The sequence below is a fragment of the Panthera leo genome, chromosome A1 (genome assembly GCF_018350215.1).
Source record: "Panthera leo isolate Ple1 chromosome A1, P.leo_Ple1_pat1.1, whole genome shotgun sequence".
Lineage (NCBI taxonomy): Eukaryota > Metazoa > Chordata > Mammalia > Carnivora > Felidae > Panthera > Panthera leo.
This window is the reverse complement of record NC_056679.1, coordinates 49726119-49950125: the sequence shown is the minus strand read 5'-3', so window position 1 is coordinate 49950125 and position 224007 is coordinate 49726119. Positions and strand designations below refer to the sequence as shown.

Genomic DNA, 224007 nt, shown 5'->3' with positions numbered 1-224007 from the left:
ATTGAGTTGAAAACCACTGCCCTGCAATAGAAAGCCTGAGAAAAGGGAAGTTGTCATTAAGGGCATTGTACTGATCTTGTTCTATTGTTGGGAAGTCTATGAGAGACTAAAAGTTCAGAAGAGAATAAATCTTAACTCTCTTGTGGGAGTAGGCCAAAGTCTACCTACAACAGCCATGGACAGGGCAGTGATTCACAGTTGACGCTGTTGAGATGGTTTAAATGTATCATCACTTTTATTATAACCATTATCATATTGCACATAATGAAACCAAGATTTAAAATAGCACATTTTTGTTAGGTTTAATTATGAGGTCATTTCAAATGCATATATGCACGCGTGCGCGCGCACACACACACACACACACACACACAAAGGATGGCATAAATCCTTCTGAATGTTCTATCCACGTATCCCTTTGCTCAGATAATTGATGTTTGTAATCAGAGAAACAATCCTGGATCTCAACCAGGAAATGAGGAAGAAGTGTCAAGAAAAAGTAAAGAACAATAGTGGAATACTTCCTCAAATATGTTATTTCTCAAACTGATGATCAAAATCTCCTGGGGCATTTTTATTTTTTGAATGCAGCTGTTCATCCCTCATGGTTAAAAAGTTTCAACAGGCCAGTGCAGCATCTAGCATTTGTATTTTTAACAACTTTTTAAGTGTTTATTTTTGAGAGAGAGACAGACAGACAGAGCGAGTGGGGGAGGGGCAGAGAGAGAGAGGGAGACACAGAATTCGAAGCAGGCTCCAGGCCCTGAACTGTCAACACAGAGCCCAACGTGGGGCTGGAACTCACAAACTGTAAGATTATGACCTGAGCCGAAGTCAGATGCTTAACTGCCTGAGCCACCCAGGCGCTCCTAGTGTCTGCATTTTTTTAACCCACAGGATAGCTTCAATAATTAGCCAGATTTGGGTACCACTTACCTGATGTTCTGTTCTTGGATACCACATCCAATTTCATCACCCCCTAGTATGTTCCTGAGCACCCACCAGAATTGCCAATGCAGCACTCAATCCCAGTCTTCCCTACTACCTGAAGCCCAGCTAAAAGCTAATTTCACCACCTCCTCCTTGTTCGCTAGCAGAGAAACAGTAAAGCACAAGCTTGGACTAACCATATCCAATATTTAGTTGATACTCTCTAGCCAAGTTGTTTATAATCTTCATCTGATGACCATTATCTGGACCAGTCCAGTGGTTCAAAGTTTTCAATGTTAACACCAGTACTAACCAATGAGTAAGAGACTTATGGCCATTTTGAGTGTTAGGCCTCTATTCTGCAGCAGCTACAACAGATTCAAAGAAGCAGACGGAAGGGTAAGGGGGAGCTCCAGCCTTTGCTTTTGCCCTCTTGACTGCACTCCCAATGCTAAGAGCTATCCCCACGGTGACCACACAGCAGTGACAGTATCAAGAGAAGGCTTGGGAGGATCACAAAAGCCTAGTGAATCTCAACTGGGGACTGACGTTTACTTGGCATTGAGTTGAATCATTTTAGTTCAAAGTGATATATGTTTTTTTGTTGTTGGTTTGGGTTTCGTTTTAGAGATTAGTGGCCAAAATAGTAACTTTTGTTCCGAATTAGCTGAGGTACCTATTTCTTTTAGAGATACGTATTCTACCAAGATTTCTGCATCTTCTGGAGCTACTTACCCGCTTCAGAGTTTCTGTGAGAACTCTGGTCTCAAACATTTCATGACTTTGGGTAGAACTTATTCAAAGTGTTCAGGGTTATAGGAAGACTGGAGAATAAGAAGACTTCCACCAGCTACCCCACTCCACTTTTCTCGTTCTTGCCATCGTTACTCTTGTCCTCTCTCCCACATTCCCAGCTCTGAAACCTCAAGACCAAGCAGTACCAAAGTCTGGACATAAGGTACACAGAGCTCTGGAGTCAGACTCCCCCAATTCAAATCCCACCCTAGTCAGCACTGTACCTCTGGACAAGACTGCTTACCATTACGTATGTCATTTGCTCACTGGAAATTGTAATGGTATCTACGTCACTGGGTTACTGAGAAGATGATACCAGACTATGCATTAGAATACAAAACACAGAATGGGGAACATCATAGGTGCTTATGAATGCCACCCAGGGGGCATTCTGATGATCCACTGAGCTAGTGAAATCATGCTCTGGATCTGATCCCTGCTTCATAAATAAGGATCAGTTCAGTGAGTATATATTATTATTAATACTCAATTAAATACTTGGAAAAATCAAATGCCAGTGATTTTAAGAAACTTGCAGTCCAGACAGAACCAATACACAAAGTGACAGAATTAATAAAATAGAAAATAAAAATTAAGCAGGCACATTCCAAGTTGAGTAGTGATATCTCAGGAAAGCATTGTAGAGGAGACATTTTGAACTTGACGTGAAAAATGAGAAGTAACAGATAAGTAAGGGGTTAAGAGAGAAGGATGTTTCAAATGCTAGATGTTGTTAGGAAACAAACATTGATTTACATTGGATGGAAATCATGCAAATTAGCAGGTCCATGCAAAACCCTAGCTAAGGTGAGATGGGGTGGGTGGGGAGGATGAAGACCAGTGAGGGCCAGAAGGAAGAATTTGTGATGAATCTTACGGGGCACTTGCAGCTTACAATGGACTCTCCTTTGTGTGCCATGAGGACATACAATAGCAGAGGATCTGGAGAAGGCGGAGGGCCTCTGAGAAGCAGCAGCCTGTATGGGAAAGTGCAGTGTGGACTTTAGACCTGTGTGGGATGAATGGAGACAGAACAGGTGAATCCAATAATGTTCCAGAAATACTGTCATGACTTAATCTTTTACATACTAGAAATGTCTATGGCTTTATGAAATTAGAATCACTCATACAAAGGGAATAGTGTTTCTGTGACATCATTGTGCCCTTGGGTGACTGCAGTGGTGCAGCGGGCCACGCACACATATACAGGAGCCTTTGAGAGGGGGGCACTAGGGGAATAAAAGCAGGGTCGGCCTGGGAGCAACTGGAAAAACATGGGATCCTAGCTTTGCCAGCTGCCAGCTGAGTGACATTGGGCAAGTCACCTAACCTCGCTGAGCTTCAGGGTCCTTCTAGGAAAAGCGTGGACGTTGCCCACGTTAAACAGTTTGTTGTTCAGATTAAAGGGAACATGTACATCACATACAGTAAGCACTCAGTAAATGCTAGACAGTATTGTAACCTACAGTGCAGGGATCTGAACCCGAACAACATTAAGGGTGCAACCCAGAATCGGGAGTCCTCAAAGACCCAACCAGAAAGTCTACATTTTATCTCATTAAAAAATGTTCTTTGAATTTATTTATATTTGCATTATTCGTATTAAAACTTTTCATCCTTTGCTCTTGTGTGGCAGCTACGAAGCCCCTCAGGGGTTGTGTTTGTCTGCCCCCTAGTGGTAACACAAGCCCATTTCAGACAGGTGAACTATCCTTTCGTGGATCAGAAACCAGAGGCCTGGAGAGGTAAAATGACTTCCCCAAGGTCATAGTGTTTTAAGAGGCAGAATTGGAATGCAAACCGCATCACTCCTCTTTATGATTTGTTCTACCAACTGTAGAGAGCAGAGGGAAGTTTAAGCAGGACGTTTAATGGATATCAAGTACAGATATCCCTTTATTTCACCTCTCTTAAGCAACAAGGCCATTTTCCTTGAATAATGAAGGGGATTACGTTGCAAGGCTCTCCACCACCCGGCTAACCTCCCATGGTGCCAGGTACAAATGGTTGTGGGAAAACAAAAGGAAGGCTCTAGATGCTTGTGATCAGGGCTAGGCTCCCATGGGCAGAAAGAGCTAAGTTGAACCATATTAAGAAAATCCTGGGGCCCCTGGGTGGCTCAGTCGGTTAGGCGTCCGACTTCGGCTCAGGTCATGATCTCACAGCTTGTGAGTTCGAGCCCCGCGTCGGGCTCTGTGCTGACAGCTCAGAGCCTGGAGCCTGCTTTTCATTCTGTGTCTCCCTCTCTCTCTGCCCCTCCCCTGCTTCTGCTCTGTCTCTGTCTCTCAAAAATGAATAAATGTAAAAGACAAATTAAAAAAAAAAAAAAAGAAAAAGAAAATCCTGATGTGGGGGTCACCAAGAATGTTTTCTACCAGGAAACTGGCCACAGTGGGACAGAAGGAATAAAAGTCCTCTCACCTTCACCTGAGTCATGGTGGGCTGGGTACCCTGGGCTTGAGGCCAGATGAATCCCAGTTATGTCTATCACTTGTTCCGTGGTCTTCAACTAATCTTCAGAGACTCAATTTTGTCATCTGGAAAAGCCTAGTTTGAGAACAAATACTTGAGGAGAAAAAAATGATATTTGAGTACCAAATGCCAACATTTCAAAAGTAAAAGAATTTTTTACATAACAGAGTTTTATATAAATGCAAGTTGAGACCGATTTCAGTTGCACTAAAAGGTGGGCATAAAGTCTAGAGCATTTTAAGAAGTGTTTCGAAGTCATGATGGTTCTGTTGTGAGCAAGGATCTTAACTCTCTGAGGCTTACTAGAATGCATCTGAAAATACAATGCACACTTTTCAGGTTAATAATGAGAGTTTGTGGCATGATGTTTAGATGTTCAATAAGTGGTAGTTGAATCTAAAATGAGGACAGCCAGCCCTCAATTTTCTTCCACCTAAAACTATAAAATACACAGGGCAGGACCCAGAGAAGAAACTCAAATCATTCCAACTGAAAATTTGGCTAGAAGTTCAGTTGACACACAGGATTATGACTCTGTGGATTTGTAGAAGGATAAATTGGGGACAGTACTACAGACGGGGCACAAATAGGTGGGCTTCTGGACGTCCCATCTCTGATTTAAACTAAGCAGCCACATTTTACATGATTTTATTCGGAGTGAAAAGTTTCTGCCATAAGACACCTGCTCAAAATATGATGGGAGTGGATCATGGCCCTCATGAGGCCTGGTGGCGAGCCTCATCCTGATTAGCTGGGCCTTCCAACACGTTTCAGAAGTGGCACCATGAACGCCAACAACTTGTCTCTCAGCGAGGATGGATAATAAGTAAAGGGAAGAGGCTGCGTAGGAGTCACACACGGAGACATCATTCAAGTAGCTGACATGACAAAGAGCATACGTACTTTGTGCCAGGCACTGACTCATGCCGAAGATTAATTCAGTTAATGCTCATAATAACTGCATGATTCATGATCCCCATTTTACAGAGAGGAAACAGAATGGTGAGGCATCTAGAAAGTGAGTAGTGGAGCCCAAGGAAAAGCCACATTTTGGCACCAAAATCTGCACTTGTGGGGCATCTGGGGGACTCAGTCGGTTAAGCATCTGACTTTGGCTCAGGTCATGATCTCACGGTTCAAGCCCTATATCAGGCTCTGTGCTGACAGCAGGGCCTGCTTCAAATCTCTTTAGATCCTCTGTCTCCCTCTCCCTCTGCCCTTCCCCCTTTCACACACTCTCTCTCAGAATAAATAAATAAGCATTAAAAAAAAAAAGACCTGCACTCTTAACCTCTATGCCATATTCCTTATCCATACAAAAAGGTTGTGTGAAGAACCATGACTATGAAAAAAAAAACAAATAAAAACCTGTCAGTTCCAGTGACATCAGCAGTGTCACACTGGTGGACAAGAGACCATAGACCATTATAAGATGGAACTTTTAGTCAAAATCCACTTCTCTGAATTTCCTACCAAGAAAGCCCTAACTGTGGAAAGGTCATGGCCATGTCCCTAACACAGGCCACTTAGAGGGAAAAATTCTTCTGGAAGATTATTTCGACCTAAAAATTCACATGTGATCAATATACTTTATAAGTGGGATTGACATTTTTTAAATATTTCAATATGAAAATGGTAACTAACAGTGAAATGGCCTAACCCCACCTCCCCTTCACCCACCACCATCACCACCCATCCAGTAAAATGACCCTCCCATGTTTATCCCACAGTCTCATGTCCTCTGGGGAGAAGCACAACTGTACAAGATGGGAAATCTGTCTGCCATGGCCTGTTGGGTATGTTCTGGAACTTTGCCATATCACTCTCCTCGACAAATCCCACGCTTTTGGACCTACTCTCCCATTAATGACCTAACAGTGGGGCAGGGGTATCTTCCTACCCTGGAAGAGACAGTTTTACCATGAAATTAATAAAGCATAAGATTCAGGCCCCTTACTGGTATAGTGATGTGTTGACATAGTCCTAAGATTTGGTAAAGTTTAAAAAAGAGAAATATGTTAACCACAATCAGTTAAGACCTCTGTCTCTTTCCAGTCCTATTTTCCCTCCATTAGTGTCCCTCCTCTTATCAGACGGCTGTGGAATGGCCCTGGGCATTTTGAGGATCTAGCTAAAAAGAAGTTGATTCCAGGATTTTATTTGTGTGACATGTCCCCGTGCCTTGTTACTTCTGCATGTTGTTAGCTATCTTGGCATAGGAAGGACTTCCAGGAAATGGCTGTCCTCCTCCATGCTGACCCATTCTACAATGTCATGATGTGACAGTGAAGACAAAAGTCAAATGAGATGTGAATGTGGTCCCACAACATCCAGCTTTAGAAATATTTGGTCAGAGGTTAAAAAAACAAGGATAGAAATGAATAAAACTGAAAGCCACTTTGCGGAAAAATCTTTCAAATCTTACAGTTCATATTTGAAAGAAATTTGTGAGATTTTCCAATTTTGAGAACTTTGGAAATTCACATGGCAGAAACAAAAAAAGGTGTGAAGCAGAAAGAAATGTATAAACCATCAGTAATATTTTGCTCAATGATGCTAAAGGAAAGACTAAATTATCTATTGTCTCCATAAACATGTATTACACCATCAAAGTTGAATGAAGAAGTAATCAAAGAGTGCACAGCCAAAACTGTAAGGGAAAATCATTCTACAGGGTGTCGGGCAGTTAATGGGTAAAATGCCCTAACTAGACTCTGATGCTTGAAAAAACTTGTCAGCTTTTTCAATTTTGTAATTTCTTGGGATTTTCTTTTGTAAATATTTACTCTTGTATTTATTTTTGCATTCCCTCTTAAAGAGGGTGACTAATTTTCACAAGCTTGAGGCCCCATCAGTTTGTATCTGCCCCTCCTGCCTCAGTGCCTCACCCCCCAATTTCCTCAGACCATTTGTATGCACCTCCCTCTGAAATGTTCTTACCCTAATAAACTACACATTCACTACCTCATTTCATTCATGTCTTAGTCCCCTCAGGCTGTTGTTGTAAGAGAATACCATGTGTTGGTAGCGTATATACAGAAATTTATTACTCATAGTTTTGGAGGCTGGGAAGTCCTAGATCAGGGCACTGCTTCAGTGTCTGGTGAAATACCCCTTCCTAGTTATTAGATGGCTGTCATTTCCCTATGCCCTCACATGGTGGAAAAGACAACTAAGACCTCAATTATAAGAACACTAATCTCATTCTTGAGGGCTCCACTCCCATGACCTAATCACCTCCCCAAAACCCCACCTCCAAATACCACCACAATGAGCATTAGGATTTAACATATGAATGGGGGGTCGTGGATCATTCAGTCTTTAGCAATTCAGGTGTCTGCTTAGATTTCACCATAGCCAAGAATCCTTCCTTGGTCACTCTGTCTAAAATGGAATCCCCTTTATTTCCCATTACTACCCATTTATACCACTTTACTTCACAACACTTACCACCTGCCATATTTGTGTGTCTCATACCGTGATATAAACTCTGTAAGAGAGGTGTCATCATTTGTTTCGTTCACTGCTTTATCTGCATTTTTGAGATCAGTGCCTGGCTCATAGTGGGCACTCAATATTTGTGGTTTGAATGAACAAAAATATGTGTGTGTGCATGGAGAGAGAGAAAGAGATGCTGAAATCCAATGAAGGGTTGATCTGCCTAATGAGAACTCTTTGGGCTCAATTAACACTGTGAACATGCAGTTCAAAGAAGGAGCAAGAGCAGCCCTCACGTCCCTGTGGTCCTCATGCCTTTGCCCACTTGGGCCAGCTGCATATTTCATTTTAACAGGTGATAATTCCAGCAGTCTGCTTACTGTTTTCTTGAAGGAGCCCCGGGTAAACAATCTAAAACGAATAAAAATTTTATTTAAAACACTGGCAGTTTTAAAATCAAGACCCAAGTGTTCTAGCAAATAAAGACTTGCCTCCCCCACAGAGAGAGTCAGCAAGAAATGGCTGCAGCAGAATCCTCACTGCTAAGTGTACGTGGCTCATTAGCAGAAGAAGCATGGAGATTCCTGAAACATGACAGCCTCTCAAAGCTGGCGTACTGGGGGAGAGGCACGGTCTCTCCAGGCCACTGCTTACTGCACTAAAGCCTTCCCTAATCCATTCCTGCACAGTAGAAAAGCCACCTTAACTTTTCCACAATGCTACAAGCCCATAGGAGACAATGATCATTTAAATTTCCTGTTAATCCTTTAGCCGTTCTCTGGTAGGAATCAGCTCTGGGATGTGCTAAGACTACTAATATTGGACTGATCAGAGATTCAAAAGCTGACTAGAAAGTTATAAATCTGGGAGAGGCAAGAGAAGAAAAAAGAAAAAACAAACAAAAACTACTCCGGATTTCCCATCTTGTGCTAACACTGCCACCTAGTGTTATAAATACATAAAAGACATTCTTTTTATAATTGTATGTATTTATAAATACATAAAAGTCAAAATCCTCATCAAGACCAGAATTAGGAACACAGTTGCACTGTATGCTGTCAGTCTGCTAAGATTATTCCAATCCTCTTTCATCTCAAAAGCTGAAATAAAGGTTCTTGAAGATAGTTTCTTTATCCTTTCTTCCAAAACTGAGCTATCACCATTCTGCCAGCCACTTTTCTAAAAGCTTTACATGAATTAACTCAGTTCTTGGTCACAAGAAGCTCATGAGATGTAGTCTATTAGTAACCCACTTATTACTTCTGTTTTACGCATGAGAAAAGCAAGGCATGGAAAGGCCATCAGTCAAGTTTATACCTCTAGTAGACAGCCATACCACAGACCCTGTGACTCTGAACAGTCACTATTTTCTTAACCATTAGACCATCCTGCCCTCATACCCAGTGCTAATCACCATGAAGGCGACACAAAATAATTAGAAAACTTGGATCCAACCATCAAGGAGTTAAGGGACAAAAAAATACAATTCTTTATGGAAAAAGTGAAGCTCAGGTTTGAGACCTAGTGTTTTATCCCATCACCCACTGCTTTTCCTATGGAGATTTGTATCTCTGAGAGTTCAGGTTTCTACCACCAGCTGTATCATAACCAAACAAAAGAGTGAGTCCCACTGCTCATGCTCCAATTCTCCAGCAGATGTAAATGTGTTTCAACACAATCCTCTTCAACTAGGGCAATAAAAATACATTAAAAGGGTGTAAGATGGAAAAAAAAACCCACATAGGAAAAGACAGACCTAAGTTCCAGTTCTGGTCTGAGACCCCTGAATCAATTCAATTTTTGCTTCTTTGGGCTTCAGTTGCCAGGACTGTAAACATTTTTAATCCCACCTCTGAAAATCATGTACCACTTCGGTTTAGAAAAAACATCACCCCTTTTATTAATATTTATGTATAATCACACACAAGCACTATAGTAAGTTGTATACAATCAAAAATGCTAAAAATACAAGGTAAAAAAAGATCAACATAAAAAGGAGAATTTTAAACTATTTATTTATTGGTATAAAACTTTCCTCCTCAAAATTGTTATTTTTCTAGATGTTTTTATAAACACAATTATGAATGAAAATTCCCTAATTTTATAAAATATCTTGGTTGTTGATAAAAAATATATATATTGGAAGAAAACAAAGGATTAGAAGATTTGGGTGTGGGCTTATGTACAGACATCCTTGGTCTGCATGCTGTCACACAGAGGCAGGTGGAAAGTTTGTCCTTGGCTGGTCCTAAGTCCTGACACTCATTGCTCAACGCTACCTACCGTTTAGGCAGAAGTTTTGTTAAAAATGAGCTGGTAAACTGGAATTAAAATAAAAACTTAAAAAAATGAGTTGGTAAATTTTCATCCTGCTATATTTACTCACTGAATGTTCCGTTGGTGTAAACTTAAACATATTGCTTCAAACTCTAAAATATATCATTTGAAAATATTTTTAAACACACTAGTTTCCAATGAAAATTGTTATGCATGAAATATTTACTTTTTTTTTGCAACAAAACCATATTAACAATGGGAATTTTTCAAACATTAATCTTCAAAATACTCTATGGCCTATGCTTTTTTCAAAAGGAGTTATTTCTTATTCATTTTTTAATTTATCACCTTTATTGTATAAGAAGATTATGGAGTTTGTTTTTGTACTTTAAATATCTACTAGAAAAACTACGGACAGCCAAGGAAAAGGAAAAGGTCAACAAATTTGGGACGCTATTTTGCAAAGGAAAAAAATGCATAACATCTTCAAGTTCAACAACTGCCAAAGCAATGAAAACAAAGCCATCGAACATTGTTGCCATCAAGTACAGCAAAGAAAACAACACATGATTTTCATAGTCATTCTCTATTTCATTACAAAGTGGTATTCTAGTCTGGTAAATATCTTGTTTATAAAGAGTAGAAAAGTGGTTCCCAGGGGCTGGGGGGAAATAGGGACACTTGATAAAAAGGTATAAACTCTGCTACAAGATGAATAAGGTGTGAGGATCTGATGTATATCATGGTGACTTTAGTTGATAACAATGTATTGTATACTTGAAATTTGCTGAAAGTAGAATTTAAATGTTCTCACCCAAAAAAGGGAAGAAATACAGCAGTCTCCCCCTTATCCTCAGGAAATATGTTCTAAGCCCCCTAAGTGGATGCCTGAAACCATGGATAGTATGGAACCCTACATATACTATGTTTTTTCCTATGCACACATACGTAAGATAATGCTTAATTTATAAATTAGGCACAGTAAGAGATTAGCAGTGATTAATAATAAAATAATTATAATAATATACAGTCATAAAAATTATTTGAATGTGGTCCCTCAAAATACCTTACTGTACTCACCCTTTTACTTGTATTGATGTGAGATGACCAAATGCCTACGTAATGAGAAGAAGAGGTGAATGACATAAACATTGTGAGGTAGTTAGGCTACTATTGATTTCCTATTGATTTCTTAACCATATATCAGAAGGAGGATCACCTGCTTCTGGATCTTGGTTGAGTGATAGTTGGGTGGGGGTTGGTTGCAGGGGAATGTTAACTGAAACCACAGAAAGCAAAAGCCAGGGTAAGGGGGCACCGCTGTATGTGGGGTGATAGATAGGTTACTCGACTCGATCGCAGGACTCCTTTCACAATGTATATGTGTATCAAATAGCTGAGAAAAGATTTTTATAAACTTGACATTTGTGAATTTCTGGCTACAATTTAAAGCTAAAACTTGCAATAAATGAGGCAAAATTGCATAATAATAATGATAATATGTGAGACGCTCTGTAACTATGTCCTGGAATCTCCTTTTTATTCCAAAATACTGTTTCATCAAGGTGTACACATGCAGTTTTACCATAAATAACTTCTTAAATGTTTGAGAAGTAGAGTGCATGTGAGCAGGTGAGGGGGGAAGGGCAGAGAGAGAGGAGGACAGAAGATCTAAAGGGGGCTCTGTGCTGACAGCAGAAAGCCCAACGCAGGGCTCAAACTCCTGAGCACTGAGATCAGGTCCTGATCCAGTACCCCCACCATAAATAATTTTTAATACAGAAATCATTTACAGGACTTCTGGGTGGCTCAGTTGGTTAAGTGTCTGACTCTCGGTTTCAGCTCAGGTCATGATCTCACGGCTTCAGGGGCTCGAGCTCCACATCGGGTGTCGGGCTCTGCACGGGCAGCGCAGAGCCTGCTTGGGATTCTCTCTCTCTCCCTCTCTGTCCCTCCCCCACTTGCACTGTGTCTGCCTCTCTCAAAATAAATAAATAAATAAACTGGCTGGCACAGTCGTAGAAAGCCTAACTCTTTAAAAAAGAAAAAATAGTAATTTATGTTGATTTTGTCTTCCAGAATGTTTTCCCGCTGACGGCTCGTAAAGAAATAGTTCTTCTTGTATTTCATCACTGAAACAGAATTTAGCAAATACCACACACTAAGATATGATGGAAATACCTGTACTAGTAGCAAACCTTGTCCAAGGAATTGTTTTCATACTTGTTTCTTCTGGACTTCAGCAATATTTTCTGTGCCTCTCCCTATAATACCAGTTGCCAAAGGAATACATGCGTGTCAGGTTCCATCCTTTGGCATTATTTCAGCTTTTTTAACCTCAGCAGGAAGAACAAGACTATTTGTCTTTCTACTATCTGCAAGAGACACTTGTAAACATTTATCGTGATATGTGGTATGTAAAGGACAGATTAAATCTTGACTTTAAACAGCACTGAAAAATTTGTAGAGGTTCTGCTTTTTTTTTTTTTAATGTGTATTTATTTTTGAGAGAGACAGAGAGTGCGAGCAGGGGAGGGGCAGAAAGAGAGGGAGACACAGAACTCAGAGCAGGCTCCAGGCAATGAGCACAGAGTCCCGTGCGGGGCTCAAACTCATGAACCAGGAGGTCATGACCTGAGCCCAAGTAGGAAGCTTAACCCACTGAGCCACCCAGGCGCCCCTAGAGGTTCTTCTTCACGCTCTTCACGCTTAGTCTTTTTTTAACCTTGCAAGGTGATGTCACAAGTAAATTGTAATACGTCACAACGTGCCAAATGAGGGCACCGTTGTCAACCCCTCCACGGTATGGAATTCCCATTTAGCCTTCAGGGTACCTTGTGTCGTCTGTGCCACAAGTGACTAACAGACATAAAGACAGGCATATGTGTGTCAACCTTTGTATGAAATATGAGAAAAGCTTAATTTTTTTTGAAACATATGTGCTCTCTCAAAAATAAATACACATTAAAAAAAATTTTTTAAATGGGGGCACCTGGGTGGTTCAGTTGGTTAAGTGTCTGACTTTGGCTCAGGTCATGATCTCGAGGTTTGTAGGTTCAAGTTCCATGTTGGGCTCTGTGCTGACAGCTCGGAGCCTGGAACCTGCTTCAGATTCTGTGTCTCCCTCTCTCTCTGCCCCTCTCCCACTCGTGCTCTGCCTTTCTCTCTCTCCCCCTCTCTCAAAAATAAACATTAAATTTTTTTTAATTTTAACATAAAACATAAATTAATGTAATATATTCTTCCTACAACACAATGGATCATCTTGCTTGCACCTCATTTTGGAGAGCACTCCCACAAGAAATGTGTTGTGAACTGGAAAAGCAGGCAATGTCCAGGTCATTGGAACCACCACAATCCCAGTGAAAATTAAGTCTCCTGGAATTATAAATGCCATTTTACTGCATCTCTTAGCGATGAGCACATATTTATAAATACAATTTGAGAAACATATTTTTAGTCAGAATCATCCTAATTTACTCCTTTTAAAGAGGCATGAGGGGAGGGTATGAATTCCTGTGCGTGGTTGGTAAATACCAAGGTGACTGTGGAATGCTAACTAAGGGCCCATCCTAATCTCTGGAACCTGTGAAATGTTACGTTCTATGAAAAAGGGGCTTTGCAGATGTGATTAAGGATCGAGGGGTGGATCCCCCTTTCCACAAGAAAGAAAGAATTCAAACTACCAGCAGGCTCTATGGTCTTGCTTCATATCCTAAGCTTTGAGGCCAGCTGGCTCTAGGTGGAGAGGCAGAGCCCTGAACAGAGGACACCCCCAGTCCTGTCTGGCTCCCCACTGCTCCTGACTGCCGTCTTTTCAACCACAACATGGCTCTGGAAACTTCCTTCCCACCCAAGGTTCTTCCCATGAAGTTAGTTTCCGGCCTGTGTTCCCATTATCCCAGCCTCCTGCCCATCCTTCCCTCCATCTGGCTGGACTGATCCTGACCTCCAGGGCTAACAACACCCTTCCAGTCTGCTTGGGTTTCTCACACACACACACACACACACACACACACACACACACACACAGAGCAGACCTCTTGATCCAGGGAGCGGCATATTTGAAGTGAAGGGATGGATGCTGGAGAGGCATCCTGGATAAGTTGTACTGCACAGACCTCCAAGCCATTGATCAGATGGGAAAGGGGACACCCCAGTGGATGCTATCATGTAGGGCTGACCAAGTCGAAAGATCAGAGAGGACAACAGGACTGCAGTGAACATCGGCACAGAAACCGGGGAGAACAAAGTGCTTCCACAGACCCTCCACAGGGCCACGACTCTGCCCCGAGGTGACCAAGGCCAAAGGCCAGGTGCCACCCAAGGGAAAATCCTGATTTGACGGGATCTAAATCTGAAAAAGTTGGAGAGAACAAATAGACTAGATTTGAGTTTTCTGCCTTCAGATGGACCGGGGCTGTAAGTAGATATTAATTTCAATGACAAAAGTCATTTTCATAGCTGAACTTCATAGTATGAAAATACCACACGTGCTATTATGTCCCTAATTAACCTGGCACATGGCAAACAATCAATAAACGTTTGTGAAGGTGAACCAGGGAGAGGCTCTTTCCTCTCTCTCTCTCTCCTACCCACTTCACCTGGCCTCCTCTTCGGCTTGGGGCTATACTCCCCAGACTACAATTTACACATATTCAGAATGAAGGCATTGAGGACGTCTGAAACCTCACTATACCTCTGAACTTAAAACTGCCACAAACTGAGCATTTTATGACTTGTGATCAGAGGGAGCTGGTTTGATCTGGAAGAAGAAATGGATTTGAGAGCACCCACAGACGTCCTCTGGCCATCTTTGAGGGCTGTTTTCCTGACACCATAGAACAGGTTGAAAAGGTGAATGAGCCTCTGACAAATGTAAGAGGAACTCTCTATTTAGCCTGAAGTGGCAACTGGCAGATCAATGCCTCACATGCAGGTCTGTGACACCGAATTCATTATGGATCTAATAAGGCATTTTAGCTTAAAAAAAAAAAAAGTAGCAGCAATTGGCACACAAAAATATGCAAGCTAAAAGTCTGAATGTAACCTAGAAAACACTGCTACATTAAATCATTTTCCTGATTTCTGCCAGGCCTCTCCTATGCTCCTATGGAATGCTAAATAAATCCTATTTTTTCTTTAATTTTAATACCAAGAAGTTTTAATAACCTTCCAAAGATTGTATTCTAAAATTGGTGTTGAAAATACTATTGAAGAAGAGCTTTGAGGATCTTGATAGCGTAAGCACTAAAGATTTTCACACAGGGGTGCCTGGGTGGCTTAGTCAGTTAAGCGTCTGACTTTGGCTCAGGTTACAATTTCATGGTTCATGACTTTGAGCCCCACATCAGGCTCTGTGCTGACAATGCAGAGCCTGCTTAGGATTCTCTCTCCCCCTCTGTCTCTGCTCTTCCCCCAGGCTCTCTCTCTCAAAACTAAATAAACATTTTTTAAAAAGCTTCACAGAGAGTTGTCAAACAGATCTTTGAGAGTTATGGGGTCAACTGAATGTGTTAAACAATATCATGGGATTATAACATATAAAATCCAAAATCTTAAGAAGTTTAAAATTTAGTCATAAAGAGATGAGTATTTAACCCTTGATATCCTTTTATGAATTTTTATATAAGAAACCTGAAAAAGCATGACTGTTTTGTACATTCATATTCACAAAGTATTCATAAACTATCATTTCCCAATTTTTCCCCTCATCACCACCATGAGTTGATCTTTATTTGCTTGAACATATTAACTGTTCTAGCAACTACTCCCTCATATGGTCCTTTCCTTGTTGGATATGATAAAATATTCTCATTCCTTCTCCTGTTCTGTGTTGTTCTTTAAGAAACTCACTGGCAAAGGGGCACCTGGGTGGCTCAGTCGGTTGAGCGTCCGACTTTGGTTCAGATCATGATCTCAATGTTCATGAGTTCGAGCCCTGCGTTAGGCTCTGTGCTGACAGCTCAGAGCCTGGAGCCTGCTTCACATTGTGTGTCCGCCCCCCTCTCTTTGCCCCTCCCCCACTTGCACTGTCTCTCTCAAAAACAAACATTAAAAAAAAAAACCTCACTGACAAGGTGTTGATTATGAAAGCAAGACAGAGTCTTGCACAATGCAAATACTCAATTTTCCAGAGCATTCATAAAGGCTAACAACTGTGGTACACGTTGTGGTTGACTCTGCAACATTTACTCTATGATACTCTAATTAGCAATAGCATGATTTGGAAGTTGGACTCCACTTAACGGGGTCCTGATTACCAAAATATGGGATTACTCTTGGTTCAAATATAGGCAAATAAGTGCAGAGCTCAACACAGGCCTCAAACTCATGAACCGTGAGATCATGTCCTGAGCCGAAATCAAGAGTTGGACACTTAACCAACTGAGTCACCCAGATGCCCCACCATTTTTTTCTATTTAAACCCAGCTACCTTCAGACCCTTCTCATATGTCAAGTTTACAGTTAAGTCTAAAACAGAACTCTCTCACAACAGTATCAGTCTCTACACTCTCCAAGCTTGAGGTCCCAGAGCTATTTTTTCACTTCAGGTTTTGGAGTCATGATCTCTCACCTTATTCCTTTTTGTAGTCTCCCTACCTGGGAAGATCCACATGGCTTCATGGATACACTACCACAAACAGACTACCGAGGAATATTCCCATTCCTCTGCAAAACATACCAAACGGCGTATGGTTTTGTTGGGAAAACAAAGTAAGGGAACAAATTCTGGGAGTTTGATCTCAACTCAAGGGGTATTTTGTCCCATCTACAAGATCTGCCAAGGTTGTATCTGCTCTTAAAGATGCTGTTCAAATAGCAACTCTGCAGTGAAGTCACTTCTACTCCCTTAGTGTAAAGGACACACGGATTCTCACACACTCTATTTCCCTGGCCTCTTATACCATGTACTAGAATCTTGTGGAGGTGTGCCTGTCTCCTCCATACGAGAATAAGGATTGCTTTGTCTTCATCAAATATACTCCCAGCACCTATGTGTTTTATGACAAGAATCTGGAAGTTGGTTTTTCCTGTCCCATACACATGAATTTTAAACACAAATTAGGGTTTTTTTAATGCCATTTTTACTGGTATGAACTGGGACTTGCGTTAGCATGCCTTTAATCCCTCTTTCAGATTGCAGGGATGGATGTTCAAGTGCTAAATAAAACAAGTTGAATCCCAACCCTGACATACCCTTTTAGACACATCCCTCAATTCTAACTGGCAGTGCTTATTATTCTGTTTCTCTTCATTGGAATCCAGATAGTTTCTAATTTGTTTGGCTAGTTCTCACCCTGTGATATAAATGAAAATTAGGTAAAATGCCAAGTTTACATTCTTGAATACAACAAACTTTCATCCTACTTTCCTTTCTGAAGTTAGTGCTGTCCTTGGACACCTTCTCTATTTACTCAGAATCCAGATGAGTCTTCCTGGTTCTTGGCGTTAGTTTTACCTATATACTGATGGGCTCTACATTCATCTCTGAACCCTTGAACTCCAGACATGCCTAGCCAGCTGCTTACTCGACACTGTCATTTCATGATCTATAGACTGTTCAACCTTTACCCTGTTTAAAAACCAAACCTCTGATCTCCCTGCCCCACTACCACAAATGTGCTTTACCCACAACCTGACCCCTTCCAAGAAATGAAGATTCCATTTTTCAGTTCCTCAAGACAATACTATAGACTTTGACTCTTCCCTTTCTCTCCTGTTCCATCCAGTCCATCATTGAATTGTCAGCTTCACCTGCAAGACCCATGCACACGCCATATAATCTGCCTACTCCTCCTTCCCTCCCCTGCCCCTACCCTGTTGAAGAAAACATCATCTGCTTGGACCATTTCAATAGAATCCAAACTCATCTCCCTGCTTTTACCTTTGCCCTTCTCCAATCTCTAGTTCACACAGTGGTCTGTAGTCCTTATAAAACGTAATTCATTTCACTCCTCTGCTCAACCCTCCGACATCTCTTTGTCTCATTCAAAGTAAGGTCCAAAGTCCTATAACAGCCCGCTGACCTGTGCCTTCCCTCTCCACATCTCCTACCACCCTTTTATTCTGTTCGAACCCCATGGTTGCTTCGTGAACACAGCATGTATTCTCCTACCTCAAGACTTTTGCACTTGCTCTCCTCTATGTCTGGAATGCTTTCCTCTCAAGTACCTGTAAGGTTTGCTCCCTCATTCCTTCAGGGCTTGGCTCAAAGGTCAAAGAGGCAGCCTCTGACAACCCTTACAAAACAAAACAAAACAAAACAAAACAAAACAAAACAAAACAAAAAAACAAAAAACAAGCAAACAAACAAAATGCATGGCCAAACTCTCATTTTCACACTTGTCGATCCTCCTTATACCTTGGGTCATTTGTTTTTCGATGCCCTTATTATAAATTACATTTTCCTGCACTTATCCTTTCTCTCCCCCCACTTGAAATCTAAGCCCAATCAGAAGCAAGACTTTGTATTGATTTGTTGCTCTATCTACAGTGCCCAAAACTACCTGGGACATAAAGTACAATTAAAAAATACTGAATGACTGAATCTTTCCTGTTCCTAGATGAAGTAACACATACTCATGTGCTTCTACAAAGGTATCTAGAACCAGTGTCTTAGAAGAAAACCTCTGAAAACTGTCTTAACAATTTATACTAACAAAATTGATATCACTAAGCAAGATAATGTGAGAAACATGAGAAAAAAGTCGTGAGAACATAATGAGATGAAAAGTGAACAGATAAGGTGAAAACACAAGACTGGGGCACCTGGGTGGCTCAGTCAGTTAAGCGTCCAACTTCGGCTCAGGTCATGATCTCACGGTCCATGAGTTCGAGCCCCGCGTTGGGCTCTGTGCTGACAGCTCAAAGCCTGGAGCCTGTTTCAGATTCTGTGTTTCCCTCTCTCTCTCACCCTCCCTTGCTCATGCTCTGTCTCTCTCTGTCTCAAAAATAAATAAATGTTAAAAAAAAAAAAGATGAAAACACAAGAGACTTAGATGAAAAGGAGTAACAGAAAAAATGTCAGATCAGAAAACTAAAATCATGATGTAAGAACTAAAGCTTGTGCTACAGGCAAGAAGCAGCACAATTAACATGACAAATTGAAGCAGTTTATTAATTTCTGCAGCTACTACATATTGAGGGCTACTGCGTGTCAGGCAGACAACAAGGCAATAGAAACTCATTTTGGCAAGCATGCAGTGAAATGGACAAGCCCATGTGCTGCTCATGGGATCTAAGCTGGTAGCATCTTTCCAGAAAACACTTTGGCAATATATATTGTGACAGTCTTAAAATGCATATTTTAAGCATGCGCTTATATCCTGGGTCAGTAAATTCATATCTATGACAACATAAAGAGATAAAATGGGGGCACTGGGATGGCTAAATCAGTTAAGTGTCCAACTCTTGATCTTGGCTTAGGCCATGATCTCACAGTTGGTAAGATAGAGCCCCATGCTGGACTCTGCACTGGCAACACAGAACCTGCTTGGGATTCTCTCTCTCCCTCTCTCTGCTCCTCCCTCCCTGTGCTCTTTCTCTCAAAATAAACTTTAAAAAAAGAAAAAAGAAAATGATCAAAGAGTCCATTACAGGATTTAAGCAAGAAATACATTTATATGTAAATATGTAATCATTACATATATTAAAATGCTTACTAGAAACAACTGAAATATGCCCATTAGAATCATCAACTAAATATTAACCATTAATAAAGATAAATAGAAACGATTTTAAGAACACAGAAAAATTCACAATCCAGTGTTAACCAAGAATGTAGGGTAAATGTATACAGAATGAATCCAAACAGAGCTCTTGTCATTGGAGTTTGGGAATTGAGAAACTTATGCTTTGAGGCATTTGATAAATTTTCATCAATAAGCACATTTTTTTTAAGATTTTATTTTTAAGTAATCTCTACACCCAACGTGGGGCTTAAACTTACAACTCTGAGATCAAGAATCATGCTCTACCAACTGAGCCAATCAGGCGCCCCAGGAAGCACATTCTTTATTTTAGATTAAATAAAATAAGTACTAAAAAATAAGAGCAAACTAAATTTTAAATTTTCTCCCATATTAGAGCTTATTTCTAACCTATTCCGAATACAGTTCTCATACCCTAGAATTATCTACTCTACTTTGTTACAAAAGACTCATGCAAGTTGATATTTTTGCTCAAAACATGCTAGTTTTCTATTCTTACATTGCCATTCCAGATTTCTAAAACAAAGTACATGTGTTTTTTTCTACATAGATTTTTTTTAATATATAAAATTTATTGTCAAGTTAGGTAACATACTATACAGTGTGCTCTTGGCTTCAGGAGTAGATTCCCGTGATACATCACTTACATACAATACCCGGTGCTCATTCCAACAAGTGCCCTCCTCAATGCCCATCACCCATTGCCTCCCCCTCCCACCCCTGGCTTCTCCACCCTGATCAACCCTCAGTTTGTTCTCTGTATTTAGGAGTTTCTAATGGTTTGCTTCCCTCTCTGTAACTATCTTTTTTCCTTCTCTTCTCCCATGGTCTTCTGTTAAGTTTCTCAAAATCCACATATGACTGAAAACATATGAAGGTTTTTCTAAACCACTATTTTCTTTTATCATCGGGGAAGCAGAAGAATGAAGATTTTAACCAAATGATTCAACAATGTACTATCCATTTCACCTCTTACTATGGAAGTGTACTGTATTCAGAAATAACCTTCCCTCTAAAATAAAGTTCCTAGTGAAAGTTTTCCACATAAAACAACATCAAGAGTATGGTGATAATTTCATAGGTATTCACACATATTTAACTTGTCATATCGTACAGTTTAAATATATGAAATTGATTATATGTTAGTTTATATCTCAGTAAAGACGCTAAATAAAAAAATATCAAGAAAAGCCACATACTGAAATAGGATTAAAAGGTTTGGGAGGTAGACAAACACACACACAGAGAAGAAAAAGGAGAACCATTCCTTAATGCAACAGCAAGTTTATTTACAAATGCAATGAACAGAAAGGCTTGTTAGTTCCTGGAGAGAACTTTTGGTATACAAACCCTGATGATTTTGTATTAATGAAAAACAGCAGCTTTCTATTGAGAACTGCTTAGCGACAATTCTGAAGAAAATAGAGATCTCTTCATCAAGCAAATAAAATGTCATGTATGCTAAAAGTTTTTCTTAAAAAAAAAAAAAAGCACAATATTACATAGATGAAAAGAAGGATACAGAAGGCAAATTTGTGGGTAGATTTTAGTGACATTTTCTATACGGTTCTGTATTAATTTAGTATACATTACAATAAACAGCAAATGCAATCATATATTTATATTAACTATTTCAAATAATGTTTCAGAACCTTTTTAAAAAAGAAACAATAAAATAACCCTCTTCAAAACACCACTAGAAAGTCAAACTAGATCATTATCAGCGCCAAAAATATTTTGAAGTTCTTATTTTTCCCTTGTGCTTTTTAAGATGCTGACTTCAAAAAGTAAATACTGCACTTTTCCCCCCATACAGAATTACCTTCTTATAAATAAACAACAACAACAAAATACACGTTCTACCAAGACTATAATGCTCTGATGTAATCTAGAGAGGCAAAAAAAAAAAAAAAAAGTGTTATCCTTTTTAAAAAAGAGCACAAAAGAAATCCAACATGTATTTATAGATCTACATCAGCAGCAACCACCTCTTCTTCTATCTGCAACAGTGCTTTCGCAGGGAGGCTTACATCACATGGCGGTTGGCCGTCCAGCTGATCGGGCAAGGAGAAAAAAAGAAAAGTACTTAGGCCTGAGAAATACTTGAGTATCGCTGCCTGGGATACATAGTGGTAATCACTCAGAGAATGGCCCCGTGAGGTAGAAAGCGTGACCTTGTCACTCACTTAGGGTAAAGCTAGGCAAATCACAGCCTCGTTTCTAAAATTCTTTATTTATAAAAATAAACTGCTAATATAGAAATTACACTCAACTCTCTATTATTTGTACTGGAGGAGAGAAAAGGCATGGGCAATTTTCCCCTGAAGATTCCAAAGATCAAATATATTTGGCTTGGGAATTTGATTAAAGAGAGAAAAGCGCACACACATACACACACTCCCGCCATTACATGCCCAGCCTTGCCACTCTCCAACCTCAGTGGTCGCATCCAAAGGATGGGATGCTGGGGAGAGAAGGTTCACAACCCGCTGACAGATAAGAGAGAGTTGACTGAGCTGAAACCATTTTCAAAGCACTCTTCACATAAAGGGCCATATAAATACCTCAGAGTTCAAAAGCAAATGGTTTTGCTGATACCACTTGTAACACCCTTTCACAATAAGGAAGAAACACATGTTACCAGCATCAAGGTTCAAAATATAAACAGCAGTAATAGTTGTCTTTATGTGGCTATAAACAATATGCAATCTATTTGTGCTATCTTATGTTTTATTAACACACAAACAAAAACGTGCTTAGACACAAACCAGCATGTGAAGTTTTTAAAAAACTCAATTTTTCCAAAAATGACACTGAAACACCATATAATCAGAATAAACGTTCTCCTTTTTAAAATATTGTATATATGGATATATGATTGTATAGCAACAAAGCATAAACTGACTATTCTTTATTACCTTTTTTAAACCATAAGTTTTAAAGTTGGTCATGTTCTGAATCACATAATCAAAGCCCACTGTTAGCTAATAGGAATCAGCTAATGATGAGGGACCAACTCTTTGCCAAAAAACAGCTTACAGTCTACCCAGAAGGATCATTTTAGCTGTCTGTTTTGGTTTGTTGATATCTTCGAGTCATTAGAAGTTTCTCCAAACACTGAGCAGACAGCACAGAATGCTGTCCTGCTTCAGCCATACATCCCTTTCCAATTCCTCACTCTCCACCCCTGACCCACCAGTGTGTGGCTGGCATTGGAGCACTGACCCACTCACCGCAGCCTCTTTGAGGGGGACACACTAAGATTCCTAAAGCCTGGCATCTAAGGCAGGGAGGTTGAGGGGAATGTGGATGCAGGTTCAGGGAAATGCACGGGAACCCGTGGTCTCCTTAGAAGACAAGAAATTTTCTCCCTGATTTGCTCTCTTACATTTGTATCTGAGATAGCAGTCATTGCAGTACAGTTGGTGGTTTCTGATTCTGACTTCAGCTCCTGAGGAGGAGCCTCCGAGGTCACACTCACAGGCAATGCACTGAGGAACGAGAAAGAACCACCACAGTCAGTCAGCTCAGGAAGTCTTGGGGCACTCTTAGGTAAAAACAAGAAAAGATTGAGCAGAATGCAGCTTCTAAGCTCTTAAATACATTTCAGCAAAGGGGGGGGGGGGAAAGCCCAAAAGATAATTAGTAGATGAAAATCAAGCCTGCCAGATGAGACATTAAAGAATTCTTAAGTCCAATTTTAAGAGTCAAAATTATCATTCTAAGTATACCAAAAGAGTAAAAATGATTTGCTGATTAGCTTGAAAGAATTCAGTCTTCGTTTCTTGTAGGGGAATGTGAGAGGATAAGGCATTGCATGAACTAGTGAGGTAAATGAGGAGTGGGTTTCTGGCACTTTCCTCTGGGGTGGGCAACACCTAGTGTCCCCACCGCACCAGCCTGGCAAGCGTTTGGACACGGCACTTTCACTTCAAGGCAACATATATCGGTTCCACATGTTCAAACACTAATTACTTTGACTCGTTCTGTTCTGCCCAGGAACCACTCAAGCCAGCAATACACAGGCTTACACAAGCTGTGGTCTGCGAGACTCCAGGAATAAGAACCAAAGTCTCTTTCTGGCCCAATGCAAATTCTAGAATCACATAGATGTGCCCCTAAAGATAGATATTGAAGAAAAAAAAAAGTAATTACAGGCTTCGTTCCTATGGGCAGAAACCCACCAGGTGTAAGCAGGCTTTGCAGCTATAAAAATATTTACAATGTTCTTCTTCACATACTCTCCCTAGTAAAGCTAAGCTTTCAGACACTTGGAATTGCATGTCCCCATGCTCTTAATAACACTGGTAAATTTTATTTCAGGTATGCCTATGACAGCATGTTAGATGAAGCATTTATAAGCTGTAAATTTGACTTCTAGAATCTTACCAAATTGGAGGCTGGTAGTACATAGTGTTTCTGGACTTAATTTTTGAAACTAGTTTAAGATTTGAGAACAGGCAATTTGTGATTCAAAGTGCAGCACAGACTGACGCATGTAGCACGGAGTTTTGTTAGTGACACATCCACACCCAGCGCGCAAAGAAGCCATGCGCTCTCCAAGCAAAGCTTTGCGGGCCTACAGGCTGTCTGTCTCCGTCTCACCTTAAAACAATGCAAATGATAACAAAGACCCAGGGACTCGATGATCATGGCAGCTCCTTTGCCCAGAATGTTATTACAGTAGGAGCACATGCGCTTCCCACTGACTGACCTAGACGCGGAACAAGAATGGAAGGGAGGCTTTCATCTGCTCAAATCAAGGTTACTTAAAATCACACTCTGGCATTAACATTAATAACTACTTAAGAAAGTATGTATCTGTGGGAGGAGAGTGGTCACCAGACAATCAAAGTATGCTATGTTGTACCCTGAAGGATCTCCATGGTGGTTCCGAAACCCTTGACACCTATTTGTACAAATGAACAATTTCAGTGTAATTTGTCCATTCTGTACCTCCTGACATTACTGTCCTTAGATCACATCTCCTCTACCATCTCAACCTTGTTTTCCCAGCCTCTTTCTCACTCACTTGCTATTCTAGTTAACACAAAAGTCCCAGTGTTCCGGACGGTGCCTCTGGCTTCCAGGATGCCTCTGGGTGACAGTTGGCTGACAGCTACCATTTACATAGGTAAGGAGGGGTTCTACTCTCCCCTGGATGTATGTCTCTCCTGTCCCAGGTGGGAAGGTAAAGGTCACTTCTTACCATTGCCTCCCATCGTACCAGCACAGTAGTGACACTGACAGTGTATCACTGCCCATGCTGCCTCCTTGAGAGAGACATTTCCAGGGCAAAAAAGTCAACAGCCCGTCTCCTATCTGCTCTTGTAGGGCAGAGCTCTCAGATAAGTAAGTGCACATTCTGTCCTCTGCCTTCCTCCAACTCCATAGCCTTCATCTCTCCCCACATTTACCACAAATTCGTACCCCTTCTTAATTCAAAACTCCATGATACACACTTTAGAGATCCTGGAACAAGTAACATTATTTTAGATGGCTATGTCTTCTTAACAAATCCCTCATTTGATAGCTAAAAAAAATTCCAATATTAATCACCGTGTTTTTACTTTTCAGTATTTCATTGCAATGGAAAGTACTATATGCCTAGAGCTCCCTTCGGAGTATACACACGGTTTCTTGAAGCACTGGGTCTGTGCAGAGGCTAACAAACCTCAAAACCCAACACAGGCTGATGTCTGAGTTTTACTCCACATCAGAAGACAAGCTGAGTCTAGGTCTATGGTTACGACTCGAACCAGTTCCTGCATCATATAACCTACAGAACTGGGTTCTGTAGTCTGAACAAAATATTGGCAAACTACGTAAGTAGCCAGCAATGGTTTGAAAGTCAAAAACAAAAAAAGCAGTATCTAACTACTTAACATTTTTTCTCCAGCTTGTTAAAAGTTGCACAGACAATGGAGCTGGGTTATAATGCTTTCCTTTTACACTCAGTTCCTATTAAAAAAAGAGTTTGCATATAGTCTCAATAAAAGTCAAACATTTACAATACTGCTCTTACTCATAAATTTCAAATGCATTTACAAATTACTGTATATTTTTATGCTTCCACATTGAGAACTACACAAGTACGTGTGCACAGACCACAAGCAAACGGGACAGTGGCAATGAAGCACATGTTTCAAAGGTCTCCAATGGCTTCACAAGACATCTGTAAATGCTCTTAGGGCAGCATGGAAAGCTATTAAGAAAACCTTAATTAATTTTGGTAAAGGAACGCTGAATTTGACAGATTCCAAAAGGCTTGGTTTTGGTTTTCACCAGAAAACTTGGACAAGACTCTGGGGAAATTTTAATGAAAAAATACCCCAAGACTAGGGTTCTCACCTGTTGCGTAGCTGGGAGCCCAGCTGTGATGCTGAAGGAGAATGGCTGCGTGGTGTGGGAGAAGGCGTGGTGGTGGTCTTCACAGAACCAGTGGAAGGAGGGGGAACGCTGGAGGATGGATTCCGCATGTAGGCACGGTTTGACGTGGACACCAGCTGAGGTGGTGGGCGACTGAAGTCTTGAACGGAGGAGGAAGCATGGACTCCTGAAGACTGATTGAGCCAAGGGGATGGTTTCCAGGAATTGGATCTTGGGGAATCCAGGTTATCTAGAGATTCACCTCTGAACACAGAAAGGGTTAATTAAGCTTATATAATACATTCAACTAGAATCTATCATTACAGTCACTAAAATATCTACCTTCTGTATTTTATAAGTAGGTATTAATCTAGCGAGTCCCGTTACATATAAAGTTGCCACTAATAACCAAAGTTTCTTTTCATCAGAATCATGATGTTTTATATTCAATTAATCTTCATTTATTTGTATTTACTTGGTGCTTAGATAAAATAAAAAACACCAAAGTGGAAAATATTAATTTTTTAAAAATAAACTACTACATTCTTCCTTTAAATATTCAGCTGAATAGACATATCTTAATTTTTAAAATTGAACCAAAAAATACCATTTTAGGCACTTATATATATCAGGTGTTAGACTAAACATAGTCAAAATTTTTATTTTTCACACACTATATACAATTTTTTTATATCCAGATGAGCTCTCAGTGCAGCAACTACATCAGAGGTCAGCAAATTACAGCCCACCATCAGGATACGCACAAATCATGAGCTAAGGATATTTTTTATTTTCAAACAGTCATAAAAAAAACAACAAAGAATATGTGACAGACACTGATGTGGCCTACAAAGTCAAAATGATGTACTATCTCATCCTTTATCAAAAGAGAAAGTAACTTTTTTTTTTGCCAACACCAGCTCAAAAAGGGCTGTCCGAGTGCCCCCAACCAACATCATCCAAAGTGCTGCCCAGTCAGTTGTGATAAGAATTGTGATAAGGTAGAATATTACACAACTCTGAAAGAATGAAAGAGACATTGCTGTATCATATACCATCTCAAAACTGGGGTTCATCAATGTGCCATTAGTTGTTTAGCAAGAACTAAGTACACTCCTATTCACAGATATTCTGATTCTTTTCTTTTTACCTATTGCCAATAATACTTAAGTATATATCCTTTGGTCTCTCTTTTGCATATTTATCCAAATACATTCAGAAGATAAAGTGCCAGAAACTAGGTGGCTCACATGGGTACAGACATAAAAGCTTCTGCTGAATAAATACTGAAAAACTTTCCACTCAACTGGGAGAAATAATTCCTGTTTCCTTATACCACTGCTAAGACTAGATTGAATTAGTCAATATTTAAGCCTCTACAAATCTTATAAGGAGATACATCATTGTTGTCTTAGGAGTAGCGTTAACCTTTTATATGTTTACTTTCTTTTTCTGTGAACTATCTGTTCATACCACCTGTCTATGCTCCTATAAAGTTGTCACGGTTTATTTATTGATTTATGAAAGTTCCTTGTATAGTGAGATAATTAGCCCTTGTAACGTGTTCCAAATTTTCCTCAGTTTGTCACCTGGCAAAATACTTAATAAAAGTAGCTTCAGTATTCATTTATCAACATCTTTCAAAATGTTCATCTTTCTCATTTTCAATTAATTTATATCTATATGTTTTCCTTAAAGTTATAAAAATTAGGTTTCACACTGTGTAAACACTATTATGATTCCAAATGAACCATTAGCTCATTATAAACAAACAGGCTTAATTTTCTCAGTTAAGCAGCCAAGGAAGGACAAAGAGCAGCATAAATTTTTTAAGCGACTGAATCATTACTTCAGAATTTCACATCCACCTTTGCAACCTGTTAGCCACGTGTTTTTGTCCAAGTGTACTCCCGGCTTGAGCCACAGTTTCTTTATATGGAAGAACAGAATCACCATCCTTGCCTCAAAACATTTTCACTAGAGGAAGTCAGATGAGGTAGACAAAGTAACTGGCATGTGTCTGGCCCTCAAATAAGTGCTCGAACATGTGCCCAGTCACATTCACTGTGCTGCCCTTTCTCCACTGAATTTTAAATTTTTTTTTCAACGTTTTTTATTTATTTTTGGGACAGAGAGAGACAGAGCATGAAGAGGGGAGGGGCAGAGAGAGAGGGAGACACAGAATCGGAAACAGGCTCCAGGCTCCGAGCCATCAGCCCAGAGCCTGACGCGGGGCTCGAACTCACGGACCGCGAGATCGTGACCTGGCTGAAGTCGGACGCTTAACCGACTGCGCCACCCAGGCGCCCCTCTCCACTGAATTTTAGATAAGAAAAAATATTACGACAACTCTCCTGTACAAAGTCACCCACCTGTCCAGAAATTAAATATCTGCCTCACAGTACAAAAGAGGAATTAACTCCTAAAAACTCTCGCACCTTCTCATAATCCCAGGCAGACAAATGGGCTCCTTGTTGACACTGGAACTGCGCTGTCGGATCCAGCTGTTGTCATTGTGAAGAGATGTTCTCTTCCTCATTTCTTGAAGGATTTGCTGTCTCTCTAACTCTGCTTCTGACGGCACCTGTTCCTTCTTGGAGCTCCTCTGTGATGAGCTAGTGCTCCCAATTCGGTCTAAATATTTACTGCTTCCTAAATTAAAAACATATCAAAAACTGCAGGATTAGCTATTATTTAAAAAAAAAAAAAAAAGGAGGTTGGATAGTGGATAAATTTCCAAATACAATGTAGCAAAAAATATGACATTGTGCACATATGCTAACATCAATTCTCAATAAGACTGCTGCATGGGAACACAGAAGTTAAGTCCGCTATTCCTGCGAATTCCAGTTCCACACCCAGAGGCACGTCATAGGTGCACCCAGAAAGACTTAAGCAGGCTTCCCAAAAAGGAAACAACCAACATTCATTTCAGTGCTAGTAAGCTTCAAAATGATCATCTAGAAATACTTTCTCTTCCGCTTCTCTTTCCTCATGAAATTAAATCAATCAAACACATGCTCGTCGAAAGCTTGCTGTGACACGGTTTCAAAAAACATACACTCTCTCTGGGGGGAGGAAGATATATATGCCTGCATCTCCAGCTGACATGACTCAAGTCTTCCTGAGTGTAAGTTCTAGAATAAGTCATGACCAAATTGTAGGAATAAGAGCACATTCTATCACTGAAATAGCTTTTGTGAAATTGAAAAATAGTCAAGTAACCCAAATGCTAACCGAGGAATGTTATCAGATTTGTTTGTCCTCTAAGAAACTGACAAAGCCAGAATTTGGATGCTGAATATATGAATGACAATTAAGTGAAGTTTTATCCTGAAGGCTTTGTCTCATTGGATAAGCTGATTAATTTCTGATTTGGGTAAAACATCCATAACTTTGAAGTATTTTCCCCCTTTCAACTTGGGATTAGGAAATTTCATCTCAGGATTTGTTTCCTTTCACTCTCCACATTTACTGCTGTTGTCATTTTTTTTCAAAATTCATGGCGCCTCTCTGCATTAGTGAGCAGTGAAAAAGGCCAAAGTTTTCTCATACATACCTACATTTACATTTGTGTATGCATACAGCTTATCAATTTGGTCAGGTTTTTTATTTTTTATTTTTTATTTTTGAAAGAGAGAGAGAGAGAGAGAAACGGAGGGGCAGAAATAGGAGGCACAGATCCGAAGCAGGCTCCAGGCTCTGAGTTGTTAGCACAGAGCCTGATGTGGGGCTCGAACCCACAAACCCGTGAGACCATGACCTGAGCCAAAGTCAGACTCTTAACTGACTGAGCCACCCAGGCACCCCTGGTCAGATTTTAAATTAAACATTTTCTATTTTAGAAGTGCCTTATTGGCATAACTGAGTCTTTCAACAAAATACTTCATTTCGTTAGTTCCACTGCCTGCTACTCAGGAGCTTTACAGTTAGTAAAGGGAAGAAAGCAAACATTGAAGATTGAAGTACTTAAAGCTGGATTTTAATTGTGGCTAGGGCTAATTCAGGGGGGAAAGAAACTCAGAGATCCAAACAAGTAAGACCAGAGGAACAAGATCAGAAAGCATGTGATAAACTGGGAACTGGGAAAGAAAAAATTTTGGTTTAAGATAAGGGTTCCTGCCAGGAAAGACAGCATAACAGCTGGAAATTTACACTAGGACCAGATAATGGAAGGTCCTATGTGTTAAGGAGAAGGAGGTGATCATAGAACCTAACAAACTAAATTCTATGAGCTTTAACCAGAGGTTACAAACTAGACCAATTAGGGCTATAGATGTGTTGTTTGGCTCACAGAGGGTTTTAAATTTTGTTTATCCTTGTCAGCACTTAAAAGATTTTTTAAAAATGTGGATTTTCATTAACTTCTCTTTTACAACAGAAACAGTTGGCCCTCACAGGCTTGCATTCTCCCACAATGCCGCAGCAGGCTGGAGCTGGAAGCAGCTATCCATCAGTGGGCATGTCCACCAAATTCATCTCAATCCTCACCTGGACCTTCGATTCATTCATATAACCGGCCAACACCCTGCTTACCCAAAGACTGATATACAAACACTGTTCTAAAATGATGCTTTATGCTTGGGGTTCCCCCCACCCCCGCTTAGTTATATAATTTCAGTCACATGCATTCCTTTTATTAATTTTTTAGTTAATTTTTTAATGTTTATTTCTTTTTGAGAGAGAGAGAGAGAGAGAGCAAGAGCATGAAAGGGGGAGGGGCAGAGAGAGAAGGAGACAGAATCTGAAGCAAACTCTGAGCTGTCAGCACAGAGCCTGACACAGGGCTCAAACCCACAAACCATGAGATCATGACCTGAGCCGAAGTCAGATGCTCAACTGACTGAGCCACCCAGGCGCCCCACATGCATTTCTAAAAGCACACTTTATACTAATAATATCAGGTTCCAGCTCATTTTTGCCAAGTTAGTGAAATGATTATCATTTCGGACTTTGGGACACTTGGCACTTAAATGTACAATTTCAAGTTTATAAACAATTTTTAAGTCCCCTGGTATTCTGCAGAAAACTTTTCTGTCCCATTTCCTTGGCTGCAAGATGAAATCTATACAAAACCATCAGCAGCACTGAAAAATGCTCATATTTCATTAGCTATTTAAAACCATTTTAATCTCCCAGTACCCCCTCCATTATAAAGTAAAGCCAAAATAACCACAAGATAGTTTTGTTTTTATACACAAATGCTAAAAATACTTGGTATTTTAATTATGTAATCTTAATGAATCTGAAATATATTGACTTTAAAAATACCGATCATAGCGTGTGATAGCATAAACAAGCAACTGTGCTGAGGAATTTGGGGGGAAAATTCACATTTACCATTTTTATTTGTAGGGTAATCATCCAGTTCAGTAGTGGATCTGGATTTATTCCTACAAAACAAAACACAACATGTTACAGACGTCTCATTAGGAACATCTTTTTTACATTTGTGATGTAAGAACACCAAAAAGATTGCTTTTTAAAGCAGTTGATTTATTTCCTATGTCTGTTGAGAGCAACATTTATTTTCATACTAAGGAATTTTTCATGTTGTACAAGGTAGCAGAAAACAGGGATGTCTCTAAATGAGAAAACAGCTTAATGCTTGAAGCAGATATAAATGTGAAGATCCTCTCCAGTTTGTAGGATGATTAAGCCTATGATTTTTGACCAATCTGTGTACTTTGATTCTCTTCCAGATCTCGATCTCACAGGCTATACCAGACATCTGTCATCAGATTACCTAACATCATACTGTCCCCCACTTCCTTCATGCTGCCCAAGGGTCAAGAAGTTGACTTTTTGGGCACTATGGTACTTACTCCGAAACAGCCACTGACCAATGCTATCTTGGCAGTGCAAAGAGGTACTCACCCGTGCTGGCATAGGGAACCTATGAAGTTACCTGACTTTGTAATGGCAACATTTAGGTTTCTGTATCAACCCATGCTGTTCTCATTCTCACTCTTTAAGCACGAGAACTCCAAATGATAGTGGTGGTAACGAATAATATATGTTATCATACATACACATAACGTATGCATAGAGAGAGCATACATGTGCATATATACAACATATAATAATGTGTAGGACATAATAATGTATCACAACTGTTAGCAACTTTCATGATGGTTTCATTTGTATTAACACAGAAAATACTTTTATTACAAGGTGTCCAGCCACACCTCTTAATGCCTCTCAGCCCATGCTGCATCACAAATGCCTAGCAGTGTTTTATATTTCCAGGAGTTACTGATTTTGCCTCTGCCATCTATTTTCTCAAGGTAATAAGCCACATAAATAAAGATTATTTAAATATATAAGTAAATGCATATCTTTAAGAAAGAGAGATACACATTTTAATGATCCACAATTACCCAGAAACCTTCACTATAAATAAGGCCATCCATCGCTAAAACATTTTCTAGCTTCATGTCAGCCCATTACTACCCTATATATTAATGTTCCCTATCGACTTGAAGTCCTACTCAGTCATCCTCATTGCCCATAGAGATGACTCTTTCCATATATCTAAGGCAAACTTCCTAAAGAAGAAATGTCAGCTCTGAAAACACAAATTTATGGTCATACACTGGGTATGTATAGACAGAGTTCTATCCAGAAGTCCTTAATGGTTTCAGAACTGCAAAGCATTTTAAAGTTACTTTCAAACATTAAATTTAACACTTCAGGGAATTTTAAGACATATATAACATTTACTGGAATTGACCGGTAGTTCTAATCAGCCTAAGAGAAGGCCGCAATTCTCATTTCAGATGTCCACACATGACTTCGAGTAAGCTTAGGCCATTGCTTGTAACCTCTTTAAAACAAAAATTAAGATAGATTGCCGAAGATGAACACACTTCTACCCAGCGTCCATTCCCCTCGCATTGTGGCTCCTCCTACGCGGAAAGAGGTAGAGTTTTTCTCTCTTCTGTGAACTCGGGCTGGCCTGTGACTTTAGGTAATGGAATGTGGCAGAAGTGTTGGCGGGCTCGTTCAGAACCTAGACTGCAAGGAGCCTTGCATGCTTCTTCGCTTTCCCTCTCTCTGCTCAGCCACCACGTACGTAAGACTGCACTGGCTTGCTGGGTCTTGAAAGACACATGGCCTAGTTGTCCTCACCATCCCAGCTGACAGTCAGCCAACTCCCCAAAGCAGAGCTGCCTAGTAAACCAGTAGCAGATGTATGAGGAGCCCAATCAATTAGAAGAACTGCCAGTTAGAATCAGCCCCAAAATACCCACAAAACCATGTTAAATCACTAAGTTTAGGGGTAGCTGGTTACACAGCAAAAGCTAGTCCGTACAAAGATCAACCAGCAAGATCTTTGTATCCCACCCCCTCCCCACACACAGAAAAAGTTAAAGTAGTCCTACAAAACATCTAGGCAAGCCCTCAAATATTCATTTAAACCAATTATTCCAACCATATTACAATGAGATGTCCTACATACCTGTCACTAGGAAGCAACCCTGGGGATTTTTCCTCTCTCTTTGGTAGATCATAGGAATCAATTGGCCTAAAAAAGATAGAGGAGTTTATGGTAAAACTTTCAGACTTCAATGCCTTTCCTGAGCTTGAGGAATTGATACCAAAACAATGTTATTCTAGCCTCTTTATGAGACGGCCTCTGGATTAAAAACTCAACACAAGTATTTCAATCAAGCACTGCAGAAAGCAGAACTACTAATAGCATATTTTGCAATTTATTCATCCCACAGATGTATACCTGCTACTGTTCTAGGGCTGGGCTAGAGAAGCAAACAAAACAAAGAAGTATTAAATGTAATTCTTATGTTTCAGTGGGCAGGAAGGCCACAAACACATAACATAAAGCATGGTATGTCGGGAGAAGGGGTGGGGAAAAGACACATATTTTAGATGAGGTATTCCGGAAAGTCTGAGAAGGTGACATTTGAGCAGAGACTTAAAGAAAATGAGTAAGACAAACAAATGCGTGAGGGAAGATGTCTCCAAGCACAGGGACTGAGAAATGCAGAAGTCCTGGGGCAGGATGCATCGGAGAGTTTCAAGGAAGGAAAAGGAAGCCAGTGTGTCTGGAACAGACAGAGTGAGGGGAAGAGTAGTAGGAAGCTACATAGACCACAGGGCCAAGACCCAGCTCGTGCAAGCCTTCTAGGTTACTACGAGGACTTGGGTGGTGTTCTAACACAACAGAGAGCCATCTGAATAGATGTAAGCAGGGAAGTAAGGTGACAGGATCAGGTGTACAATGTAAAGGGTTTCCACTGGGCTGCCTGTGTAGAGAATGGATGGTAGGGGTCAACATAGTGCCTCTGGAGTGGGGAACAGATACAACTAAGCCAAGCCAATTTAAAATACGACAGTGCCCTTCGGCTGTGGGACAAACCTTCTATACTGGTATATTCTGACTGAAGTTTCCCTCTCTCTCTCTGCCTGGTGCTTGCGCTCCTCGGCCTCCGCCGGATGCCTCTTCTGCTCCTGCCCTTCCTGATACTGTGGCTCCTCCGGTGTCCTCTCTTTCTCAAGAGTTAGTTGCTCCTGCAGCTTCTTTCTCTGGTCCTCGTCCGCACCCTCCTTTTGCTGCTGGCTCCTCTCCTCTTCTCCTGCTCGGGTTCCTTCCCGGTCGGAGGACTTGGACCCCTCACCCCAGGTGGCTTCCCAGCTGGCAACGGCAGGCTCCCGTGCAGTCAGAGAAATGCTGTTTGAGTTCAGGACCATCAGCTCCTAGGTGACCAGGGAGAACAAGAAACCCGTCCAAATCCGTGTCTTTCTATGATGTCATAAAGACAGATCTATAGTCAGTTTTAGAGACTTTATTGCAGTTGGCCTGGAATTCCACTTGGAATGATGGTAAAAGTTTCACTGCCAACAAAGCCACACATGGGTGACAGAGACAGAAGAAGACAAAGGTGCAGTTAGAGTTGATTAACACAATTATTTAATGATACTCTACAGAAACTAAGAGAAAGGTTGAAACATCAAAGCAAAATTCTGACAAATCAAAGCTCACTGTATTTTCCAAAGAGCTTGTGTTAAGTGAATATGTGGCCAAAGCCAGGTGAAATATAGTATCTTCCGTTTTTCAGCTAATTTCACCAAGACAGAGAACACAGCATACTCCAACACTACCTCATTCAGGTACTTGTAATTCTCTCTCTCAGCTTCCTGCTTAGCCCTTTGCCACTCTTCCCTGAGTTTCTCCTGCTCACGTTGATATTTTTCCTATAAGAAGAGACAGCATGTTAGTTAATTAGTTAATTAACAGGTTAATGATGTTAAACAGAATCTGTTTTACTAGCATTTTTTTCTAGCTCTACCATTCATCTCAATCTTTAAAGGCAGTGATATTATTTTAACCAATAGGACTTCCATCCCTAAAGGACAAAATAGCTTATTACATTGGGGTGTCTGGATGGCTCAGTTGGGTAAGTGCCTGTCTCTAGATTTTGGCTCAGCTCATGATCTCATGGTTTGTGGGATCGAGCCCCACGTCGGGCTCTGCGCTGACAGCATGGATTCTACTCGGGATTCTCCCTCTGTCTCTCTCTCTCCCCTCGAGATAAATAAACTTAAACAAATAGCTTATATCAAATTAAAACACAGTATGAGGGACGGGTAGATACTCAGAATTGAATCTATAGCCACCCTCTACCACAGCTGTAATTGATTAGAGCCCCTTGCTAGCAAGGGGGCTGGATTTCTCTGCAACAGAATAAGCACACAGCGTAAAGGGTGTTAAGTCCTTACAACCCATACACTTCCCACATGTAAGAATTCCACAAAACTGTAGTGCCTCATTCTAAAACATACACGGGGTAAATAATTATTTAAAAAGAGGGCTGGGAAAGTTTCAAAATAGAAATGTAATTAACACAAGATGGGCTACCTATCAAAAGATTTGTTAATTATGAGGTTATTAGCTTTTAACTTTTTTTTTTTTTTTTTTAATTTGCTTCACGATGCTGGTTGACAGGGACCAGTTCCTGGGAGCCCATATATTTCTGCTCTACCTGCAGAAGGCGGTCCTGCTCCTTCTGCCACCGCTCCTGCCGCTTCCGCTCCTCCTCTTGATCCCATGCCCAGCGACTCGGGGCACTGAGGGTTGGAACTGGAAGCTAACCAGTCAGAAGAGAAGATGTGCAAACAAGGAAGAACATGTGACATCATTGAGTCGTCTACTGAAGCACTCTCGCTAACATGAATTATTCATACCACCCTTTGCCTAAGCAGTACCAGAGGAGGCTTGGCTTTTCATCTCAAAATAGGTCTTTCCAACTTGGAAAGACTGCTCCTTGATAAATTCTTATGCAACTGAAAATAAGCAATGCTACTCGGTGCTAATTCGGTCCCACCAAGGTCACCTTATTTATTCCAAAAACAAATGAACACTACTTACATCAGGAACCACAGAATCGGAGCTTCCTGTATTGCAGCATGTGGGAAAGGAAAAAGACAATAAGTTTTTTCATTTCTGTGAAATAATTCTTTTCAGAAAGTCTTACCAGCTGTTTGTATGCCAGTATACTAAGGGACGTCAACGATTTGTTTTAAACCACAGCAGTATCTTAGTTTTTCTCTTTAATTTCATCTGCTTGTTTTTTACCTCCCAAAGTCAAAGTCATTTAAAGAGAGAGAGAGAGAGAGAGAGAGAGAGAGAGAGAAACTGTGGATGCCAAAGGTGAACCCTAGCTCCTGTTTCTAGAGCTGGACTGATGGTGTGTTCTAAAGAGGTTTCGGGGTTCTTTTATGAATAGACTTGGTAGTATCTCATAGCTCAGCCTAATAGGGGGAAAAAAAAGAATTTCAAGTGTTACAACATCTACAAATCAAAAATTTTACTTGCCACTGTTCAATTACGATGTGACAGCTCCCAATCACATTTTCCAGGTCTCCTTGCTAATAAGCAACTTTCCTTAAATAAGACCCCACAAAAACATGTTCAAGAAATCTTTCCCTTCCCTCTCCTATTATTTGAAGCACAGATATTCAACTTCATGTGTAAGGCTATGGGCCTAGTATCACTCTTTTTATTCGTAGGAGGACTACATAAATGTGGGTCTGTATGTAGGACAAGGATTATAAACAAGTAAGCAAATTTCATGAAATGCATTATCATACAGTATTTATTTAATTTTCCTGAAACCTCAGCTGTCTGGTAAATTTATTCACTCGCACATTTTTTTTTTTTTAAGAAATCTGCTTTGAGACTTAGCAAAAAGTTCTTCCCTAAAATAGCCTGTTGAAGAAAAGTAAGTGAACATTAGAACAGAGCAAGAAAAGGAATTGTTTCAGTTCAGCCAGTTTGGGCTAGGAGTATCACAATGTTTCAATTAAATTACCACAGAAACACAGGAATTTAACAAAAATGTCAAAAACACGAAGGATACTGACACAAATAGACCCTGCACATGCATGGCTGATAAGCTATTCTTATTATGATAAAAGAAACCTTAATTTGCCAAAGGAAGGCTAGCAGATCTAAAAAAAAAAAAAAAAAAAAAAAATCCATGAGTCCAGGAAGTATACTGTAAGACAAGTGTGTAAAGGATTTTTGATTATCTTAAAAGTAAGAAACAACAACATTTAGACACCAACAGCACACTACTCTCTGTGCCATTGCATCTCAAATGTTGGCTATTACTTTTAAGTTCTTGATAGCACAGCACAGCTGGAAATGCATTCGTGAGACACGGCGTTAGACAGACGTGACAGGGGTAAGAAATGCCACACGCATTAGCACATAAGGCAGAGCTGCTCAACTACACCAACACAGTGATTCTCAAGATGCACGTTGTTGGAAGTATAACCAAAATTTACATTTGATTTGCTTTAGAATCCACAGAGCACTCCTAGTAACACTCCAGAGCCATCACCCCAATACCAATAAACAACTCTGCTCTTTATTAAGAGCATGGTCCATAATCAAAAATTAGAGTTTTTATAAATGTTCAACAATTGTATGTTGGTGTAATCTAATAGTATGCAATTCGTAGGAAGCAGTAAGGCGTAAGTGAAGTTCCTCGTTTCTTACTGTCACCCAGTGGAAAGAAATAAGTGTGTGTTTAACAGCATCTCAATCTTTTAATTAGAAAACCAAAAAAAATTCACAGGTATACAAAGACACGCAAAGACCCATTACCACAGAGGTAGACCCATGAACTGTAAGAAAAGCCTGACGACCCTAGGAAAAGAATGGAAATGGGTTATGTTGCTTGGTCATGACAGCCAATTGAAAGGCTCAGTGCCCAGCACCACAGACAACTAGGAAAGAGTGGAGAATGGGAACAAGTCCATGAAAGTGCATGAATTGTTAGTTTGGTAGTTTACCTTGTTCAAAAAATTGTGATCGCCTTTTTAAGTTTTTCAAAGAAATAGGTTCAGATGCTAGTTGAAAAATACAAAAAAAAAAAAAAAATCAATACCATGTCATTCATTTTAATCTCTCACCACTGGAAAACATTTGACTAATGTCTGCAGCTCTAGTTTTAAAATGACAAAACTGATGGCCATAGAAGATATGGATTATTTCAATGTACAGAGACACATACTTTTAGAAGTCTATACTACATTCGGATTAGTAGAGGAACTAATTATTTCATTAATAAATTCTAGCAGATAGCATCATAGTTTCACAGAAGCCCCATGCTAGATCACACAGCTTTAGAGAAATGAACATTAATATGTTTTGCTAGGTTAATCAATCCAAAGTCTAGAAGTCCAAGGAGAATTGTTTGCAACTAAGAGTTTTCACAGTATTAAGTAAAAAATGAACTGAAAAATAGTGGGGAGGAAGAGAAGAAAATAAATTAATACCCAGAGAAAGACGAAATAAAAACAAATGCCCAAATTAAAATATTCTTCTATTTTGCCCTAGTAACATCCACTAACTTCAAGTAAGTGGAGTTCAGTCCAGTAACAAAAAAAAAGAGAGAGAGAGAGAGAGAGAGAGAGAGAGGAAAAAAAGAAACATTCTGACTTCTACAGATCTGTTGCAAGGTTATGGCAAATGATTATTACACTTCTGTTTATTCATAAAATGTAAATGAAATTATTACTTGACACTAGTTGGTGCTTACTTCTCTTAACAAACCCCTCAAATGACAGGCCAGCATACAGTGCCAGTCACTAATGACAAGTTCAGTGTCTTATTATCTGATTGCTCTGCCTGAATAACTGGTAGAATAGGACCTGGGGATCTTGGATTTAACATCATAAATCAAAAATAAGTCAGGTTAGGGGCACCTGGGTGGTTCTGTTGGTTAAGCATCCGATTCCCGATTTCAGCTGAAATCATGATCTCACGGTTCGTGGCATGGAGCCCCGTGTCCACGCAGCGCAGAGCCTACTTGGGATTCTCTCTCCCTCTCTGCCCCTCCCACACTCGTGCTGGCTTGCACGTGTGTGCACGCACCCTCTCTATGTCTCTCAAAATAAATAAACTTAAAAAAAATGTTAGGTTTGTTTACAAAACTTCTTTGATTAAGAATGCAGTATCAGACAATTAAAACACAGTCACTTGTAACCATCAGAAATTTAACACCAAAATAAGTCATCAATAAAGGGAAATTTACAAACTCGGTTTGGCTTTGACCATTATGAACTGGCAAATGCAGGTAAAAAGCCATCAAACTGCTATGAAGACCCAGACCGACCAGAGCTTAGCTTCATGGTAAAAGGAGTTTTATCTCCTTTGGGTCTCTCTCTCTCCCTGCCTATGTGAACCAGATCTTTCTTACTTATTTTGTATGCTTAAGGAATAGCACATAGTATGTGGTGACAATTACTTATGAACAGACAGAAGGAGGAAGAGAGCAGTAACTAACTCCCTAAAACAAGATCTCCCTAGATACTACGCCTGCCTTGTCATTACAAATGGGTACTTTTCGCTAATAACTGTTATTGCCATTGCTCTACTAAGACTAGCTGCCTATGAACTTGTCCTTTTCACCACAATAAAGGGGAGCAGGAAACTTCATTCATCGTTTCAGATTTAACGAAGATTCCCTCTGCCAACATACCACTGCAAGAAGGCTAATGGCCTCGGGAAACCAGTCTTTCTTATTTGGCTTAGACACACAGGCACTCAAAGCTCCTGGGCATGCTGCCAAAGCGTTGTTTGCAGTTCCTGAACTATTCAAACCCTGGAACTGAATGCCTTTCCACCTGGCTGCAACTGGATCTGCGTGCTAACCTTTTAGTTTCAACTTGCATTGGGATCAGTTTTTCTTTGCCTCTATTCTGACATTAATTTTTATAATAGCAAAACTTGAATGCTAGCACTTCTATATTATAAATATAGTTACAATGGTGATGTTTACCTTTTGATTCAAAAGTATTACTTTCATCACGAATTCCATTTATTTCCTTGGATTCAGTATTCTGGAAAGGATAAAATGCCAGTTAGCATCTATTTCCTCAACTGGACTTTGCGTTTAAATGATGCATATCCCACTGGTGAAAATATCTTAATAAGGTGAGTTTTTCAGGATATTAATGTATTTCTTACAGCCTTTTACATAAATAGAAAAAAATTTTCATTATTCTTTAATATTTGTGGAAGGATTAATGACCATCTATCGATAAGCATGGATGACTTTAAATTCAGTCATTCCTTTTCCAAGAAACATGATATGCCAAATAATTAGTTCACTTAGCTTGTATTTATGACTAAGCAACATAAGCACATTAAGATTCTTCAGCATTTAAGCATTTCTTACACAATGTAGCAGGAACTCCTTACTGGCTAAAAGAGTATCTTAGATAACAACAACTATATCTAGGGAGTCGATATAAGCATTTATTTGAAATTTAAAATTTAACTGATACTTAGGAAAATGCCTAGAGTGTAATTATTTTTCATCAATTAATGTCACTGAATATCTTTTAACCACACATCTAAGTCTAACCATCAAATTCACCTACATAAGAAACTAAACATGCCTCCTATAGTAATTGTGTACAATTTACCTGTAAAGACTAAAGAAAGCAGAAACAAATTCCAGTGTATAATTTTACATTATTACTACTTCATATCCACAAAGATCTGAGGAATGGGCATAATGATGAAGATTGGTAAGAAATACCCGTAAAACAACAGTACAGGATCTTTTGATTTTACCATTATGTAACTATTATTCTATTAATAGTAATGCCATAGGATTGTCAAAAATACATTTTTACTCTCATTCCTATAAATTATGTTATTCAACTAATGGTTTTTAAAGTAGCATCAAAATTGTTCAAATAAATCCTTTCCCCCACCCACACAGACTTCCTACAGATACTTTGCTCTACACAAATACTCCCACTTCTCAAAATACTTACAGAATGCTGGAGGCTTTCTGAGAAATCAGTCGTTACTGACAGATTTGAAGATTTGTCTGAGTTGTAAATTCCAGAAGTTGTATCAATCCACTTTGTTTCAGGTGAACCTATAATTTTGGTAGCCATACTGGTGAGATTGAGGGTTTTATGCCGTGTAAATGGCAGGGAAGGTTGGTCTCTGCCCCAGTCTGATTGGCACATGATGATCAAGAAATGAGTACACATAAATGTTGGAGTGGAAAGAACAAAGTTACTGAATGTACATATACAAAATGAACATGTAGAAGACATACAAACAAATCAGGTAGCGTGTGAAAGAAGTCAAGAGTTCCGTGTTTTGACCAACAGATCACCTTCCAAAAACACAAGGGTTAGATGATGTTAATAATGTAAAGACTAGCAAATTTGCTGAATCTTTCTGTAAGCCAGGATAGAGTATCATATTTTGATATCATACCTTAACAGGTAGGGGGAGGCTTAATGCCCTTCTCCATCTACCCTCAACAGCTAAGAAACACAATAATAGAATATATACTGAAAGTTCCTTGAGCATGAACAGCAACAAGACCAATTACCTACCATGTTCTCTCTCATACCAGTTAGTTACGGTGCTGTAGAGAAAGTAAAATCATAGCGTAATTCTTAATGCTCAGCATTATTATATGACTCCCAAATGCAGATGCAATTACAATAGCTTCCAGTTAATATTTGCATTCAAAGTCAGTCTAGCATGTAAATCAGCCGATAAATAATGTAAATTCAGTAAATTTGCTAGTGAAAAGTCTTCAGACAGAATAGTCAAGGAAGTATCATTCAAGACTTGTGACAGCATAACCGCAAAACATCTTGAAGCCAAAAAATTTTTAAAAACTGAGGAAGACGTTATTGAAGCAAGCTGTTAGAACCGCTTGCCAAAGACCAGTTCCCGATTTAGAAAGCCAGACGGTGGTAAAACCAACTTACCAGACTTTCCATAGCGCCTGATATCCATTACTAGGTTTCCAGTTTCTTGAGCATTAGCCATGGTCGCCTCCCACTCTTTTGTGTCCTTATATGAAAACTTGGTGTTGTTAACAGCAATAATTTCATCATCTACCTGCAGCTGAGAAAATTCTGCTGGGCTACCTAAATAAAGCAAAATCAATTAAGGAACCAATAATAAAAAATTCTAAGCAAACAAACAACAAAAACAACAAAATCCATGTTCTACCAATTGCTTACTTAAAGAAAAAAAATGCCTTCTTAATGTCAACTAACCATCTCTTATATTTTTCAGTTAGGGTAGATCCATGAGGTTTTTTTTACATTATCAAATATTTGGGTATCCACAATATACAAAGCAGCAAAGGCATTTTTCACTCCACAGTAAGCATCATCATTAACATGCAAAGGAGAAATAAGCTCATCTATTCAATAAAATTTATTACCTTCTTAGGAACAAAGAAAAATTTTTAATTATTTTTAAATTAAAAAGTGAAATATATTGTACTTGAATTGAGCTTCCAAAACCAAATGTACCCTGGAATGGATTTTTTTTTAAAAAAAGAAAAAGGAAAAGGAAAAAAGCAAGGTCACTTAAAACTGCTTACAATTGCCACTTACCATTATTTAATTAAAGTCTTTTTTAAGAACTTTCTTAAATTAAAAAAAACAAAACAAAACCAGTGTTAGCAGGCACTTTTATATAGCTAAAACATGTAAGTGAGGAACTCCTCTTAACAACAGTAGCTTTCATTTGAATTTTAGGCCTTGTGGTGATATTTTGCTGAAGACTGCCTGGGACTGACTTGATATAACCCCAGATGGGGAAGGACTTTTGTAAAAGTCCTGAAGCATCCTGAGGACACTCCACGGACAACAGATATATTAGGATGCTCAGAAAACATCAATTTATTATACAGCACTTAAATATCCACCACAGACACAGCCAATCATGGAAGGTTCTTTTTGAATTTCCAGTGAGGTGTTGTTTGGTAGCATTTCCAAATATCAAACCTAAAATTCTGACAAACGAATTCTGTAAAGGTCACAAAACTAAGACCCCACAAAACTCAAATTAATTAGGCAAAGAGAAAAAAACACTATCAGTCTCAGGGAAGTCTCGGGGAAGAGGATGCACCTCCTGGCTTTCCTGCTGCACTTTTCACATGTATTTTCTCCTCCTACAGTAAACACACTAATTTCTGGAGGGGGTTGTGAACAGCATAGGATAACAAGGGGAAGAAAGTTCAGTAGAGCTAAATCAATGATTTACCTGCTTCAATTGACGCAACGAAGATCCCAGAAAACACCCATTTTACTGTAAACCCAAAGTCAAGACCGCTCCCAGGCGTCTGGTGTATGCTGATTCTCATATCACTGAACTGATCCTGAAAACAAATATGAACCAGTGGGATCAGGTGTTGCTGGCACCCACAAGGAGGAAAGTCTATCCATGAAAGGAGGGAGGCTATATTCAAGGTACACTTGAATTATTTCATGATAGACCAGGAGCATCCATCTTTTTAACTTGGGTTTAGTAAAACCCTCATTTATATAAATATCAGTGAGTTAGCTTTTCTGATAAAATAAGGGAAAACTTCACATTAATAGATATTTTTCTTCACACCAATACTTTAAATCAGTTGGACATTAATAAATCTTGGGCATATGCTCACCATACAACTGGGTTTACTTTATAGACCATTTGTTATTACCCAAATAGGAAAAGAGTAAGAAGATAGACTGTGTGCTGTTTAAGGGTACAAACTGGCAATCAGTAAATGAGCCCTTGAGACGTAATGCACAGAACAGTGAATACAGACAACACTGTATTATGATCAAACTCGCTAAGAGACTATAACTTAATTATTCCAACCACTAAAAAGAAAATTATGTAAGGTGATCGAGGTGCTAATTATCACTACAATGGCAATCATATTACAATATATAAATGTGTCAAATTAATATACTAACTATATACCTTAAATGTATACAATGTTACAGATCATACATTTTAATACAATGGCATTTTTGAAAATAGCAAAAAAAATTGTTAACCATTTTAAACATGCCACCGTAATTCTAGAAAAAGTATCTCTGACATTTAACATAGCTGCATAATTTCAAGGGGTTCATTGACACACAATTAGCTAGCTGTGGGGCGCCTGTGGGACTGACACCACCCCCTAAAGAGCGCCTGAAGCTTTGGCAAGGTGTTGTTTGCCCCACAGCCATGCGAAGATCCAGTGATGAGGGCAGAGCCTCCGCACAGCTATGGGACATGGAGCGATGGCACCTCAGAGGAACCACAGGTCAGATGCCAAGAGGGCCCCTGCTGAGACACGCTGAGCAACAAGTCACAACCTCCTTGGAAGTAACAACAGCCAGTGAGACCAAGAACAATGGCGTCCCGGAAAACAGCCAGCCTCCACCACCATACCCCACGGCAGCAAATTCTCGGGGCCACAGACTCACAGCCATTTCCAAAACAAATGTTTTAAGTATTAAACTATACAATGTCTGTGAACATTTGAGTTATCTTTCATAATTTATGTGTTTCGTTTTGGGTCAACAGCAGATATGAATTTTAACTTGCCATTCCCAGACTAGTTTCAGTCTTTGATTCCAAATAATTAAGAACTTAGACTAAAAGAAAAAGTTATTCCTAAAGCCACTTAATTTTCCAGAAAAAAAAAAAAAACCTACACATTCTCCAGTACAACGTGGCCGTGAAAACCGAACCTAGGGCCAATTGGGCAATTCATAAAGCTTTATGCCAAAGTTTTTCCATCTCTAAAACAAGTTTAAAATCCATGTGAGTATATTCTGAGAAAAACTGATATTATATAAGAATTGAAATAGAAGGCAAGGAAGACACTGAACCAGGAGCTTACTACATTCTATGGACACAGAAGTGCTTTAACATTTACTTATCGTTTGTTCAACATACACTTATTGTACATCTATTCTGTATAAAACACAGTGCCTAGTTCTTGGGAAATAAAGATGGATGAGGCATGGTCCTGGCTCTTGAAAAATAATTATTGACTCTTCAAGAGTTGGGTATGGAATTATTTTTTAAAAATCTGTAGCTAATGATATAGAAAAGTCTTCATCAGAAAGCTTGTAAAGCAGTTTAAATACAGGAACCCAGATGCAGGTAGTGAGAACACATTAATAATCAGCCTGATGAACACCAATCTCCAGAATAAAGCTCTGCTATGAATAGAAAAAATTACTGGTTAGTTCCACTCCTTAACCGAAACTACCATACACTTACATTAGAGATGACTCAGTGAAAACAAGCGGTCATCACCACACTTAACCATCCAAAAAAAAAAAAAAAATTCAACTTACAGCCATCTACAGAATCTATTGCTATAAAAGGGCACAGAGACAAATGATACATTAGATATTCAAGATACTAACTGATGTTTTTTATCTTGAAAAATAAAAGATATGATGGAGTTCAAATAAATAGTCTCAAACTACATAAAAAGAATACTTTGTGGGAGACAGCAAGTGAACATTATCCTTTTCTACCAAAAATAGGATAAAAGAGAATGAGCTGTAGCTAAAGATGAAAGAGCCTCACAATTTTATTAGACAAGAAGAACTGTCTCACAAAAGGATATTCTTACCTTGGAAAGAAGCCTCTACCTGAACATATTAAATAAAAGGGCAGATAACCACCTCTCAGAAACAGTTAACAGGCAACAGCCTCACTGCGGCTGCCAGCAGCCTGACACACTGTAAGTGTGTGGGTCCTTAGGACTATATACAGGCAAAGGAGGAAAGAACCCCAGGAACAATTACAGGTGTTTTTCTATCAATAACCAGGTGACCTCTGGCCTGTCCTTGACTCTAGCAGGAACTTCTCTCTCATAATGATGTTAATTTGCAAGCTTTTTGTTTTGCAAAACCCTATTTTCAAATGAAAATCTTATGTAGACCACTTCCCTCCCAAACCAATCCATAAAAGTAGCTATAATTTCAGTTTCAAGCTGTAATTTCAGTGGCATGGCCTGCCCATTATGGCAGTGCTGTGGAATCCTCCGTCCTTGAATTAGATTAGCAGGGGAACATATCTATAATTATAGTTTAGCATAAACTATTCAGCAGTGATTTCAGTTAGGATTTCTACTTCCCTATTTATCTCTGCAAGACACATGCCATGTGAATATTCCACAAACAGTCCATGCTTTTCATGCTTCAGAAGATGATGATAAGGGAATTAGTACTGCTTGAACTAGATAGAACCAGAAATATAAATTCTTGGGGGAAATCTAGATTCTTGATGACTGATAAAGAACCACGTCAAGTGGTTCAAGTTGTCTATGCAGGAAAAGATATGAGTATGGTTATGAACATATCACCATTTAAAAATAATTTCCCTCAAATTAGATACAATTTAAACAGAAGTATACACTGAAAGCTGAGCTTTTTAGACAACAATATGATGATCTATCTAGAGTAGCAATGACCACATTTAATTTTAGGATATCTGATTAATTAAGAGTTTCCTCTCACCAAAGATGAGAAGTGGTGGAAAATAGGGTCAGTCTTACGTACTAACAGGTCAGAAAGCTATTCTCCCCAATTTTTCTTTTTATTTTTTTTATTATTTATTTTAATTTTTTTAACATTTATTTATTTTTGAGACAGAAAGAGACAGAGCATGAACGGGGGAGGGTCAGAGAGAGGGAGACACAGAATCTGAAGCAGGCTCCAGGCTCTGAGCTGTCAGCACAGAGCCCAACGCGGGGCTCGAACTCACGGACCGCGAGACCATGACCTGAGCCGAAGTCGCCCACTCATCCCACTGAGCCACCCAGGCGCCCCTCTCCCCAATTTTTCAATTAGATAAATGTGTTGACTTAAGGGAAGCCTTACTGAAACTGACAAAATTAAAGCACTCTATAGTCATAAGTAACAGAGGAAATGTATCAACTTTGATTTTTGTACACATGATTCTTTTGCATCATGTTTTCAGGGTCTGAGTAGGGTGAGAACGTAGGTGGGTGGCCCCAACTTGTGGCACCAGAGCCACTCTCCTTTGCCACAGGCACATCTATACCTACTGGCTCCACTTCTCCATTCCAAGAGGCAGGTGGTGTTTCCAGCTCTACAGCTTTAACTCAACTCATTTCAAGTTTATCTCTTTCCTACCAAATCTGTTTCCGATCCTCCTTCCACCAGGCACTACCACCGATTCCTGCTTTCAGAAACGGTCTTCTCTGTCATCCACTATCCCATTTCCCCCGTCTTGTCCTCCATCTGTCTGGCCGCCTCTCACTTTCACTAGTGTGCTCTTCTGTCTGCTCTCCTACGTTCACTTCTTGTTCTTCCCTAGCCAGCCTCCCATCTTTCTGACTACAAGCTTTCCTGAGTTAACCTCTTCCCCTGCTGTGTCTTCAGCTACTGTCTCAGCCCATGATATCCAAAATTAAATCCATGACCTCTTCCCAAACCTACTCTTTTCCACCTCTTGTTTCTCGACTTTGGTCAGTTACATCACGACCTGACCAGATGCCCAAGTTAGCAACACCAGGGGCTCCTCCTCCTTCCCTTCCCACCCCAGTTGCACACAACAGCCCCCACTCTCCACCACACACACATGCCTTCATAAAAAGTGCTCCCAAGTCCTCAGTCCATAAATCTATCCTGAATCATCCCATTCTTTCATTGCTCTTCAGGTTACCATCTTAATTTAGAGGGGAGACCACAGCCCAAACTAATGCAGCCAGCTTATCATTGGCCATCCTGCCCCTGCCGTTCTTTCCCTCCATCTTCTACACAGCTACTGGAATTTCAGTCACAGAATATGCCAATTATTATTACTGTATGCCATTTAAAATTGTTGGTAGCTACTTACTACCTATTGGGGAGATTTCAAACTCTACCTTTCAGGAATTCTACATTTCAGATAACCATACAGCTTCCCTCAAAAGCAATTTGAAGAATGACTTTATCTTTATGAAACAGAAGATATTTCAGTCCCTGTTGGCTCTAAAATTCTAGAGATACAACAAAGTTAACATGAGTTAACATTTGGAGACTTAACTTCACATAAGGCAGTTCTCAAATTGGAGCTTCTCATATTTCAAAAAAAATTAGGGTCAGAGAAATTACATTTGTGGCCTAAGCACTTAACCAACCCAAAGCAAGTTATGTAACTTTCAGATCTCAAGTATTTCATCAGTAAAAGTGGGGATAATATCGCCTAATTTGCAGTCATTGGGAGGATTAAGTGAAACATTTAAGAGGTACCAAGGTGCATGGCTGCTGTGCCATAATTATTTTCTGTTCCCCATGGAAACAACGTTATATATGTGTATAAATGCTGGTTAAGCAGTTTCCAGATCAACTAAAGAGAATCCTATTTAATGCTCACGTACTTAGCTCTGAAGCCAATAGAACTCAGTCAGCCTTCAACTAATATAGATCCAGGCACTGTGCTAACAGTGATCAGGACAGGCTTCTTCCTGCCCTCCCAGAGAGAAGAGTCTAGCAAAGGTGACAAGTAAGCACAGTGCATGGGAGGCAGCTATGACACGGTCAGCCCTGGATACTATTCTAAAGGGACACTATCACAGGCTTGCTGATTAAGAAGCAAACATGAAAAAAGCATCCTTCCTTCCAGGTGCATCATCTGGCTTCTGGGTACAACTTTAAAAAATCTGGGGCAGTGGTTCTGAAATGTGGATCTGGGTGGAGTTTAGGAGAAGAGGTCTCTGACAAGAAAGAGCCGGAAACAAAACCCTATAGATGACCAATCAAGGGGAAAGTTGTCAAAGTGAATCTGGGAGTCACACTCTCTCCCCTTGCCTCAGGGTCACCCTCAGGATTGCCCTGGAAGCCTGGATCAGAAAAAGAGGCAGGAAAAGAAACAATACCATAAGAGAAGTACAGGAGAAAAGGCAGTGGAAAGGAATGAAATCCCTGCTTGGCAGTGGAGATGGGAAAGAACCTATAAGGACCTAAATTACCTGCTGGACCAAGTTCATACTTCAGTTTGGTGATCAAGGCCTTGACTGCAATTCGAGTCAGTAAATACAAAAATGCCAACTATGTGTAAAGGCTGTGTAGGGTACAAAGAATACCAGTGAAGGAGAAACGGTGAACACTTAGAACAAGGACGAATTCAGCAAATGACACTTTCAAAGGTGAAAAGTTCAATTCCAACTAGGGGAAGGAGAGGTCCTGATTTACAAAGGAAGTGACCCTCCTGGGCTTTGAAAGAACAGGAGGACTTCACAAGACAAACATGGGTAAAATGAGCATTTTAGAATGTGTGAACAATAAGAACGAATATCTGTGATGTGTTTAAGAAAGCATACTAGGTATTCAAGAAAAAGCAAGCAGTGTTGTATGACCAGGTCACCTATTTCCAATTCTTTTTTCCCCAACATAGTGTGGTGCGGGCGACCTTGAGTCAGATTGCCTGGTTTCAAATCCTGACTCCACCGCTCACTACCCTGTATGGCTTTGGACAAGGAACATGACCACTCCACGCCTCAAATTCCACAACAGCATAACAGGGATACAAGGATCACTGAGGACTAAGAAATAGCTTGAGAAGCCTGTCTGGCACATGGTAAGCACTCAATAAACAGCTGTTACAGCACTATAAAGGGAGTTGGGGACCAGTGTTGAGGGACCACAGCGCTCTCCTGAGTGCTTTGAACTTCACCGAACAGACCACAGAGTGCCACTGGAGGCTTTGCAGCAGAGAAATTACCAAGGGCAGCCTGGCCTCCTGCAAGTCAACCTAACATCAGGCTTGCATAGAATGTACAAATACATGTGACTATTTACAAAATATTTGCACTGATGGGGAAAGGGCCTGAGAATCAGGGTAGTGGAAACAAAGATAGAAAAGAACATCATGGGAGATGCTGGAACAAAGAAATGAAAGGACATTACTAGTGAAAGCATGAGTAAGAAGGAGAAAGGAGACCTGAAGAACACTTACAAAGCTACCAAAATATCTAGATGTTCACCCACATATTACCTGTGATTTTTCTATTCTCTGAACACCTAGAATTACAGAGTGTGGACAAACATTTGGAAGGGTGTTGCAAACACCTCTGACTTATTAGTCATTGGCTGTCCTATTCCCAAGGCAAGCAAGCTCCTTCTCAGTGACAAGAGCAGGTGACGGTACCCGAGATGCTTTCTTCATAGTGCAAGCAACTCAGAGACAGGTAAGTCACCGTATGACATATACATGTGTTCAAGCATTCCAACTGCTTTATTTGGGAAAGCCTAATTTTGCTTGGTAGGATACCATTTCAAGCTTGGAGACAAAGGAGCATAAATCCATTAATGATGAAACCTGGATCCATGCCATGTTAATTCAGGTCCTCTGAACTGCAATAACCTGGAACACACCCCCACACCACACTTAGCCTCTTGTTCTTAATCCCTGGATGTAGCTAGGCAGCTGCCACCCCGAGGGAGTGACTACCCCCTCATGCACAATACATTAATGAGGCTGTTCTGTTGAGTTTGCTATTTGAAAAGGTGAAGGCAAACACACAAGTCCCAAGTCCGTAAAATAAAAGACACCTTGTTTCTGTTTTTATTATTCACCCACCGGTACCTTATGTTCTCCAAGTATATACCACAGGCGCTTGTTCTGATCCACTCAAACTTATGATGCTAATGATATCTTTCCCATTCTTTACAAATGAAGCAAAAAATTTACAACTCATGATTTTAGTAAGCTGAAGAAATATTTTTAGATCTATGTTTGTAAACATGCATGGGAACAACAAAGACATATGCCTAAATGTTAACAACTACCACCTCTAAATGATGGGACAACCAGTGGCTTTCATCATGTATACTTTCCTGCATTCCCAAATTTTCTCAAGAACAAAGGACTCCAAAATCAAAAGAAGACATAAATTTGTAAAGCTTTTCTGTAGTAAATATACCAGACCCAATTATTGCACATAGTTATTTCGTTACTATAACTTAAGTCAAGTTATATACTTGATGCTGTGCCTTGGAAAACACATCTATTCCGGTAAAGCACCAGAGAATGTCTGACAAGTCAAAGAATCACACTAGCTCCTCCATGATGAGGGGTTCATACAGCTATCAAACTGTTTAACAAAGGCGTTGTTTTGTTTTGTTTTTTTAAAGAAAAGCTTTCTGTTCTCTGGACAACCAACAACTTTTAACTTACGTGTAAAACATACTGCATTCATTACCTAGTAATTCTCTTGGTGATTTTAATTAGGAAAAACTATAAATGGCCTCCAGTCATTCTTCATCTGATGGTATATCTTGTTTGGACTCCAAATGTTACAGAACACAACTGTCCTACTGTAACTAAGCCTCAATATTCCCTTTAAGATACAAGAAATGGGACAAAATTGTAGACTTTCTAAATCAGTATTAAGTACTAGATGGTTTACACAAGGAAAGAAATGCCGAGCCCCTAGAGACCAGCATGTAGCATGTGTACCAATTTCCCCTTGTGGTCAGTTAATTTCCCTGAGAAAGGGCTTTTATTACTCACTTACCTGTTAGGCCTGAATCTATAACCTTCCAAGTGACCCCCACAGCTGAACCAGGGACTGCTGAGTACTAGAAGTATAAGGCAGCAGTTGCTGAAATGAGGAGTAGAGAGAAAAACCAGCCAAACCCTAAAGAGACTCGTCCAGCAAGCCTCGATTCACACACATCATAAGGGTAATCTGCATCCATAAACTCAAAGGTGGAAGAGGCCTCCTTCTTCCCAAGATGTGCTAAAAATAAAATGCAATATTGTTTTCCACATTATCAGCCCAGATAATAATGCCTAGAGGTCAGAAACATGGTTTGCAGATTGAAATACTTATGTTTCAGAGCAGTGGGTGACGAGGAACCTCCCCAAATTCACCTGTGAGGATCTGGAGACCTCTGTCTGTGGTGAGCTTCCCCCTTCTCCAAGCTCGGACATTAAGTCAGGGCCAGATGGTGAAGACAGTGTGGCTTTAGAAGTGGCAGCCTCTTCCTGGGAAAGCGATGAGAAGGAGGGGGTAGGGGAGGGCAGCTGCATCACACCTTCTCCCACCGCTACTCCCTCTCTCTCACTGGACTTGCTGGTAGCAAGCTGGCTCGTGTCAGGTTTGTGCACAGAGGTGCTGACCAAACTGCTCTGAGTTCTCTTCACATATTCGACATCTCCGTTATACTTCCAGCCATCATCCATCTAAAAATAAAACATCATATTAAGCTTGGCCTTGTTAGATTTCTGCTTTAAAAATACATAAACTAAATACTTTAAAACTATAAAAGTAACGTACCTCCCACAGCAACCAATGCTAAAAGCTTGGAGCACGTTCTTTCATGCTAACGGACAGACACGTGATGTTTTGGGAGGAGGACTTGTTTTTACAAAAGTGTTGATATTAAAACGGACTTCTGAAACTTTCTTTGCTCATTTACATCATTCTGATGGGTTTAATAGATCTCTAGACTAGACTTTTTAATTATTGAATGCTGTATAGTAGGGATATCTACAAATTAGTCACTTGATATGTATTCAATGTCGTTTCAAGTTTTCTGTAACCTCCAAAATTATTGCAACAAGAACCTACATATTATTACAATTGAAATATTTATTTTCATAGGTTTCCAAAAGTATACTTGTTGCCCAAAAGATATTTTATGTATAATGAATGTTATATTAAAAAATCTAATGTAATATATAAATTATATGTATATGTATGTGTGTGTGTGTGTGTATATATATCTTCTCAAAAAATTATAGCAGTGCACTCCTAATGTAATGTACAAGAATGGCTGTGTCTCTACACCCTTGCCAACACCAGACGTTTTCAATGTTTTAAATCTTTGTCGGTCTGATGACTGAAAGCTGTACATTTCATTCTTGCTCTAATGAAGTTGAACATGCTTCAATGTGTTTTATGTCATCAGCCATCTGAATTCCTTCTTCCTTAAACTGGCTACTCATTTCCACATGAGTGCTTATCTTTTTTGTGCTTTTCTAGTGCTTATCTTTTCTTACCCATTTGTAGGAGCATGTTAAATCTTACTGATGTTAACCCTACATCTAGAATTCATCTAACATTTTTCTGACTCTATAAATTGTCTTTTGATATGTTAGTAATGAGTCATATATGTTTGATTTTTATGCTACCAAATATATCTCTATTTTACCTAATATAATGATTAGGAGTTCCCTGGCTAGTTCATGCAGGTTTTCCTTACCTTAAATATTTCTTTCAAGCTTTTCCTTAGCTTTTAGGATACAATATTGGCAGAAGTAGAAAGAATTTGAACACTGATCTTAAGACACAGAGTTAAAATTAATACATCCACTTTCAGGTATGCATTACTGCTTCATTCTCAGGGCAAACAACTGCATTTTCTATATTCTTAAAAATCCCAATATAAATAGAACCATGAAATACATTTTAATAACCACTTTCAAGCATAGTAAATTCTAAAAAAGTGGGGGTACTCAGAGGAAACTAGAAAGCTGTTCATAAGGCACCTGAAAATATTCAGGTTAAACCATATGAAATTGCTGTTTTGTAGGTCAAAAAGAACTATTAGCATCCTTCACATAGTTCAACCTAATACTTTACAAAAGCTGTATTTGAGAAAATGTAACACTAAAAAAATGCTCTGCCTTAGAAAGAGCTTATTCATTCTTTAAAATGTTACCAGCCTTACTTTCATTGACTTTAAAGTTTAAAATAGTTCCACAGAGTTGTTATATTTTAAGCATTGAATGTCTTTTGAATCTAAACTGGCTGGAATTGCTTTATACATAAGTTATGTACATTTTATACATCAAGTAAATGGAGCTCAAACTTCTGCATAAGTTTACCAGCACTGTGCTCCTGAGAACAGACTAAATGAACTAGGAACACATATTTTTTTTTTTTTTTTTTTTTTTTTTTTATTACCGTGTAGGATCTTGGGAGTGATGAGATTCCCCTTGCCTGAGAGCCAAAAGGTCTAGGCATGACCACAGATGTTAACCTGGCTGTATCAGTTTTCTGGTAACTTCTGGGGAGAGAGGCTGAAATTCGAGTCGACTCGGTTTGTGTACTCGGTGAATGCTGAGAAGACAAAGGGTCTGGGTGTTGTTCTTCCATGGGGCTCTGAGAAGAAAGCTGAATTTCAGCTGCTGCAGCGTCCTCTCTTTTTGCAAAAGTTGTAGAATCTTGCTTAGGAACTTCTGCAGAATACGTTGTTTCCTTCTCTTCTACTCTTTCACTCTGGTAACTTGCTTCTGACGTGGTCAGTCTAGGGGAAAGCTTTTCTTCGTGCAAGATATCATCAGAAGAATGCAACCTCCTTCTTGATACAACTGCAGATGTTTGATTTCGGGATTCCCTTAGCAGAAAGAAGCACACCGTAACCATGAAGTTATGCATTTAGCACAAGGAGGTAGAGACACATGGGTTACTTTGGCAAGAACATAAGACAAAGAATAAAAAGGCTGCCGACTTCACACAATAACCAATACAATGGTAATAGAATAAATACACGTGATTTTTTTAGTGCCACACTTAAAAATTGTAAGAACTGCACTTTTTTTTTTAAGCAGGCTCTCAAATACTTCCAAATACTGGAGAGGGATTTTTTTTTAATTGTAAAGAGTTGTTAATAAGAAAATTAAGATATTTAATAAGGGATTTTTCATAAAGCTTTACCCACAAGTTCATAAATCTTCCCAAATTAGCACACTGTAGACATAACTAACTTACAACCAATCTGAACCTTCCAAAAATGTGGCTTCCTTTACAAGATTATGAGCTTTTTTTTCCCCCTGTACACAATTTTAAACAATTTAGTGAAAATAAAAGATTTCCACAAAGGACTCAGACTTCAGGAAGATCAAGTTAGGATATGATTTCACACAGCTTGAGAGAACTCACACGGACAATTGTTACAGACTAAAGACACCATTCATATTTATAGAGAACTTCATGAAACATCCTCGTCACTCCTGTTTAGTAGGGAATACCTTTCAAACTGCATTGCCTTTAAGTGAAAGAAACGGTGTTTACCATTTGCTTCTAGGGCACAAAGGAGTTTTGTTTAATTTCACCTGACAGCACATTTCCTTTTTGACATTATCCATAAAGCATATTTGCCTTCCCCATGACCTAGAAATATTCCAAGGTTTCTCACAGCAACTGCTCTACAGGAAAGTTTAAATTGGACCTCTATCCTGTCACGTTGCAATGCCAAAAATACACCCCCTCCCATTTACGTTTATATTGTCTTCTTTTAAAATATAATTTTAATCGCACCACTAAAACGTGAAAAGGAACTTTATATTTTACACAATTTGGAAGAGTGGGACCTGGTTTTATTTGGCCACTCCATTCCTAAATTCACTTTAAAAGGAGAAAAAGTAGTTTATTTTCGGCACCAATTATAGCCAACACCATCCAATATCACATGTGAATATACAATGTAAAAATCAGGAAGTAAAGCACACTATATTAAGCGCCCATTTCTTTTGTTAATCCAAGTCACCATTTATTACAGCAATACTTTGCTTTTTCTTTACAGAGCAACATACTGAGACTTGAATGTCTATCTGTTTATGGTTTAATATTGGCATACACCTTCCATTACACTACACTTACATAAAATATGGATTTCTAACACTGGTATCTGCAACCATGAGATGCACTCAGCTTTCTTACCTGTCCTGCAGCATTTCCTTAAATGTCTTAGAGCTTCTCTCAGACTTCTCAAGTGCCTGCTTTTCAATTTCTTCCCTCTCTTCTTTTTTCTTCTGCAGATCTGAAGTGTAGCTTTTTCGACGATCTTTCCATTTTGCAAGGTCCTAACAGAAGAAAATCACATCAGCACAGGCATACCTGAATTCATACACACCCTTTCTAGCAGTGGGAGACTGCCAGAGTATCCCATTACATCGCTGAAACTATTCACTCCAACTTGATGCCAAGGTGCCCTAATTTTGCTTTTTATAGCTGGCGTTTCTGTACCAACCTTTATCTCATGTGTCTGTCTAAAAAACCTGACCTAGTAAGATAGACCCCATTACTGTTTCTCCTGCCTCCCTGACCATTTCACAAAGAACGCTAAGTGCTTGTAATTGGATGCCAGGTCAGAAAGATCAGGAACTGTTTCAAATTTATTCTCACGTCACTCCAATAATCTGTCTGTCATGTGAAATGGCAGATTTCACGAGTACAACTGGGACAGAGCTAGGATTGCAATGGTTAAGCATGACTGCACGCTCTTTCATCTAACGTACACCCAGCTCAATCCAGAAGACCACAAACATGCAGACGCAGAAGATGTGGGTCCCCTCAAGGAACTCTTGGTCTTGAAGGGAAAGAGACTTGTCAATAAAAGTTCAACAGTGAATGTGATGATTGGATTGCACAGGATGGTGGGGGTTTGAAGGAGAGGGAGTGGTCAATTGTACCTGAGGCAGGGGAGGGCAGAGTTTGGAAAGGCTTTCCTGGGGAGGCAAGGCTTGAGTACATGATTTCAAAGCCAGTAAACTCCCCCTACTGACAGGGCAATAAGGAAGACCACACAGGAACAAGTGTATCTGTTTCCCATATTCCCAGGAATAGAAGTCTAACCTAGCTGGCTGACCCCAGGACAATCAACTTAATTTTCCTTTTAAATTAGCCCTAGCAGCCTAAGCTGGTTGTCACACTCAGGAGTTTAAGACATTTTTCTATGTCTCCAAAATAGAGAAATGCCATGTTAAGAATTACTGGTGGCATTTCAGTCCAAACAGAAGCACAGGTCTCAGACTAAACTAAGTTTGCTTTATACCTTTAAGAGTAGACAGGGCCACTCCTGTTTAAAAACAGCCTGAAGCCAATACAAACTACTTCCAAAAAGAACAAAAGCAGTGTATATTTAGTCCTACAAGATAATCAGCATGAATTTTCATCTGACTTGACTTAATGGATAACCCCTCAATAGTTATTTTCATACCCAAACCACCACAATGTATTTTGGCAAAGTGACATTGAATTACTGTTTCTTGATAATTAAATCGAGTTCCCAACTAAAAGAGACACTGGAATTTAGTGTCAGCCAAGGCAGAGGGTTCTTCATTTCATAGACTCTAATCTCTCTGAAAATGAAGATTTACTATCTCTGCCCTCTTGTTCATTTTAACACTCTGCCCTTCCCATAAAGTTGCCCTCAAACTCTTTTGAGTTTGCTCTGTTTAAATTATCTATTGTGTATTTCTAGACACTCCTTTGGTTTGTAACAATTACCTCTTTCAAAAAAAAGGTCAAGCTTTTTTCCTGCAGGAACAAAGCTAAATATTACATCTATATCCATATAAACATCTGGATATAGGTCAGCTCTGTGAAAACGTCTGATTTTGATTCATATCAGCTACTTTTCCAACCCAAATAGTACTCCTAGTTACATTTCTTATTTCTCCCCAAATCTCTATTAACTCTCAGAGCCCCCTTCATCTCTCCCTGCTAATGCCAAGACTGTTCTGGACCCCCTACTCTTCTGCTACCCCTAAACTTTGAGCTAAGTCTCTTCTCTTCACAAGCTTCAATAACAGTCATACTCCAAATTCAACCAACCAAAGCAAGTTAACAAGTTAACCATGCTGTAAGGAAGCAGGTTCACATTTTTTAGAACTCATAGCGAATATGAGAAAATAAACCTCCTATTGTATTTTTCACAGTGACCTTTAAAATAGGCGACAGTAATAGGTCAAAAAGGTAAAATCTTTTTAAAGGAAGTCGATCACATTTTCTATAGAACCGAATTCTGTATCAAGGAAAATCATTTCAAGTATACTGATTTTCATTTAAGAGAAGCAAGGAAGAGTCAAATAAATACATTCTCCCAGTCTTCCCATCTCCCAGTATAAAACGTACTCACATCTTGCCATTTCTGATCTTGTTCTTTTAATTGTGATTTTATTTTCTGCATCTCCTCATAACGCAGCTGACGCAAGTTCTGAACATCGTCTGCGCTGACATCACTCATGGACTTGCTCCTACGACAAAAATACCCATGGTAACCAAGGTTCACATGACCGGATTAGGGTTAAAACTGGAAGGTTGGGCTTTTATTTGGAAATTCCATCTAAATTTCTGCTGTACGACCTAGACGTTTTACTGATAATATCACAGAAATAGCACTACAGAGATAAATGGGTGTTTTTCCAAAACGAGAAACAAGAGCCTAACACTCAACTCAAGTGTGAATTCTTTTACAAAATGGCTAAATGAGCCCTGCATGAGTCTAAAAAATAATCCAATGTTCATATTTGGAGTTGCCCGTGCATAAAGGGATTACTTTAGAAAGAAATATTTACTACACTCATCTGTAATTTTCTATCTTCCCCAAAGATAATCTTTTAAGGTTTGGCTGCCTTTCCTGGGCACTTATTAAATAATTTAATGATTACCTGATATTTTCTCCTCAAGTTCAATACCTTGAATAAATGTGTTGCTTCTTCTCAAGGATTCTCTAAGATCCACCCTACCACTGCCCTGGACTTGTTCTCAAAGCACCACAGGTAGTTTCTAACAGCCAATTATAATAGAATGACTTCTATAGCCCTGTGTTTTATTTTGGCAGATTTCAGGTCTCCCAATATGGATTCCTGCCATGGGTATGTACTGTGGATTAGCTCTCAGTTCACTCTAGATTTGAAACAATGAACAGACTGGGGTGTTACACACAGGCATATATGTGTGCTGTCTACATGCACACAGAATGGATGGTAAATTACACTGGAAAGTGGGGTAGTGAGAGGAGTCCAGTATGAATATTGGAGGAATCAAAGACAGAAGACAGAGCTTTTGAAGGTGGGGTATTCAAAATGTGCTTTCCCACAGATCTTTCATAATGCACTTTGGATTTTATTTCATTAAAACAGACTCTACTTTTAGTTATTTAAGTAACTCCACATCCTCTTGGGCCTTTAAACTTTGTCTTCTCCAAGATTTTGTTATCACCACATTTCTTTTATAACATACTTGCCCTTAGTTAGCTCAGGAATTCAACTAGTTTCTATGCAAATGACTCCCAATCCACAGCCCAGGGCCAGATCCTCCCTTTACTCAATTCCAATTACTTGTTGAATAAATTACCTACATGGATATCCCCTAGGCACCTCAATTGTAAAAGGACCAATTGAAATAATATCCAGGAAGGATTTTGTAAACTATAACTCACTAAACACATGGTTATTGTTGGTGTAGCCAAACTGAATCTTGTCCCCAAACCTGCTTTTCTGCTTGTGGCTGTTAATGGTGTAACCTGCTTCCAATCATTCACATTTGAAACCTAAGAACTATTTTTCACCTTTGCCTCTCCCTTCTCCCTACTTTCAATTAGTTATCAAGTCCTCTTATTCAGTGTCTTTTTCTTTCCACTTCTATTGCCAACACCCTAGATCAGAACACAGCCAGCTCTTAGCTAGACTTTTAAAGTAGCTTAAATTATCACCCAGCCTCCAGATCCAGTGAGTCTTTCTTTAACTGTTCCAACATGAAAGCCCTTCACCAGTATATATGCCTTTTTTAAATGCCACTCATTCAAGATCCCTGATAACACTCCATTTTGGATGGGTGTAAGCAACTTCCTATTCATTCTCCACTTGAAAGTCTAACAGACAACTCAAACTTGACTTGTAACAGACCAAAACCATGATTATTCACCCCACAATCTACTCATCGGTAAAATTCAATTCCATCCTCCAGATTTTAGGCCAAAATTCTTTGAGTCATCCCAGATTCCTCTCTTTCTCTAATACATCATAACTGATTCCATCATTAAATCCTGTCTACTTTCTAAATATAATGAGGATACAACCACTTCTCACCACCTCAGCCATTACCACCCTGATCCAAGCCATTATATCTCCCACCTGGATTATTACAATAATCAATCTTCCTGTTTCTACACCTTCCTGCCCAAATAGCACATGCTCAATACCACAGCCAGAGGGATGTTCTCAAAATTACACTCAGATCACGACATCCATGTACACTGCACCCATCTGTTTCTTTCCACCTCACACGAGTTAAAAGCAGATTGCTCTAAGATCTAGGACATTGCCTGGATTTTGCCCACCTCTCTGTGCTCATCTCCCACCGTGTTCCCCTTCATTCACCTTGCTCCAGCCAACTGGTTTCCTTGCTCAACCTCTTGCTTTTCTACTTGCTCTTCAACCCACCCAGAAAGCTCTTCAACCAACCATATGGCTTACCTCTCACTTCCAGTCATGTTTGAATGTTACCTCAGCATTTCCCTCCCTAACCACCCTATAAAAAAGAGCAAATGCCCCTCTCTCTTGGTCACCTTATCCCTCACCATTTCTCCTCATAGTATTTCTCTGCATAGCATTTACTGCCATTTGAAAAGTTTATTTACAAATCACCTGCTTCATCCTGTAAGATTATAAAGCAGGGATTTAGTCTGTCAGCTTCTATATCACCTATACCTAGCAGAGTGCCCAGCCCATGGTAGGTGCTCATATATGTGTTATTCTACAGAATATTCTACCACTTTGGTAATGATTCCTACCTCTTCCATGCTAAAAGTGGCCTGTCCCTTCTCTCTACTCCTCTAGTGCTTTAGCTATACCTTCCTCCTGGCATTAACACTCAGCATTATAGTGCGTATGGTGTGTGTGTGTGTGTGTGTGTGTGTGTGTGTGTGTGTGTGTGCGCTTAGCTTATCTCCCTCATGAGTCCACATGTTATTTGGAGAAAAACACATTGATGTATAAGAAGGCACACAGGATACACACATTTAACATCGATGGCAAGAATGAGGAAAGTTTTATCATATTTAATCAAGCAAAAAAAAACCTCGAAATGTTTCTTATGTGTATAACAAATTAAGATCCCTCCCCAAAGTTTTATAAAGAAAACATTGTAGGATCTACTAAAGAGTATTAAGGAATTACATATAGAATACATATATAATTATATATATTGCATCTTTAAAAATATATACTTAACTAGGTATGACTAAATATAAACCAGATTTATGTGAATTTGAAAGTATGAATTAAGTTATAACTGCAAAGAATAAGACTTTTTGTGCTAATACTTTAAAAGACTCACTAAAAAGAGGCAAGAAAAAAATTTTCAGGACCAAGGCATGAGAGGAATCTGGATACCCAACACATAAGGTTATATATGTTCCAGAAGAAACATGGATATGCTAATACTTTAATAATCTTCCAGTGGGAGGGAAGGCTGGATGGTCTCAGCTGGCCCAGAAATGGCCATGTACGTTCTTTGAGCTTTCATCCTCCTGCACTATAAAACCTTAACAGGTGTCTTTTCAGAAAACACATTCACCATGAGCAGATGCTACATGGTCCTCCTGGGAGCTAAGAGCACAGAGCCTAGCACCCAGGAGGCCCCCAGTATGAACCAAGTGAGCCAAACAGAGTAGAGGAGACTAATCCCTCCGTAATGCAGAAATGGGAGTTCCCTTTGTTCCCTAGGATGTCAAGTTACCTAAATAAAGCCTGAGCACATTCCATGCAGGCTGAACCAAGCACTGGAGACTGCGGTGAGGGTTCCAGGCCTGAAAGTGGCACCAATTTTCACTGTAACCTAACATCACTTAGTTTCTCTGAGCCTCAGGTCCTCATCACTTAAGCCAGAATGGGATTATTATGAGAAAAGGGGAAGGTTATACTGATCGTATTTTAAAAACCATCAGGTGCTACACACCAATGATCCTTATTAAGGCAAACATGGCTGCATGGGATCTCTTGAAAACTAACTCCCCAAACAGCTTCAGACTAGAGAGGTCACCCCAGGCCACACTGATAAAATCTAGAACTTTTTGAGTACAGAAGTCTTTCAGCCAGATCATGAAGAATTCTTTCCTTCCTTATCAGAGTTAACAGCATAACATTAAACTTCAGAGGGCTTACTATGTGCCAGCAACACTGGCAAGTGGTCTGCATGGATTATCTTATTAAATGATGTCCTAGTCTGGTTCTACCACTCACTAGCTGTATGTATGTCCTCAGGAAAGCTACAATAGCTGTGTCTCTTCATGTCTCTACAATGCATCTAATATCAACCTCTTTACCTCATAGAATTGAGATTAAGGACCAGAGATAGTCTAAGAAGTAATATCTAAGAAGCAAGGGATCAGAAAGGACTAACATGTAGCAAAATTTCCTAAATATAAAATCACTGATTGCCTTAAACAGCAAGTAGAAATTCCATGATACTAAGTTTGGGGTCCCCGGAGTCCTGAACTTTCAAGGAAAGAGAGGAATACACTTACTTATGCACTTTTAAATATATTCCCATTAGGTGCTGTAGGAATTCTCTGAAGCATAATCAGTACTAAAACCTGGATAATAGTCTTTAGAACAGCCGCAAACTAGAATGATAACATAAGAAACTTTTCATTTTTAGGTTGATAGTCTAAATCAGGGTTTCCCTATAGCAGCACTATTGATATTTTGGGCTAGAAAATTATTTACTGTAAGAGGCTGTCCTACATCTGGCAGGACAATTTAGCAGGATCCCAGGATATAAAAGCACTAGGTGCTGGTGGCAAACCTCCATCCCCAACCCATCCGATGTAACTAATCAGAAATGTCTGCAGACACTGCTGAACGTCCCCTAGGGACAAAATCCCCAGAAACTTGCATCAACTTTATTGTCCTTTCCTTTTTGTTGTCTTAGGTGTCCTTACAGTTCTATAGAATCTTTTGGCCAAAACCCATAGGTGAAATATGTATCTCTTAGTTGCCTTTGATTACAACTTCACCTTGAATCAGTTTTCATTTCCTGTTGATCCTGGCAGAAGATTTAATGGCTCAGTCATATCACAAATTATAGCTATATACCCTTACAATAACTTTGTCATTAACAGCTTTGACCAAGAGGCATCATAACCATGTTTTCAAATGTCATGGAACCATACAGACAAATCCATGCGACACAAAAGCACACGTGAGGAAATGACCGCCACATATAAAGCATCAGAGTAAAAATAAAGTGACAGATGTTAAGCGCCAAATAAAAGCAAGCCAAAAGTGAACGCTCTAAGACTTCAAAAGGGAATGTACATTTCTCTTTCACCTGGTCCTTACCAAAAGGAAAGCATTCATGCTACAGGCAGGCATTTTTCAATCACAGGATGGTGAGCAATAATGATTTTCCAGGTAAGTATTCTAAGTTCAACCACATACATGTCGTCCAAGAAATATCATGAAGAAATATCCCTAGTTTCCTGTGGATAAACATTTACAAACATGTTTATCCACAGGAAACAAGTTCTAGATTAAATGCCTATACTCAATCCAATTTTTTCTTTTCATCGCAGCAAATCAGTTTAAGGAAATTATTGGTAACCGATAGAACATGGGGGAAAAATCCCATGTAAAAGATTTTGATTACAAGTGGTATAAAGCACACTCTAGTTTTCTGAAGACACATTCACATTACTTTCATCGATCTCAATTTACAGACAATCTTGCTTTATTTGTGTTAACCTTGGCGCTAAACTGTAAGAAGAACAGGCTCTTAAAACAAATACTGTACCACACAAGCAACAATCTTGAAATAGTCTACAGAAGGTATTTGCTGCTGCTAGCTAGCTCTAGACCAGAAAAATCCTTAGCTTTCTAAACTTGGTATTTGGGTTTCATTTCTCTTTTCTTAACCCAGTCATACAGGGTATCCCTAAGGAGGGACATGTACAGTCATTGAAATGGCTGCACATGTTTATATTCGTATCAAGTTCTTATACTCAGAAAAACAAACTGTTAAGATTATAAAGCCTTGTTAGCAATGAAAATTCTGAAAGTTTTCATTCAAAATGCTTGAAGCTGCAGAGATTTTTTATCGGTTAAAACAGATTTCCCATGGTGAATTGAGATTAGCAGATGCTTAAGCTTCATGCTGACAATTGCCTTGTTCACCCTCACCAGTGAGAAATCTTTAAGCACTTGAGGAGCTGGATAGGGAATAATGTGCCTTTGCATGGCCCATTGAAAGCATGCTGGGAGCCTGATTTTTAAAATCAGTGGCTGAGAAGTACTTGCAATTAGTTGCCCGGGGCTCAATTACACTTTTGACACCTAGAATGGTTATATTGCTTTAAATAGTAATTTTAGTAAGTTCCAAAATTCCTACACTCTAAAAATTATCCAATGCTATCAAAACTGGAGATTTTTAGAGATGACATAAATCCCAGTAGGGGAATATACTTAAGTTACTAAGACTTAGGCAGATTAAAATATTTGACATACTTAAATTTTCTTCTTGTTGGAAAAAACTATTAGCAGTTAGATTCACAAAATTACTGAAAGTCTGATGGAAAATACTGAGATGCAGCCACCTGGTTATCCTGCCCTGAGCACGAATGATTCTCAAGTGTGCAGTAAAAGTATGGCAGCATTTGCTCTTAACTCTCCCTTACTCTAGAAAAGGAAAACATTTCCAGAAGAGTTTAAAAGATTTTAATTTTTGCAGATTTGGAAAGCTGATTTGGCTTTGTAACATAGCCATATTATAACTTTTTACCCTAATCAGGAATCATGAAAATACTTCCAAATTCTACTAAGGGAATATTAATGTCATTCACCACCCTAACTAATGAACCTCTCCATAAGCTAGGAGTCTATAGATAATACCACCTGTATGAATTCCAACTTCAAGGTAAATGCTAATATTCCTTTCCATCATAGATTTTTCTAAAATACCTTTATTAGGGCTTCAACATCCAGCAGTGAGAATTTTGGTCTATATAGCAATCAAATACCAAACCAAATATATCTAATCTTAGGCAAGTAATTGTGTTACCTTTAATCGACTCCTTAAATTTAAAAAAAAAAAAAAAAACTTGGATTTTAAACTTCTAATAAACACAAAACCTACTGCAGTCATATAGCACTTCATGCACTGCACACTTGGATACAGAATTATCATCATTAAGCTGTAAAATTAAGGAAAAAATTCCCCATTTTAAAAAGTTACATGCACAGCACACAGCATCCCCATTTAGTGACATGCCAGGACAGAAGTGCGACGACATGTTATACAAAGGACAAACAATATGCAAAGATTTTGTCTTTTACGGTAAACTAAAAAACTTACCCATTCTCACCATAAATCTTTTGAAAGAGTCTAAGAAATCAGAAAACCAAAAATTAAAAGTCATTTTTCGGTTATATTAGTTTCTAAATGTTCAATAACTTTAAGATTCTAACCTGAGATGGACAAAACTCAAAAGTTTTTATCACATTTTAATGTCTCAAATTCTAATTGATCTCATATCTCAAGGAATCAAAGTAAGCAAGATAAACAGTCTCCTAATTTACCTTGAACCAAAAAATCCATAACAGAAAACTTCCTGTTGCCAAGAATAAAATGTTACATTTGGATCTCCTGATTTTAATCAGCCTTACATTTGTCCATCCCAAAGTTGAACAAGTTGAACATCAAAATGGCAAGTTGCATAACACATAAATGCAGACACATTATGGCCATAATTACATACATGTAAAATTTAGCAGACAGCAAATAACATTCATGCATTTAATAAAGTCTGCACTGAATTTTAAACTATAAATTTAAAAAGTCACATATTGACAATCCAAGGAACCTAGGTCAAAAACAAAAATTATAATCAAGTTAAATGAAATTTGCAATGCCATATTTCAAGGGACATGGTTACACAGAAATCATACATTCCAAATTATGAGAAACACAGAAAACTAAACTACAACCAGACTGTTTCAGAAATGCCTGGACATGAGACTATAAAGTCTGTAAATGTAACATTTTCATGAAACATCATGTTGCAAATAGTACCATAGTCTTCCTTAAGGCCAAAGGCAAGGCTTATTATGTACACACCTTTTTAAACAGGCCTCAGCTAGCTGATTTAGAGATGTGCAAATATGGAATTGCACTTTTTCCATGAAATCACTACAGGTTCCTCAAAACAACACAACTTTTTGCAGGATGCTTCAAAATGGCTCGTGACATGCAGAGTTGGGCAACACAATGCCACTTTCTCACACAGAGAAGTTATACAAGACCATCCATTACAAGCCACATCCTTGCAGAAACACACTCTGACCTCTCGACCATGAGCCGTTTCTTGTGCCTAAGTCTGCTGGCCTCCCGGATGGCTTCCCACCTCTGCAGGTCTGCCTCGCTGCAGGGGCCAGGGATGAAGCTGACGGGAGGCACGGTCGTCCCCAGCTGCCAGGACTGGATCTTGCGAGTCAACAGGTCATCTTTCTTCTGCCGGTAGGAAGGCACTAACACTCTACAGCTCTTTCTTTTTTCTTTGGATGGGCGTGTTCTTTCAAGTACACACAGAAACTTGGCTTGAATTTCTGGAGGAAGAGTCCAGGGTTCAGGGAAAGGAACTGGCTGGTATCTGTCTGGGGCCCCTGACAGAGGCACCTCTTTTTTCTGTGCTGGAAGTCGGCGAACAACCATATCATCTTTTTCTAGATCCGGAAGTACAAGTTCACCTTCTCTACACTGCAGAATTATATCTCGCTCGACAGGATCATCTTGCTCAGAAAACCTTCTAAGATCTTCGAAAGCCCGGAGAACATACGGATTTGCATGGAAAGCGCCAGTCTTTCTGACAAAGAAATCATCATTCTCTAAATCAGGGTCTAGGGTTGACATCTCGAGGTCATCTCTTTTATACCCTGGTGCAGAAAAGAGATTCTTTCTGCGTGTTATGAGCCTGGGGCCGGCAGTGGGATCAATTTTGGTATTTGTTTCAGAAGACAAGATGTCATCAGAATATGTTTGGAGGGCCTGAAGTAATAAAAACTGACTGAAGCACAGAAAAGAAAAAGGAAGGGAGAATCTTATTAAGCTCAGGTAGAACAGGTAATTAGGCAGCAGACCAACTAGTCAGTTACCATGGGTGAATTATGTCATGGAGTCACAGGAGGGATTCTTGCTTGGGAGAAAGACTAGCCTTTAATGCCATCACCTGTGACTTTCTCGGATACCACTTAAATAAGCAAATGCAGCGTGTGCTTCTCAAGAAAGGTGGGTGCTGTCCAGGCCAACTGATGGGGCTAAAACGTAGACAGCACACACCTCCCTGATGAATACGTACTTGCTTTTACCCTGCCCGTATTCTGTCACCCACAGTGATGTAGCCCCCATCCCAGCGAAGCAGCAATCTTGCAGATTTTGAAGAGTTGGTCATTAAGCACTTTATGCAATAGGCACAGGTAGTCAGCAGAATTAAAAAAATAAAATGCTGTGAAGCATTCAAAAAGACCCCAATGGGGGCACCTCGGTGGCTCAGTCGGTTAGGTGTCCGACTATAGATTTTGGCTCAGGTCATGGTCTCATGGTTCGGGCGGTCGAGCCCAGAGTCGGGCTGCACACTGACAGCGTGGACCCTGATTGGGATTCTCTCTCTCTTTCCCTCTCTTTCTGACTCTCCCCTGCTCGTGCATGCACAGCTCCCTCTCTTTCTCAAAATAAATAAATAAACTTAAAAAAAAATCTTTTCTCTGCATTTTCCCACTAGACTTGTGTGCCCTGGTGTCTATCTAAAAGTTATTTTCTGGAGCGCCTGGGTGGCTCAGTCGGTTAAGCGTCTGACTTTGGCTCAGGTCATGATCTCACGGTCTGAGTTTGAGCCCCGCGTCAGGCTCTGTGCTGACAGCTCAGAGCCTGGAGCCTGTTTCAGATTCTGTTTCTCCCTCTCTCTTTCTGCCCCTCCCCTGTTTGTGCTCTGTCTCTGTCTCTCAAAAATAAACATTCAAAGAAAATTTTTAAATAAAAACTTTTTTAAAAAAAGTTATTTCCTTTCTCCACATCTCCGTACATAACAAAACCACAGAATTAGGTCAACTTTCACAAAAGCTTTTTAGAAATAATTCTCCAAAAGAACAGACTATGCCACATGTACTATCTTGTACATTACTGTGAAGAATATTTAATTCCATAGACTTCCAAGCTCATATGTTCCCACAGAAAGCAATATGTTATACATTATGCTTTGATGCTAAATGTTATAAGGTTTCATGACCCAGCGCATCACGGTCAGAGATTAAAGTAGCAGCAGAAACTGGCACAGATGTCCCAGGCCAGACTCAAAGCAGGCAGGCTCATGCACACAGGTACACCTGGGCTCGTCCGAGGCACCACTGGCTCTCCTGGCTGCTTGGGTGTCCCAGGAGTTCTTGGCCCCTCTGGTAGCCAGTTCCAGCAAGAGTGAACGTCTTTGGCAGTTGCTGTCTAGCCTACGCTTTGCGTTTTGGATTCTACTAAAAATGGAGGAGCTTCTGTGAGAGCCTGAATCCTCATCCTCAGAATCTGAATTCCTCTTACTGTAGAGAGTGATACAGAGAAAGGAGGGAGGAAAGGAAAAAGAGTTGGAGAAAACTAGAACTACTGAAAATACTGCCATGCAGAAGGCTTTTTAAGATCCAGATCCTACGGTTTAAACTTAAACAGCATTTTTTTTTCAGTGATAGAGGTTCTATGGGTATTAAAGGGAAAAGGAACCTTTCTCTTTCCCTCTCGTAAAAAGCACACACGGAACACACCCAGCCAGGGTGCCGAATGAACATCAGAACAACAGAAACATGCACAGAGACAAACCTGAATCCCTGAAATTCTTTATACCATGGTTTGTAAGTTTCTCTTTTTATTCTTTTCCAGTTCACATCTTCTGGGATCCAACATTTGGGAAGAAACTGATCAAAAGCATGCCCTGGGTTTGGCATGATTGGACTTAGCTTTCGCACATAAAGATCATCCTTTACGGTGTTGGGTGTACTTGTCTTTGCTTCTTTCTCTTCCAAGTAACAAGAGGAGTTTGAAGTTTCTTGTACTGTTGGCCAATTCTCCACATTGGTACCCCAAGTTCTCCTCTCATTACTGTTCAAAACATCCAACCAGTTAAGATACTGAATGAGCAGTTTGTGACACAGAACACAAAAGGCATGCTTTCTGGCTCACAAAGTTTATATCACTGAATGAGACAAATTAGTTGCCACTCTATCATGACAGCTCCTAGAACAAAGTTAAGGCATGATAACAGCATCTCATTTTAATCAGAGGATAGCATGATATGCAAGGGCCAAAGATAATTATAAGATGTGTTAAAAAGAGATAAAATTGCAAACAATCTGGGGTGTTATATATTAAAATCAACATAACAGACATTCTGATCTAGGAGAATTTTTCTGACCTCGTCAACTCGTACAGCCCAGTGGCTAATGGGTCAGCAGGAGAAAACCTTTGCGAATAAGAGCTAGGAGAGGTGGTTTTCGAGGTGAAACACTCAGGCCTCTTTTTCACTTGGAATCTACGGTTGGCTAAGTCATCCAAAACTACATCAGGCAACCTTCGTTCATCCTCGGAGTCCGAACCACTTTCAGAACCGTATACCTCCTTCTGACAGGAAGCTGCATTGGAAAAATCCCACTCTGCTTTGCTAATTTGATGGGAAATTAAAGGATTCTCTGTGTGTCCACTGAGATCAATCAAACAGGGAAAAAATGGAAGAAAACAACAGCTCACAGTGAAAAGCAGAAGTCATTCAATATGCTGAAAGATGTCAATAAGCTAAAGGCATGTATCTAAAAAAAGAACCAACACACCATAGGCTGACATCCTAAAAGGGAAGAAACACCTTCAGGATATGCATGACTAAAGATAATAGTAAGAAAAAAAATGCATTTTCATTAGTGAAATTTTTGGGCTATGAAATACATTTTAAGAACTATTCCTTTTTCCCACATTTAAATATCCCTGCAAATTCACAAAGTGCACTGAATTTTAAAACTCCATCATCAGCTCGCATCCCAGTACCTTGGAAATGTTCCATCCGCTTCTGTATAGACCGGGCTTGCCCAACTTCTTCTGTTATCCTCGTATTTGTCCGGCTTTTTCTTCCTCAACGGCGCTGGCACATAGGATGGCTGTCTACTTTTGTTGGGTAAAAAACGATTGAATGGTAAAGCAGATTTTGGTTCAATAGCTGAAATCCTTCGATAGGACATATCGTCTTTATTATAATCCTGCATCTTGGATGGAAATTCAGAATCTGTGTCGCTTTCGCAACCTATAAAAAAAGCATGAGAATTTGCTTTACTCTCCAGATCATTTGTCTAACTGAACCCACACAGCATGCCTGCTTTGTCTCTCCCTTGGAAACCCAGGGCTCTTCTGCTAACTCTGGGGAATATTTTTAGAAATTTGTCATGAAGTTGTGATAAGATCCATTAGGAGGAACTTGCTTTGCATACTGGAGGCACATGCGCTACATTCTTTTACTGTTGAACATTCTAAACAGAAAATGTCCCCATTAACCACTGAACTTCTTTTCTTCCCAATCCTCCTTGACCCTGTGACTGTACATAAAATTTATTGATGGAATACATATGAGTAAAATATAGCAATTGAGTCAAAGACACCGAAAACTAGATCAAAGAGTCATTCAAGGAAAAGTCTGTAATTTAAAATAAAGCACACCATTGTCTCAAATTTCTGTGAGGGCAAGAGAGGTAAGGGAGGACATGGAAAAAGCAGTAGAAAGCATAGTATCAGGAAGGGGTTGGCTACATCGTTGTGAGATCCCTATAGGCAAGGGTCACACATTAAACAGGAGGTTGGAACTTCAGTAATCATTTGGTCCAAAGGAATATCAAGCCTCATGTCTAAATGAACACACACAACTCAAGGATTTTTCTCAGGGTGGCCACGAAAATACTGGGAACCTTGTATTTTGATTCCAAAATCAAATCAAATCGTTTAAATACAAATTCAAAAGAATACACTGTGATACACCTCAAGGTCAGATAGACACAAATGCTGATCTGTTCTCTTAAATAAATAAGTCTACTCTTGTAAAGACACAGGAAGAAAAGAGACTACAAAATACTACTACAGATCCACGCTGAGTTGTCTCCCTTTTCTACCCTTTTGTTCTTTCTGCCTCCATGTATTTGCAAAGATAGTTTGTAGAGGTTGCCCCCTTCCCGCCAGGGTTCCTTCAGAGGATCCCTGTGCACAGTACCTGACAGCTGCAGCCTCTGGGCACAGCGAACTCAGGGCAGGTCAACCTGTGCTCAAGGCCATCTGGTCTCCTCCCTCCTGCCTGGCAGAAATCTACAGTAAATACAATGAGAATGGCTGGCAGGAAGTGGTTTCACACACCCTGGGAGACCGTGAGGCTGGAATAGGGTAAAGGAGAAAAGGCAAAAAGGGAGGAAGAATGAGCAGCTAGGACTGGGAGGGTTAATGGTCAATCATCAGGTGCTTCCATTTTTACCACTTCCTGAATATCCCATTTTGTTGCAAATAAGAAAGGTCTTAGAGGTTCTTGCCCAAATGTGTACATGTGGAATTTTAAACACACAGGGAGATTTTCTACTTTGGAAGTTTTTTTTTTTTTTTTTTTTTAATTTTTTTTTTTTTTCAACGTTTTTTATTTATTTTTGGGACAGAGAGAGACAGAGCATGAACGGGGGAGGGGCAGAGAGAGCGAGGGAGACACAGAATCGGAAACAGGCTCCAGGCTCCGAGCCATCAGCCCAGAGCCCGACGCGGGGCTCGAACTCACGGACCGCGAGATCGTGACCTGGCTGAAGTCGGACGCTTAACCGACTGCGCCACCCAGGCGCCCCAGCTACTTTGGAAGTTTTAAAGCTAAAATCTTTTTATTTTTGAGTGCAGTGAAGTTCCCGCAGAGTAAGCAAATATTCTTGATATGGAAAGGGAGTTCGTATAAAACTAAGGAATTTGACTTTTCAGTTTGTTAACTTAAAAATATTATCCTAAGGGGCGGGAGGGTGGGGATCAGTTTGGGACCTCAACCAGGCAGGCAGCAGAATTTCAACATGCTGACTGCAAAAAAGTTTGATCATCCGGGTGGCCCTCAGGCTTTTCTCTTCTTCCTCAGTTGTAAGTACCACATCTTCCCTTCCGCACTCTTCACACAAGCTCTGCAACCCCTTTCCCAAGCAGTGTGACAGTGGCCATCTGCTTTCTGTCACACATACCAGGCATCCAGTCCACCAACTATCTGAGGAGAGGACTTTATTTTTATTTTTATTTTTTTTAATATATGAAATTTATTGTCAAATTGGTTTCCATACAACACCCAGTGCTCATCCCAAAAGGTGCCCTCCTCAATACCCATCACCCACCCTCCCCTCCCTCCCACCCCCCATCAACCCTCAGTTTGTTCTCAGTTTTTAACAGTCTGAGGAGAGGACTTTAATTCCACACTCGGGACGACTATACCGAACCGACGTAAGTCTGTATATTCCCACATGCCTTCAGTTTTTGCCCCTGTTATTCTTTGTTGGCCAGATATAAATTTAAACACTGAATGTTTTAGGTTATCCAGTCAGGACAAAGGAATATAGCTCATTAAGAACGCCAGCCTCTGCTTTTACAGTTTTAATCACTCAGATGAACTATAAACTCAGATTCATTTCCTTAACCCTGTACTAGTCATCTGGGCCATGAAAATGTCACACCTGGATAGCAGCCACCAACACATGCAACAATAATCATAAAGGGTAACTCTTTGATAGCTACTCACTTTTTTTTAATTTCAAATGCCACTACTACTCTAAAACCTAAAGAGATGGGGTTGTGTTACACTTAATTTGTTGATTGTTTTTCAAAACCAAATCCATTGTACATCCATTGCTTTTTTGTAAATTTACATCAGAACAACAACAACAAAGATTGAATTGTAGTTGAGCACTGTGTGCTAAAGTATTTAGGCAAAGTCTAATGTACTCTGAAGTGCCTCAAACACCAAGATGGATAATTAATGTATATAGAGGGAGGGGAAGATATGTGGTAAAGCAAGCCCAGTAAAATGTTATGGTAAGAACTAGGGCTTGGAACATGAGTATTCACTGTAAAATTCTTTCAACTTTGTTGAGGTTTTAAATGCTTTTTGATAAGAACATTAGGAAAAACAAGTAAAAATATAAAATAATTATCAAAATAACCAGCAAAGTAAAATCCCTAACAATTTAGCACCAACTCACAACCAGAACTCTCCATTTTTTCATGTCAATGCTAGAAGCACAGAAACTTTACTTGTGGTTTTGATGCATCCGAATTTGAATTGTTAAAGGTACACAGTCGGGAATTTCTGATCCCATCCAATAGCCATTGTTAGAAGACATGCATTTAAGTAACTGATGTGGCCATAATATTAGGATTTTGAAACTCGTAACAAAGTAACTTTCATTTTATGTTCTTTTCTCACTCTGTCCTGGATTCGCTCTGACCCCAATAAAAACAAAAGAGGTTTCCTAACACCATGCTAGTATGGCTACTTAATTTATCAAAGTTTAGGGGCGCCTGGGTGGCTCAGTCGGTTAAGCGTCCGCCTTCAGCTCAGGTCACGATCTCGTGGTCCGTGAGTTCGAGCCCCGCGTCGGGCTCTGGGCTGATGGCTCAGAGCTCAGAGCCTGGAGCCTGCTTCCGATTCCGTCTCCCTCTCTCTGTGCCCCTCCCCCGTTCATGCTCTGTCTCTCTCTGTCTCAATAATAAATAAATAAACATTAAAAAAAATTAAAAAAAAAAAAGTTTAGCATAATAATCTATCCTGGTAGATATCAATCATTTTTTTTGGACAGAATTACAGGGATATGTTTCCTCCTTTTCCTTAAGAGAAATTTTTTTATCTTTTGGAGAGAAAAGTATTCAGAAACTAAAGCAGAATTTTATAGAAGCTTTCTTTTTTATGTTTAGGTACATTGGTAAATAGGCCTCATAGCACAGATTATCAAACCTGCATCTGGACAGAAGAGAATCAGGATAGATCATCATTGATAGAACAGGTCACAGTTAATGGTCTCCTCCCCACTCTCTTCTAACCATGGAATGAAAAGCATGAAACAATGATCACTCTAGTGGTAATACAGTGACGAAGCAATGAGAAAGGAAAAGAAAGAAAGAAAGAAAAAAAAAGAAATGGAAAACGAGAAAGAAACCCCCAATATTTTAGTCTCTATGGAAATCCACATCTTTGTAAAATTTTTGCCCCAATTGTTTTTGCTTCATTTTCCTACTCTCTCCTATTTCCAATTTTCTCTTAATAATGCAAACAAGCACAAAATACACTGACAGTCAAAGATGCAACTCACCCTCACGTCCCCCTCTCAGCGTGATATCAGAGGAGCAGCTTGTGAATGACCTAGACCCCAAAGAGTCCAAGCTTTCAAACGAGTCTTCTCTCTTATGGTTGCCTGGAGGAGTAGGAAATTCTCCACGTTCAGCACACCAGATATCACCGTAACCACTGTCCCTGCCACTCCTTTTCAGGCACCTGGAGTCTTCAAGAGCCTAAAGGAAAAGTTTTTAAAGAAGAGTGAGTCAGCATAAACTTCCAAAAATGTAATCAGTCATTACTTGTTTGTATAGCTCGAGTTGTGCTATATTTGATAGGTGTGGCAATGAGATTTCTCTGTTAAACATTAAAAAAAAAAAATCTGACAAAAATCAGAGTATAAATCTGTAAATGTTTTCCCACAATATTTGGCACTTAGGTAACAATGAGGAGGTATTCAATAGTATTTAATAAAAGACTACAGTTTATCTAAAAATAAGTGTGGGGGGGCATTTTAATAAAAGAGAAGCTAATAATAGATTCAAATGCTAAAAATCAGTGACTACAGGTAGCTGGCAATAAACATGAAAGGAATCAAAGCAACAAGTCAACCTTAATTTCCATGTTCCAAAGGAGGTAAGTTAACAAGATTCTAGTCAGCCTACCCTCCAGGAAATATTTGCAGTGTTTAGAATAAAGTAACTTTAACTCATAGTTTCTTAAGAAAAAACTTTAAAAACAGATAAAAGGGCAAGGACAGCAGGCATACACCACAGAGTTCATTCATTTCCACTGATCACAACACCTAGATCTGAGCCAAGGAAAGTAGACTTGTCTGCAGACATTCAAAATTTACTTTCCCTCAATCTTAGTAAGTATTTATTTGTTTGGCTCACATGAGAGATAAATAGACAGATAACAAATGTGATTAGCCATAGGTTTGTAAATTATATAGAACTTATTACAAGTATCCTTTTGAGGGTACCTGGCTGGCTTAGTCGGTAGAGCATGCGACTTTTTATCTCAGGGTTATGAGTTCAAGTCCCATGTTGGGTGTAGAGATTACTTAAAGGTAAAATCTTTTAAAATTTATATACATTATACAAATATATATAATACGTATATAAGCATTATTTTGAATAACATTCCTTTATGAAAAAGTTAATAGCAAAATAAAACTAGACTTTTTTTCTTTTTTTTTGAGAGACAGCGAGAGAGCACGAGCTGGGGTGAAGGGCAGAGGGACAGAAAGAGAAAAATCAAAATCTTAAGCAGTCTCACGTGGGGCTCGACCTCACGATCCTGGCATCGGGACCTGGGCCAAAATCAAGAGTCAGACGTTCAACTGACTGAGCTGCCCAGGTGCCCCAAAACTCGACTTTTTAAAATTAGGATTTAAGTAAAATTATAAAGCCCTTAGCCTTGTCCTGATACATAGTAATCAAAGAACATCTAATGACTAATTTTTTCATACAATGTCATTAGTATATAAATCAGAAATGCTAGTCTCAGATGAACAAACTACAGAGACAGTTTAAAGAACGTAGGAATTCCTAACACCCAGATGTAATATGTGAATCTTGATTACTCAGAATTCAGATAAAATGAGCTATGAAAGAAAGCTGGGAGACAATTGGGAAATTCTGAATACAGACTACGTAATAGATAGTAGGGAACATTTATTAATTTCCTTCAACATAATAGACATTGTAGCTATATGGAAGAATATGCTTAGTCTTAAGAGATGCATGCTGAGTTTTTAGACATAAGAAATCTACAATTTACCTTGAAATGGTTAAGTAAAAACAGATGAATGGATAGACACATGGGTAAAGCCAGTATGGGAAGTTTTTAACAATTGAACCAGACAGTACATATTTGGGTATTTGTTGTAGTATTCTTTCAACTTTTATAATTATGAACATTTTCAACATATGGATAAAGTTGAAAAAAGAATGTTTACAATGCATCATTAGCAGCTGTCCTGGGCACACTTTTGGCTGAGACTCTGTCAACTCATGGTTCAACTGTTGGACAAATGTATGAAGCACCAATAAGATCCAGTGGATTTACGTGAGCTTTCATATACTTTCGATGCCAGACACCCTGGCATTAGCATTGATATCCTATCATAAAAATGTCAGCACCTACCTTGTACCTTATTTTCAAGGAGATGGGGAAGCTGGGCCTAGTGCTGGTACCACCAAACTAATTCTCAAAATATAAAAAGATTACAATTTTTTTAAATATATCTTTAGCTCTTTCAGGTTTCTTAGACATGTACTTGTGGAAGTATCAGAGTCCTCAACACACAGTGACATGATTTTTGACCTCATAAAAAGTTATCTTAAAGTTATTGATGATGGGCCACCTCAGTTATAAAATAACCTGAGTCTGGCCTTGGTGCCTGGTTTTTACGAGGACTTCCCTCTGACAAGTCATCTAAAATGAGTCATCTCCGATTATATGATGACTCAGGTGCAACAGCTCATGAATTTTTTTTTGTTTTTTAATTGACATTCTGGATTGGCCATTAAGCATTATATACTTCAGTGGGAAACATCTGAACATAATGACTTCGAGTGGAACAGAACAGATGCAAAACAGAGATCATATGTATTTACACACTTCTTACTGCTATCCCCACTCCATAATAATGGAATGGCAAAACTGAGGTTTGATCAATTTTTTTTTTTTTTTACCTATTCTGGTTGTGACACTGGTGACAGGGAACAGCTTTTAATAAAGCATTCCCAGCACAAATGCTGTACTAGGGTTATTCAACCTGAGTCAGACTGCCATAAAAAGAACCAAAGGCTGTGAAGAGAGCACTGATGCAGGAGCCAAAGCCCCACATTATTTTTAACTGGATGTTTTCTTAGCTGACATAACTGTAAGGCAAGGCTCTGCTCATGCCCCAGGCCACCTGCACATTCATCCGTCACAGCCTTATCTTCTTCAGCTTCTGTGACCTGTTCATCTGTCTCCATCAGACACTGGTGCTCTAGGATGATGGGCCTTTCGTGACTGTTTTTCCAACATCTAGAACAATGCTCTATAACCTGAATTAACTGTTTCAAAGAATTTGGGTGAAGTACCATCCGCTCCCTACAATTCAAAAATAAAAATCAAGAAGGAATACTTTAATCTTCTTTGCTCTATAATCTCATATTTCTACAGTATATGTGGCCAGACTCAAGCAAAAGGATTTCAAGATCAAAGTAGATGTTAGGCAAGATGCTCATTTTCATCCTGGCCTAAATTTCTATCTTCCAATCATGGTAACTAACATTTATTACATCCTTACAATGTGCCAGAGACTAATGTTAAATGCCTTATTGGTACAGTACCATTGGTGCAGTACCATAAAAACCCATGGAGCAACTACTATGAATCAGATGATGGTATATTATTTTAACTACCTATTTTCTTCTGAGCACTGTAAATTCCCCTGGATAAATATCCCTCTAGAGAACTTCATTTCCCCATTTGGAGCCTATAAATGAAAATTTGACAGAACTATGGTCAGCCCTGGCACTTGACCCTCCTCAAGGAATCCTTGAGCATTCAAAAGCTACAACTCTGACTTCAGGACATAAAGGACTAGAAATGTGTTTAAAACAAAAGATTCTAATTTAAGCCCCATATCATGTTTCATGTAACAGCATTTACTGCTGTCTAGGAAACACAAGCAATATGACAGAATTATGGGGAGGATGGAGTATGGGTATAGAGATCTAATGAAACATGACAAGATATTAAGATAGAGAAACTGAGTAACTTCAACACACAGTAGCTATCCTGCAGCACCTCTCTAGTACAGGTTGAATTTCCTAATATAGAAAGAGTTAACTTATATCCAGTGCCTTAGAAAGGAAGCAGATATGTCGGTCATTGAATTACCTAACATTAAGAAATAAATACCTAGACTCCCTCACTGCTTTGCGGTGGTATACAAAGCCAGCAAATAAATAACAATGCTTTCTACCCAGCACAATCCAGAGTGGAGTAAAGATAATAGGAGCTGCCATATTTGTTAGAAGAGGGGAAGAACGAAAAAGGGAAGTGGAAGGAAAGGAATACAGGGAGTGGGGAGGAGGACAAAGCAGTAGTATAAGGAACAGTATTCATTGCATCCAGATGTAGTTTCCTTACCTTAGTCAGAGCTTGTCCTAAAAGATTCTCAAATGCTTTCAAATTAAGATAGGGTCCATTATAGTAGGGGTTACTTTGTGCTTTTCTTCCCAACCAGTACAATGTTATCAAAACCTTGAAAAATGCCATGAAAACAACATCAGTCTAGTTAGTAACTAGTTGCAAGTTCAAATGCAGCTAAGCACTCCAGACAGAAGATAGCGTATTTATCTATGGTTGAAAAGTAGGTTTTCTTTTAAATTATGTGAAGGAGAAGGGCCATTAAAAATGTTAATTATTCTTAGATTTCTGTCTCCGAGCACATTCTCAGACCAAAAGCTCAGATGTCAATAGGCATTTGTATAATCTATTAGTTCATCTGAAGGAAAACATTTATGAAGAAAGCAAATTAAACTTCCAAAGCAATAAATTTTTCCAACAAATTTACAGCTTAAACTCTTAAAATCAGGAATTCTCAGCTTCCTTAATAAGGATCTTGAGCTCTTGTATTTTTTTTAACTAAAGCTGTCACAGTTTTAGAAACTCTTCTAATATGCAGAATGTTAGAGATAGAAGTGTGCACTGAGCAATTACCCGGAGTTCTTACACATTCAGTGTTTTTCCTTAAAGTCTGATCTTGTGGTTTGACTTACACCTCTAAAGATCCTGAAGTGTGTTTTTTGCCTTTCCCACCCTTACTCACATATAAGATGCCACTTCCCAGGTTTCACCTACCCTCCTACACTCTGATGTCAGAGAACATATGGTTTAACCTTATTTAAACATATTTAGAGTTCCTGACTTGTTGGCTACTGTCAGAAATTCCATTAGAAAAAGGATTCAGAGTGTATCAGATATTTTTAGATACCACTGCCTTATTACAGAACATGTAAGTAAAAAACCATTAATAATGTTCCTTTAAATATAGCTTACATTTTTCACTCTCCTATCAGTCTCTTCTTGCCTGTAAAGAAAAGAGAAAATGCCTATTAAGTAACATCTATGAGCCTTCAATTATTAAGTAGAAAAAACTCTTTTATTCTAAAAATTCTCTTATTCTAAATGAATATTAATGCCACCTGGACATTCAAAAACCTTAAACTGCATATTATCCATCAGAATTTTTCAACATTCGTTGATTTCATGAAATAGAATGGTCCATTATCTATAAGCAAGTTTGTCTTTTTCTCATTTTTTTCATTATAGATTTTTTAAGCACACTACTGGCATTTTTTGTATTTTCATTTTAAACAATGTTTAAAACCATTCGAAAAGTGGGGAGAGCAGGAAGCAGGAATCAGTATGCTCATGCAACAAAAATTGAGAAAAAAAAAGAGGGGGAGAAAAAGCATTTTTGCAGAGTTTTCTTTTCTATCGTCCATGGGTTTTTCATCCAAGTTACTCAGAGCAAAATGCTCAGAGATCAAGGTACTGCAGATGTTGAGAAGTACAATTTAAAAAATGGCCATGAATCTCTGCTTGAAGCGATTTTACTTTGTCACGAGAATCATGAGTTTTCTCCCTCACCTGTAAAAGGGCATGATATTTATGGGAGAAGTTAAAAGGAGGCAGATGTCAGCACAATGTTGAAGAAGCAACATAAATTCATTAACAAAGGGTTACCCTAAACTAATGCACTTGCTGTCATTAGACACACTTATAAGCAGGCTTGTTGCTAATTCAGACTGGAGAAGCCAGAATTAGGTGACCTCTAAGGTGGCTTTCTAGCCTAAAGTCTGTAAGTGATGTATATTTGCCAAATAAAATGTATATACATATATGTCCTGTGTACATAGGAGATATATAAAACACATATCTAACATAGAAGACATGTATACAGAAAGGAAAAAGAGGAGAGAATGAGCACACAAATATTTAACTTAGCTTTCAAAGAATCAATGAGACAGCTATGGCCATTCCTTTCCGTAAAACAAACATGAAGTGAAATGGACCCTAGAATAACATGCACCTCCCACCCATCCCAGCACAGGACAAAAATAGAATCCACAAGTTCCCACACTATTGCAGAAATATAAACTGATCAACTACTTTTTAATTTTTAATCCATTTGGTAGTAACTATTCAAGCCAAGTCTATGCATATTCTATGGCCCAGCGATTCCACCCCTAGGTGTCTACTGAACAGAAACGCCTACATATATTCACCAAAAGTCATTTATGAGGTTTACGGAAGCATCTTTCGTGACAGAATAAACTGGAAGCTGCACATATGTCTTTAACAATAGGATGGATAAATTACAGGATACCCACAATGAAATATTATATGACCACAAGAGCAGGCAATCTGGAACTGCATGCAACCACATGATTCAGTCTAGCAATGAGAAGCAAAAGCAGCCAAACACAAACAGTACAGACTATTCATAGCAAGTACAAAAACACAGATATAATGGGAGAAGTCAAGAGACTGGTTACCCTGTGGGGAAGGATGGTGGAATGATTAGAAACAGAAGGGGGACACTGGTATTTCCCTTTATTTTGATCTAGAAGCTGGCTACCTAAGGGTTCTCTTTCTCTGAGGTCTTTGAATTGTACACTTATAATACATATCCTTTTATATATTTATATTATACTTCAAAGAGGTAAATGAAAAGAATAAATTGTACAGCCTAGGTGCTCAAATCATAGCTTATCTCCTAAGTAAAAGAAAATCATCTTGTAAAAATCAAAAACATTCAGTTTTAGAAGCAGTTAATGGAGGGGGATCACTAAAAGTTGATCATTAAAAAAATAGCACATTGAGTTGTAAAATATAGAGCTTCTTTTTACAATGATCAACATATACACCCCAGAAATTAAGCACAAAAGAACTATTAATATTCAACACAAAGCATAGGCTACACTGAAAACTCCCATCCAATTAAAATGGGATGCTTTGAGTGGAATATTCTCTTAAGCACACTGAGGGCAGACGGAAGAAAGCTCTCTTGAACCCCTGACCTCCTTTCCACTTCCCCTCATGGAGGCTTCTATTCCAACACACTCCTTTGCCATTTACTTTTTATTACAATAAAGCAAACGCTATGAATGCGAGGTATGGGTCTATTCTGTAACAAACATAATAAGCAGTAACCTTGGCACCATAACCTTCCACGCACTTTACATTCTCTTCTATGTATGGGCATTTATAATGCATTCTTGGACACAATGATATGTAGTCCAGTCAAATTAGTATCCTATCACTGAAATGTAATGCCAGGAATTCAAGTAGTCAATGATTTACTGGAGTCAATTGAGGCCACTCTCTGACACATAGCAAACACAATCTACCGCATGGAAGTCAGTAACTAGGTGGCTTCCTTGCCTTCTGTGGCCACCGGGCACAATCCCAAAGCCTTTTAAATAGAACAGGCTCAAAGGGAAGATCATGGTAACACAGACTTTCCATGAGCCAGCCAAGTTACTGCCCAACACAACAGAACCAAAAATAAGGCAGCCCTATCTACAAAGTTAGCTAATTCCTCCACAAATACTTCAAGAGTTGACATGGTGTAATACCATGTGTAAGAGGATGGGCTTTGGGTCAGATCTGGATTCCACTATGTCCATCTGAGCAATTTGACTCTCAAAGCTTCAGTTTCCTTCTTATGAAACTGGGGATAATGGTCCCCAGTTCAGTAGATGAGGAGGAAATGTACGCAGGTACTTAGCAGAATCCCTACTGTCATGGTAAGTGTTCATCAAGGAACATTATCATTAGACTATAAGCTAGAGAGAGCAGAGCCCATTTATTCACCAAGCTCCGTACAAATGCTTCCTATTGAAGCCATGCTGGACCCAGATATTTAAAATTGCAACTAGCCTGTCTGATACTCCCCACCACTCATCCCTGCTTTATTTCTGTACTTCTAACCATCTACTGCATGCATGCATTCATTACGGCTCTCCTGCACCAGATTCCAAAAGGATTTTTGTGGTTTTGTTTATTGTCATATCTCAGGTGTCTTAAGACAGGTTTACCACTTGGCAACCACATAATATTTTATTAACAATGCCTAGCACACTGCATGGTACACAGATGCTCTCAAATATTGACTGAATACATTTATTTAGCTTACAAAAATGTAACTTAGCAAGAGAAAGCCTAAAATGATAATAGCTCAGGAGAGTCCTAATAAATATTCATGATGTCAAAGAACAGTTAAATTGCATTACCTTGCTTAAAACATATCTAATTGATTCAAATTGTATTGATACCCATAATTGGGTTTCTTTTTTAAAATACTATTTCTAAAATTGCAATAAAAGGGAATTCTTTACAACTGCACATCAGTGAGTCCAAAAAGGTAGAGCTTCAAAAACAAAGACCAACTTTAGAGTGCTAAGTACAAAGATAAGGTTTTAGACCCTGCAATGAAGAGCTTCCCATCAGAGCTCTGAAAGACAAAAGCCAAAAGAATCCAAACTTTCCTTGAAACCCAAATTCACCATCAAAGGGGGTAGAGGTGAAACATTAATAATGTCAATAAATGACTATATTGAATATGTTGCCAGTCTTCTCTGTGTGTCATACACTAATTTTTGAATATTGTGTTTAATATCTAAAAAATCACAAGTAAAACACAGATATAATCCTCCACTGTTATATGAAATAGCTCTGGTAATTTCTTTGCTACCTGACAAAGGGCCAGAAAACATGCCCATCACAGACCTCTGAACCTTCTACTAGAGGTCAGGGAGAAAAGAGGCATAAACTCTCAAGCGAGCCCATCAGTGAACACATCCTTCTGTAACTACCTTATCCTAATAGCTTTTAGGTATCCTTTGAACCAGGAAGTCCTAGGTCTGATTCCTCCTTTATGAGAAATACCATCTTTAAACAAAGGGAAATAAATTCCATGCAGATGTTCTAGCTCTCTTCCAGAGATACCCATGCCAGGTTCTTCCATGAAGAGCCAGCATGGCTAAGAGGGTAGGATCTGAGGTCACACCTCTGGGTGTGAATTCTGGCTCCACTTTTACTAGTCGTGATAACTTGGTCATATTACTGAACTCTCATAGTCTTACCTAGGAAAAACACACCAGGTCTTGCTGGGCTTAAATAAGAAATTTAAGAAGTGCTTAATGGAAGCAGACCAAGTAAAGGAGACATTTCAAAACTATCCTCTAATTATCCATCTCAACCAAATAGTGTGAGGAAGAGAAGTGGCCAGAGGTCAGTCAAGTTTCCCTACACACAAAGTCCTTCCTCAGAAAAGACATTTCTGTGAAGCATAATTCAAGACACTCTCACGTTATGGAAAGTTTTGAACAGTTAATGATCTCTAGAATACAGTCAAACAAAGGGCAAAGCAAACTGGTGGGGTATTACCATCACTGGCCAAACATCCATATTTGCATCAAACCCTCATCATCCATCCTTTTTCTACTGTAAACTGCCTTGGCCAACCCTGTAAATTCTCCAAAAGTTCAAAACTGGAGGAAAAAAAACCTGCTTACATGGCCAAAAATCTGTCTCCCTAATATCTGATAGCACAGCTTGGACACAAAGGATGACATTATAGTTTTATTATAGTTTGGTGTAGCCAGTTGTGTTCTAGGGCTTCATCAAAAGCACAGTAAAACCTTGGTTTGTGAGCATAATTTGTTCCAGAAACATGCTTGTAATCCAAAGCACTTGTATATCAAAGCAAATTTCAAGAACCATTGGCTTAGTTGTAATCATGTGACATTCGGTGTCATGTACTACTCGTGCAAGACATCCCTCGTTTATCAAGTTAAAATTTATTAGAAATGTTTGCTCATCTTGTGGAATACTCTCAGAACAAGTTATTCACAATCCAATTTACTATATTTCTAAATACCTTCTATTAATCTGAAGACCTCACCTCAGGTCCACACGCATGCACCCACTACAGCCTATAGTCTCTTCTGGTAGAGTGCAGAGAGCTGGGGCCACACCTGACTCATGGATGTATGTCTGGAATCAGCCACAGGCCTGCACTCAATATGTTCATGTAGAAGTCATAGAGCCAGTCCAGAAAATGAAGGACGAAGAGATGGAGGGAATTTTCCCCCAAATTAGGTAAAACTTCATAGTTTTAAGCATAAACCCACTTCTCTTTTTCTATTCCTCTCCTATATCTTGATACCCCTTTTCCTCAAGGAACCAACTTCCTCATTTGCAACAGTGAAAGGTTCAATCTTCTCATGCTCTGCCACAATATCATAACCCCCTAAGAAACGAATTCTCCATGCTTCAAAATCATCTTTCCTCCATAAATCTCAGCTCCCATCCTGTCAAACCTTTACCAATCGGTAAAGATCAAATACAGTTGTCTTACTCTACCATCAAGGAAACATGATTAAAAACTCAAGCTGGAACGTCTTCTAGAGTGGCATTATTTTTGCTCCAGTTACCATGGTGGAAGACTTCCCTACATCGTACTAGGAAAGATGAGAAGTGTGGTCCCACCTGCCACTCCCCAAAGCTTCTCTGGCTAACAAGGAATCTGAAATTCTATATGGGGCTCAACTATAGCTTCCTACCCACCCATGTCTGCCCTGCCACATGCACTCATTCTTCTCTTGGCCCCTAATCCTACAGCCCTAAGGTCCCCCTTTCTTGACCCTGAATAAGCTTCCACTTTTGTTCCTCAGAACAACTGCAACTCACAGGGTGATTCTGTCCCCTGGCATTCACTTCCTGAGGCAACTTCCCAGAATGAGTAAGGCGGGGATTCCTCCTAGGGGCTCAACCCTTCTAGAGTTAGTCTGCCCTGCCCTGCATGGCACCAGCTGACCTGGATATTGCCTCTTCAGAAACCAGGCTGATGTTAGAGAAACTGGGCTCACAAGATACTTGGTCCCTCTCCAAGCCACTAAGTAATCTCGGCCCTCCAGTTGTTGCTTATGAAGTCTAGCCACCTGTTCACAACTTTAAAAATATTTCAAGAAATGAGGTCCTGAGTCATGATTTCATAAGCAGTCACAAGTAGAAGTGTGTGGACAGCATCTGCTTTAAATCTGTCAGACCTGTATGGGGTAAGCGGGGAGGCACATTTGTGGTAGTAGGAGACAGTGGAGATAGTTCTGAGCAGATGTCCTTCTCATGACAAGAGTACTATCATTTTTACATGTGAAACAAGACCGTCACCTCCAAATGCGAAGAAAAAAAGGAATTACGAGCAACACTAAAGATACCAAGTGAAATTTTCAGAAACATAGCAAGAAAATAATTTCTACCGCTACTTTCTGAGGAAATGGCTTGCTTTTTTTCCAAGTGCAGGAATCAAAGAAGCAACTTAGGAATAGATCAAATAATGACTCCTTTTTTCTATAAATAGAAACTCTATTTTTCTATTAATGGAAGCTCATCCCATTGCATTATTTAATATAGAGCAAATATCACCACCTGTCTCTAATGACTGTTAGATAGGAGGAAGAGATATGTGAATAACAATTTCAAGGTGAATTCTTAGAATACTGCACTTATTCTTTCTCTCAAAAGCAAGCTGCATTTAAAAAAATGAAATTCTTCCTTTCCTCCCACCTTCATCCCTAAAAATGAAACTGTATTCCATTGGACAATCTTTCAGTAATGTCAGAAACCCATGACTCATAGATTGTAATCTGCCACTGCTGCAAAATTCAGCTCTACCTGAGTGTGGAAGCTGTAAAAATGACACTTGAGAAAATAACATTAAACCTGGAGGTAATTAGTGAGCACAAATAGATAAACTTGATGATTTCTGAATTTACCTATGTGAGAAAAAACTCTTGGAAATTCAACAGTTTTTGCCCTAGCAACATAAAATGCTTCTTCAATCAAATAAGTACCTCTTGTTAAAAATAATTTATTAAATTTCACACCCTCCCACATACTACTAAGAATAGCCAAGTTTTACTTAAAGAGAAAGGAAGAAAACAACATGCATCCAAAGACGCTGACTGGCACACAGTTCCACTTAAAAACTGAAACAGAAGCTAAAAGATGGGTTTTTGCTCTCTCTCAACCACAGATTCTCTGTAGTTCTCTTTTACTTCATGGAGCAAGTGCTTGCTATTACATGAAACCGATTACGCACTGAAGACTCACACATATATATTCCCTATTACATTGCAACCCCAAACCCCAAAACAGGCAACAGGCAATTCTCAACACAAGATTTAGTACCCGTTATGTCTGCTGTGTACTAAATGGAATTATATACTCAACTGTATCAAATGTACTGGGGAGAAGCTAGAGAGGATGTCAATGACAGGCTGAGCCGTAGTTTTACTTCCACAGGTAACAATGCTAGGTAGCAGCAGCAATGGAAATAGCGGGTTTTGGTTTCAGACATGTTAAGGTTGAGACAATTAACAGGCACAATAGAAATGTGAATTGGTAATTAGACACACAAGTGAGATGGTCAAGCTAGGAATCTAGGTTGGAGATATAATTTGGGGAACTGTCATCATAGAGACGAAATGTAAGGTCCCAATGCTAAAATAGTATCACCTAGAAAATAAGGCTAAATAGAGAAGAGATGTAGGGACTGAGCTCTGGAAAACCCAACACGTAAGGTTTAAGAAATAGAGAAGAGGGGCGCCTGGGTGGCTCAGTCGGTTGGGCAGCTGACTTCGGCTCAGGTCATGATCTCGCGATCCGTGAGTTCGAGCCCCACGTCGGGCTCTGTGCTGACAGCTCAGAGCCTGGAGACTGTTTCAGATTCTGTGTCTCCCTCTCTCTGACCCTCCCCTGTTCATGCTCTGTCTCTCTCTGTCTCAAAAATAAACGTTAAAAAAAATTTAAAAAAAAAAAAAAAAAAAAAGAGAGAGAAGAAACCAGCAAAGCAGACAGAGGACCACCCAGTGTGATGGGAAGAGTGGCACACCAGATGGAAGGGAAGAAGATGGAGGGGCCAAAGGGTCAAAACATGCTGTTAAGAAAAGAGCTGAAGAGTTATTATTGGATTGTTTTTTAAACCCTTATAATATCTTACACATGTACACATAATTATTAAGTTACTGGCTGCTTCTCCTCCTCAAAGGAGGAAAAAGAATGAATTATCAACAAAAATCTTGTCAAAACCACTGGTGTCCTAAAGACACAATTTATGAGAATACTGAACTACATAGCTCAGGTGTCCTTCGAGATGCTGTAGCCCATTTTCCAAGTCAGTATGAAATTCAACTATTAGCCTAAGTCTTCTAGCGTCATGATATTGGAACGTGCTAAGTGAGGTACTTTCAAAGTCAGTGTTTCTCAAACTATGTGCCACAGAACACGAGAGGTTAGCAAAAATTTTAATAGGATTTAAGGTAGAAAATTTTTGTGAAGTGGTGTGTATTTTCTTCTTAAATATACACAATAGCAAATTAAAGTTCTGAGAAGTCCTACAATAAGAAATCCATTTTACTTAGAGTTTGAATTTTTTTTTCATATTTTTGGCACAACTGTTACTAAAATCTTTTTTTTGTATTTTTTAAAATGTTTTATTTATTATTGAGAGACAGAGCGAGACACAGCATGAGCATGGGAGGGGCAGACAGAGGAGGAGACACAGAATTTGAAGCAGCCTCCACACTCTGAACTGCCAGCACAGAGCCCGACGCGGGGCTCGAACCCACCAACTGCGAGATCATGACCTGAGCTGAAGTCGGACGCCCAACCGACTGAGCCATCCAAGCACCCCTACTAAACTCTTAAAAGACACTGATAGTATTGAAGTATTTTGCAATTGTGTTCGTTTTAAGCTCACTTTATGCTTAATTATACAATGCATATTAAAATAATTGCCTTTATAAAGCACTTACTATTAACCATTATATTGACTACTGTGTATTATCTCCTTTAATCCCCACAGTCATCTAATGATTACCAATTAGGTAACTCAGACTCCAAAAGCTTAAAACTTTCCCAGAGTCATAAAACTATTAAGACTTGATGTGACCCATACTTTCCATAGACTAAAATCCATACTAAGACTGTGTTTTAGCATTAGTGCAGTCGCACTTTTCACCATCATATCTATTGTTAAATAACTTACTTCTTTTTTGATTCTGAAAAGAACCATTAACTCTCTACATTATCCTGAAATAGGTCACTCAATATTCTCTCAAAGTGTTGGCTCAAAAAACCTACCTATGGCAGTAGCCATGTCTTGCATAAACCTGTCTCCTAGAGACAATGTCAGAAGCTCCCCATAACCATCTTTTCTGGAAAAGTTTAGACATATATTCTACTATCTTGAACATACAACCCATTTTGGTATTCCACAGATGGAAAATTGCCAAAACGCGTTTTAGGAGACTTCTACGTAAATGAAATACATCACAATAACTCTCAGAGTGAGAGAACAACTACAAAGTGTAGATTCCCCACTTCACCACTGCTAAGCCTTTATGAGTATGGTTTCTGTAAGACAAGTACCCATCAACTATAAATTAATAAGATTACAAATTAATCACAAGATGAAATGGGAAAATTTTTTAGTTAGTTTCATAAAAGGACATTTTCTTATATATAAAAAAAGCTATTATCTACATTTAGGTTTGTGAAAATTAAGATATATTTCAGGTGCCTAGCACGTAAAAACTTACCTACTTCCTGATACACATGAAAATTCTTTGCAGCAAAGCATAAGAGGATATAAATTGTTATCAGTAAGTTATCACTCTGCTAATTCCTCAGCTATAATTAATATTAAATGTACCGTGTGTGTGTAGAATATAAATCCCGTATTGTCAAAGTGTTATATACTAAACTGTTTGTTCATGTTACACATTCAAAAGTCCCCATATTGCTCAGAAGTAAATTATTCTCTCTTGCCTCTAATACTTGTTTCAAAGTTCTAATTTCCACTATGGGAAAAATTAGTACCCCTTTCCCCCTCAAAAAAATCCCCACCCCAATTTTATCATTTCAGTCCTAAATTTTACCATTCTAGATAAGCCTCACTTTAATATTTACCAGAGCAATTCCAAGGTAGAAAAAAAACCCCTAAAGTTTTCACAATTTTATTTAATCCAAAGGTTCACAGAGGCAATATAAATTTAGCCCAGGAAGGGTTTCTCAACCTTGGCAGCATTAATATTTTGTTAGGTTTTTAAAATTTGTTTATTCATTTATTTTTGAAGGAGGGAGGGAGGGAGGAAGGGGTAGAGAGAGAAAGAGAGAGGGAGAGAGAAACGCATGAGCAGGGGAAGGGCAGAGAGAGGAGGAGATAGAGAATCCCAAGCAGCCTCCGAACCACCAGCGTAGAGCCCAATGCAGGGCTCAAACTCACGAACCATGAGATCATGATCTGAAATGAAATCAAGAGTCAGACACTCAACTGACGGAGCCACCCAGGCACCCCAGCATTGAAATTTTTGAACTGTACAGTTCCTCACAGTGGGGGAGTTATACTGTGCATCGCAGGGGGTTAACAGCATTCCTGGCCTTATCCACTGGCTACCAGAAGCACTCTGTTCACACTTGCTATGACAATCAGAAATGTCTCCAGACATTGCCAAATGCCCCGTGGAGGGCAAAATTGCCCATAGTTGAGAACCACAGTTGTAGAGGATCTAAGAATTTAACTAGCTCTTCTTAACCAAATAAAGCACGCCCATCGGCTGAAAATTAGTGGAAAGGGTCATTTAATGATGGCAATCTAGAAAAAGAGATCAAATCTGTGAACAAAACAAATAGCCAAGCAGTGACTACACACCTGAAGAGTTCATAGAAAACATACTATTAGATGAAAGGGCAAGACTTAACTCAGTGCCTGCATCGTCACTTGACACTCAGCAAATATATACTAAATGCTTGAAGAATTACAACAACCTAGTGTAAGCCAGGAGTTGTGTTCTCATTACTCTGGAAAAATGCATTCTAGCTTGCTTATCCTTCATATTTAAAGTAGTAAGAAATAATGCATCAGATCTTCATTTTTTTCTATCACAGTCCTATTAAATTATATCTTATAAAGTCTGATCAACTTAGATGGTCCTCCAATTAAACTCTATTTAAGCCATTATCTAATAATTTTATGTATATGTGTGTATATACATCTGTATACAAAATATATCGTATATTGTTATTTCATAGTGTATTATCATGGATTTTCCTAGTTCAAACACAAATATTCCATGTCTAATTCTTTTTGTTCACAATATTGATAATTTGAGTACTATCGTAGGCTGAATAACAAACATTCCCTTCCCCCAAAATATTCACATCCCAGTCCCTGGAATCTGCAAATGTTATCTTGCATGGCAAAAGGGATTTTGCAGGTGTTGTCGCAATTTGTATAAAGCTACCTGCCTTTTATTAGAAAACCAACATCATGCATTATTTAAAACTTTTCCATTTACATATACCACCTGTGACAGATTTTCCATTTCCTATTTAGCCTTCTATATAACACTTGAAATTTCAGAATATCACCAAAGTATCACCAATAATCCTATATAAACCACTGAGAAAGAATGGACACGCTTCAAAGGAATAACATAATTGGCTTTCAAATGCATATTAACATAACCCTGCCTTTCAATTAACTTTCAAGGTCAATATACATTCAATCTGGATATCCTTCAGACTAGCTGGCATTTATTGCAATCAACTGCAATTTTCCCATTTCATTTCTGAATACTTTTTTGAAACTTCTGAGACTAACGAAATTAATGAGCTCTTTCTTCTTCCCCCTCCTTCACCATATTTAGTCCAAACCAAATTCAACTAATATTTCCCGGACAACTTTTCTTAGACATGCCCTTTACATTCCCACTAGCATTATCCCAGCTTAGAATGCACAATTTAAGAAGTTCTTGTCCAGTGCAGGTATCATCTAATCCCCAATCCTGTTCATCCTTCCATGTGTTCTGTCCTGATGAAGGGCTAAGTTTCAGAGCCTGAAAGCTAAAGCCTAATTAACCCAAACAACTTCCTCTCATTCAAACTCACCTCCCTACCAACCAAGTCCTATCAATTCTAGCTCCTAAATATCTCTTATGTTCACCTCTTCCTTCTCAGACCGATTTCTTGTCTTCAGTCTTTCCCCATACCTCAACCTCGTCCTCCTTCACAGAGGTGACTCAAGAACCTTCCTAAACTGGAGTGCTATGTCTTCTCCCTTAAAATCCTTATATTTTATGGCTTATTTCCCTTGAGTAAAATACAAACGTGGCATTTGCATTCATGCTGTGGTCACTTTTAGTCACCTCATTTCTTGTCCTGCCCCAGCACAAACCCAACATTCTTTCCATAAAGCATCCTTAGATTACTCTCAATAGTCCTACGTGGGACTCCCATCTCTACATGGGAAACAACAGGAGGTTTTCTCTTTCTAGAAGTCTCCTGACTGTTCTCCCTTTCCTTTGAGCTACTCATTCTTTCAGATTAAGCTCAGATTTCACCTGCCTCTGAAGCCTTCCTATATTCTCCTAGAGGCCTCTCCCATGTAAGCCCACGTATAACCAATGTAGACTGCTTTTAGAGCATTCCATTATACTGTGATGTAGCATGGATGTCTCCCGAGTCTCTTCCACTAGACTGTGAATGCCATGAATTCAGAGACAGAATGCTGTTCACCTCTGGCTCAGTATTCAAAAAAGACAAAAAAATATTAGTGGGCAGAACAGATTAGTCTTCAGCTTCTTCACTCTAAAAATCTATCCAAGTACCCAGAACTATTTTTGAGGGGACATTTTAACTAAATCATTTACTCCCTCTCATCTCCATTAAAATTTATGGTTCCCTAGGCCTTACTATTGAAGTTATTTTTAGTTACATGCTCCATTTCCATCTTTCAGCCATTTCCTGTTGTATCCCATACTATACTCCAATTTCAGTCAAGAAAGTCCAACACAAGAGGAGCTGTTAATTCTCACTGCAGAGCCAAATATGCCATTCCTTCAGCCTAAAATGCCAGAATCTGTCACATATTTAATTCTTAAATGTCAATTTCCAGTAAAGTCCCACAAGAAAATGTCATACAACTGAAAATACCATCACTCTAGAGAGCTATTGGGTATATATGGATAGTAGTTACAGGAATATGAAGCCATACCATTATTCTTCCACATGTATATATTACTAATGTTAATACTTGTGTTCTTGTACCACCACCACCAAAGGAACTCTGAGGACTAATCTTTTTCTTGTTATAGACATTATTCATATAACAGGGGTTTTGTTAAGTCTATAAACTTAAGTAGAAAATATGCTTAGGATAAAAATTTCACATACCGTCTCTTTAGAGTATTTCCCATTGGTTTATTCCCTATAATTGAAGTTCTCAAGGCATGGTCTCCAGACCAGCAGCATCCATAGTACCTCAGAAATTGTTGGAAATAAAAAATCTCAGGCCTTACTTCATACCTCTGGAATCAGCAACTGTGGAGTTAGGGGTCTAGTAATGTGGCTTACTGAACCCTCCAAGTGATCCCAATGTGTGCTAATGATGGAGAGCCAGTGCCCTAAAAATATACAAAAGTTAAAACTACATCTTAACTGAAACTACAGCTTCAACTAGTTTAGCTACTTCTCTTGAAAAAGGAAGTTAAAATGAAACCTAATTCCTCTAGACTTACCCAACTAGAATTTAAAACAAAAAACACAGAGAAACTCAAAATTAAGTGAAAAGCCAGAAACTCCTGCCAACAATTTTCAAGTGTGGGCAGAAAAAAAAACCTCACATGCTTCACTGTGCTTAGGCATGCTGAAGAGGGCACCATAAAAATGCACTTGATTTGCTGCTGTCACTGCACACTAAGCTGGCTCTCAGGGGGTCTTGGTCCAGGAATCTAAAGGACGGGGAAAGTCATTGAGTTTATTACTTAACACTCCATAAGCACCAACACTCCAAGGGATCCAGAAGAGAACATCTAAGCATAAAAATCATGCATCGAGTCCACAGAACAGAATGTTTCAAGAAGCAAGAACCACAGAAGTGATTTGCTGAAAAGTCAACCACTTCTGGCTTTAAGGGAATACTATTCAGGAGGTTCTAGTTAGTTCCTTTTTGTTGCATTCATCTTATAATTTCCTCATATCATGCCTTCCTATTTTAAGTCTGCAAAGAAGAGTAAGTGGTAAGAAACCAGCCTAGTCATGTTTTCCTATTGCCTAATCTCTAATTTGTTTGCCCCAGTAAGGAAGTCTGAATTAAATAATGCTGGAATAATTCATCTGACTGTGATAAAAGATTAAATGAGCATTAGAAAATCCTACACAGAAAGTTACAATACCAAAGTAGTTTACTTCTTACAAAGGAATATTCATCAAAAGTACAGTTTCTGAAATTAACAATTCCCACTGCAAATTTAAAATTGACATGAAAGGCAATATAAAGACTTACTGGTCTGGCGAGAGGGCCTTTCTGGTAAGTTCAAATCAGACAAAGAACACTTGTCAACTGCATGACATGACTAAGCATTCCAAACTAATATAAATAGATGTCTTCATATACTACTTTGATGGTAATTGTGGGATAATGTGCTCCAGATTTGAAGGCTTAGAACTCTGAATATTTACCTCCTTGAAAATCTACAATTTTTAAGTCTTATGAAACTAAAAATGCTTTTAAAATCATAATCGAGGTAACTGATAATTAGTAGGTTATCAAAGTCATTCCAAAAAAGCATTCTTCAGACATAAAAAAATAAGCTTTCAAATGATGTAACCCCAAGTTTCTTCCTTTTTTTTTAGAAAGTTTATTTATGAGAGAGAGAGAGAAAGAACGTACATGTGAGCAGCGGAGGGGCAGAGAGAGAGGAGAGAGGGAATCCCAAGCAGGCTCAGGCTCAGTGTGTAGCTGGACTTGGAACTCAATCTCACCAATGGAGAGATCATGACCTGAGCCGAAATCAAGAGTTGGACGCTTAACCCACTGAGCCACCCAGGCATCCCAAATTTCTTCTTGAAGTTTCAACAGACCATAATAGAAACATCAAACATCAAACTGTCAAATTATTTACTTAGGAGTGGGGAAGGAGGAAGAGAATCATGACCAATATATTGGGGAGTGGAGGCTGAATATTTAAAAGTCCAAAGTGTACCTAAGATAGGTCCTTCCTGATTCTATAATTCCCATTATTTTATTAATGAATTGATTTTCAAACAAGACTTTAGACACTTAGCCAAGATGATTTGCTACTGACATCTTGGGAAAATAATGCTCTTCCTACTTCTATACTTTAATACCACCGTCACTAAAATTAGGAGGACAAAAGAATCTATTTAAAAGTAAGTAATTAAGGAAATAGTAAAAATAATCATTCCTAATAATATTCTAGATTAAAACAAAAATAAATTGTTAGTGGGCTATCCAATACTTTTAGGCATTTTACATTTAGGATGCAGATACAAACGTTTTCACTTTCATCTTTTTCTTTCGAAGAACACTGTTGAATATTATCAGTTATAATGAAGCCAGACGTTTACAACTATTGTCATGACAATCCAAATATCCAAAGAATATACAGTGATCATCAGATAGTCCTAAATCTTTCCATTCCTTAAGATTTAGATTTAGTTGGCTTACAGTTCTTAGTCTACTCTAAATATCAAATAAAAAAATGTTTTTATATATAAGGTCAAGAGTATTTAGAGTCCCTTCCTCTCCTATTCTAGTGTGTTGCATAGATGGAGACTGTGGGAACGTTCCCCTGGGTCATACCATCTTCTCCAAGCAAAGGAAACTGCTCTAGTCCCTCTACCAGACCTCTCCTTCCTCCACACCTGCCGATGTCTCTCTCCTGGAAAGGTTTTTTTCCTCTTCTTTCTCTTCCTATGGATAAATGCCTTACTTTCCTTTCTTATTCTTCCAAGGATGAAATCAAATTGCTTAGTTCATTTAAAATGCACCCTTTCGGGGCGCCTGGGTGGCTCAGTCGGTTAAGCCTCCGACTTCGGCTCAGGTCATGATCTCGCGGTCCGTGGGTTCGAGCCCTGCATCGGGCTCTGTGCTGACAGCTCAGAGCCTGGAGCTTGTTTCAGATTCTGTGTCTCCCTCTTTCTCTGCCCCTCCCCTGTTCATGCTCTCTCTCTGTCTCAAAACTAAATAAACGTTAAAAAAAATTTTTAAAAATAAATAAATAAATAAAATGCACCCTTTCAATCCTTTCTTAAGACTCAGTCAAGCTATTAACCACAAAGTTTTTTTTTTTTTTTACCTGCATCTTTATTAAGAAACTCTAGGGAATCAGAGACTAAGGATTTAAACTGAGGCGGACATACAAAATTAAGAATACTATGAGGCTGAAAAATATTCCATCGTAGGTATACACCACATTCTCTTTATCCACTCATCCATCAGTGGTCATTTAGGTTTGCATATTTTGACTCCTGTGAATAATGCTGCAATGAACATGGGGGTAGAGTTAGCTCTTTGAGATTCTGATTTCAGTTCTTTTGGATATATACCCAGAAGTGGAAATCAGTAGACTAAGTGAAATAAACCAGCCACAAAAGCGTTTACAAACACTGCATGATTCCATTTACATGAGGTATCTACCATGTAGATACTGCTCATCACAGAAACAGTATCATGGTAGTTGCCATGGACTGGGGGAAGGGGAAAATGGCCTACTGCCGCTCAGGTATGTAGTTTCAGTTGTGCAAGTTAAATAAGTTCTGGGAAATCTGGTGTACAACATTGTGCCTAAAGTTAACACTGTATTGTGTGTGCAATTAAAAATTAGTTAAGAGGGTAGTTCTCATGCTAAGTATTCAGACCACAATAAAGAATACTACCGTGAGAAAATCCATAAATTAATTAACAAATTAATCTAAGAGTCAAAACAGAGCAGCAACTGGGTCCATCCCTCCTCTCACATTTCATGCAAATGGTTAAGATCCATCCCTAAGAATTCTTTGTGCCTGCCAGTGTTCACACTCTTACCTACCCTATCATCATTCATCAAGTATTTTTTAATTCCACCAAGCTCTAGATATACCAGTTTAGTATTTACCATACAGGTAAAAAAACAAGAGAAAGATAAAAGTTGTCATGTAGGGAGCACCTACATGGCTCGGTCAGTTAAGTGACTGACTCTTGATTTCGGCTCAGGTCATGATCTCATGGTTCAGGAGTTCGAGCCCTATGTCAAGATTCATATGGACAGTGCAGAGCCTGCTTGGAATCCTCTCTCTCTCCATCTCGCTCTCTCTCTCTGCCCCTCTTCCACTCACTGGCACGTGCACTCTCTTTCTCTCTAAAAATAAATAAATAAATTTTTAAAAAATGTTAAAAAAAAAAAAGTCATCATGTAGATTGTACAAACCGCAGGAGTCCAGAGATCAAAGAGCAGTATAAAATTTTGCCATAAAAAAGTATCAATAGTAATAATTAGATAGCTAACATATTTATTAAACGTCAGGCATCTAAATTCTTTACCTCTAATAACAAATTTAATCCTCACAATGGTCCCTATGCAGCAAGTATTTTTTTTTCCCCATTTTACAGGTAAAGAATTCGAAGGACAAAGAGACACAGGAACTGGCCAAAGCCCACACAGGCAGTATTGGCTGAACTGAGACTAGTCACCATCTGGCTTCTTCTCCTAGTGAGGGTGGGCTTCATGGATGAGGCCAGATGGAGCCTGGCCTCCAAGAATGGCTGTCTACAGGAGGCAAAAGAGAGAAAGCTGGCTTAATTGACAAAGCTTGTATGGAAGGGGAATAAATGCAGGTATACAAGAAAAAAGTAATCAGAAGGCAAAACACCTTGAAAGTCTGTGGGGTGTGCTTGGAATTGTCATGTTAGACAAGTAGCCATGGTGGGTTCATAGTGAATGTGCAGTTCAAGTTTACACACAAGATGTGAGGAAAGCAATGGACAATACCAAATCTCTTTATGAGAATCCATAAGCATGATGCATATCATGAGCATCTAATCATCTGATCAAGGGCCAGCAGCAGCTCACCAGGTTGGGAGTACAGGAACAGAGGAGAAAAGGACTCCTGTACACACACAAATGGGCCCCAACCTTCAGAAGTTAGTGTGCCTTTCTGGTGTAAAAAAAAAAAAATGTATCTGAGTATAGTTGAAACATGATATTAGTTTTAGGTGTACTCCTTTCTGGTTCTTAAAGCACACTAAACCATCAATTCCATGAACTTTTCTTAAGAGATAATTTGACAAAAGCTATTTACGATACTGTTAAAAATAAAACATTAGTTCCAGTGCTTTTATTGTATTAGTGCTTTCAAATCTAGTGCATGTAAAATTTTATTTCAGCATATACTAAAAACATTCTATCCAAAAGAACCTTCCAGACATGCCCTCTCCTGTTTTTTCATAGCCCTATCACCATCTCACATTATCTTGTTTATTCATTATCTGCCCTCTCTATTAGAATATATGCCTAGGAATGATAGGACCTTGTCCTTTTCACCATGAAACGGAATCCCTAATACCTGGAATAGTGCTGGGCACATGGCAGGAGCTCAATAAATGTTTGTTGAACTCATCCATCCATCCATTTATACAGTGATAGAATCAAATACCCTGGTATCACCCATGCCTTAAAATATTTTTGTATTTTTTGTTCTTCAACCTCGATAGAAACAGAAGTAGTTTTTTGGTTATAAAAAATTGTGCCAGGCTGAATCAGATATCATTTTGTCAACTTCGTGGGTTTGTTTTCAGTGCTGTTGTTTGGGAGTCGGGTTTCCAAGGAGGGGGAACAGGAAGATAAGTACGTTTTGTTGCATGAATTTAAGTGCAATGTGCCTGAAAATATTCTGTCAGGAGTTGTATATATTCTTTTTTGAATAGTTGTATATGAGAAACATGGAGTTTGGGTTTTAAAAAAGAGGACAGAAAATAAAAGCAAGCAAGCAACAACGTTTGCTCATTCTATAGCAGAATCCACAGAGTAAATGAGTGGGGTTAGGTACAGCTGACACTGGCCCATGCTGTGAATACCACACAAACAGTGAGAGTCACAATTTAAGGACACCAAAGCCAGGGCATACAGGGATATTGGATTCTGTACTGATTTGAACATCCCACTGGGTCAAAAGGACAGGCCCATGGTCCTTCTCTTGAAGGCACCCAGTGCCAGTTTTTCCAAAGCAAAGTAATTCCTAGGACAAGAACTCAGGCCTCACGTTTCCAGAAGCTCTACAGAAAACAATGTTGAACTTTAACAAAAAGAGAAATTTTTATTTGTGTTTAAAAGAAGGAAAGACAATGGTTAAAGCTATAGTTATCAAGACCACAGGCAGTAGAGGCAGGAAGTTAGGTCAGTGGCACAGGGGACTCCGAAATAGATGCACACTTACGCAGATAATGGAGGGCGCAGAGAAGAACACGAAGAGGAGTGCTTAGCCACTACACTTCCTCTCTACCCTCACTTCCTCAAAGTGTGGCTTTTCTTCTCTACAAATGCCTGTTAGCTCTTCACTGAGGACTCTCAAATCGACACATCCAGCCAGAATTTCTGAACAAATACCGTGACGACTCCATTTCCGTGTGGATGCTCTTCTGCCATGTCCAATGCGGTGTGCTGAGGCCTGACTTGCATCTTGCTGCAGAGTCGGCTGCCTTTCCTGTTTCTGCTAATGGTTGCATAGCTCAAAAGCAGATTCTTCTAGCTCCGTCATACTAATCAACCCCCATCCTGCCTTACTTGAAACATCTTTGGCATTTCTCCTCATTTACACTTTCACGGCTTTGAGCACTTGTCATCCTTATCAAAACAGCCACAAACGGCGACAATCTCCAAACACCTCTCCAAACCTCCAGCCTCGTCGTGCTCAGTTCGTTCCGTGTCACATACGACTTCAGGAGCCCACTGATCTCCATATCTGCTTTGAACATCAGAACCTTCCGCTCAAAAGCTTTTGGAGATGATCTCACCACCTAGGAGGTAACACTTAAACTCCCCAGCCAGGATACTCACTGTACCACTCAAGCTGGGCCCAACCTTTCATTCATCCTGCCTCCAATCTGCCAGCCTAGAGATGCATTCATTCCATGTGCTTCCCATTCTCCACCTCCCCAAAAATAAGGGCCTCAAAAGAAGAGATCTTGTTTTTCTTCACTCATTACTTTAAACCCCAAAGGCTCTGGAAAATGTTTGATTAGAACTTTATACCAATGTGCTAGTCTTCTTGCAGTTCCCTCCTACCTCTCACTCAAATCCCACTCACCTTTTAGATCCACGCTCAAGCCTTACATCTCCCCCAGGACCTCTGTTAAACCCTCACTCCGGTGCGTGACCACCAGCATCTGATGCCAAAATCCTTGTTACTCAAAGTGTGGTCCTCGCTGTCATGACCTGAGAGCTTGGTAGAGATACAAAATCTCGGCCCTGCCTGGACCTCATGAATCAGAATCTGCATTTGAGCCAGTTCCTAAGGTGTTTTACAAGCACATTGAAATTTGAGAAGCACTTGTGTAAAGCACTGTACCTCTAATAAAGTCTAGGTAATTTCTTACCCATAGCTTCTAAAAATTACAAATTCCTCCATAGCTCCAAAACTTCCTTCCTACCCAACCAACTTCACGGAGGTCATGTCTGACAGATATATATCAACACATTTAAAGAAGTCCTTCATTCAATCTTTATATCTTTCATTAAGGCATACTTGAGAGGCAGAATTTTATAGTGGAAAGAACACTGGGTCAGGAGTTGTAATGAGGGTTCCCATTTGAACTAAGCATGTGACCTTGAGCCAGCCACTGAACTTCTCGGTTTCCATATCTGTAAAATCAGGCAACCACCCTATCTTACAAAGCAGTTATAAGATTACACAAGGCATTAACTAAAACATTCAAATGTTATTTTCTTTCTACTCTACTCCACCTCCTCTCACACAAGCAGTACTTTTCCTCTTTACATATTTAATAGCCTTAAAAATCAAGTGTTTTCTATTATTGCATCCAACCCATCCTATCATTTATTTAAAAGGAAAATTTTTGGGACACCTGGGGGGCTCAGTCAGTTAAGCATCCGACTTGGGCTCAGGTCATGATCTCACGGTTCATGGGTTCGAGCTGCACGTCGGCTCTGTGGACAGCTCAGAGCCTGGAGCCTGCTTCAGATTCTGTGTCTCCCTCTCTCTCTGCCCCTCCCCTGCCCATGCTCGCTTGCTTACTCTCTCTCTCAAAAAAAATACGCATTTAAAAAAATAAAAGGAAAAATTTCCTTGTATTCTTCTGTATTTATCATTAGCTACTAATAGTTTCATCTGTTTCTGGTAATCTAAAACATTACATTCACAAAATAGGAGTTTAATAAATATTTCTTCCTACTAATGAAAGGCAATTATGCCTGATGCTTTATGTTTAACAACCAGCAAGAAGCAATTTTTAATAACTTGGTAGGAAAAGAAGTGATTACTCCATTTGTCGTAAGTCTTGGTAAAGGAATTTTAAAAGTGCTTCTGTCCTTGAGTCATTTCTTGGCCTTTGCTTTTCTGAGTCACTATCTGATCCCATACTCTTCTCTGCAATGAGAAAGGAGTTTCATCTTACGGGAATTAGACTGTGCTATTTATTGTTACACTTGATGCTCTGTGCTCACCACCTGTTTCTAACCCCCCAATGGCTACACTGGTAGCAGGACTTCGGGCAGTGCTCTGACGTAATCTTCCTTTAATCCATTATACTAGGTAACATGACTGTAATTCATCTTTTTGCTTATAGATGGGGCTTTCAAACAAGACTTCAAATTATTTATCATTAGGGCTTTTTATGAGATTTAATATACAATGACCTAAACTATAATAAAAATATTTCATCATATATATATTTTTTTTCCATCTTACATATTTTTAATAAGCACTTATTCCCAACTAAGAATGTTTGGAGGAGGGACTCATAATTTAGCTTGGTTTTAACAAGTAAAATACAGCATCAAATATTGGTAAGAAATTATCATAAATAAATTATTTACCAGTTCTATTTTAAAAGATATTTTCCATGCCAGTGTTATAAAGGTCAAAGTGTGGTAGCATGATCTTGAGCAATTTAGATTAGTAAGGTTTTACAATCCACAGCCTTTAACAGGAATGTTGCATTATCATGGCAAATACAACTGAACTTTCATACGTATCTGTGGGTCAGTCATAAAGCTTATAAAAGCATTTATGTGCACATATCAGTAAAATCCAAAGACCCCACCGTTTTCCAACCAGCCAGTGGTAAGACCACACATGTAGCATATTTCTTCTATTCCAAGGCACACATGGGTTCACTCAACACTCCTAAGATTAGGAGGTCTTATGGATGATCTTAAATTTGATGGCATATTGTATAGCACTATATCCACTTGATGTTACATAGCTCACAAAGAAGGAAAAACAATTTAAATCATAATGGAAGGATATTTGCCATGTATCAAATGTGGCAATACCAATCATATACACAAATCTACTTTGGGCATAGCTGGCCTAGTTAAAAAAACAACTCAAAAGACAATTTCAGTTATATAGCACTAGAAATAGTAGGGTTTTTTTTTTAATTGTTTTGACAATATAGTGGAAGCTGTCCAAGCTATGTAGGCAAAGACAGCCCCTGAATTTAACTTCTAGCTCTGTTAATTTGCCCAATGTCATACAGCTAAACAAGTTACTCTTTGGACTCATTTTACTTCACCCATCGGAAGCAAAACAGAAGCAAAATGGTAACACCTAGCTGGGCTGTTACTAGGTTAGGGATAATTAATGTGCCTGAGAGCTCTGATTGGGGTTGTCTAAATCTGATTGAGTATTTGAAATACTCTAGACGCTCTAGCACAGTGATTTCCTTACCTAGTTGCTATTCATCCCTCCAAACCCAGTGTTTTCCCTTATATCATGCCAATGCTCCCTGAGACACAAAAGCAAACATTAAGACTTTAGAATGCACTTCATCTTCTCCACTATCGGTCTTAAGATTGAGGTAGAAAAGGAGTAGGACTTGCTTTTCTTCTACCACCCAGGGTCCAGGATCTGTACACAATGAATATGAAACACCTAATGGATGTGGCTGACAAGCCACAAGATAGAAGGTCTGCAGGTGAGAGGACCCAATACCCACCCACCCTCATCAGCCCATCAGGACTATGCAGCTTCTAGCTTCCCTAGAGCAGCCTTCGCTGGCTCCAGCAGCCCAAGGCTTATATCCATGGATGTCACAGTCTTTAATAAAGAGATTTGTTTTCACAGTCGTTAATAAAAAGATTTGTTTTCCTGCCTCTTTCTTGCAAGATGAATTCAATGGAGAATGGAAAACATGAGAAAAGATATCAGCTCTATTTCTTTTTTAAATATACTTTATTGTCAAATTGGCTTCCATACAATACCCAGTGCTCATTCCAACAAGTGTCCTCCTCAATGCCCATCACCCACTTTCCCCTCTCCCCCACCCCCCAATCAACCCTCAGTTTGTTCTCTGTATTTAAGAGTCTTATGGTTTGCCTCCCTCCCTCCATGTTTATAACTTCCCCCCCCTTCCCTCCCCCATGGTCTTCTGTTAAGTTTCTCAAGATCCATATATGAGTGAAAACATATGGTATGTCTTTCTCTGACTGACTGACTTCACTTAGCATAATACCCTCCAGTTCCACCCACGTTGCTGCAAATGGCCAGATTTCATTCTTTCTCATTGCCAAGTAGTATTCCATTGTATATCAATGGAATTGATATTTCTTAATCATCTTGCTCCAGATACCCATAAATCATTGTCGTACTACTGCTGTTTCTCCTCCAAGACAGAGATCAAGCCCCTTTGTAAAATGAATTCATCACCAAAATAAACAAAGACCTGGAGACACTGGGGATCTGGTGTCTCAGTCTTTGAAGCCTCACACAAATTTTCATATATATTCTTATTGTGAGTGTGTGTGTATGTTCTATTGCACATTTTATAGGTGAATACACACTAGTATACACAAAACAGAGCATGAAATAACTACCCAGTACACATTTTTCCTTCTTGGTATTAAGCCAAAAGTACTCTAGTAACATGTTAGCCAAACTGTTTACCCAGATACAGTGATTCTTTTGAAGATTATTTCCATACCTCAGTCAACTAAAAAGAAAAGACACAGAACAAAAGCATTTCAAAAAATCTACCAGCAATGTTACTGTAATGTAATGAAATAGCAAAATGTAATGACAGTGATACCTGATATTTATTTAGAGATTTCTCCCCCAACCTGCACAAAGCACACAGAGAAAATCCTGGTTAAATTGATAGTGGTTAATGCAGTTAATTCACAGCAGCTGCTTCTCCCAGGCCAGCAAGAACCCCTACTTTCCCCCCTTTTTAGCTTAAGAAAAGCTGGTTGAAGGGTGTCCAGGTGGTCTAGCCAGTTAAGCATCTGACTTCAGCATAGGTAATGATCTCACAGCTCGTAGGTTTGAGCCCCAAATCACAGACCTCCCACTGACAGGATAGAGCCTGCTTGGGATTCTCTCTCTCCCACTCTCTCTGCCTCTCCCCTACTCATGCTTTTTAAGAAGTAAGTAAATAATAAAAACTTAAAATAATAATAATAATAACTGGTTTACATGAAGTGTGTTCCAAGCATGTTTTTAATCTTTTTTTTAATGGAGTTTTTTTACACTGTCACTTACCCTTAATGTGGGTTACTTACATTTAGATGGCAAGTATACTTTGTTTCCTTAAAATTCAAGACTTGTCAGTAATCCTTTAGAAACATGCTTTCTTAGGTTTACTGGGCTCATTGGTCAGTGGTGTCTGAAGCAATGGTACTAGGCTCTTAAGAAAAAGAGAGAACACCTCACCCTGCCTCACAGTTTAGTTGGGATAGTCAGGTCAGGAAGGATCCTCAAAAAAAAGGTAGGTCTCCATTGACCAGCAGCCAATCCCACCTGGGACAGCTGCTCAGCATGACAAATTATACCTGGGCAGTTACCCTAGAACATCACTACCCCATTAACCTAAACTCTGAAAAATAACCAATAAGGTCAATAAATAACTTAATACCCACTCTTTTTAACATTTTTGATAGTAAAATCAAGTTACGTTATCTTATAAAAAATCAAGTTACATTATGTCAAAGAGCATTAACACAAAAGTATGTTTCCTAGTTTCTTGACTTTCTTCCATTGGGTACAAGTGGAAGTAAGCAGCGAGACTTTTGACCACCCACACAGTGCCTACTGCTGTCACTTTTTTAGTGTCTAGAACAAAAACCATAAATATTTTAGATAATATAATCAAGATTTTATGCTGTTAGTATAGCAGACTTTTGATGGACAAAACAGAGGGGAGATGCCCCAAAGTGGCAGCTAAGTTTTCTGTCTGGTGGAAAACAGGACTAGCATGTGCATTTGAGTTCCCTAAAGATTATGAACACCTTTTCAAAAGAAACTCACAAGCCCTGCAAAAGCCTTTTGGAGAATAGCGTCTAGTCCTGCCCATCCAAAGGATAACTTCCTCTCCTCGTGGCCAAAATGACACACTTTTCACAAAAATGAAGGAGGGGAAATGGAACGATTAAAATGAAACAATAAAGTTTTAGATTTGGATTTGTGTGATAGACCAATTCTGGTTTTTATGTACGTTTTGTTTTTAAAATGTGGCAACAAAACTTTTTTAAAAGATTCAAATCAAACTAACATTCACAATTCAGAAAATTTAATAAAAAGTTGGTTGAGGGGCGCCTGGATGGCTCAGTCGGTTGGGCATCTGACTTCAGCTCAGGTCATGATCTCATGGTCCATGAGTTCGAGCCCCGCGTTGGCTCTGTGCTGAGAGCTCAGAGCCTACAGCCTGCTTCCGATTCTGTGTCTCCCTCTCTCTGACCATCCCCCACTCACACTCTGTCTCACTGTCTCTCTCAAAAAAAAAAAAAAATAAACATTTAAAAAAATTTAAAAAAAACATTGGTTGAGTTCTCATAGAAGATAACAGAATTGTTTTGGTCCCACATATACAAGGACAAGAGCAAATAGCTATCTGTTGTTGTCTGGTTTCCAGCTTTGCTATTCTAACAAAATAAATTGTAAAAAGTTGACTAGACATAAATGTAAGAAAAACACACCTGTTTTAATATCTGTTCCCAATTGAAAGAAGGGATAAGTCTCAAAAGACCTAAATTCTCATAAGAAAATATAAAGCCTATAGCTAACTGTCACAATTTAAGGATCCAGGGGCCAGATTTGTTTCTTCATGTTCTTCCACAGGGAACATGTATCTTCAGAGGGTCAAGAAGGGAAAGACAAATTATGAAAATGATCACAGTTGTAAGTCAACACCATTTATTGAGCACTAGTATATGCCAAACACTTTATACTTTACATCCCTGATCTGTAATCATTACAACATGTGGGTAAAGATAGCCCTCAAATGTCTTACTAAGTTCCAAGAGAGCAGCAGTAACATCCATCTTGCTCACGAAGAAGCAAACTGATCACAGGGAGGAAACTTAACCTACCGTTCAGCTACCAAGTGACTGAATGGGATGGGATTAAACCCATGCCAGGGGACACTAAATCCCTGCCCACATCTTTGATGCTCATCTTAGATCTGTCCATAACAACTGAGGCACAATGACTGAACTTGTTCCATCCTGGGGGAAGGTGACAGAAATGCAGCCCAAGGTGTAGTAGAAATAGTTCAAATGAAATGTCAAGAAATTTTCAAGTTTCTGTGTGCTCATATTCTTCAAATGGTTACCATGTCATAGTCAAAGTTATCATATCAAAGTCAAAGGTAATTTGTGACTTTTTTCTTACTGGCTTTGATGTTTAATGCTAGGCAAAGGTAAGATGTACCAAGGAAGTTAGCCTGGATTTGGAAGGAATGAGGCTTACTTAGAAACTTGCTGGCAACATTTCTTAAAGTAACTTTCAGGACTCCTTTAAGAAGTTACCTCCAATATCGGTCTTAGCTTTCAAAAATTTCTATTTGTTGCCCTTGAACTTCTACAAGCTACTTCAGCACCTATATAGCCACCATATTTTTCCACCAAAAAGTCTTAAACATACATTTAGATTTATTTCACAGGATGAAGGGATTTGTGATCATGATATGAAAACATTAAAATTTTTCTAAAACTTCTTATAAGCACAGAATATCCTTCAAATGTCCATTAAACATTAGTGGTTTTCATTTTCATGTTAGCATAAAGATTAAGACTTCCACCAACTACTTTGAAAGGCACGTGGTCTAAAGTTCCCATTTTAGTGTATTATACACTGAGGTGAAGACACATTCTTCTTTTCAATTGTATCCACTTAGACTATGTTATAATATGGCATATTATTATTCCAGAATGATAAGTGAAAGGCAATAGAAACCAAAGGATCAACGGCTGCTTTGCCTGAACTGTTTTGCAATTTTGAAAGAGAGTAATAAAAAGAAAAACTTGACAAAGAGGAAAAAATAAGTTTCCATCTTTAAAGCCTGGCTTTAAAACATCCAGGAAGTCAAAATAACTAAAATTTAATTTTCAAATAAACACTTAACACTTAAGATGTCGGGAACTAAGGAAATAAGGAATAATGTAATTGTTTCTGTCCTCAAATAGTCTCAAGTCTAGGGAAAAATTAGATGTAGATGAAAACAAAAGTGCTTTGAAAGCCCAGATGAGAAATCAGTGTCACCTCCAATTAAGTATCTTCCTGATTAAAAAGTTGAAATGGCTTCTCATCTCTATATACTCTGAGAACCCTGTGCATTTATCTCAAAACAATGTACTCTGTGAACTTAAGAAGACATGTCCTTAATTATAACTTGAACCCCACTAAGGGCAGAGCTCTGCACTTTTTGACTGTTAAGAGTGGCATCTGGGAATCTGATACTTAGATGCTACAGAGAAAATGCCCAATCACTGCCTGATGTGTGACAAACAAGTGAGTGACTCCTGACCCCAAAGTCTCCCCTTATTGAATTAAGTGCTGTTTTCTACTCTAGCTCCAGAAATAGATGTAAAAACACACACACCCCACACATACACCCTCACACAAATGATCAGGTAAATCATACCACAAGATAGCAAAAAACTCAAAGAAAAGCAATGCTTAACACCTCGAGTTAGTGGTAAAGCTCTCATTTTCAAAAGTGACTGACAGGGCTATCCATACTACGGTGCACGTCATGTCAAAGGTTTGGTTAATTCAACATATGCAGCCCCACAGGTAATAATTTGAAAGACAGAAGAATCTCTTCAAGAAAAATCTGTTTCTTTGGTTTAACCCTTTGAAGGATCTCATTATAAAACAAATGCTAGCTGGTCAAGGGAAGTAAATTCTATCACTCTTCCAGGAACTCAAGGTAGCTGCTAAGCAGATGAGCCGCCAAATGAGACTCTGAGGCAATGAGCATCGATGGGGTTACTTTTGAATACAAAGACCCTGGCCAGAAAAGTGCACAGCATTCAAGCCCGACCCAGCAAGCCAAGACACAATCAGGCCCTGTGGCTCTGGGGATTTAAGGGAGTGAAGAGCTGAGGATGGAGAGCTGGCTTTCAGAAACTTATTTATCTCTCCAAGAACTTACCAGCAACTAGAAATGGAGAGAAACTAATACTAGATAAAACTTCAGGTATTTTATAGCTTGTCCAGAGTCAGACCTACCTCCTATTCCACAACCTTTCTCTGCGACTAAACACGCTCTTCAATAATCTAACCTTGCAATCAAACAACATTTGAAAACTGTCCGTACATTTTTGCTGCTGGCCTTAAACAGAGTCTTGGCAACCCAAAAGAATTAATGTCCCCTTTCAGGAATTACCTACCACCAGAGAATAACTGAACAGGACAGAAACGTGTGCAGTGCAAACTTCTTTTCTGTTTCATTCTCTTCTAATTGCTTGGTAGGAAGAGAACATTTTAAAATAGTAACATGAATTGACAGGTGGAAGTCACCATGATCAAGTTACTGATCCAAGTTTGGATATCATTATTAAAAAAGCAAAAACAAAAACAAAAAACACAGATTGATGTTGAGAAACTCATTTGAAAGACACGAAAAAAAAGTAAAAGCAGGTTTAAGTCAGCAAATGATGAAAATTACTTCAGAGTAGGTATATTTTTGAATTAAAATCTTAAATAAATACTCATATACACATTCATATCCCACGCCCAATTTGGCAGACTGTTTAGAGTGCCATCTGGGAACCAGATTCCAGAGAAATGACTTTACAGTATTGCCATAAAATCAAGCACCCTTTTGAAGCTGTACAGAACAGCTAAATCCTTAAATATCACTTTGAGCCTCCTTTATTTTCATGCGGGAAATATGTTAATACTAATTTTGTTTCTAACTACTGTTCCTTTGGCACCTACCATGTGTAAAAAAAAATTTATTTCTGCACCCTCCATTTTGATAAGACATTTTTTAAAAATTGAGACATTTGAAGTTACAATTCACACCTAAAATATTAATATCCTAAATGGGAGAGTAAGACCGAATTAGAAAATAATTTTTTTTTCTTTGCATGACTGAAATACTGTGTTCAAAAGCATGGCCATCCTGTAATTGTATTATGAACAGAATGCATCTAAGGAGGAAGTGCTAAAAATTGGACTGGAATGATAAGGGAGCAGAAAGAAGAAACATGCTTACAATCTGCTCACATTCTCAGCTTTAAAATTTCAATATATAATTCGTTAGAGCAATGGTTAAATATATGACTTTGTTTCTGAGTCAAACTGCTAAATGTATAAAATTAAAACCTTTAATAATTCAACTCTCCCTCTCTGCCAACTTCGATTCCTCTAAAACAGGATGACCTCCGAACCACTCTGCTGAGTTGCTTTCTACAACAAGCACTTGCTCTGTGCCGCTTAACGACCAGACCAGGAGATTTGCTACGGGGGCTCTCCAGTGTGCTGTGGCGTGATGTGGTGGTCACTGTGCTTGCTTGGCTCCAGGAGTCACAGCACCTCTTCTCTGTGGGCTGTGGCTCTGAGCTCAGTATGGGCATTTAGCAAATGGTTAATAACTATGGTGTCGTTATTCATTGCTACAGAAGCCAAATTTCATGGCCTCAGTAAACATCTCAAGTAGGGTAAGTTCAACCTCAATCTACCATTCATGAAGGTGAACTCACAAATTTGCTCATTAGCCTTTCAGGGCAAAAAAAAAAAGGGGGGGGGGGCCAAGATGGATCCTACCCATTAAAGTCAGGAATGTCAAAGTTAAAAGTATTAACTGAGGGGTGCCTGGATGGCTCAGTCGGTTAAGCGTCTGACTTTGGCTCAGGCCATGATCTCACGGTTTGTGAGTTTGAGCCCCACATCAGGCTCTCTGCTATCAGGGAAAGCCCACTCGGATCTTCTGTCTCCCTCTCTCTCTGCCCCTCCCCCACTCACCCTCTCCCTCTCTCTCAAAAATAAATACATATCTAAAAAGAAATTTTAAATAGTAACTGATAACAATATATGCAGTCCCAAAATAAATGAGTGACTCAAACACACTTGGAAAAATTCAAGCTACCTCCTGCAAGAAGCAATTGTTAGAAAATTTACATAACATATTAATATGTATAATTATAGAATTATAGAGTAACCTAGTTCTGTTTGACCAGTAAAAAGTTATTATTGCAAATTAAATTGTAAATCTGGAACTGCTGGAAGATAAATATTTGTACTTAGGGCCTGGATGATTGAAATATCAACGGCTCTTTAAATCGGCAGCCTCTGCTCCTGCTACTCCTTCCTACCCACACACCACTCTCCTAGGCTCCGTGCACCATCCATGTTTTTTACGACTGCTGTCCTCTAACAAAAAATACCTCACATTTGCCAACATGGAGGGCATCCACTGGCCTTTCCTATTAGCTTTCCACGCGTCATGCAAACATGGATCTTAGATCGCACTTGCAGCCCGTCTATCAACTGTGTAGTCTTAGCAGCTGAGCTCTGATAGAGCATTTAAAATAATTAAGTATTTTGTCCCATTTTTGCTAGCTTTAATGTATACAGAAGAGCAAAATAATAATGTACTGACACATTACTGCAGACTCAAATTATAATGAGCTTTCCTTTTAAAGTGGGCAAACATACTACCATGGAGATATGTAAGTTATTATACTAAATTATTATATTAATGAGTAAAAAGTTATATTTTAGCAGAAAGTACAGTCTGTTGGTCAGTAGCCTTCATTTCCACATGATTGTCTTGCTGGCACCATTGAAATAAGTAAGGAATTTTACGTCTAGGTCAGGGTTTCTCAACCTCAGCACTACTGATATTTCGGGTTGGAAAATTCTTTGTTATGAGGACCATCCTGTTCATGAAAGTGTTTTCAGCAGCATTCTTGACCCACTAGATGCCAGTAGCACTCCCAGCCCAGTTATATTGACAAAACTATCCCTAAACCTTGCCAAATATCCCTTGGAGGGACAAAACTGCCCCCAGGTGAAAACCACTGGTCTAACCAACACTAAGTCCTTCAATCTACAATAACGAAAGGACAAGATATGACCTACAGAAATCTCCACGTTATGTAAGAACAAAGACTAAAACCTATGAAATGCATGGATATTTACTAGCCAATAATTTGCTTTCCTATATACCTGCTTCCTTTTAAAAAAATGCAATCTCGGGGCAGAAGAACTGTGGCCAACATTTTTAAATAAGCCACTTGCCAGCTTCCTCAAGTCTCATAACCGGGAGGCTCCCATGCTTCCACTGCAGCAGACCCAGGGTCAAGCCCTGTGTTCTTTGGGCCAACAAGACAGAATTCTCAGGGGAAATGTTCCTGAGCAGAGTTGAGGCTCTCAGGCATTCTCACTAGTACTACCTGGGCACGCCTTTATGGACTTGCAGTCTCCACTGAGACAAGTTGTTCTGCATACTTCCTACTACAGCTGTAACTACGTGACCTCCCAGTTTCAGTTCGTCAGGGATTTAATTTCACTCAAGGCTGTGCCCAGGTACTGACTTTTTCCCTGAACACCGTAGACCCAACATCTCATAAAACAGGCTCCAGGCAAGTTTTGCTCAGAGCATTCTTGGAATTAGAAGCCAACAAACATGTTTTGCCTAATCGGTAGCCTACTCAAACATCTACTACAGGGTTTCAAAATGGTATGACTGGGGTAAGGTGGGGGGGGTGTGTTTTTTCCTTAAGTTGTTGCTGTTCATTAAGAATAAAACACTTTGTAAGTGAAAACTTTCTTCGCCCAACAGATGGGTGTCTGGAGAGATTGCTGATTAGTAAAAATAAAACAAATTCATCCATGCAGTAATTTTTCATGGATATCAAGCATGTCCTCGCAATACTGCAGAAGTCAACATGCCATTTTGGTGATGAAACTTAGGAACAAACTATCTTCCAATTAATCAGAAATGCAGACAGACCCCTCCCTGCTATGCACTTATCAAGGTTGTGTAGTTTAGAAATGCTAATTCAACAGAAGTAGAAGCACGTAAGTTCAAAATGGACTGTTTAAAAATATGTATTGTTAGGCTTTGAAAAGATGAATTCTATCTGAGATTTTAGGTTTTACTGCTAAAAGACCATGTGTACTATGAAACTTACATAGAGAGTTATTTTTCTTTAGGAAAAAATATTGGCCATTTTTAAGAGTTTATCATCAATTTTAAATAACTTTTAAAGCTATCACAACAGGGAAATCAACCATATAAACTAAATCTTTGTCTAAAACGGTAGAAACTAATTTTCCCATTTCTATTACTCCTACAGCTAGAATAAGGTGTTTATTCTCTCCTTTTGAAAAAAAAATGTTAATTAGGTTTAAGAGTCGTGATAAAGAGGTAGTCATTATCACAAAATTAAATCATTTTTCTGTCACCACTATCTGGTAACAAAAGTTTATTCCGATTCACTGAAAGCAAATTAGATTTATAGGAAAAAAAATCTCAGGAGCTTAAAACCAGATTTCCTGAAACCATATACTCCTACATGATACCATTTTCCATCTAAAACACAACGGAGACACCTGTGCCCATTTTCACCCCTACTTTCACTTTCTCATCCACACTATTAAAATAGTGAAAAACTGTTCATTTTTAGAAATCCTCCACAACTGACAAGGTCATTAGCATTCCGCCAGGCATTGCTGCCTTCCAGATTACAAAAGAAAGTCTCTTTAACCACTGTCCCAGTCTCATTTTTGTTAGCAAGTCTTAATTCCAAATACATAAAGACTGTATGAAAATAATTCTGTTTATAAATATAACCTCTGAGTTTGTTTTATAAGCGTAATGGCCATTCTCCCCATTAGAAACCAAACACTACCACGTTGGACAAGCATTAAAATACAAACTACCATTTCAGTTAGTAGAGAGATTTAAAATAACAACATGCCATGATCTCAATTACAGACAGCTTCGATTCACAGTGCCTCAGCTATATTTTAAATAATCTGTTTTGGAATGAGAACAGAGGAAGACAGAGGAACAATTTTTCAGTCATCATAAAATCTCAGAAATTCTTTGCACTTGAGCCACAAGCCCTAAGCTTAAAAAACATATAACAAACCAGTGAAACTTACCTGACAGTGACTCGGTTTGATAAATCCTGTAGATCCCCAGGATGGAAAAGCTGGGCTTCTTTCAATCCAATCTGTTCACAAGCTTTCAAAAAAACGTTTATATTATCCTGTGAAAAGAAGTGGCAAGTGATTGCTTAGCCAATCTCTCTCTCAAACAAAGGGTACACGTTTTTATGATAGAACTTCTAAGCTTCAAAGTCCAATTACAGCCAGCAAAAAATGAGGCAGCAAGACTAGTGCATACATTTTTTTTTTAATTACATGGGCATGTATAGCCTTTAAGTCTTCCAGAGCATTCACGGTAGCGCTAGCTTATGCCTGGGCATACGCTGTTCTGTGATCTTTGTGACCGGCACGTTAAACATTACCTGTTACAGGACAAGTGCCTAGCCACTGAGCAGTAATCTACACTTTGATGTCAGCTCTGCTCTGCAAACAAACGCCCTCTTCCCAGCTTTGCACGACAAGCCTCACCTCTCCTCTTTAAAAATAACTCCAGCTACTGACAGTCACCCACCCAGAAACTGTTGGCAGGGAAGAAATAAGAGGAGGAACATTCTGTTTCTATGATTACAAATTACAGAACGACCGTGGAATACCACACCTGGAATCTGGGTTTGGTTGCTGAGCTGGCTCTTGACAGACAGGGAAACCATACTACAGGACCCAGGAGAAGCCTAACGTTCATTGGCTAAATCGCATAGTTGAGGTGTGGTACATTATTCACACACGCCCTGCACCTGCTTCAGGAACTGCCACCAAAAAAAAAAAAAAAAAAGGAAATCTAGGTTGCCCTCCTGGCTAATTTCAAAAACCAAAATCCTCCTTTCACAAACCAATGCTTTCCATTCATGTAAACTGCTGCCCAAACATGGACTACTACAGATACACATTTGGTGGGCAGAATTAGCTGGAGTTTCCCTCTTCTCCTTTATGAGGTTGAGCTTGGGAAGATCGCGTGGGGACTCTACCTTCTCTTGGTTAGGACTCTCAAGGAAGAGAACAGCCTGCTAGCATGCCAACACACATTTGTCCACGTGCACACGCCAGTGCTCTCACACCACATCTGTAGTTGAAGAGAGCCTCCCTGAAACCTCACCTCCCTAACAGCTGGCTCTGAGGAACCAGAAGATAGCCTGCCACTTGGAAAAAGACAATTACTCTTTTCCCATGCTGAGAAGCCAATCCCCACAAGAAAAGGCAGGGTGGCCTAGCAAAGTGGGAAGGAAAGATACAGAAGCAAGGAGGAAGAAGCTAAATTTAGCAGCATGGATTCCTGGAGAGTGAGGGGATTTAGGGAAAAGGTGAGCAAATGCACAGCAAGAGAAAAGCCACACCAACTACTAGGGACTAAGAGACATTCAAAACAAAATATTTGTGGGGGGGGGGGGGGGAGGGGGGTTATTCTAGTGCACTATCAGTAAAAGGCAGCGTGAACTACCTGGCTGAAAGCTAAAATCCATGCTCACTTTAAGTAAGAGGTCAAAGAGCAAAAGAATTTATAAGTCCAAAGTTGAACGGCTCAATGGAAGATGATAAATCTGACTTGGTGGAAAAAAAAAAACAAAAGGGGGAAGTCACATATTGGCAATATGCCGGAAGGAGCAACAGTGATCATTTTGTTGAGCTCGCATAATTAAAAAAACCCATACAATCTCATTACCCAATGATTCAAATTAACGGTTCTAAAACTGGCCTTCAGAGAAGCAGACAAGAACGAATGGTTTGGTGTTTCAGTACTCTAAATCCCACAGGAAGAAAAGTACGTTTCAAAAGAGGAAGAAAAAAACCATTAGAAGTCTTCCCAAGACATACACAGACACACACACACACACACACACACACACACACACACACAAGAAGTCTTCCCACAAACTCAATTTGGTTGAATGTTTAAAATGTTATAAAACATTATGACACAGTTAAACAGAAAGTAAGTACAGAAAGTAAGCCGATTGCACTGACTGCCAAAATAGTCTTTCATGTGTTTTCTAAAAACATAATAGCAGTCATCCAGTTGACAAACATATATACAGATTGCTAAGAACAAAACTACATATGCCTCAAAACCCACCCAATTATTTAGAAAGAAACCACTTAAAATCAAAGTGATTATAGTTAATTAGAGATGAAGGGAAAAATAGAATATGATTAAATTCTAGTTTTAAATAAAGCCTTTACATGAAAAAGCAGAGTTTCTCTTAAATAGTTCAATGACACTCAAGTTGACTTTACAAACGAGGCTGCACATGGCCTATGCAGCAGGAACAGGTTGTATTAAGATCACAATTGTAACCTAAATCCAGCTTACTGGACTTGAGCCCACGGGTAATTTATTTTTTGCGATTTCAAAGGACCTAGGCAGAGAGTTCCCTCAGGGAAGATACAGAATTATCAAATGAAATTTTAATGTCTGTTGAACCATCGAGAAGCCACACCCCACTCAACATATTAAAAGGGAAGCGTTTAGTCTTCATTAATGGAATCATTTTCCCTGGAAACTAGCAAAGATAAAGTAAAAACAAAGGACAAACGTGAAAACATCTCATTGGACTGTTAGCCAGGACAGAGCCCAGTAGCTCTGCCACTAACTTTAGAAATAACGTTTCTAACATTATTAATGTATCAGCCTTTCTGGCCCCATTTTCCGCCTCTGTGAAATGAGCAGTTTCTGGATCCGTACCCCATTCCCAAGGGCACACACCTCTGTGCCAGCGGAGAGAAGCCCGGCCCTCCCCAGCTCAACCCTTCACACGAGTATTGCATAGCCCAACTTGAAGAAAAGACTTCATGGCAAAAGCTGGCACTAAGCATCTGCAATTCCCACACGTTGAGGACGGAAAGTGGCTTCACAAAAAACAAAACAAAATGAGGATCCCAGATGATCTGCAATAGCCCCTTTCAGTGTTGTTCTTCTAAGGTAGGAATAAAAGCAGACACTATAAACAGACAAGGTGGGATGGCTCGAGATTTTCACATTCTTCCCCAGAGCCTCTCCATCCCTTTGCCTTGAATCAGTTATAAGGGCAATCATAACAGGGTAAATTAGAGAGAGATTAAGGAGTCAGGAACAGTACCTGCTAACACCTGAAGCAAGATGAGGACTCCACAAAAATTTACCAATATTCCCAGGTTTATAGTGGCGCAGTACTGATTATCTACCGCTACATAGCTAGTTATCCCAAAACTTAGCAGCTTAAAACAATACAGACTGATACAGTTTCTGAAGGTCAGGAACTCAGCAGTGACCCAAGTTGGATTGTTCTGGCATGGAGGTCCCTGAGCAGGCTGTAGACATCAGGCCAGACTGCAGTCACCTGAAGACCTTCCTGTGGCTTAAAGGAGCTGCTTCCAAAGAGGTGCACTTGTAGGTGGCAAGTTGGGGCTGGTTGTCGGCAGGAAGCCTCAGTTCTGGATCAAATGGACATCTCCATCGGGCTGCCTGACAGAGTGAATGATCCAAAGGAAAGCAAGATAGAGGCTGCAGGGTCTTGTGGCCTATCTTTTCAAGTCACACAATATTTCCTCAGTATCCTGCTGATGGACTAGGTCAGCCCCATTCAATGCAGGGAGGACTACGCAAGAACATAAATGGCAGGAGGCGGGATCACTGGGGACCAGTTACCACAGTTCACTCTTGAGCCCTAATGGTTCATGTCCTTCCCATATGCAAAATACACTAATCCCTTCCCAAAGCCCTAGAAATGTTCACCCCTATACAAGGTGAGCTCCAAGTTCAGAATTTCATCTAAACCAATTCTGGCTTTACATGAGGCTCCTCAGGTGGATATCCTTAAGGACAGCCCTCAAATACAGTTCCTCTCAACATGAATACCAGTGAGCTAAAGCAACAAGTTACTTGTCCCCACATACCCAACACAGTGGTGTAGGGTAACCTCTAGATATATTCCAGCTCAAATGTGGAGAAATGAGGGCACACAGGAGTCACTACACCTCAGAAACTCTGAAATCCTGCAAGGCATAGATTGGTAGGTCTTTCATTAGTCTTCAAGGCCAGTGAATTCGTCATGGTTTTTGCTTCATCCTCCGGATTCTTGATTCCCCCTTAAAATCATCATTTGCTTCCTTGAAAAGTAGTTTGTGTCTGCAGGTATGTAGCTTTCTCAGTCTGCTTTCTGCCTAAAAAAGTTTGGGGGACTAATTTTGTAACCTTCTGTCCTTTTCAGTCTATGTTTACAGCTTCTAAAGAGAATTCCCTCAATACTGTCTTTTATGAATCCTATTGGCCCTTAATTTCATTAGATAAAAGCCTCACCCACAAATCCCTTCAAGGGGGAACGGCAGCCCTCCTCTTAGTCCACTGAGATGACAGAGGGACATCACCTTTATGCTTCTCAGAAGCCCTGTCATTTGGATGGACTTCCGAGGCACTACTTTGGATCTTTCCAAGATCTTCAAGGATTTTACAGCTACACGCTCAGCTTCATCTTCAGACCTTGTCTTCCTGCTAGTGTGCACTTAATTTGATGTTGGCCTGAAAGCCATTTCTCAATTTTAGCCTCCTTTACTGACTAAAGAGGCTGACAATTTTCAAAACCAGCAATTCCTGTGCCCCTCTTGTTTATCATGTTATCTGCTGTCCCACATTTTACTTATGATCAGCAAGAGGATGCCAGGCAGCACTTCAGCACACCACCTGGAGGTCTCGGCTAGAACACCTAATTAGGTACAATGTATAGGTACAAGGGAGAGAATCATCGGGACCACGTTAGAAGATGGCTAGGTACTTGAACACAATCATATATTATACATTTCTATGGAATCTTAACTCCTCTCTGTCTCCATCATACATCCTGAAGAGTCACAAGAAGGATAACGTGAGGCCAAAATGAATATTCTCACACTAGATGAAGAGGTAACATGGGTCTTTGGCGACATGAACTCTTTCAGAGCCTTTCACCCCACTTTCCTTCTCAAAGCACTTATCCAGTAACACAGACTCATGTCACTTCAGCAGATTACTTTGCTTTCTTATCAGGGATGGGAGTAATTGAGGAGAGTATCAGGGGACCAGAGTTGAATGAATATATTTTAGCAAGTTGCTATCAGTCAATATAAGGGCTCTCTCAGTACTTTTTTCTCTTTGTCCCAAGCCCCCATTCACTCCCACTCCTCTTCACTAAAAGGTGCTTTCTGGCTTGGTCAACTGAGCATCTGAGTCTTGATTTCAGCTCAGATCATGATCCCAGGGTCATGGGATCAAGGCCCAAGTCAGACTCCGTGCTGACCGTGAAACATGCTTGGGATTATCTCTTAAAAAAAAAAAAAAAAAAAAAGTTTAAAAGATTTAAAAAAAAGAAAAGAAGAATATACCCTCAAGAATTAAAGAGTTTCCCAAACAAGTACATGTACATGCACATTAATAACAGCACTATTCACAATAGTCAAAAGGTAGAAAGAGCTAAAATGTACATTTACAGCAATGGATAAACAAACTGTGATATATTCACACAAAGGCATATTAGTCACCCATTTAAAAAAAATGAAGAACTGATACATTTTACAGCATGGATGGACCACCAAAACATTATGCTAAGTAAAAGCTAAACACACACATTTACATATTCCATTTATATGAAATATCCCGAATAGATAGATCCTTAAGAGAAAGAATGCAGATTGGTTGTTGACAGAGGAGTTTAGCAAGGGACAGTATGAAATAGGAAGTGACCTAATAGGTAAGAGGTTTCACTGGGGAGGGATGGAAATGTTTGGTGACTGCACAACACCGTGAATATACCATATTCCACTGAATTGTCCACCTTGAAATGGCTGTATTTGTTATGTAAATTTCACCTCCATAAATTTTTTGAAGGAGTGTCTTCTCTAACGTGCTTAAAAATGTAAATGTCCTTTAAAGTGTTGATTCACTTATGTGAATGGCATTACATAAATGGCATTATGGTCCACATTTTTGTCTTAGAGCTTCAACCATTTTGTTACACAAAAGTCTCAATCCTCATTAAAGTCTATACTATACCTCCCTAGGCTCTTAACACTGACCAAAGTCATTTTCATTTTCACTTGGAGGAACTTAAAAAAACGTATCTTTCATACATTTCTTTGAAATATATCTTTAATGATATATTTTCAAGACTTCCAACTTATAGAGGGAATACTTTGTATCAGGAAACCTTAATTCACAACAAATGGAGAATGTCTATTCATAATGTCAAACCAGTTAGACCCACTTCTGCAAAAGTATAGAGGGTCAAAAGTGTCATCAATAAAAATGGATTCTTTACATAAAGACAAAGAGATCTATTACAGAAGCCCTGAATAAGATCAATATCCTAATTCTGAAAAAGAGTAAAACTGACTGTGCTCAGGGCTATAGCCGTACAGACAACAAGGGCCATATAGTCAACACCCGTAAACAAAACCTAGCTAGAATGTCATCACCTGAGAGTGTTCCCTCATCAATGAGCCAAGTGCTCCTCGTGTGCTCACCTGTGCCCTGTTACTCCCAGTAAGTTTCTAGGCCTACTTTGAGCAAGATTGTTTTTTTTATTAAAAAAAAGAGCACATTATCCAATTTCTCTGAACCTGGGAACATGACGGTGTGGATCAATTTATCAGAAGGCCAAGAGACTTGGTGACCTCAACTCCTTTTCCATTTATGATATGGTACCAAAGCCCCTCTTTGCCTGGCATTGACAGTGACAAAAGTTAGAAAGTATATGCCAGCAATCAAGAGGTTGTGTCCACTGTTTGAGGCAGAGAAACTGAACTAAATCTCTACGTTAGAATAACAGTCCCTAGCCAGCCACGTCAGAATCTCTAGAGGGAGCACACAGTCACCACACAGGTGATGCTGACGCACACACTAGACAACAGCCGACCTAGCCTCTTGCCACTCAACACGGGGTCCACACACCAGCACCATCACTTGGGAGCCTGTGAGATATGCAGACTCTAGCTCCACCCTGGACCCACTCAATCAGAACCCACATGCTAAGAGAATCACTCAGGTGATTTGAGTCTTTGTAGACATAAGTTTTCTGGCAAGTAACAAAATAAGGAAAGTCTGAGCACAAGTCACCTCCAAAAGTACTCACATTCCATTCTGGTGATGTACTAATTGTGATCAATCGCAAGTATTCGAAAGCAATTCCCAAGCAGCAAAGTGACTACAATATATCCAAGTGTGCATTTTAATTATATAGTTTCCACTAAGAAAGTGGTGTGGTTGCAATTTTCGTCAGGGGCACTAGTTTTATTATTATTTTAGAGACTTCATCCTCTATTTTATGGCTTAGTGAAGAAATGTAAGCTGTGTTACTAATACCTACATGTTATGATTACAATATGTAGGTAAACCTACAGATCCAACTTCGGTACTTATTTGAGGAAAGTAAGCAGTACGTTTTCCTTTGGTTCTTATCTGTCTGCCAAGAGAAAGCCTCAGTCATGTGCTGATAGATAGCAAAGGATTGGGGGACGAGGAGAGTAATAAGGTTTCGTCACATGTGGAGTGGAGATGGGAATAAGAACCAGCTAGGAATGCTTAAAAGGAATGGCCAAGTGACACTGAGGGCCCAAGGGATTATAGATGATAAACCACCAAGCTGCTGGCGTAGTTTTCTCCAGCACTGCTTGGCAGAGGAGGAGCAAAGACCATACCGAGAGGCAGAACCAAGCACTGGCAAGTAGGGGAAGGGCAAGCAGAGGGCTGTGCTCTGGTAAAAGGGTGGTCACTAAAATGCTTCATCAACCCCGGGTGACAATGAACTACACAGAAGCGGTGACAGGCTGTCACATTGCACCGTGCATTAAGGTACGGTCTTCCATGGTGTTCAGATGAAATTTACATCAAAAATGAAGGAGTTCTCAAACATACTTACTCTTTTGAAAGCAAGAAAAGAAAATGCTGAAATAGAGGCTTAAGAACTTCTGAGACCAACATGGGGAACAAAAGAAAAACGTTCTGTCGTCAAATTATCCATGTTCTACATTCCAAAGTAAAACAGATACGTAATTGCTTAAAGAAACACCTCATAATGATGCCAAAACACATTTTAGGAAGCAGTAAAGCACGTTTAATGAAGGAAAACGACACAGTAAAACTTAAGAGCTAGCTGGGAATTCGTGCTCCTTCAGTATAACTGCTCCTACCCCCCTTCCGAGAGTCACTTTTACAGGTGATGTGTCTGGATCATCAGCCCTTGTATTTGCTTTTCCAGCCTCAGGGACTCCTTGCTTTATGAGACTGATTCTCTTTTAGTCATTTCTCTGTCAAAAAAAGTCCAAAGACTCCCTCGCTGTAATTGTAAAACACCGATCCTAAATCTGACTACTTAATATGAACTAACTCCCACGAGAGCCCCTTAGCTACTTAGTTCTCCTGCCTCCTACCCTCCACACATTCCCCCAACCTCACATCTTCTCTTCAAATATCCCCAGTTTTCTCAGTGCCCCTTGGCCCTCTGTGACAGTTTTCAGTTCTCATGTCATCCCAACCAGCCCTTTGCTGAATCGCTGATTTTCTCGAGTTAACATCCACTGAACTCTTATCGTATGCCAGGCAGCATTCTGAGGCCCTTTACACAAACTATGTCAAATTCACACTAAAAAAGCTTAGGAAGTCTTATTGTACCCATTTTACACATGAGGAAACTGAGGCTAAGAAGCATGTGACTTACCCCAGGTCATCCAGTAAGTGGTGGAGTGAGGATTCAAAGCAAACAGTTCAATTCCTGAGTCTGTGCTCTTAACCACTATATTGATTTCCCATTAATGCTATAACAAATCACCGCATCAGTGGCTGAAAACAAGACCAGTTTATTACCCTATAGCTCTGGAGGTCAGAAGTCCAAAATCAGTCTCATTGTGGTAAAAATCAAGGTGTTGGTAGGGCTGCATTTCTTTTGGAAGCTCTAGGAGAAAATCCATTTCTTTTCCTTTTCCATCTTCCAGATGCTCTCTCCTCCACGTTTGAAACCAGCAGCACCAGCCTGAGTCTCTACTGTACCACCATCTGACTAATTCTTGCTCTCTTCTACTTAATAGGACTCTTGGGATTATCCTGGGCCCACCTAGATAATCCGGGATCCTTTCTTCATCTCAAAGTCAACTGGTTAGCAACCTCAATTCTACCCGGAACCCGATGCTAACCTCCTCTTACAAGACATTGGCAGGTTCACTGCATTAGAGAATGAACATTATTGGGAGCCATTCTTTCTGTGACAACCATCATTGTTCCTTATAGACAATTTCCTTCTCAAAATGAAGCATATGTAACTCAAAACAGGACTCCAGGTGTGGTTAATTATCAAAGTCATCACTTGATGGGTCACTAATAATTGTCCTCTTATAAAATGCAAATGACAGTGATTTTGAAGATTTAGTGAGGAAACAGGTGATTGATTGGCAGTTTCTAGGAATATAGTAAGTAGCCAATAAATGGACCTTACTTCTCGTTACAGGACACAGGTACTTTGCCTTGTGGCATCTATATGATGCTGTTGGCTAACTGAGATGTACACTGGCAGCAACCAGTTCACAGGGACAAGATAATTCACAGGAAGATGACCTGTGGACTTCAATGGACCAGGAGGCTAGTGAAATTTAGCATAAACTAAGGTGGATATAAAGAATCGGAAATGCAAATCATATGATTCTATCAGGTGAGGTTTCATGGATAAAGGCATAAAGTGCATGATTAAGTTTGCAGATAATACAAAACCACTGCTTTCTTGTGATTTTTTCCCCCAAAAAACCAAATCTATTCCTGATAAATATCCTTTTGGAGACTTGCAGCCATCTAGATCACGTTAAATTGCAGATTTTGATATTCAGTACATTAACTATGTCTGATTGTTCCAACATCTACAAACAAGACTAAGTATAATCCCCATGTTTTTATTCCATCCTTTTTTTAAAAAATGAAAATAGCACAAGTACAAAGCCCTAAGGCAAACTGTAGAAACTTCTCTCGAAGTTTATATGGATTTACATTTAGCTCCTTAAAATTGAGCTTTTTTACTCAACTACTTAAGATTTCACCTACAAATATTATTATCTGGTCTATTTTTCTCCATCTTGACTACAACAAGGCCACAACAGACAGTTGGCAGGAATTAAGACATGTCTAAAAGGGGAGGGGTGGTAAAATGACTGAATAAACCATAAATGAATAAAATGAGCATCATGTCAGGGAAATGATCAGGCAACAAGGAATGCAGAGACTCCCATCTTTTCCACAGGACACCCCCACACAATGGTTGCTTTGGGGGCATGCAGGCCTGTTACTGCCACATTCCTTGTGAAGCCGGAGATGAGGATTTTAAATGAAACCTGAGGGTCTGCAAATGTTGGCTCCAATTTTAAAAACAAGCAAAAATGGTTTAAGTCAAACAAAACTCATCATGAGCCATTTCATGACCTCTTGCTGGTCTCCGGAACTCGCCATGGTACCAACCCGGTAATATTTTTCTTTAGAGCATTTGTGGTAGACAAGGCTGGCTTCTAATGTTACTCTCTTGTTAAATAATCACAAACCATCCCTTTAATCATCTTTTCCATCATGTTATCAGGGAACAATATCTAAGACTGACACTGATCACTCTGACATTTGCAAATCTGCAATCTTATGCAAACTGCCTAAGAATAATGTAATACTGTCTAACCAATTATCTGGACACTCCATGGCCAGTCAAGTTGACACACAAAACTAGTCATTACAACTATCAAAACTGTTTTTCAACTGCCCTTCCTGCTTTTCTTCTTAATTTCCTTCAGTCTACTCATCACATACCAATTTGTGATTTTCTTACTTTTACATTTTATTGAGATATAATTCACATACAAGTCATGAATTTAAAGTGTATGATTCAATGGTTTTTGGTATGTTCACAGATACATGTACATCCTTTACCACAGGCAACCAAAGATCTCTAACAAATTAAATTCCTCTCAAAAGTCCCCAGTGGCTTCTCATCATGCTAGAAGTAAAATGTGATCTACCACCAAAGCTGATAGAGCCACATACATCTTTGCTGGCCTACCTCTCCACCTTACTCAGTTCCAGATCCATAGTCCTTGCTGGCCCAGCTTGATCCTGCCTTGATCCCCCCTCGTTTCCTTCTGTCTGGAAAAGTCTCACGATCCCCGTACATTACCCTCCTTCAGTTTATTCAGGTCCCCAATCAAATGTCAACTCCAGAAACAAGATGTCCCTAAGCACTTTCTCTGAAACACTTCTCATACTCAATCATTCGCTATCCATTCACTTTATTTTTCCCAGAGTAATTATTGTCAACTGACGAGGTATTACATATTCTGCATGGTAACTATTAGTACCTGATAAGTTATTACTGACCTGCTGACCATGCTCCATTAGGGAGGAACTTTCTCTGCCTTACTTGTGGCTTTGTTCCAAGTTCCAAGAATAGTGCCTGGCACATAGTAGGTGTTCAATAAATACTTTTAGGAAGGGAGGGATAGTCATGGGCCTAAAACCTATCAAATAACTGATTTGTTCATACCAGTCTTAGACCTGGGTTCTATTTCTTATTAACTTCATTTGCTCTACTGTTTCCAATTTCTACATAACAAAAGGTGCTTAAAGAGAGACATTCTGAGCATTTTCATATCTGAATAAAACTGTCCTGTATGACATAATCCTACTATGAATGAATTTTTCTTTAACTTTACAAGCTAATCATGGTGTTGCTTTAGGAATCCTAATTCATTAATGTTTTTTTAAGATGTTGCCCTCAAGGCTAAAAGTTGGCATACGTTCATCTTAGATTTAAAAACAAGTACGTTTTGGAACTCTAGGGAAATGCTCCTATCTTGTGCCAGTGCCATGACTAACAAATTATGGCCTGAAATAAAACAGGAATTTCCTGATTTGCAGTGCTGTATCATTATGAGGGTATTGGAAACAACTTCAATGTTGACACTAAGTTTTTATGTTTTCATTTTTGGTGATACTTATCTTTAACTGGGAGTTGGAGAAACGTAAGGAGATAAGGAGATAAGGCGATTCTTGACAAAATCACCTAAAATTTCTTTATAAATAACTCAATTATCATGGAGTTATTTATAGGCCATTTATATGGAGGTATTAAGGCGGAGGTATTAAATATCTAATATTTGTTACCCTGAAAACAGCCAATGCACAATCTCCATTCAGTCTGTTTTCTTAGACTTGATTATTATATAATGCTAAAGTATTTCAAAATACTGCTGATCACAGAAATTCCAGGAAAATATACATTAGAAAAGAAATTAAATTAAAATACAACCACAGAAAATGTCATTTTCAATGCATAAAGTGGCCTTATTTTTAGTAAATGGCCAGCCTTTATGTTATAATATCTTACCTAAGCGTAACAATACATTAAATAACACTGTAAGCAGTAACACTATAGTACTCTCCTATAACTTTATTAAGAAGAAAAAGCACTCAATGTTTTAGTTATTAGTGTTTGTTTTTAAAGAAAATAATCAGATTGACAAGCTAGAAAAATAAAAATAGTTTAAATTTTATTGTTCGAGGCATAATTATACAACTTGTAATAGTGGTTCACCCTCCCTTTGAAATTAAAAGATTTCTTTAGTGTAGTTTTAATCATGAAATCACAACTGAGCAATTTTAATCAAGTTTATTGATATCATTAACCTCCGCGGCCTCTATTGGTTTTATTTGTAAAAGAGCTCAGAAGCTTAGTGTCCCATAAACCTCCCTCTCCCAACCCCCTGGGTCCCCTTCCCCTTGGAAAAAGAGTGGGATACACAGAGTCACTGCCTGAGAGTGGGTTTTAAAAAGTACATGATAAAACCTGGACGAGCATATTTAAATTTTACAGCTGATTCCTCGGGTGCATTTTCTATTACTGCTGAAAGGGAACAACTAGATGTTTCAATAGTGACCTTGGCACAGACTAGGTTGCACTACCTTGCTGATGTGCCCAAGTGTAGAGGAGAGTGAAGATGAATCAGAAATAATTTTACAGACACAAGAACATTAGCCACTAACAACCTTTTGAAAAATGGCAGTAAGAATGGACCCATAGACTTGTGTGATTTCTTGAAGTAGCTATTATGAAGAGAAGAGAATCTGACTGATATCCAACAGCTTAAGCTAGCTGGCATCTTTTCATTTCCTGCATTCTACAGCATTCCTAAATCAGGAGACAACCTTCCCAGTCTCTACGGTCACACCTTATATATTCCACTCTTGAAAATAATCTGAAAGAGTAACCCTTTAGAGGAAGGATATTCAAATTTGGCCCGTATTTTTCAAGCAAGTGTGGATATAGTGAAGATTTTTAAATTAAGCACACTGACAGACACAAACTTTCAAACAAAAAATGATTCAAACCAAATATTCTTTTTTTTTTTAAGTAGATTTCATGCCCAGTGCAGAGCCCAATGTGGGGCTTGAACTCACAACTGTGAGATCAAAACCTGAGCTGAGATCAAGAGTCAGTTGCATGCTTAGCCAACTGAGCCACCCAGGGGCCCCTCAAACCAAATTTTCTAGAATACGATTCCTTTTCTCAGAGAAACTGCAATTGAAATAGCAGGCATGAGTAGATGACTCAAATCTATACTCAGTCAACAAACCAGCCCATGCAAAGGGGTAGCGTTTATTTTCTCAACTCTTTATCTCCATGGCTCTCAGCCAGGGATGATTTTACCCCATAGGGGTCATTGGCAATGTCAGAAGACATTCTTAGTGGTCATCCTTTGGGGCTGGGGAGCATGGTGTTACCAGCATGTAGTAAGTAAAACCCAGGGAAGCTGCTAAACATTCTACAATGCACAGGAAAGACCACCCCCTAAACAAAGAATGATCTGGCCCAAAACGTCAATAGTGGTGCCAAGGTTGAGAAACCTTGCTTTAGTAAATACAACTAAATCATCAGGGGTCCAAGACAACTATAAGTCTTGGGATTAATAACTTCCTTGATGTTCTCTGCACATATTGTATTTCAGGCACACTAAGACATCAGATGGTAAACATTATTCTGGTTCAATGACTCTTTTCACCATCAGAATATCTTGCCTGTTTCTCATGGTTTTGTTTTGAGATTGAGTTTTTTAATTCCCAAATAAAGTTTTAGTTTTGAGTTTCAATGAATTGAACATACCCACATTTAACAGCAGCTAATTTTTTGGAAAATTCAGACTGGTTAGATTTTTGGGGGGCATCGCTTTGTGAAGAATATAAAAAAATAGAAAAGATAGGGAAAATCTATTTCTCGAAAAATTAGAACTTAGAATTAAGTGAGAAAAGCCCTATCTCTAGATCTATGAGAACATGGTTAACATCTCTCCAAAAGGGAAAGAAAAAATCGTAAAATCATATGAATGTTTCAAGCAAAGCATTCAATATATTTCCAAATCAGCTAAGCACCTCTCTCCATACTGTCATTGCTCAGAGGATATTCATGTGTTCCACACAGATCCACCTACAAACAGTAAACACATCGCCTTGGCTTCAAAGCTAAATACACAGAGTAGCTGACATGAAGTGGATGGAAGTTATAGCTGAAGGAAAAAGAATAAGAATGGAATGATAGAAAACAGGGCTTGGAGCACGGAAATTGTATAATTTTTACTATATTTAATTTAATACGGTGTATCTACCCTAGAGAAACCTCATTCACAGAATCCTCTTTAACCCACACACCTGAACTCAGTGAGCCAAAGGCTATCAGCACTCCAGACTACAACCCATTTTGCCAAGATGACTCCCTTCTCAAGGAACACATCCGTCAGCTGGCCAGTGACCTATGATATTTGTAGCCTGGAAAGACAAGGTAATTTGATTCATTCAGACTCTTCTCTTGGGACCCTCGACTGAGAGACACCATTTCCTATTTGCAATGGGGTAGAAAAAAGTAATCATGTGGAATGTGGCTGCCATATTTATGACTGAACACTGAATTAATGACAGAGTCCTCTGAAAAATCCTGAAAATAAAACACTTCATCTCACTTAGCTTGAAAGCATCTATGCTCTTTTTATTACTAAAAAAAGCATAACTGCATATAAAATTGGTGAATCAGATTAAGGTCTTTGGACATACCAATGTCAATTTCCTGGCTTTAATACTGTATCACAATTATGCAAAATATTACCATGAGAGAAACTGGGTGAAGGTCACAGAGGACCTCTTTGTACTGTTTTTTTTTTCCAACTTCCCATGAAACTATATTTATCTCAAAAAGTTTTTTAAAAAGCAAGTATCAGATAAAAAATACTACCTAGCTGTATTAGTTTCCTAGTTTCCTACCCATAAACTGGGTAGCTGAAAAAAACAAAGATTTATGGTCTCACAGCTCTGGAGGCTAAAAGTCCAAAATCAAGGTGTCCACAAAGCCATGGGTTCTACAAAACCTGTAAAGAAATTATTCCTTGCCTCTTCCTAGTTTCTTGTGGTTTGCAGGCAATCTTTAGTGTTCCTTGCCTGTACATGCATCACTTCAGTCCTCAGTTGTCACATGGCATTCCTCCTGGGTGTATCTGTACTCACATAGCCATCTTTTTATAAGGACAACAGTCATATTAGACCAGTCCCCCCCACCCCAATTATGACCCCATCTTCACCAACCTTATTCACAAATGATGTCACACCCTGAGGTACTGGGGTTTAGGACTTCAATATGTTATGTTTTGGTGAGTAGGAGTAGAAGGGGAACACAATTCAACCTATAACACTCTTCCTTCAAAGACCTAATTCTGGAGCTTACTATTTTTCACGACTGAACCCTTTTTCATTTATTCATTCAAAAAAAAAATTTTTGCGTCCCATAAATATCAATCATTATATTGCTGTGAACAAAAAAAAATTTCTAGTATAAAAAGTCTGGCTCAGGCTTTTTATCTTTCTTCTATACATATCGAAAATGAAGGCTTCTAACATACGTTTTCTTGAGGAGTTCTTCGAGGTCAAACTTCATAGTCCAACTACGATTCCTCATGTGTGTTCAATAAATGTCAGGCTATTATAATTCATTGCAGCACATTTATATATCTGGTGTTTTCTTGCCCATTTACTAATCTATTTTCCAGATCCTGTTCCACCACTACAACATTAAGCTCTTTGAGGATAAAGTCCTTCTCTGTCTTTATTCCTCCAATATATCCCTACAAACCAGAAACATTCTTGACCTAGTAGGCACTCAACTATTTGTTAAAAAAATGAATGTGCTACAAAAGGACCTGTATGTCACAGTATATAATCCCTTTCTGTCCACATATGACAACCCTACCAGACAGATGCTGGAGCTCTAATGCACACTTCAAACTGAGGCTTCGAGAAGTTTTGACATAACCATCCTGACATACAAGCATGGAAAGAAGGAGTCCATGTGGCATGATAACAACTTCAAACCAACTGTAGTCAATTCTACAACTGTGGTGATTCTTATGCTCCTACACCCCACTAAAAATGTTCAGTGTCCTATACTTGGGAAATCATCCCATTTAATATTCTGGAAATACATCTCATTTTAGTTTCTAGAGATAAAATCCAAACTAGATAGAATTTTCATGCTTGAAGTAGAAATACTTAGATTGTTGTATTTAAATATAAAAAACATTTGGCTTATATCTAATCATAGAATCAGAAGATTGAATAAAACCTCTAGTGGCCAGTAACAACAAACAACCACAATTCAAGAATTCCAAATATGCAGGGTGTTTGAAATCAAAGGCTAATTTCATTTAAAATGTGTATAATTGATCCAAGAAATGACAATTCACAATTTAAATATTAAAGTAAGAAAAACTGGAGACACTTAAAAAGATTTTAAATATAATTCAAACTTTTAATTTTCACAGAAATAATTTCATAAAAATGATTTTCATATAAGACTTAGTTATTTTTATTAAACTGAATGTCTCTTCCTAGAAAGACTTCAAAAACCAAATTTCTTTGGGGAATCTGGGTGGCTCAGTTGGTTAAGCATCTGACTTCAGCTCAGGTCATGATCTCGAGGTTCATGGGTTCGAGACCTGCATCAGGCTCTGTGCTGACAGCTCAGAGCCTGGAGCTTGCTTCAGATTCTGTGTCTCCCTCTCTCTTTGCCCCTGCCCTGCTCATGCTCTGTCTCTCTCACTCTCTCTCTCAAAAATAAACATTTAAAAAAAATTTTTAATAAAAACAAATTTCTTTAATTTTATTCCTTAAATAATACCTTCTGACTATGAATTACTGACTATAAATTACTAGAAGTAATTCATACATATATGTATATTGCTATACATTCATATACATATCTTCAATATATAGCAATATATGCATGCCTGATAGGTTTTTTACCTAACCAAATTTGAGACCAATAAAAATATCACGTCATGATAGAAATCATGTCATGATAGAAATGGAATAGAATTAACTTGGTAAGAAAGAAGTAATTCATATTTGAGCCCAGCTGCTCTGAGAACTTTACATATATTCTATGTTTCAAAAGAAAATTATAATTGATCTTTCAAAGAAAAAAGAAAGCTCTAAAACTCTTCTTTCCTTCTCTCCTAGACAGTTATTTTCCAATAATACACAATGTGTGACTAACTTATTCCTATAAAACTGTAATGAGATTTTCATACCAGCTGCAAATCCAGAAATTTTGATGCTGTTACCCTTTAATCCTTCATGCCTCTGACATCTGCAAACACATGGTTGGCCAAACAAAAACTTCTTGAATATAATAAGCAGCTTGACTATTGCAAAGATGATTTTATCTATCTATCTATCTATCTATCTATCTATCTATCTATCTATCTATCTAAATTCCAGGTTATTAGCTGTCTTAAACTTCAGTGTATTATAAAATTAATTTTTTTTTTAATTTTTTTAACGTTTATTTATTTTTGAGAGACAGAGAGAGACAGAGCATGAGCAGGGGAGGAGCAGAGAGAGAGGGAGACACAGAATCTGAAGCAGGCTCCAGGCTCTGAGCTGTCAGCATAGAGCCCGATGCAGGGCTCGAACTCACAGACTGCAAGATCATGACCTAAGCTGAAGTCAGATACTTAACTGACTGAGTCACCCAGTGCCCCATAAAATTAGTTTTGTTAAACTGACTTCTATGATCAGCCTTGAATCTTAGGAATTGCTAACATTTTGAAAATAACCCATCATGTGTACTTAATTATAAATTATTTCTTTCAAAGATACAGCCCCACCTTGTTATTGGTCTTTCAATTATTATTGACCCACCAGAGTATCTATGTAATGACAGTGTAGGGTATTTTTCACACACAGAATCTAAATGTAAAGCTAGAAGGAATCTAAAGACTTATCCCATAGTTGTTTCATGGGTAGTATTACTGAGGCAAAGAAGACAGTGACCTACCCAATATCACACAGAACACTGGTAGGAAATCTACTATATAAAGCAAAAGTGTTGGAAATACACTCCAAGATCTAAGTGTGCTAAGTGAGAGTCATCCTTAAGCAGAAGCAACAGATATGTAACAACTGGTGAACATCTACAGTTTCCCTAAACTGTGGTCAACTAGCGAACAAAGTATGCAGGGCTGAACTTCAGAAAGAACATGATCATAAACAATGCAATCTGTGGAAGAAATAAGCCAAGAAAGGGGATGTATGAAGTTTGAGGGCACAAAAAGCAAAGCAAACAAAAAGTAGAAAAATAAAAGCCTCCTGGTTGAAGGGAAAGGAAAGAACTAAAGGTATAAGGAGAACGTCACTAAAAACACTTTTCTTGAGCAAAAAACTCCAAACCTAATTTCTATGATAGTTCCAGATAAGAGTACCGGTCTATACCCATCTTTTTACACTTCAAAAACAAAGAAATCTAGTTTTGAAGATAATTTTTTACTTACCAAACCTGCTATTGGTGTGGACAGTCTATTAATCTTCTTAATGACACCAGGTTTAAGTTTATTAATCAAACTGAAAATAAAGAAATAACACATGCAATTACAAGAATGCCAATATCAGTTTAGTATTCAATCATGTATGTCACTACTCCATCCCCCACATGTGATTCAGAGCCAAGAGCCCAATAAAAGGCAAACAACCAAGAAAACAAGTCAAGAAACACAGTAGGAAGAACGGCACAGCAAACAATAGTAAGTATCTTCTTAGACCATACAGACACTATCTTCAAAGCCATGTCCCTAAAAGTAGTTCCACATTTATTAAAGGTAACATTTGATTCTGTTCCAAGAGGCAGTGTAAGAATCTCTTTCATTATAATTTAGTTCTCTTGGACCTAAGAATAATTTTTTCTATCAATCATATTATTTTTTTCTCAAACTGATCTTTATTTTGAAAAGTAGATTCGAACCATATAATTTTGCCAGAGTTATAACATACAATATTAGTTTTAGTTGTGTAACATAGTGATTTGACATTTATATACACTATGAAATGATCACCATTATCAGTCTAGTTACCATCTGTCCTCATACAAAATGTTTATAATATAATTGGCTATATTCCCTATGCCGTATTTTACACCTCCATGACTTTATTTTATAACCAGAGTTTATACCTCTTAATCCCCTGCACCTACTTCACCCATTTTCCCTATCCCTCTCCTCTGGCAACTACCAGTTTGTTCTCTGTATTTATGAATCGATTTCTGTTTGTTTGCTCTGCTTGGTTTTTTAGATTCTACATGTAAATGAAATCATGCAGCATTTGTCTTTCCGTCTGATTTATTTCACTTAAGCATAAGACCCTGTAAGTCCATCCATGTTGTCACAAATGTATTTTGCCAGATTTAAAGGGTCAGTGGAACTCATCCAAATGGCCAGCAAGTTCTTATTGTTAACTCTTTCAAATATGTGACCAACTGCTTTGTTACCATAGCAGAATGACTGGATAAATATTAAATGTGCCAGAACTCCCCCAAACAAGGCAACAGTTACCTCAGAATCTAATACTGAACACATTTAAGTTGCTATGACAGAATCTGCAAAGATATGTATAAGTAGCTACATTCCAGAACAACAAAAAAAGAAGCCATCTTTAAAAACTATAACTTAAGAGTACAATTTTTGGTTCTAAATGTAGTTCTCATCAATTGTATGTTATTTGTTGTTGTTGTTTTTCACCAATACAGTGTTAAGCCATGTAGAAATTTAATACTATAGTAATGCTTTTCTACTAATGCTAGCTTGGGTAATTAATCATTAGTCACTGTCAGAAAACAGCAATTTAAAACAGTGATTTTCCTATTCAATAATCTGGGTACAAAAAGCAATTCTTTATTCTGTAAACAGAGCTGCAAAAGGAAAGCAGATATAGGAGAAAGAATCAAACATTCTTAATTTACTGGTCTCCTCTTCACAATGGGCAACAGAAAAAAAAAAATCTGACACTTGTGGAATGTCACTCCTTCAACATTCCAGAGATTTATATATACACTTGAATGTGCTAAAAATAAAGAAGACAAAAGTCTCAACTTAATAACCTTCAGAATGCTGTTCAACAGGAATCAAAATTACAAAACAATGGCTTATGAAGATTTAGTCTGGTGAGCTGTTTTCTGTTTTCCTAGTTTCTTCACACAAAGATCTTTAGACAATATACATAATAAAATCACCCCCTCAACTTCAAGCATTTTCTAGAACTGTTACTCTTTGATTCCTAATTTCTTATTTGCACAAAGAAAGCCATGTAGGAAGGAAGGCTTTCTCCCTTCATAGCTGAATTATTTTTCTTTAATCACTAGCTGAGGAGCTAGAAAAGAAGTTGAACAGGTTTATAAGAAATGACAGTTCCAAATTAATTCTTCTAGCTGTTCCCTATTAACCAGGTATTTATTAAATTCTATTACCAGTGGCATCTTGCAATGCATAGAAGAACTAATAAATGCAACATTGCTTAATAGGAACATTATTCTGGCATAGTATAAATCAAGAAATTCATAGACTTGTTGGCCATTAACTTGGCAGTGACTTTCCTGCAGTAACTTGGATCTTAAAATGTAACCCTATGGTGGTGTAAAAAGTTAAAGACTAAAATGAGCTGGGTCAACTTATCAAATGTCAGGAAAGCCTAGCATCAGTTGTCTTCATTAGCAGAAGAATGTCATAAAGTCTTCCTCCACCCATTTGAGTCACTGATGACTTTGGCCAGATCACTGTATTTACCTGTTTACTTCATTTATCATTCTTATATTACAGTGTTAGTAACATCACAAGCATTTTTTAAAAACAGTTTCTGGAATGAATAATAACACGGCCTACATTCAATTTAGTCAGCAAAAGGAAGTAAGGGATGGAAGTAAAGAAACAGCACAGTTAAATGATGTCTCCCAAAAATGAGTTGACTCCTCCCTCATCAGAAGATCCCACAGCTATTACCTAGAAGCAACACACAGCACAGTGGATTAGCTTCTTTCTTGACTCCTGAGTCTCCTAGCACGTGTAGAAACATGGAAATAGCCACCAGGCAAAAACAACACTCCGCATAACATACAAACGACCTTCTAAAAGTTGCGTCACTAGGAGAAAACATTGTTTTATTTTGTCAAATGTTAAAATGGTATTTGTTCTAAGGACTAGAGTATGGAGAAAACGCACATATGGTTTTGGCAAAAACTGAACATCCAATCAGATTGTGAATCATGAATACTTATTTTCATATACAATTAAAGGAAAAACTTTTAGGATATTTCTTCTAGGGAGAAACATAGATTTCATTAAATCTAAACTTCTGTGAAATTAAACAAAATTTTTTTTAACGTTGATTCATTTTTGAGAGACGGAGACAAAGCATGAGCTGGAGTGAGACAGAGAGAAAGGGAGACACAGAATCTGAAGAAGGCTCCAGGTCTGAGCTGTCAGTGCAGAGCCTGGTGCGGGGCTCAAACCAACAAACCATGAGATCATGACCTGAGGTGACGTCAATGCTTAACCAACTGAGCCACTCAGGTGACCCTAAACTTCTGTGAAATTTAAGGATATCTAAAAAAAAGAGGGGTAGAGTCTTAACATCAAATCAAATAAAAAAGCCACACTAGGGAGATACTACTCTCTTTTACAAATAGAACTTCTTTGCATAATAAAGTTTCCACAGGGCACCTGGGTAGTTCCTTGGTTAAGCATCCAACTCTTGGGTTTGGCTCAGGTCATGAACTCAGGATTTGTGAGATCGAGCCCCGCATCAGGCTCTGTGCTGACCACACGGAGCCTGCTTGGGATTCTTGCTCTCCCTCTCTCTCTGCCCTCTCTCTCTCTCTCAAAATAAATAAATAAACTTAAAAAAAGAAGGGTTCTTGGGGCGCCTGGGTGGCTCAGTCGGTTAAGCGGCCGACTTCAGCTCAGGTCATGATCTCGCGGTCTGTGAGTTCGAGCCCCGCGTCGGGCTCTGTGCTGACAGCTCAGAGTCTGGAGCCTGTTTCAGATTCTGTGTCTCCCTCTCTCTGACCCTCCCCCGTTCATGCTCTGTCTCTCTCTGTCTCAAAAATAAATAAATGTTTAAAAAAAAATGCTTTAAAAAAAAAAAAAAGAAGGGTTCTTCAATTACACATGTGAAATTCAAACAGGCAACACTCACTTCTGGTCACTGGCTCTATTTAAGAATCATATAACATGATAATCTTCCAGATGGCCTCTGTGCACAAGGAACTAAAGGCAGTCAAGGGACCATTTTAACTGCCTGCAAGCAGACCATTCCTCTAATCCTACGCAGAATTATACCTCTACTCCCCCAAGTCTTCCCTCAGGCCATGGCATAAATCTGATTATGTGCTTTTTAGCACATCAGAGGTTTGCTCTTTTGGTTAAGATTAAAACCAGGACAGAAAACACCTAGTCATTTGCTACCTCCTGTGGTAGACCACATTGGCTAAAGCCTGCAACCCCTCTCCCTCAGCTCATCCCTGTACTGTCGTCTACTTCTTTTTCTTCTCTTCTCCAAAACATCCTGCCCACTCCCTCCGAGAGAGCTGAGTTACATAACAGATTCTAGAAAGCTGTCTCTGTTCTGCAACTTTGTCACCAGTGAATGTGACCTGACTTTAAATATAACACCAGGAAAACTGTACATAAAGTTCAATGTAACATCTAGCTTGGTTATAAACAGTTTTAATGAGAGCTAGAACTTGGTGTTCTTAGTCTCCAGAAACTAGTTCTAAATGCCAAACCTTATTTTCCCCTTTACCAGAAAGCCCTTCAGTAGAGGTGGAAAATTGAGAGACATGTTTCAACTTCCTATTTCCAAAGATGTTTTTTCTAAATGCACTAGAGACACTGACCTCAAACAGCATATCAATACATTGAGAGTGAACTTGCTAACCTATGGTCAGTCAGTCGCACATACATATTTCTATTATCTTTCTGTTGACTACATTTTCTAAATATCTACCCCCACATTAGTGAAATTTTCCTATTGATAAATTTTTAGAAGACAAAATAAAAATATTATATATTTCCTTACAAATTAAAGGACAATGACTTTTGTTTTATCTGCTATTTGGCACATTTTTATTTGCCTAGTTTGTTCTAGATGCAAACTCTGGCAACAAACATTTGAATGCTTACTAAAGACAGAGCACTGTGCTAAGGAGACAGTGAAGATATCAAGTACAAGGACATTTCTCTCATTGCCAACATCTGGCACTTAGCAAGGTACCTGGTATTGTGAAGGTGCTTTAAAAATGTCTGCAAAAACCCACTAACTTTTAATACAGATATTTTTCTGTGGTTGAAAACCTCTCTGTTCTTTACAAAGATAAATTTAGAAAAAATTTACCTTTAGTTTCACTCAAATATGAGAAATGGTTTTTGGCTTTTCCCAAAAAGGACACCTGCCCTCTGTTAGGTTTTCTGTTGCCAGACAAATCAAACCTTGATGTTGGTTCCCAATTGTCAAATGTTGATCAAGAGAATAAACTCTCTATCAGATATATTACTTTGGGCAGGTTATCCTAAGTAAATTTCTAACTAATATTTTTCATTAATTACCTCCATCTAAATTCATAAGCTATAATATCTTTAAAAGAAAAACCACACTGAGAAGTTAGTGATCACATTTCCTTGGGTAAAGTGATAAGCATATGTAATTTAAAATTTTAAAGTTTAGGGGTGCCTGGGTGGCTCAGCTGGTGTTAGGCATCTGACTTCGGCTCAGGTCATGATTTCACAGTTTGTGGGTTCGAGCCCCATGTCAGGCTTTGTGATGACAGCTCGGAGCCTGGAGCCTGCTTCAAATTCTGTGTGGGATATACATGGTGGGATCCCTCAGGGTGGGATATACGGTCTCTCTCTCTCTCTCTCTGCCCCACCCCTGCATGCACTCTGTCTCTGTCTCCAAAAATGAATAAACGTCAAACAAAATAAATTTAACTTTAAAAGCATACAATATACAGAGTATGGTCACCTTAATATTTTCAAAGACTGGTAGTAAAATAAATCTCAGTTTAATTTCTAGAATTCCTATGGTAGTAACTTTGAATATGGCTGAGTTAGAATACAACACAAATAGTTAACAATAAATGCAAAGATGGGAAAGTGTTAAGAGCAACAAATCAGTATCAATACACCTGATAATTATAATTTTATTATGATAGGACCTTCTTATTTAGCCTTATTGTTATGCGCAAAGGATCTCTGAAGTGAGTCAAGAAAAGCTTGAGCGGTTTGACAGCAGATTTCCCTTATTTTAAGCAGCCTTGACAGTTACAGCACTAACAGATAGATATCGCTGGGTGATGAGACATGTCCCAGAGCAAGGGCGCTCTGAGCTCCTGTCCTGGTTCTTGCGTTTACCATTAAGTAACATCTCTAAAGTCCTCTCCACCCCTTCATGTAAATGACAGTGATTCGCTCTTCTCTTGTGGGAGGGACTTGGGTTCGCTCCAATATTCGCCATCATGAAAATGCTTCCAATGCAGGTCTGTGTGCAATACCTTCGCCTGTGCTCCTTACCGTTTCTTATGTTCTGTTTCTAAAAATAAACTTATCAACGCTTTTGATACATGTCTGGAAAGGAATTTGACAATGTGAATCAATTTACTTTTGCACCAGAAGGCAGTGCTCGTGTGCTCACCTCACGGCGGGATACAGCAGCACCTTCCTCTGCGCTGAGTTCAGCTCCCTGCTACATGATCTTCCACAGAGCTGCATCCTTCACAACCACACTCTTAAGGCATGCACAACATTTCCCCAACTTTATCTATCACATTATAGATATTTAAGTTGTTTTTGATATTTTCCACTATGAAGAAGCTTTATACGTATTTTCCCCATCTTGCAGTCTTTTTCTTTATGATTCCCAAAAGCAAGGATTATTGAGAAAAGTCTTATAATTTGTATGGTAAGTAAATACATGTTCATATTAATTTAAAAACTAGCACATAATTACTTTGATAGATATTGCCACATTGCTTTTTAGAACTGAACCAGCTTATATTCAATTGGGCATTTTGAGTATATACCATTTCACCATAATATGCCAACATTTTGTAAGATTTCAAATTATTTACTGGCTTCGATTAGAAAATAGTATCTTGTGGGGCACCTGGGTGGCTCAGTCAGTTAAGCATCAGACTTCAGCTCAGGTCATGATCTCATGGTTTGGGAGTTCAAGCCCTGTGTCAGGCTCTGCACTCACAGTGAGGAACCTGCATGGGATGCTTTCTCTCTCCCTCTCTGCCCTTCCCCAACCTGTGCTTTCTCTCTCTCTCAAAATAAATGAATAATCACACACACACACACACACACACACACACACACACACACACACACACACATAGTATCTTCTTTTAGCACAATTATTTACTAATGAAGGCAGAGATTTTACTGTTTATTTCCAGTAGTATTTCTTCATTTGTAAAGTATTTAGTCACATCCTTTGCTTATTTGTCTATTAAGGTTTTCAAATGTATATCTCACCAATTTATTTGATTAATGATTAAGTCATTTTGCTTCATACATTTTTCTCAGAATGTTATTTGTCAGAATAACTATTTACATCTAGTTTTAAATCTATTTTTTGTTCTTATTTCCTCATTCCTTCAAAGGTTAGAATTTTAAACTGCCTCCAAAGATTTTAACTCTAAAATTTTATTTTTTCACCTTTTTATTATCTTAATCTAGGATATTTGGTGGGTTAATAAATTCATTCTTAACCAATTATTTATCCCAATACAATGAATTGAGTGATTCATCTGTTCTCCATGTTTTCATCACAAATATCACAAATATCTATGGGTAAGAATGTATTTTGCATCCTGCCCCTATATTAATATGTACATTTATATATTTTTTTAACGTTTATTCATTTTTGAGAGACAAAGAGAGATGGAGTGAGCAGGAGAGGGGCAGAGAGAGAGGGAGACACAGAATCTGAAGCAGGCTCCAGGCTCTGCGCTGACAGGCTGACAGCAATGAGCCTGATGTGGGGCTTGAACCCACGAACTGTGAGACCATGACCTGAGCCAAAGTTGGACACTTACCTGACTGAGCCACCCAGGCGCCCCAGTATGTACATTTATAAAACAACCCATAATTTTTAATTACTTTGCACGTTTGTCACATGTTCCTATGTTGGGACAACCTCATTTCGCAGAAATTTTTACTTTTAGAATTTTTTCTATTCTCACCTGTTTATTCTTCCATGTGAATGTTAAAATAATACTCATTAAGAAATGCCTGACTAGGGCCGTTGGGTGGCTCAGTTGGTTGAGCATCAGACTTCGGCTCAGGTCATAATCTCACAGTTTGTAAGTCTGAGCTCTGTGTAGGGCTCCCTGCTGTCAGCATAGAGCCCACTTTGGATCCTTTGTTCCCCCTCTCTCTGCCCCTCCCCTACTCACACTCTCTCTCAAAGATAAACTTTAAAAAATTAAAAAAAAAATCCTGGCTAGATTTAATATGAGTATTGGACTAAAATTATAAATTAACTGACATCTATTACCCTATGTAGAAATATAATTATCATTTCATTTCTTAAATCTTAGAGTTTACCATTACATTTTCAACATCCAAGATGAAAGTCTCACACATTTCTCTACAGTAAACAGTGTTCTAAACTTTGTCACTATTGCTTTTGTCACCTTAGATCTCACCTAATTTTCTGATGATTGTCAGTATATAAAAATTTTAGAGATTCTCTCATATAAGGAAATTGTTCTACTTTTAATTAATGTGACACCATTATATATTTGTTCTTTTTACAATATCCATTATTTAATTTAGTTCTCAATACACTGACTAGGATTATTGTACTTTGTATATTTAATGGCCAACACACTGTTTTCCATGTGCCTACCTACGTAACTTTATTACAATAAAACTGACTTCAGGAATAACTTCTTACTGATCAACTTTAATAAAATTGCTTACATCTCATACATCTAAGCATACATACTACTTCCTTTTATTTTTAGTAAACCATCATTCTCATTTCTTTCCAGAGGTCTTACCACTGAAATGCCGTATGTTCTGCTCTCAGTAATTATATTTATGGTGGAAAAATCCTGTAGATGATGCATGCTGGTTCATGAAACAGGACTGAAGCTTTCTAACTTCAAGTTTGAGGCCACAATACAAAAAACCCTCTGCAAAATTTGCAGTGAGTCCGTATAATATGACTACTATAACAGAAGTGAATTTTTTAAAATTTTTTAATGTTTTTTTTGAGAGAGAGACAGAGAGACAGAGAGACAGAGCGTGAGTGGGGCAGGAGCAGAGAGAGAGGGAGACACAGAATCTGAAGCAGGCTCCAGGCTCCGAGCTATCAGCACAGAACCCAAGGCGGGGCTTGAACCCACAAACCACGAAATCATGACCTGAGCCGAAGTCAAACGCTCAACCAACTGAACCACCCAGGCGCCCCAGAAGTGCATTTTTAAATTGATGTTTAATAAGCTAGGCTTTAACTTAACAAACTATTTTCTTAAAATAATGTTTTGTTATATATAGATAACAAATTACAAAAAAAATGGATTGTGAATCTTAAAAAGAGAACACATTGGCAATCATTAATTACTGCCATGAAGATAAAGCAGTTTAAAATTTTTCAATTGTCTTTATGAACTTGAACATTTGCATCTTTACCTACTGCTAGCTTATCAAACAATATAGAAACTTCAAAAAAGTGAAGTGAAGAAAAATCGCTTTATTACTTAAATTATAAATGGCTATAATATGGATGAGAATCAATGGATAGTGTTGGCATGCTAGAGAGCTCTATGGAAGCAAGTGTCCTCTTCAGAAAATTCAAAACCAGAAATAACTCTAAGAAAAAGTCTTTATTATTAAAGAAGGGCCTCTGGGCTTCACATGGAACACTGCATAGAAGCCCAAAGGCCCACTGATGTCACTGTCATTCAATGTGTTAGGGTCTCCAACCCTAACAAAAGACAGTGCTCTCTTGTGTGAATGAGAAGTGACAAAGTTCTTTACCTTGCCCTATGTCTTAGAACAATCAACTGAGTATCCCATAGAAAATTAATAGGATTTTTTTTTAATGAACCTTCTCCTATTGAATGCATCTTTAACAAAACATCATGTTACTTTTAGGTAGACAGTGTAGTGGTCACATGACAGACATAAATAGAAACAAGATGTCTCAAACCAAACGGGTGAACATCTTGATTCACTCTTTCCAAACTGCAAGCCATGGAAAGAAGGCCTGGTAACAATGTGAGAAGAGTTTTCTCAATCATTTGAGCCAAGTTCAAAGAGATATAAACTTCTGGGGCATGCCTGATTTGAGATAGAGCAAAGACTGGCAATGTTCCAGGGATGGGAAATAAAACTGACTAACCAGAGACACACCCAATAAAATTATCTTCAAATGATCTTACTTCATAAAGAGAATAAAGAGTGTTTTCATTTTAGTATTTCCAAGATTGCTATCATAAGATGAGTAACTGTGAAATTACTAACTCATATCACTAGCTATATATGCCTCTACCAAATATGTTTAGAGAAGAGAAATAATTCTGCTAGAACCACAGAGCAAGAGAGGCTATGGATATTTATGTAGGTGGCAAATCTCATATTTTTAAAAATATATAGTAAGGTAGTCCTCATGAACACTAATAAACACTGAACTTAGGGGACTAATTATTCCCCTAATGAATACTATCAATAAATAACAAAGAGTTGAAGCCACTTTACAGACTCTTGTCAATCCTTTTACTAATTGGAAAAATTCCCAAATTAGATTTTGTTTCCATCTCACTGTTTAGTAAAGCCAAGAGAGATTACATGTCTAGGGTATACAGTAAAAGAATTACTACAACAGGCTTTAACCAGGACAGTATTCTTTAGCCCTCAGCTCAATTAGATCTCACAGTCAGTAAACACTAAATGATACTAAAATGATTAACAGGCGATACTAACTTCAATAGTCAATCAGATTTAGGGGCACATTATCCTCATTACTCAGGTGTCTATCTCATCTGAAGCCTCAGCACAGAGTTTATGCCCAATTTAGACGATCTGAAATGTCAGAACACTGCCAGTTGGGTGGAAGCTATAAATAAGCTCACTTCCTCTAACTCTTGACTTTGATATTTCAGAATCCAGCCCAAAAAGGATAACTGCAACTAATGAATAAAAGACTGCTGAAATTAGATGAAGTAATAACAAAACTCTAATGACAATAATGAACTAGGATGCCTGGAGATTTTTAATAGGCAACAAGCAGATCCTGTATTTCACATGAATCCATTTTTCTGGCAGTGAACCAAGCAGAAGTCAGCCTTCTTCTGTAAGAAAATGAATTAGAATTTTAAAATATCCTAATCATATTTCAGCTAACACTTGAAATCTCTTATGGGTAAAATATTCTCAAAGCTTACTATATTTACCATTAATTTAAGAGTCAGGACTTCTAATACTAGACTCTGAACAGCGGATTTTGCTTTCCTCATAGGCATTATAACTCAGGTGGAGGTGATCAAACAGTGATCCCTGCTTAATCATTTCACAGACCAACCAGATAGGCTTTTCTTATTTACGGATTTATACAGAATATAGTTACCTAGCCTTCCCCCCCCCCCCCCAGGATTACACCTTTTAGATTAAATGCTTCATTGACCAGTGGCTGTAAGCAATGTGACTCACAATTAAGAGAAAGATTTTTTTTAACACAAACATGCAATACTTTGATGTCCCTCAATAAACTACAATTGCTGATTACCACAGCTTAATATTTACTTAACGCTACTTTTGGAAAACATTCATTTGAAGAATACTGGGCACCAAACACATTGATTAGACTTCTCTGGTAATGCACAAAACCCCCAACTGGTGTTATTCCAGCTAGGAAACAATCTGAGAGTGACTTTTGGAAGTTGTGAATTAAAGTGACTTTTTTAAAGCCAATAGATCTCTAAACATGCATCCAAATGTTTGCTGTGTTTAATCTAATAATACCGCTTATGGTCCAAACAGTTTTTCATCAACTCTGCATATCCTCAGTGGTAACAATATGCTCATCCTCTCAGATTGGGTATAGTTTTTAGAAATCACCTCAAATCATTCAGGGACCAGTTGGTGCATAAATTGCATTTTAAATTAAAAACTCTAAGAGTCTCTCAAGCATGTTTAATGACCTTGTTATGCAGGCAATGCCCCAAAAGGAGGAACCCTAAAAAGGATTTAAGTAATAGCTCATCACTGGTAGTATAAACCTACAAAGTGACTTCTTTGAAAAGATCACCAGAGCGCCTGGGTGGCTTAGTCGGTTGAGCGTCCAACTTCAGCTCAGACTATGGTCTCATGGTTCATGAGTTCTAGTCCCACACTGGGGTCTGTGCTGACAGCTTGGAGCCTGGAGCCTGCTTTGAATCCTGTGTCTCCCTCTCTCCCTGCCCCTCCCCTGCTCACTCTCGCTCTCTTTCTCTCTCTCTCTCAAAAATAAATAAACATTAAAAAAAAATTTTTTTTTAAGATCATTTGTTTGGGCTAAATGCTCTCACATCTCTACAAACCATTCAGTACTTCATAGGCACACTTCCTACCTAATGCTTATCCTGACTTGTGGAGCTTACAACGGACAAAGTTATTTCACTGCAAACCTCTAGATAGTCCATACTCCTAGCTAGGGTAGTAGCTTTAAGATCACATACATCTAACCATCATTTCCCCCCTCCATTTTCTGAATGAGTTAGAACACATTTAAATTTTACAGTTTTCAAATTAATATAATTTCCTAACATTGGCCAATTAGAGTGACCACATGGTTTACAAGAATTAGTTTAAACATTATTTGGCAATGGCACTTCTAAATGTGACATCAGAAGAGGACAACTAACACCCCCTTAAACTTTATTTGGCCCTTCTTCATATGCCTGTTCTGCTGTGTATCAGGTAGAACCACATGAAATTGACATTTCTATAAGTCACAAATGCTTGAATATCAATAACTTCAGCTGGTTCAACTTAACAACATTGCTCTAAGACAAAAAAAAAAAAAAAGTGTGAACATCTATCAAAAGAGCTGATGAGATATAGGCTGTTATATACATGGCCATCTTCCTAGCAAGAACTTATATTTACGCAAAGTTTGATAGTTTATAAAAACCTTAATATATATATTATGGAACTTTGCAACTCTGTGAGTTAGGCAGATCAGATATGCTGATTTCCACTTCATGGATGAGAAAATAAGGCTCAGATGTTAAATCAATTGCTCAAATGTCCAAAAGTAATGGGGCAAGAAATCAAACCTAAGCCCTTTGACTCTTGATATTTGCTGCAGACAACCTTCCTTTAAAAGGATAATCTAAGTCATCTAAATACAAGTACATATACTCCCAGTGTTTGCTTTGGGACAGATTCCGTAAATACCGATGTGGTAAGTGTCTAGATTGGAGTACTTAAGCCCTTTCAAAAACGTGGGTGCATACTCAAGTACATTCTTATAATTTATTTGCTCACTTCTACAACCTGCAATCTCACCCAAGACTTCATCTTTACATCCCACAGTCCTACCTCTCCCTTACCCACAAAGGTCACATACCTGGCTAACTGCACTCTGATCCACAGAAGGACAAAGCAGTATACCAAACATATGATGTAGGCCTCATACCATCAATCACGCCAGAAGCCTAGTTTACTTATGATAACCAAAATCTGGGACACGATTTTCAACAATATATTAACTAAATGTGAATGGCCCATGCATAACTCAACGTGATTGCAGTAATGTAATGACTCCACTTAAAGCTTAAAAGAAAAATTTGCTACTGCTTATATTTGTTCTACAAGCATCACTCTTTATTGATGAAAAAAAGAAAAAACTTATATTAACTTCTAAGCCAGGCAATTCCATATGTTAGAATACTCAGAGTAAGGGAGAGCTGGTGCAATGTAATACAGCTTCCTCCTCAACCACCCACCCCTACTGGCCCATCAAGAAATAACAGAATCTTTCTTGTTTACTAATTTAAAATAATATATATTTCACCAATGCTATCTTTAGATGCAGAGACTGATAATCCCTTCCTGCTGTCTGGTACTGTAGGGGTATCAATTTGCAGAGATCAAATCTCACTTGTTACCAAGAAAACAGATCTGTGACTAAGGTGGCCATGATGACAACTCACAACACACACATACACACCTTTGCTTTTGAAGAATGTTTTCAGCGCTTTAAATACTTACTCACACAACAGAACACCATTCTCTAGAGAAGCTCGAAAATCCTTTGTCTCAAAATTCTTCTCTGTTACTGCCTGAAAGACAGATTTAGGTATTAATGCTCTCTCAATAGGGGTTAATACACAAGTCAAATTCAGCACAAGATTAATTAATATGCATCTAATGTTATACTTGAAAGAAGTGCATATATCACCAAAAGTCGTTCCATTTAGGAAATTACATGTAGTTTTAAGTTACAAAGAGAGAGATTAACCATTTTAGCATGAGCAAATATAAAAAGAAAAAAAAAAACATAATGAGAGTTTTCTGTAATGTAACTATCTAATGGCTGATCACCAAAAGTTAGAAGCTAAATTTCCAGTATGTTTTCTGTAAAAATCCTATGGGCAACCTAGTTTACCAAGAATAAATAAAAATAGATTAAGATATAAACTTGAAATACCAACTATAGATGCATATCACTAATTTCAGTCCCATCCTTAAATTCCTCAAGTTTCATGGCAAAGCAAAACTGCAGAGGGCATGACTCTCCTGAAACAGATTTACGAAATGGTCCTGACTTGCATCATGAGCTCTTTACTGAAACATCGTAGGGAGAAGGCTATTAAATCCCAACAGAGAGACAAAAGAAAGACATGGAAGATGGTACATATTTTAAACAGACAATTCCTCCCTTAAGGCTATAACATATGAACAGGCCACCTACAGTCACCACAACCAATGTTCCTTAGCGAAACCACCTGGAAAAATGTCTACAGATCTGGTCTCTTGAGGGTAGAGTAGTTGGGAGGAAAGTGGATCTTACGGAGGATATAGTAGCAGAGAAAATGGAGGCCACGGTGGGAAAAAGCTGGTCCAAGAACAACTCCCGAAACTGGCTCCCTAGCTAACGGTGCGGGAAGAGTACGCTACAATGGCAGTGATGCCAGCAGCCCTAGAGGTGCACCCGTCACCTGAAAGCAAGGGCCCTCACTCCACCTGCCACTGCAGGGGAAAATGCCATCTTGGAAATCTGACTCAGGAAGTCCCTAACCTTAAACCCTAAGTGAGCTATAAGGCTCCTGCTGTCCTTACCGCTGCTAGGTTTTCAGCCCACCTAGAGTCCCTGTATGCCTTCCGCATCTCTTCCATAATGCCCAACATTGCTATAGCTAGACATATTATCCGTTAAATGCAAAACAAGTTGTTTTTAGAATAAAAGTTAGTTTCTCATAAGCTGGTTCTATAAATATGGATGGGAGCCTGGGCCAGGAGGTAATACGCTCAAACACGAGAAGTAGATCCTTTCCTATACACAGCATTAATCTACAGAAGGCTACATTGCTGCATGAATTAAACATGTGCTGAGTGTCTCTGTTACAGACACTCACCTGGATACTGGGTCGAGATCTAAAGAAAAAAAATGCAAGAAGCTCTTCCCTTAAAGACCTCACAGTCACATAAGTAAACACAAAGTATAAAAATGCAATAAAACATATCTAAACAGATTGATACATTCCTTTGGGGGGAAAACCTTAAGTGGCCCATGGATTATCCCAGGTACCCCATGCAGCACAAACTCTCTTGAATTTCCCCCAAATAGATCCAAGACAAACTCAAGATAAGCATTGATCCCAACCAGGAAAAACACAGTAACATCTCATTTATCTGAAAACTCCTCTCCAAAGCCAAAAAGGCATAAAAAAGTCCCAAGAACATCCAAAACGGATGTCAAAGTCTATTCTGTCTAGTCATAGGACAGCCCCTCAGAGCCACCAATACTTGATTATCCACCATTGACACAATCTGGTGATTGAGGTTCCCAAATTAACCCAGATTAGAAGCAGTAAGTTACAAGAAAGAAAGGTTGTTCGTACTGACACATGCATAGCAGTGAAGACAGTCAACAGTCCTGGATGGGGCCAATCAAGAGGGCATGGCAGCAAATGATGGAATGGAAAGAGAAAGGGCTCATGTCAGACAAAAGTATGTTCATATCCCACTTTCATTACCTAAGAGCTGTGTGACCTTAAGCAAGTTAAATAACCTTTCTGAACCCGTCTACTCATCTCAAACAAGGAAAATAGCACCTGCTTATTAGCTTATAATGGCCAAGAGGCTGTGCAATCAAAAACTTGAGGGTAGCTAACAGCCATGAAGCTTAACCTCTTTACAGGCACTGACCTGCAAGTTAGCACTGTGACAACACACTCTGATAATTAACCCTCAAAGGAATATCTCTGCACCATACAGAAAGCTTAGTAACATTCAGAATATTAAGTAGAAATAATAAAATATACAGACATATTCAGAAAACCCAACTATCCAGAATGGTTTATTTCCCCACAAAGACTATAGAAAGCAAAATTCATGGTATGTAGATTTCAGACCACACCCATCCATGTCAAAATATTAGTGTATTCTTGTATATATATGTGTATATCTATAATATTTTCAAAATCTAAATATTGATAATATAAAACCAGACTCCATTTATACTGTATTTATAAAGAAAACAGATATATAAAAGATAAACAAAGATTTTTAAGTAAGAGTCCATAAATTAAGGACATGGGAATCTGGCATTCTCTGTACATGACTGAAGGTATTATAAAACCATACCACCATTCTAGAAGGCAACTTGGGATATGTATTTGAAGTCTTAAATATGCATACTCTGAGGCACACCAAGTGCAGATCCAGGAATTTATACTACAACAGCAGGACAAGAACACAAAGACATGACAGGATTGTTTCACAGCATTATGTGTAACAGCAACAATTATAAACATCCTAAATGCCCAATAAGAAATTTGTTAAATTAGGATACAACCACAAAACAGAAAACTACATGAAATTTAAACTCATGTCATGAAAGTAGATTACTTGTAAAGAATACTTAATGTAGGGGCGCCTGGGCAGCTCAGTTGGTTAAGCTTCCAACTCTTGATTTCAGCTCAGGTCATGATCCCAGGGTCGTGGGATCAAGCCCCACATCAGGCTCTGCACTGAGCATGGAGCCCTCTTAAGATTCATTCTCTCTCTCTGTGTCTCTCCTTCCTTCCCTCCCTCCAACCCCTGCCCCACTCACATGCGTTGTCTCTAAAATTAAAAAAAATTTTAATTTAATTTAAAAAAGAATACTTAATGTATTAATTACAACTTCCTAGAAAATTACAGAACCATCCACATGCAACCAAAAACCTACAGCATTTTGTAAGTACTCAGCAAGAAAGTATTCCAACTGCATCATACACTAAATGTTCTTAAACTAAAAAAATTAACTTGTCTTCCAATCTATATTTAGATTTTTTTTAATCTAAATTAGTGTATTTCACCATGTAATATGCCCTTTAAGATAATCCTCCACTCTTGTGGGTGTAATAGGTAACTCTGTAAGTTAAACATGTTCCATTAATTTTTTTATTATGTTCCTGGATAAAAGAAAACTGAGTCTTAATATACAATGATTATGTGTGCGAGAGAGACAAAGAAAGCAAATACGGTACTTGAAATGAAAAATGAAAAATTATCTTTAAGTGGTTTAAGAGATTCTCTGGATATTTTCATGAACATTACAAATTATTCATACTGTATATGCTAGCTACCCCAACCTCAGTAATTCAAAACATCTGTTTATTGTAAAGTACAAATTTTTAATTAGCAAATTATATATCCATGTAAATATAAAGTCATCTAAGGCCCATCCTAGGGGACTAAAACAAAAAAGTTTTCCCTAGCGTTTTAAACCACAAAAAGAAAGCGTAAATTTATAGCAGAGATGTTTGGTCTACAGGACTACCTGGGCCACATTCTTTAAGAAACATACAATATGGTATCTACCGTTCCCAGTGAGGCCAGCTCAGGAATCCCTGACCTGCCATTTTCTACCTGTAACTCTGGACAAGCCAGATTAACTTTCTTAATGTTCTCATCTGTGCCATGGAGACACAAAGTACCCTCCCTCATAGGGTGACTGAGAATTAAATGAGATAAAATGTATAAAACACTCAACCCTTGCCTCAGGAGGAGCACTGACAAACGTTAGCTAGTGTAATTAGCCATTACCATCCATCTGTAGAATGAAGACAAGAAGTTTCATCTTATCCAACAAACAAAAGTCTGTTTTGCCAGACATGACATCCTTTAATTAAAGGAAGAGACTGATTTACTACATTATAAAAATCCACTAAACTACCTTCTGTATACTGGAAAGCGTAAATATTGTAGAAACCTGTAAAGGAACTCAAATTACAGTGAAGGCAGCTTGTTAAAACAATTAAATCATACTTTAAAATATAAACCCATCCTTATTTTAAGAAAGATTCAGTGTACAGAAATTCCAGAATTTTGAAAGAACAAACTAGAAGTTCTAATCTAACAATTACTATTGTGTTCAATAATTTTGAACCTTACTCATTAGTAAATTATTTGAGGTGTGATACATTTTACGTAATGAGGTTGTGATTCATAGGAGCTAAATAAATAAAGACTACGTGTTTCCCTCATAAGCTAACAGAAGTCAACACAAACGAGTAATAATCACTGCGTAGTTACAGTCACACCTTGCCTTCTATAAAAACTTGGGTTTTTTCTACTTTTTTGTGCCCCTTTCCATATTTCCCTAATGCAGCTAAATAAAACCATTACCTGAACTAACCTGAGAGGTACATCAGACAAAAAGGCCTGGGGTTTAACCCTGGACCCATCTCAACGGACACACTTTTGACAAGCCACTGCTCAGTCCCCTGATTGAAACAAAAACAAAAAACACTGATACTTGCCCTATCTACTTCACAGCACACAAATGATATGTAGAAATACATGAGCCCTCTAAAAAACAAACAAACAACAACAACAACAAAAACCCAAACAAACAAAAAGACTACACACTAGAGTCCAGGCTAGTGCCTCTTCCAGCGTGCGTCCCGTGTGCTGACTGGCCATCCTATTGGAAAGTAGCTAAGAAGAAACAGGACCAAGCAGGAAGCTCTTGGGTGAGAAGCTTCCTATGAAAGTTAATTACTCTCCAGAGCATATTAAGGGTGGAGCGACAGGCCAAAAGCAGACTCCACATAAACACCACTGCCAAACCTGTCTTACCACCCATAGCCTTCAGAGAAGCCCACGATAGGAACTTTTCAAAGGGCATATTTTGTGAAAGAAAATATCAGCTAAGTATACAGGCAATAAGTACAAGTTCACAAGTTTCAAAAAAAGCCATTTCTTTTGCTATGAAATGTATTAATTTAATAAACAAATGGGAGCTACCTTCACACCCTCTATTGTCTCCTTTATGGTTTTATTTTAATCCTACGGCTGGATGAGATTTGCCACAAAATGTGAGCAACACGCTTCTCTAACGCTCCATCATCTCTCCATTCCAATCCTGACCACATAATCCACATGACTTAAATCCCAAACATTCTGGGAACTTCTCAAAGACCACTTCATACCAGACTGGTTATCAGCAAAATATCCACTAATGCAAGTCAGCAGACACTCATCTCGTTTAAATTTTTCAATTCCTTTCAAACAGCCATGTAAAAGATGTTTAGAATCCAAAAATGGCTCTCAAATCATATTTTTGTGTGAATCACAGTATAAAAACATAGTGCCCATTTAAGTTGTTTTAAAAGAGGGAAAGTGATGTTTGCAACAAAAACTAGGCCATGAGCTTCTGATGGTCTCATAACTGGTTCCAAATGGAGTTACATATTAACTGGTTGATCAACTACTAGATCATATTTAAGATACACATATGATCATCATCATGCCAATCATTTCAACCTAAGTAACGCAAAAAACAAAACAAAACAGAACAAAAACAAAACCCAAGGAACATTTACCACCAGAAGTCACTGTGGAACACAGGACACACATCATGAAACAATTCACAAAAGATGGGTCTGCCCTAATTTTTCCATTCAAGGGAATGACTGAGTGCTCGCCTTCAAATGAGAGAGCCCATATCAGGCATTGTTTCCACAGCCAGAAGCCCCAGGCCAGCGCACATCAAGGACCTGTCCTGCTTTTCAGTCAATTTCTAAAGCTGTCAAAGAATTAAAAACACCTCTCTCTCCTTTCTTCCATTAAAAATCGGGTTTTTAAATTTTTTTTAATGTTTATTTTTGAGAGAGAGAGAGACAGAGACAGCGTGAGCAGGAGAGGGGCAGAGAGAGAGAGAGTCACACACAGAATCCGAAGCAGGCTCCAGGCTCTGAGCTGTCAGCACAGAGCCTGACATGAGACTCGAACCCACAAACCACAAGATCATGACCTGAGCAGAAGTCGGACGCTCAACCGATTGAGCCACCCAGGCACCCCCATTAAAATTCATTTTTGAAGGGGGGCACCTGGGTGGCTTAGTCGGTTAAGCGTCTGACTTCAGCTCAGGTCATGAACTTATGGTTCATGAGTTGGAGCCCCGTGTCGGGCTCTGTGCTGACAGCTCAGAGCCTGGAGCCTGCTTCCAATTCTGTGTCTCCCTCTCTCTCTTCCCTTCCCCTGCCCGTGCTGTGTCTCTCTCTGTCTCAAAAATAAATAAACATAAAAAAATTTTTTTAACTCATTTTTGAAGCAACTGCTACATGATCCCGACAACTCCACAATACAGGTCCAATTTTAATATCCCATTAGTTGTCTCTATCATGGTTAATGATACAATAACTTTGACAGATCTTACTGGTCACACATGCCAAAAACTTACAAACACAAGGACTGAGGTGCACAATCAAAAGCATTAGGTAGAAACTAAACATAATTTAAATAAAACAAATGTCTACCTCCTAGCTCCTTTCCTGGAGTAAAATTATTGAAAAGGTTATTCACATTGTTAGAGAAGCCAGTTCTTCCTAAAAGGATGGGCCCTGTTCTTTTGAAACTACCCTAATACTGTGTCCCAAATAGAAAGGAACTTGGAGACAAAGAAGATGAGACTGGAACCTTAGGCTCCTTTGTATAATCAAGAGTGACTCTCTGATTGTCCCCAGGCCTCAGTCTTCTCTGCTGTGAATCAGGTACCCAACACTTACTCTGCTTACTTTGTGCACAATCTCCCTTCATTGGTGCAGTAACCCTATGTGATAGGAGCTCTTAGCCCATTTTTACGTGAGGAAACTAAGTTACAATATGGTTGCTTGGGTTGAGATCCAGGTCAGTAAGTAGCTCCCTACCTAACAGGAGTTGAGAATCAAGTCCCAATGTCTATCATTTACCACAGCATGGAGTGAACTCTACAATGTAATCAGGAACCTATGCCCTGGCCATGCCAGTCTACACCGCACAGTCTCCAGGGCAGAACTGTCTTACCCAACTTCCCATTGGTTGAAATACAGTGTACACATACTAGTCACTTATGTGAAATTTACTTATTACTCTTCCTTTGAGTATTTACACTACGAACATTTTAAGCAAAATAGAACAAGACCAAAACAAAACAAAAACAAACAGATGGTTACATTTCAAGTGCGTGGGGTAGGGGGTGATGGGAGGGGGGGTGGGGAGTGTTTTGGAGGAAGAAACTGCCTCAATTCCTGATATCACTTTATTAAAGCAGACTTCTACTGCACAAGAGTTAACCCATTCTAGTTTTGTCAACAGTTTAAGGATAAACACAAGGATCTATGAAAACATATCACTCTAGTGATACACCTTTTCAAAAGGGAATATTCCTGTACAGGAGTGCTGACTTGAAGGGGCACATGCACCCCAATGCTTATAGCAGCGCTATCAACAATAGCCAAATTATGGGAAGAGCCCAAATGTCCATCAACTGATGAATGGATTAAGAGCATGTGGTGTACGTATATAATGGAATACTACTCGGCGATGAAAAAGAATCAGATCTTGCCATTTGCCATAACATAAATGGAACTGGAGGATGTTATGCTAAGCGAAATAAGTCAATCAGAGAAAGACAGATATCACATGATTTCACTCATATGTGGAATTTGAGAAACTTATCAGATGATCATAGGGGAAGGGAAAGAAAAAAACAAGATAAAAGCAGAGAGGGAGGCAAACCATTAGAGATTCTTAAATCCAGGGAACAAACTAGAAGGTTTGATGGGGGTGGCAGAGTAGGTTGGGTGGGGAAAGTGGGCGATAGGCAGTAAGGAGGGTGCTTGTTGGGATAAGCATTAGGTGTTATATGTAAGTACTGAATCATTGGATTCTACTCCTGAAGCCAAGATTACACTGTATGTTAACTAACCTGAGAATTAAAAAAAAAAAAAAAAAAAAAAAAAACAATTTAAAGGGAATATTCCTGGACGAAATGTTAAAAATTGAGAACTTGTCACCACTATGGATTTGCTACCTGAAATTTTATCCAGACTAAACAATATGTTTTAATTTAACTTTCCATTTAAACTATTTCTTAATTTTAACAGAGATACTAAGAAAGTACCCAGTTATTCGCTCAAAAATCATGTAATGACAGTTGCTATGCACATACCTGGCACGGCGCTTGGCACTAGGAATATAAAAAGTTGAGATGAAGCAATTCTCGGAAATCCCTCTTTAAAAATCTAACCCTGTTTTGAAATGCATACCCAAAATGCTATTTTAAGCCGGGCATCTCTCTAAAATGTGATTAGCCCTCTGAATTACAGCATGTTCTTGGTTAACTTATATGGTATATTCAGCAAATAATATTGCTTTAAGCAACATAATTCTCAAGTCACTGGCCTCTCTTAAGATTTGGCATCATACTACATAATATCCTGGAGTATACTAGGACTGTTTTTGCCAATACTAATATCACTTGATAGCCAATCCAAAGCTAACTCTCAGTCTTCCAAAATAGTGGTAATCAGAATTGCACAGATCACCGAATTCTAAATGGAATCCAAGAGTCTCCGAATGGTCAAAAATCGAAACCTTTTTCCTGCCCCCATGGTTCCCTTAAGCCCTGAGTCTCAGTGGTTCACATAAGGTACACCTCCCACTTCGCCTTCTCTTGGGAAGGACCCACGGGCCCTCATAAAGCCAGGAAGGAAAAAGAGCAAAATGCAAAGCTCCCAGTTGCATTCCCAGATAATTAAGAGCCAACTATCATTATAAACACTCAAAATTCTCACTCAATCATCATCAGGCCAAATGTCAACTATACTCAGATTTAGAAGTGCAAAAAAAATGAGTTTAAACATAATTTCTGCTCCAGAAGAGGCCACTTCCCTATACGATTACTAACTCTTAGGATACAGTCTCAAATAATCTTGGCTTAACCAATTATTAATAAGCCAAAAATGAAAAGCAACTGGAAAGAACTAAATAAAACCAAGGGAAGAGGAAGATTTGCTTCAGGGCTGACCATTTATGTGCCAGGTTTCATCTAGATACCAAATCCAAGAGAACCTGTCAGCAGCTAGTTAAGTTCACTGAAAACATCACACACACATGTGCTCAGGTTTTACAGCTATACTTTGTTCAGTTACCAATCACAAAAACTACTTCCAAAGGGTAAAGTATAAAGTACATTTTGTCTATAGATACAGGTTCATACTCCAATTTATGCTGTTGCAGACAATAAGGAAAATATTCCAAGGGAAAAAAAAGTCTACAAAAAGCCTAGCCTAGTATATAAATTATTAGTTTTTTCCAGATCAAGGAGTTTTCAAATAACTAGCACACAAGGCACACATAGATGTGAACATCCATTATCAGGATATTTTAAGTATAGTTCAAATGCTTAATATAATCATGGGTTGTCAAGAGTCAAGAGATGTTCTTTTTTCCAGAAGTGTCTCACATACACATTAGCAAGTCTCAACAATTATCTGCTTATCTCCCAGAGAATTACTCTGAGAGTCATCACTGTGGGAAACATTCATTTGGGGAAATAGTGTGTCTATATTACAGGTAGGAGTCACTACTTATTTTATATGAACTTCAAATTGATAGTTACATCCCCTGGCACCAATGATATGCTTTAGTCGCCTGTGTAAGTTTGGTATTAAGGAATGGAGCTGAGGTGAGCACTAACACAGGAGTTCCCTAAATGATTCTTGATGGATTCCTATTGCAAGCTAACACTTCAGTCCTTCTGACCCACTTGTCAATCTTCCTTCCACTCAGCAATGAATTTCTAGGAAACAAGAGACAGTTATAATATATTCCTAAGCATATACCCAAGAGAAATAAAAACATGCCCACACAAAATCTTATATATGAATGTTCACAGCAGCATTACTTATATTAGCCAAAGAATAAAAAAAATCCAAATGTTCACCAATGGATGAATGAATAAATAGAATACAGCATAACCATACAGTGGAGTATCATTCAGCCATAAAATGGAACAAAGTACTAACACATGATACAACATGGAGAAACCCTGAAAAACACAGAGCTAAAGGAAAAGAGCCAGACACAAAAAAATTACATATTGTGTGATTCCATTTTATGTGAAATGTCCAGAATAGGCAAATCCAGAGAGACAGAAAGTAGATTAGCGGTTGCCAGAAGGTTAGGGGAAGAGAAGAATGGGGAGTGACCGTTAATGTGTATAAGGTTTCTTTTGAAGGATGACAATATTCTGAAATTAAACAGTGGTGATGGTTGCACAACTCTGTGAATACACCAAACAACAACAATGAATTTTATACTTTAAAAAGTGAATTGTATATGAATTATAGCTCAATAAATACGCTCTTTAAAAAAAAATTGTACACCTAGAAATTTGTGCATTTTACTGAAAGTTAATACAGATGACTCTTAAAAAGATGGTTCTAAAAGGCCTTAGACACTATCCATACCCTATAAACAAAAGACAATCAATATGAGTTAAGCCAATAAAGTAATTTCTGTACTCTAAATGCCCACCTCCCTTAAAAAGTTACATGTAATTTCACAGAAATAGGTCTAAGCTTCCAAAGTGGAGTTTCCTCTACCTGACACAGAAATGTTTGAGTATTAAATTATGATTTTTCCTTTTACATAATAGTATCTATCTTTTGGTTTTTAAATATGTCATCTTTGCATTGTATCTAAATAATGCCACAACCCTAAGTTTTCTTATGTGCATCTATGCCCTTTTTAGATAATTTGCTTTACTTATATGGTTTCAAAGCAGAACACACACTTAGAATGCAACAAAGAGGGCCACAGCAAATGAGCTTATACACTTCCACATTAACTCCTGCTGTAAAGTAATTACAGTCCCAACAACAGAATGGTTAGGAAATCAGTTTTCCTCAAACAACCTGCAGGAACAAAGTTTCCCCTAGATTCTCTCCATAGCCTTAACAGATCTTAACAAAGCTTCCAGTTTATTCATGTCAAAAGTAAATATGCTTGGGTGCCTCAGTTGATTAAGTGCCCAACTCTTGGTTTCTGCTCAGGTTCTGATCTCACAGCTCCGAGATCAGGCCCTGCATCGGGCTCGGTGCTGACAGCTCGGAGCCTGCTTGGGATTCTCTCTCTCCCTCTCTCTCTGCCCATCCCTGCCCCCAAAGTAAATTTTTAAAAAGTAGATATTCTGATGGCTCCATAACATACCTACTTATTAGTTTAAAAAGTCCTTGACTGGAGCGCCTGGGTGGTGTAGTCAGTTAAGCGTCCAACTTTGGTTGTCATGATCTCACTGCTCATGAGTTTGAGCCCCACATCAGGCTCTGAGCTCACAGCTGGGAGCCTGGAGCTTGCTTCGGATTCTGTTTCTCCCCCTCTCTCTGCCCCTCCCCTGCTTGTGCACTCTCTCTTTCTCTCTCTCTCTCAAAAATAAATAAACCTTAAAAAAAAAAGAAAGTCCTTGACTAATAATTTCATTTCTCTTTATTGGAATCCTGTGTTTCAAGGCTACAAAGGTTGAAGCACTGAGAATAATTTTTTAATGCTATTCTGATATATTGAGACATAAAAAGAGTGGTATGTGTGTTCCCTTTTAGGGAAACAGAGGGAAGACTCTGCCCCAAAGAATGAATGAGATTGTTTTACTCAAAAAAATTATCGGTGATCTTAAGAACTGGACCTCAGGAAGTCAGCATGACTTCCCTCAAGCAGTATTGATGGCTCCTTCTGCCCCACTGCCCCGTTTACCTCCTGACATTCACAGCACCTAATGGCAAATGTGTATTCGCGTTTATGACTCACCTACCAGCCTAAGTTCCTAAAGGAGATTATCACAGCCCATAAGCTGACTCCAACCTGTAGACATGTTTTGTTTGGCCCACACAACATGTTGAAGTTGGGAAACAGAAAACAAAGTTCTGGATTGCTAACTTCTCTTTAAAAAAGAAACCATCTGACCACACTGGGCATGCATTACCTCCCAGCCCCAACAGGCTGCCCCTGAGTCCATGACAGGCCGGGGGGAGTACACTCTCTCCAGACAGTGACAACCCTATGCTGCCATATCAGCTGACCTCTGCCCTTTCTCATTCATATACACAACCTGGCTGGCCCCTGCAGGCATGTCCCTTTGAACCTACGTGAGGTTTTTCATTTTATCCTCAAGGCCTAGGACAACTCCTGCCCTGTAGGAAGGACTCTTGCTTGTGGACTCAGAATTTAGCCTGTAGAAGAATCACCTATGGTGCTTGTAGAACAACCCAGGCCTTTCCCTAAGAAGTCCTGATTCAAACTGCCAGCGTCGACACCCAGAAGTTCACCATTTTTAGAAGCACCTTTACTGAGTCTTGCCAAGAATGGTCTCAGATAAACATGGTTTTACTATGAAACCATGGGGTTCTTATGAGTCTTGATTTCCTTATAAGAAAAAGAATGAGGGTGCACTGAGTGGCTCAGTGGGTTAAGCATCCCATTCTTGATTTCAGCTCAGGTCATGATCTCATGGTTCACGAGTTCCAGCCCGTCAGGCTCTATGCTGATAGCACAGAGTCGGCTTGGGATCCTTTCTCTCCCTCTCTCTCCCTCTGCCACTCCCCACTTGTGTTCTTTCTCTCTCTCAAAATAAATAAATAAATAAACTTTAAAAAAGAAAAGAATAGATAAGAGAAGAAAAAGCATTTGTAATAAATCACCACAGCTTCTCCCAGCTCCAAATGCTTTGGCTCTTTATTGGAAGTCTAAGGAAAACAAGTGGGAAATTAGTTCCTGTTCTCTGCTACCCCCTGCTGGCATGTTCTTGGTAGGGTAAAGGTATAAACCAGCCCAGGAAATACTGTCCTCTTTTTTTCATTGTTTTAATGGGGTTTTTTTGTTTTGTTTTTTTTTTGAGAGACAGAGACGGAGTGCGAGTGGGGTAGGGGCAGAGAGTGAGGGATACACAGAATCCGAAGCAGTCTCCAGGCTTTGAGCTGTCAGCACAGAGCCCGACACTGGGTTCAAACCCACAAACTGCAAGTTCATGACCTGAACCAAAGTCAGCCACTTAACCGACTGGGCCACCCAGGCGCCCCCAGTGTCCTCTATTTTTAATGGCTAGATCCAAGTACATAAAAAATACAACAAAATACTTTAACACAAAACCAAGATACATTTGGTGAAAAGGAAAAATAAATACCTTATAATTTTATTTATCAATTATACCTCAATAAAGCTGATTGTTTTTTAAATGTTAATATCACAAGTTTGTCTCCTTTGTTAATTCTATAAGAGCTTCTGGATGTGTTTCTATAAAACTGACTTTGAAACGCACAAATATATGCTGAGACTTTTAGTGGAAATATTTGCACATTAAAGTATGCAGTCTGTATAACTGTAGATTTGGGGCCTACTCATGGAACAAATTTCTACCACAATAAAATGCTCCAGAATGGACTTATCTGCACTTCTAGAGAAAGCAAACCCCAGATACAGAAAATGTTCTAGGCCAAACATATAATTCACCTTGATTGGGTGAGATTTCCATGATTCCTCCTCTCAATGGTCAGGATGTCTACTCTCTCATCTGATATCGTACCAGGGAGCACATCGTACCAGGGAGCACAAGAATCTGCGTCCTATGAGACTTCTGGGTTTAGTTTACAGATGGATTCTGCTCTCCAAGCCTAGAACTACACTCCAGAAGGGAGATAATACAGGCTGACAGCCAATCATAACAAACTGAAGACCTCTGCCTGGGTGTTCAGGCAAAACTCAGGAGGATCCATAGCAGAGAGCAGTTGGGTGTGACAGGATGTGTGGGAGGCAGGCAAGCATGGTTAATCTGGAAGCTTTCTCATGATTACTTCACCCTCCTCGAAACTGTGAAGCTTAACCTGCCAACCACTCCCTCCTTCAAATTCTTCTTCAGCTCACCTACTCAGAGCTCTTCCTCCACCTTCTAAACTTTGTTCATTCCAATATAAACTCCAAGCAGGTCGTCCTACGTGTACAACTCAGGTCCTACCTGGGACGTCCCTCTGGCCCCACATTCATGGCTCCCAGTTGAGCATTTCCTCTTGAGCACGCTTATATCACCACAGAGCCAGCATGTAAAATAGACCTCACCCTCTCACCCAACACTCAACTGCCACACCTCAATTCACTATTGAAATCATGATACCAACATTCTCCCAGATACCCAGACTCAAAGCATCAGAATGTACCTTCCCTGTCCATCCAGGTCTGCGTACTTCTCTCCACCAAGGTCTAGCCTTCTTGTCTGGCAGATGTAACATTTCACTATCTCATACTGACTGCACTGCCTAAATTAACCTCCTTTGCATCTACTCTCCTTCAATGCCTGCCTATTGCTCCTTAAAAATCAAAATAAGCTTTTTGTCACAAAAAAACACTGCTCAAAATCTTCCAAAGGTCCATTTGGTCTATAGAATAAGGCCTTCCTGTCTGCCTTCAGCCTTTCTCCCCTGGATTCTCACACAGAAATCCTTGATTCTGCCTGAACACAAAAATTTCCATGTCCTCCAATATGTTCATCCCTCCATTAAAGTCAAATGTCTTCCCCAAACACTACTGCTCCACAAAGATTCCTTCTACCTCTACATCTTTGTGACACTGATTTTCTGATCCACTAACTCAGAGTTGAGCCATTCTGTCATTATGTAGTTACTTTTCTTCTGTGCTACACAGAAACTTTACTGAAGTGAGCAACTGACATCCAGGTTCTACACATCTTCTCTCTCCCTTCCCACTGAACACCAGTACTTGTAAGTAATAAGAAATAATTAACTTCCTCTAAAGCCAAAGGTTAAGAGAAAAGAGAAACTGTTGCTTGAGGTATTATAGAGAACGTTTAATTCAGATTCAGAGACTAAAAAAGCACACCTCAGGGGCGCCTGGGTGGCTTAGTCGGTTAAGTGTCCGACTTCGGCTCAGGTCATGATCTTGCAGCTCTTGAGTTCAAGCCCCACATCAGGCTCTGTGCTGACAGCTCAGAGCCTGGAGCCTGCTTCATATTCTGTGTCTTCCTCTCTCTCTACCTCTCCCCTGCTCATGCTCTCTCTCTCTCTCTCTCAAAATAAATAAACATTAAATTAAAAAAAAAAATTTTTAAGAGCACAGCTCAGGAAAAAGACTTTGACTTTCTGAAAAAAAAAAAAAAGTTAGGTATGATGAGATGGGGCAAGACCAGGCTACTGCCTGACATCCACAGAAGGCAGCCAGGAAAAGGAGAAGCTGGGCAAGCCAGCCAGCCTCACTGCCTCTCAGGCCACAACTCAGAAAGAAGAGTCCCAGATCAGACAGGTGGTACCTATGATGTGGAAAACACTCGGAGTGGCTGAGAGACCTACCCAATATCTTGAGGGAAAAGGGAAAAGCCAAGAGCCAGCATCAACTACCATTTTCCTCCCCTAACAGAGGATGATAGCTAGTCTACAACCTGGAACAGGGAATGGAGTCAGAAGATGGAAAAGCTGGAGGAGAAGGCAAACAGATTCAGTGAAGGTAGTCAGGAGGACTGGCAGTGCTGTATGAAATAATTATCATCCCCCATCAAAAGCAGAGCCAGATGGCAGCCACAGACAATGGGGACACACATAGGCGATATGAAATTTTGATGAATTCCTTAATGGCCACACAATGAAAGCCTCTTTTCCACAAACAAGCTAATAATAGAACAAATGTCAGTACTACACAAAAAAAAGACTTAAAATTGCCTTCATTATTTACCCAGCTGTATTTGTACATTTTTCAAAATGTGGTTGTTTAATAAGTGCTTTTGCTGATGAGAATGACCACTGTCTATGCCATGAAAACGAATGTTACTTTTTTGAACCCTAAGCTGATTCTCCAGATGACTGTATTAATAACCACAAAAGACCAGGTAATTCAGCTACCCATGCACTTGACCCAAAATGATAGCTCTGGCTATGAATGAGGAAGACTTGTACATGCCAGTTCCTAGCATCTCTATATGAGAAATTAAGCAAAGTTACAGCTACTATAAAAATGTAGGCTTAACCCTCAGAATGAGCAGACCAGATTACACAAGAGTGCCCACAGTGCCTTATTAACTCTAGCTTGTCTGGGAGAAATGCTCTGATCTACTTCACATTTACCTAAAAGGCCCTCTTTAATGATCTAATCAAAGTCTGAAGTCAAAATAAGACTGAAGGTTACCAGTGTTACCTGCCTTCTATAAGCCTTGACAAAATGCATTCAATCGCCTGGAGAGAGGTTATTCCCCAGGAAGACACTATTTGGAAAGGCACAGCCATTTGATATCTGGGATGAAGTGAAACTCCAGGTCAAAAGAGCTAAAATTGCCTGGCTAACCAGAGGGAACACGAATAGCTATATGCAAGCATGCAGGACCCTAAAGTAACTAGAGAAGAATTAGGTGATTGTAGAACTCCTGCAGGCCATAGGTAAGTAACCTTTTAAATAAGAGACACTGAGTGGGCTAACAGCCCTGAAATTTGCTGGTGTCTGTTGGCTTATGAGCCACTCCAAAGAACAAGGGTCCAGGCGGTCCACAGCTAGTGCAGACCAAGCAGACCTGAGCAGACTGTCAACAGCTGGGTTTTCCCAGGTAGGTGTGAGAGGACAACACAGCAAGTTTGAAGGCACGGTCAAGAAAGGGGCTTACTTTAGACTGTGCAGACTATGCTAAGCAAACAAGGGAGGGGAAGACAGGAGGCTGGTAAGAAGGAAGAAAGTAAAGAGGTGTTGACTAAGCAGGTTTAGCTGAAGCTGCAAGGTAAGACACCGAGCAGGCTGCAGAGTGAGACGCTGGGATGTAGCAATGCAAAAGTGAAGGCCTCTCACGAAATAACAACATCCAGGATTAGGACATCAAAAAAAGAGGCTGGAGTAGAAGTGAAAAGACATGGTTTTGGAGGTGAGAGGACTTGATCAGCCCTCCCTCCTGGTCCACAGTGTATCTATATGGCAGGGTTAGGGTGGAATAAAAATAGTGAGGCAGCAGCTCAAGGGCTCACTGAATAAAGAGGAACAAAAATAAGTCAGCATAGTAATGAGGAGGAGGGTACTGGATAGGTAAGCCCGTGGTATAAGGCATAGATATTTCTATGTACACTTTTCAGTTCGCCTGGAAGGGGCCACTGCTTCCAGCCCGGGGAGTATGCAGGGTGTGGGAAAGAGCAAAGTATACTGGGAAGGCTACAGGAGAAAAAGAGGACTAGGTCTCACATGAAAAGGAAGCAAAGAGAAGGCTCAGGAAGGGACAGAAGTTGATACCACAGAATTGTTCCAGAGGGCAGAGTGGAAAGGTCTGGGAGGAAGTATGGGCACCAGTCCAGGAGACCAAGTACTGAGCACCATGACCAAAATTCCTCCATCTTGGGCCCTAACAAAAGCTAACAGGAAGGACATGGAGGTCAGCTGGCTACAAAGATGACCTCTACATGATATTAAACATTTCCTATTACATTTAACAGTGAGTCAGGCCAAGACCGAACAAATCATGCATTTTTTCTTGTGATAAACCATTCCACATTTTGAAACTAAACTGAACAAACATCCTCTACCCAACACACACCCTGGAGACTGATGGGATGAATAATGCTTCAAACATTGGGTCATTAGGTCATAAACAGTGAGATATTTTGGCTATTTTCACATTACCTGAAGCAAAACTAATTTTTTAAAGCTTCTTAAAAACATTCTTCTGAGTCACAGTTTGGCTTAGAAAAACCTCCTAGTTTTGCTTAAAGAGCACATGTCAAACAGACTTATCAAAAGTTTTCATTTACTAAAATTAAACATCCAGTTTTAAGTGTAATTTTAAAGTAAATACTTACAAATGCAACATACAGACAATCCCTTACATATGAAGTATTATCAGAAAAAGTCATCATAGGGGCACCTAGGTGGCTCAGTCAGTTAAGTGTCGGACTTCGGCTCAGGTCATGATCTCACGGTTCGTGAGTTTAAGCCCTGTGTCATGCTCTGTTCTGACAGCTCAGAGTCTGGAGTCTGCTTCAGATTCTGTGTCTCCCTCTCTCTCTGCCCCACCCCCACTCTCACTCGCTCTCTCTAAAATAAATAAACATTAAAAACAATTTTTAAAAGAAATAAAATATTTTAATTATTATTCAGTCATTAGAAAATAATTGTTTAGCCATCCATTCACCAAATCACTCTGTGCATTTTCTTAGTCCTATGTTAAAGCAATACAGGAGATAAAATAATTTGCAAACCAAATTTTTTGGAAAAATACATCTTAAACCGGGGATAGGCAAACTAGAGCCTCGTGGCCAAACTGAGACCCACCATCTGTATTTATAAAGTTTTACTGGAACACAGATTCCAATCAGTAGCAATGAGATTTCTCACTAAATGGGCAGAGAAAACTGAGTAGTCCTAACAGAAATGTATGGTCCATAAAGCCTAAAATATTTACTATTCGGCTCATTACAGAAAAAGTTTGCCAACTTTTGTTATTGACAAATGACCAAGGATTTCATTTATTCATTCAAATACATTAGTGCCAAAATGCTGGGACAGATGCAAATGTACAGGAAAGACAGCATGCGCTGAGTATATTTCAAATACAGGACAAAATAAACAATAAAATACAGGCTTTGGCTCCTGGTGACAGTTCCAGAGGGCCTGCCAAGAGGCCCAGCATAGGCAGAATGGGCCATGGAAGACCTCAGCCAGGCCCACACTTTCCACAGAAAGGGTAACTCAGCACCTTCCCAGGACTTTGGTGGGAAAGGGTTGCTCGATCCCAACCCAACCAAAGTGAGAAGAGTAAGGATGCTCCCCACTGTGAAAATGGACCATGTTTACAATCATTCTATTCTGGAAAACACCTACAGTTTAAGGAAGTGTCAACAGGCTAGAAATCACATCTGGGACCTGAGCATTTTGTCCTGTGCCTGGGACCGAAGTGAAAATCTGCCCCCGGAGTTATAGACTTCTAGGTGTAGTAAAGCCACCAGGCAGAGAAAGTATACCTTTCTAGAGCTGTCTTCAAGATTTGAACTTTAAGAGAAGCTGTGGCGTGGACTGCTTCCTCTTGGCCTAAGTGAAATGATGTTGCCTTGAACTCTAAAGATGAAGCCTGAACTCACAGGAAGAGAAAGGTTGGGTAATTAGAAAACCAAATCTCAGATTTCTTTATAGACGGAGCAAAAACCAAAACAGAGGAAAATGTAAATGCATATGAAGCATGCCCTTCTGGAATTTCTTTAAATATGTGGAATCAATTTCAAGAATTGCAAAAAAACATTCCAAGCATAAAACCCCAACCTCAAGACTCAGGGGAAGGGAGAAAATACAAGTTGAAGAATGAAGGGCAATCTTTAAGCCAGGGGAAGAAGTGTATTCAAATTTTTGGAGTCAGTGATAGGTTTGAAGAAAAAAAGAGAATTGGTAAGTCAGGACTTCAAGAGCATAGACCAGGCTGTGGACAAGTAGAACAAGGAGAAGACCGAAGAACTCAGCAACCAGCTAGTTACCAGAGAGCTTGGTGTAAAAACTGTCAGAGCAGTTGCTAGCCGCAACTGTGTAAGAGCCAAAAAGGAGGCTGAGAATTCACAGGTTATTTAAGAAAAGAATAAATGCGTATGGAGATTTGAAGCAAAGAATAGATAGGAAACCAAAGCAAAATGGGATTTGGGACTTTTCAATCTAGCTGGGAGCTCCAAGTGCTCAATTTACTGAAAAGATCTTCTTGCTTATATTTAGTGTGTCATGAAATTGACAGAAGTAGCAAAAAGCAAGCATAAAAACTGGGAGCTAACTATGGAAACTTTTCAGTCTTTTTCTAAGGAGTTTATCCTAGTGAAATGAATGAAATGGTGCTGTTATTTGTCAAGAAATATAAGCATACACTAGGATTTTTAACACTTATATAGACCTACAGTATAAAATCCATTTCAGTTTTCATCCATTTGGCAGAGCATAGCCCATGAGCCTCCTATACTTTAATTCAGCTTAACAATGCTATCCTGGAATTTTAAGATTAGTGTTTGTTTTGATGAATCAGTCGTAAGTGCCAAGAGGGTCTCAATTGATAATGTCTTTGCAGATGACATAATTATCTTAATGTTATAAAAGTAACCATTAAATCTTTAACTGGGAGGCAGTGGGGTTAATATTTCAGTCATATGGTAAAATAAATAGGAATAGCAATTACATTTTACATTCCTTCACATATATTTCAATTAAAGAAAAATAAAATAAAACGTAAGTGCCACATAGACCTACGCACTAAAAGATGTAGAATAACTCTGCTTGGGGAGAAAGAAAAAGTTCCAGGGGGAAAAAAAGCCATTTTGTTGGGGTTAGGGAGAGAAAAGGGGGAAAGCACATAAAATCAGAACAAAGCTGTGTTCACTCCAGAGGCCATGCTCCTTTCCCACAATTCTCAGTGGTACTCTGAAACATGGAGTTCAACAAGTATTTGTTGAATGAATACTGCCCTCTGGTGGCTCAGAAGCACTATCCCTCATAAGGGCTTTCACCCAAATTACTGAAACTGTTCTAGAACTTTCCCAAGTCCTTTTCCTTCAAAACTTATGCATGCTTTATTCCAGTCACTTAAGACTGATAATAACAATGTGACCTAATATTTCTGACACAGCCAAGTATTAGCCCTCCCATAAAACCAACGGTCACTTTATACAAACATATCCTATAAAGAGTCACTAATAATAAATCCAGAATGGGAACAATACCCTTCATGCTGGCAGAACCTGTAGTATGTCCCTCATTCCCCCCACAGGATAACTAATTGCACATGTACTGCCTTCTTCTAAATGTTCTTCCAGTTCTTTCTCAGTAAGGATTTGTTTTTGATATTGTTTGCACAAATTTTGCCTAGATCCTTGTGTACACATTCTATTAGTCTGTCATATCTAAAACCCCCTCACACAAAGCCAACTTCAATGTATTTTATCCCTGGGGGGTGAGGGGAGGGTTTGATGAAGCCTCATTTTCCCTTCCTCATTTCCTCATTGACAGAACTGAGTCTCCAATTTCTTGTTATTTTTCACCCATTATTTCATACACATAATTATGGCTGATAAAGTTAACGGCCATATCATGACCCACAAAATGGAAGCCACCCCAGTGTTCTGCCCATGTCACAAATGTAAGCCTAAGAAAACCTGCACTTTCAGGAAACACTGATCGAGGAAACCTAACATACACTACTCACAACCCTCCGACTCAGCTTTAGTTACCTCACTTTACCCTAGATAATAAGACCTGCTAGCCTTACCAGGAAATCCTTGACCTCCAAGCCAAACACGCCCTGTTTCCATGTTGTTGCTTCTGATTCTCTATAAAACTCATTCTTAGTCCAAATCCCTCAGGAACAGTGCTCCCCTTCTTGTTAGGCACTGTATTCCCCCAACCCATGGATTGTTTTCCCTTGAAAAAATGATAAACTCATTACTAAATTGTATTATTTTTTGTCATTTGACATGGCTCACATATACTTCCTCTACATCTAAGCTGTAAAAAACGTCCTCTATCTTTTCTCATTCTTCAATGTTTGCATCAGTCAGCCACCACCACAGGCCTCCACAGAGCTATACATTCAAAGGTAAGCCTGAGAGGGGGTAGGGGTTAAGATGGCGGAGACATAGGGGAACCAGGATTTCTCTTGTCCCTCAAACACAGCTGTGTTGAGGACAGAACACTTGGAACACCCAGGAATTCCTTCTGGGGAGTGACAGAAAAATCTCCACACGTGGAGGGAGACAGCTTGGTGGGACAGAGGTGCATGTATGCAAACTGAGGGACATAAAACAGAGTGGGCACGGAGGGGAGGGATCCCCTTCTGTGGAGAGTCAAAGGAAGCCTGAAAGCATGGCTTTCATTTCAACGTGTTCTTCATGAGCCATTTGGCACAAACCATGAACAGCTGAGTACTGAGTTAGTTTCCATAAGATAAATCAAAGTAAATATTCCACAGGCTCTTCTGCTTCCTCTCCTTGACAGGGCCTGGAGGCCACCCAGGACAGGCAGATGAGAAGATTAAAATACACTGCCTGGCTTTCATCTTTTAATTGGTCTCTTTCTTTGGCATTCTTTTGGAAGACAATAGTGTGGGATGAGGCTTTAGTTTCCTTCCACTTTGTACAAACAGGAGTCAACTCTAGCTATACAGTGGAAAGACGCTCAAATATGTGGTGTGGTGGCCTCGTTCCCAGTGGCCAGCAGGGTTCACAGAAACTGCAAACCCAGGTTGCATCAAGTTCACATCTGCCTTTTACAGGATGTTTACCAAGTCTATGCAAAATGAAATAAAGGCAAATTCCACGGAAAATCGAAACCAAATGATACTCAGAGGCAAAACCTTTTCCCGTTATCTAACAAATTCTGGGGAAATTACCTGTAGGATAAAGGACTGCGAAGTTATGGAAAACATGCTTACAATTTCCACTATTGCTATTACACAATAATTTAAAAATAGCTGAAGTGGAATTTACCAGAGCTAATCCAATAAAGCCCAATGTCCTTGAAGATGAAGCCTTGAAGAGGCCTCTAAGATTTCCTAATAGCTGACATCCAAAGCTCTCTGTAAACTGTAAATCACTATATGCAAGATGAGAAAACTAAGTCTCTTCACTGAAAGAGATGAAGTAAAATGGTTACTGGAAAACAGACAGTATGTGGCAACGAGCTCAAGCTTTGGCTTAGACACATCTGTTGTCCCCTTCAGGCTCTGCCACCCGTGGCTATGTGAGAGTGTCTAATCCTCTCTTTTCCTCTCATATTGAACCACATTTTCATAAGAAGATTAGCTAATCTCATGCCCTACCCACAAGACTTTCTGCCTTCCATGGTAAAATTTTTTTAAAGGAAAAAAAAATGGCCAAGAATTTCAAAAGTTTGGATACATGAAAAATACTCTTTTCCACTACTGCATGCTGCCACTGGATAAATTTAAGATCTTGCTCATGGGTTTAAAAGTACTGGAGAAGAGGGGCGCCTGGGTGGTTCCATCGGTTGAGTGTCGGACTTCGGCTCAGGTCACGATCTCACAGCTTGTGAGTTTGAGCCCCGCGTCAGGCTCTGTACTGACAGCTCAGAGCCTGGAGCCTGCTTCAGATTCTGTGCCTCCCCCTCTCTCTGCCCCACCCCACTCGCATTCTGTCTCTGTCTCTCTCAAAAATAAATAAACATTAAAAACAAAACAGACAAAAAAAAGTACTGGAGAAGAATAGCTGAACAGGAATCTGTTAAGAAAAACAGACTCATATGACTGCATTAAATGACAATTAGTGCTGGGACACAACTTCTACTCTTTGAAAGACACTGTTAAGAGAGTTAAAAAAAAAAAAAAAACAACTCATGCCACTGAGAGAAATTTTTTGCAAAACATAACTGATAAAGGACTTCTTTCTAGAATATACAAACTCTAGAAAACAATCCAATTTAACAGATGGGCAAATAATCTCAACACTTCATCAGAGAAGATGTATGGATAACAAGCAAAGACGAGCTCAATATCAGTAGATAGTAAAGAGAAAAACTAAAGTTTTGATGTTTGGTTTCTACAGCTTTCAAGCCCTCAGCCCTCCTCTTTCCCTTCACCCCACATCTGGAAAACCTGATAAGAAAACCCATATGCACTATCTGTCCACTGGGACCAATGGAATTTTCAAACCTGCTGAGAAAATACAAGCCTGGCTGAAAAAAAAAGGGGGGTTCATCCAGGCTCCATCCCTCAACTACAGTAAAAGTCCCAATCTACCAAACTCTTCTTTACCATGTTTCGCTCCTGACAAAACTTAAGCTCTTCTCCTTAGTAAGTCCTCTTGCTATTCACTATATGAGTGATAAATTTGATTTCACATCCACTGATGGCTGTGTGTCATTGGTCCCGACATCCACAAATTCCTGGGGGAGAGGGGAGCTACTGCCTAGTGTCCAGCAGAAGATGCTGGGTGCTCAAATAAAACAATCAGGCATTAGGAAAATGCAGATTAAAACCAGTATATGATGCATGCCTACAAACATACTACTACTATATTGTAAAATGGCGAAAATTTTAAGAACTCCCATTAACAAGCATTGACAAGTGTGTCAAAGAACTGGAACTCTCTCACACTGCTGGTGGAAGTGCAAAATGGTACAGCCAAGGTGGAAAACAGTGTTTTGATAAAGTTAAACACACTTATGGTAAGACCCATCAATCCCATCCTCAGCACTTACTCAAGTGAAATAAAAAGCCTGTCATGAATATTCACAGTGACTTGATAACTGCCCCAAACTAGAAAGAACCCAAATGTCCTTCAAATGGAAATCAATAAACCATGGTATATCCACATTCCAGGGATGCTACTCAACTATAAAAAGGACTTAAGTACTGATACAGCCAACAATGCTGATAAGTCTTGAATGCATTATGCTAAGTAGAAAACAGCTGGACTCAAAAGGTTACAAATAGGATAATTCCACTTATAGGACATTACTGAAATGACAAAACCATAATAACCAGCAAGGACAGAAAACCCATCAGCAGTTGCCAGGGACAGGGGATGAGGAGCAAAGGGACTACAAATGGTACACAACAAAATTTGGTGGGGGGTGGGGGATGAAATGCTAAATCGTGACTGAGGTGGCACTCACCATTTCTCAGAAATCAGTATATTAGAAAGGATGAATTTCGGGGTCCTGGGTGACTCAGTCGGTTAAGCGTCTGACTTCGGCTCAGGACATGATCTCACAGACCATGCATTCCAGCCCCGCATCAGGCTCTGTGCTGACAGCTCAGAGCCTGGAGCCTGCTTCGGATTCTGTGTCTCCCTCTCTCTCTGCCCCTCCCTTGCTCACACACTGTCTCTGTCTCTCTCAAAAATAAACATAAATTTTTTTTTAATAAAAAACATTTAAAAAATAAATTAAAAAAAGGATTTCATTGTCAATCATACCTCAATTTAAAAAAAGACAACAATGCAAAATCAGTTGTCAGAAATGTTGCCATTATCCAAGCTAAAATACAATGATTCTTGTACTGAGAATTAGGGATCACAGGACTGTTTACTAATATTACAGATTTCCACCTCTGCCTCCATGCCTGAGTTGGGGGGTGGGAGCTGGGAATCTGCAGCATTAACAAACATCCTAGATTACTTTGATGCAGGTGATCCAAAGACTACACTTTGAGCTTGTTCCACAGCAGTATCATGGCAAAAGCTGATACAAATACCTTTCCATCATTTCTTCCTCTGAATAAGCCTTGTTAGTTTCCAAAGTTCAGCAACTCCAGCTGTTCTGCATATGACCCAGGATGTTACAAAGGCAGAAACAACTGTAAATAGAGGGAACAGGGCTTTCTCACTGGAGGGTGTGGGCATAATAAACATAATCAAATACAAAATGCTGTATAGAGTCTTTCCCAAACTTTAAGTTCTAAGAGAGTTATGGATTTCAGATAATCACCTGCTTAGTGTTCCTGAACGGTCTTACCAAGCTGGAAAGACAATAAGGAAATGAAAGTGACAGGTGAACATGGAACATGACCACAAAGGTTGGACCTTTGGTCCAAACATGGACCACATGACCAAAGAACATCCAAACCAACAATTTCTCTGTGTTTAAGGCAAGCTTCAAATGGAAAAGATAAGGGTCACCCGGGTGGCTCAGTCGGTTAAGCGTCTGACTTCAGCTCAGGTCATGATCTTAGGGTTTGTGAGTTCCAGCCCCACGTCAGGCTCTGTGCTGACTGCTTGGAGCCTGGAGCCTGTTTTGGGGTTCTGTGTCACCCTCTCTCTCTGCCCCTCCCCTGCTCACACTGTCTCTCTCTCTCTCTCTTTCTCTCTCAAAAATAAATAAACATTAAAAAAAATTTAATGGAGAAAATATCTCCATTTTCTAACACTCATCTACTCCATTTATAACCTAAAGTAGAATATTTTTTTTTAGAGTAATACCATGCTAAATTCCCCTGTGTAAACTCACAGGAGTATAGCTGGTCTAATAAAGTGGGAGAAGATTCTGAGCATCACTGAAAAGCTATACCCTCTCTAAATCCCATCCCCACCCCATCTCCCAAAAAGTCATCATTGAGAGCTCTGCTCTGTGGAACAACATTAGACAACATCCTCAAAAAATAAGGTTCCAAGAATAAATGCATAGCCTTTTATTAGGATATAAAAGAAATTTGGCTAATTTCTACCAAAAATTTTTCAGCAAATTCAATAAGCCTGGCTGACTTAACACTTATTAAACTTAACACTTATTACTCTGTATGTTTGTCTGGTTTATTCACTATTACATCCCAAACACATAGAAAGTTCTATGACTCATAGTAGGTACTCAAATATTTTTGAATGAATATCAAAACATAAAGTGGCTTATAAACATCAATATAAAACATAACCCCCAGTATATTGAAAATATGATTATACATACTGGTAAGAATTAAATGACAATGGTTAAATTTCCCAGAGGATAATTCCAATTTTAAAAAAATCTAAGCAAATGCATCTCTAATTAGTCAAAGGTATTAGAGTAGATTTTTGTAGAGAGGACCTTCCATGGTCTCTATCTCCCACCAGTGGCCATGCTGTCACTCTGATTGTGCATCTTTCTTGTTGTGTGGTGTATATATTCTTAGCTATGTCTCTTCTGAATTCAGCAAAATCTTGAAAAACAAATCCAGGAAAAAAAAAATACTTGGGCTCATTCTATACCATAAATTAGGTCTTAAAAGCTTTTTTTCAATTTTTTTAAATGTTTATTTATTTTTGAGAGAGAGAGCATGAGCAGGGGAGGAGCAGAGAGAGAGGGAGACAGTCCGAAGGGGGCTCCAGGCTCTGTGCTGTTAGCACAGAGATTGACAGGGGGCTTGAACCCATGGACCACGAGATCATGACCTCAGCCAAAGTTGGCCGCTTAACCAACTGAGCCATCCAGGCGCCCTGGTCTTACAGTTTTTTCTAAAAAAGAAAGATAAGTTGTTCTTCTCTCAGACCTAAAAATAAAAGTTGTACTACCAGAATTTGATCCAAAAGCAAAACTTCACCACTTTTATATTAAAAGCTTCAATTACAGACCTAAAGTAGAAGTCCACACTACAATTTTAAACACTAATAGGTGAAAAGCTTTTTAAGAAAAACTTGTATGCAGCCTTCAAAGAACTACCACCTTACTACAGAAAAGCACTACCCTTGGAGAGTAGTTTTTCTTTGAAAAACAATGGCAGGGGGTTGTCCTCAGCTTCTTTACCCAGCACCCCTCTAAGTGGCTAAAAGCTTTAATAATGCAATGCCTTCTCATCTTTGTTAGCTAGTGACACAAGGTTTGAGTTTCACATTCAATTGGTAGCTGCTGTGGAATGCATTAAATAAGGAATGTTTTATCCAGAGCAGAACAAAGCTAATCTTCAGGTGTGGATTGATACAAAGAGAAGAACATTCACAGAACTGAAAAGAGAATCAACACCTAACAAATTCTTACTCCCCCACCTGGGTGTTACATTACCTGCTACATTTCTTCCAGGCTCATTTCCCCCTCCAGTCAAAAACACTTAGAAGGCATTCATCCGAATGCAAAGACGCCAGCTTGGAAGGCTTGGTTTCTTTGTGTGTAATTCAGATAGAAAAAGGGAAGATCTGAAAAATCTTTTTTTTTTTGACAACTGTAATTACATTAACAATCATAAAAATTAATGAGTAGCAACAGCCAGCATTTCATCAAGTCAGTCAAATATTCAGTCTGGAGAAAGGCACATACTTAAAAATTAATATGCTGTACTTGACAACATAATTTTATTCATCCATTCCACCACTTACTGATCATTTACTATGCTCCAGTGGGACGCTAAAGATACTTTCAACAGGAATGTGACTACATCTAACAGTACATATATATTAGTAACCTGATTTTGTATATGCAGTCTTTCCCAAATGTGTGCAGTTTTAGGGAAATGCTGTAAATTTCCCCATGCATTTTTTCAAGTTTATTTGTATATTTTGAGAGAGAGAGAGAGAAAGAGAGCACATGTGCCACTAACCAGGAGAGGGGCAGAGAAAAAGGGAGAGAGAGAATTTCAAGCAGGCTCTGCACTGTCAGCACAGAGCCCAACAAGGGGTTCGAACTACCGAACCACAAGATCATGACCTGAGCTAAAATCAAGAGTCAGATACTTAACTGACTGAGCCACCCAGGCACCACTCCCTTGTGCCTGGGTGGCTCAATAATATTTTAATTATTACTTTGCTTCTTCTAGGAAGCACTATGTAAATGACATCCATTTGTGTCTGTGTGTGTTGTACAAGAGGAGACATTTAGGAACAGGGAAGCCAATTTATAAAATGTTCTTCAATTTTTTATGTTACAAGTATCACTTCTCATTGACCACCTTCTTCAACCAAGTTAATAAACATTCTTTGTTTAAAGAATAGCATTCCAGCAATGACTGGCGGGGTAACATTTAGATACAGAGCTCTTTCTCAGAAAGCTCACCCACCACTTCAGAGTTTGCCCCTAACAACAAAGATGTCTTCGGATTTGTCTTGCTGGTTCAGGCTTCCAAGACCACAGAAGAGAGAATATCTTCCAAAAGAGAGTATTTAGTTATTTTGGGGAACAACAAGAAAATGCTAACAGTAGGATGGGGGAGGGAAAGTGTGTAGATCTGCAAAAATAAAGCCCAATTTCCTAAATAAGTTTATTTAAATATTATTTCACGAAAGTACTTATTTTACAGTCATGGACCTCGCTTATTTTGGCTTACAAAATATTTTATAACTGAAAGGAAATATAGGATACAAATATGTTTGAACATACTTCTGTTATAAAGTATACATAAAATTATAAATAACAGGGAGAGGGAGTTGATATCAACTCAGATACCATCTACTCACTACAATTTATTGTTGCTAGCAGATTTAATCCAGTCATATCAATAATCTGTTCCTTACATTTTCTTTACAATGAAATCTCTATTCTTTAAAGAGTACATACTACTTACTCCACTACTCTAATCAAGGTACTGCCCTTATGTTGAAACCCAGTAGGTCATTTTCTTTGAATGGGTTTTCTCTGCCTCTCAAAACCTAGGCTACAGGGTGCTTGGGTGGCTCAGCTGGTTGAACATCCGACTCTTGGTTTCACCTCAGGTCATGATCTCACAGTCAAAAGATCGAGCCCCACGTCAGGCTCTGTACTGACCATGCAAAGCCTGTTTGGGATTCTCTCTCCTCCTCTCTCTCTGCCCACACCCTGTGTGTGCGTGCACACATGTGCTCTTTCTCAAAACAATAAATGAACTTTAAAAACAAAACAAAACCCAGGAAAAAACCCAGTGAGAATACCAATATAGTTGGTCTGAGATGCCATCATATTTCAGAGTAGTTTTGTGTATCCCCCAATTCTCAAATTGAATTTGGGGAAGGCCAACATATTAGGACTAAAAACTAAGAATTCAGTCCTTCGTTCTGTGTAGTTGTCTTTTTCCACTGTTCTTCACCCTCTGCTTTGAGTTTGCCCACACACACATGCACAGAAGCACTCTGACCTCTACTGCCAGACAATGGAAATTTTCCCACAAGTGTCTTTATTTCCATTACATTTTTCCGTGATGTTCACAGCATCCATAGGATTCTCTCTCAAAGTAAAATTCACAGTGAATTCCTTAATGGCCCATGAATGCTGGGCATCTGCCCTTTATGCCCTCATTCAAACAGGAAAAGAGAAAAAAGGTAAGACCAAAGGGTTATGCCATTAGTCTGTCCCTCTTTGTCAGCAAGGAGAATGGCTCTCCTGGAAGTCCCACCGCATAGTCCTCCATGATGCACGGCCATACTAAGCACAAAGATATCCAAGAAGACAAATCTTTTCATCAGGATTTACTAACATTCTTACAAACATCAGGGTTCAGATGGTGTAGAGGGAAGAATGGCTATCAAGTAGATAACTGGTAATGTCTGCCATAGGTATATCATATTTTTTAAATGTTTATTTATTTTTGAGAAAGAGAGTGTGAGCAGGGGAGGGGCAGAGAGAGGGGGACAGAGGACCCAAAGCAGGCTCCATGCTACAGCAGTGAGGCGGACGAGGGGCCTGAACTCATGAATCATGAAATCAAGACCTGAGCCAAAGTTGGATGCTCAACTGACTAAGCCACCCAGGCACCCCTAGATCATGTTTTTAAAAAAGTGAATTCACCTGAGTAGCCATCTGAGGGGAAAAATAAAGTTAGATCCATAGCTCATGCCTTACATATAAGTTAATTCCAAGTAAATCAATGATTTTAAAGCATACAAGATGAACCCACAAAATAAGCTAAATAGAACTGCGAGAATTTTTATGCTCCAGAAATGAGAAAGGTTCCTGTGATATAAAACTCAGAAACCATAAAAGAAATGATTAACTCAATTACATATTAAAAAAAAGAGCTTTTCATAGAAAACCAAAACACAATCAAAACACAACCACCCCTCCCCCACCACCACCACATACACACACAAACATTTGTAGCTCACATGCTAGACAAAGAAACAAATTCATTAATAAGTAAAGAGCCCTAAAAAAGGAGGAAGGAGATATCAGGAGTTCATAGAAAAGACACAAATTGCCCTTAAACATATTAAGATGATCAAATTCACTTATCAGATAAATACAAAATCAAAACTACAAGATCTGATCTTCATCTTTCTAAGAATAACAACAGGTGTAACAGACCCTCTCCTACGTAGTTAGTGGGAGTGTAAACTGACCCTCTAGAAAGGAAAACCAACATTCAGCAGCTGGGAACAATCCTACAATTATGCAAAATGACCTAGGCCCAATCTTAGTCACTGAAGCATTGCTTATAATTACAAATATCAGAAGAAACTTCAGTATCTATCAAAAGAGGACAGGCTAAATAAATTCTAGTTTATCCAGTCAATGGAATACAATAATGACAAATACTAGATTTTGCAACTGTAAAGAATTTTTTTAACCTTTTGTGCCAATGTACAAGTGTAGTCAAGCTCTGTTGTTAGGCACCAAAAACTGTTCAGTGTATATATTATGTTTCCATTTGTATACCTAAAAATTAAGTCATATATGAAATTTGCAGGCTAAAAGCATAAGAGACTGTTAAAAACTGAGAACAAACTGAGGGTTGATGGGGGGTGGGAGGGAGGGCAGGGTGGGTGATGGGTATTGAGGAGGGCACCTTTTGGGATGAGCACTGGGTGTTGTATGGAAACCAATTTGACAGTAAATTTCATATATTAAAAAATAAAAAAAAAAAAGAAAATTAAAGATATCAGAAATGAAAAAAAAAAAAAAAGAAAGAAATTTGCAGGCTATCTAAAGTACTTCTATTTCTCAGAAGCATTTGGTTTTCTTTTTCATTTACTATGTGTAGTTGAACTGCATGCTCCCACCAAACAGTGGCAACTCAAGGTGAGACAGAGTTTTCACAGAGGTGAGGAAGGCAGGAGGCTGGCTGTGGGACCAGAACACCAAAGCTGATTTTGATATATTTCACTCCTTAGAAAGAGTGCCTAAAAAGGGTAAGGTCCGAAATGTTCTTACCACAAATGGAGGCAACTAGAGATTTATTTTTTTAATTTTTTGTGTGTGTTTATTTATTTTTGAGAAAGAGATAGAGTGCGGGTGGGGCAGGGACAGAGAGAGGGAGACACAGAATCTGAAGTAGGCTCCACTCTCTGAGCCCTCAGCACAGAGCCTGACATGGGGCTCAAACTCAGTAACCGTGAGATCATGACCAGGGCTGAAGTCAGACGCTTAAACGACTGAACCACCCAGGTGCCCCTAGAGATTTATTTTTTAACAAGTTTCTACTATAATTGAATGTTGGTGGAGGATTAGCTTACATTTAAGAGAAGCAGAATGACACTTGAGAGCTTCATTTGGGCTAGAAGGATAATGGGACACCTGGGTGGCTCAGTAGTTTAAGCATTTGACTCTTGATTTTGGCTCAGGTCATAATCTCATGGTTCATGAGTGAGTCTGAGCCCCCTGTTGGGCTCCAGGCTGAGTGTGGAGCCTGCTTGGGATTCTCTCTCTCCCCTGCTCTCTGCCCTTCCCCCACTCATGCTCACTCATGCTCTCTCTCTTCAAAAATACATTTTAAAAAAATTTTTAAGAAAGGAAGAATGGGGTGCCTGGGTGACTCAGTTTGTTAAGCATTCAACTTTGGTTCAGGTCATAAGCTCACAGTTTGTGAGTCTGAGCCCCACATCTGGCTCTCTGCTGTCAGCAGAGAGCCTGCTTTGGATCCTCTGTCCCCCTCTCTCTCTCCTCTCCCTGGCTTGCACACACTCTATCTCAAAAATAAACATTTAAAAAAATTAAAACTAAAAAAATTTAAAAAGAAGAAGAATTCATGGTGAATTGGGTGTGGGCAAGACACTGGGAAGCAGGATAGCGAAAATGAAGTAACAGAAATGAGCCACAGTAGTTATTTTGCAGCTGTCTTTTAACTTAAGGCCATCAGGATGAGTGCAGAAAGCTATTAAATCTCAATTTCCGTACTTTAGGCTACCTTTCTGATTTCCATATTAGTTCAGCCAAGTGTTTCCCCATCTAATCGACACTTCTGCCCTATTAAGAAGTGAGCCCCCAAAAGGGGTGGGGACTGTATATATTCCATATTTTCCCTACCTCTCCTGGACAAAGTGTCAAGGTCTTTCCCTGTTCTAAGGGCCTCTAAATGGGTAAACTTTAGGAAGCCAAGCCTACAATGTACAGCAGTCTGCAATCTCTCCAGGGACCTGAGAATATCCAGGCAGAGCTGTAAGGGAAACCTTGTACCAGAGACATTCTCTACACCCTTGGCACAGACAACTCTTTCCACCAGATCGTGGCCCTATCCCATATCCTGAAACCTCTGCCAGTGAAGCATTAAGTCTTTAAGCAGAGTATAATAAAAAGTGGTATAGGGAAAGAACACCCAAAATACAGAAAAAATAAGTCCTTGTTGTCATGGAGCTCATAACCTCTTCGGGATCCAAAGCTGTGAACGCGTGCATGCCAGCCCACACAAGTGGTCTCTCGTTTTCACAACAGCACAGCTTTCACAGACTAAAGAGTTGAGTACATAAGCACCAAAGGGTTAGTATGGCAAGTGGCCTGTGACAGATGAGGCCAGCCGGGGCATTGCTACGCTTTTCTTAATCTTATTCCCCTCTATCGTGTAATCTCTCCTCACCTTATCATCCAGACTTCCTGAAAGAGAATTCTACACTCCGTATCACCACCTCTGCATCTCCGATTTACTTCGCGGCGTACTCCACTTTGTTTTCCACCTTCACTCTGAAATTGCTATAATGAAGCCACTAGTGGCTTCCACTCATTTTTCTGAACCTTGATACTGTTCATTTCAATGTTTAACTATTTGTGGGTCACAGACCTTTTTGGAAATCTGATGAATGCTATAGAATTTCTCTCCGGAAGATTCATACACACATACACTGTGCAGAGAATCCAGAAACCTCCTGAAACTTCATCGTAAACCAACTCGGTCAACAGATTCCAGGTTAAGAACCGCTGACCACGTGCTCAGTTTTTACAACTTTTCTTTACAAATTACTCCATTTACATTTTTAACCTCCTTCCTGTGGTCCTCTTCCTGCGCCTACCTCTTAAACATGGTTATGAATTCAGGTTGAGCCTCTCATTCAAAACACTCCCTCTTGCTCATCTATTCTCATGACCTCAGTCATATCAGTGTGCTTAGAAGTTCTAAATCTGTATCTGCAGACCAAACTACACTTCTAAGATTCATGCCTCCATAACTACCACTTGGTGGATAACTCCACTTTGGCTAACATCATACTCAACATGGCCAAAATTAAATTCAGTGAATTAGGGTGTCTTCCTATAATCTCTCACTAAGAATGCCAACACAATATGATTCCACTTCTGGGATGGCCAAGTAGCTCCTATCAGACCAACTCTCCCACATACAAAGAAATATAAATTCAAGACTAATATATATTTAAATTTTTTAATTTTTTTTTTTTTTTTTTTTGAGAGAGAGAGAGACAGACAGAAAGAGAGAGTGAGTGGGGAGGGGCAGAGAGAGAGGGAGACACAGAATCTGAAGCAGGCTCCAGGCTCTGAGCTGTTAGGACAGAGCCCGACACGGCTCGAACCAACAAACCTTGAGATCATGACCTGAGCCAAAGCCAGATGCTTAAGCGACTGAGCCACCCAAGCGTCCCAAGAATAATAAATATTAAAAAACAAAAAACAAAAAACAGTTCAGAATGCACTGGAGAGCAGATGAAAAAGGCAATCACTGAAGGTGAGTTGACTTCAGTCAACTGAAAGAGGGAGCTGCACTAAATGAATTTTCAGTTTTTAGGATTTATAGCCTGAAGAAAGGCCCAGTACATACCATGCAAGTGCCAAAAATTCTGGTACAAAACCCACAGTCTCATTGGGCTTCAGAACTAGAGAACAGAGTCCAGGGCAACGGCAGTCACTGGTAAATGAAACAAAATGCCAGGCAAGAGAGGGCTAGAGAGAACAAATATCAAATCTCTACATGGCCTCTGAACCACAGATTACCAGTTGACTCCAAGCACCGCAGCTAAGGCAAGAACAAAGATTTAAGTTGCCATCACTGCGGGAAAACTGAATTTGCAGCCGAATTAGTGCCTGGTTTAACAACAACAACAACAAACATTTTTTTGGCAAAATATAACATAATTGAGAGTACCCAAAATTTATTTATAATGTCCAGGATACAATCCAAATTACTTGACATAAAAGAACCATGAAACAGGGGGCTTATTCACAAGGGAAAAGACAGTCAAGGGAGACTCCAAGATGTTCCAGATGTTTTAATTAGCAAGCGAGTATTCTGAAGCAGCTCTCATTCCAACATTCAGGCATAGAAAGCAAAAATGCTCATAATCCTGAAAGAAAAACGCAGCAGAGAAATATAAACTATGAAACTGAGTAACAATGATGTTAAATGAGCCAAATGAAAATTCAGGGACCGAAAATAAAGTATCTGAGATAAAGATTTCACTGGGCGGGATGTGCAGCAGAGTGGAGATGACAAAGAGAAGTCAGTGAACTCTTTGAAGATACCGAAGACATATTAGAGACACATCAATAAAAGTTACTCAATCTAGAGAACAGAAAGATGAAAGATTGCAAAGTGATTTATAGGCATCCGTGGGGTAACATTAAAATGTCTAACACAACTGGATAACAATTGCGATTGAGTTCCCAGAAAAAGGGAGAGAGAGAGAATGGAGCAGAAAAATCATTTGACAAAATAATGGGAATGCCTCAAAAATTGGGAAAGGCATTTAGTGATTGCTGAAGAGTGCATCAGAAAGATGGGACCACCAGGGCACCTGGGTGGCTCAGTCAGTTAAGTGTCTGACTTCGGCTCAAGTCATGATCTCAAGGTTTGTGGGTTTGAGCCCCGGGTCAGGCTCTGTGCTTATAGCTGGGAGCCCAGAGCCTACTTAGGATTTTGTTGTCTCCCTCTCTCTCTGCCCCTCCCCTGCCCTCACGCTGTCTGTCTGTCTCTCTCTCTCTCTCTCTCTCTCTCTCTCTCTCTCAAAAGTAAATAAACATTAAAAAAAAGATCTTTTAAAAGACTTGACCACCAAGTGACCCATGAGCTGGACCTGGGCATTCAGAGGCTCCTCAGCCCCTCCCTTGTCCTCGGAATGTGGCTGCTGCTTGCCTTTCCTGCTCCCAGAGACTGCTCCAAGGGTACGGTCTTGAGATTGTGATTTGGTGTTAAGAACACCTGCACAGTGTACATGGCTGAACCCAGTTAGGGCCTCTGAAGAGGCCTTTACAATTTGGGAGATGGATGCACGGATCCACTCGTCTTGCTGCTGCCCTGTACAAGACTCACATATAAGCTCTCTGTGCTTATTGAGACTACCCCCTCCTAACCTGGAGGTGGCCTCTTTCTTTGGCCCCTCCCTGCCCTCTGAGTATAGGGACCAATTTCAGATTACTCCAGGGAAGCTTCCAGGAGGCTTACCAACCAAAGCAATTCAAGAAGATAAGCGAACCCCAAGCAGGATAGGTACAAAGAACATGCCACATGGGCACATCAGAGCCAAACTGCTAAAACTAAATAGAACCAGAACATCTTGAAAGCAGAGAAGAAAGGAGACCTCGCATGGAGGAGTACACTGATTTCAATTACAAGTTACTTCTCATCAGGGGCAATGAAAGCCAGAAGACAGTGGGACATTCGTGCATTCATTTATTTATTCATCTTTGCAAGGTCAGAGGGGTGGGCAGACACACACACACACACACACACACACACACACACACACACACAACCTTTAAAATGCTGAACGAAAATAATGAGTCCACTCAGCTTATAATACCACTGGCTGCCAGCATCCCACATCAAAAACCCGGAGTGAGCTGGACTTCTTCCTCATATTCACCTGCTCTCAGGACTACTGATTCTACCTCATTTAGGTATATCTGCACCATACCATATCTATCTCAAAAAAAAAAAAAAAAAAGTGGCTTGAGCCCTCATGTCTCTCCAGAATTGCAGCAATAGTTGTTTACCTAGACTCTCTGGCCCCTATACACTGTGTTTCACATCACAAGTCATGCTAAGAATACAGATTATATCAACCTCTTGCAAAAGTCATTCAACGACCCCCTACTACACTCAAGATAAAATCCAAAGTTTTTAGAACAACATTCTAAGAGTTCTGAGTTTCAGGATCCCTTTATACACTTAATTATTGAAGGTCCCAAAAACCTTTGTTTATGTAGGCTTATCCCTCAGTGTTTACTGTTTTACAAATTTAAAGGGAGGGGCACCTGGCTGGCTTAGTAGGTGGGAGTGTGCAACTCTCGACCTCGAGGTTGTGAGTTTGAGCCCCATGTTGGGTGTAGAGATTGCTTAAAAAATAAAATTGGGGTACACCTGGGTGGCTCAGCCAACTGAGCGTCTGACTCTTGATTTTAGCTCAGGTCATGATCTCTCAGTTTGTGGGATCGAGCCCCCAGTCCGGCTCTGCACTGACAGCAGCACAGAGCCTGCTTGGGATTCTCTCTTTCTCTCTCTCAAAATAAAAAAACTTTAAAACAAATATATAAGTGGGGTGCCTGGGTAGCTCAGTTGGTTAAGCGTCTGACTTCAGCTCAAGTCATGATCTCACAGTCCATGAGTTTGAGCCCTGCATCAGGGTCTGTGTTGACATCTCAGAGCCTGGAGCCTGCTTCTGATTCTCTGTCTCCCTCTCTCTCTGCCTCTCCCCTGCTCGTGCTGTGTCTCTGTCTCTCAAAAATCAATAAATGTTTAAAAAACTAGATTTAAAAATACATATAAAATCTTTTTTAAAAGCTTTTTTTAAAAAGGAAAGAGGGGCGCCTGGGTGGCGCAGTCGGTTAAGTGTCCGACTTCAGCCAGGTCACGATCTCGCGGTCCGTGAGTTCGAGCCCCGCGTCAGGCTCTGGGCTGATGGCTCGGAGCCTGGAGCCTGTTTCCGATTCTATGTCTCCCTCTCTCTCTGCCCCTCCCCCGTTCATGCTCTGTCTCTCTCTGTACCAAAAATAAAAAAAAAAAAAAAAAAAAAAAAAAAAACGTTGAAAAAAAAAAAAGGAAAGAAATTTAGGGGCACCTGGGTGGCTCAGTCGGTTAAGCGTCCCACTTCGGCTCAGGTCATGATCTCACGGTCCGTGAGTTCGAGCCCCGCGTCGGGCTCTGTGCTGACAGCTCAGACCCTGGAGCCTGCTTCGGATTCTGTGTCTCCCTCTCTCTACCTCTTCCCCATTCACACTCTGTCTCTCTCTGTCTCTCAAAAATAAATAAACATTTAAAAAATTTAAATTAAAAAAAAAAGGAAACTTAAAGTGAGAAATTTTTCAGATATAAGAATCCATAAGTACATATCCCATTAACCATGATAGCAATGATGTCATCATGTATCATGTAGCCTCTAAAATTCTTAGCATATTCTCAAGAGAATCCAGAGGAAAAGGCAAATGAAATCTTAGTATAATTTTAAAAATAGTTTTGAACTTGTAGACCTTCCAAAAAGGGGCCTCAGGGGCCTACGGGGTTCTCAGAGAGCACACCTTGAGAACTGCTGCTTTACAGGACTCCCTCCGGCGCCCAGCTGCCCGTGAAAGGTTCAGCTAGCCCAAGCTTCTGGCAATTCCCTGAGCACACCACTTTCTTTGTGCTCTGCACCTCTCCTTAGAAGAAAAGTCTTTCAGTTCCAGATTTCCCAGCTAGCACCTACTCATTCCTAAGACTTTGAATGTTGCTTCTTCAGAAAGCATTTCCTAAACTTTCTGATACAGTTTGATTTTCATGTCCCTTCTCTCCTCTCCCATAGCTCCCTCTGCCTCCCTGAATCATGGCATTATCAGACAACTAAACCAAGAAATATAACGGGGGTTACTCATCTCTGTAACCCAGAATAAGGCCCAGAATTTTATGTACACATTCAACACAAATACATGATCCTTAATGGTTACAGATCTAATAAAGAAATAAAGTCCGTCATTCCCCCAAATTGTAAATACAGAAGTAACGACTTGGTCTGTTAGGCTATAAACAAGCTACTCAACTCATTTCTCAACATTAAAATTATTAGGATGGTCTCCTTTATAATAGAATTTCAGTTCTAAAGACTGAGCATTTTGGACCTCTTAGGGTTCAAATAAAGTGAAGAAAAGGAAGAAAGTGATGAATGACAGGAATCATTTCTGATGATGAAGAAACAGCTTTCAAAATACCTAGTAACCATGTTGAGTCACCAGGAACACATTCCTGGATGATATATGAGGAACTACGAAGGCCTAATTCCCACAGAGAAATAAGAGTGCTCCGATTGGCTGTTTTTCACATAAGTTACAAAATAAGTAATGAAAAATATTGAAGAGGGAAGAAAAATTGAGAAACCTGCAGCAGGCTGATAAATGTCACCACTTGTTTGTCAAGGAGGGCAGCTACAGAAAGGTACAGTCCCCAGGAATGGTGAGTAAAATATCTTACATGTGAGTCCTCTCTTAACTCCAGACCACTCAGTGAATGAATAGGAAGAGGGGAGAAAAAGCAAGTCTACTTCCTTTCCATCAGCGGGGAATGCTGGCCAGTAAAGTCAGAGGGAAGCATCAACAATTTTACACTTTCTTAGGTCATCAAGAATATTAACCGTCTCACTCTAGAATTAACAGCAGAATTGTGAACACCTTAGGAGGATTTCTACTTTTTGAAGTTTCTAAATCCTGACACATAAAAGAATTAAGACACTGGGGAAATCTCATTTTGAAAAATAAAAATCACAAATTATTCACAGTAATATCCATCTTCTAAATATAAACCAGTTTATTGCCAATTTTAAAAATGTATTTCACTGTACTATAAGCATGGCTTATATCAATAACAAAAAAATTTCCAACTTAAAAAAAATGTTTTTTAAGTTTTGACTCCAAATTAAGACAGAAACACATTAGAATATTTTTATACCAAACATTATTGTGAAAAAAATTCCAATATTTTATGATTTTTTAATCTAAACATCCTCACTTTTCATTACATAGAAAATAGAATCTTAAAATAAAATCATACATTGGGTTGAGTAACGATCAACACTTACAGAAATCCCTACCATACTGACTTCTGGTTTCTAACTTCCAACACTGAATAGCTATAGAACATATAAAATATAGGCAAAGTAGATACAAATTGCCTCTGAATCAAAACTCTCATCAAGTTATTTAATACACTCGGAATAAAATTTTATTTAATACCATAATAAAAATATAAAATAAATAAAATAAAATAATTTATAAAAATAACGATCCAAAAGTAAATGTGATCATATTAAGTTTACAAAATATCTAAATGACTACTTCCAGAAGTGCCTGGGTGGCTCAGTTAGTTAAGTGTCCGACTTCAGCTCAGGTCATGATCTCACAGTTCATGAGTTCAAGCCCTACATCGAACTCTGTGCTGACAGCTCAGAGACTAGAGCCTTCTTCAGATTCTGTGTCTCCCTCTCTCTCTGCCCCTCCCCCACTCGCTCTCTCTGTCTCTCAAAAATGAATAAACAGTAAAAAAAAAAATGCTTTAAAAAAATAAGTTACTACTTCCAAATATCCAAAATACATAAGGAAAAATTACTATACTATGCAAAAAGACACTATCCTTACAGATTTGTTCCTGAACTTTTAACTCGATTTAAAGTTCATATTAAAAAATTTGAAAATTTCTGAAAGGTTTAAATTTCTAAAGAAATTACTAAAAACTCTAATAGTATATTCTACCCAAGAATAAGAGCATGAAAACAAATTTAAAATTATGAAACATTTGTTATAACTCACAATAGCTATTCTATTTCCTCAAAAACAAACAATATTTTAAAATTTTCATTCTACACACATACCTGACCTTGATATCATTATGTTCATTTAAATGGGGGTAATGCCAGCTGTAGGGCTCCTCAGGTATGATCATATAAACAAGGCTTGCTAAGTTGGCTACAGAAAAATTTTCTTACACTAATTTTATACTATGAACGCAGAATGCATAAAAGATGGGGATTATGAGGTCAATAAGTACATAATCCACTCTAAATGCTTAACTATATTAAGGTGGAATTAAAGTCTAGAAAGCGTTTCTTTGTAATTCTATAGCAAGCAAGAAGTCCAACTTGAGAAGAGGTCACAGTCATTTATTCTCTTAACCAACCTAAAGAGTAAAATTAAAATTAAAATTAAAAAAATTAAAATTTTTTTTTGATTAAAAAAAAAAATTTAGGAATTCATTGACAGACTTCTTATATTCATCTTCTGTATCCCAAAATCCTTTTTACCAAATATAAAAATCAACAGCAACAAAAAAAATCTAAGCCACCACTGGAGAGAGAAAATATCACAGAAAACAGTACTAGAAAAGGATTCTTGGTATAGGGAAGACTATAACAGAATTTCTGTAAAGAAGATAGTCAGGAAATAGTCAACCCTATATATTTTCAAAGGAGATAAACTTATTTTACTCTACCACTATGTCTAATTTGGAGTGCTCATTTAATACAGCATGCTGAATTCAATAAGAATTAAAAGTTATACTTTTAAATTTCCAAAATCACTAAACAAAAATGAGACATGTAAGTTCTTTTTTCTAGTTGGAAATATTTCTCAGTGATCAACTTCAACCATGAAACAAATTTTTCCCAAAATCTTATGAGCAAAAACACATATAATCCCTCTACTGTTGCCTTACAAAGATATTTAGAAAGATCCTTTCAAGGACCAGAAGTTATCTAAATTAAAATCAACTTTGTTATTGGATTCTAAGTGTATCATATCATGCAGAGTTAGAAGAAAGAAAGAAAGAAAGAAAGAAAGAAAGAAAGAAAGAAAGAAGAAAAAGAAAGCCCAAACTTTTCATTTGGCAAACATTAAGTTCTAGATGTGAACGCAAAGGGACAAAGATATTAATTTTTCCTTATTCATTATGTTACTTGACTTTGTTTGCTTGTTTGTTTGTTTATTATTTGAGAGAGAGAGAATGTAAGTGGGGGAGAGGGGCAGAGGGAGAGAGACAATCTTCAGCAGGCTCCACACTGAGCATGGACTGACACGGGGCTTAGTCCCACAACCCTGGGGCCATGATCTTAGCCGAAATCAAGAGTCAAACACCACCAACTCAGCCACCTGGTCATCTCTTGACTTAGCTTATATAAAAAAAATCTCCTATGTGTAAATTTTTCTATTTTTGGAACAAGGGATACAGTAACGTTTTAGATCTTTAAACATTTGACATAAAGACCAGGATTGGCCCCAAAACTAAAATACACCACTATTCATCACTAGTACTGATGCTTCACAAGATTTTGAAACTTAAAAGGTTTTCACTTAAATATTTAGAAGTTCTATTTTGAAAAAAAAAAAAAAAAAAAAAAAAGAAGTTCTATTTTGCTTCTTAAAGACAAAACAAGCAGTAATTAAATTTGTAGCACAATAAATTCTGTCACTTTTTTTTCAGCATACCTCAGGAAGAATTGCTGTTGATGCCATCGGTCTTGTTGCTGTTTTTACCTTCCAAAGGTATGCAGTGCCTTTATCTTGTGTTCCTCAGCATAACATTTTATAAATGGTTCGTGTAAAGATAATTAAAAGTAAATCTAAACCCATTTTATCTTACAATTAGCGTTTGACTGACAGTTCAAAACATATTAAAGCTCCAAAATTTAAATCCCAAACTGTACTTTAAGTTAAAGAAGCATGTAATATATAAAGAAATAAAAATTATGCCTGAACTCTATTTTACAAATCTGAATTTTTTTTTTAATTTTTTTTAACGTTTATTTTATTTTTGAGACAGGAGGAGACAGCATGAACGGGGGAGGGTCAGAGACAGAGGGAGACACAGAATCTGAAACAGGCTCTAGGCTCTGAGCTGTCAGCACAGAGCCCGACGCGGGGCTCGAACTCACAGAATGCGAGATCATGACCTGAGCCGAAGTCGGATGCTTAACTGACTGAGCCACCCAGGCGCCCCAACAAATCTGAATTTAAAATACAGGTATCTCAGAAAAAATCCTTCGATAGCTAAGTCTCATATTTAACAATGAGAACAAACTCATGCCATTTGCTCTGATCAAGTAAACGCTACACACGGTCATGAAGGAGATCTCAAAAGCTCCTTAGTAATCATCAATATTCTTGTCCCCTCTATAATAGTCATCTCAGTTACTATCAGCATTGAAAGCAAATGGAAAACTTGGCACACTGGTCACTTTAAAGACACTACTTAACCAGAAGATGCTACAAGCACTCCTTAAAACACTTAGCATTAATCAAAAGTAGAAAACTTCCAAAAGGAAAAAAAAAAAAAAAAGGTGGGGGGTAATTAAAGGGATTTAATAAGAGGTTTCTCTTCTTTATGAACAGGGTCAGGGCTTGCTTTTATTCCCCAAAACCAACTGGTTTCCAACAAGGGTAATTTCTTTCTCCTAGGCATATACCAGAAAATCAATCAATCCTTAGTTAAAATTGACAATTAAAAAATTTCAGGGGCGCCTGGGTGGCTCAGTTCGTTGGGCGTCCAACTTCAGCTCAGGTCATGATCTTGCCATTTGTGGGTTCGGGCCCTGCATGGGTCTCTGTGCCGACAGCACAGAGCCTGGAGCCTGCTTTGGATTCTGTTTCCCTCTCTCTCTACCCCTCCCCCTCTCCCACTCACGGTCTGTCTGTCTCTCTCTCTCAAAAATAAATAAACATTAAAAAATAAAAACTTTACTTCTACTTGTAATTAAGAAATAGAATAACCTGGAGGAGAATATATTCAATCCATAAATGACATCAAGATCAAAATCGGAGACCCTCAGCTCCACCATTTGGGAGCTGTGTAGAGGTCCCTTCAGTGGGCTTCAGTTTCCTTATCTGTAAAATGGTAACTTCACCTGGCACTCGTAGTGGAGAAGGGTTCCGGAAGGATCAGATGAGAACACACAGGGCAGTAGAAGCCCAAAAGCACGAACATCAACTTGAGAGATGTGAACTTGGGACACTTAAATCAACATCTTTGCCCACCCAGTCCTCTTCCAACGGTTAATCATTATCTCCTCGCTGGCCTTCACAGGGTAATTGTGAAAATGTTCTAATACTTCAAGAATGTAAAGGTAAATAAGAAAGCAAAGAAACAGCTGAAAATTATATAGTGCTTGTTAAATGATCAGTTTCTAAAAATGCCATGAGTACCACACCAAAGAACTTTTGGAACATTAAGAAATCTAGTTTAACACATGATTAAGGGTGAGTCAAGGTCAGGCATGAGTAGCCATTCAGTTAGACTGTGTCACTTTTACAAACTGGTGGTTAGCAGAGGGGAGGGGGTGGGGGGCAATGGGTGACATGGGGGAAGGGTTGTGGGAGATACAGGCTTCCAGTAACGGAATGAATAAGTCATGCGGTGAAAGGCACAGCATAGGGAACATGGTCAAGGGCACAGTAACAGCATTGTACAGTGACAGAAGGTAGCTACTCTTGTGAGCACAGCATAATGTTTAGACTCGTTGAATCCGTATGTTGGACCCTGACACTAATTTAATTTTAAAAACCAAAAAGAAAAAAAGAAAAAAACTATCACTTTTTACTTAACATTAAAATGGCAAGGAGAAAAGAATTTTTAAAACAAAAGAAAATTTAAAATGGCAGGAGAATAAGAATATGAAGTTATAAATTCCATATACAAAACATTTATGATTTCTAGTGGCAGGAAAGCACACCCATTTGAAGAGGGGGGAAAAAAGACTATTCACCTATAAAAGTAACCCTATATTATTACAACAATGTTGTTGTGGGGGGATACTTAAGAATGTTCAATAAAGCACAGGATTTTATGAGATGTAAGTTATACTCAACAAAGTTGTTAAAATATAAATAAAAATAAAGCATAGAAAGAGACGGGAATCATGGGCTTCAAGTGCAGATGCATTCTGAATGTGAGAGTCCTGCACAGGGACATCCCGTGCCTCCTGGATTCACCACCAGGGGGGGAGGCGGCGGCAGTGGTTGGAAGATGGGTCTAGTTAGTAGGCACCCTTTGGGCACTCGATGGTGTCTTCTGATCTTTTCTGGAATCTTACCCTTTTCCTTCCTTCTGGTGTCCACATATTCTGCATTCCTCTGTTGCTCTGGTTGAAACAGCTTCTTACATGCCTCATCTCATCCTCCAAACACCATGAAACAGGTTTTACAACCATTGTACAATAAGAAAACTAAAGCACAGAGAGGTTCAGTAACTTGCTCATGGTCACATTCAATAGTTTACAAACCACTTTCATATATACACAGACTTTATTCTTGACTGTCCAATGTTAAGAAGCCACCTTTTCTAAAATTAACATTTGATGATATTTGGTTAACACACCACAAGTTTTGTTTTGTTTTGTTTTTTTGGCACCTACTATGTATACCCAGTACTATGGGAAACACAAAGATGAAAAAGCCAGGGTCTCAGCCCTTTAAGTATTCCCACATAAGGATGGCAAACAGCTAAGCAAAACTATTTTAAAAGAAAGGGATATATACACCAGAGGTGAAAATCAAGCAGTAGAATAATACATAGAAGAATTGCTCCTAGAAAGAATAATCAAAATTTCTCAGAATAAGTGCACACTGAGGGGGCACCTGAGTGGTTTAATCGATTAAGCGTCCAACTCTTGATTAGGCTCAGGTCATGATCGCACAGTTCATGAGATGGAGCCCCTTGTCGGCCTCTGTGCTGACAATGCAGAGCCTGCTTGGGATCCTCTCTCCTTCTCTCTCTCTGCCCCTTCCCTGCCCATTATAGTAAGAGAAAAGACACCGAGAGAGGAGAAGAGGCAAGATGCAGGGAGTCTCCCAGGGCAGTGACTTAAGGCGCAGCACCCATCAGACACCCCCTGGTGGCTCACCAAAATATAAGTCCCATGAGGCTAGGGATCTACCTCATGTAGATCTACCCCATGATCTACCTGTTTGTTGCTGTGTCCTCACTGACTATACTGTCTGGAATACAGTAAGTGCTCAGTGACACTCGATAAACATTGTTTTCAATGAATACACAGGCTTTTTTGTTTGTTTACGAGAACATTATAAACTATTAACTACAATTTGAAAATCTAAACAGAATGGATAGATTTCTGAAATCATATGAAGTACCAAAATAAATGCAAGAAGGAATAAATTTTTAATCAGTCCTTCCCTGAAATAAACCCATATATACTTAAATGTTTTTACACATGACAGAATAAGAGAAGAAGCAACACAATTCATTTTTACGAGGCTAATAAAATCTTAATTCCAAATCTTAAGCTGAAAAAAGAAAACTACAGGGCTAATTCCTTAGGAATATGAGAAAAATCTCAGAAAAATATCAAGTAAAAAAGTTAACAAGAGTATTTTTTATAATCATCATCACAAAAAGTTTATTCCAAGAAAGCAAGGTTAGCTTAATATTAGAACATCTATCAGCATATTTCACCACATAAATGAAGGGGAAAAAAACCACATAAATTTAAAAGATGCCAAAAATGTATGTGATGAAATTCCACATATGATTATGATAAATACTCTCAAAGCCAGAAATAGAAGAGTGAGCTCAATTGATTTTTGATGCTATATACCCCAAACTAGACCACACAGGATAGTAGAAAAGAGGAAACTTCTATACATTCCTCTAAGACAGGAACAAGTCAAACATACCACATCATGCTGCAGGTCCTGACCAATGTAAAAAGAAAAAAAAATATCCAAGATTGGAGGGAATGAGATAAAGTTGTTGTTATTTGGAGATGATCTGATTATGTACAGAGAGAAATCAATGGGAGAGATGAGTTTCCAAATCCAAGATAAACTTCTGAGTTGTATTTGTCAACACTAACCATTAAATTAGAAGGAGTCATTGAATCAAATACCATACAGGACAACAAGAAACTATGAAGTTCCCAGATTTAACCTGATAATAAGGACTTCATCCGTAATTTTAAAAACATATTAAAGGAATATGTTAAAAGACTTGAAAAATAAAGAAATAACCCTGTTCACAGATGGGATAAAACTATTAAGATGCCAATTCCCCCCAAACTCATCTAGAAACTCAGGCAATTTCAAGCATATACTACCTGGATTGCTGGAAGAACTCTCTAAACAAATTCCAAAGTTTGTTTGAAAAAAGTGCGAGTTTACAAATAAGCTAAGTCAACTTTGAAATACTGCAAAAAGAAGGGATTCATACTATCTAATATTTCACATAGCTCAAAGTCAACTAAAATAAAAAACAGTGATACTGGTACAGCAACAGACAAACAGTAGAGAATCAATCAATCAATCAATCAATAAATACTCAAAATTTTTTTAAAAACCATATTGCACCAAAAAATACTTGGGAGAAGAGTCTAGACTCAAGAACAGGATTGCTCAACTTCTTCACTACTGGCATTTGGGGTCTGATAAATCTTTGATATTCAGGCCATGTGCACTGTAGGATGGTTCCCCAAATCCCTAATCTCTGCCCACTAGGAGTCAGAGGCACTCCCTACTACAGCTGTGACAACCAAAAATGTCTCCAGATATTCTGAAACATCACCTAGGGGACAAAATCACCCCCAGTGAGAACCAATACTCCAGAAAAATAAGACTATCATTGCGGTCCAAAATTCACCCAGAACAATATAATATTAAAGAGTGATGCTAAGGGGTGCCTGGGTGGCTCGGTTGGTTAAGCATCCAACTTCGGCTCAGGTCATGATCTCAGAGTTTGTGAGTTCGAGCCCGTCAGGCTCTGTGCTGACAGCTCTGAACCTGGACGGAGCCTGCTTCAGATTCTGGGTCTCCCTCTCTCTCTGCCCCTCCCCTGCTCACTCACTTTCTTTCTCTCTTTCTCTCTCTCTCTCTCAAATAAACAAACATTAAAAAAATTAAGAAAAAAAAAAAAAAGACTGATGCTGGTTCATGTATAGACTGTTGACTCAAGAAGGGAAGAGAAAAGGAGGATCCTGAAGTCTAATCTTCACAAGGCAGGTCCTCACACTGCCAGTGTGGCCGTCCTGAACTAAGCTTTTTCACAGCCAACCCAACCGCTGTAACCTTTCCAAGAACCCATATTTTACATCCAAATAAAATTTGTTGGCTGGGGTTTCTCTCCACTGGCTCTAACTATAAATGTTCTATAGTCTACTGACCACAGGCTAAACATGGCCTCTCAGAAACCCTAACTAGGACAATCTCTCAGTATACGAAAGATGCCTACATTTATTCCAAAGTCGTAATATAAGACAAAATGTTACAGTCTAGGTTTTGAAATATAAAAACAGCTTTATGCATTAAATATGCTGAAATTTAAAAAAAAAATGTAAATCTATCCCAAAGGTGAATAATCATTCTGAATTGCTGGAAAGATGGTCAAAAACATTATAAATGTTAATAGTGCATCTAGAGAAAGACTAAAACATTTTTACATACACCAGGAAGTGGTAGTATATTAAATACAGCCTTCCTTTCTCTCTCAACTTTAAACCCATCTATCTCTCCTGGATTCAGCATTACAAGCAAGAAGTCCCCCAGAGAGAAAACAAGAGAGCTGTCACAGGACTATCTCCTTCCAGTAGGAGAGAACTGGGGACCAGCAGTGGAAGAGCCCCAGGTAAGCCTGTGACCACAGTGGCTTCTAGGAAGAAGTGATGCACAAACAGACCTGGATCCCCAAGGGAATAACAGTAGCAGTTTCCATGGCCCCAGGATCAGAGCCAGTAGGGATGTGACCCCTCTATGCAAGGGTACAAGAGCATAAAGAAACCCAGGAGCAGAGGAGTTTCCTGTTGGTGTCTCCAGATAGAACAAGAACCTGCCTGCAGACCCACTGCCTGCCACATGGACAGAAACCACTAAGCCTCCCCCGCATAAGGTGGCCCAGAAGCGGGACCTGAGCTGCAACAAGGAGACAAAGAAAAATAACCACATACCTGCAGTTTTTTGTAACTATGTGTATATTGCATGAACTTAAAAAAAATAGCACATGAGCTGAAGCAGCATTGGTACTAACAAGTTTAGAAGCCTCAAAAAAATATCAGCCACAGAGCAAAACTAAATGAGCAAAACTAATGAGATGATAACTAAACAAATTAAGATCACTTATACATTAAGTGATCCGTGCAATCTCACCGAAGTTTGTACCTGAGGAACATATAAACACCTCACATTTATGGTGTCAGGCTGTGAATTATCTGTTGACTAATGATGCCAGAATTACAAATCTAAATTCACAAGAATAACAGAAAACTATTTATTAGCATCTGTTATCAGAGATGTGGACTATACTCCCGGAAGTCACAAAATACCTGAGCCATTACAGACTGCTTCCGGTTGTACTGATGGCTATCCTTGTCTCACTCAGCATTTCTTCCTTCCAGAAGCTACACATCTAAGTCACTATCTAAGGCTCAGGTCTCATTCAATAAGAATGTATAGTACATATAAAGCACTGGATTCATTCAACATTTTTCTTTCAGGAAATTTCTATTGAGCCATCATCCAAGCTTCAGGCACGGTCCTGGGTGGTTGGCACCTGTTCTTAAGAAGCCTGAGGCATAATGTATACAGCATGATGACTGTAGTTAATAACTATCATTAGCATAATAATGTATTGGATATTTGAAAGCTTAAGAAAATATATCTTGAAAGTTCTCAACACAAAAAGAAAAGGTTTGTAACTATGTGAGGTGATGGATGTTAACTAAACACTGTGGTCATCATGTTACAATATATACACATATTATTTTATACATTTTCAACTAATAAAGTTATAGGTCAATTATATCTCAACACTGGGAAAACATAAAAGAGTACAGTTTTACTAACTAAAAAAAGAACCTGGGGGCGCCTGGGTGGCTCAGTGGGTTAAGCGTCAGACTTCAGCTCAGGTCATGATCTCATTGTTCGAGGGCTCAGCCCCCCGTCGGGCTCTGTGCTGACAGCTCAGAGCCTGGAGCCTGCTTTGGATTCTGTGTCTCTCTCTCTCTCCCTCTCTCTCTGCCCCTCCCCGCTATGTCTTACTATCTCTCTCTCTCGAAAAATAAATAAATATTAAAAAAAAAAAACTCAAAAAAAGCTTGTAGCAAAGACATGTAACTGTTGCACATGATGTGCCGTTCTCATTCAGGGATGTGTTCACAGAAGGAGCGTCCTAGGGAGCAATAGAGATGGAGGAAGCCACCGGAGGACTGACGCCAAGGTCTTGGCAGGTAGCTTATTCCTCCTTGGAGAGGCTACTAAGGCTATCTTCAGCTTTCTTTTCTGTAGAATGTGGTTGTTAGAAGTGACTGGAACATAAGTACTCAATATATGTTAACTTCCTTTTTTTCTTTGAAAGACAAGAGTTTTTGGCTTTGGGGGGTTTTTTTGGAGGTTTAAGAAAAGAAAGTCATTTATTGAATACTTATTATGTGCTAGTCACTGTTCATTTTCTCCCCCATACCCTGCCCTCCAGGTAAAGGAGAGTGTGAGACAGCTGGGGTGGGGAAGGCACAGGTGAGGCCATGACTCCATCTCTGAATTGACAGCTAGAAACATGAAATTTATCACCCACTACTAGCAGATAATGCAACATATGGCAGAAATTCTAACTCATCTATGGATTTAGTTTATCTTTCTTATGCTCATTTTCTGCTTGTCCTGCATCCACTATCCCTTTGTGATTTAAATTTTGCCTGATTACAGCGTGTGGATTTAAGATTTATATGAGCTCTCTCAATTCAAATTTATAAGGTAGGATTTTTTTTAATTTAAATAAGGTGGCATTTATTTTACTTGTGTGAAACTTGTCTCAGCAATAATTGCAATCTTTACTGAATTCATGTTTTTCTACTCTTTTATTCTATGATATACATCAATTAAACACACACACACACACACACACACACACACACAGAGGACTTCTGTCTGGTTAAACACAACAAACTGGTTATACATTTCTTTCCATTGCCTCCCCAAATCTCACCAAGATGACAGCACAGAAGCTTGAGGTATTAACTCACAAGAACAAAGGGAATCTAAAAAGTAAAAGAAAACTTTGAACAAACTTTTGGAAGGTGGAAAGTAGATGAATGAAGTGTTAGCTCACTGAGCAGAATGGGGGAAATTTCAACTTCAGGACACATGTGAAGAGATGCTACACAAGCAAAGCAGGCAAGTTTCCTCAGAAAAGAGAATCTGGAGGCGACAAGTCCTTCAGGTAGGGAGGGGTAATGAGGAACGTGGTTCCATACAGAGAAATTGGTAGACAATGATCATCAGAGGTTTAAAAGAAAATTCCAACTTAAAAGAGACCAAAGCCAAAAAGGAAAAACAGAAAAGGAATTTTGGAGAGACAGAAACAATGAATGGAGTAAGAGGGGGAAAATATATATATAATATAGTATCTTCAGAGAGCAAGACACTGGATTGCCATAATAAAGCAAAATGGTACATGAAAGGAACCATCGGAAAATATCTGTAGCAGGGACTTTAGTGTCAACCCAACATTGTCAACCTGTTCTTCCTTAGTAACAGAAACCCCCTATTATTGGAGACACTGAGATGTCCAGCTAGAAACATTTTCCAGACTCCCTTGCAGATAATGGTGACCAATGAAAAGTAACTAGAGATATTTAGCTGGGACTCCAAGAAAGTTCTCCTTTGTGCCACTAGCAGAATTTCCTTATGAGTCTTCACCTTGATCTCCTTATGGCCTGGACTAGCCACAAGCACAGATGCTTGACACTTTTTAGTTCCAGGTCATGCCAAATGCAGAGCCGCTGGTCACATCATAAACTTGTGTCCCAAATTAACTCACCCCAAAATGCAATTATCCCCCAAATTATTTCAGTTCTGCGAAGGATTTTAACATCACATTGGCCATGATGAGGACAGAGAGGGTTGCTGTTAACTAGAGTGAAAAATGAAACCTGAATTTTAAATGATTTGGTAATAATCAAGGAGCCAGAAACTCATCTGGAATTTATTAAGCCAAAGTAGATTCATTTCCTTACACAAAAAGGATTACTGTAAATTGCAGTGTGACTGTCAACCACATTCTTTTACCAGATTGGAGGCCAAATTTCAAAAATATCAGCTATTTGGCAAGCTATACCTTTTAGGACTTAAATTTTCCACGTCTAAAAATGTTTGCAAATTGGCTTAAAAACAGGCAGTATAAACTTTATCCTTTGAATAAAACACCTAAAACTGTATTTTCTTTCTTCATGGAAACTATAAAAGCTTCTCTTCACCAAAATATCTCATTAGGCTCATTTTTAGTAAGACATCATAAAATGTCCTTGGAAAGATCTCACAAGTGCATCTTCCAAATGGAATACAGCAGGAAAACTAAATTAATAAGATGACTCAAAGACACACACACACACACAAAACATGAAAAAGTAAAGCATTAAGAATAATTGAGATAACAGAAATGTTTGGAGACTTGAAAAAACAATTTATGTACAATACATATGAGAAGAAGCAGCTTAATGCATGGAATCTACATACCCTAGAGTCTAATCTTGAACTTCAAATAGACAGGAGCTAAGTGGAAGGAAGCAGGGAGTATAAGAACATATGGCAGTGTTTTCAACAGAGCAATAAATATGGAATTCTCCAACTTGAAAAGTCTCAGGCAAGTTGACTAGCCTTAGATTTATCAGTCCACTGACAGAATTAATAGCAAAGAGGTGCTAAAATGGCTCACATGCACATGTGGATCCCCAGAGAGACGACAATGACAGAAGTACCATAAAGAAACAGAATTCATTACTCTTAAGGCATTTGTTCATTCCAACCTCAAGTTCTCATAAAGCATTATCACAGCTTAAGAACAATATAAAAATGGCTCAATAAAAACCCATATTCACAAATCAGAGGTTAGGAAAAACATCAAGTTATCTAAGTGCATTCTGGGATACACACACACACACACACACACACACACACCCTTAAAAATAAGCCATTCTAGGGGTTCCTGGGTGGCTCAGTCGGTTAAGTGTCTGACTTCCTCTCAGGTCATGATCTCACGGTTCGAGGGCTCAGCCCCACGTGGGGCTCTGTGCTGTCAGCTCAGAGCCTAAAGCCTGTTTCGGATTCTGTGTCTCCCTCTCTCTCTGCCCCCCGGCTGCTCGCACTCTGTCTCTGTCTCTCTCAAAAATAAATAAATAAGGGGCGCCTGGGTGGCGCAGTCGGTTAAGCGTCCGACTTCAGCCAGGTCACGATCTCGCGGTCCGTGAGTTCGAGCCCCGCGTCAGGCTCTGGGCTGATGGCTCGGAGCCTGGAGCCTGTTTCCGATTCTGTGTCTCCCTCTCTCTCTGACCCTCCCCCGTTCATGCTCTGTCTCTCTCTGTCCCAAAAATAAATAAAAAAAAAATAAAAAAAAAATAAAATAAATAAATAAATAAATAAATAAATAAACATTAAAACACAAAAAATAATAAAAAAATAAGCCATTCTAGGAAAGGCAAAAACAAAAGTCATCAATTGGTCCTCATTTCGGATTATATACAGAGTCAAGAATAATAATAATAATAATAATAATAATAATATGGGCACCTACCATGTGTTGAGTGCCTACGCATATTCCACATCTTTTCTTCTAAACCCATCACCACCTTGCAATCCTCATTTTATAGTTCTGGGAATTTGGGTTTAGGGAAGCTTTATATTCTGTCCACGGTCACAAATTTTACTTCAGCAGCCGCTATATGCCAGCTAAACCTAGTCAGTATTGCCCCAAACCCTGCCACTCTTGCCACTACGCCACGCTGGACCAAAGAGAAGAAACAAAGACACAGCATTCCGAAAACGTTCATCTGCATGATAACTATTTTGTGTGTATATTTAAGAGAAATGCTTTATCTCCTGATCACCTTCTGTTTTCAGATTAACATGATTTTAATTTTCTTAGAGTCACTAAATCGAAACTATGAAGATACTTTTTTCTGAACATTTGAAACAAAATGTCTTCCCCAAATTATTGTCAGCTAAAATCCCTGGGGACAGGAGAGACATTTTTCCCAGTTTATGGAAGAGGAAACTAAATTCAGAAGACTAAAGTGAATTCCTGATGATGTTCAACACACTAAGAGTACTTTATATAGCAGACCGCAATGATTCCTTCAGACCCGTTGTCCGACAGCATACTTCCCCTAAATACGAAGGCTTTGTACCTCTGACACATCCGGTGATACCAACTGCGCTTAGGGGACGGTTTTGCTAACACAAGTTAATAGCTTGCTTGACACAATGTTGGTTTCTTGGTAGCTCTTCCTACCTCTTCTCTCATGGCGCTCTTGCGCCTACACTAAGACTTTCCAGAAGGATTTTCTGAAGCTTCATGTGGTTCCCACACTAACACTGTCCAGCTATACTCTTAACAAGTGAGAGACTAACTACTCTTTTGTCAGATGCAATGGCCTTTGTTCCCACTTTCTTTTCCCACGATCACTTCTTCTAATCCAGAGCACTGTTGATACTCCTCTTCCTTTCTTTCAGGAAAACAATGTTTCCTTAAGATTTCTGACACATTCCTGGTTTTCTGCCTAGCTTTTTGAACATGACCTCCCCTTCCACTTCCTTTCCACTTAAGAGAAGACATATCCCAAGGCCCAGTTCTTGATCCTCTCTGTGATATGGTCTTTCCCCTCCACTGACCCATTCTGTCCCCAGAATTCCACCATCACCTGATAGAGCATTTCAAGAAAAAATTCAAAGTCTGTATCCACAAATTGGCCTTGTAATTCTCACTACCTTCAGATAAGCACCTTCCACAACCAGGGGACTACTAGTTTCATTGCCCTACCAACAGGGCAACCCAATGGACCCTGGCCGATGATGGTGGTCCTTTGGACCACCAGCTCTTTCTGGTCAAGCTCAACAAGGACTTTCTCTATTAGCTTCCAAATGCTTTTCCTATCCTCAAAATCCCTGCAGATTTGCTGTCTAACATGGTCACATTTATTCCCATGCTGTTCTTGGGCTTATCTCCTCCCTGTCAGGGCAAGCCCCAGAAAGAACCACAATAGCACGTACCCTCACCATTCCCCCCTCTCCACACACACCCTGCCTCTAAACCCGTCACATTCCAACAGCAGGAAGTTGTTCACATCTTACTGTGAATTTACACATTTTATACTAAGTCTGAGAACTTTCCTATGCTTTTTAACTTAGCTCCAATCTTGAAATACAAAACAAAAAGAGAGAGAGAGAAAGACAGAGGCAGACACATGGACTATCTATGGAATAGCTAATAGCACAAAAGGGTATGTATGTGCCAAAACTGCACATACAACTATAACAGAAGGAAACAGAGGAAAGTGAATGAAGCAGTTCAGCTTGAGTTTTTCTGTTAGAAAAAAAATCTAACTTCAAATACTGGTTCTATCAGTATCAGCTGCATGGTACTGGGAAAAAAACTTCATTTCTTTAATCTTTTCTCATCTGTTAAAAAGTTATATTTATAAATTTTTAATTTATTTTCATTTTTTTAACGTAGGCTTCATACCCAGAACGGAGCCCAATGCAGGGCTTGAACTCACAACCTTGAGATCAAAAGTCGGACAATTAACCGACTAAGCCACCCAGGTGCACCCGCCCCGGGAAAATATATTTATAAAAAGAACAATATCACATAATTCATATGACACCTAGGAGGAATAATGTTTTTTTAAAAAACATGTTAAGAAAAAGTCAGTTTGCATCAAAACAGACAATTAGTTTCAGCTTCCTTTTTCCCTCATTTCTGAAAAAAAGCTCTTTAGAAAACTTCCACTCCTCAGTTTTATGTGCCATTTCAGAATGATTCCTAAAAAAAACCCAAAAAAAACAAAAACAAAAAAAACACACAAAATTACAGCACTTTGGAAGCATGAGGTAGGCCTCTGGTGTTTGAGTGGGGCAGAGAAAAAAACATTCCTATTCCAAATTCTTTGAATTATTTTCATTTATTTCTAAAAGGGTAAAGTTGTGTTATGCTTCATTGTCTCAAATTAGTCTCTGGGTTCCTACTCAAGCTGGAGGATACTATTCAGTGAGTTGTGAGATCTTTTTCATGACAAATGCCCCAAAGTTGCCTGGTAAAGTACTGTCCCCAGTGCAGGATATTCAGCTAAGGCAGCTCACTTTCAAATGTTCTGTTTTATCTTATAATACTTATTTACATTTAGGCATCTTTACCATTGGTTGAACGAGGTCAATTTCCCTTGCTTCAAACCTGCTTTTTTAAAAACTTGCTTTGAACTTACTCAATATGGAACTGAAGTTTAAGAAAAGCAAACAAACAAACAAAAAACCTAACAGAACAAAACAGCTTGTTTCATTCAGTGAAGCACAGCCAGAGTCAGTCAAGTCACAGGATTAACAACATGTCAGGTAAGACATTTGTTGATTCGTCCATTTATTTATCCAACAAACATTTACTGGCATCTACCAAATACTTGCCACTATTTAAGGCTTGAAAACAAGGTACACCTTTGCACATAAGGCACTTACAGATTCTAGTGACAGTTACAGCCAATCCAAAAAAATATAGCCTATGAAAGCAAACGATAAGTGCTACAAAATTTGAGTGTGGACTGACAAGATTGTTATTCTACAGAGAGGAAGGGGAGGAAAGGGAGGAGAAGGTATCATTTGAGCTGAGACCTGAATAAGTGAAAGAAATGTATTCACGCAGGAGGAACAGCAACACCAAGGCCCTAAAATAAAAACATCTGCACATCTGAGGAATAGCAGGAGGTCAGTATGACTAGAGCATGGGAAGACACACAGTGACAGCAGATGACATGGGCAAGTGGGACTTTTATTAAAAAAAAAAGTTTTTTAAACAAAAATGCAGATTTTATTCAAAATATAATAGATAGTCATTGTGGGGGGAGGAGAAGGAAGAGTCGGAAATGCAATCTCTGGTTTACTTTTTTTTATTGAAGTATAATTAACGTGCAGTGTTATATTAGCTTCAGGGGTACAATATAATGATTCAACAATTCTCTGCATTACTCAGTGTTCATCACAGTAAGTGTACTCTTGGTTCCCTTCACCTATTTCACCCATTTCCCCCATCCACCTCCCCCGTGGCATACCCAGTCTGTTCTCTGTATTTAACAGTCGGGTTTTGTTTTGTTTGTCTTTAAGTTTGGTCATTTTATTTCTTAAATTCTGTATGAGTGAAATCATATAGTATATGTCTTTCTCTGATTTGTTTCACTTAACATTATATCTTCTAGGTCCATCCATGTTGTTGCAAATGAATGACAAGATTTCGTTCTTTTTATGGCTGTATAATATTCCATTGTATGTATGCCATATCTTCTTTATTAATTCATCTACTGGTGGACATGTGGGTTGCTTCCACAGTTTGGCTATTGTAAATAAGGCTACAATAAACATAGGGGTGCATACATCTTTTCAAATCAGAGTTTTTGTTTTCCTTGGCTAAATACCTAGTAGTGGTATTACTGGATCATATGATAATTCTATTTTTAATTTTTTGAGGAAGCTCCATTTTGTTTTCCACAGTGGCTGCACCAATTTGCATTCCCAGAAACAGTGCATGAGGGTTCCTTTTTCTCCATATCCTCAACAACACTTATTATTTCTTGTCTTTTGGGGTCTAGCCATTTTGACTGGTATAAGGTGATATCTCAGTGCAGTTTTGATTTGCATCTCCCTGATGAATAGTGATGCTAGGCATCTTTTCATGAGTCTGTTGGCCATTTGTATGTCTTATTTCTAGCTTACACTTTTAAAGAGGAATCTGGCTATTATATTTGAAGCAGGGAGGATGGTGGCTATGGTAAGAAGTGGTCAGATTCTGGATATATTTGAAGATACAGCCAACTGAATCTCTTTATAGACTAGATGTGGAGTGTGAAAAAAAAACAACAACAACCAAGAGTCAATAATGACTCAAAGCTGGGGACCTAAGCAAATGGGTTGAGAGTGATGCCATGTACAAAGATGGGAAACACTGGGGGAGATGAGTAGGCAGGTGATAAGAAGGGGGAGAAACTCAGAGGTTTTTTTGGGAACAAAGTGGGATGTGCCTACTTGATCTACAATTGGAAATCTTCAGTGTATGTGTGTATACATGTATGTGTGTCACACACACAGGGCAGGGAGAGAGGAAAAGGGAGACACTGTCAGTGCCAGGAATACAAAAAGGAAGTCATCAGCATATAGAAGGTATATAAAGCTATGGATTTGATAATATCTGCTAGGGAGAGATTATAGACAGAGAAGGCATGGGAAGATGAACCCAGGGATACTCTAATACTTACTGGTCAAGTAATCAGGAGGATTAAGCAAAGGAAAATCAGAAACATCAAGTAAAATGGGAAAAAAAATCCAGAGAAGAGTTGAAGGAAATGTTTCAAGAAGGAACATGTGTCTGTGTCTAATGCTTTTGATAGATTGACAATACTTTCTTCGGACACTAAGGTAAGTTCCAAATTGATTGCATACCACTCAAGAAGGCAAAATATTTGCTTATTTTCTCCTTCCTGTGGCGGAATGAAAGACTTTAAACTCTAGTAAGAAAGAATTCCAGAATCAAAGTTTGTAATAAGGAAGGCAATGAGTGTCCTTCCTTGAATATTATGAAATTGTGGTATAACAAAACAAGATCTCTCCTTCCCAGCTCAGACATCTAGATCAAATTTCAACCTTGTCAAGAAGAGAAAATCTTTCATCATGGTCTTTTTTCCAGTACTTACTAGTACTGAATTTCTAGTACTACGAGAAATTTCTAGTATGCCATGGACTACTGAAATGTAGGTCAATAAGAAATTGATACTTTTGGGGGTGCCTGAGTGGCTCAGTTGGTTAAGTGTCCGACTCGATTTCAGTTCAGGTCACGATCTCATGGATCATGAGACTGAGCTCCATGTCAGGCTCTGTGCTGACAGTGAGGAGCCTGCTTAGGATTCTCTCTCTTCCTGTCTCTCTCTCTCTCTCTGTCCCTCCCTGGCTTGTATGCATTCACACACATGTTCCCTTTCTTGCTTTCTCTCTCAAAATAAATAAATATTAAAAAAACAAAGAAATTGATACTTTTTGTAAACAGTCTTATAGAAGAACCTAACAGATATAATTTATCTCCTGTTGTAGCTCAAAGTATAATTCAATGTCATCATATAAAAATGCTTCCCTTTTACAACACTTTAAATGGTTTACTGAGCATTAATCTGGTCACTTAGATATAGCAGAACACATAAATCTAAAGTGTGCAATTGTTCAGGAATGTCTATCAGCAATTCTATAGTTTATAAAATATTTGATCACCATGTGCTTTCCAGGCACCAATATCACAAGACAGAAGCTGCGTTCTAGTGTGAAGGACTTACCATAAACAGAAAATAGTTTATCTTACAGCTTCAGATAGAATGAGCACTGTCTGACCAGTGTTTCTCTGAGACAGTAGAGTGTAGTGATTAAGAGGGAAGGCTGTGGAGTCAAATTGCCTGGGTTCAAATCCCCAACCACCACTTAGTAGTTTCAGTGTTTCCTGAGAAAATTATTTGACTTCTCAGTCCTCTTTTTTCCTCATTGGAGAGAACACCCTGGTCCTAACAGTCCTTCATTATTAAGGTATGCAGGGACAATACACTTGCCCCCTGTCTTGCACATGTAGAAAGAAGTACTAGTTGCTTTAATTGTCAGTTACTCACCTTCTCGTGTAAAACCTTCACAGCCTATTCAAGTCAGCCTATTCTGGCATAGGACAGCCCTTTGTTTATAGAAACATCTTCAAAATACTTGATACTAAGGTCTCACTGTACCCGAACAGTTATTACCAGTGTTGCCCTTTGAACCCACATAGAATTTTTCTAACCTCTGTCCTTATGACAATCCCCACTGTACTTAAAGACAGACATAATGTCTGTGCACCATCATCTAATGCACGCAAGCACCAAACTGATCCTCCTCTACACAGAAATGAGAACCGGTCTTCGAGGACCCTATCAGGGAGGATATTACAATCTTTGGAAAGACTGTTTATGGGACTGTGTCATGATTCATCTGTAGAATTTGCTAATGCCCGTCTACTTAAAGTGGCAGATTGAGAGTATTAAATCTCTGTTCCCAAAGTCGTGCACAGATGACAACTCTTTTCCTTATTAAGAGCTTTGAGTACATCAGAAATGTTTTAAGAAAACACACACACACACCCAATAATTACCTTCCGAAACTGAAGACTAAGTAGAAGTGCACATATTTTATCACTCTCCTCAAGCTCTAATATACTCTTTGACAGTTAACAGTTTTAAGGAGATCCGCAAGCATTAAGTAAATAAGCCAATCTTTTGACAGGACACAAAACAGTCATTCCTTCAACAAGCATTTGAGAACTTTCTGCCAGGAATTATAGGCTACAGAACAACAGAAACAACTCAGTCTACAGATGGTAATACATGAGATTGTCTTCCCACAACATCCATTTTCTCCAAACTAAAAAGGTTGGACAAAATTTATTAATGTTGCTTTGTTTTTCTTAACTAACATTCTCAAAACTGGTACTTTTAATTCAAATGCGTTATGTTCGCCAGCAGTTTAAAAGTGACGGAGGAGGTAAAAGGAGCCGGTTGTCTCCATAGGAGTCCCTTACTAGCCAAAGCACTCTTGGCATCCAGAGAGTAAGCCCGCTAGAGCCCTACACAGAACAACGAGACCCAAATGAACCAGATGAAGCAACACGTTCCCTGCCACACACTTGGGATGTTATTCCTCTCAGCCTAAGAGAGGATTTCTGTGTTTTATCAAGGGCTGAAGGAATATCGAGGTGCTCCACTCCTCAAAATGGACAAACATTCCATTCTCCATAATTTTGTTGAGAATTCAGAGCGTCTATCTCCAAACAGCCCCCAAAAAACCCAAGACAACTCAGGAGGCACTTCCTTAAGAACCCCTACCATGCCCATGACCTTGGAGATGTGCTTTAGCAGGCCAGGGGCCCTCTGAGCCTTTTGTGACTGCATGCAGAGGAGCCAGAACCCTCCGTGTTCCAGGGCCATCCTTTCTCCCTGGAGGAAACCCAATGTATTATCCGTTACATAAATGTTTAACATCACCAGGGATCTGAGAAGAGGGAGAACATCATGCAGGTTTCATCCATTTATTTAGAGAAAAAACACAAATGACAATTTCCAATTCTGGCCAGAATTTGGAGAGCATTAATATATTCATTTATATATACCAGAATGTATCAATCTCTATTCATGGTTGCAAACTAGCACAAAGCTTTCACAGGGTAACTTGGTGAGGTGTCAAGAGCCAAGAAATCATTCATTTCCTTTGACCCAGTGAGTGCACTTCTCTAACTGGTTTGAGGACACTCCATTTTATTAAAGGTACAAGTTCTTGCTTTTCCCCTCATGTTAAGACAAGGCATATTTCTAGCTTTCAGTACACAGGTACGTTGAAAAGATCCAGAATAACACTATACTGGAATCCTCCTAGTTGCCCAGGAAACGCCAAGACATGTGTGTGCTTATACCTCCTAGAGTCAGGCTATTTTAATGGCATCCCTACCCTGGTTTCTATTTGTATGAATCAGTTCCTTCTCAAGAGGATTTTGTGAGTACACACTCATCTCTTGCCATCCTTCCTGTCATAGAATTTATTTTCAAATAAAGATAGTGTGTTCAAGTAATAGTAAAATGCTACATGAAGAAAAAAGGAACTACTTGACAATCATGATATTGCTTGGCTGTTCAAAACTACACTAAGAAATCTAAGATGTTAGAAATCAAAAAGGTGGTTGCCTGTAAGAGGGAGAGACTCAAGTGCCCTTCTGGAAGGGAACTTTGTTGAGTGACAAAAATGTTCTATAAGTTGATTAAATTTCTGGCTACACGGGTGTAAAAACATTTGACAAAATTCCCACAACCGTACATTAAAAATCGGTGCATTTCTCTGCATGTAAAGATTACCTGAGTAAAAATAAACTACTCTCAGCAACTTCTAAAAGTTGTGCTGCAGAGAACTTGAAGCTCTTACACCAAGTTATAAAGTCACAAAGTGGGCAAATGTGTTCGCCCCGCTGCAGCTTGATGCAAATGCTGCCTCTCTGTGAGCTTACCTGACTCCCCAGGCCGACTCAGGCTGCCCCCTCAGTGCCATCACTACAAATTGTGCAAATTTCTACCCCTACAGCACTTATCTGACAGTGCTGCTGGGTGTGTTTGTATGTCTGCTCCTTGTGGGGCATGCCTCCGTCTAGAGGTCCAGGAAAGAGGCTCAGAAGGTGACATTTGAATCAATAAGCCCAGCAAGTGTCCAGTACAGAGTAAGCACGTAATAGGCAATTTCTGGATAACACATTGACTGAATGCAAGTCCCCATGAGGGACAGCATTAATCAGAAGGCAGGAAGAGAGTGCCATGACTCAGGAGCAGGGCTGGAACAGAAGAGAAAATGTTAGGTAAACAGGCAAGTACACACGGCTACTCAGATGAAGGCATATCTTGTAGCCAGCTGGTCCTGACCAAGCAACTAACTGCGCAAGCAATGAACTCAGCTTTAGACCCTGAAGCAAGTTTCTGCTGGGAGAAGAAATAAGTTCTGGTCCTTAAAACCCTATTTTTAAGTTTTGTTAAAGCTGTAGCCTTCAGATTATACTTCTATTCAACAAGCACTTACCAGGAACCATGCCAAATCCCTGAAATAAAGATATTATTCCGGGGGCGCCTGGGTGGCTCAGTCAGTAAGCAACTGACTTCGGCTTGGGTCACGATCTCGCAGTTCGTGCGTTCAAGCTCTGTGTCGGACTCTGTGTCTCCCTCTTTCTGACTCTCCCCCACTCGCACTCTATATCTCTCTCAAAAATAAACATAAAAAAAAAAAGATATTGTTCCTTCCCTCAGCTTATAATCTAATATGGAAAAAATGGACAGAATTATAGCATGAGTGCAAAAAGAGAGATCTACACGAGGATAGAGGGGAGGAAGGAATGGGTGCAGTACAGGTGTGGTAGTTCAGAAAAGGCCCCACATAAAGGCTAGTTTTAGCACAAGCATAGAGGACTGAAGAGGAGTAATGGGTATCAGGCACACAAAGACGAGACTAACTGGCTCCTTTTACCTTCTCCTTCCTTTTTAAACAAGGAATAAGGCATATTCCACACATGATAACCTAGAGGTGAGAAAACAGCTTCCTGTGTGTGGGCAAACTCAAGCAAAGATTAGGAACAATAATTGGTTTTTGGTAAGCATGTCACTTAACTAACACAGCCACCATGGGAGGTCAAGAAAGAAAACAGAGACCTAGTGGGTTTAATTAAGCAGCAGAACCAGGACTTGAACCATGATTTGTTCCCAAACCAGTGAGGGTTTTTTCTTCTCTCTTTTTTTTTTTTTCCAATTTCATTGAGATATAATTGACACAGAGTTCAGTATAAGTTAAAAAGTGTAACACATAATGACTTCACATACATATATTGTAAAATGCTTGCCACAGGAAGTTACAATATAGTTACAAAAATAGTTTTTTCCTTGTGATGAGAAATTTTAGGATCTATATTCTCCTAGCAATTTTCAAATATACCATACAGCAGTGTTAACCATCATCAGGAATTGGATGAAGTGGTCAAAAAGTATGAATTTCCAATTATAAGACAAATAAGTACTGGGTATGTAGTGTACAAAACAGTGCTCTTATGGGGCACCTGGGTGGCTCAGTCGGTTGAGCGTCCAACTTTGGCTCAGGTCACGATCTCGCAGTTCAAGAGTTCAAGCCCTGCCTCGGGCTCAGTACTGACAGCTCAAAGCCTGGAGCCTGCTTCAGATTCTGTATCTCCCTCTCTCTCTCTGCCCTTCCCCAACATATGCGCTCGCTCTCTCTCTCTCTCTCTCTCTCTCTCAAAAATAAATAAATGCTAAAAAAAAATTTCAAAACAGAGCTCTTAATCTCTATGCCACCTGGCACCTAGGCAAACAGTTACAGAGAAAAGATTTAAAAAAATAGATATATAGGCAGAGATGAGATTGTAAACAGCTGTAAATGTTATGGTATTTACACTGTGAAGATGTGAAGGTGATAGACTAAAATCTTGGAGCGCCTGGGTGGCCAGCCAGTTAAGCATCTGACTCTTGATTTCAGCTCAGGTCATGATCTCAAGTCAACAGGGAGCCTGCTTGGGATTCTCTCTTTCCTCTCTCTCTGCCCCTCCCCCTGCTGGTACATTCTCTATCCTCTGTCTCTGGCTCGCTCTCTCAAATATAAATAAACACTTTTTAAAAATAAAAAATCAGAAAAAAATAAGTGAAATCTATTCATGACTCCCCAGAAAAGAAGGAACTAACAAAATCAGGTTTTTATTTTGAAAAAATAATTTTGGCTACAACAGCTAGTATAAGAATTGCTTCTTAACAATTAAATTTTTTTAAAAATTTTAACTGTTTACTTATTTTTGAGAGAGAGAGAGAAATAGCATGAGTGGGAGAGGGGCAGAGAGAGAGACACACACAGAATCTGAAGCAGATTCCAGGCTCTGAGCTGTCAGCAGAGCCGGAAGCGGGACTCAAACTCACAAACTGTGAAATCATGATCTGAGCCGAAGTCGGACACCCAACTGACTGAGCCACCCAGGTGCCCCCAACATTTAAATTTTTAAATAAATTTTTACCATCATAGTATGTCCAGGTTTAATACTGTTCCTTGAAATTATACGAAATTACCAAAAATTCTTCTATGAATTTAGGGACATTTTCAAGTGAATGTTTACATCATTCCACATACATTTGCAAAGCAACAGTACAAATCCATGAAACCTTCATTTAGTCCATAGATAATGCTGGTGTGCACTGAGGACACATATATCCCAAGCAAACCCTTTCAAACCAGATCACAGGTTGGGAACCACTAGCAGACAGGATGCAGTTTACAGAGAAAGAGGGAAACCACTTAGAAAGATTTGGAGGTGCATGGAGAAACAGACTAATTGGAAGTAACTGAGGAAGGAGTTATATTCTGGTGCCAGGTCTGGCAATGAGCTCAACTTGGCATCCTTAGGTCCTTCTACAGGATGATGGTGATACTGAAAGAATCAAACTCTGAGATAACAGGAAGCACAGGTAAGCAAGGAGGTGGTAAATTAAGTTAGTCTGTTCTCCAGCCATGAAAATTACTACCGTATATAAACTTCAACCTAAAGAGCAACATTAACCCACAGAATGGAAACTGGCCACCAACCAATGCAATGAGTGATATATCCAGTTTTCAATCTCATTGGTATTTTGTCTGTTCACTACAAAGACTTTTTAATGTCCCAAAACAGAGAGACAGAGGCAACTATTAGGTGTAGAAAATTAAAAGGTGCTCCAGAAAAAGTTTAAAATTAGAGGGTCTGGACAGCACTTTCTACTTCATCACCTACTCCATGACCTTGCTGGAATTAAACTTCCTCTCTGCCTTTGCCTTTAAACTACTATGTTATTTGGTTTTAAACCAGTGTTTAATCATAAACCAGCTCTGCTACATTATTAATATTCCAAACAGCATTTCCAACCAGATAATAATCCAATATCATTATGTTGGATTAAAGAGTGCACATTCCTACATTTGCTTTAAATTGAAATGTTAAACTAGCCCCCCAAAAATACATACACTCTTAACCATTTAAGCACAATTTAAAATAGCCATAAAATTTTAGTTGGTAGAATAACAATCACTGGCCCTTGCCCCACCCTTTCACCTTCCCCTCTCAAAATAAAATAAATAAAACTTTAACTCTGGTTGTGGGAAATAACGTATTAGCTATCACAAAAGAATGGAAATGACAAAGAACATACTAACATGGACACTGGCCGTCACTCAAAATTTTACAAGGTTATTGGAGTTCCTCAACCTTGGGTTAGTCAAAGCTGCAGCTGAGAATAAAGGCAGCAAAGTATACCATAGAATACATATATGTTTATATATATGAATAACCCACATATGTCTCAATATATGTCGAGAAAAGTACGGTAGAGAAAATGGAGCAGGAGCAAGAATATTAGCATGCAAAAGAAAGAGTTACACCACAATCTTCTTCACTTTCCAAAATATGTTATAAGATACACTTTGGAATTGATATTTTATCTTTAAATTAGGGGTTCTGGGAATTAAGAGGGGACTGTGGCAACAAAGGAGTCATCCATTCTGCTTCTTTTGGCAAGAACAATGTTTTAAAATATGTGCTTTAGTTGTAAAGGCAAAGCTAAGGAGACAAACAAATTTGGACACTAACTGGAGAAATAAAATAAACCTAACAGTAGGCACACTGCTGTCACTCTGAATGCCCAGAGCATGCCCAAAGTGTACATGAATATGTAAAACGTTCACATATCTTCAATGAGCATACTGCCTTGCTCCCAGTGGCAGGAGGGGAAAAAAAAATGACTTGAATGTTAATTTCATTAACTATATTATAATGATATGGCAAAGCCTTTAGAAAAATTGTCTCTTGGGGCGCCTGGGTGGCTCAGTCGGTTGAGCGTCCAACTTCGGCTCCAGTCATCAACTCACAGCCTGTGGGTTCAAGCCCTGCATCGGGCTCTGTGCTGACAGCTCAGAGCCTGGAGTCTGCCTTGGATTTTGTGTCTCCCTCTCTCTCTGCTCCTCCCCCACTTGCAGTCTGTCTCTGTCTCTCAAAAGCAAATAAACGTTAAAAAAAAAAAAAAAAAAAGGTAGACTGGTCCTCATTACTTTTATCAGTGGCAAATTGTTCCCTATTTCAGAGATGACAGCAGCTATGGGTTGTTTCTTTTTTATGAGCTTGTTATTTTCTAGAGTTTTGTTCATTTAGTTGTTTTTTTTTATACTCCGTTTTTTTTAATGGATTTCAAAAATGACTATACTTATATAGCTTATTGGGATTGTTTTGGGTCCTACCATGTATTACTTATTTTTGACCCTTATTTACTGATGGCAAGGTAAGCTCTGCTCTTGTACTTGAAGAGACAGGCCTTCTTTGAATGTGTTGGTAGTAGGAAGCAAAACAGTGATGGGTGGTATTGGAAATGATTTTGGAGAAAAGAAGACCAATAGGTTTGGGGCGCCTGGGTGGCTCAGTGGGTTAAACGTCCGACTTCAGCTCAGGTCACGATCTCACGGTCTATGAGTCGTCTATGAGTCGAGCCCCAAGTTGGGCTCTGTGCCGACAGCTCAGAGCCTGGAGCTGGCTTCTGATTCTGTGTCTCCCTCTCTCTCTGCCCCTCCCCTACTCACACATGCTCTCTCACTCACTCTCTCAAAAATAAATAAACACTAAAAAAAATGTAAAGAAAAATGGTCTCTCTGCTAAAGATGAAAAAAACGCGTTTAGAGGGGACGTTTGAGAGTGGGAAGGTGAGCACATATACCCTGCACTATGATATCTTTTACTGCAACACACTTCCCTAGAGTTTGTTAGATGCAAATTTCTCACAGAAAGCCTACACCGTCATGAGCAAGCTAAAACAAACAAGGAATTTTTTAGACTTCAAAAATCTGTATACTCAACGAGGAAAGTGTGAAATCATCCATATTCATAGATTTCCTGAAGCAAATACGGAGCACGCAGATACCAACACCGCACAGGAATCACGTATGACCAAAAGTGTCCCCATAGTTCTTCCCTTCTCTCTCCCTCCAGCCGTAACACTCAAAATCAAAAAGGCAACTTTAATTTCTTTTCTAAAATTATGAAGAACAAATCTTACTAATGGAAAATTACCTTTGGATGCCCTGGTCTTTCAAAGTTTATGAATGAGGGAAGTCATTTCTCTTAACTGCACTGCTGGAATTTTCCCACTCTCATTTCAATTCAAAATACACTGTTTATTCTTCTCTCAACCCCTGCATACCCTCCCCTCACACCTTCCCCCCACCCCAACCTTCTAAATCACCTTCAGACTAGCTCAAAGTTTCAGTCCAAAAAAGGACATCAACAGCTGATTTCTTGAGCCCCCTACTCACATTTCACATTCCTTTATTTACTGTTAGAAATGGAACACTGAAAGTTTATTCTCTTCTTTCCCCCCATATATACATTTGTTTTCTTAAGGACAAATTAATTCTTCTTAAACATTGTGTGCTTTGGGAATTCCTAAATATGCTGTTTCTTCCCCCCCCCCCCACCCCCGGAATAATCTTTAAACCTAATCTGCATTTTTAAATACCTTGAATAAGCCAGCACGTGGCATCTATAACTCCTAAATAACTGCAAGGCTGGTGTAGGCAACAATTTTCTAACAAGCGGTTGTTCCTGACTCACATCTGTTCTGAAGACTGCCTTAGCATCATTTAAAAAGTCATCTTTTTCATCCAGCAGAATAGCGGGTACAACAAGTCCTGGTGTTAACTTTTTTACAGATAAGTGCAACCTTAGGCGTTGACGAAGAAACCTCCTAGAGACCATCTCCATTTCGACGGGGGGAAAAGGGAATGGAAGATCTTGTCCCTAAGGCACAACCGGGGTCGGTGAGTGACCCCAGGAGATCTTAGTCTCATCAACGCCGACTTTGAATAAGTAAAAACCTTGACTCCAGATGCCGCGAGCCAGAAAATATCTCTCCGGATGCGACTTTAGCGTCCAACTTCCTCCACTCACCCTCCCACACCACACACACTAAATACCCTGCGCAGGTAAGTGTCGGGCATCCCCACTGTAACCATCGCAAAGAACCGCTCCGGAGGACGCGGGGCCGGCTCTGACCCTGTGCTGACGTGGTCTGGCTCACAAGGATGCGCGGTCCCCGAACCCAAGAGAGCGAACGCTCGGCTCTGCACTGAGCCCTGGCAGAGGAGCTCTGGGGAAGCCAGCGAGGCCGTCGTGGGGAGGGCAGCACTAAGCTCAGCTGGACGTTAAAAGATCAGAGAAGCAGGACTTGCAAAGTCCCCCAAACTGCAAAGCCAACCAGCTGCCACGCGCCGGCGCAGGTCCCGGGAGGAGGCTGGGGCGCAGATCGGCGGGAGCGGCCTCGAGGCCGCAAACTCGTGCGGAAAATGGTAAAGGCACTCACCTCCACCCATCTCTGGGCCTCGGCGAACGCCAGGGCGCAGTCGGCCCCGGCCTCCTCCATCCCTTCCAGGACTAGGGTAAGAGGGAGAGAGAGAGAGAGACGCGGTGAGTGCACGGAGGGGCGGGGGGTCCCGCGCGCGTCTGGCCCCGGCGCCCGGCCTCTGCTCAAGCTGCGAGGCTCCCGGGTTCTCTTTCCCTTTGTTGCGCTCTGCAGTTCGCTAAAGTTTCGAACCCACGAGAACCTGAAGACGTGGCTTCCTCTCAACTCCTGAAAACAACCCCGGGGCTCCGGGCAGCCGGACAGGGCGCGGGAGGTGGACGGGGGACTAGAGGCGGCGCGTCTCACCAGCCGGGCAACTGTTTGGACTTCAAAAGTCGCAGCGCCGCAGCCGCCGCCCTCCCCGGAATGGCCCCGCCCCAGCCCACCCCGCCGCCCACCGCGAGCCGCAGAGTCGCCGCTTCCGTCCGCCCCCCCTGCGGCTCCCCGGGGCTCCCGGCCGCAGCCGCCTTTGTGGTCAGACTGTCTGGGCCAGGGGATGCCACCGGCCGCCAGGAGGCCGTGGCCGAGGCCACGCTCCCGCTCCCGCGCTGCCCGCCCAGACCGCGGCTCCGCCCCGAGGGACGGCGCCCCCACGCCCGCATCCTTCCAGCCTCTGCCCGCCTGGCCGCCTTCCATGTCCCGGGGCCCCGGTAAGAGGCGTCCCCTCGGCTTTCGGCCGCCCGGCCCGCCTGACATACCAGAAATAGCTGCACACAATTGCACCTTTCCGGGCCAAGAAACTTCCCCGGTGGAGGAGCGCGGCCCTCCGCGACGCGCAGCCGCCCAGCCCGCCGCCCTCACCTGCGGCCGGAGCCCGCCGTCCCGCTGCGCGCAGCCCCGCAGCCAGGTGCGCGGCCTTCCCTACCCCAAGTTCTCCGCCCCCTTGTGCCGCCCGGGCCCTCCTGGCGGCAGGTGGGGGTAGTGGCCCGAGCGCGTGCCGCCCATTTCCCCCCACACTAAGCCGGCCCCGCTCCTCCCCGCTTCCAGGTGGGTGAGGTGGAAGGGACCTGGATCGCGTCGCAAAGGATGCGAGCGGGTGGCCACCTGAGTTTCTCCCGCGCTCACCCCGAGCGTCGGTCGGTAGGGTGACAGGGTATTCAGTGGCCGCAGCGGTCCTGGGTAGGTCCGGGGCTGGAGGCTCGGAGGCTCAAGGCTTACGTGAGTTCTCTCTTCACACGAAAGTCAGGTCTTCGGAAAGGAATGTGTTCGTTGGTCTAGTCTCCCTGGGACCTCGCTTGAAACTCCTGAAACCCTGTTTAGGCCACATGTTGATGGCGTCACCTTTGGAGGAAGATAAAGATCGGTTCTTACTCCCGTAAAGTAAATAACCCCTTACTTTCGTTTTTCCGGTTGATTGATGCCGTTTTTCATCATAAAGAGTAAACAAGTACGGAGCAGGGAGACTAGTATAATGAAAAGCTAAAACCTAGCGCCTATAGTTAACAATCGTTTGCATTTTGCCTTATTTGCTTATCACCTTCATTTCCTGCTTAAAGATAGATATTATTATATTTCACCCCAAAATAGTACAATATGAATCTCTTTTTTTAAAGGACACTTGTCTACAAAATCATATTACCATTTTCACCTCTAACCAAAGCTAACAATTACCCAGTGTCAATTTATACCCAATCCGGACTCAAATTCCCCCACTGATCCCAAAATGTCTTTTACAGCTGTCTTGCTCAGAACAGAATCCAAACAATGACCACACATTGCATTTGGTTGCATCTTTTTTTAACCTAGAATAGCTTCCTCTTTCAATGCCCCCAACCCGCTTTTTTATTTTTTATGACTGAATTTTTTCAAGTTTTTATTTTAATTCCAGTTAGTTAACATACAATGTTCTATTAGTTTCAGGTGTACAGTGTAGGGATTCAGCACTTCCATACATCACCCTGTGCTCATCAGGACAAGTGCCCTCCTTAATCCCCAGCACCTATTGAACCCATCCCCACACACCCCTCCCCTCTCATAACCATCAGTTTTCTGTATTGAAGAGTCTGTTTCTTGATTTGCCTCTCTCTCGTGCATTCTTTCCCCCTTTGCTTGTTTGTTTTGTTTCTCAAATTCCTGCTTTTTTTTAAGAATGGCATTGTCTTGTTACACAGACTCCTATGTACTTCTAGTCCAGGAGAAGGACAGACATTCCCCAAGCTTCATAAGAGTTATTGTTACTACAGTTACTATGTACATATACTACACTGTTTAAAGCTACTGCTCTGTAACTTGACCTAAAGCTATGGGGGTAACAGCCCAGGTTGGTAAGAACCACATAGACACGAATATGAATGACTGCAGTTACCAAGTCACCGGACACGCTGAGCTTCAATTTCCTCGTCTGAAAATTGTGCTGATAATTACTACTTCAAAGTAAATAAGGTTGTGAAAATTAAATAGGATGGTGTATGTAAAAGCCTAGGGCACTGCTTGGCATAGGAGGACACTAAATAAATAATGGTTATTTCCCATTAGTCTCTCTAACAGTAGTGTGTCAAATATGGATTTTTTCCTTATAAATGGGGATTTCATTTATTTGCTCAAGTATTCCCATTGCCCATTTGGTTTCAAATCAGCTCAGGCAGCAGCCATTTCTGTCTCTTTAATGATGCAAATTTGCAAGTCAGAAGACCCAAATCCAAATCTTTGCCTTCTATCAGGCATGAGAATGAGTGTTTTAACCTTCTGGAAAGATTGAATCATCCCTATAAAGAAAGTAACCTACCTTAGGAGTTTACAATTAAATTCACAACAATAAAACATCAAAAATATTACTCATTTTCCAGAATTGGAGATACTTTCATTATTTAAAAACAGTACAACTGTCATGTGTTATAGGTTACCGATGAACTGTTGGTGGGAGAAAGTGGTACAATCTTTCTGGAAGGTAATTGGGCAATAAATATTAAAAAGCTTTTTAACTATTCATGCTCTGTTGCAGCAATTTCACTTCTGGGAATTTATCCTAAGGATATGAAAGAAGATCTATGTGCAAAATGAGCATGTGTGGTCGACACAGATACACTAGCCAAACCTCCCTTTAGAGGAGGACTATGGTCAGCAGCCAGCCTGCATCTGCCAGCTCCTTGAGGTCGGCCTTAGCTGCAGACCTCTTCTGAGGTCATGGTCCTCCCACAGTGGCTCTCATCTGGTGATTGAGTGACTGTACTTAGAAAAGCTCAGTCATCTCCACCTAAATGAGTTGAGTACCTCTGATAGGTGCTTCCCATAAACATGAGGCCAGTGTCACAGTTCAGCTTCTCCCTTGTTCTTTCCTCTTCATTGCACAGGGATCAATCGCTAATAAATACCTGCTCTTCTAATGCCATTTCTGGAGGACTAAACCTTTGATGGCAAGAAGCATTCATTAAAAATGAAAATCCCAAAACAATCTAAGCCAACAACAATAGGGACAGTGGAGTAAATCACTTTTCTTCCATACAGTGAGATATTACACAGTCATTAAAAATGTAAAAGGCGGGGGGCACCTGGGTGGCTCAGTCGGTTAAGGGTACAACTCTTGATTTCGGCTCAGGTCATGATCTCACGGTTTGTGAGTTTAAGCCCCACAAACTCACTTGGAATTCACTCTCTCCCCTCTCTCTCTGCCCCAACCACACTTGCTGTCTCTGTCTCTGTCTCTGTCTCTGTCTCTGTCTCTCTGTCTCTGTCTCTCTCTCTCTCAAAATAAACTTTAAAAAAAATGTAAAAGGCTTGGGCACCTGGGTAGCTCAGTAGGTTGAGCATTGGACTCTTGGTTTTGGCTCAGGCCATGATCTCACGGCTTTGTGAGTTCGAGCCCTGCCTCTGGCTCTGTGCTGATAGCACAGAACCTGCTTGGGATTCTCTCTCTCTCTCTCTCTCTCTCTCTTCCCCTCCTCCTCTCACGCTGTCTCTGTCTCTCTCAAAATAAGTAAATAAACTTTTTAAAAATGTAAAAGGCAGAGCACCTGGGTGGCTCAGTCCACTAAGTGTCTGACTTCAGCTCAAGTCATGATCTCACGGTCAGTGGGTTTGAGCCCCGTGTCGGGCTCTGTGCTGACAGCTCAGAGCCTGGAGCCTGCTTCGGATTCTGTGACTCCCTCTATCTCTGTCCATCCCCCACTCACATTGTGTCTCTCTGTGTCTCTCAAAAGTGAATAAACGTTAAAAAAATTTTTTTTTAATGTAAAAGCCTATTCAGTGACACAGGGGGATGTTTAAAGGTATATAGTGAAGTGGGTAAAATAGCAATGTATAAAGCACCCTAATTTGTGATTATATTTTTAAAATGCTTATTTTCTCACATAGAACAAACTAGAAAAAAACTCCACTTAAATTTTAATGCCAGCTATTTTTAAATGAAGATATGGTACTTCTCTCTCTTTTACAATTTTTTTTTTAGCAAGAGACATATATGTTACTTTTATAAACGAGAAAGGAGACGTCCAAATATCTTTTTTGACTATCTCATCCCACAAACTTCAGCTTCCTCCTGCTTTCTCTGACTTGGTAAATAGTACCATGCCTAAAATTTGGGAACTGTGCTGGACTTCTTGTCTCTCACCCCCATGTCTACCCCAATACTGCTCCTTTCCATTTATTTCTTAAATATCTCTCCAATTGGCCCCTCTTCTCCATCCCCATTTCCAGTACCTTAGGTCTGGCCCTCATTAGCTCTCAGCTAGATTTCACAAATCATATGACCTTTCTAAAATGTAAATCTTACCACACTACTAAAACATCCCACCTCCCTTTACTCCTTCAATGACTCCCAGTTGCCTTCAAGGGCCATTTGATGATTTCTAGAACATTAAGTGGCATCCTTCAGAATTTGCGCCTGCCCACATCTCTAACCACCTGTTTGGACCCATATTTCTCCCCTTGTGGGAAATGTGCTTCTCTCTCTCCTTGCCTGGCTTTCTCCTCCTTATTCTCCCAGGCTCAATTCAGGTCTCTTGCATCTCAGTTTTAAAACATCTTTGCAGATCATCCTGGGCTAGGTTAGTTATCTCTTCTTTATGTAGTCTTTGCCCCTTTCATGAAGTATTATATTTCTATTGTCTATTTTTCTCATTGAACCATGAGCAATAGGAGTGTGTGACACGCATCTGGTGTTCAACAACTGTTTATTGATCGACGTGTATGTGGGTGTGGGTGTGTGGGTGTGTATATGTATATGTGTGTGTGTATATATATATATAGATATACACACACATATGCATATATACACATATACATAATTAATATACTATCACTTTTTTTAATGTTTATTTCCTTTTGAGAGAGAGAGAGAGAGGATGAGCAGGGGAGGGGCAGAGAAAGAGGGAGACACAGAATCCAAAGCAGGCTCCAGGCTCTGAGCTGTCAGCACAGAGCCCGACATGGCACTTAAACTCACGAGCAGTGAGATCATGACCTGAGCCGAAGTTGGACACTTAACCGACTGAACCACCCAGGCGCCCCAATATACTATCACTCTTAATGCACAGAAAAAATAAAACATTGAGAGCAGAGTAGAAAGTACTGCTGATTACTGCAGCTAATACAAGAATTTCTTTACAGCAGGGTTTCTAAACAGAAGTAAAATTAATACCTTGGGCTAGATAATTCTTTACTATGGGAAATTGTCCTGTGCATTGTAGGATGTTTAGCAGCATCACCAGTCTCTAACCACTAGGTACTAGGAGCATCCCTGAAAATTCAACAACCAAAAATGTCTCCAGGATTGCCAGATGTCCCCTCAGTTGAGAACCAGATCACCTCAGGTGAGAACCACTGCTATACAGGAGGTGACTAGCTTTGATAGCTAATGCTTTGGCACTATGAAGTATAACTCCAGCCCAGGTTTCTTGAAACAAGTGGTATGGGTAGAGAAGAGATACGGTGAACCATAGGAAAAAGGCTATTCTGTGTTCTAATGGGGGAAGGGGCAAGAGAGAACTGGACTGAATGGTGCCTGGGGCAAAGACTCTAAGAGGAAAGGGATCTGGTGACTGGAAAGGTCTTTGAGAAGAGACAGGCACAGTGGAAATGCTTCAAATAAAAGAACTGAATTTATACTGTGGTTGGTTATGGTTCAAAAAATACTAGCCCTTATGAGTTCCAAGATAGCCAACATCTGGATTGTATGTATATTTATCATGCTTATAGAATATCTTTATTAACAGGAAGATTCACCCCTACAAGGTAGATAAACATATATATAAAATATATGGAAAAAATGTATATATATGAATATATTTCAAAACATAATATATTTTATAAAATATTTCAATATATTTCATAAATATATAAATACATTCCATTATATAAAACATGAAAATTGTTCCTGTTTGCAGACAATATGGTCTTGCACAGAGAAAATTCCAAAGACTCTGCCAAAAAACTTAAAACTAATGAATGATTTCAGTAAAATTGCCACAGAATACAAAATCAACATACGAAAATCAATTGCATTTCTACATACTAACAACAAACTATCTGAAGAAGAAATAAAGAACAACAACATTTATAACATCTTCAAAAAGTAAAATAAAAAAACTTAAATAATAAATTTAACAAAGAAGGTGAAAGATCTGTACCCTGAAAATTACAAGACATTTATGAAGGAAATCAAAGACACAAATTAAATGGAAAGATATTCGTATTAATGGGTTGGAAGAATTAATATTGTTAAAATGTCCATAGTACCCAAAGCCGTCTATGGGTTCAGTACAATCCCTATCAAGAACATTCATTGGGGGGGATATTCTCTTCAATAAATGGTGTTAGGAAAATTGGATAGTCATGCACAAAAGAATGAAATTGGACCCCTATTTTTCACCATTTACAAAAGTTAACCCGAAATGGATTGTGATACCTGAAACTATAAAACTACCAAAGGAAAACATAGGAGAAAAACTCCTTGACATGAGGATTAGCAATGATTTTTTGGATATGACACTAAGCACAAGCAACAAAAGCAAAAATAAAGAAGTGGTTCTACATCAAATTAAACGCTCCTGCACAACAATGGAAACAATCAACAAAATGAGAAGACAACCTACATAATGGGGAAAAATATTTGCAACTGCCTATCCAATAAGGAGTTAATATCAGTTATATATATATATATATTCCATATAATTCAAAGGCAAAATAGAGAGAGAAAGAAAGAAAGAAAGAAAGAAAGAAAGAAAGAAAGAAAGAAGAAATATGACTTGAAAATGGGCAGAGGATGGGGCACCTGGGTGGCTCAGTCGGTTAAGCATCCGACTTCTGCTCAGGTCATTATCACATGGCTTGTGAATTTGAGCCCAGCATCGGATCTGTGTTGACAGCTCAGAGCCTGGAGCCTGCTTCAGATTCTCTTTGTCCCTCTCTCTCTGCCCTTCCCTGGCTCATGCTCTGTCTCTCAAAAATAAACAAACATTTAAAAAAATTAAAAAACAAAACAAGAAAAGAAAATGGGCAGAGGACCTGAATAGACATTTTTTCCAAAGAAGACATACAAATGGCCAACAGGTACAAGAAAAGATGCTCATCACTAATCATTAGAGAAATGCAAATCAAAACCACAATGACATGTCACCCTACACCTGTCAGAATGGCTAGTATCAAAAAGACAAAAAAAAACAAGTGTTGGCAAGGATGTGGGGGAAAGGGAGCACTTGTGCACTGTGGTGGCAATGTGTGTTGGTGCAGCCACTGTGAAAATCAGTATGGAGTTTCCTCAGAAAATTAAAAATAAAACTGTATGATCCAGCAGTTCTACTTCTGGGTATATATCCAAAGGAAACATAATCACTAAATCTGCAACCCCATGTTCATTGCAGCATTATTCACAATAGCCAAGTCATGGAAACAACCCAAGTACCCATCAATAGATGAAATATCTAAACACATGCTTGCACACACATGCACATACAAAATGAAATATTCAGCCATAAAAAAAAAAAAAAGAATAAGGAAATCCTGCCTTTTGGGACAACATGGATGGACCTTGAGGGTATTATGCTAAGGAAAATAAGTCAGACAGAGAAAGACAAATACTGTATATTCTTACCTAGACATGGAGTCTAAAGAAACCAAACCCATAGAAATAGAGACAACAATGGTGGTTGCCAAGGGCTGGAGGGGGAGGGGAGGTGGGGCATAGAAGGAGCAGATTTGGTCAAAAGGTACAAACTTCCCAGGTATAAGATGAATAAATTCTAGGATGTTAAGGCACAGTATGGGGACTATAGTTAACAATACTGTATTATACACCTGAAAGTTACTAACAGTAAATCTTAAGTGTTATTACCACAATAAAAAGAAAAAAATGTTAATTTTGTGAAGTGATGGAGGTGTTAACCTTGTTGTAATCATTTCACAACTATATGTCTATCAAATCATCATGTTGTGCACGCTAAACTTACGTAATGTTGTATGGCAGTTATATCTCAAAACTGGAAAAAATAAAGTTCATGTAAACAAAAAGTACACACATATATAATGATAAAGTCCCAATTATCCCACCTTTACCCACAAAAAGATATCCTATAGTGTTAGTAATTAGAAGATTATGATGTCAGTACTTACATAATGACATTCAGACAAGTAGGTTTGATTCTGCACTTGGAATTGGAAACTAAAGAAAAAAAGAAGATGACATGCTACAGGTAATAGTTAAGAAATAAAGACAAGGCAGAGGTGCCTGAGTGGCTCAGTCGGCTAAGCGTCCGACTTCGGCTCAGATCATGATCAAATGGTTCGTGGGTTTGAGCCCTGCATCCGGCTCTGTGTTGACAGCTCAGAGCCTGGAGCCTGCTTCAGATTCTGTGTCTCACTCTCTCTCTGCTCCTCCCCCCCTTGCGCTCTGTCTCCATCTCAAAAATAAATGAACATTTTTTAAAAATTAAAAAAAAAAAAGAAAGAAATGAAGATAAGGCGGGGGTGGGCAGGGGGAAGTTGGGGGGAGGCAGGGTGGAGACAGAGATGTGCCAGGAGGCAGAAGGGGAAAATCAAGGTAAACCCATATTTGATCATTCCCCCTAAAATGTAGACAAACCTTGAGGAGGCTTTCAGTACAGCCTTAGGATGAGATGAGGGCTCTGCCCAATGGATGAAGGCAAGGGTCCTACACTTGTCTTCTGAATCTACTGGATGGTTAACTGAGAAGAGACAGATGAGAAGCCCTTGGTCCTTACCAACGTTCCCCCTGTGTTCACAGACCTCTCATCGAGAGGTCAATGGAGATGGTAACTTTGCTCCATGCGACCAAGCCCATAACATGAAGAACAGCTGATTATTTTCTTCCTACTGTAAAGATCTTAAGGGCTTGAGGTTTGGGGGGGAGAGTTGTTGGGGGTTTTTTGGTTTGTTTGTTTTAACATGTAGAACAGTTTCCTATCATTGAACTCAAATTATTTAACATAAAATCTAGGACTTTTTGTTGTTGTTAAGGTCCTGCATCCTCATTCTAGCCAGAATTGCAAAACCACACTATAATTCTCTGAGTGATAGCAGCGAGATCAAAAGAACTTACCCTAGAATTAGCTTTAAAATAAACTATTGGGGCTTCTGGGAAAGGAGAGAATGTGTGTTTACTACACTTCTCTTCTGGAAGCCCAGTAAGATGAGTAAAATAAACTGTATTTTCCTTAAAAGGATATCTTTAATAACTAGCATCAGATAAAAATTGTGAAGTCCAGATTTCGTTAAAACATATTTATTTTTTTCTTTGTGTTTTTATGTTTTGGTAGAAAAGATTTTCCTGGCCTCTCATTAAGTTTACTAAAAATAGAGGGGTGCCTGGGTGG

The 224007-nt window shown here is 39.3% G+C and overlaps 1 protein-coding gene, 1 long non-coding RNA gene and 1 pseudogene across 11 annotated transcripts; 2 read left to right on the top strand and 1 right to left on the bottom strand.

The window, feature by feature from the left end:
- Positions 1 to 20889: 20889 nt before the first annotated feature.
- LMO7 (LIM domain 7) lies at positions 20890 to 214294 on the bottom strand. Of its 10 annotated transcripts, XM_042928051.1 has the most exons (30): positions 145473 to 145543; positions 131718 to 131787; positions 112887 to 112993; positions 79455 to 79485; positions 78543 to 78656; positions 74425 to 74623; positions 70118 to 70370; positions 68903 to 69181; positions 66390 to 67109; positions 65402 to 65431; positions 58185 to 58302; positions 55985 to 56127; positions 54227 to 54659; positions 52189 to 52500; positions 43567 to 43681; positions 42276 to 42437; positions 41313 to 41419; positions 40307 to 40367; positions 38316 to 38372; positions 36385 to 36410; positions 35999 to 36103; positions 35118 to 35210; positions 34375 to 34712; positions 33457 to 33522; positions 31335 to 31387; positions 28433 to 28646; positions 25977 to 26258; positions 24231 to 24339; positions 23014 to 23116; positions 20890 to 21679 (listed from the first exon to the last, which is right to left on the bottom strand). In XM_042928051.1, exons 7-30 carry the CDS (start codon positions 70330 to 70332, stop codon positions 21657 to 21659), a joined length of 4164 nt encoding a protein of 1387 aa, XP_042783985.1. In that variant the 5' UTR covers positions 70333 to 70370; positions 74425 to 74623; positions 78543 to 78656; positions 79455 to 79485; positions 112887 to 112993; positions 131718 to 131787; positions 145473 to 145543; the 3' UTR covers positions 20890 to 21656. The 10 variants fall into 10 exon arrangements, with proteins under 10 accessions (XP_042783985.1, XP_042783912.1, XP_042783954.1 ...); XM_042927978.1 differs by lacking the exons at positions 66390 to 67109; positions 68903 to 69181 and adding an exon at positions 214205 to 214293 and having other exon boundaries at positions 41313 to 41500; XM_042928020.1 differs by lacking the exons at positions 66390 to 67109; positions 68903 to 69181 and adding an exon at positions 214205 to 214293.
- Positions 34852 to 36543, top strand: LOC122213817. Its single transcript, XR_006199641.1, has 2 exons — positions 34852 to 35126; positions 35962 to 36543. It is a non-coding gene; the product is annotated as an uncharacterized LOC122213817 (long non-coding RNA).
- LOC122224397 lies at positions 164406 to 165431 on the top strand (annotated as a pseudogene).
- Positions 214295 to 224007: the final 9713 nt, after the last annotated feature.

Excerpts from the sequence above, each read along its gene's own strand:
- LMO7 (XM_042928061.1), bottom strand. The coding sequence starts at position 113,574 with ATGAACGTTAGGCTTCTCCTGGGTCCTGTAGTATGGTTTCCCTGTCTG. Across the intron at positions 70,371-74,424 it reads GCTGAGAGGGGGACGTGAGG|GTTGCGAAAGCGACACAGAT; the intron begins GTGAGTTGCATC and ends CTTTTTTTATAG. Across the intron at positions 33,523-34,374 it reads AGAATATACCAGTATAGAAG|GCCAATTGATTCCTATGATC; the intron begins GTTTGTCCCACA and ends TATCTTTTTTAG.